This window comes from Copadichromis virginalis, linkage group LG3, assembly GCF_057382275.1.
Source record: "Copadichromis virginalis isolate Kocher_CV1m ecotype Utaka linkage group LG3, C_Virginalis_male_GT1.1, whole genome shotgun sequence".
NCBI classification, from domain to species: Eukaryota; Metazoa; Chordata; class Actinopteri; order Cichliformes; family Cichlidae; genus Copadichromis; species Copadichromis virginalis.
In genome coordinates, this window is record NC_140620.1 from 16084168 (window position 1) to 16362824 (window position 278657).

Consider the following 278657-nt stretch of genomic DNA (forward strand, 5'->3'; position numbering starts at 1 on the left):
TTTTTTTAAAGCCATAAGGTAAGACCAAAAAGAGAGTTCTTAGTGTTAAGGTTCAAAATATTGGGGATGGAGACAAGAGAAAAAAACCACAATAACAACACTGGTCCGGCCGGGTTGAGTCAAACGATGATTTAATGATCACACACGTGGGAGATGGACACTGATGCAGACAGCCTCAAAATCTCAAAATGGTGGAGCATTGCTCAAACTTTTATAACCTCTGGTGCCTCCACCTTATCATAAAAAGCCTAAACATTCACATGCTCTCTCTCACACAGCGCCTAAGCTACGACCTTGGCTCCCTGTTTATCTGCTCCTGCTGAAATGGGGCAGAAAACTCCAGCCCACTCTATTCTCTTCTACTCAGACAAATTAGACAATAACCTTCTGCGAACAGTATTTCTTATAACTCAGCAATATAATGCATCATAAAACAATATCATTCATTCACAACAAGTCAGCAATTTAATGTAATGCAAATCAGTTTAACTAATGCAATAGTTATCAGCTTCTTCTAATTCAGGAGAATAATGCAAACTAAAACTACATAATAATTCACAATCTTTAATTAGGGGTATAACATGGCATAAAATAATATCACAATTTTACATTAGTCACACTGTGTCCCAGATGTCACAAAGGCACTTTTATTAACATACAACGTGAATGCAAGATGGCGCCGAGTATGGCAGCCTCGTCGCGAGCTCCCCCAAGCAACGGCTTTCTTCTGTGTTTAATTTTACTTTTCCTTTATTTTTTTCACGAGCAGCACTTGTCTCCTTGTGTACGACCGACAAACCTTACTGGACATAAAAGACGGTCTTTCTTATAACTTTCCGGAGTTCAAGTTTTGCAACACGGACGCTCCATTTGCAGACCCCCCATTCATCTCACCTGAGACGCCTTTGTTCTCTGTCCCTGGAGGCCGCAAACGCTGACGCAGAGGGAGAAGATCTGGCGTTCTGGTTCGACTGAGACGGCGCACTTACAGACCACCGTTACCCAGTTTATTACTGGCTAATGTGCAGTCTCTGGAGAACAAGCTGTGCGAGCTTCGGGCACGGATCTCATTCCAGCGAGAGATGCGGGACTGCTGCGTGATCTGCCTCACAGAAACCTGCCTATCGGACAAGGTACCGGACTCCGCAATACAACTGCCGGGGTTCTCTGTGCACCGCGCAGACAGGTCACAGGATCTTACTGGGAAAAGCAGAGGCGGTGGTGTATGTCTCATGATCAACAACAGCTGGTGTGATTATGCGAACGTGTACCCGGTCAAATCCTTCTGCTCACCGGACCTGGAGTACCTGATGATTAAGTGCCGGCCATTCTGGCTACCGAGGGAATTTACAGCAGTGATTATTACGGCTGTTTACATTCCCCCACAAGCAGACACTGACCGTGCACTCAGGGAACTGTACAGCGCGATCAGCAGCGAGGAAACCGCACACCCAGAGGCAGCGTTTATCACAGCCGGAGACTTTAATAAGGGAAACCTGAAGAAAGTCTCACCAAAACTCCATCAACACATTCTTTTTAACACACGTGGAAACCGGCTACTCGACCACTGCTACACCTCTTTCCGGGATGCGTACAAAGCCCTCCCCCGCGCCCCATTCGGCCAATCAGATCACTGCTCCATCCTGCTCCTGCCCGCCTACAGGCAGAAGCTGAAACAGGAAGCTCCAACCCGGAGGGCGGTGCACTGTTGGACGGACCAATCGGAGTCCGCGCTGCGGGACTGTTTTGATCACGCGGACTGGGAAATGTTTCACGTGGCTGCTAGGGACATTGATGAATACACAGACTCAGTCTGTGGATTTATCAGGAAATGCGTGGAAGATGTCGTCCCATCCAGAACAGTTAAATCCTTCCCAAATCAAAATCCCTGGATTAACGGAGATGTTCGCGCGGCACGGAACACCGCCTTTGCCTCCGCGAACACATCGGACTACAAACACGCACATTACCAACTCCGGAAGACGATCAAAGCAGCCAAACGTGAGTACAGGGACAGGGTGGAGCAACAGTTTGACAACCCTCGGAGTATGTGGCAGGGACTAAACACGATCGCAGACTTTAGAGGGAAAACCAGCACACCGCAGACCACGGCCTCTCTGTGTGAGGATCTAAACGTATTCTATGCTAGATTCGACACAGCGAACACCATGAGACCGGACAGTGTGCGCACCGCGGATGACGTCAGTGCGCACACTGTGTCTGAGGAGGATGTGCGGAAGTGCTTCAGGAAGGTGAACGCGCGCAAAGCTACTGGTCCGGACGGGATTCCCGGCCGCGTCCTCAGGTCATGCGCGGCTCAGCTGGCTGGAGTGTTCACACACATCTTCAACCTTTCCCTCTCTCTGTCTGTAGTCCCAGCCTGCTTCAAAATGGCCACCATCGTCCCTGTACCCAAATCCTCCACCATCTCCTCATTGAACGACTGGCGACCTGTAGCCCTGACCCCCATCGTGAGCAAATGCTTCGAGAAGCTGGTCAGGGACTTCATCCGCTCTGCACTACCCGACTCACTGGACCCTCTACAGTTCGCATACCGCCACAACAGGTCCACTGATGATGCCATAGCCCTGACACTACACACTGCCCTGTCACACCTGGAGAAGAGAGACACGTATGTGAGAATGCTGTTTGTAGATTACAGCTCAGCATTCAATACCATCGTTCCCTCGAAGCTGGACAGGAAACTGCAGGATCTAGGACTGAGCAGCTCCCTCTGCAGCTGGATCCTTAGCTTCCTGTCTGACAGACGCCAAGTGGTCAGACTGGGCAGCATCACCTCATCCCCCGTCACACTGAACACTGGTGCTCCACAGGGGTGTGTACTGAGCCCTCTCCTGTACTCACTCTACACCTACGACTGCACAGCCACTAACAACTCCAACATCATTGTGAAGTTTGCGGACGACACTACAGTGGTGGGTCTTATCACCAACGATGATGAGACGGCTTACAGGGAGGAGGTCAGCGCCCTGACCCACTGGTGTCAAGACAACCATCTCACCCTCAACGTCGCAAAGACAAAGGAGTTGATAGTGGACTTCCGGAGGTGCAGAGAAGTACACACCCCCATCACCATCAACGGCGCTGCTGTGGAGAGAGTGAGCAGCTTCCGGTTCCTTGGTGTACATCTGGCTGAGGATCTTACGTGGTCAGTACACACAAACAAAACAGTGAAGAAGGCGCAGCAGCGCCTCTTCTTTCTCAGGAGACTGAAAAGATTCGGCATGAGCCCCCGCATCCTCAGGACCTTCTATCACTGTGCCATTGAGAGCATCCTCACTGGATGCATCACCACCTGGTATGGCAACAGCACCGCCTACAACTGCAAAGCTCTCCAGCGAGTAGTGCGGTGCTCTGAACGGATAATTGGAGGTGAGCTTCCCTCCCTCCAAGACATCTACAGGAAGCGCTGCCTGAGGAAAGCGGGGAGGATCATCAAGGACTCCAGTCAGCCCAGCCATAAACTGTTCAGACTGCTTCCATCAGGAAGGAGGTTCTGCAGCATCCGGTCCCGTACCAGCAGACTGAGAGACAGCTTTTTCCATCAGGCCATCAGACTGCTGAACACGTCATAGACACCTCAGCTTCACTACTGGAACTTCAACATTATGCACTCCACACTGTATATAAATGCCACTTGTTTTGCACATATTCAACTCTGTATATTTTTATATATTTTATTTATTATTTTTTTACCATTTAATTTGTAAAAATGTGTATACACACACACACACACACACACACACACGTAGGATAATATTTAGTATACACATTCAGAAATGCATACACTATTATTAGGGGTGCAACGATATTCGTATCGATATTGAACCGTTCGATACAGTGCTTTCGGTCCGGTACGCATATGTATCGAACAATACAACATTTGTAATTTATTTTATCAACTTTCCTTCTGACGATGCTGTCTGTGTTGAGCGCTCAGTGAATCTGCGTTCGACTACTCCGCCTAGGCTCGAGAGTGCAGCCTAGGCGGAGTAGTCGAACGCAGATTCACTGAGCGCTCAACACAGACAGCATCGTCAGAAGGAAGAGCGCAGGGCAAGCTAGCGAGACAGAAGTGGACCTCCCCCACTCTCATTCAGATCTGGCGTTTGGAATTATTTTGGTTTTCATGTGACGTATGACCCTGAAGGTAAGCGCGTCATGGACTAAAGTAAAACAGTATGTTGGATGTGCCACGCAATGCTCACTTACATGGGTGGGAACTAGTGTGTTAGCGCAGTTAGCTCGTTAACGTGTTGGCCGTCTAGCCCCATGCACGGGGCGATCGGCGGTAGCTCGTTAACGGAGATTTGCCGTGTTGTGGCGTTAAGGTCATTTCAACGAGATTAACCTGAAAGCACTAGTGGGAACACAACGAATATGACTGCACATTTACACCGACATCATCCTAGTGCAAAGACAAGTGGAAGCAGAAAAAAAACAAGCAAGCACGCATGCTACAAACTTTAGCCGAGTCATTTAGACAGCTGTTAGCACATGATTCTCCTTATGGAGACCTGATATGTTTAATATGCTGCTGAGAATAAACCCCAGAAGAAGTGGATAGTATAGCTTTTATTTTGGAAAAAGACATTTCTCTGTAATAAACTCTCTTTTCCAAAGATGAGTGATTCCTCAATCAGATACAGGGCTCGCAATATCGCTAGCCCGACGTCCCGGGGCTAGCAATTTTTTCAGTCGGGCTACCAAAATCTATCTCTTCCCTGCCCGTCGGGCTATTGTAGGAAGGAAAAATATATGTCAATGCTTTTGCATTCTTTCAGAAATGTAGCTGGGTAATTATGTCATTGGGTGAGCCACTGTCAATATGTGACCTATTGAAATCGCGTTTGAATTTGCGCTTGTTTTTTTGCTTTCACTTTGCAATCGCGCGAACTGTGTATAGAGAGCGACAGCACTGATCTGTGAGTGATGAAAATTTGTGCACCAATTCCTCTGACATCGTCTTATTAATCGTTAGCTTACTATGCAAACATGACAAGTGAAATCTCCCGCAGCAAGCTTAAACATGTGAGAGGTTGATCGCGCAGAGAATGAGTGAGTGTGTAAAAGCAGCAGGATATATATTTGACTACGATGACCTGGATGACTGAGAACCTTCACAGACAGATATATATTTTAGTTCTGCTGAGCCAAATAAGACAGGTCAGGGTGAAGAAGTGACAGCCAAAGAAAAGCTTACCACAAAACGGAGAAGTTATGACAAATCAGACTATAAGGCAAAAAGAAAGTGCAGCTTTATGGTTTCATGGACAAAAGAATTTCTGTGGCTGCAATATGACGAGCTAAATAACCAGGGCTGCACATAAGTGGTCCGCAGGTGCGCATTCGCTGTCAAAATAAAAAACACGCACAAGGGTTAGGGTTAAATTTAAAAACTGTATTTTTGAGTTAAAATATATATTTATAATTTTAATAAATGACAAATTAAAAATGCATGAACATTTTTTTTGTATCGAAAAAATATCGAACCGTGACACCAAAGTATCGAACCGAACCGAACCGTGAATTTTGTGTATCGTTGCACCCCTAACTATTATATATTGTACATATATTTATTCGTTTCAGGTTGGCCATTCTTGTATTTTCCTCGTTTGTGTTGTTGTGTTTTGCACATCTCTGTTGCTTGTGGGGCTCGCACACAAGAATTTCACTCGCATGTGCTGTGCCAGTGTGCCTGCACATGTGATGTGACAATAAAAGTGATTTGATTTGATTTGATTTGATTTGACGTAGATGTACATGAAAAAAACTACTCAAAAATAAATTATGAGAATTTATTAAATAATAATGCTCCATAAATAAAAGAAAACTACGTTGTTTTTGTGCATAACAAAGAGCTCGCAATTGTGCAGTCAAAATGTAAACTAAAAGACGCTGAGCACAATAACAAAGATTTCACAGCTGCTCTGTTCCCAAGTTCGTGACTGATAGCCTGGAGTTTGAAATCCGCTTCATAACCGTGTCTCTGAACAGGTGCCATTTATGGTCCTTATACACACACAACACGGTAATATTACGTTGAAGCACAGTACGTATCACTCCGCGAGGCTGCTCGGTAGCCGTAATGCTTCGACAATCCATCAAGCGGTGCAGCTCCGTAGCTGACCAAAGTCGTACCAAAACATTTTTGACAGATTGCTGAGCGCCGTGTTCCACATAAAATCGGTTCGCGGTCATCAAGCACAACCAGAATTCATACATAAGGCGCGCTATCAACTTTTGAGAAAATGAAAGGATTTCAGGCCGTGCATGGCTTTAGCGTGGTTAGCTCGTTAGCGTGGTTAGCTCGTTAACACGTTGACACCGTCCAGCCCCACGCACGGGGCGATGCGCAGTAACTCGTTAACGGAGATTTGCCGTGTCCATCTTGTCGCTTCCTGCAGGTGAAGCGATGGCGGAGTTGTGTTCAGTGAAGGAGAGGCGAGGCCGAGTAACGCTGCGTAAAGACGAAAGTGGATGAAAGAGAGGCAAACTTGTGGCTCCACAACTATAATTATAACGTAACATAGACTATATCGATATAAACGATATTGTCACATCTTATATCTCGTATAAAAATATATCGATATTTTTAAAAAACTCAATATATCGCCCAGCCCTACTCAGTACACTGCTACCACGTTAGTAGGTTTATTTAATTAATTAGCACTAAGTTAATACCAGTGGCCAGAATCTCCCCCAATGACTATATCCCGAGGTTAAAGGATTTTTCTGTTGTTTATTGTATAGTTTAGCTGTTGTTAGCTTGCCACATGCTTGCCTTAGTACTAGCAACTGGGAAGATATGTGCTATTTAGCCAACTTCTGGTCTTACGGCGACCCCTTGCGGACATTGTAAAATATTGATGTGTCTGAGTAGATGATGTGTTCTGATTGTTGCTTAGTTATCTTTGACCCTGCTAATTATAGTATTACCTGTTTCTGTTTCCAGACAACCATGCTTATAGTCACCGATACTGCATCTGCCACAATTATAAGTGCATATCTGGCTGTATCACAGTTGGATTTATCCTGGCAAGCCCTGCTGTAACCAGTTCTTCTGTGAAGCTTCATTAAAGACGGTGAACTAAACTGCTGCAGTCTTTCTGACCGAAGACTTAGGCCAGACTTGTATACCCAGCACTTCCAGTATATATATATTCTACATGTACTGTATTAGTCTACAATGTGTCATTTTGGAGCAAGTTTGGTTGGTGGTGTGCCACAGGATATTTTTAATCTATAAAATGAGCTGCGACTCAAAAAAGGTAGAAAAACACATTATCTACTGCACTCTGATCACACACACACTCAACTCTACTCACTCACCTGGAGGAACAACAATCAGGTTGGTGCTGTTGATGAGCTCCAAACCTGTCTGGAGAACACGACACTCGTATGTTCCAGTGTCATTAGTCGTCACATTCTTCAGAATCAAAGACACGTCTCCATCCTTCATCCGTCTGTCCTGCAGATCCACCCGGTTCTGAAAAGATGGATGCTGGTCATATGGAACAAAATCCTTATTCCGGTACAAAAGGACATATTCATCTCCCAGGTCAGCTCTGCTCCATTTTACGGCTCTGATGGTTTTGTTGTTTGGAGCTCGACATGGCAGAGTGACGTTCTCCTGTCCAACCTCAGCTGTGATGATTTTCTGGTCTGAAAGAGGAAACAACACAGAGCAGAGAGGTTAAAGGTCAAAGTATAACTTTTAACTTCTACAACAGCCAATCCCAGTGAGGGGGGCGCATGCACACACACGCTGATAATAAGTGAACATAATGTGTGAGAGTCATTATAAGACACTGTGAGTCTCTGCATGCTGCCTTTATGGAGCTACAGCTGTTTGTATACACTGAACACAAAGCTTTGTAGCTGCATACTGACTCCTGACACTACAACACATCACACTGACACACACATTACACTTCTTTGCCAGACCGTTCAGGCCCTCCCAGGCCCATGCTGCCATCACACAAGTATTGGAGTCATTATTACTAGTTACATTACTTCTCTGTTACTCTATTACATGGCATGTCTGCCTGAAATCTGTGGTCATCAAGTCCTTTGAGAGACTCGTGTTGAGCCACCTGAAGGACATCAGAGCCTCTGATAGAACGTAGGATGCATCAGTATGGGATTGCAGTAAATCCTGCATCACCTCGACCAACCTGGGACATGCGCCAGTATCCTATACCCAACAAAGTCATCCCAGACATCCTGCAGCAGAAGTTCACCCAACTTACTCTACCTGTCAGAGGACTACCAGCTTCCTCAAGATTCAAGATTCAAGATTCACATCAGGCACACAGGCCATCAACAGTGGGCTTCACCAGAGGTGTGTTCTCTTGCCACTGGTCTTCTCTCTCTACACTAATGACTGCACCTCAGGAGAAGCATCTGTGAAACTCCTGAAGTTTGCAGATGACACCACTGTCACTGGTCTGACTGGGAACAATCAAGTTCTCCTAAAAACAGTAGGTGGACCAGTTGCTTCCAGTCAAAGACTGTCAACACTCCACCTTCCAGCCTTTCAACAACTGTGAATCACTTCAGATTACCAGGATCCACCTTTTCAGAGGAACTAGTCCTTACACATATAAACCATTTTTCATTAGTACCTAGTTGGATCAGCTCAACACTGTATGACTCAGCTCGACTCTTTTTCCATTACAATTGAGAACAGCTTAATAAACAATCATATGATCCTATGAGCAAGCACTGTGGTGACAGTGGGAAGGAAAAACTCCATTTTAACACGAAGAAACATCCAGCAGAACCAGGCTCAGGGAGGGGAACACATGTGCTGACCAAGGGGTGGAAGACAGGAATAATTGAGATATATGGACGGTTGGCAATTGGCCTATAATGAGCAAAGACAGCTGAGTCAGGAAGTTGCGTTTTTGAAGTAAAGGTTTACCAACTACCAGTTTGAAGGCCTGTGGCACATAGCTGATTATTACAGACAGGTTGATCGTGTTTAAGATTGAAACATTAATTCATGGTAAAAGTCATTAACCAGGTACTAAAAAGTGCCCGTTATCAGGTACTACCACCCAATGGAAAACTAAAAACCATGCTGAGCCGACTACAGTAGGTAGAAATGGGGAAAAAAAAAGGCTAATAGGCTATTAAAGAGAAGGCCCAGCAGAGGTTGTTTTCCTGTGGTAACTCAGGAATTGCAGCGTCTCACAGTAAAATGCAAAAGCGTTTCAAAAAGAAGAGATTAATGCGGCAGCAAATCATTCGTACACTTCCTGTATCGCTAAATTAGTTCACGGACATTCCCGTCAGAATGCGTCATAGAGCAATTTTAGTGGCTACAACTTAACACGCTGCACATATAAGATGGTTTCTCCCAGCAGATAGTTTATATTTCACTTTAATGTGCTGCGTGTAAAAGAATCAGTGAACACTGGCGCTTCCTGCTGTTTTTAAACCGAAACTCTGAACCAGGAAATGTGTCCAGCATCTGTTAACGAGCTGATCTAGAGACAGACACCTTCATGAAAACACTGGAGTTAAATTCAACATAACTCGTTAAGCCATTATTGAAAAAGATGCTCTAAGTTGTGGCATCTGAAGGTGCCACCGGGGATGCCAGTAACCGAGTCAGTCTTTCATCATATTTATCTCAGAATAAAGTACCGGCCAGTTTAAACAGCAGCTTTACAACATGTTTGACTTTATAATAACTAAATTTAACCTGCACAGACGAAGGCAACCAGACAAGTCCAAAACGCAATATATATTTTGTCAGCCATCACAGTTGGGGTAACGGGAAACAAGGTTTGATCAAACGCTTCCGCATTATGTGTTGTGATGCGTTTCATTGCACTCGGAAGGCTGAGTAAGACCCTTGCCACTCGCTCGCACTGTGAAGGTTTTACTACTTTGCAAGCTAGAGCCATTCATTGATGAGTAGCAGAGCGGTGCAATGCTAGCCTTGTTGCAGGTAAAACCATGACTGCAGGTTGTTCATGTTAGAGTTTGGTCAGTGCTCTGTGCACGGATTATTTAGCAAGTCTAAAATACACCACAGTGGGGAACAGATTTAAAAGATTTAGTTTTATTACAGGTACATTCCCCGCCTCCATCTTGGATTGTTGACTTGAGCTTCATGAAGCTGCTCTGACTTTCCCCGTTTGAAATACAGACTGAGGACGTGATCAATCTGAAAATTCCGACTGAGATCTGCTCCTCCAGCTACTCCATTTCTTCTTCGTCTAATTTGTCTTCTTCTTTGTGATGTTGTTGTTGGCCAATCAGCTTACAGTACCAATGGTACTTTAGCGTTACCTACTGGAGTGACTGGAGAATAGCAGGAGGAAAATTTGTACGGTAAAAAACCCAAAACGAAACAGAATTATATAAAAACAACTGAAAAACAAAACTGCCAGTCCTACCAAGAGGTTTGACACACCATTCCATTTATTATATTTTCTTTATCTTTACTACTTACCTAATACAAACAGACATCAAATATATGAAGCAAGAGATATGGAATTATGTGGCAAAGAATAAGAGAGAATAAGAACTCTAAATATGTTTTATATTTTAGATTACACTAAGTAGCCACCTTTTGCTTTGCAGAGAAATTTCAGTCTGCCTTTAAGCCACGGCACAGCACTGAAACGGCCTTGCTTAGAGTTCTCAATGACCTATTTGTAAGCACTGACTCTGGACGCTCTGTGGTCCTGGTTTTATTGGACCTTTCCTCTGCTTTTGATATGGTTGATCATAACATTCTTCTACTAAGACTTGAGCATACTGTGGGTATAAGAGGCACTGCCCTCAACTGGTTTAAATCTTATCTTGCTGACAGGTCTTTTTCGGTTAATTTGGGCAACTTCTCATCTTCCTCGGTAGCTGTACGCTGTGGTGTGCCGCAAGGATCTGTATTAGGCCCTATTCTCTTTTCACTATATCTGCTCCCTCTTGGAGCAATATTTGAGAAGTATAATATTGCCTTTCATTGCTATGCTGATGATATACAGATTTATTTTGAGATTACCGACAATCTTGCTATGTCTTTTCACTATTTTCTTGAATGCATGCGTGAGGTTAAAGGTTGGTTCAAGAGTAATTCTCTTGTCCTGAACGAAAAGAAAACGGAGATCGTGGTGTTTGATAGTAAAATCCCCCGCGACCAACTGTGTGCTGCTCTGATGCCTTTTGCTAGCTCTCCCTCTGACTATGTCAGTAATTTGGGCATACTACTGGATAGCTCGCTTAAATTTGACAAGCAAGTGTCTGCTGTTGCGAGGTCTAGTTTTAATCAGCTGCGCCTCGTTTCTAAGGCTAAGCGCTATATTCTGCACATTGATCTGGAAAAACTCATTCACGCATTCGTGACTTCCAGGTTGGACTACTGCAACTCTCTTTACATTGGCCTTTCCTCCACCCTTCCCGTTAGATTTCAGACTGTCCAGAATGCGGCGGCACACCTTTTGACAGGAAGCAGGAAGTTTTCTTCCATCACTCCTGTTCTTGCTGGCTTGCACTGGCTTCCAATTAAATACCGTATTCAATTTAAAATATTAGTTTTCACCTACAAAACCATTAATAACTTGGCGCCGAGCTACCTCAATGAGCTTCTCAGGTTACACACTCCTGTCAGAGCACTTAGCTCTGCTACCCAAATTCTTCTGGAGCAACCTCGTTCTCGGCTGAAGTCTCGCGGTGACCGCGCGTTTGCTGTAGCTGCCCCGGTCTTATGGAACAACCTTCCTGTCGCTATCCGGGTGTCTGACTCTATGCCACTGTTTAAATCACGGCTTAAGACTTATTTGTTTAATCTTGCCTTTCCACCCAGTTAACACTTGTGTGCGCTGGTACATTTTTTATGCTTGTGAACTACTTTTATATCTTATGATTGCCAAGGTTTTTATAATTGATACGTGCCAGGTCCTTTCTCTTTTCCCTCCCATCTCCCTTTTCCTATTTTATTTTTGTCAAGCACCTTGGTATACCCTTGGTTTTTTAGTGTGCTTTATAAATAAAGTTTATTATTATTATTATTATTATTATTTTGCTTTACTGACAGTACCATAAACCATTGGCCTTCTCTCAGTCAGCGAGCTTAATGATGTAGTCACCTGTAGTCACCTCCATCATTACTTTAAGAACTGAAGGTCAGTCAGTCTGGAAAATTGCTAAAAGTTTGAATGTTTCCCCAAGTGCAGTTACAAAAAACATCAAGTGCTACGATGAAACTGGCTCACATGAGGACGACACCAGGAAAGAAGACCAAGAGTCACCTCTGCTGCTGAGGATAAATTCATCTGAGCCACCAGCCTCAAAAATCACAAGTTAACAGCACCTCAGATCAGAGCCCAGATAAATGTCACATAGAGCTCCAGTAGCAGACACATCTCTACGTCACTTCTTCAGAGAAGACTGGTGAATCAGGCCTTTATGTTTAAACAGCTGCTAAGAAACTACGACTAAGGAAAAGCAACAAGGAAAAGAGATTTGTTTGGGCCAAGAAACTCAAGGAATCTCAAGGCTCATGCTGTCATCACACAAGTTTTGGGGTTATTATTACAAGTTACGTTTAACATCGCTCTTTAACCCATTATTGAAAAACCTGCTGTAAGTTGTGGGATCTGAAGATGCCGCCGGGGAGGCCAGTAACTGAGTCAGTCTTAAACCAACCGATACTTTCCTCTGTTACAAACAGGATGAAAAGTAGCACATTTAAAACATGTTTGACTTTATAACAACTAAATCTAACCTGCACAATTAGAACCAGCAAAGTCCAGTAAAATGGTAGATATATTTCAGCAGCCATCACAGGTAACGGGAAATCAAGTTTGATAAAAACACTTCCGCAATAGCTGTTGTGATGCATATTGACCTTCTTTTTTTCTTCGTCATCTACGTTGTCTTTGTCTTGTACATTGCTGCCTGTTATGATGATTTCTGATATGAGGTTCAGTTCTACAGGTCAAGTGCCACTATGACCCTCCAGAAAATAATGAGGTCAGGGGATGATCGTTCAGCTCTTTAATGGCAGATTTAGCGTGGGTGTGGGTATGTGTGTGGTTCAGTCTTATGGACGCACACTCTCATTGAACCCACATAAACTGCTCCCGAGCATAACTTGTGATTCACACTGCCTTCATGAACACCATTTTCCATCCCAGTCAAAACATTACTCACAAAACTCAGAAAACTGCATCACAGTCCTGCCTTCAGAACACTGCCTACTGGACGGGAGTGTGATCGGAGGACATAAACAGCAGGGTGTAAGATGCTAGCAGGCATGGCATACGTGGAACACCATAACCAAGTGGCCGGTGTCATGCCAAGGTAAGCATCCCCGACAGAATCTGTTTCCCCTGAGTCAGGAGCAGGATCTGGCCAATAAGAGCGGACCCAGTTGACTCCACCTCCTTTCCAACAACTAGACACAGAAGTAGTGATGTTTCACATTAGTGAAAGTATTGTTCCATTACCGTTCAGTTTACGGGTTACAATAGCAAATGATTTATTTATTATTCTAACGTGTTATTGGATGGGATTATTTTAATGAACCAAGGACATTTTGTCTGATATTATTTGTATCCCACTGTAACTTTACTGTATAAAGAATTAACATCTCCAAAATTTCAGGAGTAGTTAATCATTATAAGAAGTATTTGTAAACTAATAATTAAGAATATGGGATACTTTGTCCGTGATTTGGAAAGCCCAGTGCGTGCTTGTCGGGGATTCTGTCGGGGAAACTTAACTTGGCACAACTCCCACATAAACAAACATCTGTCCTAAGTATGGCCTGAAAATCCCGAGGTCAAATTGGGACATACCCCGTGGTTGAGAATCCTGGGGGATTTCCAGATAAAGACAGACAAACTGGTGATGGCTAACCACCTGGACATAGTGGTGGTTGACAAACAGAGGAAGACAGTCGTAGTGGTAGATGTAGCTAATATGAGTGAGGGCAACATCAGGAAGAGGGAACGCAAGAAGCTCGAGACATACCACGGGCCCAGAGAAGAGCTTTATAAGATGTGGAGGGTGAAGGTCCCAGTGGTGATCGGTGTGCTCAGAGGAGTAACTCCTATACTGCAGAGTAGAGCTGGGCGATAGAACGATAACGATATGTATCGCGATATAACTTTTACTCGATAGAGAAATTAAACTATCGCGATAGACTTTGCCGCTCTTGTCCTCTTAAAAAACAAAAAAAAAACAGGTCAGCCAATCCAAATTAAGTAGCGCAGAGCCGAACCAATCACAGCCGCAGCGTCACGTCGCGTGACTTGTTACGTACAGCACAAGTGCCAAGCCGCACGTGTGTTTGTTTGGGAAGCAGCCAGCGCGTAATGGAGGAAATGAGTGTGCCGACTAGAAAAATCAACCGAGCGTGACCGAAGAGAAAACAGATGATGGTTCCAATGCCGGAGAGATTATCAAACGGAAGAGCCATAGAAGTTCCGTAGTGTGAAGGTATTTCGGCTATTTCAAGTCTGACAAAAAACAGAGTAGCGTGCACTGTAAATTGTGCCGAAAGCAAGTCTGGAAATACAATAAACTGGTGCATGCGTCACACTGTGCGCCACGTTATTGTTTCGGTGAAATGAATTTCTACAATACTGTTAATTCTACTCTCTGCAGTGTTTAAATGCTTACATATACACACAGTTACTGTCCCTCCACACATACGACTCGGTTCTGCTTCTATGCCCCAGCTTTGTTTACTTTTTCCCACCGAGGCTTCTAGACTTCTGATTGGCCAACATTTCTGCACGGTTAGGAATCTAGCGCCACCTGCTGCTTTGGCATGTTCATAGCAGCGTTTTCCTTCATTTCTCCCTTTATGTGTGGACGGGATTATTTTTTAAAACGAAAACGGAAAATCTCCGTTTTCAAAAATACCCGTGTACGTGTGGACGTAGCCTCAGTCTCTGACTGGAAGCGCTAATTCGTCATTCGGCTTTTGTCAGACTAAAGTAACTGTTAAAACTGTTTGAAAAGCTCAGCTATACAACAAGGAGAGATTGAGAATTTCCTTTTAGTTCTCAGTTTATTTGATATTGACAAAAGTTAGTCAGTTTTGTCTGTTCTTCTGTAAAACAAACTAAGATTTATTTTTAGAATTCATATTTTGTTTCTAAGTGGAATTGACAGTTTAGTCTGTTTTGTTTGTTCTATTTTGAAACTTAAACGCTTTAGCGGCTGCCTTTTGTGTAGTTTGCAATATTTGCCTTTATTTATCTGAAAAAGTCTCATGTTCCTTAAGTACATCTACCCTGTTGAACTTATTATGGGAAATAAATATTTAAATAAAAACAAGCTGCTGATTATTTCACATTTTACTTGTGAGCAACGGCACATTTAAATCTTACAAATATAGTTATTTGGCTTATATCGTGATAGATATCGTTATCGCCTGAAATGAAAAAAACATATCGTGATATGAAAAAATCTCATATCGCCCAGCTCTACTGCTGAGTGAGTGATTCCAGAGGATTCCAGGAGCAACATCGGAGATCTCTGTCCACGAGAGCGCAGTTCTAAGAACACTTAAGATACTACTCAGGACGCTCAAGCTCCCAGGCCTGTGGTGGAGGACCCGGCCTTAAAGAGAAATACTGCCCGCTTGATGTGGGTTGCATAGCCTTGTGTTGGAGAGGAAGGTCACCAAAAATGTTCAGATTGAATTTCAGTCGAGAGATGTTTAAAGTTATTTTTAGCCTTTTTGGGAAAACACTGTTACATGCCTGTGGGGAAACTTCTATTGGTTTCTTCCACCTTATGCTGATGTGTGTGTGTGTGTGTGTGTGTGTGTGTGTGTGTGTGTGTGTGTGTGTGTGTGTGTGTGTGTAATATTGTTTTGTATTAGCATTAAAGCTGGTGAACTGACTGCATGTCTAAGGCTTATGACCTATTTAAATAGTGCCGCCTACAGGTCACATATATATATTTTCTGCACTTTATTTTTGTGGCAGCTGCACATTTGAGCTCTGAATCTTCACCGTAGAAACATTTAAACACTGAGGTTTAGTCAGTGTGTTCAAGTCTGTAGTGATGGGAAGTTCGGCTCTTTTCAGAGAGCTGGTTCTTTTGGCTCCCAAATGGCTCTTAATTTATTATCTTCTGTAGCCTCATATTTTAGCTTTACATGGCAAATATGAATGCTTTGCGAGTTGATAACCACTTTTGCATTCAGTTTTTTTTATGAGAAGCCTTATAATTGCCTAATTTGTTTTGTTACAAAAGCAGGCATTCTTACTTAAGTTTACTATTTTAATCAAACTTTTACTTTTAATTCAACACAAAAACAAAACACTGTAAACAAATCAATAAAGCAGAAACAGAACCAAACTCAGCAGCCAAACAGTATGTCCTCAATGCAGATTGACACTCAGAAAAATCAAATTCCTGCTTCGTTTATGGGTATCAGTCATATTTATGTGTTTTTGTGACGCATTTGCACTCTCCTCACCGCTGTTTGCCGTCTCACTCACGGGCTGAGGGGTAGTGATGTGCACAGTGATCCTGAAATATTAATACCGTAATTGTCGGGCTATAAGCCGCTACTTTTTCCACAAGCTTTGAACCCTGCGGCCTTTAGTCAGGTGCGGCTTTTCTATGGATTGTCCCTGATTTTTGTCATATCGTAAGACTATTTGTTTTGTTTGTTCCGCTGTTGTACGGCACTACGTTGCCTGGCGGAAGGGCATGTGATCAGACACACAGTATCGGGGTTCAAGAGTGGTATGTTGGTCACATGTCCATCCGCCAGGCAACATAGTGCCGTACAAGTAGCGCGAAAAACAAACTTCAAAGTAGCGCTACGCGTTCAGTGGGAGTCGTGGATTGTGTGCGGCAATAAACTTGCGAAAAGCAAGTTATGCTCAACTCCACCGGTGGAATCTGACAGCGTGGAAAAGTGTGAAAACATCCATCCATCCACCTGAGCCGAAAAGGTAGTCTGAATCTATTTTTCTGGTGTGCTGTAGGTTATTGTTATGTACTACATTTGTTACTCGTTTATGAAGCACAGCACATGTTTCGTACTTGTAATTACCGCTACTTTTACATATACCTAAAAAGTTGTGCAAATATGTACCCATAACTTGTTTTTCAAAATATTAATAAAAGGGGTGTTTCTCCAAACAGCCATCTCTTTCCTGACAATTCCCTTTGTGCATATTCTCTTACATATGATAAGTCAACATTGAAACACCTGCGGCTTTTAGTCAGGTGCGGCTAATGTATGTACAAAACAGGATTTTCCCCTGATTTTAGCTTGTGCGGCTAATATTCAGGTGCGCTTTGTAGTCCGGGAAATACGGTACTTCCATTACCAAAGTTTGCAGTATCAGTTTCCATATGAAAATATCAATATCTAATTTAGGTAAACTCTGAGTAAGATCGGCAATTAGAGGGATCGTCGGTAATACCCTGTTAACAGGAACTACAATCACCTTCCGCCTCTCCTTCATGTGCGTGCTACGGCTCCACAAGAGTGTGAGCCAATGAAGCACAAAACATCAGACCACGAAACACACAATCTTGACTTTGTTCACAGATCATAACTATATTTGCGTTCAGCATAGAAATTATGCTGTGTGTGATGTATGTGGGACGACAGTTAAACATCAAACCTTGTTAAAAAAAAGTGGGGAGTCGGCTCTTCTGATTCACTACAAACCATCGGCTCTTAGAGACGATGATTTTGCTCATGACACATCACTACAAGTCTGACTCTGTCCTGCAGCCTAACAAAGGTGGAACAAATATCACTTTAGTTTGTGGACTGATTAAAGTGAAATTTATTGCTGACTGAAGGTTATTGTCAGTAACTCCTGCAAATGCAACAGTTTATAATCTACACACTCATCTTGAAGAAGAACAGGCACTCATTCATTACCGAGCTCTTTGCAGTTTAAGAAATTTCAAAGTGTTTGTGTTAATTTTATATTTTTTCCTGATCTGTAAGATGCTTCACTCTGTTTGATCTGTGACACATTTGCTCCTGGTCAGTGCTCTGTGTTTGTCTCATTTAGTGAGTCACAAATACACAAGCATCACAGTAGAGATCACAAGTTTTACTGATGTTTATGTCACCACTCCTATCCTGGACTGTGAACTCTGGTTGGCTGCAGGTGCTCTGACATTCAAGTCCAAAATCCAAGTTGAGGGAGTGTTTCCTTTAAGTTCAAAGTGGGAACTTATATTTACGTATACGTATTTGGGAATGCAGCACAACCAGGATGCTCATATAGTGGTAGATTTAATGTTTCAGTCATTTGTTATCAGTAATGATAGTTGTTACTTTATAATACACTTTATTACAAATTATATATTCAGACACTGAAATGTGTGAAACAAATAATTTTACTGAAACTTAAAATAAGTCAAACAATTTCACCATTATTGAGTCTGTGTGCTTTTATTATCAGGTGATAAACAAGGTTTATTAGATTAATATTTCGGGAGATGCAATTCCCCACATGACATCATCTTTTTTTTTTCTTTTTTCCCAGTGTTATCACGACTTATTCTGCCACATTTAGCACCTGTAAATGCTACTGCTAAGATGAGTGATTGAAAAAGAAAAATAACTATTTTATAGAGCAAGAAAGAGCAAGAAAATCAAGATTTCTAAAGGGAACATTTATTTTATTGTATTAGTATTTTCCACAAATGTGTCAAATATATATTTTCTCATGCGAGAAATGCGAGTCAGACCCTGTATTTTTTTAAATAGTGGTGGAACTGAGTTAATTTTTTTTGTTTTCTTTAGTCTGCTTATTATCTTTGCAAAACAAAAAAGTGTAGCCTGAATGTTATACTGCGTCAGTCAGACTATAAGACTTCATCTCAGATGAAGAAGCGTCTCTTCCACGGTAACACGCTTGTCTTGATGTGAGCTTTCTACTCAGGGTTTTTTCTTCCCGTCCAGAGCAGAAATGTTTTAGTTAATAAACTGGCTGTTGTTTTTTTCTCACAATTTTAATTATAAACTTGATATATTTCTACGAATGAAATTAGTTTGCTAACAGTAACAGGGGTGAGTCAGTGAATGAGTCAGTTGGGCTTGTGAATCATGATTCACAAGTCAGTAAAGTGATTCTCGACAAGACAAAAACTGAACCAACTCTAATAAACTAAACTAAAAATCAGAAACTCACTCTTAAAGAGACCATAAACACAAAACAAGAATCATAATCTCACTGGAGGATTATCAGAAACATGTTCATCATGAGAAAAGAGGTGAAAACACAAAGGTCAAAATGTCGTCACTGTATAAAAATGTATATTGTACCATGGAGGAGGCAGCATTTAGCTGTAGCCTCCATAAAACCACAGCTGTTCTGAAGAACTTTGTCCACCTTTGATTGTCTTTAAGTTGTGTTGGAGCCACAGAGAGCAAATCTTTGTTCTTTATGGAGAACCAGTGAGGCTGTTTGGACTTTCCTATGAAACATCAGTGCAGGAGTCTCTCAGTACATCTGTTTACAGTGAGGACGAAGAAGCAGCAGAAACACACACAGAGAAAACATGTAGAGACAGGCAGCAGCAAATAATCTGCAGAGAACTCGTCTGTCTGCTGCAGACTTGTTGTAAGTCACAGATCAGATTAAATGGTAAATGGCCTGTATTTATATAGCGCTTTACTAGTCCCTAAGGACCCCAAAGCACTTTACATATCCAGTCATCCACCCATTCACACACTGGTGATGGCAGCTACATTGTAGCCACAGCCACCCTGGGGCGCACTGACAGAGGCGAGGCTGCCGAACACTGGCGCCACCGGGCCCTCTGACCACCGCCAGTAGGCAACGGGTGAAGTGTCTTGCCCAAGGACACAACGACCGAGACTGTCCGAGCCGGGGCTCGAACCGGCAACCTTCCGATTACAAGGCAAACTCCCAACTCTTGAGCCACGATCGCCCCAGATCTAAGATTACTTAGAAACAAAAGTGTTTTTAAGACTTACTGTTTTGCAGGGATCACTTGAAGGGTCCTCTGATCATCAGGATTGAACGTTTATCCATTGAAAGATTAAAAAAAAAGGTGTGAGGTCTGTTTTTTCAGTGGTAAAAAGAAACCTGCTGTTTAATTACACTCAAAAGGTTTTACAAAAGTCAATTGTTCATTAATCTAAAGATAAAATAAAAAAGTTAAATCTCCGTGGGTAAAGCTACCTCTGTACCAAGCAGCCACAGACCTGTATTAACCTGTATCAGCCTGTTTTACACAACATACCCTGCACCTGTGTGACATCAGTGCCATCACCTTAGCAACCACATTCCTATCTCCACTGTTTGTTCCATATATGGAACTAATGCACACCTGCAGGGGCAAAGTAACAAAGTAACAGCCTATGGATCCAGATAAACTTGGTATTATGATTGAAAATAAAATTTAATTCTACTTCCTGTACAACATGCTGAGAGCAGACATTTAAAATATATGTTACATTCAAGAAGTAAAAAAACAGATGTCATGAATCAAAGCAGTTATGAACAAAAACTCAAACAACAAAAATAAAAAACAGTAGCACTTTCTATTACAGCTCTGTAATAAAGTGGCAATAGTACCAAGGTTGAAATAGAACGTAATGATGCTAATAATAGGTTATTACTAGTCAATTACTGTAATAACCAGTTAGTATTCATGTAATATCATTGTAGCAACAGTGGTTACAGTTGAGTAATAGTGCACTGAAATTTATGTAACTGCATAATTAGGGCCCAAAAACCTTCTTTAGCTCGATGGCTCTCTTCATTGTAGGAGTCCGTCATCCGGTTCAGGGGATAGCACCACAACACTCACCAACCACTTTGCAGCCACAGTAATGAAGGTGCAGAGCATGGTCCAGATCATGGATCAGACTCAATGCCCCAAGCCTATTGCTATTGAAGTTCTGCTGCAGTTGGGAGTTGAAAATCCCACAGACTAGGACCTCTGCCAGGTATTCTCAGCTCACCCTCACCATATGTTTAGGAATACAAGGTCTGTCTGGCATCCTCCCTGCCATCTGAATACCACTTGAGTTTAGAGCTGGCAAACTGTTTCTCCCAGTCACACATTTTACATTAACACCATCCTCACACATGTTTATATATGGCCACTAGAGGGAGCTGTTGGACTTTAAATGCCTCACAATGGTATTTCAATTCAATTCAATTTTATTTATATAGCGCCAAATCACAACAAAAGTCGCCTCAAGGCGCTTCATAGATACAGAGAAAAACCCAACAATCATATGACCCCCTATGAGCAAGCACTTTGGCGACAGTGGGAAGGAAAAACTCCCTTTTAACAGGAAGAAACCTCCGGCAGAACCAGGCTCAGGGAGGGGCGGGGCCATCTGCTGCGACCGGTTGGTGTGAGAGAAGGAAGACAGGATAAAAGACATGCTGTGGAAGAGAGACAGAGGTTAATAACAGATATGATTCAATGCAGAGAGGTCTATTAACACATAGTGAGTGAGAAAGGTGACTGGAAAGGAAAAACTCAATGCATCATGGGAATCCCCGGCAGCCTATGTCTATTGCAGCATAACTAAGGGAGGATTCAGGGTCACCTGGTCCAGCCCTAACTATATGCTTTAGCAAAAAGGAAAGTTTTAAGCCTAATCTTAAAAGTAGAGATAGTGTCTGTCTCCCGAATCCAAACTGGAAGCTGGTTCCACAGAAGAGGGGCCTGAAAACTGAAGGCTCTCCCTCCCATTGTCCTCAGACACCGTGAAAACTGAAGAAACACAAAGTTTACAACATGAATGTTTTGAACTTATCAGTCTCTCATATCAGTGTCCATAAACAGTCTTGTGCAAGCAGAAAAGAAAAAATGCACAATAATGGATATCAAAAAAACGTCCTACATTACCAGTGTAGAACACGTATGCAACATTATACAAACAATATACATGAAACCATACTGTGTGCGCCTCTTGGACCACATGCAGAATAACATTAACGTTGAGGCTGTAGATGCATCTGTAGCCATGTATCCATGCTAGCTCCACAATGCCATGGTTGTGCTCTCAACCAAACTCTGGTCATGTGACAATTACAAACTTTACTTCATACAAACTTTACAGCACTTTACATATTTAACAAACCCATATTTTGTAATCACATATTTTAGACATGTTTTTAATTAATTAATGTTACACTTTTATCATCTTATCTTATAAATAAATGAACTAAATTAAGCATGAATCTATCACAGAAACATGAAATAACCAACTTTATTTTAACTGTCTCAGGGACAGTTACACCCCCACCAAATTACTATGATTTATGAAATCTGTAAATAATTTGAATAAATCTAGGAATTTACAGAACCAAACATTGTGACAAACTTGCAAGTCAATCCTAATACTTTAACCATCCCATACACATTTACAGAAGCTCAACTGGAACATTCTAGTTACTTTCTATTAGGACCACTAATTTATGTATAGGGCGTTCAAGAGTGGATGGTTTATTGAGCCTTTCACCCTCTTCTGATAGTTTTCTATTTCCTAGTTGTATTCTGGCTTTCCGAACCAGACCATCATCTTTGCAAACATCCAGTACTCTCTGTCTTCTGGACATTCAGCACCAGGTTGTTGTGGCTGCACCAGGACACCAGACGTTCAACCTCCCTCCTGTAGGCAGACTCATCCCCGTCTGAGATTAGTCCAATAACGGTGGTGTCATCTGCAAACTTGATTAGCTTGACAGACTGGTGGGTGGAGGTGCAGCAGTTAGTGTACCGGGAGAAGAGCAGAGGGGAAAGAACACAGCCCTGAGGGGAGCCGGTGCTGATGGTCCAGGAGTCCGAGACATTCTTTCCCAGCCTCACATGCTGCTTCCTGTCCGTCAGGAAGTCAGTGATCCACCGGCAGATGGGATCAGGCACATTCATCTGGGAAAGCTTGCCTCGTGAGATGGTCTGGAAGGATGGTGTTGAAGGCAGAGCTGAAGTCCACAAACAGGATCCTGGCGTAGGTTCCTGGGGAGTCCAGATGCTGCAGTGTAGAGTTGACCTGACTTTTAAAAAATAACTGGAAAAAAGCACTATGCTGCTAAAAGATGAAAAATAGATATTTGCAAAATTCTGCCTAAATATGTATTTTACCTGGTTAATGTGTGTGGCGGGGCTGCAGGGGAGGCGGACACACCTTAGCGGCACCCGTAATCATGCTTTGCCGCCTTAACATCTGTGTTGTTTATGCTGTTGTGTTGGTGTGTGTCGAGCTGTGAGCTTTAACACCAGCTGTATGCGTACAGCAACCGTGTGTGAAAAGTGGTCAATAAAGAGATGCTGAAAAGCCTGTTCATGCAAACATTGTCAGGTCTGCCGTGTAGTGATGGGTCGTTCGCGAACGAAATGGCTCTTAGATCCGCCTCTTTGACGTGAACGACGCGAGCCTTATCGCGAGCCGTCACGTGGGTTTTTTTTTTTCTCTCAGCCTCTCTCTCGCACTTTTTTTCCGCTTCACTCCGCAGGCGAGCCGTGTGCTTTACGCTGGGCAGAGGGGGGAGGGGCGGTAGTTACACTCAGCACAGGAACAGAGCAGGAGAGAGAGAGAGAGAGAGAAAGAGAGCCAGGGACAACAACGTCACATTAGAAAGGTATAGTAATCATCCACAACTATTTTCAGTTGCAGATGATAAAGGATTCAGAAAGTTTATTCATGCAGGTCCATATGACAGAGAATGTGCATGTTCTTTTTGTTTTCATATTATAATTTATATTTAATTGTGTTGTGGTTTGCAGTGTTTTGTGTTGTTTCACTTTAAATTTGTAAGCTGTCGTCTGTGAGGCGTGAGCGGGGTTTGTTTTTAACATAGTTCACGGTGGAGAACAGCTGCTGACATAATGTGGATCCAAAGATCCATAATTGGCCTACCTGGGGTCGAAAGTCTCGATAAATGCACGGCGTTTCAGCGGGTACACCGGGTTCCGCAAGTGTGACGCTTATTTTGAGCGATGAAAAAATAATAGAATATAATTTTATTTTTATATTTCCATATCACAATAATCTTCCAATTTATAACTACAAGTTAAAAAAAGAACCAACATAAATAAAATACACTCCAGCTAAATAGTTTTAATTTATTTTCTCAAACCACACGGAGGACTATAAGGACTAAAGAGCCGCATGAGGCTCCGGAGCCGCAGGTTGCCGACCCCTGCCTTAACCCAGTGATGCAATCATTGACCTCATGACCCTACATAAACAGGAAGTACTTTCGGCCCTTCCCATATACCTGTCTTAAATATAGGACCTGAATGAAAAACATGGACAAACATGGTAAGTATAACCAAAACAAAATAAAGACACATAATTTAACCGGACATTTGCCTGCAAACAGAAGAAAATTCAAATGATTAGTAGTGTTTGCTTTAAAAAACATACACATGGATGTAATGGATGAACTACTGCTACCACAAACAAACCCGGGATAGTGTGTGTTAAGCAAAGTTACACCAGCAATGTCTAAATGAAAGCATTATGGGTGACTGTAAAATAACAAGAAAATAAATCATCATATGGTTAAGTAAATGACTTCATGGTAACCACTTTGTCACACAGATTTCCATCAAATGTTTTAAGTCTGTTTCTGTCCTGCTCAGCTCTGTGCAGCTTGAAGTGGTTTATCCTTCATATGCCTGAGTTGTGAGTTGATTCATGGTGTGGTTTGGTTAGCCTAGCTTAGCATGATGGCTGTAAACAGGGTGAGCAGCTAGCTTGTCTCTGGCCACAGTCAAAGATAAAGAGCACCTCTTTGATTGTCCATAATTGACATCTTCAGCTGGTTCACGCTCTGCAGAATAAAACATTTAAATTACTGCAGATGATTTTTTATGCAGCTTCATGAAGAGATTATTTTAATAAACCACAGCAGCTTTTTAGTTTTCTCATTTTCACACCTCTGCTGTGAAACACAGACTGACCACAGAGCTGCATCTTCTTCTAATGCAGACTGACACACTTCACCACAGAGCAGGAAGCAAACATGTTCTCACAGCATGAACACTATTATTAGACCAACCACAACACCCTGCAGTCTCCTCAGCTTCAGACTTCAGACTGTAGTTAAACTAAAATCTAATTTTTCAACATGTCAAGTCTCAGAAAATAATAATAGATTATTTCAGATTTAGAATGAGGCCTGAAAAAAAATTAAATGTTGGAGTCACATGAAAATGAAAAGCCAAGTAATTTTTTTTTAAAAAAAGCAGTGAACAAGTTCTTCATGTAATTAACATTCACTTTGAATGAACTGATGGTCTGTTTTTAGAGTTTATTGAACTGCTTTTCCAGATGATATCTCCACGTTCCTTCCTGTGTTTAAATGAGCAGCTCTGTGTTGAAACAGCTGCAGCTGAAGTGTTTCTTTCTATCAGAAACAGGATGCTGGACGACTGCAGAGCTGTTAGCTTCAACCACAGACCACAAACACACAGTCCAGCTCACAGTGAACAACACTCAGTAAGTACAGAGTTAAACACACATGTGACCACGCTTATTTAAATGTAATGTTTTACTATTACAATCCACATTTATACATTGCTGATCAATTCAATTTTATTTACACAGCGCCAAATCACACCAACAGTTGCCTCAAGCACTCATGCCATCCCTCACTCTGTAATGTCCTGATAATCCATCTTATCAGAGACAGAACGATCTACATGAAGATCAAGATCATACTAAACTCAGTCTGAAATGTTTGAAGAGAAAATGTGTTCATCATTATTCTGATGATGCACATTTTCATGTTTCTTGTTTGTACAATATTTTCATTCCTAGTTCCCACAATATAAAGATTCACAAAAATTCAATGAAAAGCAAATCTAACCACTCAGCAGTTGAGTATCAGAATCTGCTTGGTCTGATTGGCTGTGGATGATGTGATAGCTTGATAATATTGTACACGACATGAGTGATGATGTCATCTTTTCCAGCTTCTTCTTGATCTGCTGAAATTATCCAAAATGAAGAATAACATAAATTAAATATCTAAACAGAGATTACATTTAACAAAGTTGTTACTGTGATCATATTGAATGTGAACTTTATTCTACTAAACAAACTCAGACATGAAAGATCAGGAAGTCTGAGTCTCACCTTCAGGTTTCCTGTGAACACATCGTCTCACCAGCAGAACCAGTAACACCAGTAGAACCACAACACAGACTGATCCAACAAATGAAAGCACAGAGAGATCAAGAGGAGAGAGTGATGGAGGAACAGCGATGGAGGTGGAACCAGGAGGAGGTGTGGATGTAGGTGGAGGTGTGGATGTAGGTGGAGGTGTGGTGGTGTGTTCCCCTAAAATAAAGCAAACACAGTCATTAAGTTGTCGTCACATTGTGAATGTTGAAAGCTGCAGAAACACAGACAGGTGAGTGTGTCACCTGTGACAGTGATCCAGCTGGATGGAGACTCTCCATGACCGATGATGTCACACTTGTAGAGGCCTTCATCAGACCTGGAAACATGCTGGATGGTCATGTGACCTGTAGGCTGCTTCCTGATGAGGGAGCCATCTTTATAGAAAGCAGCTGGGAGGTTGGAGGGAGTGGTCTTTGTTTTACAGAGCAGAGTGACGTCATCTCCCTCCATCACAGGGAGGACAGGACTCTGCAGGATCACTGATCCACCTCAACACAGAGACAAACTACAGCATTTCATCCATTTACACACAGCTTCATCAACACTAACTCCACACACTCAGCTTACCAGTGACTGTCAGGTTAATCATGTTACTGATGGGGCCCTCTCTGGACTCACACCAGTAAACTCCACTGTCCAATGGGAAAATAGTGATGTTACAGGAAGAACCAGCACCTTCTCCCCACACATCTCCACACTGAGTCCTCTGTTGTTTGCTTGTGTTTCTCCTCAGAGTCCATCCAGCAGAGCTGTCGTCCTCCTCACAGCTCAGAGACACAAAGTCATATTCAAAGAACTGAGAGCTGCTGGGACTCACAGTCAGACGAGCTGTTAAAATGAAAAACTGATGATCACGTCTTGGAGATCTTCCCTGAAAGCTTTAATCCAAATGTGTAAAACCTGTCAGAGTTTATCAGGTTTAAACTGTGACAGAAGAAGGTTACTGACCTTGGTTTGTTGTGCAGCTCAGCAGTGAGATCAGAACTAAAGAGAAATGACACTCAGGTTGATTTGAGGTGAACATAAAGAACAACTCTCTGAAATATCTGCTCATTTTCAATTTAAAGCCAGCAAAATGTTTAAAAATATTTGGTTGAAGATCTCTTTATCCATTCTATCTGACTTGAGGCAGAGAGAGTTTGAGCTTATCCCAGCTGTCAGCAGGTGCTTCTGGCACAGGTCCTCAAACTGTGACCAATCTGGCCTGCTTGACAGCTTTGAAAAATGTGAAGCAGGACATAAATCTTTCAACTTTGAACTGTATTTTATGTTTTCCAACGTTTCCTGCTGATAAACACGTCACCATAGACATTCATACTAGCCCAAACTATTTAAGTTGATCAATTAAATGAAAAAAACATTCCTTGTGTTCACTGCCTACTTAAGAAAAATAAATCTTCATCATTAATGATGATCAATAATCTTCATCAATCAACAAAAATGTCTTAATGTCAAAAATGCCACAACATCAACTCTTTAACTGAAGACTTTTCTTCTACGGGGCTGTGGCTCCCCACACCCTCTAGCAGATCATTACATGAAGGAACCTGTTGTCTGTTTGTTTTGTAGGTTTTTGTTTTTTTGCCCTTTATCACCGTTCCTCTTCCCCGCTGTTTTTCTTTCCCTCTTTCTTTCTTCCTGTTATTTTCTCCAGTCAAGTCTGTCCCGTGTTTAGCAAGTGAAGATAAAAAAATAAATAAAATAAAAGCAAAGGTGAATCAAATAGACCAATAAGGCAAGGCTTGGATGGTCCATTTGGTAAAGTAAATCCGTTGGGCATCTTTCTTTGCCTTTAGACAATAATTTAGCCTGATTTGTTTTTCATGTCTTCTCCTCCATCATCAGTTATCAGGAGAGCAGACAGTCAAAGTACAAGAATTCAAACAAACACAGAGATTCTACTTACAGAGCAGACACAGCACAGATGTTTCCTTCATCGTCCTTCTCACTCATTTGAGCTTTTTTTCATTTCTGTCACTGACACCAAGTAAAGCCCGCCCTCTTCCTCTGAGCACCAGCTTTCTATTGGTTTTTAATGTGGTGGGTAATAGCCTATCATGTGTAAAAGTATATTTTTAAAATATAAAATTTTTAAAAAACCTGTCTCGTCCACCATGAATGTAAATGAAAAGGCAAAACTAATAAATGTACACACTGTTATAAAGTATTTTAATTTGGATCTCCTTATATGTGTAATTGGATATTTATCAGTTCACAAAGGGAAAAAAGGATATAATAAAATATAATCATCTAATGTCCTCTGCTCTCAGTGATCTGTAGTTTGGTTGATGAACAAATCCATGTCCATGTAGTTACGTCCCCCTCAGTGAGAGAGGCAGATATGAGCTGAAACACAGGAATCAAACCAGGGACGCTGCTGTTATGGAGCTGAACTGGAACCATTCAGACACTGAGGCCCTCTGAACACATTTTAATTACAGCTGTGCAGAGACACACTGATGACTGACTGGAACACTATGATTCACATTTTACATTAACACCATCCTCACACATGTTTATATGTGGCCACTAGAGGGAGATGTTGCACTTTGAATGCCTCGCAATGATATTTCTTCAGTTTTGTTTTTTCTGAGTGACAAAAATTCAGATGTTTTTGTTTTTTAATTCACTATACATAAAGTTAGTCTCCATAGAGGCATCATTGAGTTCCAATACTCAACCGTACTAAAACACTTAAATAATTTTTTGAGAACAAGGTCAGACACAGTGACTCCAAACTTTCCAGTGTTTTAAGCAGCAAACAAAGTGTTAAAGAAAAATCTACATCTCACAGATACAGATACAGATATTCCCATTGCAGTTTTAAACCACTGAACGATGTTCCTATTGCTTTAAGTCTGTGGTTGTGGTCTAATGTTTTCTGTTTGTTTTCCCCACTGAAGAGAGGAGTGTAGCAGTTAACCACAATCAGACAGGAACAACTCAAATGTTCCATCTGACACCTTGGTGAAACCCACAGAACCACACGAGGAAAACAATCGAGAACTTTGTTTATACAAAAAGACAAAAAAGATAAAATAAATATAAGTGGAAATGGTGATGACCGCAAATATATAAACATACTTATTTTCTTATTGTTGATTTTACTGTAAAATACATATTTAAATAGAGACAAAAGACATAAAACATAAAAATCTGTTGATGTCCTCCGGTCTGAGGTGCTGGGGGGACCAGTTAGAGACCAGCAGCTGGATGTCAGTGGTTGGACTGGTGGACTACTTCAGTGAAGAGTAGACGACGTCTGGCTCTGGTTTAAAGTCTGAACACAAACACACACAGTTCAAACAACAGGAAACATGATTACAAGCTTTGTAGTTCAATCCAGACCTCCAATCTCCACCTCTCTGCATCACACACAGTCCCAGTTCAGACTTTACTGGGAACCAGCTGAGATGCAAATCACGGAGCTTTTTTAAGGTAAAGCTGAGGCTGAATGACACACAGAAATGTTTGTCTCAGACTTGAAACCAACTCTGCAGTCTTTGAGCATGCCCAACTCTTAACCACATTTCACACCTTGCAAAATGAACACAAAAACCTAAAGTTAAACTGTTACATCACAGTTACTGTAAGCTGTAGTTGATGAAATGATACAAAGGATACACAGTGTTTTCCATTTCCCATCCATTTTTAAGATAATCAATAAAATTGTTGTGATCTGCTGCGTGAAATGCTACAGTTTTGTGTAAAAGAAAGCACCCATGCCCCAATAAAGCAGCAACAGGAGCAGATTTATTTAAACAAGTTATGTTTGTTAAATTGCCATAATACACACTGCATTTGAGGGTTGGTGGCAGGATGTTTAGCACTGTTACCTCACAGCAGGAAGATTCTAAGTTCAATTCCACCGTCCGACTGTGGTCTTCCTGTGTGGAAGTTTAAAAACATGCACTTGTTGGGGATAGGTTAATTGAAAGCTCTAAATCAGACAGACTGGCGACCTGTCCAGAGTGTACCCTGCCTCTAGCTCAAAAGGATAGGAGGATTGATAGTTAGAAGTTGGTTTTATTATCTTTTTATTTAGTTTCAAATTAATTTTAGTTAAAGTCTGAGATAAACTGGTTGCTGGCTAACAGTGCAGTAAGAGAAAATATTCCAACACGAGAATGACCCTAAGCACGCTGCAAAGACAACACTGTGGTGGCTAAAGGTCAACTCTATGTTATAGGGCATTCTAGCCAGAGCCTAGACTTGGAACAATTTAAATATGGTTTTCCCCAGATAATCACCATCCAACCTGAGTCACCTTGAAAGGATTTACAATAACAATGGCCTAAAACCCACAAATGCAACCAAATACCAATACATAATGGCAATCAGAGTGCTGTTGCCTAGCCTGTAAACATCTGTGTGTTCCCATGGATACGCCTTCCCAGACCATCACTGACACACCTCCAAACCAGTATTGCTAAACTGGAGGAGGTCAGGCCCAAGGCTCACCCTTATAAAGTCTGTTTCTGATTGTTTAGTCAGAGATATTCAAACCAGTTGCCTGCTGGAGGTCCGTTTGTAGTTCTGACAGTGCTCGTCCTGTTCTTTCTCACACAAAGGAGAAGAGTTCTTCAAACTTTAAAACGATGCCAGGCCTTGGAGAACATGAGGATGTGAGTTGGCTAAGTATTTGACCTTAACCTTCATTATTAGTGTCTTGACTTTGAAAATACATTTCAAGAAAAAATATTAAATAATAAATCATATGAAAGGACCTTAATAGAGCTGCACAACACATTGTTTATTCTTTAAATACAACAACTGCAAGTTCCTTTAGTTTTTATAGATAATAGAAGCCAAAGGTTTCAACCAATTCTGTTCCAATCATATGGGTAAAGAAAAAAAACTATACAACTCTAGTATGCAAAGGTCAAAAATCAATGTGTGGTTACAAAAACAGGCTGATGTCAGCATATTGTTATAAAAAATCAGAAAACATTAAAGTGTTAGTATAGCCTTTGCCCTTCAGAGGGCTTTGTTAATATGGAAGTTACAACATTTATAATTAGCGGCAGGTTCTCACTGTTTTCTATTTTCACTTCTTAAAGTCTCTGATGAAAAATATGTGAGTACAGAGACCTCGTCTGTGTGAAAGCAGTGACCACAGAGCAGCCAGTTTCTGTCAGTGTCGTCTGACACACTTCACATAAGCGCACAACTCATTTTCACAACATGAACACTGTCAACGGCCAAACCAGAACTTTCTGTGGTGAAGGGTTTCATCAGCTTCAGACTAGAACTACACAGGAACGGGAAGTAGCAGCTGTGGTTTTACATGAACAACTTGAAGCCAGATTAATGCGTTGTGTAAAAGGCTGCTTGGTGTCTTTAGTCTGTCTCTTTGTACATATCATATTTATTCACCCTGAAAGTTGTTTGTGTATCAACTCCAGACAGAACACCCATCTGAGCCTTATCTGGGGTACCTCTAGATTTGTAGCTCAGCTATCACACTGCCAAAAGTCACAGCACATCAGGGGGCTGACCCATTTAAGGTGTACGTGTGGCCCTAAAGATGACTGCTAATGTGTCATATTTGAGCCAAACAAAACAGAAATATGTTGTGTCTCTTTTTTATTCCTTAATTTCAGGTGGTGTGGGACAGTGTTTGTGGAGGTGGGGTTTCGGTGTGCACTATGGGCGTGAAAGCTGCAGAGAGGCATGTAAGACTGTAGCGACTGCTCAGATGTGGGTTTGTTCTTTCAATACATTTGGCCTATATTGTATTAATTCACTTCTTTACCTTTGAGTACATTTTTATAATTTTTTCACCAGAGTTCGAAAAACATAAAGAATTGCCTGATAAACGTATGCACAAGGCAAAATAGACACAACTACTAAATGAGCTGTTTACAAGTAGAAACTCCTCACTGACATCTGGCAATGGAAAATCAAAAGTATCCATTCAAATGAAGTGTGCGTTGTAGGTCACGGATATATCAATATTCCTCACGTTTCAGGCTGTGAGAGAGGTCTTAGCTAAATTATAGAGTTTACCTGAGAGTTTGCTAACACAGAATTGCCGGATGTTGATTGGCTGTTTTATTGTGTTTAAATCTACATACTTCCTGACTCAACAGGATTGTTTTTAACTGAGGTTTTAAATATTTGACCTCCATTATTAAAGTGGACAAACTGATAGATTATAACTTGAGATTTTAAATTGCAAAGTTATGAATCACACTAAACATGTGATTTCTCAATATCGCTGTGTCCTTTAATTTCAAGTAATACACTTCCGCTGCCTCTGATAGAAACGATCAAACACTCAGCCATGTTTTTCTTTAAAAGATTATTTTTGAGTCTATCACAGCGTGTTAGCATTCTAATGTTAGCGTGTAGCCTGAACTAAACCCTGTGTTAAAGCTGTGAAGAACCGTGATGGCGAGAAAGAGCAGCTGTACCTCTCATCTTTGACTTTTTTTCAGTTTCTTTGACGATGATGATTTCTTCATAACTGACATCTTCTGTTCTCACCGTTGAATCCACTGCAATTGAAACCCTCCCTGTACACAAAGCACACACAGAAGTCGTAATTGCAACTGGTCGTACACTTCTGCTACTGTAGAACTCTTCAAACCAAAAGCATGTGGATCATTGATTTTAATTTTAATTTACATTTAGTGTCTAGATGAATAAAGTATACACTGAAAACATAATTGATTATCATCAGGGGACTGCATTTAGTCAACATTTCAGAAAGTCACAAAACTAGAAAATAACAAACATAAAATATAGATTCAGAAGGGGACTAATAATAATGGATTTATATAGCGCTTTTCAAGGCACCCAAAGCGCTTTACAATACCACTATTCATTCATACACTGGTGGAGGCAGCTACAGTTGTAGCCACAGCTGCCCTGGGGCAGACTGACAGAAGCGAGGCTGCCATATCGCACCATCGGCCCCTCTGGCCAACACCAGTAGGCGCTAGGGTAAAGTGTCTTGCCCAATGACACAACGACCAGGACAGAAAGTACGGGGATCGAACCGGCGACCTTCCAGTTACAGATGCGCTTCCCAACCTCCTGAGCCACGGTCGCCCCAACTAATGGAATACAAGTAATTCTAAACGTTTCTAAAGGAGCCATATAATGAATTTAATGCAAAGTTTAAAGATAAACTTTAATATTTTAGTTCAGTGATTAAATGTCAGTTAGAAAAATTATTGTTGTAAAGGCTCACCTTTCAGCACATTCACTTCACCAGATGCACCTTGTTTCTTTTCCTCACCTTTGATTGGGTGTGGTGCTTCGCCTTAATTGCACTCACCTGTCACTTGTTATATAAGGACTGCACTCACCTACCCCTCACTCTTTCTTCACTCCCACATGGGGCGGCAGCTGAGGTGAGGTTCTCTTTGAGTCTCCTGAGTTCATGTATCATTTTGAGTTACTTAAATCATACTTTGTCCTTTTTAGAGAGAGCAGTCCATGTGTGTCTTTCTTTCCTTTACCTGTTACACAATAAAACGACAAAACCTGCAAATGTTGACTGCTTATTCTCATTCTAATCCGATGAGCCCATGATGATGACTACTGAAACCCTGAACCTTCCTTCCTCCAAAACATGGTCCTCCGAGCCGGAGTAGCGTTAGCGTCATGGATTCAAAGCAGCCATTGACTGAAGGTTTGAGAAGATCCAGTCGTGATAGTCGACCTCCTGCCTACCTGCAGCAGTATGACGTTCAGTATCCTGGAGCTAGAAGAGCTACATGTGAGACAGAGAGCCAAACTGAATGCCAGCATAGTGACAAAGACACACATGGGCCGCAGGATCCTGTCGGAGAGTCAGAAAGACAACCAGAGACATCCCCTGCTCCTTTACCCACCAATCAAGATGAGGTGATGAGGGAACTCCTGATGACAATGAGGGAGATTAGGCAACTCATGATTCAGTTATCTCCTCCCCATTCTCGCAGTTCCTCCAGATCTTCAATTCACACTGTCTCTGATGAGAGCAAATCCTCTGTTTGCAGTTTACAAGCCATTCCCCAAACACATCAGCAACATGAGCAGTTCCCAGTGATTGATCCAGCAACATGTCAATCACCCTCTCAGCCCCCCCCAGGTTAGCCGTCACTCTGGTGCAGTTCTGGCTGCTAGCCCTCCTTTCCCTAATTCAACAATATTAGATGCTGCAGTTCCTTCAAGTGGTTTGCCTAGACCAGTTTTTCAGACACCAGATGAGACTCCTTTTAATTTCCTGGCCACGCCACTGCAAGGTCCCCACCAGATTTCATGTGTTCAACCTGCTGTTCCTCTAGATGAAGACCCCGCTCAACCTCTCGTCTGCATTCCAGAACCAAGGCAGCAGCAACCAGCTACATCTGATGGTTTGCATGCACAAAACCCTTCAGTACCCATCACTGCTAGTTCTAGTCACCCTGTTAGCACTAGAACACATGTGTATAAGCTTGAGGGTCCTTCTTTCCCAGACCTTACCAGAGAAGATGAAATCCAGTATAGGCTGTTACGAATGGCCCTTACTAACCTGCTTGACCCTCATGACACAGAGCATTTCAAATATCATGTCCTTCTGGATCACCTGAAAGTAGACCAAGCTAAACGGTTAGCTATTTCCTTTTCCTATGCTCCTGACCCATACACTCAAGCCATCAAAGCTCTTGATGAGCGTTATGGGCAACCAAGACAGCTAGCATTGAAAGAGCTAAAGAATATACTGGAGCTTCCTCCTATCAGAGCAGGTGATGGTCGGACTCTGGATTACTTTGCTCTTCGTGTGCAAGCTTTGGTTGGTTTGCTTAGCACTATGGGTGATCAAGGACGGACAGAAGTAAATTGTGGCTCCCATGTCGATCGCCTACTTGAAAAGTTGCCCGCAGAGCATTCCAGTCGCTTCAAACGGCACATTTACAGGGAACAAGGAGATATGATGTATGACTTACCTTTGTTCTCATCCTGGTTGCAAATAGAGTGCAAGTGTCAACCAAGAAAGGACAGTCCTGTTTCATCCTTTAACCAGCCACGACCTGCCCATAAGTACACCTCTCCACTCACAACAATATTACATGGGACAAATGCATCCGATCCTGTACAGGCAGCACAACCCATCATAATGACTAAGGCAAGATGTGCATATTGCTGCTCACCTGAACACCACATTAGCAAGTGCCCTGAGTTCATTAACAAGACAAAGGATGAGAAAATAAACTGGATAAAGAGAAACAAACGGTGCTGGCGTTGTGCTAGAACTCATCAGGCTGCGAAGTGTGATCTGAGGAAAGCATGTGCCACCTGCATGGAAAGACATCTACAGATCCTATGTGAGGTGAATCAGAGACCTAGAACTGAAACTAATCCTGTAGTGAGGACACTGTACTTTGATAGACCTAGCGATCGCCCTAGTGTACTATTAAAGGTTGTGAAAGTGCTCCTGCGTAATGGCAAAAGAAACCTGGAAACATATGCAATACTTGACGATGGCTCCCAACGTACCATGCTTCTGACATCTGCAGCTAAGCATCTCCACCTAACTGGGAAAGCTGAAAAATTATCACTCAGAACTGTCCATCAAGAAGTTGAAACTATTCAAGGGTCTTGTGTAAGTTTCCAGATTTCTCCCATCGCACATCCAGAGAAAACATACACAATTAATAATGCCTTCGCTACAAGTCACTTAGCACTTTCAGACCACACCTACCCCGTATCCCCTCTTCAACGGAGATACAAGCATCTTCAAGGTATCCCATTAACAAAGCAGCTCCACTACTGCTCATAGGCTCTGATCATACCCACCTTATTACGCCTATTGCACCAGTTAGACATGGACCATTTGGATCTCCTGCAGCAGTCAAAACCCGCTTAGGATGGACACTCCAAGGTCCAATCACAGACTTCCAACCCCAGAGCAGTTCCACGCATGCCCAATGTTTATTCACATCTTCCAGTTCAGGTTCAGGAGAACCGCTCCAGCACATCCTTGTGTCCGCTGATGGCTCTGAATTCATTCAGCCACCTCATACTCTACCATCAGCAGTACCTATGACGTCACCGGCAGTGCCACTATCACCAGTTCCACCGCCTGTGGCTGCCATTCCGCCAGTGGTCAGGGCGCTGCCTGCTCCTGCATCACCTGGTCCTGCCTCTGCCAAGCCCCGTACATTGCCCCCAGCACCTGCAAAACTGCCCAACGGTCTGCAGGTCTGGGCCTGCCGCTGCATCCCATGCGGTTGGCATTTGGACCTGCTTTGCCGCCACCGCTGGCTACATGGTCGGCCCCCTGAACTGTCTGGCCTGCATTGTCGACCCCCTGAACCTATATTAGACCTGTAGCATGTCTGATTCCTCTGCCCCCGCTTTGTGAAAAGGAGCATCTCTGATCCTTTGAACATATTTCTCAGTAGAAATATGGGGGCGGCTGTTGTAAAGGCTCACCTTCTAGCACATTCACTTCACCAGATGCACCTTGTTTCTTTTCCTCACCTTTGATTGGGTGTGGTGCTTCGCCTTAATCGCACTCACCTGTCACTTGTTATATAAGGACTGCACTCACCTACCCCTCACTCTTTCTTCACTCCCACATGGGGCGGCAGCTGAGGTGAGTTTCTCTTTGAGTCTCCTGAGTTCATGTATCATTTTGAGTTACTTAAATCATACTTTATGTCCTTTTTAGAGAGAGCAGTCCATGTGTGTCTTTCTTTCCTTTACCTGTTATACAATAAAACGACAAAACCTGCAAATGATGACTGCTTATTCTCATTCTAATCCGATGAGCCCATGATGATGACTACTGAAACCCTGAACCTTCCTTCCTCCAAAACAATTATTAGTAATTACAGTTTCTCTTATATTGTTTTAATACTAAGAGCTCTGTGGAGCAACACCTACAGGTGACTTTTTAAAAAGACAAACAGGAAACTATACGACTGCAGAGCTGTAAAATCGACCACAGACCACAAACAGACACTCAAGCATAGTGTAGACTCAGTAAGCACAGAGTTAAACTTTAAAGACAGACTCCTGATTTCGATGTCTACATGCTTATTGTTTTCTAGTTTTTCCCACGCCACTTAGAGACTCTCATTTTTAGATGGGCACCAGCACTACAGGTCATTCTAGTGGTGGACTTGTGAAGTATTCCCTGGCCCCAAAGCTCTTCAGGAGTGCATTTTTAGTTGTTCCATCAATATTTAGTAGAGCTTAACTACTGTACGTGTGTACTAGCCAATGCAAACATGGTGAACTATTAAATAAGAAACTATTACCTAAGACAGCGGTCCCCAACCTTTTTTGCGCCACGGACCGGTTTATGCCCGACAATATTTTCATGGACCGGCCTTTAAGGTGTCGCGGATAAATACAACAAAATAAAACTAGTACCGGTACCCGAAAAAAGATGATTTATTCATAACACACGTGAAAAGACCCAGGAAAACAGAGTTAACAATAAAAATGATAACAAAATAACGCTGAAAACCGATAAAAACCCTGAAAACCATACATTTCACACCTGAGCCTCAACTCTCGCGGCCCGGTACCAAACGACTCACGTACCGGTCCGAGGCCCGGGGGTTGGTGACAGCTGACCTAAGAAACGTGAAAAAGGAACACAAAGACACCGTAACCATGGGACAGAGAGGAATGACTCGATCTACAGTAAATATTCCACCATCTTATATTGTATTAACACTGATGGTGACACAGACAGCTGTAGCTGAACTGGACCTCTAGACGGACTCTGTGCTGTGGCGATTTTTAAAGCATTTAAATTTTATTATCTCACAATAACTTTGGATTTCTCTTTAGTTCATTGTGCTATCACACTGTCCAAGAAGTCTGCTCTAGATTTGGTGACTGAAATTCTAGGATGTTGTTTGGACGTTACCAGGTACCTGTGATTCACCCACAGAAAATCTCCTTGCAATTACACACACACACGATGTAAATCATAATTAATGTGTAGATTATTCTGACAGGTCTGAGTCTCACCTTCAGGTTTCCTGTGAACATATCTTCTCACCAGCAAAACCAGTAACGCCAGTAGAACCACAACACACACTGATCCAACGGATGCCAACACAGAGAGAACAGGAGGAGAAGGCGATGGAGGAAGAGTGATGAAGGTGAAACCAGGAGGAGAGTTGGATCCAGGTGGCGGTGTGGTGGTGTGTTCCCCTAAAATAAAGCAAACACAGTCATTAAGTTGTCGTCACATTGTGAATGTTGAAAGCTGCAGAAACACAGACAGGTGAGTGTGTCACCTGTGACAGTGATCCAGCTGGATGGAGACTCTCCATGACCGCTGATGTCACACTTGTAGAGGCCTTCATCAGACCTGGAAACATGCTGGATGGTCATGTGACCTGTAGGCTGCTTCCTGATGAGGGAGCCATCTTTATAGAAAGCAGCTGGGAGGTTGGAGGGAGTGGTCTTTGTTTTACAGAGCAGAGTGACGTCATCTCCCTCCATCACAGGGAGGACAGGACTCTGCAGGATCACTGATCCACCTCAACACAGAGACAAACTACAGCATTTCATCCATTTACACACAGCTTCATCAACACTAACTCCACACACTCAGCTTACCAGTGACTGTCAGGTTAACCATGTTACTGATGGGACCCTCTCTGGACTCACACCAGTAAACTCCACTGTCTGATTTGTAGGTATCGGTGATGTTACATGAACAATTCGCTGAACCAACTGTTGTTCCCCACTCAACTCCACACTGAGTCCTCTGTCGTGTGCTTGTGTTTCTCCTCAGAGTCCATCCAGCAGAGCTGTCGTCCTCCTCACAGCTCAGAGACACAAAGACTCTTTCAAAGAACTGAGAGCTGCTGGGACTCACAGTCAGACGAGCTGTGAGGGTTACAATGAAAACCTGATGATCTGTTAGACTTTACATTTTGAAACATGACCCCAATCAGGTCATATCAGTGATCATTTCTCAGGTTTAAACTGTGACAGAAGAAGGTTACTGACCTTGGTTTGTTGTGCAGCTCAGCAGTGAGATCAGAACTAAAGAGAAATGACACTCAGGTTGATTTGAGGTGAACATAAAGAACAACTCCACACAAACAGCTGACAAACACACAAACACGTCTCTCTCTTATATATCTGCTCATTTTCTATTAGATGTCAGCAACATCTTTCAAGTACAGTTTGGACAACAAAAGACTAACATTCACACCTACAGTCAGTTTACAATCACCAGTTAACCAAACATGTCTTTGAACTGTGAGAGGAAACCTCCACGGATGCTAACCACTACATCTCTGTGACACCTGTACTGTTAGATATGATTTAGTAACCTTTCCTTTTTATTATCATTTAATAGCATTCAAGCTTTTATTTTATATTTGTTAGTGACATAAATGTATCCATAGTTTGAACTCATCATGCTTGTTATATAAAAAACAGCTATTAAAGTGACTATTATAATTATGAACAAGAATTACAGTGTGATTATATACAAACTCTCCACGACATTTAAATAACACAATAAAGTCATGTGTCCACTGTGCAGCTGTGTTGATATAACGAGTGAATGATTTGATCTTTTCACTGCCTGCTGTGTTTCCTCGACTCCTGAGCAAAGATAAAGAGTCAGTTCAGACCTGCAGTTGGTCCTCGTGGTGTTTGAACTTGAATTCAGCCTGATTTGTTTTTCATGTCTTCTCCTCCATCATCAGTTATCAGGAGAGCAGACAGTCAAAGTACAAGAATTCAAACAAACACAGAGATTCTACTTACAGAGCAGACACAGCACAGATGTTTCCTTCATCGTCCTTCTCACTCATTTGAGCTTTTTTTCATTTCTGTCACTGACACCAAGTAAAGCCCGCCCTCTTCCTCTGAGCACCAGCTTTCTATTGGTTCAAACACAGAGGTGAGAACTATTTCCTTTCCATGTAGTGGACCTTCCTCTATTGGTTCATTTGTGGGGCATTGGTGTGGGACTGACTTCTTTTCTTTGTGGAAAGTTATAAAGAATACAATTAAGAGAAAATATAAATATAATTCAGTACTTCTTTATTCATAAATTCATGTACATTCATGCACAGCTCCCAGTTTAGATCTGGGAGACAAACACCCTCGCTACTTTTAAGAATACACTTAAAACTTCCCCTTTTGATAAAACCCATGATTATGGTTGGTTCAGGTGACTCTGAATTCTTCCTTAGTTACTGTAACAGACTTAGGCTGTGTTTCTCCTTCTTTCATGTTTATTAACCTCTTTATTTAATCATCATTTACTATTTATCTCTTACTCTCTTCCACACCATGTTTTTTTTAATCTTCCCCACATCACCCCAACCAATCAGGCTGCCCCTCCCTGAACCTGATTCTGCTGGAGGTTTCTTCCTGTCAAAAGGGAGTTTTTCTTTTCCACTGTTACCAAACTGCTTGCTCATAAGGGGTCATAAGGCTGTTGGGATAGTCTCTGTTTTCTTTGTACTGTTGTACTTGAGACAACTAACAACACACTATATATATATTGTGTATATAAATAAAAATGAATTGAATTATGCATATCTCTAAAACCAGTGCCACTACACAGCTCAGTGGTCTCTTGTCTTCAAAAGAAAGTGCATACATAAGGTGGTGCATGAGGTGGTGCATGAGGTGGCAACAATAATTTCGCTCAAGTGAAGGAGTTTGGTCTGTGGTAGGCGAGGTTTCTTGTTTGTTGCTGCATTTCACAGTCGCCTCGGGTTTTTGTGAATGTCAGGGGGCTGGGTCTGCATTTTGTATTTTTTGATTCCTTGTAATGTTAAGTTCAAGTGTATTATTAGTATGTCTTAGTTAGGTTTTGTTTAAAGTTTCGTCCAAGCTCCCTTGTTTATGTGTCGTATTCTGTTCTATCTGTATGATTTTTTGTTATGTCTGTGTATCGTCCCCTTAGCTGTTTTGATGTTCCTGTTGCTGTGTATCTTTTGGTCTCCCCAGGCTGACTAGCCAAACAGCAACTTGCCAGGGGGCTAGCCCAAAGAGCTTTACACATCCAGTCATCCACCCATTCACACACCTTTTCACACACTTGTGATGGCAAGCTACATTGTAGCCACAGCTGCCCTGGGGCGCACTGACAGAGGCGAGGCTGCCGGACACTGGCGCCACCGGACCCTCTGACCACCACCAGTAGGAGAAGTGTCTTGCCCAAGGACACAACGACCGAGACTGTCCAAGCTGGGGTCAAACCGGCAACCTTCTGATTACAAGGCGAACTCCCAACTCTTGAGCCACGATCGCCCCCAAGCTGTTGCAGCTCCTTCTTAAATCCATCACTTTAGGGTACAGGCAGGAAAAGGCCCATCTGGTGCTGGAACTGAAGAATTCAGGAGACCCGCTCATCGGGAGTGCCAAAGTTCCCATTTGTACAGGTCATAAATGGAAGCCACAGGAAGAGTTAGGTCATGCCATTTCCGATCTACGGCATGAAGACTTGTTAGGGCCATTTAAACCAGTCACAACCACTGCCCTGGGCTTAGGACCAACGTTCTGGTCTAAAACCACCACGAGAAAGCAGTAGGCTATGGTGGTGGATGGGATAACCAGACGGGACCTGGACTGCTTCCATGATAAAGGTTATATCTCAGGGCAACCCAGGAGCCTGGACAAGATGGGATGATACTATTAACTAGAGATGGACCGATCCGATATTACGTATCGGTATCGGTCCGATACTGACCTAAATTACTGGATCGGATATCGGAGAAAAATAAAAAATGTAATCCGATCCATTAAATATCACGAAAGCACCTCACAAAACTTGCAACACGCCGTAACTCACCTCAGAACGTTAGCACGTCGGAGCAGTATGCATCACGTGATAGAGCGGCTGTGGCATGCGGGACCTGTCGGTGGTCTGGATAGCATTTGGAGCTTCGCTAGCAACCCGCATTTCATCTCCGACAAAGTTATCCCGAGAGAAGTAAAGCAAGTGTGTAAGTCCATCTCTGAATGTTTGTAAAGCATTCCTGCGTTAAGCTTAACAAGCGATATATGGAGCAACTGCCTCTCCTGCTGCTACTTCAATCATGAAACTGCTTAATGATCAGCTGATCGGCTTTTCTGTCGCGAGTCCGTCTCTCTGTTGTTTGTTTTTGGCCGACTTTGCACCAGAAAGAGGAAACCAGCGGCTGAACAACAGCAGCACGTTTAAGCTTGATCATCTGTTGTTAGAATGTATTTAATATTACTTTCTACTCGAGGATCTTTTTCTACGTAGCTGACGGCTGGTAACTGTGCAGGGGCGGATCTAGCAAAGTTTAGCCAGGGGGGCCGATAGGGCATGAACAGGGAAAAGGGGGCACAAAGACATACTTTTCTTTCTTATTCTCATTTAAAATGTCTAGCTTTTAATAAATAATTATCTGACACCCAAAGTTTTAATTTGATGTAAAATGAATAGAAGTCAATTACTGTATATAGTAACTATTAAGTCTAATATATATACCCTAGTAAGCTATAGTACTTTTTACTTTGGAAAGGTACCATCTGTGCAGTCTGCAATTTTGTTGAAGAAAGATGTTGAATCTATTTAATATTTCTTGAAACATAATTGATTTCTGTTCATTATTTTTCACACTGCATCAAATTAAGGTTGATTACGTCGATTAAGCATCATGAGGTGGAGCGTGAGGGGTGGTTCCTTATTTTTTATTTATTTATTTTTGTTGTTGCTGGGAGTTGGAACCCTATTAGTTAGGTTGCTTAATATTTACGCTAAGTACTCTTTAAAATACCAGAATAGGGAGGATGGTGTAGGTTTAAGTTTATTAGATTGATCAGTATTGCTGAACTATGAAATATTTTTTTTGCATACAGGTATAACAGAATAGCTTTAGTGTAGTTGTTGTTTTAAACTTGAGTATGAACTTATACAAAATGCAGCAAGATATTTAAAAAAACAGTTTTGTTGATTAAAAAACACTATATCGGATTCATATCAGTATTGGCAGATATCCAAATTTATGATATCGGTATCGGTATCGGACATAAAAAAGTGGTATCGTGCCATCTCTACTATTAACTCATTCACTGCCATTGACGTCTATAGCCGTCAATTGCAGTGAATGAGTCAATGGGTTTAACTCATTCACTGCCAATGGCTGGCAGTGAATGAGTTAAAAGGTACATCACCTAGGCAGACATGTGGAGGACACCACACTCCAGACCTGTTTCAGGTGGTGCCATGATCAAATGCTGACAAATCTAACTGAGATCCTGGAGAGCTGTAAGGTAATACCAAACTGCATGCCAGAAGCATCCAATCATACGCAAGCAGGATTTTTGAAGCCTTGCAGCACGAGTCAACCTCCTCTGAAACGGATGAGTCTTTTCACACCATTCAAAGAGTGGCAGATGTTGGTAGACCTCAGGAAACAACAGGCCTTCCAGAGAGAGGTCTTGATAATTACTCTCAAGCCAGACATTGTCATGTGGTCCAAGGCAGAGAATAAGGTCCTGTTTTTCGAGTTGACCATGAAACTGTAAGGATCTGTGTGAGTGTCTGGTGTTTCTCCACAGGCTTTCTATGTTCAACTTTGTCCGCCTTCTGGACGGAACCCTCCTTCCTCACCTTGCCCTACTAACCTAATATCCATCAACAACAGTCAGCAAGGCTGTATTTAAGACCAGTTCGTCAGCTACCTCATGGTGGTAACCAGGCCTCATTGCTTCATGTTTATGCTTTCTACTTACCAATGATAATTTTCTCTATAGTTTCTGTCATCAAGCCACCACTTTGCTCACCTGCAATTCATTTCCCCAGACGCTGGTAATCTTTGCACAACTCTCTGCAATCTAATCTTTCGAATCAAAACAGCTCACAATTTTTACCTGCCTGTCGTTTCCTCTTGAAAGTCAGGAAAATAAAGTTGGAACCACATCACTAACCTTTCACACTCAGTTACTCTCCCCAGAGTACACCCCCACAACCTTACAAGCTGTACATTTATATGATGACTGTAACTGGCACTGACTAATAATTGGCCAGGAGGTCCGCTTCATGATCATTAACATGCAGATTTTAATGACTGATCTGAGAATAAACAAGTCACTTAGATGAGTAATGAAACATTCTTCCCACTGAAAAAACAAACAAACATCTGGATGAAGAAAAAATCTAATTTCTGGTACAAAAATAAATCATTTCTTTCAGAGTACAGAGTGCAGATTAACAGAACACCATGAAAGGTAATGAGCAGCAACTGAGTTTTAAGGTGTCTTTATCAATTCATGATGTCTCTTAAAGGTCACAGGTGCAGGAAGCTTTTCAGCATCACTGTATATTCAGTCACCAGGGCGATCGTGGCTCAACAGTTGGCAGTTCGTCTTGTAATTGGAAGGTTGCCGGTTCAAGCCCTAGCTTGGGCAGTTTCGGTCGTTGTGTCCTTGGGCAAGACACACCGCCTACTGGTGTTGGCCAGAGGGGCCGATGGCGCGATATGGAGGCCTTGAATGCAATCCATTATTATTATAAATGAAGACTATATTTATTCTTTAATGAGCAGAAAAAACTACAAATTATGTAAACTGTTTCAGAAGTAGTGTCAACACACTCAGCTGACTGCAGGTTTCCCCATAATGACTGAAACCATGGTGGTTTCAGTCATTATGCAAATGTACTGTTTATAAGATTGGATGACCAAACATTTCTCCCACTGAAAACGCTACGTCCAGATGAACAGAATCAACTTTTGCGATTATTAATTTGTCGATTCTCAGATTATGTTTTCTTTTCACATTTCAAACATGCTGCAGTTCACTGAGAGGCTGAATCCTGACGCTGTGATCACTTCATGTTCTCTGTGGATCAAAAAACAACTGCAGCAGCAACAAGAAGCATAGCAGGAACTGATAGACCAGCTTCCAGTCCACCACATCCATCTTTCCCAAGTCCTCTTGGCTGACCTGCAGGTGAGAAACAGGTGTGAGGTGTCAGCTGTCAGGTAGGTGCACAAAACAAAGCTCTGCAAAGACAGGCTTTCTCTGCATTAGTTTAAAAACAAAAAAAGGCTTTCTTTAAATTAGAATAAAAAATACATTTCAGACACCAGTTGGAAAAAAAGGGTATGATGATGACGGTTAAATGTCTCTGATAAGAAGGACTTTCTGCTTCAGGCTCTGAGCATGCTCACATTAAAACAAAAAAGGGGCGTGGCATTTTATGGATCACATGACTCTTTAAAATTTAAGAAGGTTGTCATACAGTAATCAGGTAGGGGTACTTTGATGACACAAACTCTAAGTAGGAGCAGGTCATGAATATTAGGTGCTGAATAAATAAATGGACATGAATAAACGTATTATTATTCTACATTGTATACATTACACACACTAGAAATTATTAACCTGACCAGTGGTGGGCAGATTGATCTAAATGTTGATTGTGCTGAGACAGCATTGGTTATTGGTATTGAATCGATTGGATCAATACTTTAGCTTGTTTCTCTCTATGTTCAGGACGTTGCTCCTGTTAATTAGGTGTTAATTACCACATTACTGTGTCCTGATGTTTCATAAGCAACAGAAAACAACAGAATTCTGGGACTTTTGTTTTTCTTTTTGGGAGTTGCATACCAGGTTACAATACAGATTTCACGGTAAAGCATAATTCAGACGTCATGTGAACTTTGCTCTCCCGTGGTGTGTTTAGCTGTCCTGTGGTCACGTGAGTTAGTATAACTGAGCAGAGCCATGCAGGCTGCCAGGTATTGAACTGTACTCACTCACCTGGAGGATCAACACTCAGTGTGACAATGCAGACAGGATCACTGTTCTTGTTGCTTGTCCCTTTCTGGACGACACGACACTCGTATGTTCCAGTGTCATTAATCGTCATATTCTTCAGAATCAAAGACACGTCTCCATCCTTCATCTGTCTGTCCTGCAGATCCACCCGGTTCTTAAAAGATGGATGCTGGTTGTCTGGATCAAAACGCCCATCCCGGTGCACATAAACATATTTTGGCTCCAGGTCAGCTCTGCTCCACTCTACCGTTAAGATGTTGTTGTTTGGAACTCGACATGTCAGAGTGACGTCCTGTCCTGAGTCAGCTGTGATTTTCTGCCCTGAAGGAGGAAACAACACAGAGCAGAGAGGTTAAAGGTCAAAGTGTAACTGTTTAACTCTACAGCACACAGTAAATCTGTCTATACCATCAGTCTATATCACAAACATAACTCTTACTGGATCATAGGTAGTTTGATTTTCTTATGACCAAGCGATTACTGATCGGGAGCTGGTCGTGAGGTATTAATCGCTTCTCGTTACGCCACGTATACTACACGATGCACGACACGAAACTAGGGCCGATCACCGGTCGCACGACTGAAAAATCGGCTCAGAATGAGCCAAAGATCGCACCGTCTATGCTAAATGTTGACAAGCATGCACACTGGGTTGTAAAGGAAAACTAGACAGTGAAAATTTCTTAAGAAATTTTAAGCGTGCCTATGCTACTGCAGTTTTCAGAAGACATCAGGATCTATGTGGTTGGAGCAAAGAAAACACTAGTCGATCCGAGTAGGTACTAACTGAAAAAGCTTATCGCGTCCATGTAGGGTTGCCAACTCCCTGAAAAATAAATAAGGGACACCTCGTGGCCAGGGCCGGGCGACCCAGTTGTCTTCACCCTTCCCAGTGTGGTGAATTTTCTAGCTCTTTTTTTGTGTGTGAAATTATTTTTTTAACCATTTGACTTGAAGTTGATTTAAGTAGATGTGTATTCTATTCTTTGTGATATGAACACATGTGAAACAAATGATCATTTAGCCATTTATTTTTAGCTCAAAATGACAACATTAACACATAAAACAGGTCTCTTTCTTAAACAGAAGCCTGTCATGCTTAACTTTTGAGAATATAAGTAAATCTTTCTTTAAAAGAACTCTGTCCTGCTTAACTTAAAATAATAGAAAACAATAGAAAGAAAAACATTCTTGTAACAGTGCACATTTAGTGCATTTAGTACAATTGGCTTCAGTTGAGGTATTATTTCAGCTTTTCTAATGCTAATCAGCTGCTCCTGTTTGTAAACCCACTTGCTCCCATGATTACGCATCTTAACTCATCATCATTATTCATCTATGTATTACTTTTATGTATTAGTCATCTATTTGTTGTAATCATCTATCCTTGCAGTTGTTTATTACACAAAATAAATTATATTATCACACTTCTGGCCACATAGCGCTGATATTCACTGCACATGCCCATATTAACTTTTTCCAGCCAGGTGTTTTCCTTTTCCCATTCTTCCCTTTCTCTGAGGGGAACAAACATTGCTGCTCTAATGCTGGGCTTACACTGTGCGGTTTTAGGCCCATTTTGAGCCGATTTTTGAGTGATCGGACCGATTTTGGCCTTCATCGTGCGTCGTGTAGTATACGTGGGGTAACGAGAAGTGATTAACACCTCACGACCAGCTCCCGATCATCAATCGCTCGTGAGGGTGTCACCACAGGCGCTCACACTGCTCACGCGCAAACACGTAACCGTCGGTGAAAAAGACGGAGCAGCACGGCTGTGCAGCGTGTGATCTGGACACAAGCGATGGAGGCACAACTTGTAGAACTTTGGAAAGCTCATCCGAGCCTTTTCGATGTGGCCTCACAAAATTATCACGACCACAACAACCGTGAAAATAGTTGGATCTACACTGCTGCTCAATCACAGCTGCCTGATCATGTTTTTCATTAGCAATTTAGCAAAGTTGATGGTAGTGGTGTGTCTGTGTGAGTGAAAGAGAGAGAGAGAGAGAGCGACAGATTTTCTGTTATAACCTTCATGTTATGTTGGCACAGTGTGAGCTCTCAGGTCGCATCACAGCATCGGGCGTATAGTGTGAGACCCTGCACGTGACCTACCAACGTCTAACCCCTGCGAGTCAATCGTGCAGTTTGAGCAGGAGCTGAATAACGTGACTGAAAAAATCGCACAGTGTCTGCCCAGCTTTAGGTGTACTGTCGTCCGAGACTTGCACCGCAGTGTCGGCGTTTGTTTCCCTGTTGGCCATGCTTGTTGTTGTGGTCATCTGTTGTCTTCCGGTATTTTCTCCGCAAGCGACCTTTCCTCGACCAATGAGATGAGCGGTAATCTGAATTGTCATACTCGAATTGTCATAAGTGTGCTGTCAGCTCATTGGTCACAAAGCAGGAGAGGGGCTGGGAATTATGTTTTCAAACAAAGCGTTAATTCCATTAACATTTATAGACTACTTTTGATTCTCACTGTATTACGGGACAAAGTGCGTCCCTTATTAGTTCAATACGGGACGTGTACTTTTGTTTCGAAATACGGGACGATTCCGTATTTTAAGGGACGGTTGGCAACCCTACGTCCATGTGTTCGGACCCTTCATTCATTCTTCATTCACGGAAAGTTATTCAGCTAAAACCTGCACCTGAGTGCGATCTGCACAAGCGACCCAATCGTGGAGGTAAACGAAGCGAAGTTCAATTTAAACGCAGTAAACGCCGCTTGTGTGAAAACACTCTGTGATAGCTGAAGCTCACCTGAAGCTGCAGACAGCAGAAGACAAACGCAGAAGTAAACCGCAGCATGAGCCATAGCATATTCAAAATGCCCGCTCTCTGACAATAAGCTCCCGCTTATTGGCGGTTGTCAAACAGCAAAATTAAAATAAAAGCATTACCGCCACCCACTGGTGTGGAGTGTGAAACGAAATGGCCAAAAAAAAAAAAAATTCCTCCCAAACAAATGAGTCTACATTAAAAACCAAAATATGTCCTGATAACTTTCACTTCCAAGCTTTTTGATCAACTGACTTCTTTCAGCATCATATTGTTGACAATGCAATAAAACATGTTCTATTGTTTCCTGTCCTCTGCTGCACGTGTATGTGAGATAAAACCCATATCCTTCTTTGTTTGTTCAATAGTGTGAAATCCACGACTGCATCAGGAAGTATGTAGGTAGGTAATCCTACTGTTTGACTCATGTTGATCTTGTCCAGATTAAGTTCAGCTACTTTGTGTCCCACTGTCCACCTAAAGCTCAAATTCTCTGTTTCCCAGCAGGATTAGAAAGTAATTCTTGTTGGATGATCTTGACCATGTCCTTGTAGACTTGCCCAGTAATGCGCGGTTGCAGTTTCTAGAGTGGACTTGTGTATCTTTTAAAAAAAATGAATAAATCTTTATTTTAAAAAATTACAAAACACAAACGCTGTATGCAACTCTTGTAGTTTAAGGATTGCGTTACAATAAATACTGTAGAAAAAAAATTAAACAAATACTGAACCCTGACCTCTGAACACAGAAAAAATAATCTAAATGTAAATAATCTGCAAAAAATGTGAAGAATTGTTAAGAATATAAGAGTGATGTTCTAAAAGAATCATTTATTTGTAAGTTGCCACACAAATTATTTGTGCCGGTGCAAAAAATAGTTTTTCCACCACAGGTGTATCACTCCACCACACTTTTCACTACCACTAATGGTTGACCTTTAAACCTTTATTAATATCTTTAAAACAAAATCAGCACAAACAACACTTTTACCAGCACAAATGTTTGACATGTTTTGTAATTGATCTGAAGTTTTATTTTTAGAATTTATATTCAATGTTAATTGTAGCTAGGCTCAAAGGATTAATGCTATCTTATTTAATAAATAACACTCATATGCAAAACAGGGTGACAAGCTATTACTTCAGGGTGGCACACACCACCCTGCTCAGTTATTATTATATTCTGAAAGAACGATGATGACATGAGTAATTCTGTTAGTGACGGTGACGCCTCACACTGCCCAGAGTTCTATGGCGAAGTCATTTCATTTACAGAAAATACTGCAGCACACATTTTAGGATGTGCATGTTCAAAATCAAGTGTGGAGTCAAAGGGAGCTGCTGAAATACAGATTTCAGTACGTTATCTTAAATACTTTTTCAGGTTTAAATGTGAGATCAGTTATTCCCACAAAATACCAAATCTTTAATGTGTAACCATTTAAGCGTGGATCAGCTGAACTCCACATGGTGGAAATGTCTTGTGAAGCGTGGGTGCCACTGTCACAGTCAAGAATACTGGAATTGAAGGCGCTCATGCAAAACTAGAAACTTCTACATCATCGAGTGTTGGAGGTCAACGCTTAATGAAGCCACAAGCACAACATAAGGGTCTGAGCCTGAGGTCATCATGTTAGACATCTTTATTCTTCACCTGAGCCTAAACTCACTGGAAATGAGCCTGAAAATGCTCACATATCAAATTTGACATGTTGAACACAGTCACTGGTTCAACATGTCAAAAAACATCAGATTAAAAAAAATTACATTATTAAAAAAAGACAGAATTAGTAAACATCAGATATTAAAACGAGTTTATTAACAGTTAGAAAATGAAGTTCATTGAAAAGCTAAAGAAAATAAATAAACAGTATCTGAGCAGCTTATAAGCAACAAAACTTAAATAATGTTTCACAGAGGAAACATTTAATACTCATGTAATAAAAACAATGTAGTAACTATTGTTATTCAGGACTTACTCTCTGCCTTATTTGTACTTGACTTACAGATGAATCACAAGAGGCTGATTGTTCTTTATGTTTCCTGCAGGTCACCAAAACAACAAACAGACAGACTTGCAAACAGTCCATTATGTCCTCTATTTCCCTCCATCCTCTGTGTCTCCTCCTGTCTGACCTGCAGGTGAGAAACAGGTGTGAGGTGTCAGCTGTCAGGTAGGTGATGAGTGAAGAACAGAACAGAATCCATTTCCTCTTCAAACTGCTGTCAGACATTATCTACTGCACTCTGATCACATCACTCAGACCAGCTGCTTTCTACAAAGTCTCATCAACAACATCTTTAGAAACAAACATCAACAACCAGGAAGCAGCTTCACCTCTGATCACACACACACTCAACTCTACTCACTCACCTGGAGGATCAACACTCAGGTAGATGCTGCTGATGGGCTCATTATCTAAAACACCTCTCTTCCTGCGCTTTGCTTCTCTTTGGACGACACCACACTCGTATGTTCCAGCATCATTAATCGTCACATCCTTCAGAATCAAAGACACGTCTCCATCCTTCATCTGTCTGTCTTGCAGATCCACCCGGTTCTTAAATGATGGATGCTGGTTTCCTGGATCAAACAGCTCATCTCGTTACATCCCATTCATCTCCCAGGTCAGCTCTGGTCCACTCTACAACTGAGATGTTGCTGTTTGGAGCTCGACATGTCAGACTGACGTTCTGTCCAGACTCAGCTGTGATGATTTTCTGGTCTGAAAGAGGAAACGACACAGAGCAGAGAGGTTAAAGGTCAAAGTACAACTGTTCACTTCAACATCAGCGAGGAGTGTACACACACACACACACACATGCTGATAATAAGTGAACATAATGTGTGAGAGAAAGCAGCCTCTCATTATAAGACACTGTGAGTCTCTGCATGCTGCCTTTATGGAGCTACAGCTGTTTGTATACACTGAACACAAAGCTTTGTAGCTGCATACTGATTCCTGACACTACAACACATCACACTGACACACACATTACACTTCTCTGTCAAACAGTTCATCAGAACCCTTCCAGGCCCATGCTGCCAACACACAACTATTGGGGTCATATCATACTGTTCACGGTAATACCGGTGTAATTTTGGGCAACGATAGGAAAATGAAATATCGTGATAGAATATGTTACGTTAAATGAAACGGATGAACTAGAATTGGTTTGTAAAACAGCTGCTTGTTTAAGTGAAAATACATTGATGGGTTTTTTTTGCACTAATAAAGTTGAGGAGTTGTAAAGTATTTTGTCTGGTGTCAATTATATCGTTATCGCAAATTTTCAAATGTATATCGTGATAAATATTTTCGGTCATATCGCCCTGCTCTAGTCATAACTACTAGTTACATTACTTCTGTGTTACTCTATTACATGGCATGAGCTACAAAAATACATAACTGCCAGTCAACAAACTTCAGACTATCCAATACTTTATAGTTATTCTTTATCTGATATCCAGATGTGTATCTGATACATTCACAGCATATTTCTTTCTATACGACTGTTACTTGTATAACCTTCTCCTCAGCTGATGACTCACACACACACAGTCATAACTTTTCTACGCTTCAGTGCTTTCTCAGATTTGCACACTCTTACAAACTCTGACCAAAAAACAACTCAGGGTTCAGCATCCAGAGGAGAAAATACTTGTCCAAGGATACTTTGGCACGCAGACTACAGGAGCCAGTGATCGATCACCTGACTTTCCAGTTGGTAAATGAGCCTCTCTACTACCTGAGCCACTACTTAACAATAACCATGAACCACCCACAGAAAATATAAAGAGCTCTGAGATGGTGACAGCGAATGACAACAGTAGTAAAAATGTAATACTTGTAATCTGTTAGTCCCAAAGAAGTCCACTATCACAGGATTAAATGTCTACAGGTCTGTCTCCCTGACATCTGTGGTCATGACGTCCTTTGAAAGACTCATGTTGAGACACCTGAAGGACATCAGAGCCGGTGCAGGACATCCTGCAGGTTCACTACTGAGCAAACAGGTCAGCTGAGGATGCATCAGTATGGGACTGCACTTCATCCTGCATCACCTCAACCAACTGGGGGCATACAGCAGGATGTTCATGGCTCAGTTTACCCACTCGCCTCCAGACACAGGTCCTCAGCAGTGGTAAATAGGCCTAACACTAAGAACCAGGCATGATCTATCCAGAAAGAAAAAATAAATACAGGTCATTTAAAATGGACTGATCGTTTTCTTTCCATTTTAGAAATTGCAATGTTCTTTGTTTCATCAGTCCGATTTGTGTTTCTGTGTGTTGTGTGTGCAGTCAATGAGTGAGTTTGTGTCTGGACACCTTCAGAGGAGGGTGTGGAGGCTGCAGTGAAGAGAAACGAGCATATCAGCATCCTGAAGTTTGCCCTGTTCTTTGATGCAGTTTTTGTGCTGCTAAAAATAAGACACAATCATGAAGTAGACATTAATTATTATCAACAATAATTCACTGTTTAACCTAAAATCATCAGCTCAGCGGCTCAGAGCTTTACTGGCCCACTTATATAATGTATACTTTATTGATTCCCTTGGGGAAATTCCTCTCTGCATTTATCCCATTCACTCAGTGAAGAGGCAGCCAGCCATTGGACACCCAGGGAGCAGGACGGTACCTTGCTCAGGGGAATGGAACCCCTGATCTTCCGATCATGGGGACACTACCTACTGAGCTATCCCTGCCCCCCCCCCCATATTTAACCACTCGTGGAAAAAAAGCTTTTATTTTTATGTTTTTAAATACTAACGCAATTTAATTGAGACAGTATTTTATATTGTTTCACTTTCAAATCTGAAAAATGTTACATGTTGAAAATAATCTGATTTACACCTCATGCCCTCCTTGTAAAATAGAACGGCTGCAGTCCGCCTGCTTTATAATTTAAAAGATACTCGTTGAACCGTTGCGGCCCTACTCTGGAGTTAAATTCAACAACACTCTTTACTGACAAAGCTGCTGTAAGTTGTGGCAACTAAAGGTGCCGCCAGAAATGCCAGAAACTGAGTAACTCTTAAACCAAACGCTACTTTCCTTTGTTACAAACAGGATGAAAAACAGCAGCTTTATAACATGTTTGAACTTATAACAACTAAATGTAACCTGCACAGACGACAGCAAACAGCAAAGTCCAGTAAAACGGTAGATACTTTTCAGCAGCCATCGCAGTCGTATTAACAGGAAATAAGTTTGGACAAACACTTCCGCATTCGTGATGTTCGATTCGTGAACGAATCGTTCAATACTCGAGAATCACTTTACTCACTCGTGAATCATGATTCACAAGCCCAACTGACTCACTGACTCATCCCTGTTGCTGTTAGCAAACTAATTCCATTAGTAGAAATATATCTAGCTTATAATTAAAATTGTGGGGGGGAAAACAACAGCCAGTTTCGTAACAAAAGCATTTCTGCTCTGAACTGGAAGAAAAACCCCTGAGTAGAAGCTCACATCAAGAAAATAGCTCCTCGGTTCACAGTAGCATCGCGTTGCTAACATGCTAACAGCACATTTGAGCTACTCACCCCCTCCCTTCCTGTGCTGAATCGTAAGCATAAGCGAATCACTCAGGACTCGCTCACCCCCTCCCTCCTGTGCTGAATCATAGAGCGAGCGAGCGCGCGACTCACTCACCCCCTCCCTCCTGGCTCACAGCTTCTTCTTCTTCTTGGTTGGCAACCAATGTTAAGGCGCATTACCGCCCCCTGGCTCACAGCGCAGTGGACATTTAGATGAGAAAATATATATTTGACACACTTAAGGAAAATACTAATAAAATACAAATAAACAAAATAAATGTTTATTAAGCAATTTGGATAGGAAATTGCTTAATTTTAGAAATGTTTTTGCTCTTTTTTTTCTCTATAAAATAGTTGTTTTGGTTGTTTTTTTTTAATCATTCATCTTAGCAGTGGGATTTACATGAAAAGGGAAACAAATTAAGTTTGAGTGAAAATGTAAAATTTTTGCACTCTCTGATCAACTGACTCAGTGAATCAAATGACTCAAAACACCCGATTCACTTTGGTGAGTGACTCATTAACACTCGATTCAGTAAAAAGAATCAAATTTACCATCACTATTCCGCATTCGCTGTTGTGATGCATTTAAATACCTCGGAGGTTTGGCTGTACTCTCGCCATCTGACGGCTTTATCAATGAGTTTTATTTTACTTCGTTACAAGCAAAAGCCATTCATTGATCAGCAGCAGAGCGGTGCAATGCTACCTTTGTTGTGGGTAAAAACACCTCTGCAGCTTCTTTATTAATAGAGCTTGGTCACTGCTCTGTGCACGGATTATTTAGCAAGTCCTAAATACACCACAGTGGGAATACATATTAAAAGCTTTAGCTTAATGAATGTTAAATTCACTGCCTCCATCTCGGATTGTTTAATGTTTGTTCGTGAAGCTGCCCCAACCATCCAACATGATGAAGCGATCTAATTGAAAATTCTTACTGAGGCCTCTTTTCCTCCTCCTCCTCTTCTTCGTCTGTTTCGTCTGTTGGTCGGCCAACTTATCACTGTCTTCTGGACTGTAGTGTGACTGGAGAATAGCAGGGGAAACATTTGTAAAAAACTAAACAAAAATAAAATAGTTTTTTTTGAAGTTGGAAAAAATTTCCAACTTCGAGGATCTCACCTGGATGACAAACTGTCCTCAGACATCCTGGTGAACTTCTATCGCTGCACCATCGAGAGCATCCTGACCAACAGTATAACAGTCTGGTACGGGAACTGCTCTGCCTCGGACCGGAAGGCGTTGCAGAGGGTCGTGAAAACTGCCCAGCGCATCGCCGGAGCACCACTTCCTGCCATAAAAGACATCTACAGAAGTATCTGGTAACGAATAAAGTGAAGGAAGTCTCATTTAAAATACTACATAAATTTTATCCTGCTAATCATTACATGACAAAGTTCAAAATGGACATAAATGTGAACTGTGGATTTTGTGGAAGCCATCCAGAGACTGTGCAACACCTCTTCTGGATCTGTTCATACGCTAGAACATTTTGGAGAGACTTCAGTAGATTCATTGCTGGACATCTCTATAAAGACTTTACTGTGAAATGGGAAAATGTTGTATTTTGTTTCTTTTGAAGGCAAAAAAAAGAAGATGTTTACTTTATAATAAACTTGTTAGTTATCTTAGCTAAATTTCATTTTCACAAATGCAAATACAGTAACAAAAAACCTAATTTTAAACATTACTATAATGATGTTTTATGTTACATAAAATTGATCAGTGGATCACTTAACAAAAAGGCTATGAAAACTGTTACTATTTGTAGTAATTACAAATTATTTGAATGTATGTAGTTCTTTGTATTACACCCCCTGGCATATGTTAATTTTGTTCTGATTGTATACATGTTCTGTATACTGTTTCGTAATAAAGTTTAATATTTAAAAAAAAAAAAAAGACATCTACAGGAAGCGGTGTCTGAACAGGGCTGGGAAAATCATCAAAGACCCCAGTCACCCATCACATGGACTCTTCACCCTCCTGCCCTCTGGGAGGCGCCACAGGAGCCTCCGGACTAAGACCACCAGGTACCGGAACAGCTTCTTCCCCACAGCTGTCAGACTCCTGAACTCTGCCTCCTGACATCTGACCCACGTTAAACTCATGAACTGGACACACACACACACACACACACACACACACACACACACACACACAACCACCTACACACACAATGGACAACTGTACCCTCAAACACACAATAATAACATGGACTGAACCACCACTCACAACCACCAGCACTTTATATACCTCTGTAGAAATTATCCACATATCTCACTTATCTTAACTGCACTACTGTATAGCTCTGTAAATAATCATTCTGTATAATACGATAATTTTTTTTAATTCTACAGCTGTTTATAACTTGCATAGTTCCCATTTCTGTATAACTGTGTATCTCATATTTCTGTATAGTTTTTTAATTTTTTGTTTTAATTAATTTTTAATTACCCTAAATTAATTGTAAATTAATTAATTGAAATTTAAGTACCCTAAATTTTAATTAATTGTTTTAATTTTGATTTAATGTTTTTCATATTTATATCCTGTTCATAGCCTGTACATAACTTGTACTCACTACAGCCTGTACATACTTATAGTTATAGAATATTCACAACATACTTCATACCGTGTACATTATAACATACCATAATAGACCCATTTCTGTAATATACTTACATATCTATATTATTTCTATAATATATTGTAATATATCTATATCGTGGCTAAAGCACTTCTAGATGGATGCAAACTGCATTTCGTTGCCTTGTACCTGTGCATGTGCAATGACAATAAAGTTCTATTCTATTCTAATTGATTATCTATATATTGGCTTACCAACCGGACCTAGTAGTAGCTCTATCGAGTGATAACAACATCAGGAAGAAGGAAGGCGAGAAGCTTGAGATCACTCAATGCAGATATCCCCACACTAGGCGAGTGGGTTCAGCAGATCCATGGAACAAAATCTGAGATCTCTGTCTAGAACAATGTACTCCATTAAACCCTCATTTTCTGTATATTTCCACGAATAACCTCATAGTACTTGTTGATGTTTTGGAATCTTTGTTTCTGTGCAGTGTTTATATCTGATTCCTTGTCTTTTAGCTGATTCATACCTCTTTAGTGTTCTGTCCTAAGTTGTCAAAAGTCCATCTTTCTGTTAGGTGTTCATATTTAATTCAATTTTATTTATATGACACCAAATCACAACAAGACTTGCTTCAAGGCATTTTATATCGTAAGGTAGATGCTAAAAGGATTAATTTGCCTCTCATACCACTTCCTGTTTTATTTTGGTATTCTTTTGTTCCTTCTGTCTTGTATTTCTTTTTACTTTCTTTGATTTTTAGCCTAAATCCCACCTCTGCAACCAGCATTTCCCCCAATTAGCTTTTTTTTTTTGTATAGTTTCTGTTTCGTTTTGTCACTTGTCATGAAGTCTGTGAACTTCCCCTCATATGTTCCAGGCTAATTTTTGCATTTGTCAGACTGCAACTGCACATTGAGCACAACAAAACGTTTCTCTAAAACAACATTTTTCAATTCTGTGATAAGTTGAATGATTTGTAGAAATCCTCATTCTGAAATCTCTTCCAGTGCAGCAGGATGTACATTTTAATTTTTCAAAACAAAAGCACAACCTGCTCACCCATCAGCTAAGTCCTTGAAAACACTGCTCAAATCCTGGCTAACTCCTCTTTAAGGCTCTTGCTGAAGAACAGATGGTTGCATAACTGATGTCAACAGGTTCTAAGCATTTTGCACAAATAACAGAGAGCAAGGTTGGGACTATGCAGGTTTGTATGATCACATAACACAGGCACACCACATCACTGCAAACAGTGTTTCAGGACAAAAACACAAACTATTTACATGTCAAGCTTCATCTCCATTCATTCTTTATTCTCTTCAGCACCGTTTGTTACAGTAGTTTTATGTCACTACAGTTTAGACTCTGTGAAATTCAGTTTCCAGTAGCAAAACACAGACAGACATTTGCATAGTAAAGAAGTAAGAATACAAATCAAGACATTATGGATATAAGCATAAATATAGCATAGACTTCAGTCTCCTGAGGAAATACAGTCTGCTTTGGCCTTTTTATTCAGGTGCTACATGTTGTATGACCACTCCAGTTTGTTGTCACCCACAGCCTGAGGTACTTGTTGACAACCGCCACCTCCGCTCCCTCTATTTGAATTGGCAGTGGACCTTCTCTGGACCTCCTGAAGTCCATAACCAGTTTCTTGGTCTTTGAGGTGTTGAGTTGTAGGTGGTTTGTGTGACTCCATGTGACAAAGTTCCTCACCAGACTTCTGTACTCCTCTTCCTGATCATCCCAGATACACCCCATGATGGCCGTGTCATCCGCAAACTTCTGAATGTGGCATAATTTAGAGTTGTAGCAGATGTTAGAGGTGTGCAGGGTGAAGAGGAGAGGGGACAACACAGTTCCCTGTGGTGCTGCTGACCACGGTCAGCCTGACGTACTGTTGTCATTCAGTGAGGTAGTTGGAGATCAGAACCATGGACAGCGACCACAGTGAGCGTTCAGGGGACGAGACACATTTATCAAACCCTACTTTGGCTAAGCTCCATATTTTTTTTCTTGGACCCAGTGGAGGATATTATATACACTGCATATTGGCAGTGCCATCACTTATATGTTATATTACTAAGATGAACAAATTTACATTATATAAGCATGTAAATATGTCTTCTATAAACTAATTAAAAATATGACAAAAGTATCTTGTTTGACTGAAACTGGTGGCAGCAGTATTCTGATTAGGCCAAGATAAGTGCACCACCTGGATGGAGTAGCCATGGAGTAGACAAGCAACAATTTTAGATTACACTAACAATACCTTCATTTCCTTTATGGGTAATTATCTTTATATTATTAGAAAAAAAATCATACATTTGAATGTTTTTTACTTTGCATGGCCTCAAGGACCCGTGTGATTCTTGAGTTTGAGTCTATTTCAGTGAAAAGAAAAACTCCATAAACATATCTTCAGCAGCTGTACCTGGGCCTCCTTGTTTGTTCATAACTGACGTCTTCAGCTGTATTTTTAATGCAGCTTCATGAAGAGATTATTTTTAATAAACCAAAGCAGATTCTCACAGTTTTCTTACCTTCACATCTGAGACCACAAAGAACTTGTGAGTGTTTCTGTGAAAAACAACGTGGACGACCACAAAGTTGCCATCATCTGTTCGACACTTCACCACAGACCAGAAGTCAACCATGTTCTCACAGCATGAACACTATTATTAGACAAACCACCTTCCAGCAGATTCAGAAAATGGTTTGAGGAAATAATGTAAATGTTGGTGCGAAGTGAATATGCGCCTGAGTCTAAAGGGTGTATTTATAAAATAAAATAAAATGATGAAAAATATTTGAATAAGTTCTTGTTGTAATTCATCATTAACTTTGAATGAACTGATAGTTTGTGTGCAGAGTTTCCAGATGATGTCTCCGTGTTCCTTCCTGTGTTTAAATGAACAGCTCTGTGTTGAAACAGCTGCAGCTGAAGTGTTTTCTTTCTATCAGAAACAGGATGCTGGACGACTGCAGAGCTGTTAGCTTCAGTTAACCACAGACCACAAACACACAGTCCAGCTCACAGGGAACAACACTCAGTAAGTACAGAGTTAAACACACATGTTGATGGTAAACACATGTGACTGTGATAATCAAACTGTAATGTTTTACTGTTGCAACAATCCACATTTATACATTGCTGATCATCCCCCACATGCTCCGTAATGTCCTCATAATCCATTTTACTGAAGTCAGCAACAATCTTCATGAAGCTAAATATGATTCTACTTCCATATCAATCTCAGTTTGAGACATTACAAAAGGAAAAGGTGAGAAAAATGTGTTCATAAAGGTTCACAATATAAAGATCCACCAAAGTTCAGCTAAAAGCAAATCTAACCACTCGGCAGCCATGTTGAGAAAGAACATATTAGCTCTCCTTTGTTTGATTGGCTGTGTACAACCTGGGTTGGATTTTAATGATCAGGGCGATCGTGGCTCAAGAGTTGGGAGTTCGCTTTGTAATCGGAAGGTTGCTGGTTCGAGCCCCGGCTTGGCTTGGACAGTCTCGGTCGTTGTGTCCTTGGGCAAGAAGCTTCACCCGTTGCCTACTGGTGGTGGTCAGAGGGCCTGGTGGTGCCAGTGTTTGGCAGCCTAGCCTCTGTCAGGGTGGCTGTGGCTACAATGTAACCCATCACCGGATGATTGGATGTGTAAAGTGCTTTGGGGTCCTTAGGGACTAGTAAAGCGCTATATAAATACAGGCCATTTAATATGCTTATAAATAAATTTGTTGTTTGATGATGTGTCCACTGTGTAGCTGTGTTGATATAATGAGTAGGGATGGGTATCGTTTAGGTTTTATCCGATACCGGTGCCAAACTGGTACTTTTGAAATGGTGCTGGTGCTTAAACGGTGCTCAAACCGGTGCTTAAAGAATGGAGAACTCAAAACTACAACGGTGTTTGCTAGTTCACCTTACATGCATTAATGTGATAACGTGGTGAGCCTACTCAACGTAATTACACACGAACAACATTAAGCTACTCACGCAGAGAAGAACGGCTGCTGCTGCCATCATCATCCTCATCATTCTGCTACACTGGCAGGGCTAGGGGCCAGGACTCTCCTCTTCGGGTTTTTGGGGGATGTTGCTAACTCCACTGTGAGGGCTTCGCAGCAAGCTATCAAATACGGTGCATTTCTCGGCTTTTAAAAAAACGCTATGCGTCGCCAGGTGTTTCATCGGATTCGAGGTGTTACCTCCTTTGACAGCATCACAGTATCAGCTTAAAGCACTTGTTGCAGGCTGCTGAGTTTGCATATTTTGCTGTGAAGTACAGCCAGACTTTTGACCGCTTCGCCTTGGTCATTTTTAATCTGTAGCTCTGCTCTAAAAGAACGTAACTGGCCCCGCCTACTATCCTCGGAAACGTAAAATGATTGGCTAGAATCTAAAGTGTATCACAGCTCAGGAAAAAAAAGCACCGAAATAAAGCACCGAAATGTGCGCTGCTTTTCGGTCTGGTTACTACCGTTTATGTCAGAACCGGTGCCATGTTACCGGTACCCATCCCTAATAATGAGTGAATGATTTGATCTTTTCACTGCCTGCTGTGTTTCCTCGACTCCTGAGCAAAGATAAAGAGTCAGGTCAGACCTGCAGTTGGTCCTCATGGTGTTTTGAACTTGAATTCAGCCTGATTTGTTTTTCATGTTTTCATGTTTTCTCCTCCATCATCAGTTATCAGGAGAGCAGACAGTCAAGAATTCCAACAGCGTCAGGATTCGTTGCGTGTTGGGCAAAAGGTGAACCCAAACCCAGCACTGCAGCGAAAAGAAGTTAACTTAAACAAACGTAAACTTTATTGCTTTAATCCACAAAAATACTGAAAGTCAGGTGTAAATAGTCTAAATAATAAATACTCAGTTTGGAAACACGGGTGGAACAAATCAAGAAACAACAAGATCGAGGAACACAAAGTGCACAGGACTATCACAATAAAACAGGAAATATAAATCACTTCATAAATCCAACGACCCAGGACCATGACACACTCTCACTGACATAATCTGCCTTCATAAAATAAACATATCAGTATCTGCACTTTTATTGGTCATACTTGTCCTGTATTTACTTGGTATCGGGCAGTGGCGGCTCCTGAAAAAAATCTCAGGGGGGGCAATTTTTATGATATCGACTAAAATGACCCATTTAATGAGTACATCAAACAACACAATTTAAATTTAAATTTAAAATGAACAACCATATTCTGGCCATTTGTATAGATTTGTAAAAATGAACATGAACAGATTTTTTTTTTTTTTTTTGAATGAATGAAAAATAACTATTGAAAACAACAACTGTAAACTGATTGGGGGGGTGGGCTAAAGAGAGAAAGAGAGAGGGATGGAGAAAGAGAGTAAATATGGTTAAGGGTTCTTATTTGTACAAGAACTTTGCTCGTCTGTCTTTCTGAGTGGCAAATTTCTCGATGACCCTGGTGTTGAAATCAGGAAGTTCTTGTGTGAGTTTTTTCTCTATGGACAGCATAGCCAGAGCGTTGAGCCGATCCTGAGCCATATTGTTTCTCAGGAAAGTTTTTATCCTCTTTAAAGTAGAGAAACACCTCTCCGATTCTGATGTTGTCATTGGTGTGGTGATGAGGATGTTAAGAAGACTTACAGTTTCGGTGAATGTGTCTTGAAGGTTGTTTTCCATCAGAACCTGATAGAGCGCCAGCGCACCACTACAACTCTGAAACTCCTCGTTGTCGTAGATCAGGGACAGTTCTGTTTTAAGTCTGGCTTTGTCCAATGAGGGATAGGCTTCCACTGTGGTTTGTAGTGCTGCATCTGGAAAATTTTTGCTGTGTTGTTGGAACAAGTCTCCTTGCAACAGAGTGGCGCTGACAAGGTGCTTGGTGAAAGAAAACCTCTCCTTGGCATGGCTCATAATGGTGTCGCACACCTATCCAATAATATATAATTGGTAAGAGTTAGATTCAGTGGTAAGACTTTGGCACATGTCTCATGTTAATCATTATTCTGAAAAAAAAAATCTGTCCATAACAAAACAAAACAGTCATGACCACTATATCAAATGACATCTGACAGCATCGTCATTAGATTTTATCTGATGATCCGATTTAAATCAGACCAAGCAGCTAGTGCTTACCTCCAGTGCCAAATGGTGTTGCCTGTCTTCCCCCAATGTTCTCCGTCTCTTTGTGGGTGGGTCTTGAACAGGTCCCCTGTACTCCTCATCCACAACCAGATTAGGAAGTGCCTCCCTGATCCAATACATAAGTTTCATTAATGGCTTCTGAAAACTGAATAGGGATATATTAACTAAACACAAACCAAACAAAGGTTGTGTTCTAATTACCGGGAATTACCGGATTTAATTAATAACCGGACCTGGTTTAATGGCTGGGGGAAAACCAGTGCAAGTAAATAAAGGCCCTGGCCATAATTTCAGGAAATAGCCTATGGTATAGGCTACATCAAATCATTACTGGGAATATACTTCATCAAATATACTTAATCAAATATTTTTCATAAAATTACTTCAAAGGCTGATATAAATCAAAATTATCTGAATTCCATTAAACATTTAAGTCACAGAACACAGAATATATGCAGAGAATTTGATAGAATCTATGCATAGATAATTAACATTTATTCTAGGTTACATATTTATGCTTTTATGCCTACCTGATAGCCTGCATGCGGCTGATGAATGTCTGGGTGATCCCTGCGATGGTGACAGAATCGATGTTTCTCTTCTGTAGGTGGTTATACAGCATGTCTACATGTGGCATTATCTTGTGAAACAAGGCCAGGAAAAAACAGAAAGCTTCGTCTTCCAGCATTCTCACGAAACCACCGGCATCTCTCTTTGTAGGGGCATCAAATCCTTCACTGTTACGGATGGTCTGAAAACACCTCACCAGATCGTCTTTATGTTCATACACTGTATTCACAGCACGACTGTTGAAGTTCCAACGGGTTGCCGATGCACTTGGAAGTCGGTGCGCCACCACCTCGTCAAGCACTGCAGTCCTCTTGCTCGATTTAGTAAAAAAAGAAGCGAATCCTGCTATGTCGGAAAAAAAGTGACTGATTTGAGGGATGTGGGAGGTTGCTTGTTGCATTACCAGGTTTAACTGATGGGCATAACAATGTACGTAGTGAGCGTTAGCATAAATGTCCTGTATCTTACGCTGCACTCCTCCAGTGGTACCCCTCATTACAGCGGCCCCATCGTAGGCCTGGGCGATCAACTTTCTCTCTTGTCCCTGGGGGAGGATGAAGCGCAGCCTCTCCGATAAGGCACTGGCTATTGCATCTGCACAAGCATTGGGTAGCTTGATGAATTCAAAAAAACGCTCTTGAATACGGTTTCGTTGGTCAATGTATCTTAGCACCATGACTAACTGACAGTGTGTAGAAATGTCAGTGGTTTCATCAGCTTGAATGGCTAAAAACTTCGCTGCCTTTACTTCTTCCACGATCCTTTCTCTCAGAACTGCCAACATGCAATCCAGGATCTCGTTCTGGACTGTTTTCGAGGTGCCTTTAAATACAGTAGCATTTTCAAGGTGTTGCCTCAAGTCGTGATCAATTGATGCCATCAAGTCGACTAAACCTCTAAAAATCCCTGGATTGTCTGAGGAATCACTTTCATCATGTCCCCGCATTGCTAGCTCAAAAGCACCACAAAACTTAATACAATCGATGATTTTAGATAAAATATGACGGTTTTTATCTACCTCTTCGTTGTGCCTTCTTAAAGCAATCCGATGTCCATCATCTAGCTGCGCCGCTATGCTAGTTTTCCCTAGCACAGCTAGCTTTACACTGTTGTCCATATGAACTCGTGAGCTTTCATGTTTCTTGATTCGTTCGGAGAGGTGCTTTAAGTCGGTTTGTCCAGATTGTGTCCACGTCAAATCACACTTGTCACTTTTGAACAGTATGCACGGGAAACAAAAAAGTGCATTAGCTGTTCCACAGCCTGTCAGCCACGACTTGCGCTGGAACCAACTCCGACAAAAAGTCCTGTTGTATGCTTTTGACTTCTCCTTCGTTGCCTGGGTTAGTTGAATTTCGGGCTTGTCAGGTCCCAACTCTTTAACTTGCAGTTTTTCTGCCATTGTCCTTCTGGCAAAAGGGTAGGTTAGAAGCGATCTAACCGAATTTGGGGGAGGCTGTGCCTCAACCGTTAACAATACCGCTGCCATCGTCTCTCTCTGACCTTATAGCTCACTTAGGCTACTGACTGAGGTAAAATTCTAGAACAGCAAATCTTCGCGCGTTTTCTGCAGGGGCGCAATTTTAAGCGCCCCCAAACCATTTAATTCAGCGACGCTGATAGGTCAAATATTTATTATTTTCCCCTGGCAACCATTTAATGATAGGCTATTTCGCTGCATATCAAGGGCGCTTTGACGAGCGCCCCAGAAGAAGAAAAACACCGTTTGTTGGTTGAACTTTAATGAGTCAGCTGGTGAAAATGTTAAAATACGCCTGGCTGTATATGGGCACACACATAGTAAAACTATCATTGATGAATTTTTTAAAAATATATATTTTTACTCCTCCACATTTGGGGGGGCGGAGCCCGAGCGCCCCCTATGGGCCAGCCGCCACTGGTATCGGGGTAGTTTCAAGTTTTCTAGTATTGCACAATACTACTAAAGATATACTCGATTATGAAATATCATAGCCGAAAGCAGAACTTCTATGAGGAAGCTGCGGCCGTGCAGAAAGGAGAAGTTAGAAGCAACCTGGCTTTAAAGCTCTGTGGCTTATAAGAGCTCCGTCATGAGTTTAACTTGTAAACCAAAAGTCTACATTTAGTGATGCACCGTACATTTTGCTCATAAGTTAAATTAAAGCTGCAAATATTTTCTCTAGAGTAAATTATTGCTGCTGATTATAAAGGGCTTATTAAAAAAATCACTTGCAGTTCCTGACCTTGCTCCCTGTCATTTGTGCAAAATGTATGGGAACCTGTCGACATTAACTTTACAACAGTTTGTTTTTCAGACAGTTTATTATCAAGTAATCGTGGCAGCAACATTTTAAATGTTTAGTGAGCTAAAGGAAAAAAGGGGTGTTCACTTTGGATCTGAGCAATGCTGCCAAAGACTCTACAGAGAGCAAGGCCAGATAAATAAAGATTTGATGGGTGAGCAGTTTGTCTGTGGCATCCAAGTTTTTGTTTTTATCTTTATTGGCTCGGACAGTAAAGTAGAGGAAACAATCTGCAGGAAACACCCCAGCCACAATTTAAACCCAGGCTGCTGCAGCAGGGACTCTGGCTCTTGGAGCATGGGTCACATCCTCAGCCAGGTGATCTATAACCAATTCAAACTTCCAATTCAAGCAAGGGAGCTGCTCACTCATCACTTCCATGTTTAGTTGTTATAACTTATTAGCTCAACCAACAACGAGTTCATCAGAATGTGAAAAACTGAGCGTCTGATACTCAAGATGCTTTCAACCCCCCACTAAATGTGTCCCCCAGTTCCTACAGCTTCATAGAAAATAACTGAATGCAAACCTAGGTATTCATGTTAATTCTGTCTTATTTTTATATCACTAACTAACAACAGCAGCCAACTCTAGGCATCTGTATATAGTAGATAAACCAAAGGAAAACCACAACCATTAGGCAATCCCTGTGAGCAGCAGTTAGTGCCCGTGGGAAGAAAGAACTCGTTTTCAGCAGGAAGAAAACAGCAGCAGCTTTATAGATCATATAAAATGTGATTGTTAATTTTTTTGGGGATGACCCACGTCTGTTTCAGCCTCACATTCGAGTCCTGAGTTGTGTGGTGGCGGCAGTTTGTGAAGGTAAGTGTTTCCAGAGGCCCCAGTTTAATATTACCAGCAGTGAACTGATGTGACAGGAGCCCCATCTTAAAGGCTTAGATGGCTTTTTTAGTGGCCTGTCATACTAAACATCTGTGGTGACAAGTTTAGTTTAGGTCACCTTCTCATGTGTTTGCAGAGCTCATCTCTTTTATTTCCTGCTGTTAAGTTGAGGACAGTGTGCTGCCTCAACCTGAGACAAAGCTAAGCAAACCCACTCAGCACTTGTTCTGTTACTCTGCAGTTTGAAGACAAACTGTTTTTGAATATTGTTTGAACATCAGCTCAGACCCCTTTGTGGCTTCACATCCTGTTTACAGCTACGCAGGCTAACGATGGATGGAAGCAGACTTTAAATGTGATTCGAGACCATTTCAAAGTGCACTGACAGATTTAACAGGAGGAGCTCAGAGCTGGATCAGGAAACATGACCAGTGTGAGTCACGTTCATGAGGTTTAGTGAATCGGAAAATAAATGCTTCGTGTCAGCTGAGAAGCTGCCATGAAAGACTTTTTTAGTGTTTTTGTTTAGAAAAAATTAACAAACATCAACATCTTTTCTCTTTTTTACCACGTGAGCTGGTGCTGTCTGGTTTTTGGGTGATATAAAAATAAATATGTAAATTAAACTCTTTGGTCTCAAACGTGCACATCCTGTACTGAAGGGTTTTTCTGTGCAGTTTTCAGCCACTCATCGCTGTTTTGAGTCTGTGGTTATTCCGTTTATTCTGTACTGAAGAGAGATGTGTATCAGTTAGCCACAACCAACAAGTCAAGTTTTCCATTTAATGTCTTTTTGAACCCGTGAGAGAAAAACACAGTGATACAAACATTTATTAGTCCTTCAGAGAAATTACATCGCTGCTGCAGGAGACGACAAACATGAATACAATATAAATAACAGTAAAAGTCATCAAAGATACAAAATCACATGAACATATTTATATTATTTATCATTGCTGATTTTGTAACAAACACAGTTAAAGCACCAGTTATAAATAGGATGTGATATTTAGGCCACATAATTTAGCCAAAAACAATGAAACATGATTCCTTATAGTCATTCGTTATGAGCAAACAGAAGAATGACATGTAGTTACTTAGAGACGCTACTGCACTGCTGCTCCATACGTCCTCTGGTCTGAGGTGCTGGGGGGACCAGTTAGAGACCAGCAGGTGGACATGAGTGGTTGGACTGGTGGACCAGTAAAGAGTAGATGGCGTCTGTCTCTGGTTTAAACTCTGAACACAAACACAGTTCAAACAACATTACAGTATTGATTTTGACAGAGATTAGACTTACTGAGCCTCAGTGAAGATGTGGTTTGCTCGGCTCTGTACAAAGTTAAAGAGCAGCTGTACCTTTGGGACTCCTTGATCTGAAGTCGCCTGTTCTCACTTCTGAGTAGATTGTAGTTGAATCGCTCTCTGCAGAGTAAAATGCAGAAATTAAGAATTTACACACATTACATTACTGGTTTTTTCTATACTGCAGCTATGGCAAAATATTTGTCCTGTTCTTCATGAAGAGATTAAGTAAAAATCTTTTTATGGCTGCATAGTTTCTTCCCCCCTTCTCAGCAGCTCTTCTGTGAAACGCAGTAACCACACAGAACCTCGGGGGGATGTTTGTATAAAAATGAGGGCAGACGACCACAAAGCTGCTGTCTTCTTTCAGGCTGACATATTTCACCACAGAGCAAAAAGCAAACTTGTTCTGACAACATGAACACTGTTACTGCCTGATCTGGAATCAGCAAGAGGAAGTAGCTTGTGTGGTTTTTAAACAGAATTTTAAAAAAGTCAGTACTGACTCATTGGTGTGTTCAGTCTCTTTATGCCCTCCTGAAACACACGAGTCCCACTGTTGATCTGTCAAATCCTTCATTATGAACATGTACTGTAGTCTGTTATGATTTACACTCCATCTTGCTTCCACAAACACTCAAAACAAAATTAAAAAATTATTTAACAAAATGATTAAAAGAGTTTTAAAATATATTTAGAAATGCCTCTTAATTATTATAAGTACAAGTGCTTAAAAAAGATACAAAATTTATTCAATGACTGGCAATCAAAAACACATTGTTCCTCTGGAATTCCAGGATGAACCAACAGATAGACTCTGTTCTCCGGTACCGGTGTTGGAGGAGGTTAGAAGAGTGATCACATCCTATGGGCCTCTTTTGTTAAAAAGGATAAGTCACCACCCCAGGCTGACAATCAGCAGGGGTAGATGACAAGTGCAATATCAATATCAATATCAATATCAATATCAATATATATATATATATATATATATATATATATATATATATATATATATATATATATATATATATATATATATATATATATATATCGATTCCAGGCTGCCTCCTGGCTGCATGCCAAATATCCTTGGACAAGATACTAACCCCATGTTTGCCTACGAAAGGAACACGAGAAGCTGGAGAAATACCAAGCACTAGGTGCGGTGACTCCCAAGCTAGGCGAGTGGCTCCAGCAGATCCCGGGAATAACATCGGAGATCTCTGTCCAGAAGAGCGCAGTCCTGGGAACAGCTAAGATACTGCACAGGACCCTCAAGCTCCCAGGCCTCTGGTAGAGGACCCGAGCTTCCATGTATTGTTAACAATGTCAGGGCATGCCCCTAATGAGACTGCAGATTCTATCCTGGGAGATCTGGTTCAGGACATCACTTAAGATCTAGACAGTCTGAGATGCAATCATGAAGCATGAGGCCAATCAATGGTATCAATTCCTAAATTCTTCAAGGAACCCCCTGGATAAATGGTAAATGGCCTGTATTTGTATAGTGCTTTACTTAGTCCCTAAGGATCCCAAAGCGCTTTACACTACATTCAGTCATTCATCCATTCACACACTCTCACTGCATGAGGCAAGGCATTGTTTCATACCAGGAGGAAACCAGGACCCAGTGCACTAGCAACTAACAATCTGACAATAGACATTTACACGAGTGGCCTGCTGGAAGCAGACTTTTCTTATAGCAGGTTGTTTTTAGTGACAGCGGTAAGCAATGAGCTTTTCTACACACTGTGCCTTATTTACAGTATTTACAACTCAACACAGTTCCAAGAATTGGTCTGGTTGCAGCTCCACCGTCTTCGTACACAGCCCAGCTTGTTCCACTCATATCAACCCCCCTGTGAAACCCAATCACTCCTTCATTCCTGCTGCAAATCTAAGGAAGATAACATAATTACCACACACAAGATGTACCGCTGTACCTGCTGGCACTGAGCCCTCAGTCATCCAACCCATCTCCTCCCTACACCAGATCCACAAACCATACCTTGCCACCACATATCCTATGTGAGGGTGCATCTGTTCACTGCCGAAGTCGTACCCTGAACTATACCTCCCTCTATCCAAATGCAAAATTCTTCAGGCTGGTGGAAGAAGTGTGACTTAAAGACTCCAGCACTGTGGCCATGATCACATGAGACTACAGGGAGTGCAGAATTATTAGGCAAATGAGTATTTTGTCCACATCATCCTCTTCATGCATGTTGTCTTACTCCAAGCTGTATAGGCTCGAAAGCCTACTACCAATTAAGCATATTAGGTGATGTGCATCTCTGTATTGAGAAGGGGTGTGGTCTAATGACATCCACACCCTATATCAGGTGTGCATAATTATTAGGCAACATCCTTTCCTTTGGCAAAATGGGTCAAAAGAAGGACTTGACAGGCTCAGAAAAGTCAAAAATAGTGAGATATCTTGCAGAGGGATGCAGCAGTCTCAAAATTGCAAAGCTTCTGAAGCGTGATCATCGAACAATCAAGCGTTTCATTCAAAATAGTCAACAGGGTCGCAAGAAGCGTGTGGAAAAACCAAGGCGCAAAATAACTGCCCATGAACTGAGAAAAGTCAAGCGTGCAGCTGCCAAGATGCCACTTGCCACCAGTTTGGCCATATTTCAGAGCTGCAACATCACTGGAGTGCCCAAAAGCACAAGGTGTGCAATACTCAGAGACATGGCCAAGGTAACAAAGGCTGAAAGACGACCACCACCGAACAAGACACACAAACTGAAACGTCAAGACTGGGCCAAGAAATATCTCAAGACTGATTTTTCTAAGGTTTTATGGACTGATGAAATGAGAGTGAGTCTTGATGGGCCAGATGGATGGGCCCGTGGCTGGATTGGTAAAGGGCAGAGAGCTCCAGTCCGACTCAGACGCCAGCAAGGTGGAGGTGGAGTACTGGTTTGGGCTGGTATCATCAAAGATGAGCTTGTGGGGCCTTTTCGGGTTGAGGATGGAGTCAAGCTCAACTCCCAGTCCTACTGCCAGTTTCTGGAAGACACCTTCTTCAAGCAGTGGTACAGGAAGAAGTCTGCATCCTTCAAGAAAAACATGATTTTCATGCAGGACAATGCTCCATCACACGCGTCCAAGTACTCCACAGCGTGGCTGCAAGAAAGGGTATAAAAGAAGAAAAACTAATGACATGGCCTCCTTGTTCACCTGATCTGAACCCCATTGAGAACCTGTGGTCCATCATCAAATGTGAGATTTACAAGGAGGGAAAACAGTACACCTCTCTGAACAGTGTCTGGGAGGCTGTGGTTGCTGCTGCACGCAATGTTGATGGTGAACAGATCAAAACACTGACAGAATCCATGGATGGCAGGCTTTTGAGTGTCCTTGCAAAGAAAGGTGGCTATATTGGTCGCTGATTTGTTTTTGTTTTGTTTTTGAATGTCAGAAATGTATATTTGTGAATGTGGAGATGTTATATTGGTTTCACTGGTAAAAATAAATAATTGAAATGGGTAAATATTTGTTTTTTGTTAAGTTGTCTAATAATTATGCACAGTAATAGTCACCTGCACACACAGATATCCCCCTAAAATAGCTAAAACTAAAAACAAACTAAAAACTACTTCCAAGAACATTCAGCTTTGATATTAATGAGTTTTTTGGGTTCATTGAGAACATGGTTGTTGTTCTATAATAAAATTATTCCTCAAAAATAAAACTTGCCTAATAATTCTGCACTCCCTGTATAGCCCCAGAAATCTTGCCTCACCTCTATCTCTTACAGCTGAGCCACAAACCGCAGCCAATGGCCACAGAATGGTATTGGATGTTACTTACCTTACAGTTTATTAGCACTAACAATAGTTACCACTTATTTGTTGTAATGAGATTTTATGTATCAAATCATATGAGGTTGATAAGATATCTAGGCCGATTCAGAGCATTAATGGTCTCAGGTAGTAGACACTGAAAGAGTTTTAGAGGCAGAGATTAATTAACTGCCCCTTTCCTCTGCTTTGTGCATCTCTGTATGTAATCTGGGTGTCAAGAGGCCCCAACAACGGCTCCTGCTAGCTGTGACCTACAAGTCATCCATTTAGACCAAATGTTCTCAACCTCCCACCAGGATGCAAGGAAAAGCTTTCCTCACATGGGAGGAATTAAAGACCCCATGTTCTCTGCCAGTTATTCCCAATTCCTTCTCATTAATCTTTATGTTTTCCAGGTATGCCTGACAGCCTTTCCCACCATCTTAATCAATTCATCACTTGGTGCTGATCACTTGACAGCACTGATACAACAACAAATTACTGAAATTCATAATATTCCCATCAGCCTCATGCTTATCAGGAAATGGCAGAACATTACTCACATAGTGAACAATATTTATTTTTTTTATTCCTTAGTGTCCATCCATCCATCCATCTTCATCCGCTTTATCCGAGGCCGGGTCGCGGGGGCAGCAGCCTAAGCAAAGAGGCCCAGACCTCCCTCTCCCCAGCCACCTCCTCCAGCTTGTCCGGGGGAATACCAAGGCGTTCCCAGGCCAGCCGAGAGATATAATCTCTCCAGCGTGTCCTGGGTCTGCCCCGGGGCCTCCTCCCGGTGGGGCATGCCTGGAACACCTCACCCAAGAGGCGCCCAGGGGGCATCCTTGTCAGATGCCCGAACCACCTCAGCTGGCTCCTTTCGATGTGGAGCAGCAGCTGCTCTACTCTGAGCCCCTCCCGGATGGCCGAACTTCTCACCCTATCTCTAAGGGAGAGGCCAGCCACCCTTCGGAGGAAGCTCATTTCTGCCACTTGTATCCGCGATCTCGTTCTTTCGGTCACTACCCACAGCTCGTGGCCATAGGTGAGGGTAGGGACGTAGATTGACCGGTAAATTGAGAGCTTCGCTTTTACACTCAGCTCCCTCTTCACCACGACGGACCGGTGCAGCGTCCGCATTACTGCAGCTGCAGCCCCAATCCGTCTGTCGATCTCCGGCTCCCTTCTCCCATCACTCGCGAACAAGACCCCGAGATACTTGAACTCCTCCACTTGGGGCAGGAACTCATCCCCGACCCGGAGTGGACACTCCACCCTTTTCCGGCTGAGAACCATGGCCTCAGATTTGGAGGTGCTGATCCTCATTCCCGCTGCTTCACACTCGGCTGCGAGCTGGAGGCCCTCACCTGATGAAGCCAACAGAACCACATCATCCGCAAAAATCAGAGATGAGATTCTGAGGCCACCAAAGCGAAAGCCCTCCGCCACTTGGCTGCGCCTAGAAATCCTGTCCATAAAAATTATGAACAGAACCGGAGACAAAGGGCAGCCCTGGCGGAGCCCATCACCCACCAGGAACGAGTCCGACTTATTGCCGGCAATGCGAACCAAGCTCTTACAACGGTTGTATAGGGATCGAATGGCCCGTAGCAATGGGCCAGACACCACATACTCCCGCAGCACCTCCCACAGGACACCCCGAGGGACACGGTCGAATGCCTTCTCCAAGTCCACAAAACACATGTAGACTGGTTGGGCAAACTCCCATGCACCCTCAAGTATCCTGGAGAGGATAAAGAGCTGGTCCAGTGTTCCGCGACCAGGACGAAAACCGCATTGTTCCTCCTGTATCCGAGGTTCGACTAACGGACGAACTCTCCTTTCCAGCACCCTGGCATAGACTTTCCCAGGGAGGCTGAGGAGTGTGATCCCCCTGTAGTTGGAACACACCCTCCGGTCCCCCTTCTTAAAGATGCGGACCACCATCCCGGTCTGCCAGTCCACAGGTACTGCCCCTGATCTCCACGCAACATTGCAGAGGCGTGTCAACCAGGACAGCCCTACAACGTCCAGAGCCTTCAGGAACTCGGGGCGGACCTCGTCAACACCAGGGGCTCTGCCACCAAGGAGTTGTTTAACTGCCTCAGTGACCTCGCCCCCAGAAATTGGCGGGTCATTCCCCTCATCCCCAGACTCTGCTTCCTCCTCGGAAGACGTGTCAGTGGGATTAAGGAGGTCCTCGAAGTATTCCTTCCACCGCCTGACAATTTTCTCAGTCGACGTCAGCAGCGCTCCGCCAGCACTATACACGGTGCAGGTAGAGCACCGCTTTCCCCTCCTGAGACGCCTGACGGTTTGCCAGAATCTCTTCGAGGCAGTCCGAAAGTCTTTTTCCATGGCCTCTCCGAACTCCTCCCACACCCGAGTTTTTGCTTCAGCCACTGCCCGATAGGACTCCTTCTTCAGCCTGGTGGCTCCCTTCACCTCTGGTGTCCACCATTTGGTTCGGGGATTACCACCACGGCAGGCACCAACCACCTTGCGGCCGCAGCTCAATGCAGCAGCTTCGGCAATGGAGACGCTGAACATGGTCCATTCGGACTCAATGTCCCCAGTCTCCCTCGGAATGCTGTTGAAGCTCTGCCGGAGGTGTGCGTTGAAGATCTCGCGGACTGGGGCATCTGCTAGACGTTCCCAGCACACCCTCACTACGCGTTTAGGTGCACCAGGTCTGTCCAGCGTCCTCCCCCGCCACCTGATCCAACTCACCACCAGGTGGTGATCAGTTGACAGCTCAGCCCCTCTCTTTACCCGAGTGTCCAGAACATATGGTCGCAGGTCTGGTGATACGATTACAAAATTGATCATCGACCTACGGCCTAGAGCGTCCTGGTGCCACGTGCACTTATGGACACTCTTATGTTCGAACAGGGTGTTCGTTATGGCCAAACTGTGATTAGCACAGAAGTCCAATAACAATTCCTTAGTGTCTGGTTATAAAATTAAACCATGATGGAGATGAAGAAACGTAGCTGTACCTCTCATCTTTAATTCACTGTGTTTCTCTTTGACCATAATTTGTCCATAACTGACATCTTCTGCAGCTGGATCATTGTCTGCAAAATACAACATGCATAGAGGATGAGATGGAATTATAAATAATGATATTCCATAAATGTAAAGATGTACAGTATTACAGTACAGTACAATATATCCCAAAGTCGATTCTGTTTATCTGGATGCAGAGTGTTGTGGAAGAAACGTTTCGTCACTCATCCAAGTGACTTCTTCAGTCTCAGCTGACTGCAGGTTTCAATCTTATAAGCAGTACATTTGCATAATGACTGAAACCAGCCCACTGAAGGAGCAATGGGCTGGAAGGTCAGTTCCTTGATCATTAATATGCAAATTGTCATGACCATTGATCAGTGGTCTTTGATCAGTGAGCTTAGAACATGTTTAATGTGTGTAAACATGGAAAGTTGAGGCAAATTTAAACCATTTTCCAACCATCAAATACATGAAATTATTTGAACTACATGGTAATAAATTAACACCAGATAAATGTTATGTGTCTGAAAATAGTTTGTGTCAATGTGCTGTTAATGGGGTGAAAGAGTAATCTGTCAACCTATACCATATACCATATGGATGCTACTGTCATCAAACTACTTGAGCAAGATATAACACATTAATCATTTTATTATTTGTTTTACTTTAAACAAATAACACTAACTTATAAATCTGACCTGCTTATAATCTGTTGGTGTAAATTCTGGTGTAAAACAGCTGTTTTCAAAAAAGGAAATGAGGAGATGAATTCTGAAAATTTTCCTGCTCTTTTCAATCTTTATTAAAGTTGTTGTAGAGAAAAAATATGTCTACATATTTGGCAGTTGTTACAAAGCTACGGTCTAATAGGATGAAAGACACATTATTCAAAATGGGACACATAAATTGCATGTATAATAATAAAAAATAAAATATTGTACAATTTTTGAATGGTCTATTGATACTTCTAGAATTGTTACATGAAATCACAGCTTCTACTGTCTGCTCAGCTTCAACTCAACTCATTGGATTCCCAGAACTGAATTTCAGGACTGTGTAGTTGGTTTTGGAGCATTTGTAATACAATTACCTTACAGATAATATCCTATGTGGATAAGAGTACTCGACAAGACTGTGCCCCAGTTTTGGCCAATGAAAATCTAACATTGCATTTGGATTACTTAACAGTAATTAGCATGATTCTGTGACTGTGATACAAAAACACTATCTGGCAGAATTTCATAGTAGCTGATGAATTAGATAATTCATCATGCTATTACAATTTAGTAACTCCTGGTTTATAAAAAACAAAACAAACAAACAAACAAACAAAAAAAAAAACCCCAAAGATTCCTCTGAATAGCTGAATCACTTTTTTCAATCTTTTATGATATTTGTTTTCCAAAGAACTTGTCACATTGTTAAATTGTTGCTACAAAAATTGAAAACTTCAAAAACATTTCATTATTCATAGGTTTATAATTTGAGTTTAGATTTCCTAAAGAATCTAAAAAAAATCTAATCTCAATAAAATAAAATCACACATGTAAAATCTGCAACATCCAGAAGTATTGTATTCAACTAAACAAACTCAGACATGAAAGTTCAGGAAGTCTGAGTCTCACCTTTAGGTTTCCTGTGAACACATCGTCTCACCAGCAGAATCAGTAACACCAGTAGAACCACAACACAGACTGATCCAACAGAGGACAACACAGGTATGAGAGAGGAACCAGGTTGAGGTGTGGATGTAGGTGCAGGTGTGGTGGTGTGTTCCCCTAAATAAAGCAAACACAGTCATTAAGTTGTCGTCACATTGTGAATGTTGAAAGCTGCAGAAACACAGACAGGTGAGTGTGTCACCTGTGACAGTGATCCAGCTGGATGGAGACTCTCCATGACCGCTGATGTCACACTTGTAGAGGCCTTCATCAGACCTGGAAACATGCTGGATGGTCATGTTAACTGAAGACCCATTGCTGATGAGGAAGCCATCTTTATAGAAAGCAGCTGGGAGGTTGGAGGGAGTGGTCTTTGTTTTACAGAGCAGAGTGACGTCATCTCCCTCCATCACAGGGAGGACAGGACTCTGCAGGATCACTGATCCACCTCAACACAGAGACAAACTACAGCATTTCATCCATTTACACACAGCTTCATCAACACTAACTCCACACACTCAGCTTACCAATGACTGTCAGGTTAACCATGTTACTGATGGGACCCTCTCTGGACTCACACCAGTAAACCCCACTGTCAGATGGGTAAACAATGATGGTACATGAAGAATTAGCTGATTTTCCCCACTGATCACACTTCGTCCTGTTTTCAGTGCTTGTGTTTCTCCTCAGAGTCCATCCAGCAGAGCTGTCGTCCTCCTCACAGCTCAGAGACACAAAGTCTCCTTCAAAGATCTGAGAGCTGCTGGGACTCACAGTCAGACGAGCTGTGAGGGTTAAAGTGAAAAACTGATGATCTGTTAGACTTTACATTGTGAAACATGAACCCAATCAGGTCATATCAGTGAGCATTTCTCAGGTATAAACTGTGACAGAAGAAGGTTACTGACCTTGGGTTGTTGTGCAGCTCAGCAGTGAGATCAGAACTAAAGAGAAATGACACTCAGGTTGATTTTACAGCACTAACAACTGAACCTGTATGACAACTCTACTACTAAAAACATTTTCAACAACAACAACACAAAAAAAACAGGGTTTAATGCCCTTAAAAAGTTCTGTGATTCTGTTCATCTGGACGTAGCGTGTTGTGGGAGAAACGTTTTGTAACTCATCCAAGTGACTTCTTCAGTCTCAGCTGATAGCAGGTTTCCCCAATCTTATAAACTTGCATTTGCTTAATGACTAAAACCAGCCCACTGAAGGAACAATGGGCCACAACTGAAGCCACAGACTTGCAGCTGATCAGCCTTGTCCAGGGAGCTATTTAAGAGTGTGACTGAGCTCCCACCGACCCTGGATCGTTGTGTAAGACTCCTCATCAGTGTTCGTAGACTATGTTCACACTGCAGGTCTTGATGCTCAATTCTGATTTTTTTTTTTTATCAATCCGACTACAAATAAAATGTGACAGCAAATGCGCTCTAGTGTGAACCCTCAAAGCGGCTGCATACGCAAAAGAAGACCACACAACGCGCTCTGTTTAGACCCAGACCAAACAGTATTGTTTGACTGATGGCCTTAATATAAAGACTTGTTTCGGACTTTACGTTTCCCAATTTTCTTTAAGTTATAAAATTATTTTGTCATTTACATACAGTATGGCCTAATAATTATCCTTATTGCTGTTTTAGAGGAGCGGTGCTTCAAATGATAGCTGCAGATTTCTGTCAGAATCTGCAGATTATACAGAACAAATAACATGTTCACGTTTCTCCAACGTTGTCTTCCCAATAGTTTCACTGACATCTACACTGGATGCTCAGGAAGCGTTCGCGATGTCTTCTCCGGCGCTGATAATTGGCGTCTGTCTTGTGTCGGTGACATAAAAGATGGATTTAATGCGACATGACCATTCAGACAGCAGTCGCTTTCTAAAACATCAGATATGTATCGGATTCAGTACCACATGCGAAAGTGACCCAGATCGGATTTCTAAATATCGGATTTGTGCCGTTCACACTGTCATAGCATGATCGGATTTGATGCACTTTTGCATGCAGTGTGAACGTAGCCTTAGTGAGACAAGTTCAGATAGTGTATGCCTGCTGTAGTGAAGTGTCCTGATGGCTGCCTCTATTGTTTCCCCTAGGAGGAGAGTAAAAGGCCAGAGAGCAGTGAGCACAGACTTCAGGAGACCTGACACGGGAGTCAAGGGAGCGCACAGGGAGTAATTGTGTGAATTCTTTACAGCACTGTAAATAAACGCACTGTTCATCATAAAGAGTAGAGTCAGAGTCCCCACGGTATGCCACGCAGGCCTTGATAGTATTTAAGGTTTGACTCTCATCATCCACTGGAGCACAAACTGGGTGTCATTAGGACGCTACAACACAGAGCGAACACCATCCCCACTGACACAGCAGCCAGGGAGGCAGAAGAACATCACAACAAGAAGGCCCTGAGTAAATGTGGTTATCCCAGCTGGACTTTTGGCAAAACTGGGAAGGCACCTAAAGAAAGCTCCAGCCGATCCAGGAGAGAAGGACAACTACTGCATAAGCATAAACCTGTAGTGATCCCGTACGTGTCAGGAGTATCGGAAGAGCTGAGACGCATTTTTTCTAAACACCACATCTCTGTGGCTTTTAAACCCCAAAACACGCTGCGTCAAAAACTGGTCCACCCCAAGGATCGGGTCCCCGACACAAACAGAGTAACATAGTGTACGTTGTTAAGTGCAGGAGGATTGCCAGGATTTATACATCGGGGAAACCAAACAACCTCTGGATGGCACAACACAGAAGAGCTACCTCGTCAGGCCAGGACTCTGCAGTCTATTTACACCTACAGGCCAACGCAGAGTCAAGGGAAAGGGAAAAAGGAAAGACCATCTCTGAATCAGGGAGGGAGCCTAAGGGTACACCTTCACCATCATACAATACTGATTGCAGCCATTCCCCAACTCTCTGTGAATGGTACATTCAATGGCCATTGATTAGTGAGTGTTGAGCAATCACCAGGACAACGTTAACCCACACAAACCATCAGACCCACGTTATGCATAAGTTTAGTTATCAAGGAACTGACCTCCCAGCCCATTGTTCCTTCAGTGGGCTGGTTTCAGTCATTGTGCAAATGTACAGTTAATAAGATTGGGGAAACCTGCAGTCAGCTAAGACTGAAGAATTCACTTGGATGAGTGACAAAACATTTCTCCCACTGAAAACACTACGTCCAGATGAACACAAACTTTTTTTGGATTTACTTATCTGGTTGGTTTAGCATGCATCAAGACAGTGTTTAATGATGAACCAAAACAATTGGAAGAGCTCAACAATATTCAGTTTCCTCTAGCTATCCGGTCTTTAAGTGATGACATGATGAATCCTTCTTCCGGGCTCGAAGTACTCTGCATTTAATAAAGCTGTTGTGTTTTTAACATGTTTTATTGCTTTGTATCTTGTTCTATTTAGTTTAAGGAGCTTGGGGTGTGGGGGGTGGGGGTGGGGGGGAAGCATCTGGCCTTCTTTAAGTTGCTTGAAGACGTTTCACCTCTCATCTGAGAAGCTTCTTCAGTTCTAAGGTCAAATGGTGGAGAGTCCCAGATTTAAACCTAGTGGGAGTTTCCCCCCACAAATCCCTCAGTCAGAACATGATATATTATATTCAGATGGTAGCTAGTGAGCTAACTTCCTTCCTGTTTTATTGTGTTAGCCTTGGTCTGTGTGCATTATGTTCAGTCCTCTTCCCATTAGTTCATTATGTTCAGCTGTGTACTCACCGGTCTCTCATTATCATTATCACCAGTCTGTGTATTTAAGCCCTCTGTTTCTACCCATTCACTGTCGTGTCATTGATGTTGATGATGTTGTTCCTGTCGTGTGTTCAGTCCAGTCAGTTAGCCAGTCTACCAGTCCGTTAAGTCCAGCCAGCCATCCATTCTATCATCTGTTGTCTATATATTCAATAAACCTCGTGCACCAGGAGTCCTGCATGTGGGTCATCCCTTCCTCGCCTCCGCACACGACCCCTGACAACTACACATGTTTCTTTTCCAACTATTTATTTATGAGTGACTTATGTATGTATGTATGTATGTATGTATATATGTATATATTGTACTATTCTTAGTTAGTGTATTGTCTGTCTTGTCTTAATGTTGGTTTAAAATGGAGCACTGTAACAAAAAATAATTTCCCCCAGGGATCAATAAAGTATTCTGATTCTGATTCTGATACTTAAAGACCAGATAGATTGGCATGTATATTGAAAAAGCAGCTCTGAAAATTACAAAGAAAAATATTTGAACAGTAAAAACTTAAATAATAATTAATTTTTGGTGCACAGACTACACTGTGAGTACATAGAAAATACCCACTGATTTTAAGTAACCATAAAAAGTCATGTGTCCTCTGTGCAGCTGTGTTGATATAATGAGTGAATGATTTGATCTTTTCACTGCCTGCTGTGTTTCCTCGACTCCTGAGCAAAGATAAAGAGTCAGTTCAGACCTGCAGTTGGTCCTCGTGGTGTTTGAACTTGAATTCAGCCTGATTTGTTTTTCATGTCTTCTCCTCCATCATCAGTTATCAGGAGAGCAGACAGTCAAAGTACAAGAATTCAAACAAACACAGAGATTCTACTTACAGAGCAGACACAGCACAGATGTTTCCTTCATCGTCCTTCTCACTCATTTGAGCTTTTTTTCATTTCTGTCACTGACACCAACTAAAGCCCGCCCTCTTCCTCTGAGCACCAGCTTTCTATTGGTTCAAAGAAAGTGGTGGTTGACTCATTTTTATTGAGTAAAGAAACTAGTAAAACTATTGACAATGCATAACTATGCATAGATGTGTCTTTAGTTATTGAAAGCTACAGCATAAAGTGTACATCAAGATTTTGTACATCAACATCTTATTAAATGGTTGTTTCAATGTTCACTAAACAATATTTTGATATTTAACAAATACTTAAAAATATAGTTTTAATGATGTTGATGACTGATCGATAAAATGTCAATCAACTGGTTCAATAGATCACAAGATGTCTAAGGAAATTAACTTTTACAGTTACAGTATATAGTAAATACTATGTTTTCTTTTAATCAAAGACATGACTATGACAATGAACAAGAAAATACCTAACAAAGAAAAAGAATCACAAATGTATGACCAGCTTTTGAAATGATTAAAATGAACTAACAGACTAAACAGTCACCATTAAATTTTAATAGAGCTTCATAAATCAAAGGGAAGAAACATCTGACGCAGTCACTAACTGTAAAAAATGTATTTGATTTTATATTAGTTTGTCATTACACTCATTTAGTTTTAACAACATGGTAAGTCAGAAATAACTATGACATTGTTAACTGCCTTTCAAACCTTGCAGACTTGCTTCACTTGACTATATACTGAATGGGGTGTGCAACTGTTGTGAATTTATGTTAATCCATAATTTATGTAACCCCACTGTCACATTATGATTTATTTCCTTTTGTTTTATCCATGTGTGTTTTGATTTTCACAAAAAATGTCCAGTAAACTACCTCGACCTATGCTACTGTCTCAGGACTTTTATTGGACAAGTGTTTAGCTTGCTGTCCATACTATGTATTCTGCTCAGCATACAGTAAGGACAGTAGAATCAATGGCAGTAATTATACTGTAACAACTTATCTCTACATGAGAATCAGTTTGAGAATCAGTGTCTGTAGCATACAGGGCACTGAAGTCATGCCTGAAGAGGAAAAAGCATTAACAAATATATTTCTGCTGACATAAGTGGTATGTAGGTTTTACTTGAAATGAAACATTATATTTTCCTGTGTAGTGCCACTGGAATAATACTAGATTTAAAACAATATACATTTAATATTTAACTTTTTAAATATGCATTAAGACTCAACTGTACAGAACATTTTCAAAGTACATAAACTCGAACACTGAAATAATTCAATGCAATTTTATTTATTTATATAGCGTCAGATCACAAAAAAGTTGCCTCGAGATACTTTATAGTGTGAGGTAAAGGCTGTACAGTACAATAATACAGGAAAACAGAAAAACAAACAATCATATGGCCCCCTATGAGCATTTTTGCCAACAGTGGGAAGGAAAATATCCCTTTTAACAGAAGAAACCTCAAACAGAATGAGGCTCAGGGAGGGGCGGCCAGTTGGGGTAAGACAGCCAGAAATTAATAATAACTAATAATTGAATAGCAGAGAGGTGTATTGAGTGAAGAAGAAACATTCAGTACATCATGGGAATCTATTGCAGCATAAGTATGGGAGGATTCAGGGTCACCTGGTCCAGCCGTAACTATATGCTTTAGCAAAAAGGAAAGTTTTAAGCCTAATCTTGAAAGTAGAGATAGTGTCTGTTTCCCGAATCCAAACTGGAAGCTGGTTCCACAGAAGAGGGACCTGAAAACTGAAGGCTCTGCCTCCCATTCTACTTTTAAATACTCTAGAACAGACAATCTAAAAGTGTGGTATGCATACAACTTGTGATACGTGGGCTCCCTCTAGTGGTACGTGGGAAATCTCCCCCAAAATTTCAAAGTTAAAATAGCATGTTCTGACTGAGGGATTTCTGAAAAAATTAAAAATACAGCTCTGCTATCACTTCAGAAATGATGAAGACAGAAAACTAAAAAGCAATGATGTTTGTAGGGTTACTGAAGTTGGACTAGCTGGTATTTAATTATGTGCTAGCAACACGGCTATGTTAGCATAACATAAACACAGTGAAGCTGGAGGATGAAGGCGAACTTTTTGTCACTCTATGAAAGTCAGCATGAGGGTTCCTGATGGTTAGGGACAAATGCAATCGCATAGCAGGATGCTGTAAATGGACCAAACTTCAGTGAGGACAACAACTGCAATATAAGGTTAGTCATTAAAATACTGCTGATTGGCTGGGCTGCAGTTACATCACAAGGTTATAAAAACTGAGCTTTAAAATGAATAGTGATGATAAAAACTGAGAGAAGCCGACAGTGATCACTAACTTTTTTTTTTAGGGGCTTGTTGAGATTAAATAGAACAAGATACAAAGAATTAAAATAAGTTAAAAAAGCAACAGCCTTAATAAATGCAGAGTAGTTTTTACCCAGAAGCAGGGTTCATACGTCATCAGTTAAAGATTGGATATCCCACCTGCTGTGAATGTTTTAATGCAGTACACAAAATATAATTTTATTATCACTTTCACATCCTGTTTATGACGGTTAAAATAAATAACATTCATAAAAGAAATAAAATTGTCCTGTGTAAACTGTAAATGGTGTTAAATAGGCCTATATTACTGTACTTTAATGTCGGTCATAAGGGTGTAATTGTATAATAAATATGTAAATAAAAATGTAAATAATACTTTAATCCTTTTACTCATAGTGGTACTACAGTCAAAGACATGCAGCTTGTGGGGATAGGTTAATTGGGTAATCCAAATTGCCAGTAGGTGTGAATGTGCGAGTGAATGTGAGTGTGAATGCTTGTCTGGCCCTGTGTGTTAGCCCTGCGACAGACTGGTGACCTGTCCAGGGTGTACCCTCTCGCCCTATGACAGCTGAGATGGGCTCCAAAAATCTTTCTTTCATGCCATAAAATTAAATTCATAAAAATACTTAAGAGAAAAAGCCTGATTGAGGTTGTCATAATTCATGCACGAAAGGGTTAAGAGCCATATACTTTCTGAGGTGGTAACCACTGTAAAAAGTTTGAGAACCACTGCTCTAGAAGAAACAAGTAGCCTGCAGTGTGAGAGTGAAGTGCTCTAATGGGGTGGTATAAGGTCATTAAGCAAGCAAGCAAGCAAGCAATTTATTTATATAGCGCTTTCAGATCAGCCACCAGCTGAAAACAAAGTGCTGTACACTTGACATGCCAAACATGAGCATGTTAAAAAAAAAAGAGAGAGAGAGAGAGAAAATAGTAATAATAATATAAGATAAGTAAAATATATGTATAAAAAAAAAAAACACACATTTAAAACAATAAAATCAGCACATTAGATTAAAACAATAAAATCAGGGTCAGACTGTGTCATAAGCCAAAAAGTAAAAATGGGTTTTAAGGCGTGTTTTAAAAGTGGACAGTGAAGGGGCCTCTCTAATGTGCTGGGAAAGATTGTTCCACAGATTAGGAGCAACAATAGAGAAGGCCCTATCCCCTCTGAGCTTTCTCTTGGACCTGGGTACCTCCAGGCTTGTCAGCTGACCTGAGAGACCTGGGGGGTGAGTAAGGATGCAGAAGCTCAGAGAGGTAAGTTGGGGCAAGACCATTTAAACATTTAAACACAAACATGAGAATTTTAAAATGAACTCTAAGATATACAGGCAGCCAATGGAGTGAAGCCAGGCATAAAAGATAAAGCAGGCCTGGCAGTTAAAGGCTCTGCTTCCAAACAGCTAATCTGAGGGTAAAGACACTCACTGAATACTGTAACATGCCCAGCACTGTGTGGACACAATGTGTCCAAAAAAAAGAACAAAAGAGAAAACCGGATAAGTGGAGAACAATAGAAGTGAATTGCCAGTGAAGTGCCAGGTCTAAAAACAGCTAGCCACAAGGGAATAAAGAGCAAAAGCTTGACATATGAACATCACAAAAGAACTGGAGTGAAAATTAGCAAAACAAGTCTGATGCATGAATGAAGGCGGTCAGGAGATAGTAAGTGTTCACAGCCATCTGTAAAACAGTGGAGGCTCTGCCATTGTTTGGAGCTTACAGTAAAAGGAAACCTGGAAAGAAAAATAACCCATGGAGCACTATAGATTGGCCTCCCCAGAGCCTGGACCTCAACATTATTGAAGCAGTGTGGGATCATCTTGACAGAGAACAGAACAAAAGGCATAAAGTCCCAACTAGAGTATTGACTGTCCTTCAAGCCTAAAGACAGCTTCCTTCCTTCCTTCCTTCCTAAAGACAGTTTATAGAAAGCTGCATAGGAGAGTTCAGGCTGTACTGAAGAATAAACGTGGTTCATTAGAATTGTAGAAATGTTTACTAAAACACGCACAAACATGTAGGCGTGGCTTGAGACTTTTACGAAGTATTATAAGTACTGTAAGTTTTGCATGAAGTCAATGGGAATCTAAATCTTGCTGGGACTATCACTGAAATGATTTGTATCTTATTTTAAGCCTTCCTCAATTTGTTTGAAAATATGAACTCCCAGATGCTCAACATTAAGCAAGAAATAAATGTAACAAACACTTAGTCCAAAATGAGAAGCGGACCTTCAAACTATAATCAATACTAATCCTACATCAAACCTGGACATGTTTGATGTCTGTCTGTTGGATAGTCTTCATGTTTGGAAAAACTGAGAGGTTTGCAAAAGCAGCACGAGGCTCAGAGTTCAGCTGTAAAAAAAAAAAAGGTCTGAAGCATTTCCAGCATGTTCATGTTCATGTTCCAGCTGCTCAAGTCCTGATTCTGCTGTTCTCTAGAACACAATAGCAACAGCAACAACAAGAAGCCCAAAAACTGGCAGACCAACTTTCAGTCCAACAGATCCATCCTCTGTGTGTCCTCCTGGCTGACCTGCAGGTGGGAAACAGGTGTGAGGTGTCAGCTGTCAGGTAGGTGATGAGTGAAGAACAGAACAGAATCCATTTCCTCTTCAAACTGCTGTCAGACATTATCTACTGCACTCTGATCACATCACTCAGACCAGCTGCTTTCTACAAAGTCTCATCAACAACATCTTTAGAAACAAACATCAACAACCAGAAAGCAGCTTCACCTCTGATCACACACACACTCAACTCTACTCTAGAGCTGGGCGATATGAGATTTTTTCATATCACGATATGTTTTTTTCATTTCAGGCGATAACGATATCTATCACGATATAAGCCAAATAACTATATTTGTAAGATTTAAATGTGCCGTTGCTCACAAGTAAAATGTGAAATAATCAGCAGCTTGTTTTTATTTAAATATTTATTTCCCATAATAAGTTCAACAGGGTAGATGTACTTAAGGAACATGAGACTTTTTCAGATAAATAAAGGCAAATATTGCAAACTACACAAAAGGCAGCCACTAAAGCGTTTAAGTTTCAAAATAGAACAAACGAAACAGACTAAATTGTCAATTCCACTTAGAAACAAAATATTAATTCTAAAAATAAATCTTAGTTTGTTTTACAGAAGAACAGACAAAACTGACTAACTTTTGTCAATATCAAATAAACTGAGAACTAAAAGGAAATTCTCAATCTCTCCTTGTTGTATAGCTTAGCTTTTCAAACAGTTTTAACAGTTACTTTAGTCTGACAAAAGCCGAATGACGAATTAGCGCTTCCAGTCAGAGACTGAGGCTACGTCCACACGTACACGGGTATTTTTGAAAACGGAGATTTTCCGTTTTAAAAAATAATCCCGTCCACACATAAAGGCAGAAATGAAGGAAAACGCTGCTATGAACTTGCCAAAGCAGCAGGTGGAGCTAGATTCCTAACCGTGCAGAAATGTTGGCCAATCAGAAGTCTAGAAGCCTCGGTGGGAAAAAGTAAACAAAGCTGGGGCATAGAAGCAGAACCGAGTCGTATGTGTGGACGGACAGTAACTGTGTGTATATGTAAGCATTTAAACACTGCAGAGAGTAGAATTAACAGTATTGTAGAAATTCATTTCACCGAAACAATAACGCGGCGCACAGTGTGACGCATGCACCAGTTTATTGTATTTCCAGACTTGCTTTCGGCACAATTTACAGTGCACGCTACTCTGTTTTTTGTCAGACTTGAAATAGCCGAAATACCTTCACACTACGGCTCTTCCGTTCGACAATCTCTCCGGCGTTGGAACCATCATCTGTTTTCTCTTCGGTCACGCTCGGTTGATTTTTCTAGTCGGCACACTCATTTCCTCCATTACCCGGGCGGTACGGTCGCTGGCTGCTTCCCAAACAAATACACATGTGCGGCTTGGCACTTGTGCTGTACGTAACAAGTCTCGCGACGTGACGCTGCGGCTGTGATTGGTTCGGCTCTGCGCTACTTAATTTGGATTGGCTGACCTTTTTTTTTTTTTTTTTTTAAGAGGACAAGAGCGGCGAGGTCTATCGCAATAGTTTAATTTCTCTATCGAGTAAAAGTTATATCGCGATACATATCGTTATCGTTCTATCGCCCAGCTCTACTCTACTCACTCACCTGGAGGATCAACAACACTCAGGGTGATGCTGCTGATGTGCTCCCATGAGTGTGCTTCCTCCATGAAGACACGACACTTGTATGTCCCATCATCACTATTCGTTACATTCTTCAACATCAGAGACACGTTTCCATCCTTCATTTGTCTTTCCTGCAGATCCACCCGGTTCTTAAAAGATGGATGCTGGTCACCTACAACAAAGCGACCACCCCGGTACACAAGAACCAATTCTGGCTTCAGATCAGGTCTTCTCCACTCTATGACTCTGATCTTGTTGTTTGGAGCTCGACATGGAAGAGAAACCATCTCTCCAGTCGTGGTTGTGATGTTCTGATCTGAAAGACGAAACAATACAGAGCAGAGAGGTAAAGGGTTGAAGTACAACTGTTCACTTTGACAACAGCCAATCAGAGTGAGGACCACAAACACTGACTGCTTGTGCCCAGTCAGATTGAGGATCAGAGAGAGACAACTAAACACAAACACACACAGAGTACTAATTTTTCATTCTGACAACCTTTCACAGTTAAATCATAACATGGTCTTGTAGGAATGTTTAGCTTATTTTAGAGTTTAGAAATGTGTTAACATAGAATGTAGAATTATTGTAGAGACACTGACACTGCCCTCAATGTAATAAAGGCCTGACTGTGTCATGAATTTAGGAGTAGATTGTAGGAGACCCCTCCCCCACTTGAACTGTGAAAGTAAGACAAAGAGGAGTTAATGCTGAGTGGAAATTCCCCAGAGGATGTGTGGGTGGGGTCTCAACATTTGTAACTGGATAACTGTGGTCTGGAAGGGAGATGGGTTTTATGACATCTAGGGAGTCACCTACACCCACAGTGTTTTAACTGTCACGCACACTCACTCACATGCACACACATACACACAGGTATGCGTACACACTCACTCATGAGCGCTCACATAGGCATACGGGTACGCGCACACACAGAGTTTGCAGCACACTGTGGGGGGTTTTATGATGGGGACGCCTCTATAAAGCTGGCTGTAACTAACAAAGGGGTGAAGATTTTGCAGAGGGACACCGGCCTCGTCTTCCCTTCTAGAAGTGCATGCATAAATGAAGATGAATAAAGGTTTTGTGAAATGACAATGACAATGAAATGAGTTCCGGTGGCGTCTCTGGAAGTTTCGATGAATAAAAGAACCGGGGTAAAACTGATTTTGCAATAGTTTACACAAATCCTGTTTTCTTCTCTGACATGTGTTTATGTAGTCACATATCAATAATGTTACAGCATGCCATCCAAGGTATAAAATGGATACAGTATCCATTTGTTTTGTCAGATTCTAATGTAATTCTACAAAGTATGTCAGTCCCGTGACAAGAATGAAACTTCACAGGATGGTAAGTAAATTCCGTTCAACAAAACATTTCAATGAGTGAGGACACTTGAGGGGCAGGTATATGCAGTGTTGGGAAGGTTACTTTTAAAATGTATTCCATTACAGAATACAGAATACATGCCCCGAAATGTATTCTGTAACGTATTCCGTTACATTACTCAATGAGAGTAACGTATTCTGAATACTTTGGATTACTTAATATATTATCATGCTGTTTACAACTACATGAATGTACTATTGCTGTGATTTATTACTGTTACTGAAGGTTCGCGACTCCGAACTGTAGTAAAGAGACCTCTGGCTAATACGTTGGGTTCGTGTCGGGCTCGTAGCCGAAAAATAGCTTTACTTTGTTGTGTGGGTCAACTTTTCTTGGGAGAGACAGAGAGAGGCGTTGAAAGGCTGCTCCAACGGAACTTATTGTTTTCGGAGGAAAACACGAACACAGCGTACAGTCAAGTCTTAATAGCTTACTTTGTGCGCGATCGGTCAAGCGAATAACATCTTCAGCAGACATGATCTTCTTAAGATCGGAGTGAGTTACCGTGTGAGCGTGACCATGGAATTTATCCACTCACACAAAATACCAGAGGAAGTAGCGAGGAGACTGGGCGCTCCTTGGATTACTATTCCGGCGGGAGGGAGACGCAGACGGGAGAGAAGGAGGAAGCGAGGCTGCCGGGCTGGCGTGCTAACCAGGCTAAGGAGGAAGCCTTTTAGACCACCGCTCCCGAGTTTATATCTCTCGAATGTCAGATCCTTGGCAAACAAGATGGACAAACTAAGGTTACAAATAACAACGGACAATCACATCAAAAACTCATGTATTCTTCTGATCACTGAGTCCTGGCTGCATCAGTCCATCCCGGACTCTGCTATTGAGCTAGCAGGCTACACCGCACAGCGCCAGGATAGAACAAACAATTCCGGTAAGAGAAAAGGAGGGGGAATCTGCATATACGTGAATAACAGCTGGTGTACTAACACAGTGATCATAGACCGTCACTGTTCTCCGGACATAGAATATCTGACTGTCAAATGCAGGCCCATCTATCTGCCACGGGAGTTCACTGTTGTGGCAATAACAACTGTTTACATACCGCCAGATGCAAATACTAACGTGGCACTAGCGCTTTTGCACACGAACATCAACAATAAACTCAATAAATACCCTGACGCAGTGCACATTATAGCGGGTGATTTTAATCAGGTGGATTTAAAAACAGCTATCCCTAATTTTCACCAGCATGTGAAGTGTGCCACGAGAGGGGCTAACACCTTAGATAAAGTCTATTCCAACATCAAGAAGGGCTACAGGGCAAGACCCTTACCACATCTGGGCCAATCTGACCATTTATCCCTGCTCTTAATTCCTGCATATGCCCCAATCAGGAAAACTGCGTCGACCATCACTAAAACTGTAACAACATGGCCAGAGGGCGCTTCTCAACAGCTACAGGACTGCTTTGACAGAACCAACTGGAATATTTTCCAACATCAAGACCTGGAAACGTTCACAAACAGTGTCCTCTGTTACATCAAACACTGTATAGACACTGTCACAGTAGATAAGCAGATCCGGGTTTACACCAACCAAAAGCCATGGATGACCCGGGAAGTCCAGCAGCTGTTAAAAGAGAGGAACAGCGCCTTCAGGTCCGGAAGCAGGGAGAGCTACAGCAGGGCTAGAGCCAACCTGAAAAAAGGCATTAAGAAGGCCAAGGCGGACTATAGGAAGAAGATCGAGAACCACCTGGAGAGTAAGAACAGCCGGCTGGTGTGGCAGGGTGTCCAGCAGCTGACAAACTACAAGTCCAAATCAGGTATGGCTGAAGGTGACCCAGCATTGGCGGAGGAGCTGAACATCTTCTTCACACGCTTTGAGGTCACTGCACCCTATGCCTCAGAGGAACAGCTACACCATACAGCCCACAGCAGCAGTACCATCATCACTCTGGAGGAGCATGAAGTGAGGCGCACCCTGCGGGCTGTTAACCCGAGGAAGGCAGCCGGCCCAGATGGTGTACCAGGACGTGTGCTGAGAGACTGCGCAGACCAGCTTGCCTATATTTTCACCAGGATTTTTAACCAATCCCTTGAACAGTCAAACGTCCCACCCTGCCTCAAGACCTCCACCATAATACCCTTGCCCAAGAAACCTCATATCTCCAGCCTAAATGACTATAGACCAGTGGCACTAACCCCGGTGGTGATGAAGTGCTTTGAGAAACTTGTGCGTTACCACATTACAGCAGCCCTACCCAGCAGCCTTGACCCACACCAGTTTGCCTACAGAGCAAACCGATCGACAGAGGACGCCATAGCAACAGCACTCAATGTAGCATTAACACATCTGGAGAGGCAAGGAAGCTATGTGCGTATGCTCTTTGTGGATTATAGCTCGGCATTTAACACCATTCTTCCATACAAACTGGACGCCAAGCTAAAAGACCTAGGGCTTCCTCACAGCACCTGTAAGTGGATCAATAGCTTCCTCACCGACCGCAGACAGAGAGTGAGAGTGGGATGTTACACATCTCCAGCCCTAAATCTAAGCACTGGGTCGCCACAGGGTTGCGTGCTTAGTCCACTGCTCTACTCGCTTTATACACACGACTGCACCCCCGCCCACCAGAGCAACACCATTGTAAAGTTCGCAGATGACACTACTGTGGTGGGGCTCATATCTGGGGGAGATGAGTCTGCCTACAGAGATGAGGTGGAGCAGCTGTCTTCATGGTGCAAGGATAACAACCTTCTCCTAAACACGAAAAAGACCAAAGAACTCATAATTGACTACAGAAGACACAAGACAGAAATCCAACCACTAATCATCAGCGACGACTGTGTGGAGAGGGTGGCAGACTTACGCTTCTTGGGAGTCAGCATAGAGGGAAACCTATCCTGGAGTGTGAATACCTCTGAGCTACTGAAAAAGACACAACAGAGACTGTACTTTCTGAGAGTGCTTAGGAAGAACAACATCACACAGAGACTGCTGGTGTCTTTCTACAGAGCCTCCATTGAAAGCATACTAACGTACTGCATAGGCATATGGTACGCTAGCTGCACAGTGACTCAGAGGAAAGCACTCCAGGGAGTAATCAACGCTGCCCAAAGGACAATCAGCTGCCCTCTCCTCAAACTGAAAGACCTACACAGTTCCCGCTGCCTCAAAAGAGCCCATAACATCATAAAGGACACCTCATACCCTGGACACTCCATGTTCGAACTGCTGCCTTCAGGTAAACGGTATAGAACAACATACACAAGGACTAACAGACTCAAACACAGTTTCTACCCAATTGCAATATCATGTCTCAATGCTACTAAAAGTAGATGACTTTCATTGCCCCTGTTGTCATTTGTGCCCTTGATGTTGGAATGCTTTCAGACATGTTTTGTTGGATGCGCTAACAAATTGACTGAGTGATTGATTGTTTGAGTGATATATCAACTAGGTCGTATGTTGAGTGTCTGTATGGGGCCTTAGGCCTGGATTGCTTGGGTGTATTTACTGTATGAGAATACTGTATTTTATATGTATTTCTATTTTTTATATCCTATCTATTATAGTTTTTAAGTATTTATCTTTCGTGATGTTGCACTGACCGGAGACATCTTTCAATTTCATTGTACTTGTGACAATGACAATAAAGAATATTCATTCATTCATACTTACAACTGGGCTCGTCAGGCACTCTTCTTGGCTGCAGTGGTTATTATTATATTTACATGCTTCCAGCTCCCATTTTTGCTCGATGAGAGCTCGTACTTCCTTTTTCTCCCTCCCTCGCTCACAGACAAATAACGGGTATGGCAGTCCATTCTCCCTGCAGCACGGACTACACTGCCCATGATGCTACATTCTTTAGAGCTATACCGGTAGCATTCTGCCTATTAGCTTAGCACAACAACAACAAAAAGGCCTCTCTCACCCAGGAAACACACAGAGAGAGAGCGTCACCCTGTAACTGTAATGCTGCCACCTGGAACAACAGAACGTAGCTGTCAAACAAAACCCAAACAGGCCTGATCCGCCACAATATGAAACAGGGAAGTACAGCCGTGTAATCCATTTATTTCAACAAAGTAACTGTATTCTAAATACCACCTTTATAAATGGTAACTGTAACGGAATACAGTTACTCATATTTTGTATTTTAAATACGTAACGGCGGTACATGTATTCCGTTACTCCCCAACACTGGGTATATGCAAGTCTGTTTTGTATCATCCTGGTCCATTACTATGTGTTTTTATTCACAAGTTCGATCCATCACTTGGATGAGGGCAAGAGGGGGGAAATCTGAAGAAACCATGTAATTTGGACAAGCTAGAAAAATGTGCAGTTGAGGAATGGGCCAAAATCCCTCAGGAGACCTGTGTCAACCTAGTAAAGACCTAGGCCCTATTTCAGGAAGCCGGTTTAGTGCAAACTCTGACTAAATATACCCTGAGTTAACGAAAACTCTGGGTTTTCGGTTTCACAAAGCGAGTTTAGATTAATCCTGAGTGAGTTACTATGACGACACACTCCGTGAAGCTAACCTGCCCCCTAGCAGGTTTACTTCAACTAACCCTGACTTTCTCCGCCTCTTTGTCAGAAACCTGACTGTAGGAAGTGTCAGACATGGCGTGCCCCTTCCTTGAAGAGCCAGTAGATGTTGAAGCCCAAATTCTCCGCAGAGCTCTCCGCCGGGAGAGAGTGATTAGAGCGCGTTTGGACATTTTATCATTTCCTGATGATTTCCTGTGTGAACGTTACCGTTTTTCAGCACAATCTATAATTTATTTGAATAACATCCTCAGGCCTAATATTGCTCATGTGACACATCGCGGACATTCTCTCAGTTCTGTACATATTATTTGTATTGCACTTCGGTTTTTTGCAAACGGGAGCTTTCTGTATAATATTGATGACGCTGAGCACGTTTCCAAGGCTACCGTCTGTCGGGCAGTCAGGAATGTTACAGTTGCACTGAAACGTCTCCTGTACTCGTTTGTGGTGTTCCCCGGTCATAGACCCACAAGATTTATCAAAGAGAGATTCCACAAAATTGCAGGTATCAGGATGAACAAAACTTAATTCATGATGTGGTGATACTTGAACTACTACTTAAATTTTACATTTATTTTCACGGTTCCCAGGCGTGATTGGCTGTATAGATGGCACTCACATTCCAATCATTGCTCCTTCAGTAAATGAAGGAGACTATGTGAACAGGAAGTCTTTCCACAGCATTAATGTACAGGTACATAGTTCCCTGTAGCATTTCAAACTAACAAATTATTTCATTATAGTAATGGATGCTAATTTGTGTTCTCTGCACTGTGAAGATCATATATGATGCTGCCAACATTATCACAAATGTGGAAGCCACGTGGCCAGCCTCTGTGAGTGGTGGTGGTGGAGGACCCCCACCTGTTTTTCGAACCTCCGCTTTTTTTCTGTTGGCTATAACGGGTCGCATATGAGCATACAGAGTAAGCAAATATGTATTTGTAATGTGCTCAGATAATTTCAATAAGTGCTTACAGAGGGGAAATTAATGTAGCCTCTAACTGCAATTGATTTACATCGGACAAACAGACCAAGCACTATGGCTCATAATACAATTACACCTCACCTGTTTGGACTATATTTTTATATTTCATTTTTACTTGCTGCCAGGAACGTTTGGGGCCTGTTGGGTTGCACCTGCGCTCACATCACATCAGGAAATAAAATGTATAAAATAAAATAAAATATATTAAAATAACATGTTAAATGGGTGGAAATCCCTAGATCAATGTTTAAATTAACACTTACGCATTGACTCTGTCGGCTATGTTTTGCCATGCATGCTCCCTTTCTTTTGCAGCTGAGGCTGTGTTACCTTTTTTTCTGCAAAATTTGCATGTTATCGGCATATACTGCCATCAGAATTTCGGCCTCAAGCGCTGTAAAATACATTGACCGCGCCTTCTTTCCCTCTGTCTCCATGGTGACTCGCTTAATCTGTGCTCCACTAATCAGGGCTTTATGTATCCTCGTGCGCGCGCTTAACTTGGGGTTAAAGCAACTCCGCGTTGATTGAACTAATTGTTATCAGCCTTTCTGAAACCGAATATTCCGAGTTGGACACTTCGGGGTTACTCAACCCTGAGTATCGTTTTTCACTCTGAGTTTTCTAAACCGGCTTCCTGAAATAGGGCCCAGGTCCTTGAAGGGTAATACAGTTTGAAGCTGGGGGATCTTTATATAAATATCCCATAAGGCTCATACAAGCTAGGTTCTTTAACTTTTGGTAGCTGTTGAAAGGATACAGTTGTGGTATACCAGTGGTCAGAAATACCATTATTACTTTAAATATAGTATAGAGGTAATATTCCACAGAAATTACAGGAAACTTGTATTCAATTTCACCGTCAAATTAATAAAGCTTCTCCGATTCTGATTTTTCTGTAGAATATTTTTGGCATAAATAAAATTACATTGAGTTGCAGAATAGCTTTCCAAAAGCTAATTTTGATAGTCTTTAAATACTCATTTTAATGTCAGATCCTTTAATCTGAGTTGCACAGTGGCATGGTGGTTAGCACTGTTGCCCCATAGCAAGAAAGTTCTGAGTTCAATTCCACCATCAGGCTGGTGTCTTTCTGTCTGGAGTTTGCATATTCTCCACATGTTTGCATGGGTTCTCTCTGGGTACTCTGGCTTCCTCCCACTGTCCAAATATATGTGTTTAATTGATTAATCTAAATTATAGGTGTGAGTGCTAATGGTTTTCTGTCCCTGTGTGTTTGCCCTGCGACAGACTTGCGACCTGTCCAGGGTGTACCTCGCCTCTCGCCCTATGACAGCGACCTCCCGCGAGCCTGAAGAGGACAAGCGCAAATGAATAGATGGATGTTTTAATCTAGTTGGTACATTATGACAAAAATGATAAACTTTACTTAATTACTTAAAAAATTATTATCACAGTGGCAATTATCAGAATCGTTAAAATTCTGAAGTAATTAAAAATGTGACTTGGTCTTCTCATTTCATTCTATTTTTTATCCTATTGTATATTTTATTCTATTTCTTCTAATATATGTAGTATTTTATTTTATTCTATTTTGTATATTTGTGTACAGTATTTTAATTCTCCCTGACAGCTCATAGTTGCTCATTCTTTACTGCTTTGTTTAAATAGATCGTTTCGTGTCACCTACCATTACAATTCATTCCAATCGCCCTTGTTTGTTAATGTGAGGTATACATTCGTCATGTTTCCTGTTTTAAGAGTCTGTTTTCCTTTCTTATGGTCAAGTCTTGGGTACTCCTTCATATTTACCCCTTCATATTTTATCTCATACTGCTGGTCGCCATCATGTTCAGGTCAGTAGTAGTGTTAACATAGTCACAGTAATATTAATAACAGTCGTATTTTAGTCACGCTCATTTCAGGATTAATTACAGTTATTGTAACCTATTGCTTTTGCCTTGTTGTATGTTCAAGTTTCTTCCATCAGCCACAATAAAGGGCTCTCTTTTAGTTCATCACAGTTTTGTTGTCCTCTATGTAATGCTTTTTAGTCTGCTTTTAAATTACATCATCTCACCCGCTGTATAGTAAGTAAAACATATTCCATTCTAAACCTTGCGGTAATCTTTAAGAAAATATTTTTAAAAATTGAAAAAAATTAAAATATTTTCTCAGAAGACTATTTGTAGTGGATTCATCTTATCAATGAAGTAGAGTTTCTGAGCAAATATTGATGTCTATGTTGTTGTTGGACCTCAACTACTCAGGATGATTTTTAATGAATTTTTGAAAATTTCCATAATTGTAGTGTATTGGCTGTATTGCATTGAATACAAGTACCCTTTAATTTCTGAGGAATTCTACAGTAAATCTGGATGAAACTTGGCACACAGGTACAGTAGGTGTCCCGGAGAAGGGATCTGTTGAAAGTTGGACCTCAACTACTCAGGATGATTTTTAATGAATTTTTGAAATAGACATAAATGGTAAATGGCCTGTATTTATATAGCGCTTTACTAGTCCCTAAGGACCCCAAAGCGCTTTACACATTCAGTCATCCACCCATTCACACACTGGTGATGGAAAGCTACATTGTAGCCACAGCCACCCTGGGGCGCACTGACTGTAGTGTAGTCTAATTGTAGTGTATTGACTGTATTGCACTGAATATGAGTTTACTGTGATTTCTGAGTAATATTACAGTAAATCTGGGTAAAAACTGGCCCAGAGGTAAAGTAGGTGTCCGAGAAGAGGATTGTGTTGAAAGCTTGGCATCAACTTTTAAGAATGATTTTTAATGAATTTTGGAATGTGCAACCAGACTGTCACGATGGCTGTATTGGGCTGTTCCATTGTAATTTGTGTGCGCGCGTGTGACTGTACGCGCGCGCACGTGTGCGCGAGTCTAGGCTTTCAATCAGGATATAAAGCGAAAAGGCGCTACCGTAAAGACTTGTGTAAAAGCGCAAGGAAATTTATGCGGCGGATAGGAGGCGGCTGGCTTGACCGCGGCTCACAAATGACGGCTCGCTTTACCGCGGTAACTAGGTATCCCCGACCAAACACGCCCCGACAGAATTTGTTTCCCCTGCGTCGGGATCATGCACTGGCCTTTCGAAATCGACAAACAGTATCCCACATTCGTGATTTTTAGTTCATAAACTCTTCTTATAATGACCAACTACTCCAGAAATTTCGGAGATGTTAGCTTATTATATACTAAAGTTACTGTGCGGATACAAGTCATTGGCTTATTTAAATAATCCCGTCCGATGTTGTGCCAAGGTCCCGACGCAGTGGAAACAAATTCTGTCAGGCATACATAATTTGGCACGACGGACTCAGAGTTGAAGTTAAGGTTTTGTATCAGAAAACCCTTCAAGTAAGGGTATACAAACTCTGAGATGTTACACGAACATCTCAGAGTTGTTTATGTAACATATTTTCTTCCTGTAAAGGGACCCGGGTGTGAATATGTTGAACAGACCGTGTTTGAACCGTAATACAACAACAGATATAACCGAGAAATGAAAGTAATTTCCAAGACCGCAATGATAAACAATTCCGCATAGACTCCACCCAACCTCGTGCGCAGTGCGCACAAACAAAAGGCTTGTCGTTAAAAATATTGTTGTTATGTAAAACTTTTCTGACACGCAGGATTTATTTTGGTTTTTCACAATACTCACCTGCAGAAACAAACGGGAGGACGGCAAAAGACACCAGAGTCAAGCAGACTGATGTACCTCGACCAGCCATTTCCGTGTTCTATGGCGCTGCTGATCCGTTAATTTCTTCTATATGTGTAAAGATACCGTTGTCTTAAAGTTTACATGAAGCTGAAGATCGCGACTGTAACAGATCTGCCTTTATTTTCAATTAATATATTTTAAGCAGGTCTCTCACCCGTCAAGGATCCGGACCAAAACCTAATTGTACGCATGAGGGAAAATGTGCGCAATTTTCACTGAGGGCGGGTTCATAGAGCCCTCTATCCTTCCTCGTCATCGATATTAAGGATGTGTGTGATGGAGAAATGCTAAGGAGTTCGGAAAAGAGAAGAACACTGAGAATACTGAGAATGTGCTTCATACATACACACAAACAGACACAATTGAAAGGTACAAATGTGCATGACACGAATTCAAACGTGGTGCAGATGTGTGTCACAGGTTGATCTGGCTGTAGGCTGTGGCACTTGGCCAGAGGTGGCGCTGGTTGACTCGAGTCCATGTTAGTGCACAAAGTAAACTGCTCGCTTTAGTTGTGGAGCAAAAACGCTGAATTCGGAGAAATAAACCGTGCGAGGGGAACGATTACGACGACAAGAGTCTCCCGATCGTTTACTCCTGCTGTCCTGTGAACAACATCGGCGTGGTGTTACTTGTTTGCTGTTTTCGCGATCGCGTCGCGCATGAGGATATCACCAGGTAAACTCGCCACATTTTTAAACATTTTGTTGTTCAACAGCATCAAGACTGACGGAGTGTGTTTGAGACAACCTCACAAGTGTCACAGATGACACATTTGGCGTTTTTTTGGTGGTTTGTCGGTAGGAGCTCCTGAAACGCAAGACTGCCACACATCTGTTCGACCAACGCCAGTTGATCTAAACGCCAGTAGATCTGGAACAGCGGCGAGTCCGCTATTTTTCATGGGAACGGGCATTTCTTTTATGTTTACGCTAAGTTATAGACTCAAAGACGCTCCTAGATTTAGCTGAAATTACACGAGCCTGAATAGTTCATTTAAGGCTTTTACTTTATGGTAAAAGTTAGCTGCGCGTTAGCCAACATCTAATGTATTAGGCTCATTTCTAGTCTTTTCAGTGGCTGCAGCTGATGATGGCGACACCAGCAATTCGTGTTGTAAATCAAGATGCCCCTGGACATCGTCAGCAGGCCGGGTGAGAAGTATGGTTTTCACCAAACCTCCACAGGAACTACTCAGCCGAGTCGCTCCCTTCACTCAAGCACAGAAGCTTTTTCGAACACGCGCCTTCACGTCAGCAGTGCCTGGTGGTGCTTTCCGCGGCTCGTTACAAATGATGTGAGTTAAATGAAGTAGTAAGTGTTATATTTCCACTACACTATTGTATGTCAATACACTATTAGAGCTTATGCCGAGTCAGACTGCACACACAATAGTTTGTTTACAAGTTGACTTCTTCTTTATTGGGATAACACAGAAGTAACACACACACATAACTGGGCGTGGTGCCCCCTACTGGCGATGGCTTGCATAGCACACAATAATTCTTGGTTCATACATAACATCTCCTCCCCACTAAGCTATGCGACCGTGGCACCACCCGCAGAAACATTTCCCATAACCAAAGTAGTATCCTTTTTTTTTATTACAACATTCATGAAAACTGGAACTAATGTTGCTTTCTGTATGAATTTCTTTTTAGTTGAGAATAATGTCTCTGAACGCCAACACTCTCACTGAACTACTTAATACGCTCACCCATCACGATAACGAGCGGGTGGCTTGGTGACTCTCACTGGGTAACGTCTTACAGACTCTGTAACCTGTGTACAGTCAGTCGGTGATGATTTAAGAGACTGGGGTGTTTCTGGAGGTACGGTGGTCCCCATAACTTGTTCAACAGTCTCTTCCTGCAGAGTTGTACAAGGGTGAAGCATGGTGTCACTACCACTCTGGGCTGGTGACATCTGAGAGCTTGTCGGAGGATCCACTGTGACCTGCTGAGATACTGACTCAGGTCGTGTCAGCATCTGATCCACATGACGTTTCCACACTCCTTGGGCTCCCACATTCACCTTGTATGACACTGGCCCAGTCTTCTCCAGTACGACACCGTGCGTCCACTTGTCCTCTCCCTTCCTATAATTGCGCACCAGGACAGGCTCGCCAACAGTGAACCTTCTGTCCCTGGAGTGTTGCTGTCGGCATTGTTGTTGCGCATCTTGTGACCGACGCACTGCTCCGGCTACACTGGGCTTCAAAAAATCCAGTCGAGACCGCAGCTTGCGTCCAATGAACAATATAGCTGGCGTTTCTCTAGTTGTTGCATGCGGAGTGTTGCGATATGTCAAGAGGAACGTGTCAAGGCGTTGTTGCACAGGTGCTGTACCCCTGGAAGCTTTCAGTGCATGCTTGAATGTCTGCACAAAACGCTCAGCCAAACCATTAGTGGCAGGATGGTACGGCGCGGAGCGGATGTGTTTGACTCCATTAGCTTTCAGGAACACCCTGAATTCCTCAGAACAGAACTGCGGTCCATTATCACTCACCAGGACGTGAGGGATGCCATGGCGACTAAAGAGACCCCGTAGCACTTGTATGGTTTTACCAGCTGTGGTGCTATCCATAATATGCACTTCAGGCCACTTGGAATGTGCATCTACCACCACCAGGTACATGTGACTTTCAAATGGACCCGCAAAATCCACATGGATCCGTTCCCACGGACAGGAAGGCCACAGCCAAGGGTGTAAAGGTGCTAACCCAGGCTCTTTTTGCATACGCTGACAAGAGTGGCAGGCTTTAGCTTGAAGCTCAATTTGAGAATCAATGCCAGGCCACCAAACATAGCTGCGAGCTAAGCTCTTCATCCTCAGACTTCATCCTTCATCCTAGACTTACTGACTTTCTTTCTGACTTTTCACAGAGAACTGTTTGAAGAGTTCCAGAAAGATAGGGCTAGCCAAACAAAGGTTGCTAATGTTAAGACAAAGAGCACAGCAGTCCAACAGCCGTCTCTATATCAGAGACTGCACTGGAAACTGCATTGAGTTCTGTTTGTTCTTATCCTCCTGCTGCTAAACTAATTTCCCCTTGTGGGACAATAAAGAAATTGAATTGAATTGAATTGAATTGATAATTAGCAGTATAATTTGTTATGTTTATTTTAAACTAATTATAGAGACCGGGAAGGATTTCTTTCAGAATTCAAGCCAAATTTTTTATGGGGGCAATGTTTCAATGTTAAAGTGAACGTTGTTGTTACACTGCTAATACAGCAGCTTTCTTTAAATAAAACTGTTGCAGTAAAACTGAAACTATGTATTCAGGTTCTTTTTTTGTTTGTTTTGCTATTTATTTCATGGCAAGTCATATCATCGCAATATTGATCACAGTTATCGCACATCGCAGGTTTTCCTAATATTGTGCAGCCCTACATGGCATGAATAATCCTTCAGATTTTACCAGTAGAAAAGTAAAACAATTACATTGTCTCATCAGGAGAACCTAAAAGACTCCTCTTATGGCTAGTCTTTGCACATAATAACACAGAAGAAAAGAAAGGAATTCATTCTCAATTGCTATTAATTTCAAGGGATTTTCCTTTGGCTCTTTGGCTCTTTTGAACCAAAAGAGCCAAAGAGCCAAAATCCTCATCAATGTTGGAGTAAAAACTAGATGCTTTTATTGTAATATACACTGATAATGCTTACTGTCGTGTGATTATAAACCAGTAAAAATAATTATATAACACACTAGGATCGTGCTGAAGACCACATACAGCAGTCCAGGTATCAGGTGGGATAAAGAAGCTGGAAACATCAGCTGATAAAGAAAAAAAGACAAAGTAGAATCGGGCTGAAAGATCTATTGCTTTATTACCTATTCAGGTTGTGTATCATGTTTTTAACAAGTAACTAAGTAATAATGTAACTAATTACTTTTAAAGTTAAGTAAAGTAAAATGATTACACTTTTTGGAGAAGTAATCAGTAATTAGTAATTAATTAGTATTTTCAAGTAACTTGACCAACACTGCTAATAACACAGCACAATATTTGTTTTAAAACACATTCATGGATTGAGCCTGGTTGGCCACATTCACCGCCTCCCTCTTAGAGTGTTAAGTCGGGAAAAGTGTGACCGCATTGACTCTTTAACTTGTAAATCTGATTTGAGGAGGGAACGTTCCAGATTCAAATTCCATCTGGGAACTTGGAAATTTAGATTTAATCTTAAACACAGTGAGCACATAAAGCAAAAGTACAGGCAGTAAGAGCTGAGATAGGATCACTGGTGTTTTGTTTTTTTTTCCTTTTCATAGCTTTCATATTTTGCTCATCTGCTGCAAATTTTCTTTTTTTTTAATGCTTCTTTTACTTTGCTGCTGTCTAGCCTACTCTGGTTTCTAACAACACACTGCACACCACACTAGGTTTATTTAAGCTGATTCACTTATAGCTACAAGTGAATCAGCTTGTTGGTGCAAAAATGTTGTATGTGAAACTGAGTTATCTTTGGTAATTTTCAGAGAGAAAAATAATTGGAAACAATATTCTTTGTGACCCCCCCCCCCCCCCCCCAAAAAAAAGAAAAGAAATTGCTGTTAAAATAGAGAAAAAGAAAGAAAAGAAAAGAAAAGAAAAAAGCATATAGTTAGGGCTGGACCAGGTGACCCTGAATCCTCCCTTAGTTATGCTGCAATAGACGTAGGCTGCCGGGGGATTCCCATGATGCATTGAGTTTTTCCTTTCCAGTCACCTTTCTCACTCACTATGTATTAATAGACCTCTCTGCATTGAATCATATCTGTTATTAACCTCTGTCTCTCTTCCACAGCATGTCTTTATCCTGTCTTCCTTCTCGATCATATAAAGAAATGAGGGGTGAATCAAGACTTTTCAACATTATTGTATGCTTGCTTTTTGACCTTATAGCAGTTGTCTTTACACGTAAATAATACTCTCCTTAGAAACTCCAGTGTGTTGTTTCATGATTTAAAAATAGTTTGCTTTTGCATTTTTTTTCTAGTTTGTTTGGGGTTTCTTATGTTTCTGTTGTGTTTTGTGTGGTTTTTCAGCATCTCTTATATTTGTTGGTGTTTTCCTTAGTTGCAGTGGCCTCTCAGGGCCACAGTACAAGTACTCCAGTGCATTGTAGTTTTTTCACGTTATTAGATTTTTTTTAAAATTTATATATCAGTCATATAATATGATTTAGAATTATATGTCAGTACATGTTGTTTTCCTTCGATGTGTGCTTAAAACATCGTCTCTTTGCTTTTGCAGCTGTCTATTTGAGTCTTGAATGGAAAGAGGGAGACTGTTGCTCTGCCAGCCCATCATGTCCCTCACCGTCGTCTTGGTATTGGAGCTTTGACCCAATGTCTTTGAATTTATGGACTAACAAGTTTTGTTTATTTAAACATTTTCCTTTTCACTCTTCACTTGCTTAGTGTTTATATTTGCTTCGCCATGTATTTCTTTACTACGTTATTCCCAAATTGTGGGCCAACGACACCTGGTGGATTGTGAAGATACTGTAGCTGGGCCACAGTAGTAACAGAAATTCAGTTTGAAATTACTCACCAGTATAAATGGATTTAGTATAATATAATTGGTAATAGGAGGTGGTTGGTGTGTAATATTACTCATTACCCTGGACCAGATTTACTGCCCTTGTATTGAAATTTGTGTCCCAGCAGCAGGTTGGTCACACATCAGCATTAACACTTTGCATATGATTGGGCAGCAATTTAGAGCCAGCAGCCTGTGTTGTTTATGTTTTTTTAAATACAGTTTTAAAATTGTTGTCACTTTCTTTTGTATTTTGGTTTGAATGAAGATTTAATATTGTCATTTTCTGGTTTTTAAGTGGACCACGGCACTCTTGACTTTATGAATGGCTGCCTTACTGTATTTAGCCTCGAGTTTTTAGTTCCTGGTTGCATTAGTTGTTCCCTGTGTTTGTTTCTCTTGTTATTTGTTGACATTCAAGTTAATTCCTGTTTCTATGCTTCCCCATTTAGGTTATGTATTATTGACTTTCTGTATATTTATTTTGATGCCATCTTATCTCCTTTGCATTGATTTTATCTGGTTTGTGTTTAATCTCACGTTCCCTCCTGTCACGCAGTCTTTGTTTGCATCTCATTTTCCTAGCTTTTTCCACAGCCAAATAAATTACTTGTTTTTAAACTACTGCCCATGTTTCTTGTCTGCATTTTGTCTCCTCAGAATCACCCCAACCAGGCTGCATATCTGGGTGTATAAACTGTTATATGTGTATGTATTTGAAACCTTGGCACATTGTCCCAGTGGAGATTTAGCTGTTTGTATACACTGAACAAAAGCTTTGTAGCTGTATACTGACTCCTGAAACTACAACACATCACACTGACACACACATTACACTTCTTTGTCTGGAGTACTCTAACATGTTACATCCTTGTGTGGCCGTCACAGACAGAACTACTGACCCAATATGAAAATGATTCTCAGGGAAATGTTATGTGTAAACCAGCCTGGAACTCCTCAACTCTGACCCACCATTTTTTCTCATAAGGAAGTGATGTCAAAATAAGTGTTGACTCTACTAAAAAGTAGTAGAGGCAGCATTTAGCTGTAGTCTTCATAAAACCACAGCTGTTCTGGCATAGAAAATATGGAAAAGATGAGCAGCAGCAAATAGTCTGCAGGAAATTTGTGTGTGTGCCGTAACACTTCCTGTACAGTGTCAGTTTGTTGGGTTAAAAAACTGAAAGGTGTCAACACTTACTGTTACTGTTGTTCTGAAGAGATCTCCAAAATCCTCAAAGAGACGTCTGACCATCATGATAAAAAAACAAGAACAAAAACATAAAATCCTCTAAATTCTAGAAAAGTGTCGCTTTAGTATAACTGTCTGCTTTCCTGTAAATCAAAGGGTACCAGGATAAGTTTGATGAAAAACAAGTAAAAAGTTACAAAAATAAGGAGAAAAATAAAAAGTAAAATCCGCGCAGCCACAAACCAAACTAACCTGTATTTCCGTGTCATCCTGTTTTCTACAGCCCACACCCTGCACCTGTGTGAGAGCAGTGTCCATAGCAACACCTCCTTAGCAACCACATTCCTTTCTTATCTGCTCATTCCGTAGGTGGGATTATGAGACATAAAACAAAGTGACAAAAGTATGACAGTTTCTGTATGACATGTCTGTCCATAAATGAAGATAAAGTCTGTGAAATAAATAAATGTACAGGGTCACAATTCCAGAGTACAGTGAACACATTTAATAAACACGGTCAGCAGTTAAAAGTACTTTCTGTTTCAGTCTTGACTCTGATCAACACAACACCTACAAAGTTCCAGTTTCAGGTTTATCTAATCATTCACAATGTCAACTCATGCACTGAACAACATGCCAGAACATTTTAAAATCTACTGATTTCTTCCTTATTATTTAACAAGACAATAGAATTTTATTTATTCACTTTGAAGAGATTAAAACATCAAAGTCAACAATAAAACGCTGACGCATACAAACACTTGAATAGTGACGTGGCGTTCCTTACAGCTGGGTGTGTATTAGATTAAACATTGATAAATCCTCTTATCATGACCTGGTTGTTTTTAGTCCAAGCAGTGCTGCATATGGTGTGCAATATGATATAAAGTAAAATGCTGTTGAAAGTTCTGTCTTGATATGTAGAACCAAACAGGATGAACAGGTAAATTTCTCTGTTTAAACTGTCCCAAAAACTCTTGAGGTTCATAAGAAGGTGAAATATTTATTACTGATCAAACTAATGATGATGATGACAGATACAGACAACGATGTAAGCGCTATGTGCAGGCAAATACTACTGCAAATCAGCTTTTGTTCACTTCCAGTTAAACTGGTTTGAAGGGTATTGCACCCCGTTACATACTGCCCCCTTGTGGTCATCTTAAAAACATTGTAGAAGCTGCATGCTGCGTGTAATGATGCAATGAGAATCCTTCGCAGAAAACTTAGAGGAGGTAGTGCCAGTCAGATGTTTGTAGCTGTGGGTGTTTGGACTTTTAAAGTACTTTTAAGAAATGTAATGTTCACATTTATGGCTCTAACAGTATAATTTTAGCACTCACAGAGACAGTGAGTGGTTCCTGTTACTCATCCAATCTGAGGAAGTACTGGTTGAAGTGTTTGTGTATTTATTGTTTTCTTTTAAGTAATTGTGTATTTTATGTATATAATGGTTTTATATCATTACAAATATTTTATGTTTTGTTGTTGTTGTTTTTTAAGCTATGGACGTAAAGTCTGCTAATAAAGATTGATTGATTCATTGATTGAATGACTGAGTAGAGTATTCAGTATTCAGTAATTCAGACTAAAACACAATTGCAGGTCGCTACATTCATTCTGTTTATTCACCTCTGTTATTGCCAACAAAGGTTATGTTACAAAGTATTGAGTTGTATTTTTGTTATTGACCAAATACTTATTTTCCACCCTGATTTACAAATAAATTCTTTACAAATCCTACCATGTGGATTCATGGATTTTTTTTTTCACATTCTGTCTCTCACAGTTGAAGTGTACCTCTGGTGCAAATTACTGACCTCTGTCATCATTTTAGGTGGGGGAACTTGCACAATCGGTGGCTGACTAAATACTTTTTTGCCCCACTGTACGTATTACTAATATGCTAAAATATTTTTCCTTTTTTTCTACTGCTCTTTACTTGCACTTTCTGTCTTGACCAAAACATTTCCAACGTGGGGGACTAATAAAGGTTTCTCTTATCTCATCTTACATACACCAACAGACTTTAAAAACAGCTGAATCTGTTTTTTGTTTTAAACAACTGCTGAAAACTCATTTTTGCACGTTAGCATTCCCTTTCACACTGGACAGTCTTTTCTATAGCTTGCTTCATGGAATAAAGGTGTCCTGCTGTACCGAGCAAAGCACAACTCAAGTGTATCAGTATTCACACATGCTGTGGTCAAAATCTTTTCACTTGCTGCTTTCATGTCTTTTGTCCTGTTTTCCTATTCTCACCCCAACCGGTGACGACCGATGGCCGCCCCTCCCTGAGCCTGGTTCTGCTGGAGGTTTCTACCTGTTAAAAGGACTTGATCATAGGGGTCATATGATTGTTGGGTTTTTCTCTGTATGTATTATGCAGGGTCTACCTTACAATATAAAGCGCCTTGAGGTGACTGTTCTTCTCATTTGGTGTTGTATGAATAAAATAGAACTGAATTGAACTGAAATTCAAATTTTGACTGCTGCATGTTGTGATGTACCTTTGCACAGCCAATAGAAAGGAAGCATACAGCTGTGCTAAGTTAAGCCAAACGATGACCAAAAATATTCTGTGCGTATGCAAGTTTAGGGAACATTCTGACACAAGTGGCTTTGTAGACCTTGGGAGGAGCAGTGTTGTGGAAACAACACTTTTACTAGCAGGGATAGTTGCAAAGATTTTTTATGGATGAGACATACATGGTTTGAAAGGCAGCTGGCACATCTAGTGTACTTATCTTTAATGTGTAGCTTTTCTTAAAATTATGAAGCACTTTGTAACTGTGTTTTAAAAAGTCCCATGCAAATAATTACTATTTTCATCCCATTTTTGCTCTGTTACCTTATTCTTATCCTTTTCCCATTCATCTACCTGCTTTCCTGGGTGTCAGCTGTTAGTCTGTTCTTTACATCACTACCACTTTCCCACAGTGTTACACTGTAGCATCTTCTTGCCTGTCTTTTTTCATCAAATAAGCCTCTACTTTGCGTGGTTTAAATCTGTGCTTTCTGTCATTCTCCCTTTCAGACTCTTATTTGTGAAACCCTGTTAAATCCTATCACCACTGGGATTCTGTTCTCCCATAATGGGTCATCCAAGTCCAAGTTTGCCTTAAAGATTAATTAATTTCTCTATCTTTAGAAATCATGTTCAGTTCTTTCAAATGATCTGTCATTACTGAAATACTAATAGAAATGCACAAATAAGTAAAAGAAAAACACTAACAAGAGGGAGTTTATAGAGCTTGTCTTGGGAAAGCAAATATGTTTGGCACAACAGCACATTCAGGTCATGAATTTGATTGCAAAAGCTTCCAGACAAGACAGGAATTTTCAGGTACTTTTTTTTAACAACCTTTCACTTTTTTTGAGAGATGTGTACTGATCTGTACTTGCTCCTTACATTTTCAAAACCGGCTTGTTACTTTTGGTTTAACGCATTTTTGGGAAGTTATTATTTCACAGCACTAAAAAGTCCATCTGCTGTATTTCACAGGGAGACAAAAGAGTGCGAGATAACTTCACTCAGAGATAGTTAAAAGATAAGAAAGGACAGAGAAGGAAGAAAAGATGTTATATTTATCTAAAGTCCATTATTGATGAATCATTTTTTTCTGAGCCTGCTCCTCTGCCTCACTGTGTTCTGCACCTGCTGGCAGCTGCCACACCGTAACCAGTGCCACCGTATGCTCTGTGGCTGCCAAGTCACTGTCTGGTCCAGCTCCAGCAGCTGCGACTGCCACACTGCCGTTTGGTTCTCCGCCTCCTGTTGATACTGGAGTGTCCAGCACTACGTCAGTCTACCATATCACACCACCACTGGACACACTGAGCTCCACTGCAGGGAGATAAGTATAGATATAGAGAAAAGATGTAAATTTAAGGTCGGTACTCATGGATCTGACCATATAGTCATATTATATATTAATTACTATTTTTGTTCTATTATTATTCTTTAATTTCTGGCTCCATTATCTAGCTCATTAAGTAGTCCTATATAATACTCCCCCCTTTACTTGAATCTGCTGGTTCAGATAGAGGGGGAGGAGGTAGAGGTGGTCAACAAGTACAAGTACCTCGGGCTGTGGGTGGACAATAAACTGGACTGGTCATGCAACACAGAGCACCTGTATAAAAAAGCCCAAAGCCGACTGTACTTCCTCAGGAGGCTGAGGTCTTTTAACATCTGCAGGAAGCTCCTGAGGATGTTTTACCAGTCGGTGGTTGCTGGAGTACTTTTCTATGCTGTGGTGTGCTGGGGGAGCAGCACAGCAAAGAAGGACTCATCCAGGCTGGAGAAACTGATCAGGAAGGCTAGCTCTGTGGTCGGCATGAAGCTGGACACTCTGGTGACAGTGGCAGAGAAAAGGACATTAAAGAAACTGCTGGACATTATGGACAATGCTGGGCATCCTCTGCACACGGCCATTAACAACCAGAAGAGTCTGTTCAGTGACAGGTTGCTTCTCCCAAAGACAAGAACTAACAGACTTAAAAACTCCTTTGTCCCACACGCCATCAGACTGTTTAACTCCTCTCTGGAGGGGAGAGGGAGGGGAAACAGGAGGACAAAGGAGGGGGGAACAACTAAGCTGTAGTGCCTCTTCACCTCACTGTACAACACTTTTGTTAATAGTCAACAGTGCAATAGACCTCAATACTTGAAATGTGCAATTCACTTGTATTTTTATTCCTATTTATTCTATTTATCCCCTTCATATATTTTATTTATATATGTCTCTGTATTTATATATCTGTGTATATATATAATATTCTGCTCACGTTCTGTAACTTCTGTCGGTGCTGTGCTTTTGGAAACCAAATTTCCCAGAGGAACCGACCCGAGGGATTAATAAAGTTTTATCTTATCTCACACCTACAGATGAGGTGGGCATCTGATGATATTTTGACCTACCTTTGCTTGTGGATATCCACCAACAATATTCCTAATAACCAATCTTGTCTCTATTTTAGTGTTGTACAGATAATAACACAATGACAAAACAAGACTTAAAGATGATTCAAAGACAAATCAGCTAATGATGAGTGGTCACATATTAATATACCCTGGATAAGCCTTGCAGGCATTTCAGTAATATTTCAAGAGGCCAACACTGGACAACCGCTCAGAAAACAATGGCCATGAACGTCTGATGCTTCCTTTGTCTTATGTTTTCTTAACCAAACAACAGATAACTGAGAAGACCATGACTAAGCCTGAGTTGCAGATAAACTCCTCGTCATGGTTATCATCAGTTAGCCAGTAGCCCTGGTACATTTTGGAGAAGTAACAACTTTTGAAACATTGTTCAAAACTGAAGGTCACACATTATTTCACATTCTCACTTATTTCTGTAATTTGTGAAAATTTCAAAAAAACATCAGGAAACACACATCTTAAAATAAGAGAGGGTTTCTGTCTCCTAAATCCAAGCTGGGGCTGAAAGTTAAAAAGCTAAAAGCTCTGCCTCACATGACCCACGGCGATGGCACAAGTACCCTGTACTTTTATGGGCGAGGGCTGATTATGGAGGAACAAAGGCGTTTATAACCTTTATTTAGTTTCAATTTGTGGGCAACAAGTCAGGTTGTTACAGGAAACAATTACACTGTAAGTACTCTGTACTTTCTGAGGTGTAGGCTGTATTACGGAGTGATTTAATCTTGCTTAACTTCCAGGTATTTTATAAGGAAAGTGACGAAAATTGTGCAGGACATACCGTAGCAGCTTAAGTAATTACTGCTTAAGTACTTGCTGCATAATAGATGTTTCACCTCTCTATATATATTTCATATAAATTGATACACAGAAAAAATTATACATTGACATGTACAATCAAACTTAAAGCACCAGATTCAGATCAGATCAGATCCATAACTCTTAAAAAATTAGCTTAAACAATCCATTCTGCCACTCCGCTCAAGTCTCCACTGACGAAAAAAGTGGACAACAGCAGTCACTTTCTTTTATTTATCTTCCTTCATAAACGACAGCGTCAAAACTTATCCCGATGGGCAGAGCTCCTAACTTTGCCCGCCGCTGTTCTGTGTGTGACACACGTGGCTAGTGTCTCGCCGTCCAACGAGATAGGACACTCTCCTGTCACCTCTTCATTCTCTGCCAACTGTGTTCTTTAGCTTAAAGGTGACATTCTAGCGCGTGTGTAAACAAAAACAAAAACAAAAAATGCCACACGTCACATGATCAGTGACGTCTGAAGCTTCCATTAGAACTGTTTCATTACCTGATGATTTACAAGGAAGTGAATCATTTGTGGAATTTGTGCAGAGTTGTGATTGTGAGAGAGTCTTAACGAAACAAAAATCAGCTTTTCATTATATAAATATCATTAAATCAGAATCAGAATACTTTATTGATCCCTAGGGGAAATTATTTTCCATTACAGTGCTCCATTATAAACAAACAGTAAAAAGACAGACAATACACTAACTAAGAATAGCACCATATATACATGCATATATATACATAAGTCACTCATTAATAAATAGCTGGAAAAGAAACATGTGTAGTTGTAGCAGTAACCAGTGTGTTAAGTGGATGCGTTGTACAGGGAGATGGCCACAGGCAGGAATGATTTCCTGTGTCGTTCAGTGGTGCTTTTTGGTAATCTCAGTCTCTCACTGAACGTGCTCCTGTGACTGACCAGCATGTCATGGAGTGGGTGGGAGGTGTTATCCAACATTGTCTTTATCTTGGACAGCATCCGCCTCTCCGACACCACCTTGAGGGAGTCCAGCTCCATCCCCACAACCTTGCTGGCCTTACGGATCAGTTTATTAAGTCTGTTGGCATCTGCGACCCTCAGCCTGCTCCCCCAGCATGCAACAGCATAGAGGATCGCACTGGCCACCACAGACTCATAGAAAATCCTCAGCATTTTCTGGCAGATGTTGAAGGACCTCAGTCGCCTCAAAAAATAGAGACGACTCTGGCCCTTCCTGTAAAGTGCTGTGGTGTTTTTAGCCCAGTCCAGTTTATTGTCAATGTGTACTCCAAGGTATTTATAGTCCTCCACAATGTCAACACTGACCCCCTGGATTGAAACAGGGGTCAAGTGTTTCCTGGTCTTCCTGAAGTCCACGATCAGTTCCTTGGTCTTTGCCACGTTGAGCTGCAGATGATTCTGCTCACACCACGTGACAAAGGAGTCGACCACAGCCCGGTACTCTGTCTCATCATCCCTGCTGATGCATCCAACCACCGCAGAGTCATCAGAAAACTTCTGAAGATGGCAGGTCTCTGTGCAGTGGCTGAAGTCTGTGGTGTAGAGGGTGAAGAGGAAGGGGGAGAGGACAGTCCCCTGTGGTGCCCCTGTGTTGCTGATCACCTTGTCAGACACACACTGTGGGAGACGTACATATTGTGGTCTTCCTGTCAGGTAATCAACAATCCAGGACATCAGAGAAGCATCCACCTGCATCGCTGCTAACTTATCACCCAGGAGGGTCGGCCTGATGGTGTTGAAAGCACTGGAAAAGTCATAAAACATGACCCTCACAGTGCTCGCCGGCTGGTCCAGATGGGTGTAGACACGATTGAGCAGGTAGATGATGGCGTCCTCTGTTCCGAGACGAGGCTGATAAGCGAACTGAAGGGGATCCAGATGTGGTCTTACAATGGGTCGCAGCTGGTCCAGGATGAGCCTTTCCAGGGTCTTCATGATGTGGGAGGTCAGTGCCACGGGCCTGTAATCCTGGGGGCCACTGGGACGAGGCGTCTTTGGTACAGGGACGAGGCATGATGTCTTCCACAGCACTGGGACCCTCTGCAGACTCAGACTCAGCATAAACAGTTTATGAAAGACTCCACACAGCTGGGGGGCACAGGTCTTGAGGACAATGGGACTCACTCCGTCTGGTCCAGCAGACTTGCCTGAGTGAAGTCTCCTCATTTGCATCTCAAGCTGGTATTGAGTGAAGGTGATGGGTGGGGGAGGGGTGTCAGGAATCTCACAGGAGGCAACATGTGAAGAGAGAGGCTGGCACAGTGGTGTGGCTCTGGATTCCAGGCTGACTGCAGGTGAGGTTGTGGGGGTGGGAGCAGACACTGTGGTGTCGAATCTATTGAAAAACAAATTCTATTGAAAAAAAAAGCTTTATAAAGACTTCTATTTGACTCTATTTAATACAATACAAAATACATTTTATTTTTAAAATAATATTAAAATGTAATTCTACAAAGGTCGCCGGTTCGATCCCCGGGCTCTGTGTCCTGGTCGTTGTGTCCTTGGGTAAGACACTTTACCCTACTTGCCTACTGGTGTTGGCCAGAGGGGCCGATGGCGCGATATGGCAGCCTCGCTTCTGTCAGTCTGCCAGTCAGCTGTGGCTACAACTGTAGCTGCCTCCACCAGTGTGTGAATGTGAGAGTGAATGAATAGTGGCATTGTAAAGCGCTTTGGGTGCCTTGAAAAGCGCTATATAAATCCAATCCATTATTATTATTATTATTAAAATTTACAGCAATTTCATTTGTTTATTCATTGTAGGTGATAGTCTGTGGGACCCAGAAAGACTGCATACCTGCATCTCTACCAACTTCCAGTTCGTGTGAACTCCAGCCTATTCTGTTCAATGTGAGACGTCACAGCCCTGATCAGCACTGATCATCCTAAAGTTAGAAATATCCTGTCTCAGAGTGACGCTGAAAAACTAGTTCATGCATTTATTACTTCCAGGCTGGACGACTGTAATTCATTATTATCAGGATGTCCAAAAAACTCACTGAAAAGCCTTCAGCTAATCCAAAATGCTACAGCAAGAGTCCTGACAGGGACTAGAAAGAGAGAGCAGATTTCTCCTGTTAAATCCAGAATTGAATTCAAAATCCTGCTCCTCACATACAAGGTCTTAAATAATCAGGCCCCATCTTATCTTAATGACCTTGTAGTACCATATCACCCTATTAGAGCACTTCGCTCTCGCTCTGCAGGCCTACTTGTTGTTCCTAGAGTATTTAAAAGTAGAATGGGAGGCAGAGCCTTCAGTTTTCAGGCCCCTCTTCTGTGGAACCAGCTTCCAGTTTGGATTCAGGAGACAGACACTATCTCTACTTTCAAGATTAGGCTTAAAACTTTCCTTTTTGCTAAAGCATATAGTTAGGGCTGGACCAGGTGACCCTGAATCCTCCCTTAGTTATGCTGCAATAGATGTAGGCTGGTGGGGGATTCCGGGTTAATAATGAGATATATAAACAATGTTTTTTTTTTTTTTTTAATTTCATTTCTGACATTTTTGGATAACTAAACATGTCCTGGATCAAACTGACCATCATTGATGTACCTAAAAAAAAAAAAGAATTTCTTCTTTAGTTTTTCTCACACTGAGGCAGAAATATGCCAGCAAGACATTTTCAAAACCAGGAGGACAAATGAGAAATGAGATGCAAAAATAGTGGAAGCATTAAATGTTCACTTCCTTGTGTAATTGCAAGTGAAAAGAACAAGAGCAACTTTATGTTTATCAAATCAGTACCAGGAAACACTGTGGAAGTGTTGTTGTGGAATCATCACTTGAAAGAAAATAAACTTAAACCACAATGTTTTTCTTTTCAAGCGATTTTTACTCAAAACAAGTTGGAGCATATGACACCATATTTTTATTTGCTTTCTCAACAACATTTGCTCTAAAAAGGCCTGAAAAGCTCTGTGTCATCACTTCAGAATAGTCTTAAAATCAAGATCAATAATTTCACTTTCTGATTAATTATTGGATGCTGAACTGTATGCAGGTGAATCTGCTTCAGCAGTGAGTGTTTGTCACTGGTACAGACTGACTGTGTGTGTTGTGTGTCCGATCATACAGTGACAAGAGACAACAGCAATACACGCAGCACTGTGGGTGTGGTGACAGAAGCTCTGGAGCTTTGATGTTAAAAAGGGAAAATTCAACAACACCACCGAGGGAATTTTGTCCAGGGAATATTTACCAACCAGCTGACAGTCATTCAGGCAGCAGAGCGAGAGAGAAGCTTTTATGTCTGTGACTGTTTTTGCAAACACTCAACTTGTCTTCTGTTGTTGAAAACGTATTGCTGGCAGCCAGTGAGTCTCTGTGTCTCTGTGCTTGTTTTGTCTACCCACTCTTTGTGAGCAATCACGAGTTGATCAACCAAAAATAAACACGAGTCAAATCTCAGCGTCTTGAAGATTCCCATCTTTATCTGAGGTCATGATATCATCATGTTGCATAGCAATGTTCTAAAATGACCTTTTTTCTCTTTACAACCTCATGAAGGCACCAAACAAATTCATTTGACAAAAATAGCTCATCATTCATATCCATAAAAGTTGAATTATACATTATATCATAATGTGCGGCCTGGCAACCACCTATCAATGGACTAACTGAGCCATGTTTTTGCATCATGACCTACGGCAGGAACAGGCCAAACCCTGCTGCAGCATGGTCACGTGTGAATTTAAAATAAACACATGAGTATTTAAATGCTGCAAACTCTTCTCTGCCAGTTTTTGTTGTTTCACTGAGTGTTTAACAGTCAGTCTTACAATGCTCGTGTTCGATTAGGTCCAGGAACACTGTTACAAACAGAAACAGAAAAATAAAGTGACATTTGATTCTTCTTGTTTGAGCATTTCATATTTTTCTGAGTCTACTTGAATCTCTTTAGTTTCATTTCCATCTCTTGTTTTGATTAAAGTCTGGTCTGATTTTCTGTATATTTCCAATCTGAAACAGGACGTATTTATTCCAGAGTACAGTGAACATATTTAATAAACACAGTCAGAAATAAAACGTACTTTCAGCTTGAAGTCTGTAACTGCACTCATTAAAACGACTGAGTTCAGTCATTCATTTAATTTCAAAAAGAAAGAAATTATCAGCATATTGCATTTTGTAGACAGCAAAAAATGTTAATGTTATTTTAAGTTAACACTGATGTCACAATATATGAAATGTGTAGTCATGTGATGCTGCTTTCCCTTCATATCAGCACTGTGTTTACTTTAACTTTGAACTTCAAGCAGGCTAACACAAACCCCACACAGATGTAACCTCAGTGAAGAAACACGAAGACAGCTGTAATAAAAGTAAGAAGTCCATTAGCCTCACAGACTGGACTGGATGAAGCTCCCTCATGCATAGAAATCCTCTCTCAGAAATCTCTTCCAGTGGAGCAGCTTCTACATTTCAAGGAAAATATTCACTGCATGAATAAATAAATTCAGACTATAATTGAACAGACAGAACTATGACTTAGAAAATGTAATGGAAACCTGTTCAGCTCAGGCTGAATGAATCTTGTAGTGCTGCAGCATTTGACATCAGTCAGATATGTAAATAAGTATTTACAGGGTCACTATCAGAGAATTGGATATATTTCAGAGAGCTGAAATATAAATTAAAAGCACTTTTGTTCATATGTGAAATATTTCCACACCATGTTCCACTTTCTCCTTGGCTGTAGCCTCCATGTGCCCACTGAGTCACATGATGAGCAGAAGGACCAAAGACTGCATGCCTGACATTTAACAAAATTACTTGTTATTTTTCATTGTTTAAGTGTTAATAAAAAATGCATTGAGGTTTTAATTTGGTATTGGTCAGTGTAGATGTGAGTGTGGAGTCATGAGGGTGAAATAATCTAACCAACTGTAGCGTCAGGCGGCAACAAGTGAAGAGGCTCTGACGAATTTCTGATTCCCCTTCATGTATTCAGGGTTATGGTGAGCTCAATATTTGTATTGTTGGCTGGGAGATTTTGTACACAGTTCATATTGTAGTTGGGAAAGATATGTCCTCAGTAAAAGTATTCAAATATGATGAAAATATCTTCACTAACCTAAACTGGTGTTGGTGGTACTCTGGTTATGTCGAGATAAAACTGGATGAAACGTTCCTGTACAGTGTAATGTATGTGTGTGAAATGAACAACCTGGATTAGATCATTATTTTACTAATGTTTTTGCTACAACATTTATATTCACGTATAAACTGATGACACAAATCAATATATGAATTAAATCTCAGTCAGGTCTTAAAACATAAAGATTTTATGACCTGTAACTTTTGTCTAAATTGAGACAAAGCTGAAGTTATTTTATTAAACTGTCAGAAACATGGTGTTTAATGAGATATTTACTCTGCATGACCTCCAGCACTGCAGTGAGGATCAATGTATTGACTCTGTTTATCCACAGTCAGGTCACAGTGGCAGAGTTTTCCTCATGATCTTTACCACAGTGATGTTTTCCATCCTCCAGAGAGATCCTGGGACCAGATGAGATATAAAGTGACTCCAGTTCATGGCTGTAAACCTCTGAACAACACCAGCAGACTGTTGTGGGTGGAGTTGGGCTCATGTTTAATCTTTATATGGATTTTTGTCTATTTAATGTACAAAAGGGGGAAATTGTATAACTGAACTGATTTGAAGAAGGACATCTTCCAGTTTGTCAAACTATCAGCCTGATATTAAACCCTAACCCACCTTTAAGTGGTGACCTGCTGGATGTTAAAGAGGTTATCAGCTGTGCTGTAATACCCAGTTTCACCAGTAGATGGGAGCAGACATTAAATGTGATTCAGGTGCATTTTAACGTCACTGAGAGGTTTAGCGGGATGAGCTCTGAGTTCAGGATCCTGAAGGAAGTCCAGTTCATCAGTTTGTAGTTTCAGACAATAAAACACTTCAGCTGTGTTTCATCTGAAACATCAAGTGTGACACTATGAAGAGAGGAGTGTATCAGTTAGGCTCAACCAAACAGGATCAAGTCAAATTTTTCATCAGCTTAGCAATATGGCTGTAAAAAGGCTGATTTATTTAGGTTAGGTTTTATTGTTACCTTCATGAAGAGATCGTTTTAATAAACCACAGCAGCTTTTCAAAATGTTCTCATCTTCACATCTCTGCTGTGAAACACAGAGTGACCACAAAGAACTTTGAGGTGTTTCTGTGATAAATAAGTCAGACGACCACAAAGCTGCCTTCTGCTTTTTGACACTTCACCACAGAGCAGAAAGCAAACATGTTCTCACAGCATGAACACTATTATTAGACCAACCAGAGCACACTGCAGCGGGACATCTCACCAGCTTCAGGCTGCAGTTACACTAGATTCATCAACATCAATGTACATGTTCAACATGTTAGGAAGGCACAGAAACTATAAACTGTTACTGAGAATTTCAAATGTTGGAGACACAAATGTTAAAAACAAAAACAGGATGCTGGACGACTGCAGAGCTGTTAGCTTCAACCACAGACCACAAACACACAGTCCAGCTCACAGTGAACAACACTCAGTAAGTACAGAGTTGAACACACATGATTACATCTCACTCATCAAATTATACTCAAAGGAAACAAACGTGTAATTAAACTTTGTATTTAAATGTCCCCTCAGTGCTACGCTGCATAAATGTCCATTGAAAGATAAATAAAACATGTTAGCAGCCATCATGTTTTACCTTTTTTTTTTTTTTTTTGGCCTGTCCCGTTTGGCTCTTTTGCCATCAGAATTGTTGTCTAAAGGCAAAGAAAGATGCCCAACGGATTTACTTTACCAAACTGACCATCCCAGCCTTGCCGTAATGGTCCATTTGATTCACCTTTTATTCTTTATTTTATTTTCACTTACTGAATACGGGACAGACTTGACTGGGGGAAAGAAGGGGAGAAAGAAAGAGGGAAAGAGAAACAGCTGAGAAGAGGGACGGGGGAGAAGGGCAAAAGACAAAAACCAACAGAACGGGCAGAGAAAAAAAATGCATATATCAATCACCTGGATCACCTGCTGAGAAAGAAAAAAGAAAACAAGCAGAAGAGAACAAGAGTAATAGAATAAACAACATCACAATGATATATGGGAATATGACAGTAAATACTAAATATTAAACATTATTGTGCAGCACATAAGATCAACAGAACACAGTGTGCTTTGAGGTAGGAGCCAAAAAGGGTGTAGTTTGTGGGTGTGATCACCCATGTGTACACCTGTGAGCATGGACGCGCTTGGTTTTTTTTTAAAAGGTTCCTTCATGTAATGATCTGCTAGAGGGTGTGGGGGGGCCACAGCCCCGTCCTCCAGGGCATGAAGCAGGTGTGGAGGAGATCAAAACTCCAGACATCCAGAGGCCCCCAGAACACAAGAGACCAAGGAAGACCAACAGAGGGGCAGCTGCGCCACTGTCCCGGAAAGAGCTGAGGAGAGTCCCAGATGAGGGCTCACTCAGCAGCCGCGGAGCAGAAGCCAGGGGGAGTTGCAGTGATGCGCCCGTGAGCTCCGCCGGCAGCCAGCCGTGCCTGAGTGACCGAGCCCCAGCCCGAGAGGCCGGGGGCACCCCACCTCCGAAGTGGCCCGAGCAAGCCCCAGGCTCCAGGCCCCGATAAGCGGCCGCCAAGGAGTGAGCCGGTGTGTACCTGGACGCCCATCCCCGGACACAAAGAACCACCAACGCACCGATGTCTGAGGGAGTCCGCCACTGGCAGGGGAAGTGGTGGTAGGGGGAGATAGGCCTCCATACCTTGGAGGGCCTGAGATGTCCCCAGAGAGGTGGCGCCTGACACCCAACCTGACATATAGACACAGACATACAGGCACACACAGATACAAACATCCATTCCCACCCTCATGCTCTCACGCTTTTTACCTTTTTACATAGTAACAAATGAGCTAAACCTGAACATGAGTCAAAGTCACATGTTTCATCTTTCAGCTGTTGATTGGCTGTTTGAGAGAATGGGTGTGGACACTTGCTTTCACTAATGTATATTCAGAATTCATTTCTTTGATTTCATCTCCTTTTTAAAATATTTTCATACTTGATCTCTTTACATCGCGTCAGTTTAGATGGTTTTGAATTCAGGTTCATACAAAAAACCCTGAAAATAAAATATAATTAATCCAGCAAGTGGATGTTTTTACTGTTATGGGAGTCATTTATGAACAGCCTCTGTGAAAGTAGATGATTTTGCTTCTGGAATGACCAGACACCAGTGCTACCAAAACCAAGCGAAAAATTACATATCCGTACCGCAGATGACATCAGTGCGCACACTGTGTCTGAGGAGGATGTGCGGAGGTGCTTCAGGAAGGTGAACGCACGCAAAGCTACTGGTCCGGACGGGATTCCCGGCCGCGTCCTCAAGTCATGCGCGGCTCAGCTGGCTGGAGTGTTCACACACATCTTCAACCTTTCCCTCTCTCTGTCTGTAGTCCCAGCCTGCTTCAAAATGGCCACCATCGTCCCTGTACCCAAATCCTCCACCATCTCCTCATTGAACGACTGGCGACCTGTAGCCCTGACCCCCATCGTAAGCAAATGCTTCGAGAAGCTGGTCAGGGACTTCATCTGCTCTGCACTACCCGACTCACTGGAACCTCTACAGTTCGCATACCGCCACAACAGGTCCACTGATGATGCCATAGCCCTGACACTACACACTGCCCTGTCACACCTGGAGAAGAGAGACACGTATGTGAGGATGCTGTTTGTAGATTACAGCTCAGCATTCAATACCATCGTTCCCTCGAAGCTGGACAGGAAACTGCAGGATCTAGGACTGAGCAGCTCCCTCTGCAGCTGGATCCTTAGCTTCCTGTCTGACAGACGCCAAGTGGTCAGACTGGGCAGCATCACCTCATCCCCCATCACACTGAACACTGGTGCTCCACAGGGGTGTGTACTGAGCCCTCTCCTGTACTCACTCTACACCTACGACTGCACAGCCACTAACAGCTCCAACATCATTGTGAAGTTTGCGGACGACACTACAGTGGTGGGTCTTATCACCAATGGTGATGAGACGGCTTACAGGGTCAGCGCCCTGACCCACTGGTGTCAAGACAACCATCTCACCCTCAACGTCGCAAAGACAAAGGAGTTGATAGTGGACTTCCGGAGGTGCAGAGAAGTACACACCCCCATCACCATCAACGGCGCTGCTGTGGAGAGAGTGAGCAGCTTCCGGTTCCTTGGAGTACATCTGGCTGAGGATCTTACGTGGTCAGTACACACAAACAAAACAGTGAAGAAGGCGCAGCAGCGCCTCTTCTTTCTCAGGAGACTGAAAAGATTCGGCATGAGCCCCCGCATCCTCAGGACCTTCTATCACTGTGCCATTGAGAGCATCCTCACTGGATGCATCACCACCTGGTATGGCAACAGCACCGCCTACAACTGCAAAGCTCTCCAGCGAGTAGTGCGGTGCTCTGAACGGATAATTGGAGGTGAGCTTCCCTCCCTCCAAGACATCTACAGGAAGCGCTGCCTGAGGAAAGCGGGGAGGATCATCAAGGACTCCAGTCACCCCAGCCATAAACTGTTCAGACTGCTTCCATCAGGAAGGAGGTTCTGCAGCATCCGGTCCCGTACCAGCAGACTGAGAGACAGCTTCTTCCACCAGGCCATCAGACTGCTGAACACTTCATAGACACCTCAGCTTCACTACTGGAACTTTAACATTATGCACTCCATACTGTACAGTAACGCCACTGTTTTGCACATATTCAACTCTGTATATTTTTATATATTTTATTTATTGTTTACTCTATTTAATTTGTAAAATATGTGTACACACACACACACACACACACACACACACACACACACACACGTAGAAAAACATATTTAGTATACACATCCAGGAATGCATATACTATTATATATTGTACATATATTTATTAGTTTCAGATGTAGCCATTCTTGTATTTTGCTTGTTTACGTTATTGTATTTTTGCACAACTCTGTTGCTTGTGAAGCTCGCACACAAGAATTTCATTCACATGTACTGTACCAATGTACCTGCACATGTGATGTGACAATAAAAGTGATTTGATTTAATTTGATTTGATTTAAATCCACACCAAACCAAGATTTGACGTAACCTGACACTTTGGTTTACCTTGAGCAGGTTTCTCTGATTCCACTCCTCAAGAAATACTGTCCTGTAGCTTTTAGAGGCTCCAAAAGCCCAAAGGCGATATGAGGGTGGCGGCTCACAACAGTTTTTGTTTGCTGGATCATTTTAGTTCAGCTGGGTGTTTTTCCTTTTGTTATATTTCTTTAAGAGTTCAAAATGTGTTAATTACATAAATAAAATGTAATTTTCTCTGTAGCACTTCATGGATTTCAAAAGCAGCACACCTTAGTTGTTCACACAAAGCATAAAAAGTAAAAAACAATATATACAGTGTTATCTTCATTTTAGATGTCAAAAAGTATTTGTGCCTCCCAGTGTTTTCTTTTGCGTGGAAACCGGGTCCAAATGGCTCTTTGGGTGTTAAAGGTTGCTGACCCCTGCTCTAGGGGATCTTAAGCAGGGGATTGAGATCCTTTTGCTGTTTGGCTTCACTTCCTGCTGAGGAGACAAAAAGGAAAAGTTGCTAACATGATCCCAGAAAATCTGTTGAACTCAAAACATCCCCAAAAGATGAATGTGTTCTTGTTTCTTTAACTTTCAGTATCAATAAATAATGAAGAAATATATATAAACATAATGGAACCCCTGATCTACACGCACAAATGTTATCGCAGTATAACAACATGAAGAAAACACAACATCACCTCTGCTTCGTCTGACTGGCTGTTGTTGATGATTTGATGAAACTGTACATGACATGAGTGATGATGTCATCTTCTCCAGTTTCTTCTTGACCTGCTGAAATTATCCAACATGAACAATGATATAAATTAAATATCTAAACAGTGATTACATTTAAGATAGTTGTTACTGTCATTATAATGAATGTGAACTTTATTCTACTAAACAAACTCAGACATGAAAGATCAGGAAGTCTGAGTGTTAGATTTGTATTGTTGATTGTCATTTATGCTTAGAAATATTTACTCATATATGCTTAGAAGTGTATATAATCATTGGTGGATTGAAAGGATGTTTCATCCTAAAGTAACAGCTCTGTGTGTTAGGGAGTGCATCCGTTCTTCTAGAGTGTCCTTGGTATAAATCACATAGTCCCTAGGAGAGTTTCTCTTTTCTTGTTGATTTATGGTATAGCAAGCACACGTATATCTGTTTAAGTATAAGAGCCCTTTGTTCAGATGGACCGCTAGACTCCTGGCACCAGCTTTGGGGAGTCTTCACAGGGTCACATCTAGACCCCACACACACACACACACACACACACACACACACACACACACACACACACTATTCTTTGTTCACATGTATACCTATGTAAGATGTCATATGTTAATGACCCTATGCATATTCATGTAACCACAATAAAAGGAGTGCTATGGGGAGCCTGGCTGAGAGTCTGACGGAGGCTAGGTGGTGGGACGACACTTGGCCCCAGCCAGATTTCCCTCATGCATGAGTAAACCAGCCTGCTTGTGTCTTGCTTTGCAGTGTAATTATATTGTCTTCAACGTTCCAGCGGATAGGTACAAGCTACAAACCTATCACTGAGTCTCACCTTCAGGTTTCCTGTGAACACATTGTCTCCCCAGTAGAACCAGTAACACCAGCAGAACCACAACACAGACTGATCCAACAGATGACAACATATGTTTGAGAGAGGAACCAGGAGGAGGTGTGGATGTAGGTGGAGGTGTGGATGTAGGTGGAGGTGTGGTGGTGTGTTCGTCTGAAATAAAGCAAACACAGTCATTAAGTTGTCGTCACATTGTGAATGTTGAAAGCTGCAGAAACACAGACAGGTGAGTGTGTCACCTGTGACAGTGATCCAGCTGGATGGAGACTCTCCATGACCGCTGATGTCACACTTGTAGAGGCCTTCATCAGACCTGGAAACATGCTGGATGGTCATGTGACCTGTAGGCTGCTTCCTGATGAGGGAGCCATCTTTATAGAAAGCAGCTGGGAGGTTGGAGGGAGTGGTCTTTGTTTTACAGAGCAGAGTGACGTCATCTCCCTCCATCACAGGGAGGACAGGACCCTGCAGGATCACTGATCCACCTCAACACAGAGACAAACTACAGCATTTCATCCATTTACACACAGCTTCATCAACACTAACTCCACACACTCAGCTTACCAGTGACTGTCAGGTTAACCATGTTACTGATGGGACCCTCTCTGGACTCACACCAGTAAACTCCACTGTCATAAGACACCATAGTGATGTTACAGGAAGAACCAGCACCTTCTCCCCACCCATCTCTTCCACACTGAGTCCTCTGTCGTTTGCTTGTGTTTCTCCTCAGAGTCCATCCAGCAGAGCTGTCGTCCTCCTCACAGCTCAGAGACACAAAGACTCCTTCAAATAACTGAGAGCTGCTGGGACTCACAGTCAGACGAGCTGTGAGGGTTAAAATTAAAAACTGATGATCACGTCTTTGAGATCTTTACTGAAAGTTTTAATCCAAATGTGTAAAACCTGTCAGAGTATATCAGGTTTAAACTGTGACAGAAGAAGGTTACTGACCTTGGTTTGTTGTGCAGCTCAGCAGTGAGATCAGAACTAAAGAGAAATGACACTCAGGTTGATTTGAGGTGAACATTGTCGCGAAATCGATCAATGCAGAGCAGTGTCACAAACCACGGAGGCCCCAGAAAAGTGCAATCAAACGTTGAGTTTATTAACAGCCCGGAGAAAACATCAACATATGTCTTCTGACCAAAATACATGTCGTGGATACTTATAAAGCAGTGGGGTACACGCCCCCCCCATGGCGTCAATGACAGATTAAAATAGGTTCCAGACATTAGTCACAGTTAATCGTACATTTTTTATAGCTATAAGCAGACATAGAACTTCTCTTTTCTATAACACCTTCTATACAAGGTAATAATCTTAAGCCCTCAGGGTCTCTGGGGCTAATTATTGACTCTGGTCATCTGTTGCCAATTAGAGTAAAATATAGTGAGACTCCAAATGAGTTAAGACCTCAGGCCTGACACATTCCTAGATTATATGTGTTGTAAGCATGCATTGCAGTTATCCTTCTATGTTCTAGTTTCCCTCAGCATGTATCACCTGGACAGTCACGCCAGTGAAGCTTTAGACCCTTAATGAACTGAACATCAACTCAAAATAAGCACAGATATGCAATGTGTATAAAATACTTCTAACCGTACTTGTAATAAAAGTTAACATAATGGAAGGATCCTCAAATGGACATCTTCAATAAACAACTGTAATGCAATATCAATACTGTGAGAAATATTATTAGATGAAATAATGCTGTAAAGAATGTTATTGATGGGTTTAGATTTTATTATTGTCATTTGTATTAGGAAACATTTAACCAGAGGCTTAGAGGTGTATAATCAATTGTGTAGTGATAGGATGTGTGATCTTTAGCAGGCTACAGAGGCTTGGTGTGTATTCCACACTGGAATGCACACCTACATCCTAGGAGCACGAGTCGTACCTTGTCTTATTGTTTTATGGTAGGATTAACGTAGCTACGTCTGTTCTAGTCTAAGTGCTCTTTGTTTAGATGAACTGCTGGACTTCCTCACCGTGTTATCTAGGGTGAACCATCTAGGGTGAGGGGGAGGCTACCCTCTTCCTGACCAAGGATGTTTGCTTTTGTACTTTCATGTTATATGACCCTTTTGATCAGCAGTACCACACACACACACACACACACACACACACACACACACACACACACACACACACACACACACACACACACACACACACACAGTATTCTTTGTTCACATGTATACCTATGTAAGATGCTATATGTTAATGACCCTATGCATATTCATGTAACCACAATAAAAGGAGTGCTATGGGGAACCTGGCTGAGAGTCTGACGGAGGTCAAGTGGTGGGACGACGCTTGGCTCCAGGCAGGTCTCCCTCATGCATGAGTAAACCAGAGAACTTTGGTGCCTTGAGTCTTGCTTTTTGCTGCGTAGCAAATTGTCCTTAACGTTCCAGCGAATAGGTTTATGCTACAAACCTATCAGTTATTAATGCAATTATAATGATGCAGATTGTATGGCAGCAATAAAAGAATTTCTGTATAAAGAACAACTCCACACAAACAGCTGACAAACCCACAAACTCATCTCTGATATATCAGCTCATTTTCTATGTAATGCCAGCAACATGTCAAAGTTTAGAGCAAAGATAAAGAGTCAGTTCAGACCTGCAGTTGGTCCTCGTGGTGTTTTGAACTTGAATTCAGCCTGATTTGTTTTTCATGTCTTCTCCTCCATCATCAGTTATCAGGAGAGCAGACAGTCAAAGTACAAGAATTCAAACAAACACAGAGATTCTACTTACAGAGCAGACACAGCACAGATGTTTCCTTCATCGTCCTTCTCACTCATTTGAGCTTTTTTTCATTTCTGTCACTGACACCAAGTAAAGCCCGCCCTCTTCCTCTGAGTCTGTGTCTTCCTCTGTTAGTACAAAGTGCAGAGCTAATGACGTCCAGTAAAGATGATCTAAAACACACAGACAGTCACGCTCCAGTGCCCCTGTAAAGTACTTTAAATGTAACACATACGTGCACATGGCTATGAACATGTGCACGTATGTTACTGCCAATTACAAGCCCATTGTAGTGTCTAAGTTAGAGAAAATAACAATAACAATACTGTTCACTTAAGGTTAAACTGAGACATTTACATGACATTTTAATCCAGACGATGAGTTTTCTATGAGACAATCAAGCTCGTCCTGCTTAGTGACATTTCTAAGTTTATTCACAAAGTTTCTCCTCTCAGTGATCTGTAGTTTGGTTGGTGAACAAATCCATGTCCATGTAGTGGACGTCCCCCTCAGTGAGAGAGGCAGATATGAGCTGAAACACAGGAATCAAACGAGGGACGCTGCTGTTATGGAGCTGAACTGGAACCATTCAGACACTGAGGCCCTCTGAACACATTTTAATTACAGCTGTGCAGAGACACACTGATGACTGACTGGAACACTATGATTCACATTTACATGAACACCATCTTCACACATGTTTATATATGGCCACTAGAGGGAGATGTTGGACTTTAAATACAAATGAGGACGTAAGAAGATCGTCATTGATTCTTCCAGAGATTGATATTAACATGCTTAACTCATAAAAAGGGTGGTCACTGGCTTAAAAATTAAAGAGATTGCCAAAACTTTGTGGGTGTTCAGATGTCTCTTGATTATGCTTTAACATAATTAAAATGCAATTTTCGAATCAAATAAACACGGCCAGAAGGGGAAAAAAGTATTTTCTGCCTACGGACTGTATTCTGACAGTGTTAATAATGAAATCAACTCAAAAGTCAACCTTAAAAGATAAGTTAACTTTATATTCTATACAAACTTTTTTTTTTGAAAATTAGCACAATAACTCTGTGATCAAGCTTTAGCTGTTGTCAGCATAAGGAAATATGCTAATGTCTAACAACTAGTTAGTAATTTCAACATGATTTCACCAAAGCAGAGTAGGTTGGTTCAGATTACAGAGCTGCTTCGTGGTGTTTTTTTCCATAACAATGCTCAGTTACTCTTCACTGCACCGGTTTCTCCAAACAACCCCTCGATGCTGTGTTATGTACACAATGATCAACAGAGGCTAGTTTATCTGTTAGTGATCCTGTTTATTATGTGGATGATAAGAATATTAAATATTAATATTAAAAAGAACAGCACATCATAGCAATGCAGAAGCTAGCTATTTAGTGCATTATGTCATTATTTGGATGTTTGGAATGCTTATTCCAGGTTATAATCAGATTTATACGGGACCAATTCCAATACTAACACGTGATTTAAAAATCTGTTATATCGGACAATATTTCATTTCACGCAAAATAAAATTGAATAAAACACAAAACAGATTTACTGAGACAGCATGACAATTAACTTGTTTTATTGCACACAGGTTGTGGATTGTTTACGCTCTCATTCCATTCATATCAGACGATTGCATTTGTGGGATTTCCGGCTCTTTTTAGAGATTGGCTCTTTCGGTTCGGCTCACTAAAAAGAAAAGGTGTTACTAATGTAAAAAAAGAAGTGGTTTTATTTATATATGTTTATATATAAATATATGCGGTGGCCCCTAGAGACAAAACACGTAACTCCAAAACACATTTCTAGCATGAACTGAACTTCCAAAGCAGAGCTACTAGATCACTTAAATTACACAATTGAAAGCATGTATGTATTGTTTGTGTATTTATACACAGGCACTCATATATATTCAAATAATTTTAAAAAAAAAGTTCATTTACCTGTTACTACCACACACCAAATCCGGTCGTTGGTACTTGCTGGTTTGTGTAGCCACTAGGTAACAAAAGCTCAACACTGCGCCCAGCATCCTGGAGCATTTCTCTTGTGTTTTGTACGTGATTTGAAGTTTGTATGTGCTTTGTCTCTAGGGGCCACCGTAAATATACTTTTATTTATTCTCTCCACATAAAATGTAATAAATAAATCATATAATACAAAAATCAACTATTCACATTTCAACTTTTAACTATTTAAATTTTCAGCTTTTTCCTTTTACAAATTTAAAGTGAAACAACACAAAACACTGCAAACCACAACACAATTAAATATAAATTATAATATGAAAACAAACAGAAGATGCATATTCTCTGTCATATGGACCTGCATGAATAAACTTTCTGAATCCTTTATCATCTGCAACCGAAAATAGTTGTGGATGATTACTATACCTTTCTAATGTGACGTTGTTGCTGTCCCTGGTTCTCTTTCTCTCTCTCTCCCTCTGGCTCTACCGCCCCTCCCCCCTCTGCCCAGCGTAAAGCAGCAGAGGGGGGAGTGTCACTACCCGATCCGTACCGGAAATCCGATCGGTACCCCGCATGCGCAAATCTTACGTCACTTCCTCTCTTTGCCAACATTGCGACATTCAATATATTTGATTGATACGGTTAGCGCCCAGTTAGCTCCTAGCATTTCTCAACAGCTCTGCCTCCTTTTCGACTGCCCGGGACATTTAAACAATGGATAATCCAACACGTTCTCACTCCCAACTCGTCAAACGTGTGACGCATGGTCAGGCTCCCTCTGCTGCACTTATGGACGCGCAGGGTACCCCCCTCGCGTCGGGAATTGACGTGAAGGGTCCTCCGATTGAAGAGATTGCCGCGGAAGAGCCTGTTGTCCGTATATTTATATATTTCCGAAATCACATTGTAGTGACGTATACAGAACACAATAAATTATATAATGTAAACAACTACCTGAAAAACAGGTAGAACAATACTTTTGTATGGTTTATTGCATTTATGGAGGGAGTGATGTATGCTGGGTAATGGCACAGCTAGCTACTGGGTGACTTTATTCACCCGCTTCGGCTGTTATCAGTTATTGTTAAAAAAAAAAAAAAAAAAAAAAAAGTTATTGTTATTGTTAAAACTTGTTATCTGTTATCAGTTATACTGTTATCAGTCCATACAATGGGCGTTATTAGCACAAATCAGTCCCATAGATATGGGCCATCTCCTGCTAGATTGTTCAGAAGGTTGTTCTCATCCATCCAGATGGAGGATCACTAACAGGAGCGTGGAAGACTCCAGAATCCACTCTGGCTGCAATCCGGTGGATATGCAGTGTGTACAGGTAAGACCATTTAAACGGACAGCATTTATAGAATGACTATTAAAAGTCAGCGAGTGTCAGTAATGTTAATGTGGTTATGTTAGTAATACACCGAGTGCTAATATAACAGCTTTAAGATGCATTTGTAGATATTATTACGTGTTTTACCGTCTTTATGCTGCTAGCTTAAAGTTACGGTGTAAACGTTAGCTTATATTGGAGGAAAGCTGTTAAAGAAAAGACTTTGTCCGAATAGAGTTCATGTGTGTTTGCCTGAGTGATGATGGAGGTACTCAGACCATGGCTCAGATCGGTGATACGGGTCTGCAAGCGTGGGATGTGGAGGGACAGTGTTGGTTAACAGTGCAAATGGCCGAGAGGAAGAAGCTGTTAGTGAGTCTGGAGGTTTGGGACTTGATAGACCTGAGGGGTCAACCAGAGGGCAGCGGGTCAAACAGGTGGTGGGCGGGGAACAAAGGGTCACCTGTGGTGGTCCTGGTCTTCCTGAGACAGGAGGATCTAGTGATGATCCCCAGGGGTTTCAGAGGGCAGACAATGACTTTTTGGGCAGTGGTAATTACCCTCAGTGCAGCCTTGTTCTCAGTTGTGGCCCTGTGTAGCAAACACCCAGGCAGCAGGAGAACACACTCTCCACTGAGGAGCAGCAGAAGGCCAGCAGCAGCTTCTGGTCCAGGTTATTCTTTCTCCGGACAAAGAGCAAGTGCAGTTGCTGCTGGGCCTTGGGAGTTGGTGTCCAGGTGAAATCAGTGGAGTTAGGGCTGCTCGATTATGGCAAAAATGATAATCACGATTATTTTCACTGAAATTGAGATCACGATTATTTGACGATATTTATTTAACCCTTTAAGACCTACTATAGAACCAAGTCCACCAGAGCTTATATTATTTTTTTTTTATATGCTGTAGTGCCATTTGTGGGAGCATTTCAAGTTGCTATACATCAATACAACTGTTATAGCCCATATTTTAATAATATGTATGCATTAAGTCCATAGTAATTACATAAATTGCAAAAAAGTGCAATAAACTACAAAAAAAATTGAAAATCGCTTTTGTTTTGTTTACATATATTTCTACTTGGAGAAATTTAAGAGGTTTATCCCTCAAAACTTTAAATACAATAAAGTTGCAAAAAATAGTTTCCCACCACAGGAAATTTATTTTGAGTGTCTTCATAGTTTTATTTTGGAGATACAGCAATTTTTATATACTGCAGGAAAAACAAAAAACAATCCTATGATGCAAATTTGCAAAGAAAACAGCATGTGCATCATTTCACTGTGGGAAGTGTTACGAACAGCTGATAGGAACGGCAAAGCGTGTTTCTGGAATATTATGTTTTTGTTCCTGCAAGCGCTTTTTATGCAATTTTTGCAAAGCTATATGTGGAAGGAAACCGTGACCGAGGACAAGCTGATGGCATCAGATGTAAGTACAACTCCTCCGGTTTCATATGCAAAACAAATTATTGCGCTAGCTTACACGGTTCAGGTTCTACAGGGATTTAAAAATAGTTACGCAAAATGGAGCGTGCTGCTCTGACCGGCTTTAAAGGGTTAACAATGACTTTAAAAAAATAATATAAAATAGTGTGCAACACCACTGAAGTTTTTTTTTTTTAAACTCTCTTTTCAACCAACGGCAGTCACTCTCCAAATAACTTCTGCTTAGCTTTCCGAGCTTCCCTCGGGTCCTCTTAATCAGCGGTCTCCAACCTTTTTTGCGCCACGGACCGGTTTATGCCCGACAATATTTTCACGGACCGGCCTTTAAGGTGTCGCGGATAAATGAGGGAGGGGCTAATAATCGGCTCAGTCATTTTTAATGATCGTTGAAAGCCCAGATCGTAATCGTGATTAAAATTCGATTAATTGAGCAGCCCTAAGTGGAGTTATGGGTGCCCAGAAACCTGAAGGTGGTGACAGATTCCAAGAATCCATCCATTTTCTTCCACTTATCCTGGGCTGGGGTGCGGCGGCAGCAGCTTAAGCACAAAAGCCCCGACCCAGCCACCTCCTCCAGCCTTTCCAGAAGAGCACCAATGCATTCCCACGCCAGCCGGTGGATATTATCTCGCCAGCGTGTCCTATTTCTACCCTTGGGCGTCCTCCCTGTGGGACATGCCCAGAACACCTCACCCTGGAGGCCTGAAACACCTCAGTAATAAGTAAATAAAAGTTTATTTGTACAGCACCCTTCAAGATAAAAATGACACAGGCTGAGGAGTGTGATCCCCTACAGATGGTCGGTCAGACTGACTGAGGATGCTTAGGAAGTCTGTGATCTTTTTTTTTTTTTTGTCCCGTTTGGATCTATAGCCATCAGAATTGTTGTCTTGAGGCCAAGAAAGATGCCAAGCGGATTTATTTTACCAAGTGGATCATCATGGCCTTGCCATATTGGTCCATTTGATTGACCTTTATTATAATTATGAATTTATTTTATTTTCAGTTGCAAACGGGACAGACATGACTGTGGGATAGGACAGGGGGAAAGAATGAAAGAAAACCAAAGGGGAGAAGAGACGGTGAGAAGGGGGGGAAGAGAGAAAAAAAACAAAAAACAAAACTCCTGGGTCACCTGTATGGAGAAAAAAAACAGAGGAGACAGCAAACAACAAAGAGCAACATAATAATAGGAAAAAAAAGCACCATCACAATAAACTAGCTAGCCATAGATATCAATAGTTACTAAATAATAAACGATATTGTGCAACACTCAAGATAGACAGTGCACAGTGTGCTTTGAGGCAGCAGCCAAGAAAGCTGTAGTCCGCGTCTGTGAATACCCATGTGTACACCTGTGTGCATACCTGTGTGGATCAGCATGCTTGCATTCCAAAGGTTTCTCCATGTAAAGATCTGCTAGGGAGTGTGGGGAGCCACAGCCCTGTCCTCTATGGTATCAAGCAGGTATGGAGGAGATCAAAACTCCAGACATCCAGAGGCCCCCAGAACACAAGAGACCAAGGAAGACCCACAGAGGGGCAGCTGCGCCACTGTCCCAGTAAGAGCTAAGGAGAGTCCCAGATGAGGGCTCATTCAGCAGCCGCGGAGCAGAAGCCAGGGGGAGTTGCAGTGACGCGCCCGCGAGCTCCGCCGGCAGCCAGCTGTGCCTGAGTGACCGAGCCCCAGGCCGAGAGGCCGGGGGCACCCCACCTCTGAAATGGCCCGAGCGAGCCCCAATAAGCGGCCGCCAAGGAGTGAGCCGGTGTGTACCCGGACGCCCACCCCCAGATAGGGCTGGGCCATATTATACCGTTCACGGTAATACCGGTATAATGTTAGGCAACGATAGGAAAATGAAATATCGCGATAGAATAGGAGTAAAACGCGCATGCGCAGTGCCTTTGTTTTCATACGCACATGGCCGATTGTTGAGTGAAACAGATGAACCAGAATTGGTTTGTAAAAAATGGTGCCACTTCCGTGTTGTGGAACTGGTTTGGTGTTTGTCCGTCAGATCCACAACAAAGCACATTTTTTTTGCAGAACATGCAAGCGGCCGTCGTTATTGTCGTATTTGTCGGACTAAAGATGCTCTTAAATCTGGGAGTAATCTGGGTCCTAAACTCTGTATGCTTCAGGTCAAACAAACACTGCAGCATCACTGAAAGTTAAAAACTGTCTAAATTCTTTCATCTTTAATAAAACGATCAGCATTGCTGCTTTACCAGGTGTAACTATAAAGTTTAACTTCCAGGCATCCATGAAAACAAAAGTTATTACATTTAACGGAGTTAGAAGTTAGCAGGAAGCTAGCGGAAGTTAGCTTGCTAGTTTCGCTAGTTACCTAAGCATGATATCGCATGTTCTGACTGAGAGATTTCTGAAAAAATTCAAACGTACAGCTCTGCTATCACTTCCAACATAAATGAAGACAGGAAACTAAACAGCAGTGACGTTTGTAGGGTTACTGAAGTTGGGCTAGCTGGTATTTAATGATGTGCTACCTGATCGCTAGCGACACAGCTATGTTAGCATAACATAAACAGTGAAGCTGGAGGACGAACACTACCACTTTTCCACTTATAAAAGTTAACGTGAAGGTTCCTCATGGTTAGACACAAATGCAATCGCATGGCAGGATGCTGTAAACGGACCAAACTTCAGTCAGGAGAACAACTGAGATAATCCATCCACAATACGAGGTTAGTCATTAATATACTGCAACAACATGGGAATAGAGCAGCTGTGATAGAATACAGCATTAATGAATCAATGGTACAGAAGTGGAGGAAGCAAGAAGAAAGAGTTGAATAAAGTTTGATTTATCTGGCTGCTTTGTTTCGCTTAACCTTATGGTCCGAAAAATACGTACTGCACACTGCAGTTTAATGTTGCAAAGCACCTCTTTTTAACTTCAGTGGATATTATACATGGTTATGCTCAGGATATGTCAGCCCATTTCTACTGGAAATGCCTTTTGGTTAAACTTTTAGCAAGGAATTTGCATTTGCACTGTTACATTTTTATAAAGCTTTAATGTACATAAAAACCAGCTTCTTGTTTAAGTGAAAATAAATGGAAGGTTGTCTTTTTGTGCTAGTTATGTTGTGGAGTTGTATTTTGTCTCGCATCAATTATATCGTCAGTTATATCGCTATCGCAAATTTTCAAATATATATCGTGATAAATATTTTTGGCCATATCGCCCTGCTCTACCCCCAGATACAAAGAACCACCAACGCACCGACACCTGAGGGAGTCCACCACCGGCAGGGGAAGTGGTGGTGGGTGGAGATAGGCCTCCAAACCTTGGAAGGCCCGAGATGTCCCCAGAGAGGTGGCGTCTGATACCCAACCTGACATATAGACACAAACATCCATTCCCACCCTCATGCTCTCATGTGCACTTCACACTCAACCGACGTGGAGACAGACATAAAGAGACGCTGTATACACGATCACACTCCCCAAGCGTACTCTACAAACCGGGTCTAGGTACCCTTGCCCCTGGAGGGGGCAACCGCACCCAGACCCAGGTGGTGTTACCCTTTTCCCTGCGGTGGGGAGAGGCAGACCGCCTGACTCCGCAGCAGCAGGGAGGCCCCACACTCCAGACCGCAGCCGGACGGCCAACTCCTCCTAGCCCCCCCGCTCCAGCAGGCCGCAGTGAACGGGGGTGAGAGAAGACTCCAAACCTCCCTCCACCCGCTCATAGTAGTGTTGATGCATGTGTGTTCTAAGGTGCAATTAAAATCCAGGAGGGCTTGGAGCTACCTGCCAGAGAGCAGCAGGTAAGCGCATAGTCCCTCCTGTTAGCCCTCAATGTCTACGTGTATTTAAAATTGAGAGGTGGGCAACGATGCCAGGGGTGAGGTGTACACCCTGATGGTAACTTGGACTCCGTGTATTGTGCCCACCCCCAAGATCCTATATGTATGTGTAATGAGGGTGTGAGTAATGTGAATGTGTAAGTTGTGGGATAAAATTGAGGCAGAGGCAGCCAGAAGGGGACGGGGGGGGGGGGGGGTAGCCTCCTCTGCACCCTGGTGACATACCCCTACTCCAAGGCCCTGCATATGTAGGTGGTTGTGGTGGAGTGGGAGGAGGGAGGCAGCTGGAGATGGGGAGCTCCCCCGCTGACCCCAGTAGGCACTCCCATACTCCGCGACCCGCCAGGGAAAAGGGGGCCCAGGCCCATCCAGACCGGGGCCCAGCGCAGCAGCGCCCCCCGGCCCCACAGAGCCCGGGACAGTCCACCCAACCCCACCACAGAGAAAACTGCACCCACCCCACCATCCACTCATCTTCCAGACTACATGAGACAATAGACACCCAGGCTGAGATCTTCCTCCACCTCTCCTGTATCTCCCCCTCCTGCAGAGAGTTCCTGAGGGGAGGAAAGCTCCTGCAAGGTGTGACAATCTCCCCCACCGGTTGAAGAGCCCCACAGGCGGCTCGACACACCGGCGGCACCCTGTGCCAGGGATGGGCCCCCATGCACCCACCCGCCCACAACCCCAGCAACACACAAACCAGGACCCAAGGCCCCGAGGCCCGGCCAGGGCCCCGGCCCAGAGATGGAGCGCCCCATCTCAGGAAGTCTGTGATCAAAGAGCAGGTGGCAGAGGGGATCTGAATCCTAACATAACTCTTCCTGATCTCCATTTGGCTCAGTGCTCTGTGAAAGGTGTTGATGCCGGCATCCTCCGTGGACCTACTTGCTCTGTAAGCAAACTAGTGGGACAAGATGGCAGTTCGTATGGTAGTATGCAGTGGCACAGAACTCCAGACTACTGCGCACCTTTTTTGTATATTTGATACCTTTTTCTTACATTTTCCTGCAACACACTGATCACTTTCAGTCGTTAGGAACTAATAGAAATTGCCCACCACCGGAACTTGGACTTTGGACGGACAGTATCCTACCCGAGATTGTAAAATCACCATGTGCTGTGTGGGTGAGTTTGGGAACAGACGGCACAGGGAGAGAAAATAAAAGCAGGATCATATCCAGCTGCGATAACAACATAATCACTTCCAACTTATAATCAGTAAACAGCAACCAGGAAGCAGCTTCACCTCTGATCACACACACACTGAACTCTACTCACTCACCTGGAGGATCAGCATGCAGGTAGACACTGGTGATGAGACTTAATCTTTCTCTCTGTCTCTGAACACGACAGTCGTATGTTCCAGTGTCATCAATCATCACATCCTTCAGGATCAAAGACACGTCTCCATCCTTCATCTGTCTGTCCTGCAGATCCACCCGGTTCTTAAAAGATGGATGCTGGTTTTCTAGATCGAACTGCCCATTCTGCTGCAAAAGAACATGTTGTGGCTCCAGGTCAGCTCGGCTCCACTCTACAACTATGATCTTGTTGTTGTTTGGAGCTCGACATGTCAGAGTCACGTCCTGTCCACACTCAGCTGTGATGGTTTTCTGGTCTGAAAGAGGAAACAACACAGGAGAAAGGTTAAAGGTCAAATTACAATGGTTCACTTCTACAGCAGCCAAACAAACAAAAACACACCAACACATCACTTTTAATTTAAACATTTGATGAGCTGGGACAACATCCTCATTTGGATTTGACAGTGGTGGATGGTTTCTCAGTTTAGGTCATGCTTCATAATAAGTGCCCAAATGCAGGACTTTTTTCTAGAAGGATGTTAGAGTCACCAGTTCAAGCAGATGATGTTCTTTAGGATTATTTGTCACTCCTGCTTATATGTTGTAGATTGTAGCTGCTTTAATCCACAAAGAGCAGAAAAGCATCAGAAGCAGCAGCAGGTCAGCTGATCACAGCCTGAACACAAAGAAAACAAATCTACTGGAGCTCACAACACTGGTTATTATGGGACTCTTTTGGAGGGCACTCTTTCCCCACACTGCACAGCTACACCTGAACTTCAGCTTCCTCCACCTAAAGCTCCAAATTTGACCCTTATTATTCATAACAGTATCTACAGTAAATGAGAAGATTACTGTGCATGACAGTAGCTGTGTTTTGTATAAACACTTATACAGTGAAGCGTGCTGATAATATGAATAGTATGAAAATTGCTCTCAGGGAAATATTTTTAATATGCAGCCATTACTTCCTGTTTTATGTCAAAGTTAAATCTCACCTGCAGAGACGAACACGGCAAACATCAAAGTGAATGACGTAACTACAGCGGACATTTCCGGTGTTCTGACTCTTAGTTTGTTCTAAATGTCTCAGTCTGTCCTGAGATTAAAATGTAGGCTGAAAGAAAGCAATTGGATCAGGAACGTTTGTTTTAAGGAAGTTGTGACGTTGTGACGATTGGTACGCTGCACTGCGGGGTCGAGTAGAAACAAGTGCGTCATACCAGAAGAGGTGAAGTCGAAAGAAAGTTTTATTCTTTCTGTTCTTGAACCATCCTCGCAGGAAAAATCTGAACCTGCTTCATGTGTCAGTCATCATGTATGAACCGTTTTTGTCTTTGAAGCAGAAGTTTGTTTTGTCTCTGCACCGAGTTTGTTTCCCACAGCAAGTTTCGAGCTCACATCCTGCTGCACCTCTTCCTGCTTCGATTTAGGCTTCAGCTCCGAGGTCTGTGTCTGCCGAGCAGCTTATCAAACAACACCGCGACACAACTCTGACTAACCTGAGAACCAACAGCAGCTTGCACCAGTTTACAAAACCAGTAGCCTGTAAATCACCAGTTCATCCAGTGCTGTCCGATTAAAGAACAAAGACTCATCAGTTTTAGAATTTGAGGTTTTCTGCTAAGTTTCCTCCTTTTCTATGGAGATGAATTGTAAAGTGAAACCTTCAAACTGATTTTTTTAGCTTTTTTTTTTTTTAGCTTAAAAGACTAAAAGTGAGTTTTAGAAAAAGACAGCAAACACTTACTGTTGTTCTCAGGAAATCTGTTAAACCCTCAAACACTCTTCTAATCATCAGGATGCAACAAAAATCCATATAAAGATAAAAAGCGTGAGGTTGGTATAATCCACAACAAACAATCAAATATATATATATCACAAGAACAAGCAAGCTCGGGTCCTCTACCAGAGGCCTGGGAGCTTGAGGGTCCTGCACAGTATCTTAGCTGTTCCCAGGACTGCGCTCTTCTGGACAGAGATCTCCGATGTTATTCCCGGGATCTGCTGGAGCCACTCGCCTAGCTTGGGAGTCACCGCACCTAGTGCTCCGATTACCACGGGGACCACCGTTACCTTCACCCTCCACATCCTCTCGAGCTCTTCTCTGAGCCCTTGCTATTTCTCCAGCTTCTCGTGTTCCTTCTTCCTGATATATATATATATATATATATATATATGTGTGTGTGTGTGTGTGTGTGTGTGTGTGCGCTTGCGTGTGTGTGAGAGTCTGTGTGTCTGGGTGTGTGCACACACACAACAGGATAAGAGTCTTAACTTTTCTAATACCACTGTATCAATTATTCATGTACTCTAAATAGAATTATTAGCTACATCTGCAGCATCTATGATCCTTACAGACATTTATATATCATTTCAATACATTTCTTTGGTTGCCCAGCAACAGTTGTACTGCTTTATGTCATTTTTGTCCACAGCTGCCTGCAACTGAGAGACAAAAACTTGCAAAATGCCACCACATACATTTGCTCAGCAGCAAATTGATATTGTGAGGGACTAGCTAGTAAGTATAGGAAACCTAAAGAAGTTGATATTTCCTTTAGAAGTTTAGTGGAAACCAAAAACACAGGAAAAAGTAAGGAAAGTGTATTTACAAAGTAATTTTCCAGTACAAAAGTCACAAAATATATGTAAATATAAAATAAATTAAAAGGCAAAAAGACAACAATTAAAACAGTTTAAATGGAGTTTAAAGCTAACTAAAAGCTAACTTACACATGGCTCTATCTCAAACCCAAACCTTTTTTTAAGCATTTCAGCTGCTGGGTAATATCCATTAATTATTTTAAATTGCATTTCTTTGACTTTGGGGGGGATAGGCCATTTTAAAAAGTGCGTATATTTGTTCGTTATTTTAACATTACTCCCTTTTAGTTTTGTGTTACTGTTAAAGTCGTGAAATAATTTGTTTTTAAATATCTTGTTCATGGTTTTATTATTACAGTTTTTATCCGTCAAAGGAATCTGGTTTAGATGTAAAGAAGGTAGACTAATTTGTGCCTTAGAGTAATACAAATAACCTTGAATCAAACTCAACAGAGGTAAGGGGATTGCCTTACAAACCTTGTCATATTCTCTAAGGGAACACTGAATGTTAAACTTAGCATTAAAAACACCCACTGAGAGAAACTGACCCCTTTCATCAAGTAAGTCTGTTATAAAGATTATGTTTTTTTCAAACCACTCTTTAATAAACAATGACTTCTTATTAATTGTAATTGTTCTGTTATTCCACAAGGTGGAGCAATGTGGTGAAAAGTTATGGGCAAACACCATCTTCCAATAAGACAAGACCTGCTTATGATATTCTGACAGTTTCACAGGCAACTTCAATATATCAAAATCACATTTCAGGAGAAAATCCAACCCTCCCACCTTTTTGAAAATATTTTTTGGGATATGGAACCATATGGAGTCAGGTTTCAAGAGGAAGGCTTTTATCCAGTTTATTTTAAATACTCCAACCATTGATTGAAAATCAATTGACTTTATACCACCTTTAGCGTAATCTTTGACAAGTTGTGATTTTTTAATGTAATGTGTTTTATTGCGCCAAATGAATTGATAGATTATAGAGTTAATCTTTTTAATGCTTTTCGGGGTAATGTATAGTGAGTATGCTGGATAAACCATCTTTGAGACGCCCTCTGATTTGGATAATAGATTGCGTCCAAAAATTGTAATATCTCTCGTCAACCAATGATTTAGTGTTTTGGACATGCCATCAATTTTGTCTTTTAGGTTTTTTGATTCTCTAGTGTTGATGTCTTTGTCTAAATAGATGCCTAGATACTTAACTTCATTTTTCACTGGAATCGTCCTCATGCTATTTTCCAAACAATCATAAAGTGGCAAAAGTTCACACTTCTTTAGGTTCAGACACAAGCCTGAAGCTTTAGAAAAAATTGAAATGACATTCAATGCTTTCTCGAGTATTGATTTATCCTTTAAAAATATTACTGTGTCGTCTGCAAACTGACTTATTTTCAGTTCAATATCAAAAATGTTTATTCCTTCGATGTCTGAATGGTTCACAATGAGGTAAGCCATTAATTGAGTGCAAAGAATAAATAATTTTGGAGAAATTGGGCAACCCTGTCGAATTCCACAGAATATGTCTATCCTAGATGTTATGCCTGGATTGAGCGAAACATAACTATAAATTTGCTTGTAGAACAGTTTGATCACTTTGCAAAATTTGTTTCCAAATCCAAAAAGTTCTAAAGATCTAAATAAAAAATTATGGTCTATTGAATCAAATGCTTTAAAAAAGTCAATAAATAGTATTAAACTTTCTGAATTAATAAAGGATCGATAGTCAATCATATCTAATATTAATCTTATGTTATTATGAATCTGCCTTCCTTTAATAAACGCTGATTGGCACTCATCAATCAATTTGGTTAAGACGCTTTTAAGCCTATTTGCATATACTAAGGCTAATAATTTGTAGTCGTTACATAAAAGTGTTATGGGTCTCCAATTGTCTAGCATTTGTAAATCTTTGTTTGGTTTGGGTAATAAGGTTATTAATCCTGTTTTCATTGTTGGGGATAGTTCTTCATTTTTTAAACAATCCAAAAAGCCATTAAATAACAAATCTTTAATGTCTTGCCAAAAGGTTTTATAAAATTCAATCGTTAAACCATCAATTCCAGGCGATTTTCCATTTTTCATTTGTTTTAGAGCTGTATCTAATTCGGATATTTTCAAATCTTCTTCTAACCATGTTTTATCATCCTCTTCCAATTTTTTAACCTGATCTTTAATCATATCAAAAAAGATATCTGCATTTTCTTTTTCAGTTCTTGATTTATACAGATTACTATAGAACATGTTAATTTCCTCACTTATTTTGTTTGGTTCCTCAATTATAGTACCATCCTTACTCAATTTAGTTATTTTTTTCTTTGTTTGTCTACGCTTCTCTAGACTATAGAAATAAGATGAATTTTTTTCTCCATGTTCAATCCACTTGGCTCTAGACCTTACATATGCTCCTTTAGCTTTAATCAAGTACACCTCATCTAGCTTATTTTGTAAAGATTGTAAGCGTTCTGACTCTTCCGCAGTCATACAGGGTTTACCACATAATAAATGAATTTGTTCAATTAGATTTTTCTGTTCACATACGCGTAGGGCAGACACTTTCTTTCCCGTTTCTATAGCTAATTGTTTCACATTATATTTAAACCATTCCCATTTACTGACATTAGTCATGCTCATATTGTTAATTTCTGATTTAAGTTCTTTAACTTGTTTACAGAAGTCTTCGTTTTGTAATAAACTATTGTTAAATTTCCATATGTTGTCAGATCTTTGTTGTTTACGTAGAGATAATAAGAGACTTATCAGACAATGATCAGTAAGTGGGGTTGACTGGGTCTCACATTTCGTAACATATGATGATACTGTTTGGGAGACAAGCCAATAATCTAATCTTGAACATACGTTTTTATTTGATGGACTAAACCAAGTATATTTCTTCGTATTTGGGTTTGTCATCCTCCAATAATCGATCATATTGGTTGTCGTACAAAAGTCACAAATAATGCTATCGTGTTCTGGTTGATTTCCTCTTTGTGGTTGTCTGTCAAGCCATGAGTTAGGAGCCAGGTTAAAATCGCCTCCAGTTATCACCTGGGTAGAACCATATGTAGTACTCCACTTTGCAATTAATTTACTTAAGTTAGACATCATATTTCTATTTAGCGACCTGTTATTGTATCCATACACGTTAATAAGAATAATTTTCTGTTCACAGACTTCTACCAACACCATGATCCAATGCCCCATTCCGTCGCTTTTATGATCAATAACTCTCCCTGCAAATTTGTTGAATAAGATCATAACTCCTGCTGAGTGAGTAGTACCATGTGAATAAAGAATACTATCTCCCCATTGATGTTTCCAAAATGTTTCCTCTTCCTTACCAGAATGTGTTTCTTGTAAAAACAAAATGTTTGCCTTAATTTCCTTGCAGAATAAGAACATGGCCTTACGTTTGACATTGTTTTTTAAGCCTCGAACATTTAAGGAACTTAATAGAACAGCCATCTATAAGATAAAGAAAAAACAAAAACGCAAGAACAAAATACAAAACAAGAACAGTAACGGCTTCCTTGGCACTTACTAGAAGAAAAAAAAAGTGCTTGAAGCAGGAATAAGCCTAGTGTCCTACCTATGTAATCATAACAGTGCTCCGACCCTATCACAGTACTACTCCTTTATATATGCGGCAATTTTAGCTCTGGATAGCCCACGTTTAACTACGGCTTTGCTTTTTGACCCTCTCCTATTTTTTATTTGTGTATTTTTAACAGATATGTATATATAAACATATATATACACACACACATACCCACATTTTATGGTTAACTTGTAGTGACTTCTTCAAGTGCATCTCACAGATCGATCCTTTTACCGTCTATTATTGCATAACCCTCCTTTAGGAATGCTCTTTTGCCGTTGTTTCGAGCTTCCTGCACCTTGGGCCACAGCTTGATCCGAGCTTCACGGTCTTCTTTGGAGAAGTCTTCTTTAAATTTTATGTTCAGTTCTTTGCAGACCCTGGCCTCTTTGGATTTCCTCCATACTTCATCCCTTGCCGTCCTCATGCTGAACTGTATGATGATTGGTCTTGGCACCTTGTTGCTCACTGCATTGTCTTTCTTCCCCAGTCGGTGTACTGTATCAACCATGAGCTGCAGTTTTTCCACTGATACAGGAACCACTCTTGTTAGAATGCCGATCACTGTTTCACGTGTATTCTCGTTGTCCTTCTCTGTCAGACCCAAAATTCTGAGGTCCCATCTTCTGCGGTAACGTGCACTCTCCCGACAGCTCTCCTTTAATTCTTTGTTTTCCTTCATCAGCGACTCCACCTTCGTCGTCAGCTTGTCAATTTCCTCTCTGTTTTTTTGGGTCGCCTGTGTGTTTACTTCAATGCGTTGTTCGAAGGCTTCCAACTTCTTTTCAAGCGAATCAAACCTTTCCTCGCATCTCTTTGTGAAGCCAAGTAAAACTTCATATACATTCTCGATGCTCACCTGCTTCTCAGTTATTTTGCTTTTCATTTTTTTGGGATTAGGACTTGGTAACGGAGTGTGGTCACCTATGGGTCTTCCGATCTCTTTCTGAAGTTCCATCTCTTCTATATCTTCATCCTCACATGCTTCTCGCATAGCAGCAAGGTTGTAATCATGGTCGGAGAGGCTACCTGTTAGCTTGGGGTTAGCCATTTTTATCACTCTAAGTTTATCTTTGTGTCTGCCTGAAGGTCTGTCAAAGTAACTTCCAGGGGGTTTCGCTTGCGTTCTACTTCCTTTGGAGTAACAGTTTGTCAGTAAAGTATTTTACAGGACATCAAAATCACGTTTCTTAATCAGACCCGCAGATTGTACAACCGCTTATTCCGCCATCTTTCTCTCCCCCCTGGGTAGTGGAGTGTCACTACCCGATCCGTACCGATCCGTACCTTCTTCTTCTGTTCGTTTAATGGCAGTTTACTCCCCAGTGTACGAGGATACCGCCACCTGCTGACCGAGCGAATAAACCCTATTATAAACTGAATTATCGTCATTACAAACGTGTGTTAAATCTGATTTAGCGATAGTCGAGTGTGTTTATGTTTGTCTGTGAGGAGAGGATTGTTGGAATAGTGATGATGATGTGCGCTATCACTGTCAATTGTCAGTAAACACTTCATCTGGCTGATGAATCTACACGTGAGATATTACAAAGTCTGCATTATTAACTCTGTAATTAGGCGCCATTCTTCTTATTTTACGGCGCTGTTGTTCAATCGGGAGACGCTCTCTGTTGAGGAGAAAAGCATGAATTTCTTTGTATACGGATTATCCATTGTTTAAATGTCCAGGGCAGTCGAAAAGAAGGCAGAGCTGTTGAGAAATGCTAGGAGCTAACTGGGCGCTAACCGCATCATTCAAATATATTGAATGTCGCAAAGAGAGGAAGTGACGTAAGATTTGCGCATGCGGGGTACCGATCGGGTTTCCGGTACGGATCGGGTAGTGACAGGGAGCGTGCAGAGTGAAGCGGAAAAAAGTGCGAGAGAGAGGGTGAGAGAAAGAAGAAAAGAGAAAAAGGGGAGCAGCCAAGATGGCGACCGAGGTAGATGCTCTTCTCCGCGGCTAAGCAGGATTTTGCAGTTTTACTTCCCTTTCAGCCATCGTTTTTTCTCTGAATCTCAAATGAGTTATTCTACCGACTGTTTATTCAGTACACGTATGCGGCATTTCTAAGTAACGGCTTCCTGAACCATACTTCAAAGGACTTTTTCGCGACCCTAGCTTCTTTGCAGAGCGATAGCTCAGCTAACAGCAGGAAAGCTCTGCTACTTCAGCGATGCTTTCAGCAACTCAGGGAAGCAAAAGGAAGGAAAAATTGAAGGAAATTGCCTTCCCGGGTTTCCTCCGTGGCGTGAGCGATAAGTAGAGTTCTGTCCTTTCCTTCTAAGATTCCTAATTATTTAAAGTAACACTCAGGTATGCCATTCAGCTGGGTTAGTTACGACGTCGGGAGCAGCTTGGGAGAACAAGGAAACACAGACTGCTTCAGGTTGTCTTCCCAAATCGACTCAAAGGTTTATTTGATACACAGCAGTTTATATAGATGAAAAAAAAGGTTCGTGTGTCAGCTTTCCCAGTTCAAACCGGTACAGACCAAATAAGGAAACGTCTTCCTGCCTTGTGAACAAAGAAGTATCCTGTGTGTAGTTTATCAGCTCAGCTACAATTTATGATCATCCCAGCAAAATACACTCCTAGACATAAAATACAGAGTTCTTTCATTAGTGAATTCTGAAACGAACCACCTAGCCTTTAACGAGCCTTTTCCAGGAGATAAAGAAAAAGGGAGGATGGGAGTAAGGAAGTGGTCTCATCTCTGTGGTGTTTTCGACCTTCTGGTACCAGCTTGTGAGTCTTACACCTTAATTCTTGGGTCACAGAGAAAGAGAAAAACAACTAGTAGTTGGGCCTTATTGAGTAACAGTTTTCCTGTATAAAACAATATCCTGTAAATGCTACTATGGTATCAAAATACCTAACAGTTCCCCTCTTTTATTATTTTTAAAAATAATAACTCAAATAGAAAGGAAAAATCACAAATGTAATAACATAATATAAAAGGCAAATCATAAAATGTAATAGTTCACAACCTAATGTTCAATATACACATCAGGAACATCATTGGTAACATCTGACACATAATCTGGGTCAATTTGTGCCAATTGCAAATACATTGAAGTAGCTGTACTAGTAGCTATACGGGTTATCATTGAACGTACACAGGGTACCACACAACAGACAATAATCATCAAAAACATGCTGCAACGGTTACAAAGGCTACAATTAGTTCCTTCCATCTTCCAAACGTGTCCTGTAGCCACTTATGTAGCCACTGACCGTGACCTGTATTGGCAATTAGTTCTATCTGCAATGCTTCAAGTTTATTCATAGCTTGTGTGAATGAACCGTTAGGAGCGGTATTATTGGGAATGAAAGTACAGCATACATCAACGGTTACTAGACCACAGGTACCGGTCCAATCAACAGGTAAAGCTAATCTAAGGGTATTATTGCACAACCAATAAGCATGTGGGATTGGTCTGGTCAGGCGCGTGACCATGTGTGATTTAACTAACTCCCCCCAGTCAGTATCATTTAAGACACCGTCTGGGGGAACAATGATCGATTCTCTGCTCGAACTTGAACTGTGTGTGTGTTCCTCCAGATATGATACAACTTCAGCCACAGAGACAGCTAGCCATGTCTCATTACAGCGTGCACCTGGGGAGTCAGAGAAGAATGTATAGTTATCCTTTGTATAATCTATGTGTGTGTCTGGGCCAGTTAACTTTAGTCTGCGCAGACATATCATACTAGTATTAAAATGGAGAGGGATCTGTCCTAAGGGCAGTGAGGGCTTTAACCTATTCTTAGGGCGTTTCATTGGGGCGCAGGTCCCTGCGGTGTCATTAGTTAACTTCAATAATTCGCCTAATGGAGTCTCAGGGTTAGTTGGTGTGTGTGTGTGTCTAAGTAGGCAGTCGAGAGGGCTCAGAGTCAACTGTAAAGCGTCTTTAAAGAGAGCATTATTTCCGCTGATTTTCTCTAGTCCCTCAGTGAGGGGGAAACCGGATATGGGGTATCCTACTATTACCTGTTCTGGATCAGCCTTTGAACAGACATAACAGTTACTGTTTCCTAAATCACGAGCGGCTGTTCTGGCATTTTCATACCAGGCGTTAGCTCCTGTTCTAGAGGGCGCATAAGATGGTTTATTAGTGGCGTCTATGTTGCTATTTACTGATTTTAGGGAACGTAATGAGTCCATTAAGTAGGTGTCTTTCAAAATGGAGCATGAGGTATAGTCAGCAAAATATTACCTGCAGAAATGTGAACATGGTTGCAGTTTACAATACAAAATAGCAAAGAGAAATCCTAAGGTTAATGCGATAGATATGATAAATAACCTAAATATATAAGAAAGTATATAAGAAAAACAGTTCTTCAGTCGTCTCCTGGCCTGGTCCCAGGTTCGAGAGACATTGAATAAGCGTCGTATGATGACAATGGGCATTTCATTTTCTCCATTATCAGGATGGAATGAGTCTAGCTTTATCAGGTTAGACATCATGTGGTACTTTTGGCTTTCTGTTCCTGCTGGATGTTTGAGTACCTTGTTGTTGTTCTTTCAGACGTTGTGTGTTAATCAGTGATTGTGTGTGTGCACTGGATCCGGGCGCTGGCTCGCCTGAGATGTCATCTACCCGTGTGTGTTTATTTGCTCTAGTTCCGGGCGCTGGCTCGCCGGAGATGTCGTCTGCTTGATCCGACGCCTGAGATGGTCCGATTGGGCTGGTCTTAACCCTGCTGGCATGAATCCACTGAGGTTGTCCGTCTGTGAGGATGCTGGTTCTTCGTCACTGCCAGTAAAGCCTGGGGGCTGGAACACGCGGCCTCCCAGAGTGTCCTTGGTTTTAGTGGCTTCTCCAACATGCGTCTCCTTGTCTCCACTGGTGGAACTGTGGAGGGGAAAAGCTGAGAGAGACAAACTTTCTGATAGTTATTATTCAGTTTTTCTACCAGGTTGTGAACATCAGTGGACAATGCAATATACATCACCTTCTACTAGCGGTGCCCCTCTGGAAGCTGACCATGGTGTTGGAAATAGTCTTATTTCAAATGGAGATAATTTGGTTACTGCAGATTGAGTCATTCCAATCTCACAGAGGACTTGAGGAAGTAATTTGACCCAGGTCATTAAAGTTTTAGCACACTTTTGAATTACTTCTAATGTGAATGAAGATCCTCTATCACTGTTAATCTGGTGAGGTATTCCGAATCTGGGTATTATTTCATTGCTCAACTTTTGACAGACTACTTCTGCAGTTTCTTTTGAGGTTGGATAAGCTTCTACTCATTTACTAAATTGATCCACTATTACCAGTAAGTACTTGATGCTTCCTTGTGCTGGCATATGTGTGAAATCAATTTGTAATGTATGAAATGGAAAATCTGGTTGTGGTAAATGCTGATGTTTTGCTTTTGATTTTCCTACATTAGTTCGCGCACATGTTAGACAGGTTGCTAATATGCGTTTTACTGCGTGTGATGTTTTCTCAATTACAAATCTTGATTTTATTGCCCCTATTACCCCTCTTTGTCCGACATGACTCACACAGTGAAAATGTCGGGCAGGACTGGCATCAGGGAATATGGGAGGGCAATCAAACCCTTAAGATTTTGTATAAGCCATCTCTGTCATCTAAGGTACAGTCATTATTCTCCCAATAGGTGTAATCACATGCAGAGGCTTGCTCTTGTATGAATTTTAAATCAACATTTGTTCCTAAATAGTCTGGGAGTTTAAGTGGCAGCTGTAGGGGCACAGATAATACTTCCTGCGGAGGTGGGAGCTGTGATGCAGCTGCAGCCTTGGCTGTCACGTCTGCTAAGGCATTACCTGTTGCTTCGTCTGTGTCAGCTGTACTGTGTCCTTTCGTTTTTACAACTGCAACGGCCGATGGCAGCTGTATAGCCTGAAAAAGTCTTTGAACAAAATCACAATTTAGCAATTTATTTTCCATCAGCAGATCTAAATCCTCTCTGTCTCCACAATGTGCCAAAGTCATGCACAACGCCAAATGCATAGCGGCTGTCTGTGTAAATCGTCACATGCTTATCCAAATGTAGCTCACAGGCGCGTATTAAAGCCATGAGCTCTGCTTTTTGTGCTGAGTGAAATGGTAATGAGTGAGCTTCTAGTATGATGTCAGGCACTGTTACCACTGAATAGCCACAAAGAAATGAGTTGTCATTCGGCCTTGAACAGGACCCGTCCACATAAACCGTGGCTGAGTCTGAGATAGGTGTTTGCTCTAAATCTGGACGTGGTGCTGTGGATTCCTGTATACGTGTCATGCAGTCATGAACGTCAAGCCTGTCTGAGCCATCCTGTCGGTCAGAAGAACACAGAATAGTATCAATAAATGTCATGGCGAATCAGGTGTGCTGCTCGCTTTTATAGTGAGATTTGCATATGTTGTTTAGTTATGTTTGCTACAATGGTCGTGACCTTGTGATTGGTGTGTAGAATAGTGTCATGTGAGAGTGTGAGCTTCTCGCAGTCCCTTATCATGATAGAGCAAGCTGCTACTGCCCTCAGGCAGGCCGGCATTCCTGAACAATTCAGGCAGCACCTTTGAGTGGCGGAGATCAGCACTCCCTGTAATGCATTGAAAGAGGCAGTCATTTCTGTGGATCACAGTATTCGAGGAGGCTTGTCTTTTTTACAACAGTCACGCAGAATGTGGTCATGAAAAGAACAGTCTGGTATCCACTGTCTGCAATAGTTCACCATGCCTAAGAAGGACGACATGTCCTTCTGTGTAGTGGGACGAGGGACGGGGTCACAGCTTTGACCCTGTCTGCAGTCATGGAACGTTTTCCGTGAGACAGTGTGAATCCCAAATATTGAACAGAAGTCTGACAGTACTGCATTTTCTTTGCAGATGCTTTGTGGCCAGTCTTTTGGAGGTGCTGGAGAAGCATGTGTGTAGCAGTTTGACACAGTTTTTTCACTTTCAGCACAGAGGAGGAGGTCATCCACATGTGGATCAGGGTGCAGCCCTGGAGGAGTGGAGCACCATTGAGAAAGCAGCAGAGCTGTCTATCATGCCTTGGGGCAAACGAGTCCAAGTGTACTGCTTATTTCTATGTGTGAATGCAAATAACGGCTGTGTGTCTTCATGAGAAAAAGGAGCGGAGCATAAATCCACCACGGTAAAATGTGTATGCAATGCATGTCAATATGCTGTGAACATCTGAAACGAGAGGTGGCAGAGGAATGTTGACTGCATTAATTTGCCTTAAGTCTTGTATGAAACGCCATACGCCAGGTTTGTTAGGCTTTGGCACAGGATTGACAGGAGTGTGGGCTTTATTGCTCCTGTAGTCAATAAATCTCCTATGATGACATCTAGAGCTGCGGCTTTTTCCGTGGAAAGGGGACATTGCCTGACATATACTCGCTTTTTGTTTTTTAGCTGTGCGTGATAAGGTATGCAGTCAATAAATCCTATATCATTCTCACTTTTTGACCATAATGTCATATTCTGGTATTCAGCTGGCAATGTAACTGCAGAAATAGTACAGTGGATAGGGTAGGTTAGATCTATGTGACGACATGGTGTAGTTATGTCATAAACTATGTCTGAGTTATGTGACAAAATCACTGTTCGACCTTCACTTGTGTGAGCAGTTATCATGTTGTTGAACAGTGTGAGAGAAACAAAAGTGTGGCTCCCAGTCATGGGATTACCTGGTAGTGGCGTCTGTACACGTTTTTTTTTTGGCACAGTGTGTGACATAGAGTACCGGACAAAAAGGATGTTGAGTTCATTCTCTGCTGAGGGTCCAGCTGACACAGAGGATGTTCCTTCTCCATCATGTCGGTACATAGGGCAGAGAAAACATAAGCTGTTATCAGTGTCAGCAAACATTTCACCCTTTATGTTAAATGAAATACACAAATTCATTTTTGCTTTGGGTGTCTGCGGCTGCTGGAAAACTGAGCTAAATTTGCACCTCTAGCTTGTCCAACAGTGCATAAAGCGTTTTATGAATACTAGGATGGATTCATCAGGCTTCTGTTTACACATAGTTACTGCATTTAAGTCAATTTTGTCTCTGGACATTGTTAGCAGGAATTTCTTTAGATTCTTAAAGAAATCGGCGACTTTGTCATTATTTACCCTCCTTTTGTCCATAGCGGTAACATTTGATGCATCACGTCGCGGCATTCTATCATATATTTTCTACAGGACTTTTTAAGCAGACTACTTTTCTTATCACAAATGATATTCAACATTTCTACTGACCTGTTTTCTGGCGATAATCGTTCGGGATAAGGCTCCGGAAATAAATTAGAATGCATTGAACTTCTTAAGTTGTAAACAAAGTCAGTCACATAAGCACTCCCGCATGTTCTGGATACGTGACCATGGACGTCTTCACCGATTCGCGGACGTAGGTTACACGTAACCGGAAATGGGAGTTATACTGAGCCGTTATTTGAGACTTTATTTTGTATTTTATTAATTTTTGGTTTTACAGGTACTTTAGATTTTTTATCGGACCTGTCTGTGGTCTTTGAATAATTCTGACCCATGTTCAGTGATTTCCAGAGGGGTTTACACGCTAGGAGGATTTATGTTAGTATTTTCGCTGCGGCACAGCTGAGGTCACTTTAAATTTATTGCTAGCAATTTTTTGTTTGTGTAAGCAACTCTCACTTAGCGAGCAACTTCTCGCTTAACGAGCAACTTCTCGTAAAACAACAGGCAACTTCCTGTGTCTTTCTGCTTTTAATTTACTGCTTTTAACCCTTGTATGGTAATCGGGTCTGTGAGACCCGTTTTCAGTTTTCTTTCGTTTTTTTTTTTTAACAAAATTAAATTTAATTATTTACTAGCTTTCTGTGAGTGAGCAACTTCTCACTTTTTAACGTACGTTTCAAGATAACAGGCAACTCCCTGTGTCACTCTTTGATGAGCAACTTCTCACTTAACGAGAAGTATTTAAGACAACAGGCAACTTTCTGTGTCACTTTTTCTGAGTGAGCAACTTCTCACTTTTTAACGTACGTTTAATTAAACAATTAATTATTATTATTATTATTATTTTTTAAACAAAATTAAAATATTCAAGACAACAGGCAACTTCCTGTGTCCACCAACACCACACAAGGGTTAATTTACTTTATTCGGGGACTGAGGAAGTCAGTCAGTGTATCTCTCTGGATCACTAAGTGAAACTTCGTCAGCATATCCCGTTTTTTTATGGATCGATCACTGAGAGAGGTATAATATGGTCTCTATATAAATATGAAAGACGCATATTTACCTTCTGTCAGTAATCCCACTTCTGGCACCAAAATTGAAGGAAATTGCCTTCCCGGGTTTCCTCCGTGGCGTGAGCGATAAGCAGAGTTCTGTCCTTTCCTTCTAAGATTCCTAATTATTTAAAGTAACACTCAGGTATGCCATTCAGCTGGGTTAGTTACGACGTCGGGAGCAGCTTGGGAGAACAAGGAAACACAGACTGCTTCAGGTTGTCTTCCCAAATCGACTCAAAGGTTTATTTGATACACAGCAGTTTATATAGATGAAAAAAAAGGTTCGTGTGTCAGCTTTCCCAGTTCAAACCGGTACAGACCAAATAAGGAAACGTCTTCCTGCCTTGTGAACAAAGAAGTATCCTGTGTGTAGTTTATCAGCTCAGCTACAATTTATGATCATCCCAGCAAAATACACTCCTAGACATAAAATACAGAGTTCTTTCATTAGTGAATTCTGAAACGAACCACCTAGCCTTTAACGAGCCTTTTCCAGGAGATAAAGAAAAAGGGAGGATGGGAGTAAGGAAGTGGTCTCATCTCTGTGGTGTTTTCGACCTTCTGGTACCAGCTTGTGAGTCTTACACCTTAATTCTTGGGTCACAGAGAAAGAGAAAAACAACTAGTAGTTGGGCCTTATTGAGTAACAGTTTTCCTGTATAAAACAATATCCTGTAAATGCTACTATGGTATCAAAATACCTAACAAAAAGAAACTTCCATGAAGTTTAAAAGTTTAACCAAAGGAGCAACCAAGGAAATGGAGAGAAACACAGGTGTTGCTGGCTCAAAAACCAGCCCCAAGAATGCCGTGACCGCCGAACATGACTACAACCGCAGCAAAAGTCCTGAACTGATGCCACTGCCGGATTCGGATCCCGATACTCCAGCCAGACCAGATGGTAAAAAACACAAAGGTGATATAACTCTTGCTGATGTGCAAAACAACATTGCTACTTTAATTAATGAGCGCTCAGATAATCTGGAGGCTATGATCAGCAAGAATACTGTTAACATCGAGGCCATGAAGAAGTCTATTGACTTCATGTTCTTGGAAGTAGAATCTTTGAAGAATGTCACCAAAACCGTTAAAGCTACTTGTGAAAAAAACAGCAGCAGAATATCTCAAGTAGAACTGAAGGTCAACGAAGTTGAAAGATACCATCGGAGATGGAATCTCAGGCTCTCAGGTGTCCCTGAGCAAAAGCAAGAAGACATCACCAGAAAAGTACTTGACATCTGCTCCACTGTTGCCGGGGAAACAAGTGCAGGATTCAAAAACAGTATTGATGTAGTTCATCGCCTGGGCCACTACAGCGAAACTCAGAAGAAACCAAGGCTGGTTATCATTCGATTTGTGACAAGATCAGCTCGTGACTTGATCTGGAGAAAAGCTAAAAACTGCTCCTTTCTGAAAGAAAACTACATGAGGTTCTCTGAAGATCTGTCCTCTGCTGACAGGGCAATTCGAGAGAAGCTTTGGCCTCTTATTGATGCTGCAAGGAAAGAAGGAAAAAGAGCACACTTTGCTGGGGTCCAACGCTCACTTCGCCTGAGGATCAAGCTGCACCTGCGTTGATGGAGGTTTCATGCCCCCCTTGAGGTATAAAGTTACAGATGTCAAAGGGGTTGTTTACAATTTTGAGGTTCAGGATAAAAGTTAATACCAGTTCCATGTTAACTATGGGAAGTAAACTGTTCATTATTTTGTGCTAAAGCCGCACTGTCTATATCACTTTGTTCTCTCAATGTCAGGGGTTTAAGAGACACTGTTAAGCGAAAAGCTTTGTTTTTGTTTGCAAATCAACAGAATACTGACTTTGTTTTTTTTCAAGAATCACATTCTGTTATTAAGGATACTGCTTTTTGGAAAACTCAGTGGGGCAAGGACCTATGGTTCTCACATGGATCGGAAAGATCGGCAGGAGTTACTACTCTGAAGAACAAATTTAATGGGAACGTTATGCACTCTGAAATGGACTCAGAAGGACACTATGTGTTAATGATTGTCAACATTGATGGTACACTTCTTCTTCTTGCCAACGTGTATGGTTTTAATTCCAAGTCTGATAATGACTTCTTACTGGATGCCCTTGAAACACGCTTTTTGTTCTGGTTATCCAAATACCCGAATCTCCTGTTATTAGTTGGAGGTGATTTTAACATTGCTCCAGATCCTTCACTAGACAGATGGCCACCTAGCTCAAATAACTCTCTGTCCTGTTGTTTAAATATATTCATGCAAAAGTTTCATTTAATAGACATTTGGAGATTTAAAAACCCTAAAGCCAAACTATTTACATGGAGTAACAAATCCAACTCTTCTAAATCCCGTATTGACTTCTGGTTAATTTCTGATTGCTTAAATAGGGATAATGTTATAGCCAATATAATGCCAACTCCACTCACGGATCACAAAGCGGTATCACTTCAGGTCCTTTTCAATACTAATGCCGCCCAAACTTGCAGGAGCTGCTACTGGAAACTTAATAACTCCCTTCTAAAACATGAAAAAGTGCTTGAAGATATTTTGTCATTAATCAAACGTTTCTGGGATAAAGCCTTAACCAGTCATCTCTACTGTCAAAACTGGGAACTCTTTAAATTTGAAGCTGCTAAATATTTAAGAGAGTATGGCTCATCTGCAGCAAAACAGAGGAAAAATGAAGAAATTAATGTAATTACTAGGATATCTGCTCTCACTCAGATCCCACCAGAGAACCTATCTGAAGAGGATAAAACTGACTTAGCTTTGCAACAGAGTAAGTTAAATGATATCTATAAACTGAAAGCAGAGGGAGCCTTTGTGAGATCAAGGAGGAAATGGTTAGAAGAAGGTGAACAACACTCATCCTATTTTTTTAAATTAGAGAGATCTCGTTCTAAACTTGGTTCTGTTCGGAGACTTAATATTGACGGTATTATAATTGATGATCCCCGAAAAGTCTCCACCTATTGCTCCAATTTTTATAGAAATTTATACAAGTCAGAGTTTGATGAGAGTGCTGCTCTGAGCTTTATGGAACAAATCCCTGATGTGCGAACAGTTAAAGAAGATCAGATGAGTTTCTGTGATAGGCCGATATCTATTAGTGAAGTGCTACCTGCTATTCGACGTCTTAAACTTTATAAATCCCCAGGACCCGATGGCTTAACCTCTGAATTTTACATTACTTTTGCAGATCAACTGGCTCCATTTCTTCTTAATGTATACATTGAAAGTCTTACAAATCAGTCTCTTCCCCCCACTTTATCACAAGGTCTGTTAACCCTAATCCCAAAGCCAAAGAAAGATCCCACTTATATTGACAATTGGAGGCCAATTTGCCTCCTTAATAATGATTATAAGATCCTAGCTCAGATCTTTGCCAAAAGACTGAAAGCTGTTTTGAATGATATTATTGATGAAACTCAGTCTGGCTTTATGGCTAACAGACACATATCCAACAACATCAGACTTATTTTTGACCTAATTGATTATGCAGATTTGTGTAGGGATGATAGCTTTATCTTATTTGTAGATTTCTGCAAAGCGTTTGACACGATTGAACATGGTTTTATTTTTCAGGCTTTGGACAAATTTGGCTTTGGCCCTTATTTTCAGAATGCAATTAAAACAATGTACAAAAATATGAACTGCTCCATCAAACTAGAAGCAGGTACTTCACCTAGGTTTAACTTGAACCGCGGTATCAGGCAAGGCTGCCCCATCTCCCCATACTTATTTCTCATCTGTGCTCAACTCCTCTCTGATTATATTAAACGCAGTCCTCTGAAAGGTATAACAATTGCGGATGAAGAAATATTCATTAGTCAACTTGCTGATGATACCACTCTCTTTTTAAAAAATGATTCACAGGTGCAGATGGCTATTAACACAATTAATGCCTTTTCTTTAGCTTCAGGACTCCACCTAAACATTGGCAAATGTGAACTGCTTGCCCTTAGAAATTGTACCAGTCTATCTATTGCTGGCATCCCAGTTAAAGAGTCTGTCACTTACCTTGGTATAGTCATTAATAAAGATCAATCAACCAGGTGCTCCCTTAATTTCACTCCAATTTTGGACAAAACACAAAAAAAGCTTAATGCCTGGTTGCAGCGGGATTTATCCATTAAAGGGAGAGTTTTACTCACGAAAGCAGAGGGTTTATCTCGTCTAACTTATGCTGCTTTGTCTCTTGATGTAAATAAAGAAACCCTGGCAGATATTGACAGACTTATTTATAATTTCATATGGAAGAATAGAATTCATTATATTAAAAGATCAGTTTTATCCAACTCATACCAACATGGTGGAGTAAACTTTCTTGACTTCTCCTCATTAAACAATGTGTTTAAAATAAACTGGATTAAACAATTTTTCAGGAACCCAATCTCAATTTGGAACTTTATTCCCAATTATATTTTCTCAAAAATTGGTGGTCTTAACTGTCTTTTGCTTTGTAATTACAATATCATTAAAAACCCTTTAAAACTATCCAACTTTCATAAACAAATGCTTCTTTCCTGGTCATTGATTTATAAACACAATTTTTCTCCACATAGATACTATATTTGGAACAATAGAGACATTTTATACAAACATAAATCTGTGTTTTTAAGTAATTGGTTTGATAATGGGATTCATCGTGTTGCACAACTTATAAATCCTGTTGGAGGTTTACTCTCTTACTCAGAATTTCTGAATACATATGGTCTTCCTGTTCCACCAAAGGAATATGCCATAGTGTTTGATGCTATCCCTGCTGGGGTCTTAATGCTGTTTAGAAATCTTGTTGTTAGTGATTTGACCCCTTTACCACTGGATCCTGCTGTTACTTATGTCGGTCAGGTGTGTTTCCCCTCTGTAAGGAGGAAAAACAACCGTGAAATACGAACTCTGTTTCAAAAAGACAGAACTTGTGTCCCAACGGCTGTCGCCTACTGGAATAACTTATACCAGGACCTGGAATGGGAGAAGATTTGGACCTTACCGGCGAAATTTCTATTAAATAACAAAGTAAAGGAAATATCTTTTAAAGTTATTCATTGTTTTTACCCAACTAGGTCTTTTCTTGTACGTTATAAAAAGGACATTGATGTTAACTGTACATTTTGTAATTGTGTGAAGGAAGATATTTCTCATTTATTTTGGTCATGCTTATATACGAATCTTTTCTGGCAAGAATTTTGTGTTTTTGTTGTTTCCTTTATCTTTTCTGAGTTCTCTCTTTGTTACGAGAATATATTGTTTGGTTTCTTTAAGTACCCCATGCACAGGGCGAACAAATTTTATTTGGTTAACTTATTGATATTATTGGCTAAATTTCATATACACAAGTCTAAATTTTCTAACGCAAAACCATCCTTTCGGTGCTTTTTAAATGAAACCAAACAATATGTTAAAACCATACAACATTCTCAAAATCAAAAAGCTGTCAAAACCATAAACCTATGTTCCCTGTTCAATATTATGTGATTCTATAATAGACTGTGTCTATTTTGCTTTTTTATACGAATCCCCTGACATTGTGTTTCATATTTTGTATTTGTATATCTGTATTTTGTGCTTTGTCAATAAAAAAAAAAAAAAAAAAAAAAAAAAAAAAGAGAGAAAGAAGAAAAAAAAAACCCACGTGACGGCTCGCGATAAGGAGCCGGCTCGCGTCGTTCACGTCAAAGAGCCGGCTCTAAGAGCCATTTTGTTCGCGAACGACCCATCACTAATATAAACCCCTCAGACTTTATTCAAAATGTGGGTGTTTGATGGAGAGTTGCGGTTAGTGAGAGTTTGGAGGTTTGTGAGACAAACACAACTTTTTAAAATAATCTTATTCCTAACACATCCAGAAGAAGGGGGCAGGAGTTGGACAGAGGCAAAGCCACGGGGTTGGTCAACATTTTCACCAAAATTAATCACATTTCTGTGAAGTTGAAAAGAGGAGCAGCACATCAGTATCCTGCTTATGTGCAGCTAAATCTGTGGTACAACGTTGTGTTTTGAGGCTCACATTTGTGCAATATCTCTAAAATTGAAAGCATCCTCTCTTAGAGTGATTCTGAAAAGCTAGTGAAACATCAGTATCAAGATCAAGAAGTTTGTCATTTACACCGCAGAACACAGCGGTTAAGTTGTGCAATGAAATTCTTACTCTGTGAGTTCCCTACACAGAAATAAACAACATAACTAAACTAAAATAAAATAAAAACATTGAGAAGAATAAATAAAATAAAGCAAATATTAGAGAAGGGTAGTGCTTTTGTTGTGTTTGTGGCACCCAAACTGTGGAACAGGCCTCTCAAGTACAGGGTACTTGAGCCTTCTTCGCAGGTTGTGTGAGGCAGATCTTTTAGCTTTTAGGCCCAGCTTGGATTTAGGAGACAGACACCCTCTCTTCTTCTTAAGATGTGTGTTTTCTGATGTGTTTTGAAATTCACAAGTCTTGTGAAATGATGTGTGACCTTCAGTTTTGAACAATGATTCAAAAGCTGCAAAAGTAACCTATATTCAGGGGCGATCCTAACCTGTTTGGAACCCTACTAATTAATGTGATATTGTTGTATCTCTGTTGTGGTCAGCAGTGTTGGGCAAGTTACTTTGAAAAAGTAATTAATTATAGTTACCAGTTACTTCTTCAAAAAAGTAACTTAGTTAGTAACCGAGTTACAATATTCTAAAAGTAATTAATTGCTTGAAAAGTAACCATTGTGTTACTTTAAAAAACATTTAACCCTCTGGGGTCCAGAGTATATCTGGCCATTTTTAACTACTTTTGATTTTCCCTCCACATTTCACCTTTAAACTATTTACCTTGCCTTGTTTGGTATCATCCTTTTCAGCACAACCTCACATGTCTGAATTTACACTTATGTTTTCATGTTGACATACTGTATTAACACAATTGATGTAAAATCAGACAAAAAACATAAAATCAGAGTAGAAAATGTTATATTTTTTACTGTAACAACTACAAACATTTTTAATGAATGAACAATGATATAAATTAAATATCTAAACAGAGATTACATTTAAGAAAGGTGTTACTGTGATTAGATATGGCACGATACCACTTTTTTATGTCCAATACCGATATCAGAAATTTGGATATCTGCCGATACCGATATGAATCCGATATAGTGTGTTTTTTAATCAATAAAACTGTTTTTTTAATATCTTGCTGAATTTTGTATAAGTTCATACTCAAGTTTAAATAAACAGCAACACTAAAGCTATTCTGTTATACCTGTATGTAAAAAATACACTGCACCCAAAATATTTCATAGTTCAGCAACACTGATCAATCTAATAAACTTAAACCTTCTCCATCCTTCTTATTCTGGTATTTTAGAGAGTACTTAGCAGAAATATTAAGCAACCTAACTAATAGGGTTGCAAACTCCCAGCAAAAGAAAATAGGTAACCACCCTCTTCCTCATGATGCTTAATCGATGTAATCAACTTTAATTTGATGCAGGGTAAATAAAAATGCACAGAAATAAATTATTTTTCAAGAATAATTAAATAGATTCAACATCTTTCTTCTACAGAATTGCAGACTGCACAGGTGGTACCTTCCCAAAGGAAAAAGTACTATAGCTTACTAGGGTATATTAGACTTAATAGTTACTATATACAGTAATGGACTTCTATACATTTTACATCAGATGAAAACTTTGGGTGTAAGATTCAGATAATTATTAAATAATTAAAAGCTCGACATTTTAAATGAGAATAAGAAAGAAAAGTATGTCTTTGTGCCCCCTTTTCCCTGTTCATGCCCTATCGGCCCCCCTGGCTAAACTTTGCTAGATCCGCCCCTGCACAGTTACCAGCCGTCAGCTACATAGAAAAAGATCCTGGTGTAGAAAGTAATATTAAATACATTCTAACAACAGCTTATCAAGCTTAAACGTGCTGCTGTTGTTCAGCCGCTGGTTTCCTCTTTCTGGTGCAAAGTGGGTCAAAAACAAAGAAGAGAGACAGACTCGCGACAGAAAAGCCGATCAGCTGATCGTTAAGCAGTTTCACGATTGAAGTAGCAGCCGGAGAGGGAGGGAGAGAGAAGAGGCAGTCGCTCCATACATCGGTTGTTAAGCTTAACGCGGGAATGCTTTACAAACATTCAGAGATGAACTTACACACTTGCTTTACTCCGCTTCCTCGGAGATGAAATACTGGTTTGGTAGCCAGGCTACAAATACATGCAGCCGCTCTATCATGTGACGCGTACTGCTCCGACGTGCTACGGTTATGAGCCGAGTTACGCCATGTAGTAAGTTTTGTGAGGTGCTTTTTTGATATTTAATGGATCGGATTACATTTTTTATTTAGGTCAGTATCGGACCGATACCGATATGTAATATCGGATCGGTCCATCTCTAACTGTGATCATAAAGAAAGTGAACTTATTCTACTAAAAATCTCAGACATGAAAGATCAGGAAGTCTGAGTCTCACCATCAGGCTTTCTGTGAACACATCGTCTCACCAGCAGAACCAGTAACACCAGTAGAACCACAACACAGCCTGATCCAACAAATGACAATGCAGGAAGAAGATAGGAACCAGGAGGAGGTGTGGATGTAGGTGGAGGTGTGGTGGTGTGTTCCCCTAAAATAAAGCAAACACAGTCATTAAGTTGTCGTCACATTGTGAATGTTGAAAGCTGCAGAAACACAGACAGGTGAGTGTGTCACCTGTGACAGTGATCCAGCTGGATGGAGACTCTCCATGACCGCTGATGTCACACTTGTAGAGGCCTTCATCAGACCTGGAAACATGCTGGATGGTCATGTGACCTGTAGTCTCATCCCCAATAAAGACACCATCTTTGAAAAAAGCAGCTGGGTGGTTGGAGGGAGTGGTCTTTGTTTTACAGAGCAGAGTGACGTCATCTCCCTCCATCACAGGGAAAAGACTTGTTAGCACCATGGGTACTTCACCTGTCCCTCCTGCACTTTCATGTCAGATGTTTAGTTACTCCTCGGCCTCCTTTAGCAGCAATGATACATGTAACAAATGTAGCATATTTGCAGCTCTGGAGGCCAGGATTACGGAATTGGAGACTCGACTTCGCACCCTTCATTCACCTGTAGCTAGCCAGGCCCCAGCTGGTGCAGCCGAAGATAGCGTAGGCACCGCTAGCTGTTCCCCAGCAGACCCCAAGCAGCTGGGGAAAGAGGGCGGCTGGGTGACGGTGAGGAGGAAGCATAGTCCTAAACAGAAGCCCCAGGTACACCACCAACCCGTTCATGTGTCTAACCATTTTTCTCCACTCGGCGACACACCCGCCGGGGGTCAAACTCTGGTAATTGGCATGGTTTTAATAGTTTTGCAATTTTTATTAGTTTTTATTTTTATTTAGTCTTGACTTCAGATTTTCAATTTTATATCAGTTTTAATTAGTTTTTACCAATTTTTCGCTAGTTTAGTTTTTATTTTTTTGAAAATCCTTAGTTTCAGTTTAGTTTTGATTAGTGTCAGTTATAGTTTTAGTTTTGTTTGCAATAATTAAGTGCAACAAAATCCCAGTTTCATCATATCAGTCATGCTCTTCTGCTTATCCTTGGGTATGTTGCTATTCCAGCTACCATACCCTGCACTCTGGACAGGTCGCCTGTCTGTCGCAGGGCTAACACGCAGAGACAGACAACTCACATTCCCACCTATGGGTTCTTCAAATAAATAAATAAATTAGGGCAGATGAACAACCATTGATACCAGGCAACTATAAAATGTATATCTTGGCCCCAATGAGACTATTAACTCTTGCAGCACCGGGTGTTCGTAATTTTGGTTCAAGTGAATTGATAAACTTTTTGAAGGCAATTGACTCACACAGTTGTGTAGATATCCCTGTCCTGTTGTCTCGTGATGCATCACGCTGCCTTGCCCGGGGTTAGCTTCTGTTTTCTGGGGATGAGGGTTGAGTGTGCTCCCTTCTCAAGTTAAGCTAGGTTAGCCTTCTTGTGTGAGCTTTTCAAGTGCACTTTAAGGTTTGTGGGATTTTTTTCCCTTTAGAAATGTCCCTCATAATTCGTCTCTTTCCACTACAAGACACTTGCTTTATCCAAAACACAGTCATATTCAAAGTAATCCCAAATTGGACTCTGGCGCTTTCTCCAGACTTTTCCTGACATGATTCTGCGCGTGGACGGAGCAGCAACACAGACGACTCGACTAACGTACTGCCACCTGCTGGCATAATGAGACACGGCAAGAAAAAAATCTGGAAACTAAACTTCATTTTCACCCTTGACTATTGTATGACACACACACATTTACGAAAACTAAACACATTTTTGCTATAAATTCAGTTAATTTTAGTTAGTTTTGTGAACACTCATTACAGTTTTAGTTAGTTTTCCTTTTTTTGTTTTTATTTTTATTTCCGTTAACGAAAATGTTTTTTCACTTCTAGTTTTCATTATTTCGTTAGTTTTCGTTAACGATAATAACCTTGGTAATTGGTGATTCTGTTCTCAGACATGTGAAGCTAGAGACACCGGCAACCATAGTCAATTGTCTTCCAGGGGCCAGAGCAGGCGACATTGAAGGAAAATTAAAACTGCTGGCTAAGGGTAAACGTAAATTCAGTAAAATCATAATTCACGTCGGCAGTAATGACACCCGGTTACGCCAATCGGAGGTCACTAAAATCAATATTGAATCGGTGTAACTTTGCCAAAACAATGTCGGACTCTGTAGTTTTCTCTGGTCCCCTCCCCAATCAGACCAGGAGAGACATGTTTAGCCGCATGTTCTCCTTAAATACAGATGGTCACTGTAGTGACCATCTGTATTTGAAATGAAGCGAATACAAATGAAGAGAGAACCTTAATTTCTTAAGGTTCTCTCTTTCTCTTATATTTAATATAACCAAACTACGGACGGAGAGGCGACTGTTTTTATGCGTTGTCGTTAGCAACAATGACGGTAAAACCATCACGTGTCCGCTTGTTTATTATCCACATAAGCCTTTCATAATAAAGCTCAAGATCCTGTTGAGACTTTTCAAAATAAACTGAATTACGTGAAAGAGTATGCAGATTGTTTATGGATGAGAAGCAAAAAAAAGCTGCCAGGTGCTAAAAAATAAACCTTAGACTCAAATGTTAGAACAGGCTTTTCCCCGCAGCACGCCGTGTAATAAATACTCACAAAGAAAACGGCGGCCGTTACAACTAATGTCTAAAAATGTGTAGTTTCATGCATCAGTTAAAACACTGGACTCCAGGTACGCGACGCCAAGCTGGAAACACTTCCCGCAAGTCGAGCTGCCCGAGATTCACAGAATTTACAGAAAATGTTAAATTTTGTGATTTATATCGTTATCGGGACGATACATGTCTTATATCGGGATATGAGATTTTGGTCATATCGCACAGCCCTACCCCCGAGTCATTCTAACTACCAGAAATCTCGAAGCACAGGCCGAGGGGGCGGTGAGGCAGCAATTTTTCACACCAGCCTATTAATTAATGAAAGACCCAGACAGACTTTTAATTCATTTGAAAGCCTGATGCTTAGCCTCGTCCACCCCAGCTGTGAAACTCAGAAACCAGTCTTACTTGTTATCATCTATCGTCCACCTGGGCCTTACACAGAGTTTCTGTCTGATTTCTCAGACTTTATACCTAATTTAGTTCTGAGCTCAGATAAAATTATTATTGTGGGTGATTTTAACATCCATGTAGATGCTAAAAGTGACAGCCTCAACATGGCATTTAGTCTGTTATTAGACTCAATTGGTTTCTCTCAAAATGTAAAAGAACCCACCCACCACTTTAATCACACTCTAGATCTTGTTTTAACATATGGCATAGAAACTGAACATGTAACAGTGTTTCCTGAAAACCCTCTCCTGTCTGATCATTTCCTGATAACATTTACATTTACAATAATTGATTACACAGCAGTGGAGAGTAGACTTTATCACAGTAGATGTCTTTCTGAAAGCGCTGTAACTAAGCTTAAGAATATAATCCACCCACTGTTATCATCTTCAATGCCCTGTACCAACACAGAGCAGAGCAGCTGCCTGAACGCTACCCCAACAGAGATCGATTATCTTGTTAATAATTTCACCTTCTCACTAGATTTGGCGCTATATAAATTAAATTGAATTGAATTGAATTAATTGTTTCTGAATTGACTCTATAACAATGGATTTAAAATTGTAGTTAATTTGGGCACATTTTCAATGAAATTATTAATTTGGGACAGTTTTCCTGCTACCAGATGACAGTCAGCTCAGACTGAGGAGTGCACTCATTAAACATCCCAAACTTCACAGAGAGCTGAACATCATCTATAGTGAAGGTTTGAACTGTTAATGTGATTCAATATTCCTGAAACAACTTCATGTTCATTTCAGCCGTCAGTGGAAAGTTTCCTGACAGTTGTGATTGGATCTTTCACTGCGAACACAAACTGTCCTCATGGTCAAATGTCTGATCGTGTGGCGCCAGTCTGCACTTTGAAAGGTCGTCTGGGTACAGGGTTTTTTGTCAAAGATCTGCTGGTCAGTGATCTGTTTTTTTTCACCTCCTAGGACCTGGCGTCCACATATGTGGACATCCCATGTTGGGTTATTTAGACCAAAATACTCAATTTTGCTCAGGTTTCAGTAATGTAAATGTTCACATTTGCTTTATTATTATTATTATTATTATTCACCACCAAAAACATTAAGAGGATGAGATAGATAAATGTTTGATATCCGAGTTCAACCCTTCCACCTCCCTCCCTCTGAAAACAAACAAACCTGTTACCACAGCGTCATGTTCCAATTTAATCTCATGAGGTTTGAAACTGAAGTCTTCTGCTCTTTTTGGAAAATATCACCGTCCTTTGGACATTTCTAAAAATCTAAGTGTGCATGAAGCAGAAATGTCTGCTGTAACTTCTGTGTCTCTCTGCTGGACGTCACTGTCTCTCTGCTTCCTGTTTGTCTCTGCAGGTGAGACTGAGCTTGTTTTTAATCAAACAGGATTCTCTGAATGACAAAGTAAAATGAAATTACTCAGACGTGTGTTCATGTCCATGATGACAGTGAGTCTGTACGTGATGTGATTTTCCTGTTCTCAGCACAGATGAAGAGCTCAAGCTGAATTAGAACTCAACTAAATCTTTTATATTTAAATGGCCTGCATTTGTATAGCGCTTTACTAGTCCCTAAGGACCCCAAAGCGCTTTACACTACATTCAGTCATTCACCCATTGGCGATGCAAGCTACGTTGTAGCCACAGCTGCCCTGGGGCGCACTGACAGAGGCGAGGCTGCCAGACACTGGCGCCACCGGGCCCTCTGACCACCACCAGTAGGCAAACATGGGGTTAGTATCTTGCCCAAGGATATTTGGCATGCAGCCAGGAGGCAGCCTGGGATCGAACCACCAACCTTCTGATTAGTGGCTGACCTGCTCTGCCACCTGAGCTACAGCCACCATAGTTTAAATCATAGTTAAACACATTCATCTGTACGGACGAGGCAGCAAGAGTAAAGCAAAAAGATAGTTTAATATTTGTTCATAGCATGATTGATGCATGCTTATTCATTCCTAATACACACTTCCTTTACAGCAGGATCAAACTAAACTACACACTAAAAAAATATTTATGTTGATTATTTCTAAGAAGATAAGGTGGTTTCTTTAAAAAGCTTCATTAGATCGCATTCTTACATTTGTTAATTTAAATGTATGTGGTCTGTCTGTAGCTCCTGACTGTGAAGTCATCAGTTGTACTTTGACCTTTAACCTCTCTGCTCTGTGTTGTTTCCTCTTTCAGACCAGAAACACATCACAGCTGAGTCTGGACAGAACGTCACTCTGACATGTCGAGCTCCACAAGGCAAACCCATCAGAGCTGTGAAGTGGAGCAGAGCTGACCTGGGAGATAAATATGTGCTTTTGTACAATGATGAGCGATTTGAAATAGATGAGCAGCATCCATCTTTTAAGAACCGGGTGGATCTGCAGGACAGACAGATGAAGGATGGAGACGTGTCTTTGATTCTGAAGGATGTGACGATTAATGACACTGGAACATACGACTGTCGTCTCATCCAGAAAGGGGTGGGTTTTTATAATCGATTTATCCATTAAAATCGATTCTGGCTTGGATAACGTAAAATCGATTCATTAAAATCCTGAATCGACTTTTTAATATAAATGTATTTTGCCCGAAATGCCAGAATCTCTGGTGAAATCTCACAAAATTTCAACAACCACCAAACAGCTAAGACAGTAAATGAGAGCAGGAACACGGATTCTGCACAAAGACGTAAACACACAGCGTAGACCGCAGATCAAGAGAGAGGAGACACTTCTCTTCTTTTAAATAAAAGTAGAACTGAGTCCAGGCAGCTCAGACTGACACCACATGATTGTGTTTACAGAAAATATTTTATCGTGAGTGTCATGAAGCTTTTCCACTTACAGCTGAGATGAACATGAAGGTTATACGTGGAATATTTCAATAAGAAGGAAGGAACAAACAGTTTCAGTCCTGGCTGTGTGAATGCATGATGCTCAGCTGTCTGTGAAGTCTAGATGCACTTCTGTGTGCAGGCTCAGCGTTTCAGAGACACAAAGATTTTTAGAGCAATGACAGCACAGTTCACACTGAGCTGGGTTTCATCTGACAGCAGGGAACCTGACCCACATTTCACCTCACATAGATCAAATTAAAGTCCTCTCATGTTGTGTTAACACAGAAAACATGAGCGTTACCCATAAAACCTGTTTAACATCAGATGTCAGATTTCATAGAGAGGCTTGGCTTTTCTCAAACTTTAGCTCACATGCTCTGAATTAATTAATTAATTTATTGGTTTTAGAAGATGCAAGCGTGATAAAGGTTTCAGGGGGAGTCACCAAACCCCAACAAAGGACAGAAAATATGAGTTAAATTTTCAGCTGGAGACACGAAGCATGAAGACGCAGCTCTGTGGTTTCAGGTCGGAGCGTCTTCCTCCTCAGCAGAAAGTTGGTGGATGTTTATAATCTGTGGTTTTATGTAGAAGCTGCTGCTGCTGAGCTTGTTGGTGCTTCTTTGATGGAGCTTTCACAGCATTTACTCAGACTGATGAGGACGGTTTCTGATGTGTGCTCAGGGTTTCTGTACTATGGTTGTTAAATTGTGCATGTAAAAACCTTACTGTTGCTGACATCACCACCACTCACATTACATCACATCCCGTCAACCTGTTTTCACCTCCTGCTGCACTGAAAAAAAGCAGGATCCTGTTATTGACTTAGCAGCAGACCTCAGGCCTGTGTTTGAGTTCACTGGGTTAAAGAGGTGTTCCTATTGAAGTGGCACCTCCCACACACCTTTGGCTGTCACAGTAAAGACAAATCCAGATTTTGTCTACATTGATTTTACAGAGCCAGCAGCAGCAGATCAGCTGTCAGAGCTCCTGTTCCAGAAATGTGGCTTTTCTGCTTTCTCCTCTGCTCCCTGGGCGCTTCTTTACAAGGTGATTTTAGAATAAATGCAACTAAGAAACAGAACACAAAACAGTATCAAACAAATGAGTTGTTCACTTTTCCGTGTGGATCATTTTCATTTTAACCCTCACAGCTCGTCTGACTGTGAGTCCCAGCAGCTCTCAGTTCTTTGAAGGAGACTTTGTGTCTCTGAGCTGTGAGGAGGACGACAGCTCTGCTGGATGGACTCTGAGGAGAAACACAAGCAAACAACAGAGGACTCAGTGTGGAGATGGGTGGGGAAGATGGTCTGGTTCTTCATGTGACATCACTGTGTTCCCATGGGACAGTGGAGTTTACTGGTGTGAGTCCAGAGAGGGTCCCATCAGTAACATGGTTAACCTGACAGTCACTGGTAAGCTGAGTGTGTGGAGTTAGTGTTGATGAAGCTGTGTGTAAATGGATGAAATGCTGTAGTTTGTCTCTGTGTTGAGGTGGATCAGTGATCCTGCAGAGTCCTGTCCTCCCTGTGATGGAGGGAGATGACGTCACTCTGCTCTGTAAAACAAAGACCACTCCCTCCAACCTCCCAGCTGCTTTCTATAAAGATGGCTCCCTCATCAGGAAGCAGCCTACAGGTCACATGACCATCCAGCATGTTTCCAGGTCTGATGAAGGCCTCTACAAGTGTGACATCAGCGGTCATGGAGAGTCTCCATCCAGCTGGATCACTGTCACAGGTGACACACTCACCTGTCTGTGTTTCTGCAGCTTTCAACATTCACAATGTGACGACAACTTAATGACTGTGTTTGCTTTATTTTAGGGGAACACACCACCACACCTCCACCTACATCCACGCCTCCACCTCCATCCACCTCTAACCCTGCATCTACCCCTGATCCAGCTGCAGTGAGAACATAAGACATCTGAGAAAACAGACCCAGAGGTACAGCTGATTTTCATTTAGTAAAAAGAAGATAAATCTGTTTCCTAAAACTGTTCCTTTAAATTGATCAGGAAGAGTATCAGCAACATGAGCAGGGGGCCTAGTCTGCTGTGTTTGGATGGGCAGCTAAAAATAAAAGTGGGGACATTATATAAAACACAGAACCTCACAGCCCATTGTTCATTCAGTGGTGCTATTTTCAGTCATCATGCATGTACTGGGCAACCTGCAGTCAGCTGAGACTGAAGAAGTCACTTGGATGAGTGACGAAACATTTCTCCCATTGAAAACGTCCAGATGAACAGAATCAACTTTTTGGGACTTCCTGCTGGGTGTCTTTCACATTAAAAGCATATACATGAGAGTTTGGTTGCCAAACGTTTATTGTGAAAATTCTGGAGGAAGATCTGAGTTATATTCTTTGACATTGTCCAGTGAAGTGTGTTTTGAAATAAAGGCCATTGTTTATTTGTTCAAACCCTCTGATAATGATAATTCTAAATATGTTTGTAGTTTCTGAGGGACAGTTTTGGTTGTGTGCACAGCTGCTTATTTTTCTCTTTGGTGTTTGTTTGTTTACAGTTTCTGCCGCCACAGATCTGAGACGTGAGCCACCAGACCAACAACTGCAACCAAGCTTCTGGTCTTTCTTTGTGTTTCTTTTAAAAGGTTCTGCTGATAAAACAAACTAACAAATAGATTTAAAATGTAAAAAATGTAAACCAAAAAAGATATAATAAATCAATATTTTCTTTGTCTTTACATTTTTTGTCACAGTTGTCTGTATTTTAAATGTTCTTTGTCTGAGGAGACGTTTGTAAGGTCTCACTCAGTACTTTAAGATGAAAGCAGAGAGCTGAGAGCTCGTTGTGTCTGACAAACTTCAGCAGAATAAAAGTGTGAGTCAGTGTGAGTTACATCTCGTTGCTGCTCAGCAGAAACTCCAGAGTCTGAAAACTGTGAAGCATTTAAAGTCTGCTCCCATCTATTGATGACACTGGTGCATTACATGGTGAATATGCCTAAAAGGATCAGTTCATTATAAAATTAGCAATAACTCATTTATTATTGATTATTATAACAATGGGCTGTGCAAATAATTGAGACTTCTTTAACCATTTTATGACCTTTCAAATGTGAGTAAGAACACAAAGTGCTGGCCTTTAGTCTGCAATCATGTTTTCTCTGCGAAACCAAACTACAAGCAAACAAACAAACAGTCTTCATCTACAGGAGCAAAATCAGTGTGAAGTTTATATTGTTTATATTATATTTATATTACTTATATGTGCTTAGAGCTTTATAATCGATTGCATACTGATAGAGATCTGATCCTTAGCAGTCTGCAAAGACTCTGTGTGCCTTCCAGCGTGCTCTGGCATGCACACACATCTTAAGGTCACGAGAGAGGTCATACCTTCTCTTACTGATTTATACTATAGGAGGACACCTACTCTGTATCTGTTTTAGTATAAGGCCCTCTTGTTTAGATGGGGAGTCGTTCACAGAGTCACATCTTCAATTCAGTTTTATTTATATAGTGCCAAATCACAACAACAGTCGCTTTAAGGTGCTTTCTATTGAAAGGTGGACCCTACAATAATACACTGAGTTTCACAGAGCCTCTATTTGACTTCAGTGAACCAGTGAAAATGCTCTTTTAGTGCACATGTGCAGAATGAGCACTCAGACACTGTCTGTGGAGTATAATCAAGCCTTTACCACTGACCATTCATGTGTTTGACTGAATTTTCTTAAAAAGTAAGGCAAGGCAAGTTTATTTGTATAGCACAATTCAACAACAAGGTGATTCAAAGTGCTTTACAGAGACATTAGAAACAAGAACAAATAAAAAGCATGATTTAAAATTGATTAAAACAAGCAAATAAACTAACTAACTAATTAACAAACAAACAAACAAACAAACAAACAAACAAACAAACAAAACAGTATATAAAATCAAAACAGATAAAATCAGAACAGTAGATAAAATCAGTAGTTAAATGTAAGTTTTGAAATTTAAGCTTAAAAGTGTGGATTTGGTGCTTTATTCAAATGCAGCTGAGAATAGGTGAGTCTTCAACCTGGATTTAAATAAACTGAGTGTTTCAGCTGATCTGAGGCTTTCTGGGAGTTTGTTCCAGATATAAGGAGCATAAAAGCTGAATGCAGCTTCTCCGTGTCTGGTTCTGACTCTGGGAACTGATAAAAGACCGGATCCAGATGACCTGAGGGATCTGGAAGGTTCATACTGGGTCAGGAGGTAATTGATGTATTTTGGTCCTAAACCATTCAGAGCTTTATAGACCAGCATCAGAACTTTAAAGTCTATCCTCTGACGGACAGGCAGCCAGTGTAAAGACCTCAGAGCTGGACTGATGTGGTCCACTTTTTTGGTCTTAGTGAGGACTCGAGCAGCACAGTTCTGAATGAGCTGTAGTTGTCTGACTGATTTTTTTAGGTAGACCTGTAAAGATGCTGTTACAGTAATCAAGCCTACTAAAGATGAATGCATGGACTAGTTTTTCCAGGTCCTGTTGAGACATCAGATCTTTTATCCTTGATATATTCTTGAGGCGCTTTCTCCAGACTTTTCCTGACATGATTCTGCGGGTGGACGGAGCAGCAACACAGACGACTCGACTAACGTACTGCCACCTGCTGGCATAATGAGACAGCAAGAAAAAATCTGGAAACTAAACTTCATTTTCACCCTTGACTATTGTATGACACGCACATCAATGAAAACTAAACACATTTTTGCTATAAATTCAGTTAATTTTGGTTAGTTTTGTGAACACTCGTTTCAGTTTTAGTTAGTTTTCCTTTTTTTGTTTTTTTATTTTATTTCCGTTAACGAAAATGTTTTTTCACTTCTATTTTTCGTTATTTCGTTAGTTTTCGTTAACGATAATAACCTTGGTAATTGGTGATTCTGTTCTCAGACATGTGAAGCTAGAGACACCGGCAACCATAGTCAATTGTCTTCCAGGGGCTAGAGCAGGCGACATTGAAGGAAAATTAAAAATGCTGGCTAAGGGTAAATGTAAATTCAGTAAAATCATAATTCACGTCGGCAGTAATGACACCCGGTTACGCCAATCGGAGGTCACTAAAATCAATATTGAATCGGTGTAACTTTGCCAAAACAATGTCGGACTCTCTAGTTTTCTCTGGTCCCCTCCCCAATCAGACCAGGAGAGACATGTTTAGCCCCATGTTGTCCTCAAATACAGATGGTCACTGTAGTAACCATCTGTATTTGAAATGAAGAGAATACAAATGAAGAGAGAACCTTAATTTCTTAAGGTTCTCTCTTTCTCTTATATTTTATATAACCAAACTACGGACGGAGAGGCGACTGTTTCTATGCGTTGTCGTTAGCAACAATGACGGTAAAACCATCACGTGTCCGCTTGTTTATTTTCCACATAAGCCTTTCATAATAAAGCTCAAGATCCTGTTGAGACTTTTCAAAATAAACTGAATTACGTGAAAGAGTATGCAGATTGTTTATGGATGAGAAGCAAAAAAAAGCTGCCAGGTGCTAAAAAATAAACCTTAGACTCAAATGTTAGAACAGGCTTTTCCCCGCAGCACGCCGTGTAATAAATACTCACAAAGAAAACGGCGGCCGTTACAACTAATGTCTAAAAATGTGTAGTTTCATGCATCAGTTAAAACACTGGACTCCAGGTACGCGACGCCAAGCTGGAAACACTTCCCGCAAGTCGAGCTGCCCGAGATTCACAGAATTTACAGAAAATGTTAAATTTTGTGATTTATATCGTTATCGGGACGATACATGTCTTATATCGGGATATGAGATTTTGGTCATATCGCACAGCCCTACCCCCGAGTCATTCTAACTACCAGAAATCTCGAAGCACAGGCCGAGGGGGCGGTGAGGCAGCAATTTTTCACACCAGCTTATTAATTAATGAAAGACCAAGACAGACTTTTAATTCATTTGAAAGCCTGATGCTTAGCCTCGTCCACCCCAGCTGTGAAACTCAGAAACCAGTCTTACTTGTTATCATCTATCGTCCACCTGGGCCTTACACAGAGTTTCTGTCTGATTTCTCAGACTTTATACCTAATTTAGTTCTGAGCTCAGATAAAATTATTATTGTGGGTGATTTTAACATCCATGTAGATGCTAAAAGTGACAGCCTCAACATGGCATTTAGTCTGTTATTAGACTCAATTGGTTTCTCTCAAAATGTAAAAGAACCCACCCACCACTTTAATCACACTCTAGATCTTGTTTTAACATATGGCATAGAAACTGAACATTTAACAGTGTTTCCTGAAAACCCTCTCCTGTCTGATCATTTCCTGATAACATTTACATTTACAATAATTGATTACACAGCAGTGGAGAGTAGACTTTATCACAGTAGATGTCTTTCTGAAAGCGCTGTAACTAAGCTTAAGAATATAATCCACCCACTGTTATCATCTTCAATGCCCTGTACCAACACAGAGCAGAGCAGCTGCCTGAACGCTACCCCAACAGAGATCGATTATCTTGTTAATAATTTCACCTTCTCACTAGATTTGGCGCTATATAAATTAAATTAAATTGAATTGAATTAATTGTTTCTGAATTGACTCTATAACAATGGATTTAAAATTGTAGTTAATTTGGGCACATTTTCAATGAAATTATTAATTTGGGACAGTTTTCCTGCTACCAGATGACAGTCAGCTCAGACTGAGGAGTGCACTCATTAAACATCCCAAACTTCACAGAGAGCTGAACATCATCTATAGTGAAGGTTTGAACTGTTAATGTGATTCAATATTCCTGAAACAACTTCATGTTCATTTCAGCCGTCAGTGGAAAGTTTCCTGACAGTTGTGATTGGATCTTTCACTGCGAACACAAACTGTCCTCATGGTCAAATGTCTGATCGTGTGGCGCCAGTCTGCACTTTGAAAGGTCGTCTGGGTACAGGGTTTTTTGTCAAAGATCTGCTGGTCAGTGATCTGTTTTTTTTAACCTCCTAGGACCTGGCGTCCACATATGTGGACATCCCATATTGGGTTATTTAGACCAAAATACTCAATTTTGCTCAGGTTTCAGTAATGTAAATGTTCACATTTGCTTTATCATTATTATTATTATTATTCACCACCAAAAACATTAAGAGGATGAGATAGATAAATGTTTGATATCCGAGTTCAACCCTTCCACCTCCCTCCCTCTGAAAACAAACAAACCTGTTACCACAGCGTCATGTTCCAATTTAATCTCATGAGGTTTGAAACTGAAGTCTTCTGCTCTTTTTGGAAAATATCACCGTCCTTTGGACATTTCTAAAAATCTAAGTGTGCATGAAGCAGAAATGTCTGCTGTAACTTCTGTGTCTCTCTGCTGGACGTCACTGTCTCTCTGCTTCCTGTTTGTCTCTGCAGGTGAGACTGAGCTTGTTTTTAATCAAACAGGATTCTCTGAATGACAAAGTAAAATGAAATTACTCAGACGTGTGTTCATGTCCATGATGACAGTGAGTCTGTACGTGATGTGATTTTCCTGTTCTCAGCACAGATGAAGAGCTCAAGCTGAATTAGAACTCAACTAAATCTTTTATATTTAAATGGCCTGCATTTGTATAGCGCTTTACTAGTCCCTAAGGACCCCAAAGCGCTTTACACTACATTCAGTCATTCACCCATTGGCGATGCAAGCTACGTTGTAGCCACAGCTGCCCTGGGGCGCACTGACAGAGGCGAGGCTGCCGGACACAGGCGCCACCGGGCCCTCTGACCACCACCAGTAGGCAAACATGGGGTTAGTATCTTGCCCAAGGATATTTGGCATGCAGCCAGGAGGCAGCCTGGGATCGAACCACCAACCTTCTGATTAGTGGCTGACCTGCTCTGCCACCTGAGCTACAGCCACCATAGTTTAAATCATAGTTAAACACATTCATCTGTATGGACGAGGCAGCAAGAGTAAAGCAAAAAGATAGTTTAATATTTGTTCATAGCATGATTGATGCATGCTTATTCATTCCTAATACACACTTCCTTTACAGCAGGATCAAACTAAACTACACACTAAAAAAATATTTATGTTGATTATTTCTAAGAAGATAAGGTGGTTTCTTTAAAAAGCTTCATTAGATCGCATTCTTACATTTGTTAATTTAAATGTATGTGGTCTGTCTGTAGCTCCTGACTGTGAAGTCATCAGTTGTACTTTGACCTTTAACCTCTCTGCTCTGTGTTGTTTCCTCTTTCAGACCAGAAACACATCACAGCTGAGTCTGGACAGGACGTCACTCTGACATGTCGAGCTCCACAAGGCAAACCCATCAGAGCTGTGAAGTGGAGCAGAGCTGACCTGGGAGATAAATATGTGCTTTTGTACAATGATGAGCGATTTGAAATAGATGAGCAGCATCCATCTTTTAAGAACAGGGTGGATCTGCAGGACAGACAGATGAAGGATGGAGACGTGTCTTTGATTCTGAAGGATGTGACGATTAATGACACTGGAACATACGACTGTCGTCTCATCCAGAAAGGGGTGGGTTTTTATAATCGATTTATCCATTAAAATCGATTCTGGCTTGGATAACGTAAAATCGATTCATTAAAATCCTGAATCGACTTTTTAATATAAATGTATTTTGCCCGAAATGCCAGAATCTCTGGTGAAATCTCACAAAATTTCAACAACCACCAAACAGCTAAGACAGTAAATGAGAGCAGGAACACGGATTCTGCACAAAGACGTAAACACACAGCGTAGACCGCAGATCAAGAGAGAGGAGACACTTCTCTTCTTTTAAATAAAAGTAGAACTGAGTCCAGGCAGCTCAGACTGACACCACATGATTGTGTTTACAGAAAATATTTTATCGTGAGTGTCATGAAGCTTTTCCACTTACAGCTGAGATGAACATGAAGGTTATACGTGGAATATTTCAATAAGAAGGAAGGAACAAACAGTTTCAGTCCTGGCTGTGTGAATGCATGATGCTCAGCTGTCTGTGAAGTCTAGATGCACTTCTGTGTGCAGGCTCAGCGTTTCAGAGACACAAAGATTTTTAGAGCAATGACAGCACAGTTCACACTGAGCTGGGTTTCATCTGACAGCAGGGAACCTGACCCACATTTCACCTCACATAGATCAAATTAAAGTCCTCTCATGTTGTGTTAACACAGAAAACATGAGCGTTACCCATAAAACCTGTTTAACATCAGATGTCAGATTCCATAGAGAGGCTTGGCTTTTCTCAAACTTTAGCTCACATGCTCTGAATTAATTAATTAATTTATTGGTTTTAGAAGATGCAAGCGTGATAAAGGTTTCAGGGGGAGTCACCAAACCCCAACAAAGGACAGAAAATATGAGTTAAATTTTCAGCTGGAGACACGAAGCATGAAGACCTGTGGTTTCAGGTCGGAGCGTCTTCCTCCTCAGCAGAAAGTTGGTGGATGTTTATAATCTGTGGTTTTATGTAGAAGCTGCTGCTGCTGAGCTTGTTGGTGCTTCTTTGATGGAGCTTTCACAGCATTTACTCAGACTGATGAGGACGGTTTCTGATGTGTGCTCAGGGTTTCTGTACTATGGTTGTTAAATTGTGCATGTAAAAACCTTACTGTTGCTGACATCACCACCACTCACATTACATCACATCCCGTCAACCTGTTTTCACCTCCTGCTGCACTGAAAAAAAGCAGGATGCTGTTATTGACTTAGCAGCAGACCTCAGGCCTGTGTTTGAGTTCACTGGGTTAAAGAGGTGTTCCTATTGAAGTGGCACCTCCCACACACCTTTGGCTGTCACAGTAAAGACAAATCCAGATTTTGTCTACATTGATTTTACAGAGCCAGCAGCAGATCAGCTGTCAGAGCTCCTGTTCCAGAAATGTGGCTTTTCTGCTTTCTCCTCTGCTCCCTGGGCGCTTCTTTACAAGGTGATTTTAGAATAAATGCAACTAAGAAACAGAACACAAAACAGTATCAAACAAATGAGTTGTTCACTTTTCCGTGTGGATCATTTTCATTTTAACCCTCACAGCTCGTCTGACTGTGAGTCCCAGCAGCTCTCAGTTCTTTAAAGGAGACTTTGTGTCTCTGAGCTGTGAGGAGGACGACAGCTCTGCTGGATGGACTCTGAGGAGAAACACAAGCAAAGGACAGAGGACTCAGTGTGGAGATGGGTGGGGAAAACCAGCTGGTTCAACTAATTCTTCCTGTAACATCAGTTACATTGACCGATGGGACAGTGGAGTTTACTGGTGTGAGTCCAGAGAGGGTCCCATCAGTAACATGGTTAACCTGACAGTCACTGGTAAGCTGAGTGTGTGGAGTTAGTGTTGATGAAGCTGTGTGTAAATGGATGAAATGCTGTAGTTTGTCTCTGTGTTGAGGTGGATCAGTGATCCTGCAGAGTCCTGTCCTCCCTGTGATGGAGGGAGATGACGTCACTCTGCTCTGTAAAACAAAGACCACTCCCTCCAACCTCCCAGCTGCTTTCTATAAAGATGGCTCCCTCATCAGGAAGCAGCCTACAGGTCACATGACCATCCAGCATGTTTCCAGGTCTGATGAAGGCCTCTACAAGTGTGACATCAGCGGTCATGGAGAGTCTCCATCCAGCTGGATCACTGTCACAGGTGACACACTCACCTGTCTGTGTTTCTGCAGCTTTCAACATTCACAATGTGACGACAACTTCATGACTGTGTTTGCTTTATTTTAGGGGAACACACCACCACACCTCCACCTACATCCACGCCTCCACCTCCATCCACCTCTAACCCTGCATCTACCCCTGATCCAGCTGCAGTGAGAACATAAGACATCTGAGAAAACAGACCCAGAGGTACAGCTGATTTTCATTTAGTAAAAAGAAGATAAATCTGTTTCCTAAAAGGTTGAACTGTTCCTTTAAATTGATCAGGAAGAGTATCAGCAACATGAGCAGGGGGCCTAGTCTGCTGTGTTTGGATGGGCAGCTAAAAATAAAAGTGGGGACATTATATAAAACACAGAACCTCACAGCCCATTGTTCATTCAGTGGTGCTATTTTCAGTCATCATGCATGTACTGGGCAACCTGCAGTCAGCTGAGACTGAAGAAGTCACTTGGATGAGTGACGAAACATTTCTCCCATTGAAAACGTCCAGATGAACAGAATCAACTTTTTGGGACTTCCTGCTGGGTGTCTTTCACATTAAAAGCATATACATGAGAGTTTGGTTGCCAAACGTTTATTGTGAAAATTCTGGAGGAAGATCTGAGTTATATTCTTTGACATTGTCCAGTGAAGTGTGTTTTGAAATAAAGGCCATTGTTTATTTGTTCAAACCCTCTGATAATGATAATTCTAAATATGTTTGTAGTTTCTGAGGGACAGTTTTGGTTGTGTGCACAGCTGCTTATTTTTCTCTTTGGTGTTTGTTTGTTTACAGTTTCTGCCGCCACAGATCTGAGACGTGAGCCACCAGACCAACAACTGCAACCAAGCTTCTGGTCTTTCTTTGTGTTTCTTTTAAAAGGTTCTGCTGATAAAACAAACTAACAAATACATTTAAAATGTAAAAAAATGTAAAACAAAAAAGATATAATAAATCAATATTTTCTTTGTCTTTACATTTTTTGTCACAGTTGTCTGTATTTTAAATGTTCTTTGTCTGAGGAGACGTTTGTAAGGTCTCACTCAGTACTTTAAGATGAAAGCAGAGAGCTGAGAGCTCTTTGTGTCTGACAAACTTCAGCAGAATGAAAGTGTGAGTCAGTGTGAGTTACATCTCGTTGCTGCTCAGCAGAAACTCCAGAGTCTGAAAACTGTGAAGCATTTAAAGTCTGCTCCCATCTATTGATGACACTGGTGCATTACATGGTGAATATGCCTAAAAGGATCAGTTCATTATAAAATTAGCAATAACTCATTTATTATTGATTATTATAACAATGGGCTGTGCAAATAATTGAGACTTCTTTAACCATTTTATGACCTTTCAAATGTGAGTAAGAACACAAAGTGCTGGCCTTTAGTCTGCAATCATGTTTTCTCTGCGAAACCAAACTACAAGCAAACAAACAAACAGTCTTCATCTACAGGAGCAAAATCAGTGTGAGGTTTATATTGTTTATATTATATTTATATTACTTATATGTGCTTAGAGCTTTATAATCGATTGCATACTGATAGAGATCTGATCCTTAGCAGTCTGCAAAGACTCTGTGTGCCTTCCAGCGTGCTCTGGCATGCACACACATCTTAAGGTCACGAGAGAGGTCATACCTTCTCTTACTGATTTATACTATAGGAGGACACCTACTCTGTATCTGTTTTAGTATAAGGCCCTCTTGTTTAGATGGGGAGTTGTTCACAGGGTCACATCTTCAATTCAGTTTTATTTATATAGTGCCAAATCACAACAACAGTCGCTTTAAGGTGCTTTCTATTGAAAGGTGGACCCTACAATAATACACTGAGTTTCACAGAGCCTCTATTTGACTTCAGTGAACCAGTGAAAATGCTCTTTTAGTGCACATGTGCAGAATGAGCACTCAGACACTGTCTGTGGAGTATAATCAAGCCTTTACCACTGACCATTCATGTGTTTGACTGAATTTTCTTAAAAAGTAAGGCAAGGCAAGTTTATTTGTATAGCACAATTCAACAACAAGGTGATTCAAAGTGCTTTACAGAGACATTAGAAACAAAAACAAATAAAAAGCATGATTTAAAATTGATTAAAACAAGCAAATAAACTAACTAACTAATTAACAAACAAACAAACAAACAAACAAACAAACAAACAAACAAAACAGTATATAAAATCAAAACAGATAAAATCAGAACAGTAGATAAAATCAGTAGTTAAATGTAAGTTTTGAAATTTAAGCTTAAAGTGTGGATTTGGTGCTTTATTCAAATGCAGCTGAGAATAGGTGAGTCTTCAACCTGGATTTAAATAAACTGAGTGTTTCAGCTGATCTGAGGCTTTCTGGGAGTTTGTTCCAGATATAAGGAGCATAAAAGCTGAATGCAGCTTCTCCGTGTCTGGTTCTGACTCTGGGAACTGATAAAAGACCGGATCCAGATGACCTGAGGGATCTGGAAGGTTCATACTGGGTCAGGAGGTCATTGATGTATTTTGGTCCTAAACCATTCAGAGCTTTATAGACCAGCATCAGAACTTTAAAGTCTATCCTCTGACGGACAGGCAGCCAGTGTAAAGACCTCAGAGCTGGACTGATGTGGTCCACTTTTTTGGTCTTAGTGAGGACTCGAGCAGCAGAGTTCTGAATGAGCTGTAGTTGTCTTACTGATTTTTTAGGTAGACCTGTAAAGATGCTGTTACAGTAATCAAGCCTACTAAAGATGAATGCATGGACTAGTTTTTCCAGGTCCTGTTGAGACATCAGATCTTTTATCCTTGATATATTCTTGAGGTGATAGTAAGCTGACTTTGTTATTGTCTTAATGTGTTTTTCTAAGTTTAGGTCTGCATCCATCACTACACCCAAATTTCTTGCCTGGTTTGTGGTTTTTAGGTGTATAGATTGAAGTTCTCCGGTGACCTGTAATCGTTTTTCTTTGGCGCCAAAGACTATTACCTCAGTTTTGTTTTTGTTTAGCTGGAGAAAATTGTGGCATAACCAGTCATTGATTTCCTCAATGCATTTACCAAGAGCCTGTACAGGGCCTCGGTCTCCTGGTGACATTGTGATATATATTTGTGTGTCATCTGCATAGCTGTGATAGTTAATTTTGTTGTTGTTTATAATCTGTGCCAGTGGGAGCATGTAGATGTTAAACAGAAGGGGTCCCAAGATGGAACCTTGGGGAACTCCACATGTGATACTTGTCTGCTCAGATGTGAAGTTACCTATTGATACAAAGTATTTCCTGTTTTCTAAGTATGTTTTGAACCAGTTTAGTACAGTTCCTGAAAGACCTGTCCAGTTCTCCAGTCGTTTGAGTAATATGTTGTGGTCAACTGTATCAAATGCTGCACTGAGATCCAGTAAAACTAGGACTGACATTTTTCCACTGTCTGTATTCAGACATATGTCATTAAACACTTTGGTCAGAGCGGTTTCAGTGCTGTGGTTCTGTCTAAAACCTGACTGGAAGGCATCGTAGCAATTATTCTGTTTTAAGAAGTAAAGTAGCAGATTTGTTTAAAAAAAGAAGTGAATCAGTTTCAACAAATGAACTTAAGACAAATGAGCTGGAGTTTTGAGGCTGTCAGGAGGTCAGAGGTCATGTTCACTCTGTGAGCTTGCTCTTACAAACTGGACCACCATTCATTAATATGTTTGTATCTGCTCTCAGTTTGGGTTTAATATCCCAGAGATTTGACTGACAGGAGGAACAGGAGTGTATATTATTGAAAAACATAACATGAAACATAAATAAAACTGCCACAGCTGTATACATACAGCAACCGTGTCGATATGTTAAGGGAATGCGGTTCAGCAGCTTTGAGTTGACGTAACTTCTCATTACTCCTGATGTCAACAAGCATATTCTGAATGTCATTAAATAACACGCTGGGACTAGTTTCACTTCCATCGTCCTGTTTATGTCCGACTGTATACTTTTTTTTCAGTCTTTGGCAGTCAGTAAATAATAGATGTTAGCTGGTCATTTAGCTATTAAAATGATGTTTCTGTGATGAGAACGCCTCAGTTCTTATCAGTGTTTGCAGCAGGTGATCATGTTAACCTATAGGTCTACTTGCAAACCTGCTGATCTAGCTCTAAAGAAACCTAAAAAGCACTTGACTTCAGCTCCAGGCGACACAGAGTGAAGACTACACAGAGACAAACAGCAGTCGAGCTGCAGCCTCAGGCTGATACTTATATATTATTATCACATGTCAGTCATTTCCGACATATTTCCTGTAGAAAAACAGATGCAGCTCAGATTCCAGTAAGACCCAACCGGTATGTTTACCTTCTTTAACAAAGACGTTAAAACAGACCTTGATTCAAAGTTCAGCTTCACCTCACCAACAGTTTTATGATGAAATATTTTCCTATCATTGCTTCTGTCACAAAACTATCCAGCAAACCTTCTTCTAAATTTAAAAACAGATCACAGTTTAACTTTAAGGATTTGGGGAACGTCTCACTGCCCAGGAACTGACTGAAGAGATTAAATTAGTGTTTTCAGTTATTTGAAGCAGATGGTAAAGCTGTTATATGATCAAAATACAGCTGCTGATTAGGAACTTTAAATAAAAAGGGCTAAAAAGAGGAAACAATTAAAGCTACGTAATAATTATTTAAACTTTTATTTAGTTTTCTGCATCATCGACCCTCAGCTGGATGATGCAGATGGGGTCACCGTCTGGATTAGCTCTCTTCCTGGGGTCTGTTCCTCTCATGAAGACGTGACACTCGTACACTCCAGTGTCAGCAGCCGTCACTTTCTGCAGGACCAAAGACGCGTCTCCGTCCTCCATCTGTCTGTCCTGCAGATCCATCCGGTTGTCAAAATACGGACGCTCGTTTACTGGATCAAACGTCTTATCGTGGTGAAGAAAAACCTGCTCTGGTTGCAGGTCCGGTCTGCTCCACTCTACACCGATGATGTCGTTGTTTGGAGCTCGACATGGCAGAATGACGGTCTGTCCCGGCTCCGCTGTGATGATTTTCTGGTCTGAAACAGAGCAGAGAGGTTAAAGTAACTGCAGCAGCAGCCAGTCAGACAGAGACTGCTGAGCTCTGCTGAACGGGACCAGAGTACGAGGAGGTTTACCATCAGCTGGGTGTCTGACAAAATATGATCCACATTGAGTTCAGTGAGCGAATCTCACTGAAGAAGAGCAGCACGTCCATCTGAATATGGATGACATTTGTGTTTTCACTAACATTCAGCACTTTTCTATAACCAGCTTAAACTTTACCAGATGCTGGATTAAGCTAAACTCCTGCACCAAACTCTGTTATGATCAAGGTTTCAGATGCCTGGGCTCAAAATTTACATTTACAGATATGTGTTCAGGCTACTGAAAAGTTCCTCAGATGCATTTAATTTTAGTGTCTTTTACTTGACAATATTAGCACAATCAATAAATTCAATTCACTTCAATTTAATTTAATTGAATCACTGCACTTCGTTGTGTGAACACAGTTCAATTCAGTTCAATAACTCTTACATCTGTAGCCTGTATTCAGAAGCTTGTATGATAGCATTTGTTAGGTTAACAAATATTTCCTGGTTGGTTTTGTTGAAGTGTCACACAGGCTGTTTGTTTGTTTTTTTAAATTAAAGCCTGCCTGCTGTGTATAACATAAGTGTAAGGTAACAGACTAAGAGCCTGACAGTTCCTTATTATCCACAGTTAATAAAAGAAGAAGAGCTGCCTCGGCTCTTACATTGAGCCCAGCTCTAATACGAGAATTATTTATTCCAGATTTACACCAACTTATGTAAAGGCGTAAAGATCTAATGCGAGCTTTGACGTTTTGCTCTTATGACAAAGTTGAAAAACTTGCAACAGGAGTCAGATGAAAACTCAGTGCAGCAGAGAGAGTTTTCATTGGCTCTCTTTCTGGAACAAAGTCATCTGATGGTTACGACAAATCTGAATCTTCTCCTTGGAACAGATCACTTCTAATTCAGCTTCAGTAGAATAGGGTCAGGTCATAGAATAGGACAGAACAACTATTTTATTGTAACTCCGAATATACACCAGTTATTGAGCATTAGAACTCAATTTAGCTGCATTGATTTGCCATCAGACTAATGCAATATAATGAATCTAAGCATCTACGAAATAAATATGTTCCCACATACACACAGAAATACAGCAATAAAGCCCAGTGGACATCTCTATTCCAGACATTTTGCACTCATACGAAGGGGTTTTAAACAGTTTCAGAGATCATTTACATCCTGAATGTTTACAGAACTCTTCAGGAAATCCTGTTTGATTCAAAAAGAGTTTATTCTCACCTGCAGAGACGAGCAGGAGGCAGACAGACAGTAAAGTCCAGCAGAGAGACGCAGACGTTACAGCGGACATTTCACACAGATGTCCAACGATGGTTCGATTGTTTGAGAATGCCAGAGATTAAAAGCTGACAACATGTTATTAATAAAGTGAAAGTAACTGAGTGTTTTACAAGGTGTGCATGTGAGGTGGTGGGGGTTGGTTGAGGGTTGCTCTGACTTGTTTCTGACAGAGGTGGAGTCAGAGTAACTGAAGTGTTTCAGGGTTGAGCCCCAAGGCTTGAACTGTGTGTTTGCTCAGAACGTCAAACTCCTTTCCGGAGACTTGTTTATCAAGACACTCATCATTTAATTTCCATCGCAAATTATATTTGATTTATATCGATTATATCCTTATTAGCACCACACAACCAGCTCTGCTTTTAATGCAGTGTTGCCTGAGGGCCTGACAACAAACAGGAACGAACAAAAACCAGGACGACTCTCACTCGGTACGTTAACACGAGCTTTTTGTGTCTAATAAACTTCACATTTATGAACATATGACTGAGTTGATCAGTTGTAGTTGCGGATCTTTAGATATAATTACAAATATCCAGCGCACATTTCTGACATGTTTCTTTTACGTCTCATACAAAATATATCATAAATCTTATGTACATGAAAATCTGATGGTCAACCACAATGCTTACATTCTTCAACTACAGTATGTAACTAACAAACTGACATTAAAATGTGATTGCATGTGATTTGAAGTTCATGTACCTCCCCTTTTTACCCCACACTGCAACAACAGCAGTGAAGCTCAATGACTCATTTCTTTAAACAGTTCTTAGTTTATATTAAATCAATTTTTTCAAATTTAAAGTAAGAATTGAAAAAAGCATTTAAGATCATTTTTGGGGGGTTTATACATTTTATAAATGATTTAAATCCTGTTACATAAGATAATGTTAAAATAAACTGAAAGAAACAACACAAAACGTAAGAAACACATTTTATATTAAAGCTGCAGTGATGAGCGGGTCCTCGCACCCTGGTGCACATCTGAGCGTGTGCGGTTTACAAGACATACAGCACGAGCATATTGTTGAGTCACACGATCATATGATTGTCTTTAGCAGGGGATGCTGATTGGATGCTGTCATTTACCTACTGGGGCGATCGTGGCTCAAGAGTTGGCAGTTCGTCTTGTAATCGGAAGGTTGCTGGTTCGAGCCCCGGCTTGGACAGTCTCGGTCGTTGTGTCCTTGGGCAAGACACTTGACCCGTTGTCTACTGGTGGTGGTCAGAGGGCCCGGTGGCGCCAGTGTCTGGCAGCCTCGCCTCTGTCAGGGTGGCTGTGGCTACAATGTAGCTGCCATCACCAGTGTGTGAATGACTGGATATGTAAAGCACTTTGGGGTCTCTAGGGACTAGTAAAGCGCTATATAAATACAGGCCATTTACCATTTACTGAACACTTCCTGTGTTCACTAGATGGCGGTGAAGATTACGCACTAACTTTATGGCAGGCGATCATGTCTCGTGCTTGGACCCACCCGTTAAAATGTCATCTAAATGCCATGACAATGACCTATTGCTGATTTTCTGCTGCCACCAGGTGACATTTGTGTACATGGACGTCTCCAGACTCAAATTCCCAGCAAGCACAAGTTTTAAGTTTGGAACATATTGGATAATTTGCAGTTGAGATATACGATTTTGAGTCTTTTGGCGAATGATTAAAATTAGTGCCATGACATTTAAACAACAAGTCTCTTTTTAAGACTGACTAAATTAGAATTTGGAGAAAACTCACAGTTTTGAACATAAACTGAGTACATCTGCTTCAGGGTATGAGGCTGCTGTATAATGAAAAATGTTCTTTATTTGTTTAAATGATGCTGTCTTTGTGGTATTGTATCAAGAGTCCAGCAGCATGATTTAAAATGCTGTGTTAAATTACATTTCAAACTAGAGAGCCGTGTGTGTGTGTGATGTATGTCGGGGGTTTTTATTGTCTTAAAGCTTTCAGAATCTTTAGCTATTGTACATATAAATAGTTAAAGTTAAGCAGTAAACAACACCATGAAATATAGTTAAAGTAACTCAAGTGCCAATGTGTCCCCAGTGCACGATACCTTCGGATAATGTTTACATTACTCTGCACCAGAGATGAGTGCGAGGATGTGACATTTATGGGGTTAATGACCTGTGTTGAACTTGAATTCACAGTTTTCATTGTCACAAACTTTGGCTCTATTTCACCTGCTCGGATCACGATTGGTAAATGAAACTAAACGGAAAACTTGAGAGAGCTGGTTTGTTTAGTGAAATCAGTGAGCAAGAGCTGGTCTGACTCTTAGGTGTAAACATATAATATAGCATCCAAATCAATTTCATTCAGCTTATTTCTGAAGCACCAAATCCCAGATTATAGTCGTTAGCTTCTGATATCAGACGAGATCAAGTGAGCACGCCAAACATTCGTATGGAGGAAATTAAAAAAAGCAAACCAGGAGTCAGACAAAAATTCACTGCAATTCGCGGAATTTTAATTATCTGTTTTCCTTTAACAAACCCTCACCTGACGGTTAGCAAAACCAGTTTTATCTGCTCTCTGGAACAGACCCAGGATCAGATCTAGTTCAGCCAGAACTCAATGACCAGTTCACAGAACTGTCTTTCAGAACATACACCAGGTGCACAACAGTGCATTAACTCACCATCAAACTAATACGATATAATACATTTGAATATACAAATATAAAATATAAAAAAACATCTGCCATGCCACATGCAAAACATTGATATGAGGAAATGAACAAGACAAACCAGGAGTCTGATAAAAGTTCACTGTCATTGGCTGAATTTTATTTGGCTATATTCTCGGATGTATTGAGAGACAAACCACACCCTGCCTCTTTTCAGTGTTTAACTAAGATGTCTTATCTTTGGTTTGGTCCCTGATCACAAAAAACAAAAACGTTTGAAAAAGTGAATTTTGGATTTCTTCATGACTCCAGCTGCCCGAGTACAGCTACGTTTACTGACTCACACATCTGACATAGTTAGTGACCATAAATAAAACAGATTGTTGTGAATCAGGACTAAAAAATGTAAAGTGTTGAAAAAACGGGTTTTGTGTGTTGTGGTTTCAGTGCTCAGCGTGTCAGTTTACAGAAATGATGTTACTGAAACCAGAAACTACAAAGAGCCTCTGGATGGAATTTCATCAGAAGAGAAGGAACAAAGTAGTTCATGACTATTTTAAACACATTAAAAACTCCAACATGATTTATTACATTGCTCTGTCGTCTCAGGCCCTGCCGTCATCAGGGCAAACTGCAAAACTGATATGAACATAATCAACCCAGATATTTGTTTACATGGCCACTAGAGGACGATGTTTGAGCACTACACACACACTTCATCAGATCATCCATTATTTAATAACATTCAGTTGAACAGGAGCATGTTTTTTTTTAAATAAATATCAGTGCTTTAATTAACTATTAATAAAAACCAGCTTCACTTAAATATGCCCATATGGAAAAGATATATATAAATCTTATAAAGTTTGTATCTGTCTTGTGTGAAACTTGTATGAAAAGCATACAAGTGAAAACAGATATAAATATATATATAAGATCCCTTGAAAAATTATATAATGAAACTTGTATGTTTTGGATACTTCCTAAAACAATATATGAAAGTAATGAGAAAGTGGCCACTTTCATGAGTAAATCATATAAGCCTTATATGATTAACTATATGAAGAAGGCCACATCTGATGCAAGACTTTTTTAAGTTTTTATTATGTCTTTTCCATATGGGCAGAGAGGATCCTCTGAGTCGTCCTAATGCAGCGCTGTCTGTAGAGATCCTGCATGGCTGGCAGTTCAGTCCCGGTGATGCGCTGTGCTGATCTCACCACCCTCTGCAGAGCTGTGCGGTCCAAAGCATTACAGCTGCCGTGCCAGGTGGTGATGCAGCCAGTCATACTTTCAATGGTGGATCGATAGAAGTTTGTAAGTATTCTGGGGTTCATGCCGAATCTTCTCAGGAAAAAGAGCTGCTGTCTTGCTGCTTTTGTGATCACACCAACATGGTGTGACCAGCTCAGATCCTCGTGGATGTTGATGCCCAGGAATTCACTATATGAAGTAAGCTAAAGCTGATGCAAGTCTCTTATAAGTAGGGATGGGTATCGTTTAGGTTTTATCCGATACCGGTGCCAAACCGGTACTTTTGAAACGGTGCCGGTGCTTAAACGGTGCTGAAACCGGTGCTTAAAGAATGGAGAACACAATTTTGTGTCCAAAAACCTCCCATGTTCAGCTGGTTTTTTGTAAAAAGATAACAATGTTAGCCTTTTCTGCAGCTATGGGGCATATATGGTATCACTCTTGGCTGGAAGCAGTGCTTAAACAATGGAAAAAACACAAACTTTGTCCAAAAACCTCTCATGTTTAACTGTTTTCCACTTTTTCTTTGGTCATTTTAGCCTTTTTGGCCAGGGTGAAGAGAGTATCTGCCATCAAACAAGAGGACAGCCGCATGTAGCTATGATGATGTTTGCTAGTTCACCTTACATGCATTAATTTAATAACGTGGTTAGCCTACTCAACGTAAATTACACACGAACAACATTAAGCTACTCACGCAGAGAAGAACAGCTGCTGCTGCCATCATCATCCGTCATCATTTCTGCTACACTGGCAGGGCTAGGGGCCAGGACTCTACTCTTCGGGTTTTTGGGGAATGTTGCTAACTCCGGGTCAGATAACAGGCAACCCACCCGCAGTAGATGCGCTCGGTGTGAGGTCTCGCAGCAAGCTATCAAATACGGCGCATTTCTCGGCTTTTAAAAAAAACGCTATGCGTCGCCAGGTGTTTCATCGGATTCGAGGTGTTACCTCCTTTGACAGTATCACAGTATCAGCTTAAAGCACTTGTTGCTGCTGAGTTTTCATATTTTGCTGTGAACTACAGCCAGAGTTTGACCGCTTCGACTTGGTCATTTTTAATCTGTAAAAAAAAAAGATGACAAAGGATGAACTGAAGCTCCGCCATCACGTGATGTCACATGCTGCTGTTTCTGATGTCACTTAAAAAAAAAAAAAAAAAAAAAAATAATCTGTAGCTCTGCTCTAAAAGAACGTACGTACCTGGACCCGCCTACTATCCTCGGAAACGTAAAATGATTGGCTAGAAGTGTATCACAGCTCAGGAACAAAAAGCACCGAAATAAAGCACCGTAATGTGCGCTGCTTTTCGGTCTGGTTACTACCGTTTATGTCATCATGGCACCGGACACCGGTACCCATCCCTACTTATAAGTTTTTCCCATTTCTTTTCCATATGGCTCAGTCAAATCCTGAATTTGGGGTTGCTTTGTAACTCAAAGCAATCATTTAAAGAATTCATCATTCAACAATTGTTTCCAATGAACGAGCTTCTGTATATCACACTTACACATACAGCATTAGCAAGTATTTTCATCATATAAAAACACAAGCTACTCGTCCATCAGAGCTTCATCTTTCAGGCCTCTGCTGTCCTTCCTGTAAGCATCACTTTTTTCTTGCTTTGCATTGTAAACATCATTTAAACTGCTGCTGCGCTGACACACTGCTCTAAACGAACTACCCAAAAACACAAATTGTTGCAAGTTGTTGACTTCAATAGATTTGCAAACATTAGCTACAAATGAGTGAGAGCAAGGTCAGGAAGTACAGGTAATATATTTCTCAGGATGCCCCTCACTTTAAAAAAAAAAAAAAAAACTAACCAGGAAGCTAATTTTAATTAGTTTAGTGTAAATTGAAAAATATTTTCTGTTAAAATTCATTAGGAAAATATATATTTATATAAACAATAGAAAAAGTTAAGTTTAGGGGAAAAGCATGAGCTAACCCATGACCATGACAATGACACAAGGGAACTCTCACATCTTACAAAGTACACACACATCATGTCACGTGAAATGGAATCAAACCCTGCAGGTTGTCGTTCATTAAACAAGAAAAAAATCTGCTCCACTGTAACACTGTTAATGTTTTACCACTAGATGGCACCAGACAATATAACCACTAACTTTGTAATCCAAGTTAACATAGTGAAATTGCTTTGTTTCTCTTCCAAGTGTAGTGCTATATTATTATTATTATTATTATTATTATTATTATTATTATTACTATTTAATATGTCAGCTGCTGCGGGCCGGTTTCAGTGACACTTACAACATCAAGGCGAAGTTCTCCATCTGTAAAAAAGTTTATCTGTGAAGTTTACAGCAACTGGAAAATTTCTGCTGCTGTGGTTTCATGCTTGATTTTTTGTGTGTGCTTGTTTTAATATTTTGTTTGTTTTATATATATAGTCGTTCTTTTGTTGTTTTTAGTGTTATGTTTATGGTTTTCTGCTGTGAAATAAAGCATGCGTCAGTTAGCCACAACCGGAAGAAGTCAAATTTTCCATCTGACATCACAGAAAGAGAACAAGTTTATTAATCCTGCAGAGAAACTAAAGTATTTCTATGCAAACATAAACAAGGTGCTTAACTCATATGGTTCATATACAACATAAAAAAAGACATTTAACACTCCACAAGTAAGATCTGAGTTATGACTCATATTCGTTTAAATAAGTGAAAAAATACATAAAACATAAAAATATGTACAACATGTGGATGTTCTCTGATTTGAAGTTCTGAATGGACCAGTTAGAAACCAGCAGCTGGACGTCAGTGGTTGGACTGGTGGACTACTTCGGTGAAGAGTAGACGACGTCTGGCTCTGGTTTAAAGTCTGAACACAAACACACACAGTTCAAAACAACAGGAAACATGATTACAAGATTTGTAGTTCAATCAATCCACCTCTCTGCATCACACGGTTCAGATGTTACTGAGAACACCTCAGTGCTTCTGTGCCGCCCACACTTGTTTGTGCTTGTTGAACTTCATAAAACTCAAACGAGGAACCCACAAAACTGAAAAACTTGCATCAGCTGCATTCAGGGAAATTAAAATTCGAATATTTCCTGTTTCCAACTTCTCACAGAAGATTTCTCAGACAGACCAACACGTAAAAACACAAACCTTGAATTATCAATCCTCACCACTAGACATGATTCTCGTAAGTAGGAGCATTCCCACATTTTCCACTAGATATTTCTTCTCTTGGTCAATATTTAGCTATTTGTCTTGTCTGACAACCTCCTCTGTCACAGCATCTTTTATTTCACGTCACTGCTGCAAGATGTAGCTACAAGTAGTGAGGCTTCAGACAGTAAAGGTGAACAGTGATGCACAGTTGTGTTGAAGCTGTGAAGCGAGTGTGGGTGTGTAAAATTTGACCCAGTTTGACCCACGTGTAGTGGAAAAAATAAGCAGCGTAGGAAGACAGGAAGTTACTGGGCTGAAACACATTGTAATTGAATTTATTTGAGTTTGGTTATAATTTGTGTTATGCTTCCTCTCTGTAGGACAGGATAACAGATACGCTTCACATTTAACATAAAACTTATCTGGTTATTTCCTGAGTAGCTGTGCTTGATTCACACTTATAAAAAATCTTTATTTATCTTATACTGAACTCTCTTCAGCCTCTGTCTTCATTCTCTATTTTATTTGACCTTTAATGAAACATTCAGCTGATTGGCTGTCCTTTACGTGGGTGTGGCTCTTCTGCCTGAGATGAGCATAATAAGGATATCTTTATTTATCTCTATGACAGCATATCGATCTAACAAGTGAGGTAGAATAAGTGAATACTGGGGTGAGTTAGAGACAGGTGATCTGCTGTGGTAACCCTTTAATGGAGAAGAAGAAAAAGAAAAATGATGGACTGTGATTCTACAGCAGTCAGAAGGCACCTTCAGTTCTCACTTCTGACTACACAACACCTGTCTCAGCCTCTGCAGAAATAAACACACAAATTACTACACTACACTAACAGCACTGATATACTACTGAAATAAATCTGTGGCAGTTTTTTATTTATTTTTGATTATGCAGACATTAACGTATAGCATTTGCACTTAGCAGCAGGTTTTCACAGTTTTCTCCACTTTTTTTCTTTTCTGCTGAGAACAGGAACTGATTGCATAAAACTTGTAGGTGTTTGTATGATGAAATTGCACAACCACAGTCATGGCCTTTCAGTGCAGTCTCACACATTTCACCACAGAGCACCAAGAAAACACGCTCTCACAAAATGAACACTGCCATTGGCTAAAACCAGATTTCTCTGTGGTGGTTTCTTCAGCTACAGTTTAGAATCAACAACAGGAAGTAGCTGCTGCGGTTAAACATGCAGGACTTGTTTCACTGCATTAAAGGATAATTGTTGTATTTAGTGTGAACATTCACACTGCTAACAGCTTTTGCATATCAAAACCAGACACATTTTGGCTGCTAATGGATTTATTACCCAGTTATTGCATTGCCAAATGCCCAAACACACCAGATCAAATTTGGCCCAAACAAAACCACCAATACCAAAACTCCTCATTTTCATTTATTTACTTAGGTGGAGTTGGAGCTACCACACCGTCAAATATGCCTGCAAGAGTCAACTCTGTCCCCTGGTCTCAATTTTGGATTGAGATGGGTTGTGTGTTTTAATAAATGTTTTATTAGCTGTTTCTTTACCTTTAACTGATCAAAGGAACTAAAAAAATCAATAATCGGTATGACCAAAGTTATTCTCCATTCTCCATTTCGTTGTGTTGTTCTATTCAGGTATGCTTTTACTGCATCCGCAGTGTGAAATGAAGCTGTTGCCAATTGGATGCTTTCCAGATGGTATTGCATGGTGGATCAAAATCCACTTACTTTTCTGTTCCATCAGTTTTGGCGGTCACAGGCTAGTGCTGATGTCAAGTCTACATAAATGGAGAGAACGGCATGGGGAAGCGGACCCAGTGCAATTAACCATTTTGATCTTTAAGAATGAGCACACCAGATCGGTCAGGATTAAACATGACTGCCTCTGGTACTGTTGGCTACAGAATGCAGGGGAAAAATGTGCTATTGTTACCCAAAGACAAAGGAAGAGGAAAGGGTGAGAGGTAGTGAACGTGGGTGAGTTTGAATACTTGTGCACTACATTGTCAGCATACAGGCTTATTTTATCTTCTGTATTTTCAGTTTTAACTCCTTCAATATCTACATTTTGTCAACTTTGAAGTAGATCTAAGATTGATGGACTCTGATGCTTAATGAATAAACTGCAATATGATATTAGAATGTTATCACACAGTTTATCGGGGGAAAGTGTGATTTTAAGCTTTTAACCAGCTGTTAGTTTTGTTTAGTCGGCTCTTGACTCTCTCCAGAGACAGGAAGGTAAAAAGACTAATCTGATGACAATAATTAATGGAAAGAATATCAGGACCAATTAAGAATTTTTATGCATGCTTCTGACTTCTGTTCAGTACATGAGATGTGAGGTGAGGAGGAAGAAGACAACATTTTATTAGCATCCTTGACATTTTAATTTCTTTGCTAAAGAAACAATGCTAAATTGTCTGCTGTCTGTTCTAATGTTAGCATTTAGCTTAAAGCAAAGGACCAGTTGTTGGTTATAGAAGTGAACTATGATGGAGACAAGACGCAGCTGTACCTCTCATCTTTGAATTGTTTTGCATCTCTTTGATGATGATTTCTGCATAGCTGGTGTCCTCAGATGTCACTGATGAGTACACTGCAGCTGAATCTCTCACTGCACAATAAAAGACACACAGGACCATCAGCTAATAGGAGAGCTGCTCCCACAGAGGTTTTTGCTACTATAGAAAACCTTCAGAGAATACATAACATTTCAGTTATAGATCACCTGAGATAACTGACAACATTACTTCCCATTATCAAGATGACAGTGAAAATATCAGACAAACTACAAAATTATGGTGGTAATAAGAGGTGTATTCAGAATTTAAATGGGTTTTAAAATGTTGCCGCCCATCACAAAAAACTGTGACGTCTGTTAAAAAACAATCTGTAAACAATATTAAATAAGTTCGTCTAATATGAGGAATTAATTCCTATTTTAAATAAACAGCTCTGTGTTGAAACACCTGCAGCTGAAATGTTTTCTTTCTATCAGAAACAGGATGCTGGACGACTGCAGAGCTGTTAGCTTCAGCTAACCACAGACCACAAACACAATGAACAAAAAGTAACACATAATAATTTTAAGACAAAAACTCATATTTTATCAAGATTATTCTTTTCTAGCCTTAAATTGTTGACAAAGAAACAAATCAAATAAAACAACATGTTTGTAAAAGTGTGAATTAATTTAAGTAAAATGTGAAATGCTCGGACATGCAGAGGGGGGATAGTATATATACTGGACAAAGGATTTTAAAGATGGTGCTGCCTTGCAGGAGTGTTGGTGTGACAGAAGAGGATGTGACAGATGATTGCAGAGTGATTCCAGATCCAGATCCAGAGTTTTTCCCTGTCAGTCAAATGTTTATCTCAGCTGTCAAAGCTGGGTGAGAAGCATCCAAGTTTATTTCGTCTGGAGGTTTTTGCCACTGTTATCTGTTGTTTGCACTATTGAAGCTTTCTTTTCTTTTTTTCTGCCTGGCAGTTTTTGCAATTACAATCCATGGTGATGTTTTGAAAATTACAATTCAGACGCAGAACATGTTCAAAATAAAGATTCAATCAATCAATCAATTTTATATATGTAAGATGTAACAACTTGAAGATAGTAACTTTTGCATGCAATGTAAGCACAAAACAAAGTTAATCATAATACATGTGTAAATAAACCAACACATGTAAAAAATGTTAAGTCTGAGTCTCACCTTCAGGTTTCCTGTTAACACATCGTCTCACCAGCAGAACCAGTAACACCAGTAGAACCACAACACAGACTGATCCAACACATGACAACACAGAGAGAACAGGAAGAAAGCTGGATGTAGGTGGAGGTGTGGTGGTTTGTTCCCCTAAAATAAAGCAAACACAGTCATTAAGTTGTCGTCACATTGTGAATGTTGAAAGCTGCAGAAACACAGACAGGTGAGTGTGTCACCTGTGACAGTGATCCAGCTGGATGGAGACTCTCCATGACCGCTGATGTCACACTTGTAGAGGCCTTCATCAGACCTGGAAACATGCTGGATGGTCATGTGACCTGTAGTCTCATCCCCAATAAAGACACCATCTTTGAAAAAAGCAGCTGGGAGGTTGGAGGGAGTGGTCTTTGTTTTACAGAGCAGAGTGACGTCATCTCCCTCCATCACAGGGAGGACAGGACTCTGCAGGATCACTGATCCACCTCAACACAGAGACAAACTACAGCATTTCATCCATTTACACACAGTTTCATCAACACTAACTCCACACACTCAGCTTACCAGTGACTGTCAGGTTAACCATGTTACTGATGGGACCCTCTCTGGACTCACACCAGTAAACTCCACTGTCATGAATCATCATACTGATGTCACAGGAAGAACCAGCTGGTTCTCCCCACCCATCTCCACACTGGGTCCTCTGTCGTTTGCTTGTGTTTCTCCTCAGAGTCCATCCAGCAGAGCTGTCGTCCTCCTCACAGCTCAGAGACACAAAGTTTCCTTTAAAGAACTGAGAGCTGCTGGGACTCACAGTCAGACGAGCTGTGAGGGTTACAATGAAAAAAAGCGATGATCTGTTGTACTTTACATTGTGAAGCATGAACCCAATCAGGTCATATCAGTGAGCATTTCTCAGGTTTAAACTGTGACAGAAGAAGGTTACTGACCTTGGTTTGTTGTGCAGCTCAGCAGTGAGATCAGAACTAAAGAGAAATGACACTCAGGTTGATTTGAGGTGAACATAAAGAACAACTCCACACAAACAGCTGACAAACTGAGGAAGCGCCCTCTTTCCAATAACTAAACCCTTTTAACTGAAAAAAAAAGAAACTTAGAAACTTAAAAATAGATACAAACTACGTCAACCATCACCTACTGGCACTGATGCAACTAAACCACATACCACAACATGTCCAAGTTCAGTTTCATATCAAGGAAATTTAAAGACAGTTATTTATTGTTTTCTTTCCATGTGGCTAGATTATTGTAACCATTTATATTCATGCCTAAGCCTAGAAAGTTTCCATTAACCATTTAAGATCTACCATAGAACCAAGTCCGCCAGAGCTCAATCTTTATATTTTTACATGCTGTAGTGCCATTTTTGGGATCATTTCAAGTTGCTATCCATCAATTCAACCGTTATATCCCACATTTTAATGATATGAGTGCATAGTAACTACATAAATTACAAAAAAATGTCTTCATAGTTTTATTTTTGAGATGCGCCAATTTTTATTTACTGCAGGAAAAATGAAAATAAATATTATAATGCAAATTTGCAAAAAACAGCATATGCATCAAAATAAACTATTCCCAGCAGTGCAATTTGAGTTCTAAGCATCCCAGAAACGATACACAAAAGCATAAAACATGACATTTAAAAACAGCAGTATAGGCTTATAAGGCCCTGAAGGTAAAAAACTACCTTTTTTGCAAAATGACATCAGATAATGGCGGACATGCGATAGTTCGCGCTGACATCTATTCCAACGTAGGAAGTGCTATGATCGAATCGGCAAAGCGTGTTTCTGGAATATTGTGTTTTTGTTGCTGCAAGGGTTTTTTATGCAATTTTTGCAAATCTATATGTGGAAGGGCAAGCTGATGGCATAAGATGTAAGTACAACTGCTCCGGTTTCATATGCAAATTTTTTTTTATTGCACTAGCTTACGTGGTTCCAGTTCTACAGGGATTTAAAAATAGTTACGCAACTATTAGGGCCCTTCAGGAGGTCATCATCAAAGAAGAGACTCGGAAGGCTGGTGAATTGAGCAAACAGCAATCTCCAAATAGTTGATTGTGGGAGAAACGTTTTGTAACTCATCCAAGTGACTTCTTCAGTCTCAGCTGACTGCAGGTTTCAATCTTATAAACAGTACATTTGCATAATGACTGAAACCAGCCCACTGAAGGAACAATGGGCTGGGAGCTCAGTTCCTTCATCATAATTATGCAAATTCTCATGACCATTGATCAACAACCACTGACCAAAACCCACTGATCAAAGACCACTGATGAATGGCCATGAGTACCATTCACAGAGAGTTGGGGAATGGCTGCAATCACAGCATTGTAAGATGGCGAAAGATGTACCTTTAGGCCCCCTCCTCGATTCAGAGATGGTCTTTCCCTTTTCACGTAAATGGCCTCCTTTACTCCGCGCTCACACCAGCGTTCCTCCCTGTCCAGGATGTGTACATCCTCATCCTTGAAAGAGTGTCCACTGGTGTAAATAGACTGCAGAGTCCTGGCCTGACGAGGTGGCTCTTCTGTGTTGTACCATCCGCTTTGCCAGAGGTTGTTTAGTTTCCCCGATGTATAAATCCTGGCAATCCTCCTGCACTTAACAGCGTACACTATGTTACTCTGTTTGTGTCGGGGACCCGATCCTTGGGGTGAACCAATTTTTGGCGCAGTGTGTTCTGGGGTTTAAAAGCCACAGAGACACGGTGTTTAGAAAAAATGCATCTCAGCTGCTCCGATACTCCTGACACATATGGGATCACTACAGGTTTTTGCTTGGGCAGCGGTTGTCCTTCTCTCCTGGATCGGCTGGAGCTTTCTTTAGGTGCCTTTCCAGCTTTGACAAAAGTCCAGCTGGGATAACCACATTTACTCAGAGCCTTCTTGAAGTGATGTTCTTCTGCCTCCATGGCCGCTGTGTCAGTGGGGATGGTGTTCGCTCTGTGTTGTAGCGTCCTGATCCTGATGACACCCAGTTTGTGCTCCAGTGCATGATGAGAGTCAAACCTTAAGTTCTGATCCATATATGTAGGTTTAATGATCAAAGAACTGAACTCATGCATCAAAACGACCCCTCGGATGGAGGCAGGTGTTAGAGTTTGCATTGTTGATTGTCATTTATGCTTAGAAATATTTAACCATAGATGCTTAGAGGTGTATAATCAATTGTGTAGTGATAAGTTGTGTGATCTTTAACAGGCTACAGAGGCTTGGTGTGCATTCCACACTAGAATGCACACCTACATCCTGGGAGCACGGGAAGAGGTCGCATTTTGTTTTAATTGTTTTATGGTAGGATTAACGTAGCTACGTCTGTTCTAGTCTAAGTGCTTTTCTGTTTAGATGAACTGCTGGACTTCCTCACCGGGGGGGGTCTAGTCTACCCTCTTCCTGACCAAGGATGTTTGACCCTTTGATCAGCAACACACACACACACACACACACACACACACACACACACACACACACACACACACACACACACAGTTAATGAACCTATGCATATTCATGTAACCTCAATAAAAGGACAGTGTTACGGGAGGACGGACGAGAGCTACTGGGGTCAAGCGAAGGAACGGCGTTTGTCTGGTTCTCTCCCGTGCACGAGTACCATGAAGAAGTTTGCCTACTTGCGTCTTGCTTGCAGTGTAATTATATTGTCTTAACGTTCCAGCGAATAGGTTTATGCTACAAACCTATCAGCAGGTGTTAGCAATAGTGATCTGACTCATCTGGTGGCATGGTAGGAACCCCACATTGGTGGAGAAGGAGACACTAAGGGGCCGACCTGAAGGGTCCACTGCCTGAGGATTTGTCGACAGCTCAAGCCCCAGAGGTTCAGATTCAGGCAGCTTAGGATACTATGCTCAGGAGCAATAAGACAGGGCTGCTCAGCAGACAGTGTTGAGGAGTAACAGAATACGAACCTGGCTACGAGTCCGACACAGAACCCGACGTATTAGCCAGACGTCCCTTTACTACAGTTTAGAGCTGCAGACCTGTTTTATATACGTGCGGAGATCACGAGATCACTGCAAAAAGTGCAGCCATACCTAATGTCAGTCCTACTGTTACTCATTTTATATTAATGTTTAAAAATCTATTTGGTATAAGTATGGCAAGTAGCCTTCAGCAATAGTAATAAATCACACAGCAATAGTACATTCATGTAGCTGTAAAAAGCATGATAAAAGTATTCAGGATACGTTACTCTGATTGACTTACATAACATTGAGTAACATAACAGAATATGTTACAGAATACATTTTGGGGCATGTATTCTGTAATCTGTAGTGGAATACATTTTAAAGTAACCTTCCCAACACTGTCAGCAGAGCATGCAGGTTTGCTGTGTCCAAATTCAGGGGCATCATGCTTTGACGGCCGCATTTGTAGGCAATTACATCACAGCGATGTGACCAAGGCTATCCAAATTCGAAGACTGCTCCAAATGTGGGGACAAATGCGTCCTCCTTTTCCCTAGATTTGACTAATGGGTGGGGTGTATCCTTTGTGGCCCAACCTATCCCGGAATTCATAGTGCAGCCCAGCCAATTCTAATTTCCAAGCTCGTGTCAGCTTGACACCAGCAATATTTTTTTAATAAAGTTTGGATAACAAAGGTGAATAAAACTGAATAAAACATACCTAAAGCTGACAGACAGCTGCTAGCATATGTCATCCATCCATCCATCCATGCATTAATTTTCTTAACCAGTGTGTCCTCGACTCCTGAGCAAAGATAAAGAGTCAGTTCAGACCTGCAGTTGGTCCTCGTGGTGTTTGAACTTGAATTCAGCCTGATTTGTTTTTCATGTCTTCTCCTCCATCATCAGTTATCAGGAGAGCAGACAGTCAAAGTACAAGAATTCAAACAAACACAGAGATTCTACTTACAGAGCAGACACAGCACAGATGTTTCCTTCATCGTCCTTCTCACTCATTTGAGCTTTTTTTCATTTCTGTCACTGACACCAAGTAAAGCCCGCCCTCTTCCTCTGAGCACCAGCTTTCTATTGGTTCAAAGGCAGTGAGTGGTTAGTGTGTGTGTGTGTGTGGACGTCCCCCTCAGTGAGAGAGGCAGATATGAGCTGAAACACAGGAATCAAACCAGGGACGCTGCTGTTATGGAGCTGAACTGGAACCATTCAGACACTGAGGCCCTCTGAACACATTTTAATTACAGCTGTGCAGAGACACACTGATGACTGACTGGAACACTATGATTCACATTTTACATGAACACCATCCTCACACATGTTTATATGTGACCACTAGAGGGAGATGTTGGGCTTTACATACTAACATGGATACAAGCAGATGTTGTCATAGTTTGATTAAAAGACATTAACATAATAAATATGTCTGTATCTATTGAAAATACATTTGTTTATGGTAAATGGTCTGTATTTGTATAGCACTTTACATGTTCAGTCATCCACCCATTCACACACTGGTGATGGCAAGCCGCCCTGGGGTGCACTGACAGAGGCGAGGCTGCCGGACACTGGCGCCACTGGGCCCTCTGACCACCACCAGTCGGTGAAGTATCTTGCCCAAGGACACAACGACCGGGTCTGTCCGAGCCGGGGCTTGAACCAGCAATCTTCCGATTACAAGATGAACTGCCAACTCTTGAGCCATGATCGCACCTCAGTGTCACTGTGGATAAAGATTCTCTTCATTTACACATATTTTTGAGATGGTACTTAAATAAGTTGTGGAGAGTGTGAGTGTTACAGAACTTTTTGGATTTTCAAATGTATGTGTTCTTCTGACATTCAGGAAATCCTGTTTTGTGCTCCTCCCTGCTCCCATTTCTAAGGTCATAACATGGAAACTATGTGTTGGCAAATGTTTAGGCAGGTGTTGTTTGTGGTTTGTTGATGTGATTTCAAAACGTAGTGCACTTTTCACCAGAGAATAATTACACCATGTGTGACGAAACATACAGTCAACAGAAAGATCTCTGACTTTCAGTCACTTGTGATTGAAATGGTTATATTTAGACATGTGCTTCATGCATCTGCTCTAATAACATATGAAGAAGGTGCTCAGCAGTGCGCTGGATGCTAGAGGCGTTTTTAAACATAAAGTGATTCCAGGAGGAAATTCCATCCATCCTTTTTCTTCCACTTATTATTGTAGATGGCAAATGCAATACATTTATGGAACTATTCAACTTCTAAAATACTCTCGGTCAATCATATCACATCTTTAAAAGTTACTTGCAGCTCTCTTTATATTACTTTAGCAAATCACAATCTATTTTACACCAGTGCTGGTCCAGTTGACGAAGATGGTGTGAGTCTAAAACATGAGCTTGAATATCAGTGTGTGTGAGTGCTGTCCATGGTGCTGATCAACAGCTGGACTATCACAAGCTGAATGGACTCAGGCCCAGACTCTCTTTAGTAATACAGTGGGTTTATTTACAAGTTTGTGGTGCAACAATAGCCCAACACAGTAGTGATAAACCCCATTTCCTGCTCCACGTTGCCATTAAGTAATTTGGAGAGTGATTTATTATTTGCAGAGCTAAAATTCAATGTATTCAGAAAAAGTACACCAAATAAGAAACAATTAGTCTTTGTATCACAAGACAGAATCATGACCTGAAGCTACAATGGAGCTCTGATAATCTACATATAGTTATAGACATGCGATATTTATTTGGTGGAAGCCCCTTAATGCCTTCATGACTTTGTTAGACGCCCCTGCTGCCACTCTGGGAACCATTATTTTGGTAAAAAGCAGTTAAACACAAATGACTTCAGGAGTCAATTGAAAGATGTCACACTGTCAAAGTATTGTCATGTGAAAAGCAGCTGCTTTGCTTGGAGCTGGAATGTAAATGTGTCTTTCTCTCTATCAATATCATCGATAATTGTGATATTTGGCTCGAGCTCTATTGAATTGCTCAGTGTTACCAGTAGAGGGCAGCAGACTTTATATGTGACTCATTTCCTTTTGAACCACACGAGGAAAATAAGTGAGAGCAAAGATTTATTATTCACACGCAGAAATTAAGTAGTAGCTGAGGGAACAAGAACAAGGTGCTTGAGTCATACTTCAATATAAACAGCGAAACTCTGGCCATGAAACACATTAACATATTTATATTCTTTGTCACTGCAGCAAAATACACATTTAAATTTTCAGTTAAAAATATATCCTCATATGATTTTTGAAGTTTTGAATCATTTTAGTTTATATCAGTGAAAAATTAATGTGTGCATGTCTTCTGGTCTCAGGTGCTGGGGGCCAGTTAGAGACCAGCAGCTGGACGGTTGGACTTCACTGAAGAGTAGATGGTCTCTGGCTCTGGTTTAAAGTCTGAACACAAACACACACATTTCAAACAACAGGAAACATCATTACAAACTTCATAGTTCTTGGTGACTTTGTTGAAAGATTTAGTCACATTTCTAAATGTCCTGTGATAAACTGGTGTAGCTGACCTCTCACCATTAACAGCTCCAGCTTCCATGTGAAACAGTGAAGCAGTAACAGTGAGCAGTGGTGCAGCACCTGTGTGAAGCGAGGTGCTTCACAGCCGTGTCAGAGTGAGCAACTAACAGGCTCACAACATTTTAAGCAAGTGTGAGGGTGAAAGTGGGCTCACATGTGGGTTTATTTAGTGTGACCTTTGTATGACATATTAAAAATAGTAGCTTTTAAGTCTTAAGTCGCATAGATATCATGACACATTTGATTTAATTAACCTTGTAGCCTGTACACTGGTGTAAAATCGGTCTCTTTAGGACATGGCTGTCTGAGTTAATGAACAACTGGTGAAAATATAACTTTGATTTATGTGTTATTAATTAATACATTTAATGATTTTAAAGGACTTTTTATTTGTCTGTATATATTATTTAACAGGCTGATTTTCTATACATTTTAATATGATTTAAATTTCAGAAAATGTTCAGTCGTTGTGTTAAAGAGTTGTCTGGGTCAGCTCTTTAGACCTGTTTTAATTTAACTGCCAAGCAAGTGTGCCTAATATTAATGTTGGTGTTTGGCCTCTGCAAACATTAGAACAGTTTTTGGTATGTACGTTTCATAGAACCAAAACTGGGGTATCAAGCTTTAGACACAGCATAGACCAGTTAGACCACAGCTAAAAAGACTGTGTGCAGATTGACCTATGTATGTAACATTTGTAAATAGCTGTAGCTTTTCATGGTCTTTCTTTTTCCATTTCTCAATGCTTTTGCTGAGAAACAACAAATGACGAGCTGATGATGACCAACCAGAGAGCTGGCACCTTTTTCAGTGCAGGCTGAGACTTGACCACAGCGCAAGTTCTCAAAATATAAACAGTGTCATTGCCCACACCAGAACAGAGAAGTGTCAATCAGCTTCAAACTAAACTACAGGAAGTAGCTGCTGTGGTGTTAGAACTCTTTTTATGCCCTTCATATTAACAACACTTTCACCCTGATAACAAACTGTGTGCACTGAAGCCACAGAGCAGTATAACTGAATTTAATTGAATTCATATTTTTATATAGCGGCCGCTCACAAAAACATGAATACACTGATGCAGACCTCTGGATGAGTCAGTGTTATTTGTTAAGGTCCAGCGCGGCCCAAAGAAAATTGCAGATGTTTCATATTTGTACTCCCTCCAAGAGGAAGCGCAAACACTGGGATCTCATTAAAGTAGACAGTCGAGTCTGATGATGCTTGCTTGGAGTAAAAGGGGAGGGGCAACGGTTATTGTGGTGATGATAAATGGTAAATGATTCTTATATAGAGCTTTTCTACACCGAGCACTCAAAGCACTTTACACAACTTGCCTCATTCACCCATTCACACAAACACTTTTTCCTTATGATGTTTCTATTTGTGTGCTTCTATCTAACATTCATGCACATTTATACTCCATCGGAGAGCAACTTGGGGTTATTATCTTGCCCAAAGTTATTTGGCATCCAGACTAGGGATCCAGTCCTTCCACCCGACCTTCTGATTAGTGGGCGACCTCCTCTACCATCCCAGTCTTAAAGTGTGGTCAGTCTTATCAATGAGATCTCTGAAGTTGTTTGGTCAAAATATTTGTGGAATTTGTTTTATATTAAATGATCATATTAAAACAATGAGTTTATGAAGGCAAGTCTTTAACCTATAATCATATTATTGAATCTATATTTGAGGATTTTTGAGGGGTTTTATCAAGGAAAATGGTTTCATAGTTTTGAATATGCAAGTTTTGTTTATGCACACTTTGTTGTTCAGGGAAACTCAGTGATGAGGATCAACGGTCAAAAGACGTAAATCCCTGCCTGTACATGTTATAGATTGAGTCTAATGTATATCAAAGTTTGTATGACTAAACTTCAGGTCTGCATTTTACACAGATGACCATCAAATCCTGATCAGAGGCTATGTGATTGGTGGTCATTTTAGCTACAGCTTTAGAATTTTTACTCTCTCTACTTGGGGCTTTGTATCTAACGTAGCCATTAGCATATAACCTTAAATCAAGGTCAAGGTCAAGCTTATTTATATAGCACATTTCCAAAAGCTCACGCTGCACAAAGTGCTGTGCAAACTAAAATGCAACTAAAAAAGTAAAATGTGCAACAATGTTGCAATTAAATATAAAAAAGAAGACAATAAAACAATAAGACAATAGAAAGAACTAAAACAACAATGTGTGGGTTACCTCGTGCTGAAATCCAACAAATGTGCAGATCTAATATTTAGAGGCAGACTATTACAGAGTGTGGGACCTGCCACACAGAAGGCTCTGTTTAGACCATGGAATAGATAACATAAGTTTGGAACTGGACCGCACGGTTCTCTCTGGAGCATAAATAAATAGGAGCTCGAATAGGGAGGAGGGGCCTCAGCCTTTTAGATCAAAATCAAGGTGGGCCTGCAACTGTATATAGATCACTTTCTCCAGAACTCTTGAAAGAAAATGGGAGCGTTCCATCCATCTACATTTTTACATGCTCCACAGTGTCCTCAAATAACTTTATTTTTAATAAGCCATAAAATGTCTGTGCACAGAATCAAAAGCTCAAACTTTTCTGAAGTATGAGATAAAGCATTTCATTAAAAAAAACAACAACAACATCTGTACAACCATTAAAGAATCTTGTAACAAAAACACCCAGAATTACCTCGAGTTCGTTTGGTTGATATTTGGATGTCACCATACGTGATGTCATCTTCTACAGGTTCATCTTCATCTGGTGAAATGATCCAAATTCAACATCAACATGTTTTACTTAAAAACTCTAAAGTTAGGATTTTAATTTAAAAAAATGATATACAAAGAAACATTCATAGATTTGTACAATGTTGAGTTACTTCCATGGGGATCAAACATCAATGCAAAACCATCAAATCACTATTGATGTAAAGACTATAACATGTAGATTAACATGAACTTCAAATCTAAAATCAAAAAGTCTCAGTCAGTCTCACCTTCAGGTTTCCTGTGAACACATCGTCTCACCAGCAGAACCAGTAACACCAGTAGAACCACAACACAGGAGGATCCAACACATGACAACAGAGAGAGAAGAGGAAGAGAGAGTGGTCGAGGAAGAGTGATGGAGGTGAAAGCTGGATGAGAGGTGGATGTAGGTGGAGCTGTGGATGTAGGTGGAGGTGTGGATGTAGGTGGAGGTGTGGATGTAGGTGGAGGTGTGGTGGTGTCTTCCCCTAAAATAAAGCAAACACAGTCATTAAGTCGTCGTCACATTGTGAATGTTGAAAGCTGCAGAAACACAGACAGGTGAGTGTGTCACCTGTGACAGTGATCCAGCTGGATGGAGACTCTCCATGACCGCTGATGTCACACTTGTAGAGGCCTTCATCAGACCTGGAAACATGCTGGATGGTCATGTGACCTGTAGGCTGCTTCCTGATGAGGGAGCCATCTTTATAGAAAGCAGCTGGGAGGTTGGAGGGAGTGGTCTTTGTTTTACAGAGCAGAGTGACGTCATCTCCCTCCATCACAGGGAGGACAGGACTCTGCAGGATCACTGATCCACCTCAACACAGAGACAAACTACAGCATTTCATCCATTTACACACAGCTTCATCAACACTAACTCCACACACTCAGCTTACCAGTGACTGTCAGGTTAACCATGTTACTGATGGGACCCTCTCTGGACTCACACCAGTAAACTCCACTGTCCCGTTCAACGGTGTAGCTGATGTCACAGGAAGAGTTAAATGATGTTCCCCACCCATCTCCACACTGAGTGATGTTTCCTGTGCTTGTGTTTCTCCTCAGAGTCCATCCAGCAGAGCTGTCGTCCTCCTCACAGCTCAGAGACACAAAGTCACCTTTAAAGATCTGAAAGCTGCTGGGACTCACAGTCAGACGAGCTGTGAGGGTTACAATGAAAAATATTTGATTAGTTATATCAAATATTTTTGTTAAAACTTTTATAATTCTGTGATTAATGCTTAATTGAATCAGTTTTATATTTGAGATCAGGCTGCAGACGTGGACGCGCCAAAAAGAAAACAGTGAAAGTACACCCTGAAGGAAGACGATGAGAAAAAAGAACTCCACCCATACTGAGCTCCTAGAGGAAAACAAATTGAGAACAGAAAAAGATCTCGGCACAGAAAGGCAAATGAATCTTCATATTTTAACACCATAGAGGCACAGAGAGTCTAAACACAGTCCTGTTATTAAGGAGAAGAATTTGTTGTTAGAGCCTTCTGGCAGCGACATGGGAGAAATTATGGTTGTTTGGGTTTAGTGCAAACAACCTACATTACATTTTTACAGCTGATCTCATGTCACCAGGTCTGTAAATTTCCAGTTGAGGAGTCGTGTTATTCCTTGGTTTCATGTGTCATTGTGGGTCTCTTGGTTTTGGTTTCTGTAGTATTCCGAGCTTTTACTGAGTCCGAGTTCTCGTGTTTGCCATGTGTGTATATTGTTGTTTGAGTTCTTGTGCCGTGTTTCCCCTCGTGTTTTGTGCTGTTATGTTTATCTGTGTTCCCCACCCAGCTCATCTGTGCACTTCCTGTTTTACTGTGAAAGTATTAATAGTCAGTGTGCTCAGTTTTGCATCCTCCCTTTCTCCTCATGTGTAATTATCCTCAGCCGTGTCTCCCAGCTGTTCCCTCTTTGCCCTGTTAACCTTCTGTATTTATTGTCTGTGCTTGCTTCTGTTCATTGTTACGTCATTAACTTCCATGCCCTCAGACCTGCCTGTGTGCTTTAGCTCTAGTTCAGTTTCTAGCCCTCCTAGTTTTGTTCTGTTTTTGACTTATGCCTGCAATAATGCAGTGGACCTTGAGTTTAAGTTCTGCCTCTACGAGTCTGCATATTGGGTCCTTTTCCTGCCTGCATACAGACATGACAGTCGTGAGCTTCTCCAAGATCTTTCCATTTTATGTTCCATAAGCACCGTCTACGTGCTCATGGCCCTTCCCATCGCTTCAATCATAGCGGCTAGCCTTGTGGAGTTTTGAACAGCCATAAGAGCTTTCTTAAATATCAGTAAGTCAGGGCCGAGCCAGCTCCGATCAGCAAGAACCCTGTTATCACGGTTCAGAACAAGTATAGATCTTCTATGTCCTAAATTGACAGTCCCACCAGGCACACACCAGTGCTGCCACCCATCCATCATGTATCGGCAGAAAACATCCCACCAGGACAACTGGGCTCTCCCAAACTCAGGGTTGTCATCCATAAAAAGGTGTCAATCGCGTTCAGAGACCAGTTGATATAATCCATATTTTTTAGGGTTTAGAGAACAAGAAAGACACTCTCTGAGGGTTAGAGTAGACAAGACAAGGACATGAGTAACGCAAACAGGGAAGATAAGATGAGCGGGAGGGAGAAAAGATGCGACTGAATCTGTCAAGAGCCAAGAGCCTAGAGTTTCATGTGTGACAGAAGAAGGTTACTGACCTTGGTTTGTTGTGCAGCTCAGCAGTGAGATCAGGACTAAAGAGAAATGACACTCAGGTTGATTTGAGGTGAACATAATGTAGCCAATCTATCATATATTTATACTGATGTAGACCGGGGCAGAAAATCAAAATTCCCTAGGGTCAATAATGAGACCGATATATGAACTACTTATAGCCCCGGGCACAACCCATATATTCTGCAGCTGTTCCTGACATCTTCTGTTCTGAGTTCTGGTTACTTGACTTCATAGAAATACTACACACCATGAACACAATGAATACACAGTATTTAAACTTGAATGTGTCTGTTAACTGATATTACAATATAAATATTATTATAAGTATTGTACAGTGTAGCAGCAAATTTAAATGCAACTTTAAATGTAACTTCATAAATAAATGTAACTTTATAACTTTATAACATTTATAGAGTTGGTTATGTGCCCCTTTGGTAGTTACGTGTTTTGATATTTACATGTTATGTTTACATATGCATGTTCAAAGCAGTAATAAGTATGTGTTATATCTACCTAGTTGTTTTCCCTGCATTGATCCGAGTATAGCTTCTGAGAGGCCAGTCGAGTATTCATGAGGGTGGTAAACAGGAAGTGTTGGGTTGTTGTTGCTGTGTGCTGAGAGCAATGAGGCTTCTAAAAAAGTTATCCGTCTCCATCTTGCTGTTTCTAATCATTCAGAGTGATTCCAAACCACATAGCAAACCCTCACGTTACAGGTAATATACAAAATTAAAGTCCACTTCTCTCTTGTTGATCAACTGAAATTTTCCCACTTATTTTAAGCTGAGAAAACAATATAACAGAAAAGGAGCTGGAGATCATTATGACCCAAAACCTTATGGTTGCTTCGCTCCATCTGGAGTAAACAAAATAAAACAGGGTGGTCAAAGGAGCTTGCAAAGAAGATTCTTCAGTTCAACTGAAGAAGCTTCTCGGATGAGAGGTGAAACGTCTTCAAGCAACTTAAAGAAGTCCAGACGCTTTTCTTTGCAAGCTCTTTTGACTACGATGACCTGGATGACTGAGAACCTTCACAGACATAAAACAGGGTGGTACTTTGGAAAGTCTGGTGTCAGGTAGAGGGGACTCCAGTAATCTGGCCCGGGCCATTCAGGCCAAGAAATGTCCTGAGAGCAACTATCTTGAAGCTAGTGTAGGTACTAGCTGTTCAAAGTCTGCTCGCTCTGCCAAATAGCCACTCACTTTATCAACAAGCAGCAAACTTCAGTGCAGCAGCGTTCAGGTCAACATTCGCTGCTTTGCAGTGTCTAATAGTTCAGCTACAGGAGTCCACCCTCTTTTGCGTAACCTCCTATGATTGTGTCCGTTTGACTGCTCTGACACCAAAACTTCTAAACTTGTGTCTAGTTCACTTCTACTGGGACAAAACTGCAAGTAACATGTTTATTTTTAGCACCTTTAGTTTTTTCAACAAAATAAATAATAAAATTAAATAAATACACTCTTATATGCTTGATATTTTAACCATGAACTTAAAATGTCATCACACAACAAAGCATGTTATTAACTCTCTTTAATTTTGTAGGATTGATGTGTTATGAATGGAATTTTTGCAGCAGTTTTCCATTTTCGGTGGGTTTTCTTTTGTTTGTTTGTTTTTTGGCTACAATAAAGAACAACTCCACACAAACAGCTGACAGACCCACAAACTCGTCTGTGTATTATATATTTATGAGCTCGTTTTTTATTTAATGCCAGTAACATGTTTCAATAAGGTTTGGACAACAAAAGATTGAAAAAAGTAAATTCCATAAAGTCATGTGTTGACTTTCAAGCTGTGTTGATATAATGAGTGAATGATTTGATCTTTTCACTGCCTGCTGTGTTTCCTCGACTCCTGAGCAAAGATAAAGAGTCAGTTCAGACCTGCAGTTGGTCCTCGTGGTGTTTGAACTTGAATTCAGCCTGATTTGTTTTTCATGTCTTCTCCTCCATCATCAGTTATCAGGAGAGCAGACAGTCAAAGTAGAAGAATTCAAACAAACACAGAGATTCTACTTACAGAGCAGACACAGCACAGATGTTTCCTTCATCGTCCTTCTCACTCATTTGAGCTTTTTTTCATTTCTGTCACTGACACCAAGTAAAGCCCGCCCTCTTCCTCTGAGCACCAGCTTTCTATTGGTTCAAATAGAGTTAGAGGTTAGTGTGTGTGTGTGTGTGTGTGTGTGTGTGTGTGTGTGTGTGTGTGTGTGTGTGTGTGTACGTCCCCCTCAGTGAGAGAGGCAGATATGAGCTGAAACACAGGAATCAAACCAGGGACGCTGCTGTTATGGAGCTGAACTGGAACCATTCAGACACTGAGGCCCTCTGAACACATTTTAATTACAGCTGTGCAGAGACACACTGATGACTGACTGGAACACTATGATTCACATTTTACATGAACACCATCCTCACACATGTTTATATGTGGCCACTAGAGGGAGATGTTGGACTTTAAATGCAAACTAACCAGTCATGTTAGATGGTCACTGTGTTGATATGTAGATGTTAATGTAATGATAAGGTTTACCAGCAGGGGGCACTGTATTTAAGAAAGCTCATGAATACCTCCAGGGGAGCACATGAAAGAAGACTGGTCTGTGGTGTGACATAAGAATGGTGTTAATAAAATGTTTGGGGCAGTAGCTCGCAAAGTAGAAGTGGATGCTGTGTTATTTTGAACAAACGCTACGAAGGCAACACATGGTACCAGGAGTAAATGTGAAAGAGTGGAAGCGTTCAAAGTTCTGTTTGAGACGGAAGGTTTGAAGCCACCGGAAGGACTGAAACTGGTGGGGAAAGTGAACAGCAACTGTCAGTGTTTTAAGCAGCAGTTTGAGCTGTATATGGCTCCCATGGGACTGGACTCCAAACCCGATGCCAGGAAAATTGCATTGCTGCTCACGGTACCTGGTCCTCAAGCCATTGAAGTCTTCAACACGTTTGAGTTTGAGGAACTTGGTGACACATTCACATTTTACATTAACACCATCCTCACACATGGTTTATATATGTGGCCACTAGAGGGAGATGTTGGACTTTACATACTAACATGTCTACAAGCAGATCATCAGTGATGCTGTCATAGTTGGATTAAAAGACATTAAGATAATAACTTTTTATTAAGTATAAACACGCTGTATTGAATGAAAAAGTTGTGTTTGATGTCACTGTTGATAAAGATTCCCTTCATTTAAATATGTGTGTATAAGATGGCATATACAATCCAATCATCCATCCATCCATTGTTCAGGGTCGTGGGGGGTGGAGCCTATCCCAACTGTCTTAGGACGAGAGGGCGGGTACACCCTGGACAGGTCTCCAGTCTGTTCCAGGGCTCAAATACAATCTATGTACAGAAACATTTAAGTTGTAAAATACTCTTTGCTAATCATATTACATATTTAAAAGTTACTTGCTTTATGTTACTTTGGCAACTCACAATCTATTTTAAGCCAGTGCTGGTCTGGTTGAAGAAGATGGTGTGAGTTTAAAACATAAGCTTGAATATCAATGTGTGTGAGTGCTGTCCATGGTGCTGACCAACAGCTGGAATATCACAAGCTGAATGGACTTAGGCCCAGACTCGCTATGTTTTTTTTTTTTTTTCATTAAAACATATTTACTGAACACTTCTAAGTGTGCTATATACTGAACTTATGGACTAGCACTATGCTATCATTCTAGTATCGATCTAATATCAATAGCAGCGTTGGCATCAATCATTTCTGCTGTAACTCACTGAGGTGTAGCAGGAGGGGCTCTGAGCTGGTTCAGGAGATGAGTCTGTCCAGTCTGAGTCACATGTTCATCAGTTTGTAGTTCATCTCTAAACACTTCAGCTCTTTATGTTAAAACTCTGAGTGTTACACTGCGAATGTTTCCCAGGTGGAGTAACAATAAATGAACACTCAGTAAGGTTAACAAAATAAAATAAATTTATATTAATTATTACCAAAAACTTTTCAAGATGTTCTGTTTTTATTTGACCAGTTTAAATAATACATTTTTAAAAAGCCATGTCAGCAGCTGCCTGCTGGTTTCAGTGTCACTTACTGTAAAACATCAAAGTAAAATCTCTCTGTCTGAGATGAAGCTTTGCTGCATTATTTAAAGCCGTTGAATAGTTTCTGCTGCTGTGGTTTAATGCTTGTTTTCTTTTCTGCAATGAAAAGATATGTGGGTCGGTTAGCCACGACCAAGTCAGATTTTCCATCAGACATCTCGGTGAAACCCACAGAACCACACGAGGAAAATAAGTGAGAGCAAAGGTTTATTATTCACACAGAGAAATTAAATAGTTGCTGAGGGAACAAGAACAAGGTGCTTGAATCATACTTAAAATATAAAAAGTGAACCTACTGTGTCCATGAAACACATTAACATATTTATACTGTTTTTCACTGCAGCAAAATACATTTAAAACTTACTTAGATTAAAATCCTCATATGGTATTTGAATTTTTGAATCATTTTAATCTAAATCCATGGAAAATCATTATATGGATGTGCTCTGGTCTGAGGTGCTGGGATGAACCAGTTAGAGACCAGCAGGAGGACAGCAGTGGTTGGACTGGTGGATTACTTCAGTAAAGAGTAGATGGCGTCTGGCTCTGGTTTAAAGTCTGAACACAAACAACAACAGGAAAAATGATTACAAGCTTTCTAGTTCTTGGTGACTTTGTTGAAAGATTTAGTCACATTTCTAAATGTCCTGTGATAAACTGGTGTAGCCGACCTCTCACCATGAGCACCTAAATAAGCTCCAGCTCCCATGTGAAACAGTGAAGCAGTAACAGTGAGCAGTGGTGAAGCATCTGAGTGAAGCGAGGTGCTTCACAGCTGTGTCAGAGTGAGCAACTAACTGGCCCACAACATTTTGAACAAGTATGAGGGTGAAAGTGGGCTCACATGTGAGTTTATTTAGTGTGACGATTGCGTGATATGTAGACTCGAACTCTTCCACAGCATGCATTTTTAATTTCTCTTTCATATTTGGGCTGATTGGGACGTGATGAATGTAAAAACAAAGAATTACCAGATTTTTTTTTACCTAATTTTTGTTTCTAAGAATAATGAGAGCCACATATGACGATATTCGTTTAAAATTTCGATAGAACAGTAGCAGTATAATGTCCTTGTAAGTGGATATCAGGCCCATGTAGAGCAAAATTGAGTATTTTGGTCTAAATAACCCAAAATGTGATGTCCACAGATGTGGACGGCAGGTCCTAGGAGGTTAAAATACTAGATTTAAGTCTTAAGTCACATAGATATCATGACATATTTGATTTAATTAACCTTGTAGCCTGTACACTGGTCTGAAATCGGTCTCTTTAGGACATGGCTGTCTAAGTTAATGAACAACTGTGAAAATATAACTTTTGATTTATGTAATACTAATTACAAAGGCTTTTTTATTTTTTGTTTATATTATTAAACAGGATTTTTTTTTCTATATTTTAATATGAGTGACATTTCAGGAAATGTTGAGTTCCTGAGTTGTCTGGGTCAATCTTTAAAAGTGTGCCTAATATTAAAGTTAGTATTTGATCTCTGCAAATATTAGAACATTTTTGGCATCTACTTTACATCAAACCCAGCACCTCATTTTGATCAAAACTGGGGTATCAAGCTTTAGACACAGTACAGAGCAGTTAGAGCGCAACTAAAAGGACTGTGCAAAGATTAACACATGTATGTAACTTTTGTAAATGGCTGAAGCTTTTCATGGTCTTTGCATTTCTCAACACTTCTGCTGAGAAACAAAAGCTACCCTAACTAGTTGAAGGTGCACGACCACAGATCTGACACCTTTTTCAGTGCAAACTGATGCTTCACCACAGGGCAAGTTCTCACGATATGAACTCTGTGCTTGGCCAAACCAGAACAGAGAAGTGTCATCAGCTTTAGACTACAGGAAGGAGCTGCTGTGGTTTTACATGCAGAACATTTTAAGTAGTTAAAAAATTCATTGTAGTGAAGTTGTCTCTTTATACACTTCATATTAACAGCACTTTCAACCTGTTAACAAACTGTATGCACCAAAGCAAGAAAGCAGTGTAACTGAATTCAGTTTTATTAACAACAGTCGCATCGAGGAGTTTTTTATTGTTAAATAAAAACCCTGGAAGGAAAAACTCCCTTTTAACAGGAAGAAACCTTCAGTAGAACCAGGCTCAAGGAGGGGCGGCCATCATGACCAGGAGGGGGGTGCAGGACTAAAGATACGCTGTAGAGATAAAGCAGACACATGTGAGCCTAATCTGTTCAGTTGTAGCACTGTGAAAAGTTATAACACACCTGACATCTCTATAAAACAGAACTGTGGCTGAGTCGATGTTATTAGTAAAGGCCAAGTGTGGCACAAGAGAGACTGCAGATGTGTCCTATTTGTCCTCTCTCCAAGAGGAAGCAGTGTGAGGTGTACTCTTACGGGAGACTGTCTCAGACTAAAGAAACATCAAGAAAAGAGTATGTGGTGGATGTCTTTGTCTGTGTTTTCAGCAGCTCACTCTGAGTCGTTTGTGAGAAAGGTGGAGTCAAAACAATTGAAGCTAGGTCAGAGTCCTGACCCATGGGTGCATGAAGGCAAGTCCTTAACCTAATATGATAGTATTTAACAAATATTTGAGGACAGGAATTATAGTAAAGAAATGGACAATAGAAACAATCAAAGGGTAAAGGTGAAAACAAATTAACAAAACACAAACAATTAACCAGTGACTAGATTTGGGCAGGTTTCACAGTTTGGAATATGCGAGTTGTTTATGCTCACTTAGTTGTTCAGGAAAGGTCAGTGATGAGAATTTATTGAATATCTTTATTTTATGTTCCAAAGAAAGAAATCTGCCTGTATGTTATAGATTGAGTCTAATGTATATAACCTCAGGTCTGCATTTTACACAACTGACCATCAAATCCTGATTAAAAGATGGTGGTATTATTTGTAATTTAGCCACAGCTTTAAATTTTTACTGACTTGGGCTTTGTATCTAATGTCCCCTAAGCAAACAATCTTCGATCAGTCCCCATCCTTCAAGACACATGTTAAACATCTGTCTAACAACTGTTTGATTTTTGTTTCCTTTGTTTTCTTTTCTTTTGTTACGTCAACCCCGAAAAATATTATTCAATTTAAGTCAGAAGTTTCTAAACAGGATCATGAGATGCTCATTCCTGTGTCATCATCTGTAACTCTTTATTTTCTCCACTCGTAAATTTGTCCTGAAACACCTGCAGGTTATTTAAAATGCTGTCAGATAGACAGACTCATATCGCCACAGACAGCAGACCAATAAGAGCAGCTGTACCTCTCATCTGTGATCTGGTTTTCTTGTCTTTAATGATGATTCGACCATAACTGATGTCTTCTGTTCTCACTGCCGAGTAGATTACTGCTGCATCACTGTCTGCACAATAAAACACACAAAATGTTGGAATCACATAAATATGAAACAGTAAAGTCCTTTAAACTTTGAGTAAAGCTACATATGTTACACTGAGTTAAGCTAATTATAAAAGGAAATTATGAATAAAACCATAGTAAGTTTACTTAATGTGAATATGAATTATTTATTTCTAGCGCCTGATAGAGAAACACCTGCAGGTAACTTTAAAAACAATCATAAACAGGAAACTGTACGACTGCAGAGGTGTTAGCTTGTGTTAACCACAGACAACAAACACAGAGGGCAGCATGTAAAGAGCAATGCTCAATGAGCACAGAGTGAAATTTTACAGACTTAAAATGACTGAATTATTAAATTTGGAGAGAGGAAAGAAAACAAATTTTACACTTTAAAAAAGCATAATCAAAATGACTGAGTTTAATAAATTTGAATAAAGGAAACAAATCAAATGAAAAAAATGTGACGTTAAAGGCATGACATACAAAGATGGACTCTGGCGAAATTACTACAGGGTTCAACTTTAGCATCAATTTAATAGAATGTTTCTTTTTCTATTACAATGCACAGTTATATGCGTTTGATCGTCCCTCACATAATTCATCTATGAATATAATCAGAACTTCATATTTCATAAAAAGTATTTTTTTAAATTGGAGTTGAACAATCACAAATAAATAACCGACAAAGGACCTCAAATTACCTTTGTTTTGTTTTTTTGGATGTTGATGACTTGATATTTTAACATCACTGTACAAGATGTCATCTGTGATGCCATCTCCCACAGCTTCATCTCGATCTAGTGAAATTATTAAAATTTAATTTTTCACAGTGAAAAGTCCAAATGAAAAAGAAAAATTAAATGGTTTTACAATTGTAATGTGAAATTACAATAAAAAAAAAATCATCAAATGATAATACACAAATAGTATAGCATACAGATTTACATAACCACATATAAAATTCAAAAGTCTCACCTTCAGGTTTCCTGTGAACACATCGTCTCACCAACAGAACCAGTAACACCAGTAGAACCACAACACACACTGATCCAACACATGACAACACAGAGAGAACAGGAGGAGAGAGTGATGGAGGAAGAGTGATGGAGGTGGAATCAGGAGGAGGTGTGGATGTAGGTGGAGGTGTGGATGTAGGTGGAGGTGTGGTGGTGTTTCTCTCTAAAACAAAGCAAACACAGTCATTAAGTCGTCGTCACATTGTGAATGTTGAAAGCTGCAGAAACACAGACAGGTGAGTGTGTCACCTGTGACAGTGATCCAGCTGGATGGAGACTCTCCATGACCGCTGATGTCACACTTGTAGAGGCCTTCATCAGACCTGGAAACATGCTGGATGGTCATGTGACCTGTAGGCTGCTTCCTGATGAGGGAGCCATCTTTATAGAAAGCAGCTGGGAGGTTGGAGGGAGTGGTCTTTGTTTTACAGAGCAGAGTGACGTCATCTCCCTCCATCACAGGGAGGACAGGACTCTGCAGGATCACTGATCCACCTCAACACAGAGACAAACTACAGCATTTCATCCATTTACACACAGCTTCATCAACACTAACTCCACACACTCAGCTTACCAGTGACTGTCAGGTTAACCATGTTACTGATGGGACACTCTCTGGACTCACACCAGTAAACTCCACTGTCATGAGGCATCATCATAGTGATATTACACGAAGAACCAGCTGGTTTCCCCCACCCATCTCTGCAATGAGTCCTCTGTCGTGTGCTTGTGTTTCTCCACAGAGTCCATCCAGCAGAGCTGTCGTCCTCCTCACAGCTCAGAGACACAAAGTCTCTTTTAAAGAACTGAGAGCTGTTGGGACTCACAGTCAGACGAGCTGAGAGGGTTACAATGAAAAACTGATGATCTGTTTACTTTTTTCTAAAAACTATCACAAATGGCAAACATGAAACCAATCAGGTCATATCAGTGAGCATTTATCAGGTTCAAACTGAGACAGAAGAAGGTTACTGACCTTGGTTTGTTGTGCAGCTCAGCAGTGAGATCAGAACTAAAGAGAAATGACACTCAGATAACAGTCTTATTTACCATGTAAAATTCTCAGAGGAACTTTGTTACTGACATAAAAGTATTCACGCAGTTTGGATTTTTTGATGCTCCTCTAGTTTATATCTAAAACCAACACACAGTAATTATTATGCACAAGGACTAAGCTTTGAGTATACACACATTAACCACTACTTTTAAATAACTCAGTAAAGTCATGTGTCCACTGTGCAGCTGTGTTGATATAATGAGTGAATGATTTGATCTTTTCACTGCCTGCTGTGTTTCCTCGACTCCTGAGCAAAGATAAAGAGTCAGTTCAGACCTGCAGTTGGTCCTCGTGGTGTTTGAACTTGAATTCAGCCTGATTTGTTTTTCATGTCTTCTCCTCCATCATCAGTTATCAGGAGAGCAGACAGTCAAAGTACAAGAATTCAAACAAACACAGAGATTCTACTTACAGAGCAGACACAGCACAGATGTTTCCTTCATCGTCCTTCTCACTCATTTGAGCTTTTTTTCATTTCTGTCACTGACACCAAGTAAAGCCCGCCCTCTTCCTCTGAGCACCAGCTTTCTATTGGTTCACAGGCAGAGATGTGTAACGTCTGCATTCAACAATAAAACTGTAAATACATTATATATATATATATATATATATATATATATATATATATATATATATATATATATATATATATATATATATATATATATATATATATCCTATTCATGACTGACCAACCTGTGCACTGCCTGGATTGATTACAAGAAGGCCTATGACTCAATGCCCCACAGCTGGATACTGGAATGCCTAGAATTGTACAAGATCAATGGGACCCTAAGAGCCTTCATCAGGAACTCAATGGGGATGTGGCGTACAACACTAGAGGCCAACTCCAAGCCCATAGCACAAGTCACCATCAAGTGCGGGATCTACCAAGGAGATGCTCTGTCCCCACTGCTGTTCTGCATAGGCCTGAACCCCCTCAGTGAGATCATTAACAAGACTGGCTACGGATACCGACTACGGAACGGAGCAGTTGTCAGCCACCTCCTGTACATGGATGACATCAAGCTGTATGCCAAGAGTGAACGAGACATCGATTCACTGATCCACACTACCAGGCTATACAGCAATGACATTGGAATGTCGTTCGGACTGGAGAAGTGTAGTCGGATGGTATCAAAGAGAGGGAAGGTAGTCAGAACTGAGGGGATTGAACTACCAGAAGGCAACATTGCAGACATAGAGGACAGTTACAAGTACCTGGGGATCCCGCAGGCAAATGGGAACCATGAAGAGGCCGCTAGAAAGGCTGCAACCACCAAGTACCTGCAGAGGGTCAGGCAAGTCCTGAGGAGTCAGCTGAATGGTAAGAACAAGATCCGGGCCATCAACACGTACGCCCTGCCCGTGATCAGGTACCCTGCTGGGGTAATAGGCTGGCCAAAGGAGGAGATAGAAGCCACTGACATAAAGACAAGAAAGCTCCTTACCATGCATGGAGGGTTTCACCCCAAGTCCAGCACCCTGAGGCTGTACGCTAAGCGGAAGGAAGGGGGCCGGGGACTGGTGAGTGTCAGCACCACAGTCCAGGATGAGACAAGGAACATCCAAGAATACATTGGGAAGATGGCCCCAACTGACCGAGTGCTCAGTGAATAACTCAGGCAGCAGAAACCCAAGAAAGAGGAGGGAGACGAGGAACCATCATGGAAGGACAGGCCCCTGCACGGTATGTACCACCGGCAGATAGAGGAGGTGGCTGATATCCAGAAATCCTACCAGTGGCTGGACAAAGCCGGACTGAAAGACAGCACAGAGGCACTAATCATGGCAGCACAAGAACAAGCTCTGAGTACAAGATCCATAGAGGCTGGGGTCTATCACACCAGGCAAGACCCCAGGTGCAGGCTGTGTAAAGATGCCCCAGAGACAATACAGCACATAACAGCAGGGTGCAAGATGCTAGCAGGCAAGGCATACATGGAACGCCATAACCAAGTGGCCGGCATAGTGTACAGGAACATCTGTGCCGAGTATAACCTGGAAGTCCCAAGGTCAAAATGGGAGATGCCCCCAAGGGTGGTGGAGAATGACCGAGCTAAGATCCTGTGGGACTTCCAGATACAGACGGACAAAATGGTGGTGGCTAACCAACCGGACATAGTGGTGGTAGACAAACAGAAGAAGACGGCCGTAGTGATCGATGTAGCGGTTCCGAATGACAGCAATATCAGGAAGAAGGAACACGAGAAGCTGGAGAAATACCAAGGGCTCAGAGAAGAGCTCGAGAGGATGTGGAGGGTGAAGGTAATGGTGGTCCCCGTGGTAATCGGAGCACTAGGTGCGGTGACTCCCAAGCTAGGCGAGTGGCTCCAGCAGATCCCGGGAATAACATCGGAGATCTCTGTCCAGAAGAGCGCAGTCCTGGGAACAGCTAAGATACTGCGCAGGACCCTCAAGCTCCCAGGCCTCTGGTAGAGGACCCGAGCTTGAAGGATAAACCGCCCGCAGGGGCGTGCTGGGTGTTTATATATATATATATATATATATATATATATATATATATATATATATATATATATATATTTTAATGTTTATTATTCTATTCATTTAAAATATAAATAGTAAATTGTTTTCAGAGAATCTGAATTTATCAAAGTTTATTAGATTTCATGTCTATGGTACCATCAGAAATGCTTTCACTGACAAATTCCAATGTCTCCTGTTCTCTGCTCTCTGTAGTTTTAGTAATAAACAAATCCATTTCCATTATGATGCTTTGGTCAGCGGTGGTTTGGTTCTTCCTCAGCTCCAAGACTATTCCACTCTGAACTTTGGAGCTGCTCCTGGCGACTGGGGAAGTACATTTGGCTAATCATATTGAGGATTAGCCGGAGGCATCTTCCTTGGGGGGCTCAACCCGGGGTAGCGGTCATGTCCGGTTAGGGGCTCTGTTGGCTCTCAGGTGACTGTTTCCTCGCGGCTGCGTGCAGCGGGGCTAGGGGAGGGTCTGTGCTGACGGACGTGGGTTACTGACCTGGTAGCCTGGCTGCCCCTGGGTGGGTCCAGGATGGGCGTGAGGTTCTGGGGGCGCTCCGTCTCTGGGCTAGGGCCTGGGCCCGGCCTCGGGGGCTTGGGTCCTGGTTGGTGTGTTGCCGGGGTTGTGGGCGGGTGGGTGCATGGGGGCCCAGCCCTGGAGCGGGGTGCCGCCGGTGCATCGAGCCACCTGGGGGGCTCTTCAACTGGTGGGGGAGATTGTCACATCTTGCAGGAGCTTTCCTCTCCTCAGGAGCTCCCTCTGCAGGAGGGGGAGATACAGGCGAGGTGGAGGAAGATCTCAGCCTGGGTGTTTATTGTCTTATGTAGTCTGGAAGATGAGTGGATGGTGGGGTGGGTGCAGTTTTCTCTGTGGTGGGGTCGGGCGGGCTGTCCCGGGCTCTGTGAGGCCGGGGGGTGCTGCTGCACTGGGCCCCGGTCTAGATCGGCCTGGGCCCCCTTTCCCTGGCAGGTTGCGGAGTATGGGGGTGCCTACTGGGGTCAGCGGGGGAGCTGGCCCCAGGGAGGGGTCACTTGCCCCTCCCTTCCTTCCCTCCCCATCTCCAGCTGCCTCCCTCTTCCCGCTCCACCACAACCACCCACACATGCAGGACCTTGGAGTAGGGGTATGTTACCAGGGTGCAGTGGAGGCTATCCCCCCCCCCCCCCCCCGTTGCCCACCTCTCAATTTTAAATACACGTAGACATTGAGGGCTAGCAGGAGGGACTATGCGCCTACCTGCTGCTCTCTGGCAGGTAGCTCCATGCCCTCCTGGGTTTTAAATGCACCTTAGAACACATATGCATCAACAGTACAATGAGCGGGTGGAGGGAGGTTTGGAGTCTTCTCTCACCCCCATTCTCTGCGACCTGCTGGAGCGGGGGGGCTAGGAGGAGGAGTTGGCCGTCCGACTGCGGTCTGGAGTGTGGGGCCTCCCTGCTGCTGCGGAGTCAGGGCGGTCTGCCTCCCCCCACCGCAGGGAAAAGGGTAACACCACCTGGGTCTGGGTGCAGTTCCCCCCTCCAGGGGCAAGGGTACCTAGACCCGGTTCGTAGAGAACGCTTGGGGAGTGTGATCGTGTGTACAGTGTCTCTTTATGTCTGTCTCCACGTTGGTTGAGTGTGGAGTAAGTGCATATGAGAGCATGAGGGTGGGAATGGATGTTTGTATCTGTGTGTGCCTGTATGTCTGTGTCTATATGTCAGGTTGGGTGTCAGGCGCCACCTCTCTGGGGACATCTCAGGCCCTCCAAGGTTTGGAGGCCTAACTCCTCCTACCACCACTTCCCCTGCCAGTGGCGGACTCCCTCAGACATCGGTGCGTTCGTGGTTCTTTGTGTCCGGGGATGGGCGTCCAGGTACACACTGGCTCACTCCATACCTGCTTCATGCCCTGGAGGACGGGGCTGTGCCCCCCCCCCCCACACCCTCTAGCAGATTATTACATGAAGGAACCTTTAAAAAAAAAAAAAAAACAAGCGCGTCCATGCTCACAGGTGTACACACAGGTGATCACACCCACAAACTACACCCTTTTTGGCTCCTACCTCAAAGCACACTGTGTTCTGTTGATCTTATGTGCTGCACAATAATGTTTAATATTTAGTATTTACTGTCATATTCCCATATATCATTGTGATGTTGTTTATTCTATTACTCTTGTTCTCTTCTGCTTGTTTTCTTTTTTCTTTCTCAGCAGGTGACCCAGGTGATTGATATATGCATTTTTTTTTCTCTGCCCGTTCTGTTGGTTTTTGTTTTTTGCCCTTCTCCCCCGTCCCTCTTCTCAGCTGTTTCTCTTTCCCTCTTTCTTTCTCCCCTTCTTTCCCCCCAGTCAAGTCTGTCCCGTATTCAGCAAGTGAAAATAAAATAAACAATAAAAGGTGAATCAAATGGACCATTACGGAAAGGCTGGGATGGTCAATTTGGTAAAGTAAATCCGTTGGGCATCTTTCTTTGCCTTTAGACAACAATTCTGATGGCAAAAGAGCCAAACGGGACAGGCCAAAAAAAAAAATAAAATAAAAAATCATATTGAGGGACTGATCCACCGCACCAATGCCATCAAGGGTGAATTCGCTCGGGACCATTTCCTCCATGCCCTACTTCAAGATGAGCTGTGGATCCAGACACTGTTAGCTCATCTTAAGTCCCTGCAGGAGGCCCCAGAACTGGCTATGGAAAGGGAGCTGATGTGCATTGGGACTTCTAAACCCCTAACTAAGCTAGATGGATCAGGGCATATGGGACCTATAGGTGGGCCAGGCCCCACTGAACCTGCATGGACAGAGGGACTGACCCAATTGGAGAGTGCTGTCACCCTGCGTGGGGAACAAAGGGCAAAAACAGGACCGAGTGTCTGCTGGGAATAAGGATGGCCGAGCCATCTTACCCTGATGCTGCTCCAGCCGGTCAGAGAATCCCCCGCCGCCCCGCCCTCTCCTCCCTGCGCACCTCGGAAACGGAGGGCGCCCTTGCTCCCAGCAAATGGGCAATAGAAAACCGATCGGTACCTGTGCCATTCCCAATATGCGCTGGCTGCAGCATGAGTACGAGCAATTTGGGGTTTTTTTTGCCAATGCCCGTGATGCCGCCCCCCACCACAATGCCGCCCCGGGCAACCGCCTGTGTCGCCCATATCAAAAACCGCTACTGACTCCCCTATTACTTCCTTATGTTCATGTACCTCTGGTCACTGTTGTACATTACCGTTTACACTACTGCGGTCACTCCGTTCAATTACTCTGATAAATTACTCTGTTTACATTACTTTGGTCATTTTCTTTACTCTACTTGCAGTGCTCTGTTAATACATTGATCTGCTAATGTGGCACAAAACACTCATTCCATTTGCAGAATATACATTTTCATTTTTGTAATTTAAAGATATAATTTCAGATTTCAGAATCAGGTGAAAAAAAAGACACATATCCTCTCCCACTGTTGATGAGACTCTTGACATGGTGGCATCATCATGGTTCTGCGCAATGAAGTATCACGACTACTGTGTCTGGACATTTGCCCTCTTTATTGAGTTTTGCCACAAGAAAACAAAAAAAGATTTAACCTGCTTTCATCTCTTTATATCCGATAACCCCTCATAACTGATACACAATTAGGACTGGCTGTTATATGTTCCTCTTTAGGCACATATCAGTTTGATATTTGAAGGCCAGCACTGACCTAAAATAATAACTTATCTTAAATGTGTTAAAACAAAAGTAACAAGTCTGTTTTGAACCTGAAATGAGCAGAAAGTACAAATATTTATGCTAAAATGTAGAAAATAAAAGTCAATAAATAAATAAATATGCACATAAAGTATAGATACCTTACAATAATAATGTATTTTTATTTGTACTAGGAGATGGGTCCTTTGTAATAGTACAAAAGGAGATGTAAAGAAAAGCTGATTCTTGACAAACTGTGAAATGAGAGGAAGTATGTGTGTATGATCCACCCAAAAAGTTCATGTGCAGCTTGCTAACAAAGCTGGTGCTGAACATGTTGTGTAAAAATTAAGAATTTTATTGATTCAAACATAATGTGTAACTAACATATAAACTGAACACTTTGCATTTTTGAAGAGGAGGAAGAGAAATAATTTCAGAGAGCTGAACAGAGCTAGCAACACTAGTGGATGAATGAGCACTTCACCCACACTTCTAAATTTAGCCACTTCTGACTATAAAAACAAACTTAGAGGTACAAACTTTTCTTTCATTGAGTTTTGGAGGCTACTGACGCCTTCCCTACCACGTCATCAGAGAAAATCAGTGATTTGATTATGAGGTCACAGAGACTGACAAATCCACTCTTTGGAGTAACTACTCTGAATATGTACAACAGATATAAAAGTGAAAACCATTGTGTGTAGTTGGAGTGCTTTCCTTGGTCCCACCTACGGGAGAGTATTAGGGCCACATTTAAAGAATAAAGTCAAAATTTCAACATTAAAGTCAAAATATGAATATTACAGTTGTTTCAAGACAAACTGCTATGATTGCTGTAGTGTAGTGAAATCATATTTCAGAATCAGTTTTACTCAAAATGAAGGAAATTATCTATTGTTTACCAACAGAGTGGTGATCAGTATAAGGACTTTGAAAAGATGGTGTTGAAAGATGTGGTCAGACCAACAATTCTATAAAATGAAATAGCTAGCAGTGGACAGATAAAGGCTTGGGTAAGGTTACACCCACATGTGATACAACATAATTCCTCTCAGATTTATGTTGTATCACAAGATGACTGATTAATTTGTTTCACAAAGTCATTGGAGCAGGTTGTTTTGAAGACTGCGTAGCAGCTGAGGAAGTTTGTCAAAGTTTGACTTCTTTTTTGATTTTTTTTTTCTTAACGTGGCCCTAAAACTCCTTCATACCTTTTTCCTCTGTTCTCCATTGAAATCACATTCTAGTTCAGGAGTAACATCATTTAATCTTGTTCAGAGCACATCAATACAGCTTTCCAATCAATGTTTTATTTTGAACTAACAAGAAACAATAAATAATTTAATTTGTCTATCTCAGGGCTCTAGACTAACTTTTTGACATGGGCGCACCAGTACGCCTAACTTTAAAAATTTAGGCGTACCGGCACAAAAGTTAGGCGCACTCAAATTTTTCAACCGCATCGCTTAACACCGCAGTTTTACATGTGCACTTTCTTTGGGGGGGGAAGTCCATACAGACAATATTAATTTCTAAATTATTAACTAACAAACTTGTGCTTAAAGTGCTTTGTCAATATTGTAGAAAATGTTAAAAACTTAATCATCATCTTGGCCTCCTCTGACGACCTGTTTGCTGCTGTCTGCTGCTGAAAGGCCGTGGGGAGAGGGGACACTTGGGCAGTGCATTTACTGCAGCATATAATGTGTTTTCTGGATACACTGTGCTTTTTCAGCATTCAAATATTGATGGCACCGTGTCAGAGCACTGGCTATGAATTTCAGACAGATCAGGCTTTAACTTAACAAAAAAGTTATCAATAGTTCTTTTCATCTTTTCTTATTACCCACAGCTACAGTACATCCACTTCTCTCAGGCCTAGGCTGCTCACTAGGGCTGAGTATCATCACTGATTTCTATAATCCATTCAATTCCGGTTCTCAAAGTCCTGATTTGATTCAATTTAGCCTCAGACAGTCAGAAATATTATAATTCTGATCATTTATCAGTACTGATACACATGAGACTTCATCAGAATTGTGAAAATCACAGCAGATGCCTTTGTGTGAAAGTAACTGAGAATAAAACACAGGAAAACATGAAGGAGATTTTCCTGGTCTGGCTTTTTATAGCAGATAACCTTAAAAATATTCTGCAATTTTGCATAATTTTAAGAAATTTAAATTTCTTCAGTATTGAACAGCAGAAATTAGGCTTTCTTGTCCGAGGTCATTTAAGTGAAAAAAGAAAAAGCGCTGTAAACAACGCTAGACTGGTGGGTAATAAGCGAATGAATAATGCAGAAAACAGATTTGAGACGGGAAACTGTTCCTGAAGTACAGAGAGAGAGAGAGAGCTGTGCAGGAAGTGTGATTTTTATCGTGGTGGAAGCAAAACAGCAAAAGTCAGAGGGAATTCATGACGACATTGATCAAATGTGAAGCGCAGTTTGCTGCTTCTTTTGCTGCAGGCTCGGTGAATTTTGGTTGGAGAGAGACAAAACCTGCAGCTCAGAATCAGCGCAAAAAGACGTAAACACAGCGCGGACCCGAAGAATCGCTAAGCTCCGACAGCGTGTCCGTGTTCAGGCCGTCGGGTGAGAAAGCCGAGAAAGACGAAGCTGATTCTGATGTGTTGGGTCCGCTCCGTGTTTAGGTCTTTGTGTGGAATCCGTTAATGAATTGATATCGCTTTATTCAAGCTACTCACCTCTCTCTTCCACCTGCACTTTCAACTGGACCACGGCCAATCAGAGAGGTCCCGCCCCTGACTATCTCTGATTGGTTTAGTCCACGATAGGGGCATAATGTGTGTCTGTTGTTGACCACACGGAGAGTTACAGAGATTTTTTTTTGTTACCGGAACAGTTGGTCGCACCTGTGCGACCAAATATTTATTTTTAGTCGCACCACTGAAAAATTTGGTCGCATTTGCGACCAAATTGGTCGCACTCTAGAGCCCTGTATCTGCTACAGGGCATTATAAATGAAGTCACATAAAGTATAAAAAATACATAAAACAAAATATGTACCCAGCCCCATCAGAAAGTATGCATAATTATACTGTAACAGCTGATCAATACATGAGAATCACTGTGTGCTTCAAACTTCACAGAAAAAGTTTGATCTTACAAACAGCTGAACCTGACGATCAGACCCATTCAATGATTCTGATTCTGTAACATGCAAGGCACTGCATTCATGAATACTGGGGGGGAAACAAAAACTTATTTTTATATCAGTATAAGTTAAGCTTTATGGACAGTTGAGTCAGAATGAACACCTTCTGTAAAAAAAAAAAAAAAATAGTTATTTGAAGATTTCCTAACTTGACTTTTCTTGAAAACGTCAACAAACCGTTCCACATACAAACAGGATGCAAATAAAACGATGTAACATGTTACACTGACATGATCAGCTAACTTGGACAGATTTGTTGCTCCTTGTCCCCAACTTCTGTTCTTCTTGATTTTATAATCACTTTTTTTTGTCTTACTTCAGGCAAAGTGAAAATATTGAGGGAATGATGTTCACTCCTCTGTTATTTAAGCCCAAGCTCAGCTTATTTATCAAACCATTGTCCATCCTCTGAAATCTCTTTGGAAACGTGCGACTCTTCTGGTTTTCTACTTGGATGTTACTTTTATTTTTTTAGCTTCTTCAGTCACACATTATCCTTGTATTATTATTATTATTATTATATTATTTGTTTTAGCAATGCAGGCTTCTCTGACTCTGTGTGATTCACTGAGCCATTTCCATGCTGCAGTTCATCAGGAAGCTGGTGTGGATGCTGACTCTGTTGTTGTTTATGTTTTCTATAGATCAGAAAACCAACAACAGCAACAAGAAGAACAGCACAAGCTGACAGACCAACAATCAGTCCAACAGGTCCATCCTGTTTGTCTCCTCCTGTCTGACCTGCAGGTGAGAAACAGGTGTGAGGTGTCAGCTGTCAGGTAGGTGATGAGTGAAGAACAGAACAGAATCCATTTCCTCTTCAAACTGCTGTCAGACATTATCTACTGCACTCTGATCACATCACTCAGACCAGCTGCTTTCTACAAAGTCTCATCAACAACATCTTTAGAAAAAAACATCAACAACCAGGAAGCAGCTTCACCTCTGATCACACACACACTCAACTCTACTCACTCACCTGGAGGATCAACATGAAGGTTAATGATGCTGATGGGGTCATTGTTCTGGGGATTTGTTCCGGACATGAACACATGACATTTATACATGCCAGCATCAGCAGTCGTCACATTCTTCAGAATCAAAGACACGTCTCCATTCTTCATCTGACTGTCCTGCAGATCCACCCGGTTCTTAAAAGATGGATGCTGGTTGTCTGGATCCAACTGCTCATTCCGATAAAAAAGCACATATTTATCTCCCAGGTCATCTCTGCTCCACTCTAAAACGATGATGATCTTGTTGTTTGGAGCTCGACATGTCAGAATGACGTCCTGTCCAGACTCAGCTGTGATGTTTTTCTGCTCTGAAAGAGGAAACAACACAGAGCAGAGGTTATATTACACATTGTTTACACTGGGAGTTGCTGTGTTCAGTGATACTGAACAAAATGAGAGCTGTTATCATTGAGAGGATGAGGAGAAGATAAAGGTGCTGCTGAGCTACAGTAAGTGAAATCTAAGAGGAGGAAAAAATGTTTGTTCCAGCTATCATTAAAGCGAAAAATGCTGCAAAAGCTGCATTTTAGCCACATTACAGTAGTCTCCCTCAACTAGCGTGCAGTTACCTTTTTCTGGTTCACAGTCCAACAACAGCCACAAGTATTCACCTACATCTTATCATCAGGCTTTGCATGCAGCACAACAAGAACAGGTGGACTCTTCTGTATCAACTATATTAACATCTGAAGCTGTGCCTTTACAGCCCTCTGCATCTACAATTCCTGTGGTCTTTACTCCTCTTTATTAGTGCAGCCTCTTCCTCCTACTTCACCGCTGCCTCCGGCTACTGTTATGATGCCTCAAGATGCCAATCTATAGAACGTATGTGGATAAGTGTCGCCACTCAAACAATATCGCTTCATAATCGCTGATAAGGAGACAAAGTCAAAAGCCAAGAAGCCAAGACTTATAGTGAACTCTTCAGATTTTGACAGTGTCACTGTCTGCAACTCCTTGCTTTCTCTCATCTAACAAGTATGATGGAAATGATAATTGCTTCATCAAGTGAGCCAAATTCCTGCAGTCATTTTGACAGAGGATTTAAATGGTAAATAGTCTGTATTTGTGTAGCGCTTTTCTAGTCCCTAAGGACCCCAAAGCGCTTTACACGTTCAGTCATCCACACATTCACACACACATTCACACACTGGTGATGGCAGCTACATTGTAGCCACAGCCACCCTGGGGCGCACTGACAGAGGCGAGGCTGCAGGACACTGGTGCCACCAGGCCCTCTGACCACCACCAGTAGGCAACGGGAGAAGTGTCTTGCCCAAGGACACAACAATCGAGACTGTCCAAGCCGGGGTTCTGCTGGTTTTATTGTCCCACAAACCTGTCCATCCACTTTTTGGTTGAGGAGGGTCACCCGCCCCAGATGTACTCAGGTGCACTTCTACAAGATCCTGACTGTACGGCATTGGAAGCCAGATGACGTAGGCCATTTCTGAATGCTCATTGGTTGGCAGGTGAAAAAATGTAGCAGGAAGTGATAGCAGAGTTTACAAAGAACAAGAGAACCTAAAAAACTTCAAAGATCAAAAACTAAAGCACGAAAAGCACAGACAGTGACTGTAGCGATACTTGTCTTTGTTTTTAACACTCGGGAGCTTTTGGTATGTTAGCCTTCGCTCTGCTCCCCGGCTGGCTGACAGACCACAAACAACACGAGCAACAGACGCCACAGACCGATTAAAGCACAGAATCTGTGCACTGCCATCATTTTAACCACAGATCTCACTTTAGTCAGAAGGACAGTCCCCACAGTGGTACAGATAGCAAACATGCTAACTCTACGATAAAACAAGTAGACCCCACCCAGCCTCGTGATGCGTTCACGGACACAAACAAATGGAATCGAAATGAACAAATTATTTGTGAAGTAAACGACAAAGATACCATTTTTCCTTTTTTATCTCAGAAGGGAAATTTTTGGTTTATTAACCTCACCTGCCGAGACAAACACGAAGATGCCAAAAAACAGCAAAGTGGAGCAGAGTGACGCAGTTACAGACATTTCCGTGTTCTTCTTTCTGATGATCGGACAAGTTTGTTCTAAATGTGCTAGTCTGATGATATTTTCTGCGAATAACAGACTATGACTTTAAAAAGTAACTACAGGAGATTCAATTTAAAGTTTAAGCAAGACAAAGATTATTTGAGCTTCAGCCGATCGTTTCAACTTCAAACTTGCGTTCAGTTCTCTTAAGGTAGTCGCATTTAAGTGACGTCAGGTTCGCTGAGCTATACGAACAGTAAGTGAGTCATAAGAAAAGAGGTGAAAACTAAAACAGCTCTGAGTGTTTCTTGAATGATCTCCGTAACCACTCTCATCCATAAACAATCAGCTCCATGCTAGAGACCAAAGGACTTTAAAATCGTTCCACTGTACAACAATGTAAATATATAAAAATGAAGCCCTCAAACACTTTCCTGATTGGCGTCCTGTCTAACTTCTTAATAAGGACTAGAAAGTTTCTACCCAAATATTTGCTCATACAATTAAGGTAGCTTTAGCTTTCGTAACTGATGAGACACAAACAGAGGAATTGGTATATCTCTGATCATATAAGAATAGTATTAGACCTTACTGATTATTTACTTCTCATTTGATTTCTACAAAACTTTTGATTCCATCCAAAAAAAACCAAAAACATTCTGCACTTGATAGGTTTAGCTTTGGGGCGTTTCTTCTATAACACTATCAAGAAATGTACACAAATGTGAGTTGCTTTACAAAACTGAAGTCTTTATTTTCTAAAGCATTAGATTCCACTAAATGTGAACAAAACTTTTAAAGACTCCATCAACCATGAAACTGTGAAAATAACTCAATTTCTTAAATAAAATCTGCACTGTTTATTTACGATGCAATTAGTTCTTTGTAAAATGTCAAAATGTTAGTAATTATTTTTATTTTTATCTTAACCTTGTTTCTATCTTACTTCACTATATTGTGAAATTATAAAGAACACCATTATGAATCCCTTCCCAATATTCTAAATGTTATTTATAATGTCCATCCATCCATCCATCCATCCATCCATCCATCCATCCATCCATCCATTTTCTTCCGCTTATCCGGGGCCGGGTCGTGGGGGCAGCAGCCCAAGCAGAGAAGCCCAGACCTCCCTCTCCCCAGCCACCTCCTCCAGCTTATCTGGGGGAACACCAAGGCGTTCCCAGGCCAGCTGAGTGATATAATCTCTCCAGCGTGTCCTGGGTCTGCCCTGGGGCCTCTGGTGGGACATGCCCGGAAAACCTCTCCCAGGATGCGCCCACCTCAACTGGCTCCTTTCGATGCGGAGGAGCAGCAGCTCTACTCTGCACAGCAAAATCTCGAGTGTTAAATTAACACTAGAGAGTGTCTATATGTGTCCACACCTCTGAGTGTTAAATACAACACTGTTGAGTGTTAAATTAACACTTTTGACAGTGTTATATGTTTAAAAGTAACCTAGTCAGTTTTGAAGATTAACAAAGACTAACACTGAGCAGTGCTGATTTTCTAACACTGGAATATTTCTAACATTTTGAGTTAGTATTTGCTGATTCTCATTCCCACTGCGTCACACTCGGCTGTTTCAAGGCAAGCTGGAGGCCATCACCTGACGAAGCCAGCAGGACCACATCACCTGCAAAAAGCAGACATGAGATCCTGAGACCACCAAAGACCACCAAAGTGATCTCAAGTAAGTAAGTCTGGAATTACTTAATTGATCCTGAGGGTTATGGAACAAAAAAGTCAAGTGGAAGACCCCCCCCCACACACACACACACACACACAATTTCACCAGCACTGAGCCGGAGGATCCTCAACCCAAATGAAGTCCGTTACTGGTGGCAACTGCAGCCCCATAACCATCAGACAGCGACTGAAGAGCTTCAAAACCAAAACATCTTCAAAGGCCTCGTCTCATTGAACAACACAGAACTGACTGTTTGTGTTTAGCAAGAGTGCACCAAACATGGAACACTGAAAAGTGGACGAGAGTTTTATTCTCTCATGAGAAAAAATGTAACCTTGATGGTTCTGATGGTTTCCAATGTTACTGGCATGACAGTACCTGCCACAATGGAAGAGGAACCATAATGGTCTGGGGTCCTTTTTCCTTCAGTGGAACAATGAAGCTTCAGGAGGTGTGAGGCGTCAAACAGCTGCTGGCTATGTCCAGATGTTGCAGAGAGCATCTCTCATGACTGAGGGCCCTCGTCTGTGTTGTAACGACTGTTTTTTTTTTCTTTTTTAACAGGACAATGCTACAGTACACAATGCCCGCAGGACAAGGGATTTCTTCCAGGTGAATAAAATCACTCTTTTGGAGCATCCTGCCTTGATCTAAATAAAATTGACAACCTTTTGGGATTTGTTACGTGTCTGCAGGCTGTATGTTTTCTGAATGGCCTTTCTCCCAAACTGATGAGTCAGTGGGTTGAACAATACACTGTGCAGACTGTCAGGCATGGTTTACAGAGTGCAGATGGTCAATTGGAATAGGGTGGATGAGCTCGGATCATCTTGCACCCTACCAGCCCTCGATGCCATCTGAGGGGGAGTCAGGGCTCCAACTCCAGACTCTGAGCACAACTTTCAAGATGTCTGAGGCTGAAATGACTTTGTTGTGGACAAGTGGGTTGTTTGGCACAGTTAACCACCTAGGTGGGAAGAAAACGTTGTTTCGTTTTGATTCTAAGGAAAGTGTGTTTATTGTACATGTTATGGTTATGTTGCTCTTTTAGGTTGATCTTGCCAATTTTGCTGTGTTGTTTTGACTTAAAGTTGTTTTTGTGGTGGAGCTGTTACACCACTGAAGTAATGTGCAGATTCGTTGACCTTCTTTGAAGCACTTTGTTAGTGTGTCTGTAAATGTTGACCAAAGAGCTCCCCCTAGTGTGTTATTGGGGTAGTGCAACCTGAAGTAGTTTCACACGTCAAAATTAATTGCTTTGGGATTCCTCAGCTCCCTTTGTTTTAAATAACTGCACTTAATTAAGTGACAAAATGTGTTTATTGGTCCTCACTTCAAAATAATATAAAAATTGAAACTAGTAACTTAATGATCTAAATAATCACTGAATCCTCAGCAGCTTTGTCTGAGTGGAAAAGGGTGTGTGTGTGTGTGTGTGTGTGTGTGTGTTTGCATTGTGGTATTGTTGTATTTTTGCATTATCCCTATTAAACTGGTTCAGCAGTAAGAAAACTGTGTGAATGAGATTTCCTGCTTTTTGTAAAGTTTGATAAACTCTAAAATTAAGGGCTACTACAACATGGAGCTTCTTCTTTTTCTTCTTCAGTGTTGGTTCATCTGTCTGTTCAATGTTTGTTATTAGAGCTAACATAGCTCTGGTTATCTTAGACTGACCGACTAATAGATCCAAACAGTAAAATTTTAAATTTAATGTACACAGCAAAATCTCCAGTGTTAAATTAACACTTTTGACAGTGTTATATGTTTAAAAGTAACCTAGTCAGTTTTGAAGATTAACAAAGACTAACACTGAGCAGTGCTGATTTTCTAACACTGGAAAATAACTCAAAATGTTAGAAATATTTCAGTGTTAGAAAATCAGCACTGCCCAGTGTTAGTCATTGTTAATCTTCAAAACTGACTAGGTTACTTTTAAACATATAACACTGTCAAAAGTGTTAATTTAACACTCAACAGTGTTGTATTTAACACTCAGAGGTGTGGACCCATATAGACACTCTCCAGTGTTAATTTAACACTGGAGATTTTGCTGTGTACTTTGGGTGTTTTTTTCTCTTGAGGGTTTGTTTTTATGTGAGTTTATAAGAAAGTTATTTAATTTCCAAACTTTACTTATTTTTTTACACTTAGAAACATCTGAAGAGAAAAAACAAAGATTGTTTAATTCTAGTTTCATTTATTATTTCATTTATTTTTGCTGTTCATGTTTTCTCCTCATGTGCAGTGACAGAAAGAAAGAAAGGACAAATGTGATGAAACTGAACAGAAGAGAAGTGGAGTAAAGTGTGACCAAGAGGAATCATTAAATGTTAACTTCCTGTCTTTTTGCTGGCAGCGAGTTAACACTAGAAGTGAAACTGTTATAGTGTTAGTGGCTGCTGTTTCATAAATTTTACTTAAAATATTTAAGTATTTGGGCACTGAGCCAGTGCCCAAATACTACAAGTATGTGTAGCTTACACTTTATAAGATAAGCATAAGAAATCTATACTTATTTTTTTCAAAAGTTAAACTTCTTGAAATGTATTATATTGAGGTAACACTGACTGAGATACTACGTTGAATTATTCGAGCTGAACTATTAAAAATATTCTCAAACTGAAAATATGTTTGTGTACTATACACTATGGAGTAAAATATATATATTACCACATAGAGGACATTTAGTGAGGAAACACAAGCAGGACAACCAACCACATGTAAAACATGAGAAGCAGCAAATAGTCCAGGAAGAAAGAGAGGCAGACAGATTATGTGACTCCTGCCAGCACTTCTCCTAAATCACATGACTGTAATCAGATTGACATGATCTTCCTCTTTATACTGTGTCAGTCTGACAGTTTTTGGTTCTTCAGATGATAAAGCATATTGAATCCATTTAATATGATGGGTTTTTTCAGTCAACAGTAAATAACATGCTTCACACTAACTCCGCATGACATTCATCTGTAACCAGTAAAGTGAAGCTTTAATCCTGGTCCAGATGGGTTGACATTAACAATCTGTTAATCTACTGAAGCTCACAGACTTCAGTCAACCTGTCAGATTATCTAAAAAACTGAAAGACGTCATTTTAAACACTTACTGTTGTTCTGAAGGATCTCTGAAGCCCTCCAACACTCTTCTGATCATCAGGATGGAAAAAATAGGATTTACATGAATAAATCCATCCATTTTCTTCTGTTTGTTTGGGGGCAGCAGCCTAAGCACAGAAGCCTGTCCTCCCTCTTCCTACCGACAAAAGATATAATCTCTCCAGCGGTTCCTGGGTCTGCTGCGTGGCCTCATTCCAGTGAGATATCCAAAGAACATCTCACCCAGGAGGCGTCCAAGACGAATCCTAGTCAGATGCCCAAACCACCTCATCTGGCTCCTTTCGATGTGGAGGAGCAGCATCTCTATTCTGAGCCTCTCCTGGATGGCTCAACTCCTCACCCCATCTCTAAGCGACAGATCTGGTTTACAAAAGTAAATGTTTCCAACTAAAACTGTAAAGATGATCTGTAACAAGTTTCCTCTGTAGCAAACTGACTGAGCTGACCAGTAAACTGCTGTTTTAAACAGACACACCCAGATCTGAGATCTTGCCACAGAGAAACCACTGTACGCTCAGAGATTTGATTAACAAATTTCAAAATGCAAACTAAGGTGTGACCATAACAGGAAGTGAACTTATTTCACTGACACAGGTAGATGTGGAGACAACTTCCCACTGCACTCTGTGAATTTACATCAACTTGTTCTAATGAATAACAATAAAACCCCATGTTAACATGCTTAGGCTCACATAAAATATACACTATTTATAATTAATTGTACACACACACAACTCAAAAACCTCACATGAGAATTAAGGTCTCTGTTGGGGCAGTATTTACTTTTATGGGAGCAAAATTATACATTTTTATATAGTCCTTAGTTTTCTTTGTTCTGGTTAAATGTACAGAAATTTGTAGTGCAACAAGACTCAGATAAGAGCAGCATGACAGATGTTTACTTTGATTAGACGACCAGTATTTAGGAGGAGGAAATGGATAATAGGTATTGATAACTGGAGACGAACAACTTAAGCATATTATATATAATATTATATTACAGCATATGTTTAACTGATATTATCTTAAAATACTATGAACCAGGATAATTTGATAAATATGAATGTAAACAATTTATTCAACGTTTTAAAGATAAAATTAATTTGAGGAAAAATTTGTCCTCATTTGACCTTAAAGAAAAGGTCAGAGGTCCAAAGTAACATGATATATATGGAATCCCAGATATTATTCCCTACAAGCTGGTACACATCAATACAAACTAACGTTTACGTTTTATTGAACTTTGACAGACATGCTAGTGCTACTAAACACATAACCTCCTTGGTGAAGGTAACAACAGCAATAGATGCAGAAAAAAATGTTCACAAATGTAAGAAAACAAACAAAAACATTATTAGTAAAAATCTTAAACACTGACTGTGATCAAAGCCACTTACTTTATTCTGGTCTTGTCTCCATCTGGTAGTTTTTCTCAGCATAACGTCATCGGCTCATAACCACCATCATGTCAGGAAACATCTTCAGGCTTGAAAAACAGATTTAAATCAGAAAAAAGTTACAATTAATTTAAAATGAAAATGAATCAGTTTTACACTGCCCACTCCAGCTGTCAGGGTTTAAAGACAAAACTTTGCCAAGTCTGTGAACGTCTATGAGAACAGAAACAAGTAGTGGTTTGTGCTTTCTCAGTAAACTGAAGGCTCATATGACTATGTGGGATATGTGGCTGCTCAAAACAAGTTACAGCAAAGATCTATTCTTGCCTTCATTTCCTGAAAAAATTAAAACAATAACACATGGATCTGATAGTGTTTACTCTGAAAACATCTGGAGGAATCTTTAAAGTCAGCTTTGAGTTTGTGGAGAAGTGAGTCTCAGAAAGACGTGAAAACTCTTCATGAAGTCGTCACCTCAGAATGATCTGATCAATCAATAATTTACTGATTACAATTGTCCGATCATCAGCAGCACTGAGCATGTGTGTGTTTGCATGTATGTGTGTGTGTGTTCATCAGTATCCTGGTCAAACTGGTTCAGTGAGTATTATTGGTACAGATGGACTCATTCATTTCCTGCTAGTGTGTACAGTTTACGTACATCATCATCTGTAAAACAAGCTCTACCTAAACATGGAGTTATTTTTAAAATGTTTCTGTTGTTTTGTCATCATCTCTCTGTTTGTGAAGTGATATCAAAGATTATTGTTAATGTGTGTACTTGTGAATATTCACTTCCTTTCTCTGTGCTGAAGTGGGAGAACAGAAAAAAGAAGCTGTTGTCAGATTAACAGTAAACACTTTGGAATTAGTGACGGGAAATAAAACAGAAACAGTGGTTCAGGGGATTTTAGCACATTTGTATTTCTTTAAAATGAACAATTACATAACCATAAAACATTTGAGCTTTGATACATTCTAATTACTTAAAACCAACAAAGAGCTTTGATTTCCTACGTGTGAGATTTGTTGTAAAGGGCAGAAGAAAACTTCAGATCTCTTTGAGTCCATCAAAAAGTGCAAAGCTGAGCAGACAGCTGCACATAATAATCTGTAAGTAACTGTGTAAACATTTGTTGCATTATTCTTTATTTGACTTAAAGTCCAAATACTAAAACTGAAAATATTTTAAGTCACCAATTCCCAAAAAACAAGAGTGGTGTTCCTCCCACTCAACAAACAGAAAAGCCCACACACTCCACCCAAAGCTAAATCCTCAATCTAATCACTCAAACGCAAAGTGTTAAATTCAATGTGTGACCCACCTGCCACTGACACACAAACTTCAATGTGTTTCATAGTTTTTGTAACAGTGACAATAAAGATCTGTTCTTACAGAGCAGTGAATATAGGTCAGAGTAGTCAGTGATATCACCTCCTTTTATTTTTAATTCACTTTTTATATAAATAAATACATTCAGATGAATGTGTAATTTAACACACCTGTGACTAATTTCAACCTGAATTTCTGTTTTTACTGTGGCCCACCTGTAGTACCTTCATGACTCACTGGGGCATCCAGACCCACACTGCTTAAAAGACTTTCTCCACCCTTATCATATCTAATTCAGTGAAATATACATAGTGATCTTGCCACATTAATAAAATATTTATCTTAATAAGAATATCACAGAAATTGATATGGCTCGCTGCCATATCGCGCCATATCTGTCACTCTCAAAAGTACAGTTTTTAAATTTAATGTTGCTGAAACAACAAAATAAATAAAACAAATAAATCTATCTGATGGAGAAATCACTCATCTTTGGAAAAGAGAGTTTTTTTACAGAGAAATGGCTCTTTCCAAAATAAAAGCTATACTATACGCTTCTTCTAGGCTATATTCTCAGCAGCATACTAAACATATCAGGTCAGATCCTCATAAGGAGAATAAGTGGTAAGTAGATAAAGTTATACAGGCTGGCGACACAGAGACATCCAGGTCAGTCACTGTACAAATGGAAGGCAGAAGACTAGACACTGAGAGGGAGAAATTCAAAAATATATATATTGACTAATCAAAACCCAGGCTGTGTGGCCACGTGGCTAACAGCAGAGAAGAAGCAGTTCAGAAGAACGGCTGCCAGAGGTGTGGCAGGGCTGGAGGCTAGTCGAGGTGTGGGTGAAGACCTTTGGGTGGCTTGGTAGGTGGAGACGGTACCTGGAGTGGCAGGTGCAGGAGGTCCTGGTCATGCCATGGAAGGTCCAGGCAGTGCCGAATGCGGATCAGGTTTGGCAGGTGCAGAACCAGATAGCGGAGCGCAGACCTCTGGCTGAGACGTGATATAACCAAACATCGCTGAGGCCTCTGACTGAGACTGCAGCAGGCTCTGGAGATGGGCGTCCTCCAGCCTCAGCTGGAAAGGGACCCATTGGTTTAATTCCCAAAGCGAGTGATGGCATGGAGTCTGTGGCAGGCGATGGCATGGACCTTTCGAACTGGGGTTAGCAGTGTCTGTCCATATTTTTTCCTTTCTCCGAAAGAGCACGAACAAAGTCTCTGTCACTCACCACAGCTGGCTGCTTTGGGGAAGTGTGGATTAGACATGAGCGCTGGTGGCGTAGACGCCAAAATTGCAAGATTAGCAAAAAAAAGTGCAAAAGCAGACAGAACAGAATTTGAAGGACGGCCCTGCTGGTATACGGGTTTTTAAAACAGCCAGTTGTTAATGAGGAACCAACCAGCAGCTGCCAGGTCAACGCCATCCAAAAAATGCTCCCCAGGTCCTCTCATGAAGACCATGGTCAGGGTTCTAACATTAAAGTATTGCCATGTATAAAGCAGGTGCTCTGCTTAGTGCTGTGCAGTACTACAAATTCTGGTATAAGTCTGATACCAAGTAAATCCAGGGTCAATATTCCTGATACCAATATTGATGCTGTTGACCTATAAAGGCAACTTATGTTGGTGAGATGAGTCTGTCGTAATTTATGAGATGAATCAGCATCTATTTGTTAGTTCAAAAAACATGCATTGACCACTAAATAATTTAGAGACCTGGAGTGTAAAAGTGTCTGACTCTAAAGTGCTTTGGTTTAGCTGTTGTTGTTTAAAAGAATATAAACAAACAAAATAAATTTTCCATAGTGCGTCTCTGATGTAACACCCAGTTTTACCAGTAGGTGGCAGCAGACCTCATATGTGAATCATTCCCTTTTGAAGCTTCACTGTCATCCCTCACAATCTCATTCACAAGCTGGCACGAAGCGGATTATAGGAGAGAGGTCTGGTCTGGTGTCATGGTGTGAGGACAACAACCTCACCCTCAACACTGACAAGACAAAGGAGATGATTGTGGACACGAGGAAGAAGAGTAGAAGACCTCACCTGGACACTGAACACCACACAGCTGACATCTTGCTTGAAACCCATAGAACCACATGAATAACACAGAGTGAAATATTTTAATGCAGATAAAGTTAATAGCTGGGGAAAAAGAACACCGTGTTTAAGGCACATTTGAAATAAAAAACAACAAGGAAACTTAACTGTGTCCATAAAACACAAACATATGTTTATTGTTATTGATGATTTTACAAGAAAATAGAATTTTAAAACTCCAGGTAAAAATACATACTCATATATATATATTTTTTTTATCATAGTTGTTCAGGTAAGTAAAAAAAAATTAAAATAAAGAACAACATGTGGATGTCCTCTGGTCTGAGGGGGGGGACCAGTTAGAAACCATCAGCTGGACGTCAGTGGTTGGACTGGTGGAGTACGTCAGTGAAGAGTAGACGACGTCTGGCTCTGGTTTAAAGTCTGAATACAAACACAGTTCAAACAACAGGAAACATGATTACAAGCTTTGTAGTTCAATCAAGACCTCCAGTCTCCACCTCTCTGCATCACACAGTCCCAGTTCAGACGTTACTGGGAACCAGCTCAGATACATATCACAAAGGTTACACACTGCTTTCATTTTAACTTAAAGTTAAATTAACAAAACCCAAACCTTAAACCCACAGAGCTGAAACAATCAGATTTGCATTAAAAAGTCCAATATATGCTGTTTTAGTTCACTTCATTGGTTCTTGGTGACTCCATGAAAGATTTTCAAAATACATTTGAAAAACTGTTGACATGTAAAAGTGTGTAGTCCACCCAGACAGCTATGATAAGCTCCAGTTCCCATGTGACCCTTAATTTGACAACTCAAAAAGAACACAGCTTTATTGCTGGCGAGGAGGCGACACAAATAACAATACAAAACTAAACTGGGGAAAACTAATGCACAAGGAGACAGGGGGAGAAACACACAGCTATAAGGGCTGATGCAACAGTAACAATGAAAAACACAGGGCTTAAATACATTGAGGGAAAACGAGGGGATTGTGACACAGAAGGAGAGCACAGTTCTCCTTCTGTCTTAGGCTGGACGAGACAAGGGAAGCAAAATTAGAAACAATGACATGAGACACAGACCTTCAAAGTAAAACAGGAAACACACTGACTGAACTCTAGACATGTAAACTTAACAGACCGGGGAGACACAACATAGGGACCTGAAAATGGGACAGAAAGGCACAGCACACACAACACGGGAAGCCATCACACAAAACCTAAGAACTAAATCCTTGACAACCATAACTGAAACCTAGGGAAAAACAATAATCAAAACAGTACAGCCAAGGACTCAGAACATAAACCATAATATGAAAGTACAAGGCTGGTCACAAGGACCCAGAATTTTTAGGTTTCTGTGTGGATGTAAAAATGCAGCACACTACACTTCACTGTGCCCTACAGCAAAGTTTAATAAAACATATAGAAAGAGACATGGTGTTATTGACTTGTGTTTGTTCATTGAAGCTTGTATATGATTTGTACTATGCTTGAATGAGAAACTGTCTGTTTCCACTCTGGAAGGAGATGACAGATAATCTATAATATCTATAATAATCTATCCATATTTACAGTGAAGCTCTTCATTTCCCGAGGAGCGTTACATGATACAGGGTTTAAAATAATCATTCTTTAACTTATACTGAACCTTTGTACAGCCTCTGGTTTTAATCGCTGCCTGAAATAAGGTGATTTAATATACCCTTGTTCAAGAAAACATTGTTTTAATTGGCTGCTGTTTTGTATTTTGTTTTTTTGCCTGAGAAAAGCATATTAGGGATATATCACCTCTCTATAATACCATACAGATTATTGGGAAAAACAACCTGTGAGCAGGCTGCAACCTCAGCTTTTGGCACACAGGAATTACTGTTCACACAATCACCTCATCATTTAAAAAGTTTGATGTGAGCATGGCCTTTCCAAACCAGTAAATGAATGCTTGGCTGCATTTGAATGGAAAGCAACTGTACCTCTTTTTCTCTTTGGTGTGGCAGCATAATTGTTCATAACTGATGTTTCCTGTTCTCAGTACTGAGTAGCCTGCAGCTGAATAAATATCTGCAGAAAAGAAAAACACAGAAATTACTTCACAACAACAACAACAGTACAGTGAAATAACGTAGCCATGATGGTTATACTGTATGCAGATTAACTAAACATCACCTCTGTCTAAAACTTCAGAGTTAAAGTAAATAAAAAGAGGGGAAACTGCAGTTTAATAGTTTAACTGCAGATTAATGCAAAGTTATGCCACTTTAATATTTTCACATTTTCATAATTGGTGCAAATATGTAAAAAACAAATATGCATAATCTATACATACAAGGTGTTTGTAAAGTGTTTTGTATGTTTGCGTGAGATTCCGTTTCCTAAGTCCTGATTGGTTGGTCAACCATACTGGAGCGAGGAAGTGGGTGTGGTCAGGCCACGGTGGCCCGTCCCCTACTGGACTGGAGTAAGCTGTTGGATGTCTACAGGTAACAACTAGCTGACAAAGCTTCAGTGACACCCCTGCTGTGTAGTGATGGGCAGATGAAGCCTCATGAAGCACTGAAGCTTTTCATCCAATTGGTTCACCCCAACGCGAAGCTTCTTGAAGCTTCATTTGCTCTAGCAGGACACCTACTGGACGTAAAAATATTAGTTGGCATGAATTTGAAGAGTGTGGCCTTTTGCACACAGCCTGTAAATGTCAACAACAAAAGGAGCGTGTAAAACATCTATATTGTAGTGATGGCAGTATACTGTGTCTATTTATGCTGGCAGTATGGAAAATGATTATTTGCGGCAAAGTTCGAACCGCTTCCTGAACCAGTCACGTGGTACAGCCGGGCAGCGAGGCTTCGGACGTCATCATTTTCAGCTCCTCCCATAAATGAAGCAAGCCTCGATACGCGCTTCGCGGAAACGCCCCCTCCACTCGACACACGCTTCGAAGCCTCAATACAGAGCGTCACATCACTACTGCTGTGGTCCATCCCCACAGTAGCCTCAGTGAAGCAAAAGCCTACTGCCGTGTTTTTCCCGAGGCAGAGTTGGACTGTGGAATTTTTTATGCTAAATTTGAGTTGGACTAGGTTTTTGCACCACCAGTGCGGAGCTGTTTCCTTCTTTGCACCAAGATTTAACAACGTGGTTTGCAGAACTGCTAGCAGCACTAAAGAAGTGTTGACTGCTGTAAGCTAGCAAGGATGGTGTGCTGTCAAAATACTCAAGCATCTTCTGCTGAGGCCTGCAACAGGTTAGTTTAATTGTTTTCTTTGTGTTCACGTGAGCTGACAAATGTACATGCGGTTATTGTTTAAGTAATCCCTCCTGCTTCACTGATTTATTACCACCTGGCTGAATGGGAAGGGTTTTTGTTGTGTGTCTGGGGATGCATCATCTCCTAGCTTAGGTAAACTATTTTGTTAAGCTATTTAGCATTGCTGGCTTAATAGGGGTTTTATTTTCTTGAGTCAACCACCCACATATTATTGTTGTTTTCTTTTGTGGTGTGTTGTTTATTTGTGGTAAATAAATGCCACCATTTTCCACTATTTTCCTATTTTATTCCTTTTACCACCACTTGATTAAATCCATGGCTGCAACATAAAAATTCTAATTTATTGATTAAGATAGACCTTCTAAGTTGCAAACTTTATTTTTTTTGGGTTGTGTTGAATTAATAATGTTGGTAATTACATTAAATTAATTTTATATGTAATTTGAAATTCCAATGTTAGTGGGTTCAAAATAAAATTCAAGTTGTAATTACTTAAAGAAATTTAATAGATAACTTATTTTTTTCCACTGTAACTTCTGATTTCAAATTCCTTCCCCTACCGACTTAACTACCACATGTAGCTAATGCTAGCCATTCTAAACTTTAGCACAGGAGAGGATAAGACTTACAAAGTTTCATTTGACAAAAGTCTTCAGCTAGAGAGTGCAACTGTGGCTAGGAAAAGCATGGTTAAAGCTTTGCTACACAGTGCAATCTAATTTCGATCATAGGCTGATTTTGTTTTTCCTTTTTACCAAAATTCACCTTAAGCTGTGAACAGTTTTGTCAGAGGGATAACCTAGAGGCTTCTTTTTTCTGTCTGGCTCACCTATTTTATATCTTTATAAAACTTGCATGACCTATACGTAATATTACATTGATTTTGGTTAGTATTGTGATACAGCTTAAAGTAAGTATTGTTCTTGAATTTAAGAGCTGTAGCTATCTTTGTTTTGTTTTTTTCGTTTTTGTTTTTTTAAATCAGACTGTGTGAAATATTGTTAAATTCATTCCAATAGCATTATTCTGGCATAGGCTATGTGAATCTACTTAACATTAAGACTTTATGTAAGCAGTTAGTATAGTGTGATAATCTAGGGTCATTAGTGCTTTGTTAAGTTGGGACACAATTTTTACAAAATGGGCTGGGAGTGAACAATGTGTAAATTCGAAACCTCTGCAAAAACAGGGTTGCTAAAACATTAGAGATTACACCACGGTTATGGTGGGGAAGTCTCCCTTGTCTTCACCAAGATTGTTTTTGTTCCCTCAAAACTTGGGGTAGCCTTAGATCACATCTATCCTCTTTAAATAATGTATTAGAGCATTCATTAATGCAGTATAGCTAATAGTCTGCAAGATTTAATTCTTCTGTTTGTGTGGTCTACAGATAAAGGAGGAGTTCAAGAGAATAACCACTGTAAGCCTTGAATGGCTACACTTGACCATTGCACCCCAAAACTGATGGATGTCATTTTATCAAGGGGAGGAGCTAAGGGAGTGAGAATCAGGCAGATCAAGGACATGCTTCTTGAGGTAGGACAACTATTTAGACTTTGGGTAGCTTTGAAATGCACTTTGTTGGCAGTCACCCATGTATTTTATACTCATACTTTATTTTTTCTTAAATAGCACAATACAATTGAAACACGCAGAGAAGTAGCCATCTGCTGCCTTATCACTTTCCTTGGAGAGAAGAAGGAGGACCTTTTCATGGAGTTTGGTGTAAGTAATTCAGCATTGTGTGTGTGTGTTCCATTGATCATCTGAATTCATTAAGATTCAGTAAGTATAAAAGTCTAATCTATAATTCACTAACCTATTTTTTTTTTTTTAAATAGGTTAGTGAATTAACCTATTAATTCCTTAACTTAAGGTTGGCCTTAAGTTAACACTGAAGAACTTAAGGCCAACCTTGAAAGGCAGGTGATGAAAACTGCCATCATCAGTGACCGGTACACCCCTGGATCTAACCATAAGACTGCAACCATCGTGGTGGAGGAAACAAAAATCATGGAGGGCCAGAATTTCCCAAGGTGCTGTGTTTTGCTCATGGGCATAATATATGCTCTCAATCTGAGCGAATGCAAGGATCTGAAATATACTTTTGAAATTGTTCAGAAGCTGTTCCTTGACCTTGATGGAACCATCATTATGTTAAAGATGTTGACTCTGTTTCAAAAAGTGGTAACTGTTTTGAATCCTGTATGTGTAACATTGATCTTAAAGGTGTTTGCTGCATTGTGTAATAGAAAGATGCAAGATCTTGTAAAGTTTGTTAGGCATTGAAAGTTAACATTTACTGAACACTTGCATGGAAGTATTACTGTAACAAAATGTTTTCTAAGTAGATTTTTTACCAATTGAACACATTTGTTTCTGTGGTGTTAAATACATAAAGGCATATTCTATAACTTGGCTGTGATGGTATAGATCTAAATTTCTGGTTTATTTTCACTTTTTAAATACAAAGTGTTGAAATGCCTACAGTTAAAAGAAAGTTTTTTGATTGAAAAAAATGTTGAATGAATTCCTTTCTTAAAAGCTATTACAATAAAAAAAATAAGAAAGCTAAAATGATGATAATAATGATGAAAATCAGCAATTTAATATTTTAAATAATGAACTTTAAAAAATTGTTTTTGTAATTGCTGTAATTAATTACATAACACTTAAAATCATTTTAAATAATGTGGAAAAAGTAATTGGAGGAACATAATTTTTATGAGTAAACAACTTAAAACTATGTTTTTAAGCTACCAAATATTACGTAAATGGTAATTAAAATCACCTTTGATTATGAAGGAAAAGTTAATTCCCGTAACTCAATATAGTTTGTTGGTTCAATCTAATTTCAACATAAGTTATCGTAACTCAAAAAGAGTAATGGAAATTGTTGCCTTAATTTTTTTTTTGTTGAGCTTAAACAATAATTTTTAGAGTGTAAGAGAGATATGAGATTAATAGTTTTAAAGTTTTAAAGATCATGCAATTGGCCAAGCTGCCTCACTCTGAACACACCTATTTGAGAGCGTGTGTGTTTTTGTTATTGATTGCTGTTAAAGAGACAAGAACCTGGGGTGATCCAATATCATGGCAAACCATGTAATAGTCAGGCTGGTCTACCATGTACATTTCACACTTTGCCTCTTCAAAATGTGAAATGTACACCCATGCAGAAGTTCCAGTAAGTTGCTGTAACAGCAGAGGTAGGCATTTCATTTCAAGCCAGTACAAAAATAATCATGAAAACAGACATTATAACACATTTACATGTGTATATACATATTATCCTCCTAACTTAATTGTTTCCAGTTATCAGGTCCCTACCTGACTTCATCGCTTTAAATAAACCATCTTCACTGCTGGTAACTTCTGCATGCATGTCCATTTCATGTTTCGAAGAGGCAAAGCGTGAAATGGATACAGTGGACTGGCATGTCTACATTTTCACATTTAGTCATGATGCTGGGTTGCAAAGGCAGCTAGAAAGCGTGGACACAAAGTCGTTGTGGGGTGCATCGACTTCAGGTGTAGTTAAATTTCTCAGGCGATTAAGACATGATTATGTGAGTTAATCAACAAGTTAAAATCTTTATGTAATATTATTTTAAAAGGTATTGATTATTTTATAAAGACAAGTTATTTGTTTGGGTATATTATTTAACAGGTTGATTTTTGTACATTTATAATCTGAGTTAAATTTCAATAAAGGTTCAGCCAGTGTGGTTAATATTAAAATTGTTATAAGATCACTGCAAACAACAGAACATTTGTGGTATCTGCTTTACATTGAATCCAACACTAAAGCTAGTTTGGTCAAAACTGGGGTACCAGGTTTTGGAGACAGTATAGAGCAGTTAGACCACAGATAAAAATACAAAGATGCAACGATTAACATATGTATGTAACCTTTGTAAGTAGCGTTTGCTTTTCAGTCTTCTTTCCTAACACTGCTACTGAGAAACAACAACTGCTGTAACTAGTTGAAGGTGCACGACAACAGATCTTTTTTGGTTTTCTGCTTTTCATCTAACCCACCACTCAACCTAGTTCGATCAAAACTGGTGTACCAAGCAGTACAGAGCAGTTAGAGCGCAGCTAAAAAGACTGTGTGAAGATTAACACATGTATGTAACTTTTGTAAATAGCTGAAGCTTTTCATGGTCTTTGCATTTCTCAACACTTCTGCTGAGAAACAACAGCTACCCTAACTAGTTGAAGGTGCACAACCACAGATCTGACACCTTTTTCAGTGCAAACTGATGCTTCACCACAGGGCAAGTTCTCACGATATGAACTCTGTGCTTGGCCAAACCAGAACAGAGAAGTGTCATCAGCTTCAGACTACAGGAAGGAGCTGCTGTGGTTTTACATGCAGAACATTTTTAGGTAGTTAAAAAGGACAAACTCCCTTTTGACAAGAAGAAAACTTCAGCAGAACCAGGCACAGGGAGGGCAGCCATCACCTGTGACTGGTTGGAGTGAGGGGAGGAAGACATTGTTAAGGACACGCTGTAGAGATAAAGCAGACACATGTGAGCCTAATCTGTTCAGTTGTAGCACTGTGAAAAGTTATACCACACCTGACATCGATATAAAACAGAACTGTGGCTGAGTCGATGTTATTAGTAAAGAAACAGAAACATCAAGAAAAGAGTATGTGGTGGATGTCTTTGTCTGTGTTTTCAGCAGCTCACTCTGAGTTGTTTGTGAGAAAGGTGGAGTCAAAACAATTGAAGCTAGGTCAGAGTCCTGACCCATGGGTGCATGAAGGCAAGTCCTTAACCTACTATGAAAGTATTTAACAAATATCTGAGGACAGGAATTATAGTAAAGAAATGGACAATAGAAACAATCAAAGGGGGAAAGGTGAAAAAAAATTAACAAAACGCAAACAATTAACCAGTGACTAGATTTGGGCAGGTTTCACAGTTTGGAATATGCGAGTTGTTTATGCTCACTTAGTTGTTCAGGAAAAGTCAGTGATGAGAATTTGCTGAATATCTTTATTTTATGTTCCAAAGAAAGAAATCTGCCTGTATGTTATAGATTGAGTCTAATGTATATAACCTCAGGTCTGCATTTTACACGACTGACCATCAAATCCTGATTAAAAGGTGGTGGTATTATTTTTAATTTAGCTACAGCTTTAAATTTCTTTCAATTTTTAAATTTCTAATGTCAGACAGACATATCACCACAGACAGAAGAGCAGCTGTACCTCTCATCTGTGATCTGGTTTTCGTGTCTTTGATGATGATTCGACCATAACTGATGTCTTCTGTTCTCACTGCAGAGTAGATTACTGCTGCATCACTGTCTGCACAACAAAACACACAAAATGTTGGAATCACATAAATATGAAACAGTAAAGTCCGGTAAACTTTGAGTAAAGCTACATATGTTAAACTGAGTTAAGCTAATTATAAAAGGAAATTATGAATAAAACTATAGTAAGTTTACTTAATGTGAATATGAATTATTTATTTCTAACACCTGATAGAGAAACACCTGCAGGTGACTTTAAAAACAATCATAAACAGGAAACTGTACGACTGCAGAGGTGTTAGCTTGTGTTAACCACAGGCAACAAACACAGAGGGCAGCATGTAAAGAGCAATGCTCAATGAGCACAGAGTGAAATTTTACACTTTAAAAAAGCATAATCAAAATGACTGAGTTTAATAAATTTGAATGAAGGAAACAAATCAAATGAAAAACAAATGTGACGTTAAAGCCGTGACATACAAAGATGAACTCTGGCGAAATTACTACAGTGTTAAACTTTAGCATCAATTTAATAGAACGTTTATTTTTCTATTACAATTCACAGTTGTACTTTCTTCACCTGCTTCATAATATCCTCATAGAAATCTTTTCATGAGACATAAAATCTCTATGAATATAATCAGAACTTAAAAGTATTTTATAAAATTGGAGCTGAATAAACACAAATAAATAACCGACAAAGGACCTCAAATTACCGTTGTTTTGTTTTTTTGGATGTTGATGAGTTGATATTTTGACATCACTGTACAAGATGTCATCTGTGAGGCCATTTTCCACAGCTTCATCTAGTGAAATTATTAAAATTAAGAAAGTATTTACAATCACAACATTTTACAGTGAAGAGTCCAAATAAAAACAAAAAATAAACGGTTTTACATTTTTAATGTGAAATTAAAATTTTAAAAATCAATAATAAACATAAATAGTATAACACATGGATTTACATAACCACATATATTGAAAAGTCTGAGTCTCACCTTCAGGTTTCCTGTGAACACATCGTCTCACCAGCAGAACCAGTAACACCAGTAGAACCACAACACAGACTGATCCAACAGATGACAACACAAAGAGTACAGGAGGAGAGGTGGATGTAGGTGGAGGTGTGGTGGTGTGTTCCCCTAAAATAAAGCAAACACAGTCATTAAGTTGTCGTCACATTGTGAATGTTGAAAGCTGCAGAAACACAGACAGGTGAGTGTGTCACCTGTGACAGTGATCCAGCTGGATGGAGACTCTCCATGACCGCTGATGTCACACTTGTAGAGGCCTTCATCAGACCTGGAAACATGCTGGATGGTCATGTGACCTGTAGGCTGCTTCCTGATGAGGGAGCCATCTTTATAGAAAGCAGCTGGGAGGTTGGAGGGAGTGGTCTTTGTTTTACAGAGCAGAGTGACGTCATCTCCCTCCATCACAGGGAGGACAGGACTCTGCAGGATCACTGATCCACCTCAACACAGAGACAAACTACAGCATTTCATCCATTTACACACAGCTTCATCAACACTAACTCCACACACTCAGCTTACCAGTGACTGTCAGGTTAACCATGTTACTGATGGGACCCTCTCTGGACCAGTAAACGCCACTGTCTCGTTCAACGATGTAACTGATGTCACAGGATAAATTAGCGGATGTTCCCCATCCATTTCCACAGTGACTGTTATTTCCTTTGCTTGTGTTTCTCCTCAGAGTCCATCCAGCAGAGCTGTCGTCCTCCTCACAGCTCAGAGACACAAAGTGTCCTTCAAAGAACTGAGAGCTGCTGGGACTCACAGTCAGACGAGCTGCGAGGGTTAAAATGAAAAATATTTGATTTGTTATATCAAATATTTTTGTTAAAACTTTTATAATTCTGTGATTAATGCTTAATTGAATCAGTTTTATATTTGAGATCAGGCTGCAGACGTGGACGCGCCAAAAAGAAAACAGTGAAAGTACACCCTGAGGGAAGTCGATGAGAAAAAAGAACTCCACCCATACTGAGCTCCTAGAGGAAAACAAATTGAGAACAGAAAAAGATCTCGGCACAGAAAGGCAAATGAATCTTCATATTTTAACACCATAGAGGCACAGAGAGTCTAAACAGTCCCATTATTAAGGAGAAGAATTTGTTGTTACAGCCTTCTGGCAGCGACATGGGAGAAATTATGGTTGTTTGGGTTTAGTGCAAACAACCTGCATTACATTTTTACAGCTGATCTCATGTCTGTCACTGGTCACCAGGTCTATAAATTTCCAGTTGAAGAGTCGTGTTATTCCTTGGTTTCATGTGTCATTGTGGGTCTCTTGGTTTTGGTTTCTGTAGTATTCCGAGCTTTTACTGAGTCCGAGTTCTGAGGCTTTGGCTCCATGTTTGCCATGTGTGTATATTGTTGTTTGAGTTCTTGTGCCGTGTTTCCCCTCGTGTTTTGTGCTGTTATGTTTATCTGTGTTCCCCCACCCAGCTCCTCTGTACACTTCCTGTTTTACTGTGAAAGTATTAATAGTCAGTGTGCTCAGTTTTGCATCCTCCCTTTGCATCCTGGTCTGGCTCAACAGGAGGCTGCACCAGATGCAGTACACCATCACCATCAACTGATAGAATATGAGGTTTATACAGGTCACTTATAACTTACAAGGGACCAAATGGCAATTAACAAACATACCAATCACCTTACACTTCATTGTCATTATGCTCTCAAAGACAACCAAGGCTGAGGGAAGGCAAAATCAGTAGGAAAATAACTTCACTACAAAATAATCCATTATGGTAAAGAGTTTATCAAATGAATGAGTAGCACTGCAAAGGTGACTGTGAAGAAAGGATGTATGCACATCATGTATTATTTTGAATTTACCCCTTATGTCGGCACTTGTGTCTTGCGGGGTTATTGACTCAGAGGATGTCCCCGCAGAGATGCCTTCGGCCACAGGGCGCCCACTGTTTTGGCTGAGGGCCAACTGCTCAGCCTCTGTGAGTGGTGGTGGTGGAGGACCCCCACCTGTTTTTCGGGCCTCCGCTTTTTTTCTGTTGGCTATAACGGGTCACATTTGAGCATACAGAGTAAGCAAATATGTACTTGTAATGTGCTCAGATAATTTCAATAAGTGCTTACAGAGGAGAAATTAATGTAGCCTCTAACTGCAATTGATTTACATGGGACAAACAGACCAAGCACTATGGCTCATAATACAATTACACCTTACCTGTTTGGACTATATTTTTATATTTCATTTTTACTTGCTGCCAGGCACGTTTGGGGCCTGTTGGGTTGCACCTGCGCTCACATCACATCACAAAATAAAATGTATAAAATAACAAATAAAATAACATATGATAAAATAACGTGTTAAATGGGTGGAGATCCCTAGATCAATGTTTAAATTAACACTCACGCATTGACTCTGTCGGCTATGTTTTGCCATGCATGCTTTTGCAGCTGAGCCTGTGTTACTTTTTTCCGCGGAATTTGCATGTTATCGGCATATGCTGCCATCAGAATTTCGGCCTCAAGCGCTGTGAAATACATTGACCGCGCCTTCTTTCCCTCCGTCTCCATGGTGATTCGCTTAATCTGTGCTCCGCTAATCAGGGCTTTATGTATCCTCGTGCGCGCGCTTAACTTGGGGTTAAAGCAACTCCGCGTTGATTGAACTACTTGTTATCAGCCTTTCTGAAACCGAATATTCCGAGTTGGACAGTTCGGGGTTACTCAACCCTGAGTATCGTTTTTCACTCTGAGTTTTCTAAACCGGCTTCCTGAAATAGGGCCCTGCAGTTGGTCCTCGTGGTGTTTTGAACTTGAATTCAGCCTGATTTGTTTTTCATGTCTTCTCCTCCATCATCAGTTATCAGGAGAGCTGGGCCCTATTTCAGGAAGCCAGTTTAGTGCAAACTCTGAGTAAGTATACCCTGAGTTAACGAAAACTCTGGGTTTTCGGTTTCACAAAGCGAGTTTAGATTAATTCTGAGTGAGTTACTATGACGACACACTCCGTGAAGCTAACCTGCTCCCTAGCAGGTTTACTTCAACTAACCCTGACTTTCTCCGCCTCTTTGTCGGAAACCTGACTGTAGGAAGTGTCAGACATGGCGTGTCCCTTCCTTGAAGAGCCAGTAGATGTTGAAGCCCAAATTCTCCGCAGAGCTCTCCGCCGGGAGAGAGTGATCAGAGCGCGTTTGGACATTTTATCATTTCCTGATGATTTCCTGTGTGAACGTTACCGTTTTTCAGCACAATCTATAATTTATTTGAATAACATCCTCAGGCCTAATATTGTATGGAACGCCAGGACTGCCATAATGAATTAATTAAATACACCATTAAATAATTAATTAAATGTGGCAATAATTAATTAAAATTGGAATTAATTAATTAAATAAATAGTTATGACACATGTAATTAATTAATTATTGACACATTTAATTAATTATTTATGTATTTCACATTTTAATTAATTATTGACACATTTAATTAATTAATTATTGACATATTTAATTAATTATTTATGTATTTCACATTTTAATTAATTATTGACACATTTAATTAATTATTGACACATTTAATTAATTATTTAATGATATATTTATTTATTTCATTTTGGCAGTCCTGACGCCTGGCTCTCATCATGAAATAATTTTATCTGTCAGCCTCACCCATCAAACTCAGGGGGCGGGGTTAACGCTGATCGAGTCAAAACCATTGCTTTGGCCTGGTGGCCATTGTTTCTAGCACACAACCGGCATGTGGAAGATAACAGAACTGAGCTTTGAAAAACCCTGTTTGTGTGTTACCAAATACCTTTTAATATTTTTTTAGCCGAGAATGTAGTGGTTTAATCTTCATGTGTCTGGTCGGTTTGTCAAGATACAGCCTCTTTGCAAAAGTGTTTCGATGATTTCGGAGATGTCGTCCCAGTCTCACGGCAAAGCGTGGGATAGACCCGCTCGCCTCGTAAGCAATCCCACCGACAAAGCGCAGGCCCCGGTACACAGCTGTAGTAACCCCCGCTGACTTCTTTTACTGAGGTTATATTTATCGGTGTTTTATTTCCTGATGTTCTTATGTGTCCTACGTGTTTCAGTCGCCAATTCTGAATTATAACTAACATTAAAAACATGTTTAAGGAGGAGAGAGAGCAAATAAATCTGTTTAACATCTGATCTTTGGGTTTTTGTTCAGTAATCAGAGTGACCTGTGTATAAACGCATAAAAGAGATAACGTTGGTGTTTCCGTCATGTAGTAACTGCTGGCTTTAACTGTACAAAGGTTGTTCGACACTATGAAACACATACAGACTTCATGATGTTCGGCTAATATTTTTATTGTGAATATTAATCATGCTGACCTCGCTCTGTACACCACGCAGCGAGGTCAGCATATCCACGATATCCTCAGCTCCATGAGTTAACACAAAGTTTCCCAGCTGACTATCTAACTGCCAACTATTCCAGAGACGTGAAAATATACAGCATAAAGAAAAGTGTAAGAGACTCAGCAGCAGATTAGAATAACAGTTTGTGGCGTGAATAAGACACGGCGGGACCACGGAGCAACGTTCAGAGTCATCTTTATTTACATCTCACCACACCACAACACCCCCAAACCCCTCAGTCCCCGTGTTTTTAACTAGGCGGGCGTGATTAAGGATGCCGTGCAGGTGCGTCCGCCCTCCCTGCACGGCACCGCAGACCACGCCCCACCACATACCCCCATCGCCCGATTGAGGCCGGGGAGCCATCCGGCCGAACCTACTCCCCCACCGCCAGTGGGAGAGGGAATCAGCCCGGACAGCTGGCACCCCCAGGCCCCGGCCAAGCGACGGGGAGGTGCGAGTTCAGGCGGCCGCCCGCGAATCCAGCGGCGCAGGCAAAGCTGGTTCGGAAGTCGGACACGTGACAGGTGCACCCGGCGCGGCCGGCACAAGCGTGAGCCCCAGCTCACAGGTGGCTGGGCAGAGGTGTGGCGTGTACAGGCCTCTGGTGGTGGTGAGGCCGGTCTGGCGAGCACGGCGATCTCAAGCGTGGCGCCCGCCTCGCTCGCCAGTTCCACTCGAGCCAGCTCCCCTGGCACTGGGACCTCCAGCTCCTTGCGCGGCCCCTCCGTCACCGCTGTCGCTCCCTGCTGGAGCAGCCCATAGCGCGACTCCTCCGTCACTACTGCTCCCTCCGCCGCCACTCCCGGCTCGAGCAGCCCCTCGTGCAGCTCCTCTTTCTCCAACCGGCGCAGACCCTCGCGCACCTCGTCTGCCGCCTCCGGTTGGAGCGGCTCATCCACCACTCCCGGCAGGAGCAGCCCTTCACCTGGCTGTTCCCCCTCCTCCGGCAGGCGCAGATCCCCGCGCGCCTCGTCTGCCACCTCCGGCTGCTGAGGTGCCTCACGCGGCTCCTCCACCGCTTCACTGTCCTCGGGACACACCTGTGGGGGTGGCGCCCAGGCCCAGAGCAGCGCCGCCAGCTCCCCAATCCTTTCCAGGTGCCGCTCGGACTGGTCCTGCAGCTCTTCCTGCTGGCGACGCACCTCCGCCGCCTGCTCCCGCTGGGCGGCCGCCATTTCGGCCACCCTCTGGGCCAGCTCCTCCATTCCCTGGCTCCGATATGGACCCGCCGTGCTGCCTCCTGGGTTTCGGCACCAATGTGGCGTGAATAAGACACGGCGGGACCACGGAGCAACGTTCAGAGTCATCTTTATTTACATCTCACCACACCACAACACCCCCAAACCCCTCAGTCCCCGTGTTTTCAACTAGGCGGGCGTGATTAAGGATGCCGTGCAGGTGCGTCCGCCCTCCCTGCACTGCACCGCAGACCACGCCCCACCACACAGTTATACATTTAATAAATCACCAAATGAATCCAAGAAACGAGCAAACCTGTTCCGACAATTTGAATTTGTATTCCCTCAGCTGCAGACTCGCTGCTGTTTAAATGTTTGAAAAGGAAGATTAGATATAAACAAACGTCAAACATAGACTCAGTCTGCCTTCACATTTGATATGAGGCCAGCACGTATAGTGGCCTCAGCAGGCTATTACTGAAATACACGTGCTATATCATAAACTATGATATAAACAGGGAGGTCCTATTAACATGTTTAGTTTTAAAGGACACCTTCCTGCCTTTAGTCTCATTCATGAGCAGTATTAGTTTTCTTCTAACATCCAGAAGTCTGCACAATGTGTTTCATAGTTTGTAACAAGCCTTTGACAGGTAAACATAACATGACCGAAAAAGCAAAAAAAAAAAGAAAAAAAAAAAGAGAGAGAGAGAGAGAGAGAGAGAGAGAGAGTGTTGACATAAGAAGAGAAAATGCTCTCAATTATGGAGACAGGCAAATGGTTCATTTATGTTTGATGTGTGTTTATTCCTCCCTAAATATCGTCGGTGAAGTTTGCCATGCACGTCAGATTTTCCTGCGCATTTTTATACGTCTGCCAACAGAGAGAGAAAAAAAAATCACATTCTAACAGACAGCTGGTGCTTAGAATACAGTTGAATAACTATTAAAAAACAGATGATATTTAGATGATAGTTCAGTCTAACACATGTGCCAGTGGTTCATTAAACGTCTGTGAAACTATGCAGTTATGAAACGTAACTTTAACCTCAGCCAAACCGATTTGCTCAGTTGTAAATAAAACAGCGAAGTAAACGTGACCCGACAGACAGAACCTGAGTGAATGAAGTCCAGCGTTTAACCACTGAGAGCTAAAACTCAGCTGAGGTTTGAAAGCTGTGTGCTGGTGATTGGACATCAGCCGCTGATAAAGCTGGCTCGCCTATAAAGTGCTCTGTAAGGAAACAAGCTCCAGCAGCTCTGCGCTCGGGGAAAATACTATATTTACTTATCTTGTGCAGTTAAACTGTGACTATCACCAGGTAACGTAGGCGTGTTTCTTGAATTAGCAGCAGGTGTTAAACAGCTGACAGATGAGGAGGAGGATGCATGCAGGTAAACTGAGGGTCTGCTGAGCTGATCGCTGGTTTCGTGAGAAAAATGTCAGCTCGTTCTTTATGTTACAGAAGCACAGAGACACAAGACCAGGCGGAAAGAGACGATCGTTCGGTGAAAATGAGAATCTGCGAATGCAACATGTGGAACACGGAGAGTGGAATATGTAAACAAACCGGTTAATGTACCCCCTCGGTGCGCTCTGCATGCTAACTGTTAGCAGAGCTAGTGAAATCTCTGAAAACATCTGAGCACTTTTGCAAACATGTTCTATGTTGACAACCTGACCAGACATACCGACATTCGCGGCTAAAACACTGTTAAAAGTGTAGCTGGTGACAGAAAAACGGCCTGTGATTTGATCTGCATTCTGGGATAACTGGCTGCCCCAAGTCTACACAAGCAATCGATTATCTAGGATCGACCTGTTTTGACTTACTTTGCACGGCAACCAATCAAATGTTAGAGAAGCTGCATGGGCAGCGTTAACCCCGCCCCCTGAGTTTGATGGGTGAGGCTGACAGATAAAATTATTTCATGACGAGAGCCAGGCGTCAGGACTGCCAAAATGAAATAAATAAATATATCATTAAATAATTAATTAAATGTGTCAATAATTAATTAAATGTGTCAATAATTAATTAAAATGTGAAATACATAAATAATTAATTAAATATGTCAATAATTAATTAATTAAATGTGTCAATAATTAATTAAAATGTGAAATACATAAATAATTAATTAAATGTGTCAATAATTAATTAATTACATGTGTCATAACTATTTATTTAATTAATTAATTCCAATTTTAATTAATTATTGCCACATTTAATTAATTATTTAATGGTGTATTTAATTAATTCATTATGGCAGTCCTGGCGTTCCATAATATTGCTCATGTGACACATCGCGGACATCCTCTCAGTTCTGTACATATTATTTGTATTGCACTTCGGTTTTTTGCAAACGGGAGCTTTCTGTATAATATTGGTGACGCTGAGCACGTTTCCAAGGCTACCGTCTGTCGGGCAGTCAGGAATGTTACAGTTGCACTGAAACGTCTCCTGTACTCGTCTGTGGTGTTCCCCGGTCACAGACCCACAAGATTCATCAAAGAGGGATGCCACAAAATTGCAGGTATCAGGATGACCAAAACTCAATTCATGATGTGGTGATACTTGAACTACTACTTAAATTTTACATTTATTCTCACGGTTCCCAGGCGTGATTGGCTGTACAGATGGCACTCACATTCCAATCATTGCTCCTTCAGTAAATGAAGGAGACTATGTGAACAGGAAGTCTTTCCACAGCATTAATGTGCAGGTACATAGTTCCCTGTAGCATTTCAAACTAACAAATTATTTCATTATAGTAATGGATGCTAATTTGTGTTCTCTGCACTGTGAAGATCATATGTGATGCTGCCAACATTATCACAAATGTGGAAGCCAAGTGGCCAGGCTCTGTGAGTGGTGGTGGTGGAGGACCCCCACCTGTTTTTCGGGCCTCCACTTTTTTTTCTGTTGGCTATAACGGGTCACATTTGAGCATACAGAGTAAGCAAATATGTACTTGTAATGTGCTCAGATAATTTCAATAAGTGCTTACAGAGGGGAAATTAATGTAGCCTCTAACTGCAATTGATTTACATAGGACAAACAGACCAAGCACTATGGCTCATAATACAATTACACCTTACCTGTTTGGACTATATTTTTATATTTCATTTTTACTTGCTGCCAGGCACGTTTGGGGCCTGTTGGGTTGCACCTGCGCTCACATCACATCACAAAATAAAATGTATAAAATAACAAATAAAATAACATATGATAAAATAACGTGTTAAATGGGTGGAAATCCCTAGATCAATGTTTATATTAACACTCACGCATTGACTCTGTCGGCTATGTTTTGCCATGCATGCTCCCTTTCTTTTGCAGCTGAGGCTGTGTTACTTTTTTTCCGCGGAATTTGCATGTTATCGGCATATGCTGCCATCAGAATTTCGGCCTCAAGCGCTGTGAAATACATTGACCGCGCCTTCTTTCCCTCCGTCTCCATGGTGACTCACTTAATCTGTGCTCCGCTAATCAGGGCTTTATGTATCCTGTCCGCGCGCTTAACTTGGGGTTAAAGCAACTCCGCGTTGACTGAACTAATTGTTATCAGCCTTTCTGAAACCGAATATTCCGAGTTGGACAGTTCGGGGTTACTCAACCCTGAGTATCGTTTTTCACTCTGAGTTTTCTAAACCGGCTTCCTGAAATAGGGCCCAGACAGTCAAAGTACAATAATTCAAACAAACACAGAGATTCTACTTACAGAGCAGACACAGCACAGATGTTTCCTTCATCGTCCTTCTCACTCATTTAAGCTTTTTTTCATTTCTGTCACTGACACCAAGTAAAGCCCGCCCTCTTCCTCTGAGCACCAGCTTTTTATTGGCGCAAGCACAGAGGTGGTCAGTGTGTGTGTGTGTGTGTGTCGACGTCCCCCTCAGTGAGAGAGGAACCATTCAGACACTGAGGCCCTCTGAACACATTTTAATTACAGCTGTGCAGAGACACACTGATGACTGACTGGAACACTATGATTCACATTTTACATTAACACCATCCTCACACATGGCTTATATGGCCACTAGAGGGAGATGTTGGACTTTAAATGCAAACTAACCAGTCATGTTAGATGGTCACTGTGTTGATATGTAGATGTTAATGTATTGATAAGGTTTACTAGCAGGGGGCACTGTATTTAAGAAAGCTCATGAATACCTCCAGGGGAGCACATAAAAGAAGACTGGTCTGTGGTGTGACATAAGAATGGTGTTAATAAAATGTTTGGGGCAGTATCTCGCAAAGCACAAGTGGATGCTTTGTTATTTTGAACAAACGCTACGAAGACAACACATGGTACCAGGAGTAAATGTGAAAGAGTGGAAGCAATAGCAGTTCAAAGTTCTGTTTAAGATGGAAAGTTTGAAGCCACCGGAAGGACTGAAACTGGTGGGGAAAGTGAACAGCAACTGTCAGTGTTGTAAGCAGCAGTTTGAGCTGTATATGGCAGCCATGGGACTGGACTCCAAACCCGATGCCAGGAAAATTGCATTGCTGCTCACGGTACCTGGTCCTCAAGCCATTGAAGTCTTCAACACGTTTGAGTTTGAGGAACTTGGTGACACATTCACATTTTACATTAACACCATCCTCACACATGGTTTATATATGTGGTCACTAGAGGGAGATGTTGGACTTTACATACTAACATGGATACAAGAAGATCATCAGTGATGCTGTCATAGTTTGATTAAAAGACATTAACATAATAACTTTTTTATCAAGTATAAACATACTGTATTGAATGAAAAAGTTGTGTTTGATGTCACTGTTGATAAAGATTCCCTTCATTTAAATATGTGTGTATAAGATGGCATATACAATCCAATCATCCATCCATCCATTGTTCAGGGTCGTGGGGGGTGGAGCCTATCCCAACTGTCTTAGGACGAGAGGGCGGGTACACCTTGGACAGGTCTCCAGTCTGTTCCAGGGCTCAAATACAATCTATTTATAGAAACATTTAAGTTGTAAAATACTCTTTGCTAATCATATTACATATTTAAAGGTTACTTGCTTTATGTTACTTTGGCAATTCACAATCTATTTTAAGCCAGTGCTGGTCTAGTTGAAGAAGATGGTGTGAGTTTAAAACATAAGCTTGAATGTGTGTGAGTGCTGTCCATGGTGCTGATCAACAGCTGGAATATCACAAGCTGAATGGACTCAGGCCCAGACTCTCTATGTTTTTTTTTTCATTAAAACATATTTACTTAACACTTCTAAGTGTGCTATACACTGAACTTATGGACTAGCACTATGCTATCATTCTAGTATCGATCTAATATCAATAGCAGCGTTGGCATTAATCATTTCTGCTGTAACTCACTGAGGTGTAACAGGAGGGTCTCTGAGCTGGTTCAGGAGATGAGTCTGTCCAGTCTGAGTCACATGTTCATCAGTTTGTAGTTCATCTCTAAACACTTCAGCTCTTTATGTTAAAGCTCTGAGTGTTACACTGCGAATGTTTCCCAGGTGGAGTAACAATAAATGAACACTCAGTAAGGTTAACAAAATAAAATAAATTTATATTAATTATTACCAAAGACTTTTCAAGATGTTCTGTTTTTATTTGACCAGTTTAAATAATAAATTTTTAAAAAGCCATGTGAGCAGCTGCCTGCTGGTTTCAGTGTGACTTACTGTAAAACATCAAAGTAAAATCTCTGTCTGAGATGAAGCTTTGCTGCATTATTTAAAGCCGTTGAATAGTTTCTGCTGCTGTGGTTTAATGCTTGTTTTCTTTTCTGCAATGAAAAGATATGTGGGTCGGTTAGCCACGACCAAGTCAGATTTTCCATCAGACATCTCGGTGAAACCCACAGAACCACACGAGGAAAATAAGTGAGAGCAAAGGTTTATTATTCACGCAGAGAAATTAAATAGTTGCTGAGGGAACAAGAACAAGGTGCTTGAATCATACTTAAAATATAAAAAGTGAAGCTACTGTGTCCATGAAACACATTAACATATTTATACTGTTTTTCACTGCAGCAAAATACATTTAAAACTTACATAGATAAAATCCTCCAATGGTATTTGAATTTTTGAATCATTTTAATCTAAATCCGTGGAAAATCAATATATGGATGTGCTCTGGTCTGAGGTGCTGGGGGGACCAGTTAGAGACCAGCAGGAGGACGTCAGTGGTTGAACTGGTGGATTACTTCAGTAAAGAGTAGATGGCGTCTGGCTCTGGTTTAAAGTCTGAACACAAAACACAACAGGAAAAATGATTACAAGCTTTCTAGTTCTTGGTGACTTTGTTGAAAGATTTAGTCACATTTCTAACTGTCCTGTGATAAACTGGTGTAGCCGACCTCTCACCATGAACACCCAAATAAGCTCCAGCTCCCACCCAAAACCCCACCTAGTTTGATCAAAACTGGGGTACCAAGCTTTAGACACAGTACAGAGCAGTTAGAGCGCAGCTAAAAAGAAGATTAACACATGTATGTAACTTTTGTAAATAGCTGAAGCTTTTCATGGTCTTTGCATTTCTCAACACTTCTGCTGAGAAACAACAGCTACCCTAACTAGTTGAAGGTGCACAACCACAGATCTGACACCTTTTTCAGTGCAAACTGATGCTTCACCACAGGGCAAGTTCTCACGATATGAACTCTGTGCTTGGCCAAACCAGAACAGAGAAGTGTCATCAGCTTCAGACTACAGGAAGGAGCTGCTGTGGTTTTACATGCAGAACTTTTTAGGTAGTTAAAAAGATTCATCGTATAACAGTTGTCTCTGTTTAAACTTCATATTAACATTCACTCTTCTAAGAGATGGTGTGCGCCATTAAGATAGCAGTGTAATTGAATTCTATTCAGTTGACTTTTATTTTTATACTGCCAAATCACAACAAGTTGCCTCAGTGAGCTTTATATTCTAAAATAAGGACCCTACAATAATACATAGAAAAAACACAGAAATCAAATGACTCGATTTGACAAACGCTTGGTGACAGCGGGAAGGACAAACTCCCTTTTAACAGGAAGAAACCTCCAGCAGAGCCTGGCTCAGGGAGGGGCGGGGCCATCTGCTGAGTGGACAGTGTGAGATGTAGTCTCGCCACAGACTGTCTCAGTCTAAAGAAACATCATGGAAAACATTATCTGTTGTACCAGGTGTGTGTGTGTGTGTTTTCAGTAGCTCACTGACTGGTTTGTGACAAAGGTGGAGTCAAAATGATTGAACTGTTTCAAAGATGTGTGTGTGTGTTTGCTCAGAGACTAATTAATTGTCATGATAGTCATGAGATAAGTTGTTATGTCTCAATATTTGTGGAATTTGTTTTACTGTAAATGGTAAATGACCTGTATTTGTATAGCGCTTTACACATTCAGTCATCCACACATTCACACACACAGGTGAAGGCAAGCTACATTGTAGCCACAGCGACCCTGGGGCGCACTGACAGAGGCGAGGCTGCCGAACACTGGCACCACCTCTGACCACCACCAGTAGGCAACGGGTGAAGTGTCTTGCCCAAGGACACAACGACCGAGACTGTCCAAGGGCGTGAACCGGCAACCTTCTGATTACAAGGCGAACTCCCAACTCTTGAGCCACGATCGCCTCTTGCATTAAAATATCTTATTAAAGTAACCTGTGCATGAAGGAAACGCCTTAACCTACTACTACATTATTTAATGTAAATATGAGGACAGGGATTCTGGGTAGAAAAAAAAAAAGGACAATAGGAGCAAAATATAAAGGTCAAGGTGTTGAGACCTGCACAAACAATTAACCAGTGAAGAGTTTAGGAGCTTTGGGCAGGTTTCACAGTTTTGAATTTACGGGTTGTTACTGTACGCTTTGTTGTTCAGGAAAACTCAGCGATGATGATCCGTATTTATTGAATATTATTAGTTTATGTTGCAAAGACAAAAATCTCTGATTGTATACAATAGATTCAGTCTAACATATATCAATGTTAGCATTACTAAACCTCATGTCTGCATGTTACACAGCTGAACACCAAATCCTGACTAAAAGGTGCTTAGTGGTAATTTTAGCAACATCTTTTTACAGTATCTACTTGGGGCTTTGTATCTAATGTCCCCAGAAGCTTACAATCTTCAGTCCCTCATTCTCCTTTAATACCATGTTACACACTTCTCTAAATCCTGTTTGATTTTTGTTTGCATTGTTTTGTTTTGTTATATCAACCTGAGAAATATTAGAAAACTGAAGTCTGAAGTTTTTTAAACAGAAGCATTGGATGCTCGTTCATGTATCAACATCTGTAATTCTTGAATTTCTCCACTCAGTAAATCTGTCCTAAACCACCTGCAGGTTATTTAAAATGCTGTCAGACAGACAGACCCACATCACCACCACAGTCAGCAGACCAATAAGAGCAGCTGTACCTCTCATCTGTGGTCTGGTTTTCTTGTCTTTGATGATGATTCGACCATAACTGATGTCTTCTGTTCTCACTGCAGAGTAGATTACTGCTGGATCACTGTCTGCACAACAAAACACACAAAATGTTGACATCACATAATGAAGCAGTAAAGTCAGTTAATTTTGAGTAAGAATATTTTTTGTAAAACTAATAGTAAAAGCAAACTTTGAATAAAATATTGTTGATTTAATGTAACTATAAATTATTTCTTTCTAACACCTCTTTCAGAAACACCTGCAGGTGTTTTTTAGTGTTAAAAAGGAAGCCGTACAACAGCAGAAGTGTTAGCTTGTGTTAACCACAGGCAACAAACACAGAGGCCAGCATGCAAAGAACATCACTCAGTAAGCACAGAGTGAGACTTTAAAGACTTTAAATTTTGGACAAATGAAACATATCAAATAAAAAGATAACAAAGGAAATGAAATTATTTCATGGTTCAACATTAGCAAATTAATAAAGTGTTTGTTTTTCTATTACATGGCACTTGTTTTGTACTTCTAATATTTTATTTTCAATGGAATCTCCATGCATAGAATCAAAAGTTCAATCTTCTGTAAAGAGGTTTTATTTTTAAAAAAACAAACAAACAATACAGTCGTATGAACACAAGCAAATCTTGCAACCACTAAAACACCTAAATTACCTTTGTTTTGTTTGTTTGGCTGTTGTTGATAATGTGATATTTTCACATCACTATATGTGATGTCATCTTCTACAGGTTTGTCTTGAGCTGGTAAAAGTTTAAAATTGTGTTGGATTAAAATTGAAAATTACATTTAAAATGAAAACAAATACGGTAAAGACTCTAAATAAAAGGAAAATCTTTCTTAGATTAGTAATATGAAATTAAAATGAAAAGTTATCAAATCACAATAAGTGTAACTAGGAACTAGAATAATAAATAAAATTTAATAAATAAAATAATAATAAATAAAATTCAGAAGTCTGAGTCTCACCTTCAGGTTTCCTGTGAACACATCGTCTCACCAACAGAACCAGTAACACCAGTAGAACCACAACACAGACTGATCCAACAAATGACAACACAGGAAGAAGATAGGAACCAGGAGGAAAGCTGGATGTAGGTGGAGGTGTGGTGGTGTGTTTGTCTAAAATAAAGCAAACACAGTCATGAAGTTGTCGTCACATTGTGAATGTTGAAAGCTGCAGAAACACAGACAGGTGAGTGTGTCACCTGTGACAGTGATCCAGCTGGATGGAGACTCTCCATGACCGCTGATGTCACACTTGTAGAGGCCTTCATCAGACCTGGAAACATGCTGGATGGTCATGTGACCTGTAGGCTGCTTCCTGATGAGGGAGCCATCTTTATAGAAAGCAGCTGGGAGGTTGGAGGGAGGGGTCTTTGTTTTACAGAGCAGAGTGACGTCATCTCCCTCCATCACAGGGAGGACAGGACTCTGCAGGATCACTGATCCACCTCAACACAGAGACAAACTACAGCATTTCATCCATTTACACACAGCTTCATCAACACTAACTCCACACACTCAGCTTACCAGTGACTGTCAGGTTAACCATGTTACTGATGGGACCCTCTCTGGACTCACACCAGTAAACTCCACTGTCATGCTGTTTCGTTATACTGATGTTACAGGAAGAATTAGTCAAACCAGCTATTCTCCACCCCCACCCCTCTCCTCCACACTGAGTCCTCTGTCGTTTGCTTGTGTTTCTCCTCAGAGTCCATCCAGCAGAGCTGTCGTCCTCCTCACAGCTCAGAGACACAAAGTCTCCTTTAAAGAACTGAGAGCTGCTGGGACTCACAGTCAGACGAGCTGTGAGGGTTAAAATGAAAAACTGATGATCACGTCTTTGAGATCTTTACTGAAAGTTTTAATCCAAATGTGTAAAACCTGTCAGAGTTTATCAGGTTTAAACTGTGACAGAAGAAGGTTACTGACCTTGGTTTGTTGTGCAGCTCAGCAGTGAGATCAGAACTAAAGAGAAATGACACTCAGGTTGATTTGAGGTGAACATAAAGAACAACTCCACACAAAGAGCTTTAACATCTGCGCCTCTATCAGGTGCTTAAACACCACATCAAACAATTTCTGGAGTAATTCTGTTAGTATAATAGTATGCACACACTTTCAACTCTTTGTGCGCCTCATAAAAATTGGTTCATAGTTATAGAACAGTATGTTGTATGTAAAACAAGAGACTATTCAATGTCCACACAGCAACTCTAGCAATAAAAGTCAGATGAAAGTGCTTCTTGATATGAAATGACAGTGTAGAAAATTTACAAAATGTTCACTACTTTTAAATAACCCTCTAAACTCATGTGTCCACTGTGCAGCTGTGTTGATATAATGAGTGAATGATTTGATCTTTTCACTGCCTGCTGTGTTTCCTCGACTCCTGAGCAAAGATAAAGAGTCAGTTCAGACCTGCAGTTGGTCCTCGTGGTGTTTGAACTTGAATTCAGCCTGATTTGTTTTTCATGTCTTCTCCTCCATCATCAGTTATCAGGAGAGCAGACAGTCAAAGTACAAGAATTCAAACAAACACAGAGATTCTACTTACAGAGCAGACACAGCACAGATGTTTCCTTCATCGTCCTTCTCACTCATTTGAGCTTCTTTTCATTTCTGTCACTGACACCAAGTAAAGCCCGCCCTCTTCCTCTGAGCACCAGCTTTCTATTGGTTCAAACACAGAAGTCGGGACTAGAGTTTTACACACTACAGTAGATTTCTCTGAAACACAATCAATAATTTAAATGTCCTCTGCTCTCAGTGATCTGTAGTTTGGTTGATGAACAAATCCATGTCCATGTAGTGGACGTCCCCCTCAGTGAGAGAGGCAGATATGAGCTGAAACAGGAATCAAACCAGGGACGCTGCTGTTATGGAGCTGAACTGGAACCATTCAGACACTGAGGCCCTCTGAACACATTTTAATTACAGCTGTGCAGAGACACACTGATGACTGACTGGAACACTATGATTCACATTTTACATTAACACCATCCTCACACATGGTTTATATTTGGCCACTAGAGGGAGATGTTGGACTTTAAACACTAACATGGAGTTCAATGACGATAGCTTATGTGAGTACAAGAAAATAATTATTAGAATGTAATGTGTTAAATTTGTTTAGATCAGATGAATAGGAAAGGATTTGTCTCTGTGTTTCAGTTTGGCTTAGCTGTAGGCCTGAGAGTGTGTGTAATTGTGTAGAGAGAGAGGAATTTATTGTCTGGTGTCATAAAAGGAGACAGGAAGCTACAGTTGGGGGGGTTGCTGATGATGATGCTTGTACCTTTAATAAAAACTCATAATTGTTATAAATTTAGAAGCAGGAGACTCTCCACCTTAAACGTAAATGTAAGACAATAAGAGGCCAATGGCCCAGTGGATGCAGAGTGGGAGTCTCAGTAATATGTTAACTCTGTTTTCTATGTTGTGTAGAGGAATCTGGTGTAGTTTGGGTGAGGAGATTACTTTTATGACCCCCAGGAAGTCACGTATACAGAGACACACACAGTGCTTTAACTGTTACGACACACCCACACATACATGCACACTCCCTCACATGCACTCACATAGTGTAAATGACCCAGATTATTTATCTTATTGATATTTTTCAAACAGTTAAATCCCTGAATGAATTATACCTTATAATATAGATTAGACTCTTATTTTGAAATTCGGAACGGGCAACTTCCGGGAAGGAAGATCGTACTGCTACTGCTTGCTGCAGAAAAGGTTAATGAGAAGGTTATCGTTTTCCGTCCATCTTTAAATTAGCATCTAGCCGGAAGGCGAACAGGTATGTTTGTGTGTTATACTTGTTGTTTACATTTCGGACAATTTGTAAATGTATTACTTGATTGTTAATAAGTTTATGAGTGATCTAGCAGGCTGATGCTTGCACCTCTTGTGCCTTTTCTGTGAATTAATTAGCATAACGGAAACGTGGTTATATCAAGTGAATCTTTATTTTGTTTTATGTTATGATTACAGCTCTTACGATGTGTCTATGGTAACTTGTGAATAAATGGGTTGGAATACCCCACCATGGTCCATCCGTAATGATCATTGAGTGCATCGTCTGAATAAAGTCCGGCTGGAATGCTACAGTAAGAGCTGATCCCCTGCATCATCCTGCTGCCACTCTGCACCACGGAACCACGAGGACGAGTCACAGGGCTGTGTTGCTATTCGTCTGGGATTGACAAGACATTTCACGGAGCAACTCAGCGCCATTCTATGGGTCTTCTAGACAGAGACTTTATAATCATCATGCAGCTGGCTTAATGGTTTGATGTGAGTTTGATGTGTGTCAGAAAAGGTATGGAACATTTCATTCTAATTGACAAGGAAAGGACATTCATTCTCATCAGTGGTGGTTAAAGGGAGAGAGAAGGTCGTCAACTACTCTGGACATCTGCTGCATTAAGACACAACGGACATGAAGTAATAACAAGTGAAGTAATTTTGTTTATTGGTATTTACCACCACTTCTGTTTATTTATCATTCTTTCTACTGACCCAAAAGTGGGTGAAAGAGGGGGCATTTAGTTTAATGTGTAACTGTACAGTCTTAATGGGGTATTGATTTGTGTTTAGCATAAGAGGTTTACTTTAGCACATCAGTTTGCAACAGCTAGCAGGTTGCATTCATTATTTTATACATTTCTTCTCAATATTGTGTTGGTTATCTGCCTCTATTTCAACTTGGTTTAAAGTGCAAAGATTCTCCTCCCTTCTGTCAATGCAGCCTGTAAGTTATAGTAACCACAAGCAGCTCATTAACTAAAGCCTGCAAATTAGATAAGTAAATAACATAAACATGAAGGAAATGGAGACTCCCTCCTCACAAACAGAACTAGAGCATCAGATAGTCGACCTGCAGAATAAAATCCAAAGGCTTAAGGCATCTCTTGAAGACACATCAGAAACTACGGAAATAGAACCTTTGGAGAAGGAAATTCAACGCAGAGAAGAAACGTTGAACAACTTACAAGAAGGCCTCCGACGCTCCACTCGAACAAAAATCCCAACTCCAAAGGCGCTCGAAATGCAAGAAAAAGGGAAAGAAAGTTCATCTCAACATACGAAAGATGGAAGATTCGAGCCCGAGAGTCAAGAGAGCAGCTCAAGTCAGACATTAGTAAAGGCGAGCTGGCATCTTTGATGGATACTTTGGAGAAAGAGAAAGAAAGTGTGTTAAACACTTACCTTGAAATACGAAGTCACATTACACCTTCTCCAGAATTAATACGTCACGTTGACAGTTGTGAGGCAGTTACAGCCGAAATTATCAAAGTTACCTATGAGAGAATGTCAGACTTCAGTGGCGATTATGATGCAGAACAAGTACATCGCCATCTCAGAGAGCTGCTTAAGAACAGCTACACACGCTCCATCTATGGATCCACTGCATCTAGAGTGACAAAGTCAATCCGTAGTCACAAAAGCACTACTCTAACACTCAAACAGGCGGATGCAGCAGCAGAGCTAGCTGCTAAGGAAGTCGAATTTGAAGGGTTGCTGGAAGAAGAGAGACAAATGGAGAAGATAGAGGAACAGCAGAGAAAAATGGAAGTAGAAAAGCGCAGACTTGAACGCCTTCAAGCCGAAAAGAATTTGAGGGCTGCTCGAGCCAAACTGCAGGTCTACAGCCAGGTAGCCTCGCAGGAAGGCAGTCTCCATTCCTCTAATAGTTCGGTGGGAAATCATCATGTTCCCCCTGCTATCAGCCCTCCAACTCCCACTGTCACAGCATCGCCACCCAACCTAAACGTGTCATCCCTTGCCCAAGCCCTACAAGACAGTATGGCTCTAAATAGACTTCTAGTTCCAGAGCCGTCTGTATTTAGTGGGGACCCCATTCAGTTCATTGAGTGGAAAACTTCATTCATGTCACTTATTGACAAAAAGGCCATCTCCTCAGCAGACAAACTTTAATACTTGAGGAAGTATGTAGGCGGCCCAGCTCGTAAAACATTGGAAGGAACTTTCTATAGAAATGACAGCGACGCTTATAAGGATGCGTGGAACAAACTGGATAACAGATATGGCCAAACCTTTATTATACAGAAAGCCTTCAGAGATAAGCTCACAGATTGGCCAAAGATCCAACCAAGAGATGCAGAAGGATTAAGAGACTTCTCAGATTTCTTAAACACTTGCCAAGATGCAATGACACATGTGAAGAGCCTTTAAATACTGAATGACTGTGAAGAGAATAAGAAGCTAATCCTCAAACTACCAGAGTGGATAGCATCTCACTGGAACAGGAAGGTTACTGAAGCCTTAAAGGGCAATAAGGAATTCCCCAGTTTTAAGGACTTCGCCGCATTTATGGCGACAGAGGCAGAGATCGCTTGCAATCCAATCACCTCAGCTTATGCCCTCCGCAGCTCTGAGTCGAGCACTGCAAAACAAGGCAGCAGTGACCCTAAGAGGAACAAGGCAAGCGTTCTAAACACACAGACTGAGGCTGACACGGAGAGGCTCAAGCCAGTTAAAGGAAAGGAAAGGCCTCCTTGTGCCTTCTGTCAAAATAATCAGCACAGACTACATGGATGTCCCAAGTTTATTGCTAAAACTCTGGAGGAGCGTCGAGATTTTGTCAGAGAACATAAGCTTTGCTATGGCTGCACCAAACCTGGACATAGTGCAAAAGACTGTCGACATCGACACTCATGCAACACGTGCAAGGGTAAACATCCCACTTGTTTACACGATGACAACTATGTAAAGAAGGAAAGGGTCCTGCCACAGGAAACCGCTATCCTGAGCAACGTCGGCCAAACAGAGGCTGCTGCAACTTCAATGTCAGTGATTACTGGACAGCCAACTAACACATCAATGATTGTGCCTGTGTGGGTGTCAAAAAAGGATGCAGGAACTGAGGAACTGGTTTACGCCCTGCTGGACACACAAAGCGACACGACATTTGTTGACCAGGAACTGAGTGATGTACTAAAGGCAGATTCCTGTCCAGTTAAGCTGAAGTTAACTACTATGATCGGACGTGACGCGATTGTAAAGAGCCAAAGAGTCTCAGGGCTTTGTGTTCAGGGTTATCGCTCTTCTTTCCTCATCAACCTTCCTCCTGCTTATACCAAGGATTGCATACCGGTAAACAGAGCCCATATCCCAATAAGCGAGACAGCTAAAGGATGGAATCATCTCTCCAAGGTCATAGAAGAGATTCCACCTCTACAGGACTGTGAGGTTGGTTTATTGATAGGCTATAATTGTGCACGAGCAATGGCACCAAGAGACGTCATAACGGGAGGAGACGATGAGCCTTACGCAATCCGTACCGACTTAGGATGGAGCATAGTTGGTGGTGCGTCGACATACCCCGACACTTCAAGTACGGCGGGACAGTGCTTCCGAGTTGCAGTCAGGGAGCTCCCACCAGTCACCCCGGCAGATGCCATTCGCATTCTAGAGTCTGACTTTAAGGATGCTAAGGAAGACGGCAAACCAGTGTCTCAGGAGGACATCCTGTTCCTGGACAAACTCAAGAACCACATCAAAAGGAACAGTCTAGGTCACTACGAGATGCCGTTACCATTTAAGGAGAGACCTACCTTACCTGACAACAAACAGCTTGCAGTCATGCGTCTGAGGCATCTAAAGAGGAAGCTGTTAAAGGATGAAGGGTACAAAGAACAGTATGTCAAGTTCATGGAGGAGGTCATAGAAAAGGGTGATGCAGATGTAGCCAGATGGACTACTCGCCTTTCTTTTTCTCTCTCTCCTGCGCTCATTCTTTTCGCTGCACAACTAGGTTAATTGGGAACCAACCTGCATATTGATTGCAGGGTGGCGTATAAAGCTAAGCCGGTGTTTTTGTTGGATCATTCCTCCCGTGCATTCAGCGCAAAGCAGCAGTAAATGTTGGCACACTGCGACGGACTGATCAGCAAGAGCAGATCATATGACAGCTACAGCGTGGCAGTTTGTTTTATTCCGACCTTGCGGAGAGAGGTGCTCGTGTTATCCCCACCAGCTGAGAGTAGCTCCGGTCCTGGGGGTTTGACTGCTGTATTCACCTCTTCGTGGCAAATCGCCCAACTCAAATCGGAAGAGTGAAACGTCTTCCCAGCCGCTGTTGTGAGGACTCCTCCTCGGTGGAGCCTGCTGTCTTGTCTCATTCTGTCTTGTTTTAGCTTGTCTTATCTTGTTTTTATTAAGTAGGCTTACCTTTTTCTGGTTCGCCTGGTTTTATTCTATTTTATTCTGGACTGTTGCTCGTACCCACGCTTCTGTGATCGGGCTGAAGCGACCCTCTGCCCGAGTGTCGTGCTGGGACTTTAAATTGCCTTGGTTGCTGGTCTCAGCCGGTGGGGAGCCAGACCGGCTTGCGATTGAGAATAATTACTACCAGCACGAGTGGTAGTTTGACCCGTGGGGTATAAGCCTTCCTGTGTGTGTGTGTGTGTGTGTGATTTCTTTTATTAAAGTTTTTAAAGTGTGTTTTAGTTTTTTGTGATCTGTAGCGAGCCTGACGCTCAGTGTCCTTTTATTCTTTTAACATATTTTTCTGTGTTTTATTTCAGTGAACGGAGGACGTGCCAGTGGCCCTGGGACCTCAGGTGGTGGGTCGTTTTCACACTTTCTTTTGTACAGCACCGGGTGGGCTGCAGTGATTCTTTTTGTGTGATTTTCTTTTGGTTCCACGGCTGCTGGTAAGTCCAAGTTCCATGATTGTTTTATTTTCACTTTAGGACACTGTCAACAATGACGCTACATCTTGATTTTTAATATTTTATTTATTTTTACTATAAATAAAACTGTTTTAATATTGGAGCCAACCTGCCTCAGTGTGCATCCTTGAATCTGTGTGGCCTCCTTTTATCCATTTTTCTTAAATATATTTCCTGGGGGTGAAATTCCCCTAGGTGGCGTTGTCATTTTATTATTTCCTTTTATCTAACCCCGCCGACCACTTGGTCACACAGAGGAGGTCCACGATGATGGGAAAGAGGGCGAAAAATGGTACATACCTCATCACTGTGTATTCCACGACAAGAAGCCAGGCAAACTGCGCATGGTGTTTGACTGCTCTGCCAAGTACCAGGGAACCAGTCTGAATGATCATCTGCTCACTGGTCCTGACCTGATGAACAATCTCAACGGCGTACTCCTTCGCTTCCGGTTACACTCCACTGCATTGATGAACGACATAGAGAAAATGTTTCACCAATTTCATGTGAGGAAGTCGGACCAGGATTACCTGCGCTTCCTTTGGTGGAAGAAAGGAGATCTCGGTGCACAACCCCAAGAATACCGTATGAGGGTGCAGCCTCATCACCTGGTTGTGCGAACTACGGATTGAAGCATTTGGCTACAGAAAATAAAGACCAATTCCCATTAGGCTCTCAGTTCATTCTGAGATTTCTATGTCGACGATGGAGTCACAAGTACAGACAGCTCAGAGAAGGCTATCAAGTTAGCAGAAGAAGCCAGAAGACTTTGTGCCCTGGGTGGTCTTAGGCTCCACAAGTTTGTGTCCAACGACAAAGCTGTCCTGGAAAGCATACCAGCAACTGAACGTGCATCAGACATTAAAGACCTCAACCTTGCCTTTGATAACTTACCTTCGGAGAGAGCGTTGGGTATCCAATGGCACGTCGAATCAGACTGCCTGAAGATCAGCACCAACCTTAAGGAACAGCCTGCAACGCGTTGAGGCATATTGTCCATTGTTGCATCCCTGTACGATCCCTTGGGTCTCATAGCCCCTTTTTTGCTCATTGGAAAGGAAGTGATGCAGCAGATGTGCTGCCATGGAACAGGTTGGGACGACCCTCTAACCAACGAACTTCGTCCACGGTGGGAGAAATGGAAAAACGACCTCAACAACTTGGAGAGGATAAATATACCCTGAAGTTACGCCCCGGCAGATTTCGGAAAGGTTATCAAACGTGAGTTACATCACTTCTCCAACGCAAGCACTACCTGCTATGGACAGTGTTCATATCTGAGGCTTAGCAATGAAGAAGGAGATATCCACTGTGCACTAGTCATGGCCAAATCTCGCGTTGCCCCAACAAAGGTCACCACGATCCCAAGATTAGAGTTGACGGCTGCAGTCATCTCTGTGAAAACCAGCAATGTTTTGAAGGAAGAACTTGGATATGCGGACATTGATGAGCATTTTTGGACTGATTCCAAGGTTGTACTAGGGTATATCAATAACGAGACTCGACGTTTTCACACATTCGTAGCCAACCGTATCCAGAAGATACATCTCTACACGAATCAAAGGCAATGGAGATACGTCCCTACCGACCAGAATCCTGCGGATCGTGCTTCTAGAGGTTGTTTCGTCAATGAGCTAATATTATCGAACTGGTTTACCGGCCCTGCATTTCTATGGGAAAAGGGAGTTGACCTCTCAGCAGAGGTGGCTCCGGAACTATCAGTCGGAGATCCAGAAGTTAAGGAAACACGGACTCTAAACACGGAAACTATAGAAGAAGATTCTCTTACTTATCGGCTGGCAAAGTTCTCGTCCTGGACTCGCGCCATCTGTGCAGTGGCTCGCATTCTTCGAAGGATCAACAAGGATAAGTCAATCGGCCTCTCTACAATGCAGGAAAGAGAAGAAGCCGAGCGCCTCATCATCAAAGATCTGTAGAGACAAACATACTCGGAGGAAGTGCGGCTATTGAAGAAAGGTTGTCAGCTGCCACCTCATAACAAGCTACATCAGCTCAACCCCTTCTTGGACAACAATGGTGTGATTAAGGTGGGAGGTCGACTCCGTGATTCAAACCTTCCTCTCTTAGTCAAACACCCTACCATCATTTCAAAGGAACATTATGTTACTAGGATGATCATAGCATACTGTCATGAAGAAGTCAAGCATCAAGGCAAGGGGATGACTCTCAGTGCAATTAGGACAAGAGGTTACTGGATACCAGGAATTGGTAGGACGGTTGCATCCTATCTTCGTCGATGTGTAGTTTGTTGGAAGCTTCGGAGACGGACAGAAGAACAGAAAATGGCCGATCTCCCTCCAGAGCGAGTAAATCCATCCCCACCCTTTACCTACTGTGGAATGGATTGCTTTGGACCCTTCTATAGCAAGCAAGGACGTACTGTGCGAAAACGATATGGTCTCCTTTTCACCTGCTTCTCCTCCAGAGCCAGAGTTTTATGATGGATCGCTTCTACAAAACTGTGTTTCACAGACAGAAGAGTGAAGATCTGCAGAGGGACACCAGCCTGGCACATCTCCCCTTCTAGAAGATGCGTGCTTAAATGAAGATGAATAAAGTTTTTTGTGAAAAGGACTACTGAGTCCGGTGCATCTCTGGAGGCCCGAGGAATAAAAAGAACCGGGCTGAAACTGATTTCTTAACACTTATAAGAAATGAACAAAAAGAAAGATCACATTGAGCAATAAACTTACCTTGACTTAAATATTTGTTCGGGTTGCTGTTAGTGACTGATGTTGAGACTTTGTGCATTTGAGAGTACCTAAAGAATTTATTTACAGTAGCTTGCAAAAGTATTCGGCCCCCTTGAACTTTCCCACATTTTGTCACATTACAGCCACAAACATGAATCAATTTTATTGGAATTCCACGTGAAAGACCAGCACAAAGTGGTGTACACGTGAGAAGTGAAACGAAAATCATACATGATTCCAAACAGTTTTTTACAAATAAATAACTGCAAAGTGGGGTGTGCGGAATTATTCAGCCCCCTTTGGTCTGAGTGCAGTCAGGTGCACATAGACGTTGCCTGATGAGTGCTAATGACTAAATAGAGTGCACCTGTGTGTAATCCAATGTCAGTACAAATACAGCTGCTCTGTGATGACCTCAGAGGTTGTCTAAGAGAATACTGGGAGCAACAACACCATGAAGTCCAAAGAACACACCAGACAGGTCAGGGATAAAGTTATTGAGAAATTTAAAGCAGGCTTAGGCTACAAAAAGATTTCCCAAGCCTTGAACATCCCACGGAGCACTGTTCAAGCGATCATTCAGAAATGGAAGGTGTATGGCACAACTGTAAACCTATCAAGACAAGACCGTCCACCTAAACTCACAGACCGAACAAGGAGAGCGCTGATCAGAAATGCAGCCAAGAGGCCCATGGTGACTCTGGACGAGCTGCAGAGATCTACAGCTCAGGTGGGGGAATCTGTCCATAGGACAACTATTAGTCGTGCACTGCACAAAGTTGGCCTTTATGGAAGAGTGGCAAGAAGAAAGCCATTGTTAACCAGTGTTGGGAATACTATTACTACGTTATTAAGTAACGCGTTACAGTAACTACGTTATTATTGTGGTAATGAGAACGGTAACTAGTTATTATGCCAAAACCAGGAGCGCGTTACTCGTTACTGGGATTTAGATAGGCTCGTTATTCATTACTTCGTGTGGTGGCTATCGCGGAGCTTCCACAGATTCAATAACATTAGCAAGAGGTGGAGGCCAGCAGGTGGATGAAGGAAAAGGGAGGCAAGAGGAGAGACCCGAAGCGGCCGCCGGTCCGAGTGTCAGGTGAACTGAACTCCAGGTAAGAAGTTATGACCTGCAGTCTATCTGGGTCAGATATAAACGTTTAGTTTAGTTGGAGTATATTTTTTTTATGCTGACTTTTTCGTACTGCGTGCTAGCTAGCATGATGGACTTTCTATACAGCTGGGTGGGTGCTATGATGTTACTGATGTTGAACTTTATTTTGTTCATAAGGTTAGTTAGTAGAGTTGAGAACCGTCCCATAAAAAAACGGAATCGTCTCATATTCAGAGAAAATATTACGCATTTCGTATTGAGGTGAAAAGGAACACAGTTTGTCCCGGACTTCAGCTACAATGAAAAAGACACAAAGCTGGAGTTATTGTGCATCTTTACACTGCACAGCTGCCTCTTCTTCTCTCATTCCCTCCCCTCCCTCTCCTGTTTCTACTTCAATCATGAAACTAATCAATGATCAGCTGATCGGCTTTTCGCTCTTGTTTATTTATCGCCCACTTTGCGCCAGAAAGAGGAAACCAGCGGATGTCGCGTTAAACAACAGCAGCACGTTTGATCAGGTGTTGTTAGAATTTATTTAATATTAATTTCTAGTATCAGCTGACGTTTGCTGGAGTCACAGCTGTAAAGCTGCTGGTCATGATATCGATTTGGTTATCTGGTGAGAGGGAAACATGAAGGTGAAACTGAATCATCAGAGCTGTGATGGAGAAACAGGTTTACCTTTTAGGTGACATAAATGAGTTGAAGGGAAGTGATGAACTGTTTCTGAGAGACAAATAACAGCAGGATCCTTTTCTAAGTAGCTGACAGCTGGTAACTGTACAGGGGCGGGTCTAGCAAAGTGTTGCCAGGGGTCCATGTAGGGCATTAACAAGGAAAGGGGGCACAAAGAAATACTTTTCTTTCTTATTCTCATTTAAAATGTCTCGCTTTTAACAAATAATTATCTGAATCTTACAACAAACAGTTGATAGATTGATGCATATATACCATCAGAACAGTGCACATCACTGTCACAACAGTGTTTATTTTCATTCAAAAGCTTTATGATTTTTCCTATAGTGGTGGGCCGATCTCTAGTCAAAATGCCCGGGCCGATTTTTTTCACCCAGTCCAACCCTGTATGCAGCTCATCTGCATTCTGGTGTTACCTGCATCTTCCTATTCAGAAGGCAGAATTTCCGAGTTCTGAGTACAATCGAAAGCACCACGACTGCAGTTTTTGTGTTGGATGTAAAAAGCAGGCTAGAATCATGGCAGCGGTCAACGACGGTCCAGGCGTGGGATTTCTCTCATGGAAATATGCACATTATTTTTTCCTTTCTATTGGTAGGTGGCACAGTGCACTTGTGGCAAGTAAGCAAGCTAGAAGACTGGCAATCTTGCTGGGTTACGGAAGCAACACATTAACAAGAGAATTCTGAGTATGATTTATATATAACACAGTTATATATACAGTGTCAAAGGAACCTGTCTTTGAGTGAAGATTTAAGGTGACAGGAAATATAAATAAATGCAGCTTGAATCTTTGCTGCAGCTCAGTATTTGACACAGAGTTCATTCACTGCTGTAATAACTAATAATGATTGAAAAGATAACTTTAATATTGGCCATATTATATTTACATCACCAAAGTGAGATGACTTTAGTCTCATGAACAACATTAGGTAATTGTCATTTACTAGCTAATCTTAAAACGACTGTTCAGTACAAAAATGAGGCCCAATAATCATGATTTCACAGTCATGTGGTCTCAGCCTCAGATACTTGTCAAATAAAAGCTCATGTAGAAACAAACAAACAAATGAACAAAAGATTTTCTCCTTCATTTCTGTCAAATAATGCTGTATGAAACATTTCCAGCTGTTAGTGTCTTGGTTGCTAGGCAACCTGGGCAGCATGATGGAGGCTAGACCGTCCCATTTCACAAGCCTACAAGCCTGTCACTTCCGGCCTTAGCGGTCTTTGAGTACGCGGCCCTTGAGGACATTTAAGGCTGCAGACCCTGAATTGGGATACAGCCTATGATTCACATTTTACATTAACAACATCCTCACTCATGGTTTATATATGGCCACTAGAGGGAGATGTTGGACTTTAAATACTAACTAATCAGTCAAGTTAGATGGTCACCACTGCCGTAACATATTTCTGCTGGAGGTTGCTTCCTGTCAAGAGATATATTCTTAAACACTTCTTCAGCTTCGAATCAGAGAGGAGAAACACACAGATTTACTTGCAGCAAGGGCAGCCACAGAGCACTCGCACGGGAGTGAGGGCTCCGGGACCTGCGCCCTGCCACTGCCCTGGTCTTTATATACATCAGTGGGTGTGTTTGTTCATTACATTGGAATGTGGATGTGTGTGTGGGGTCAGAGTGTGACCCCATAAAGACTTCCCTAAACCTGCTGGTCTGGAAGTCCAGCGGTTCATCTAAACAAAAGGCACTTAGACTAAAACAGATATAGCTACGTTTATCCTACCATAAAACAATAAGAGAAGGTACAACCTCTCCCATGCTCCCAGGATGTGGGTGTGAACGCCAGAGCACTCTGGAATGCACACAAAGTCTTTGCAGACTATTAAGGATCAAACATCCTATCACTACACAATTGATTATACACCTCTAAGCATATATGGTTAAATATTTCTTAATACAAATGACAATAATAAAATCTAAACCCATCATCACCACCCATGTTACGAAATCAGTTTTACCTCGGTTCTTTTATTCCTCGAGCATCCAGAGATGGCACCGGACTCAGTAATCATTTTCACAAAATCTTTATTCATCTTCATTTATGCATGCACTTGTAGAAGGGAAGACGAGGCCCGTGTCCCTCTCCAAATCTTCACCCCTTTGTTAGTTACAGCCAGCTTTATAGAGGCGACCCTATCATAAAACCCCCCACGGTGTGCTGCAAACCCTGTGTCTATGTGCACAAGCACATGAATGCCTACATGTGTGCGTTCCCACGTGTCTATGTGAGTGCTCGTGTGTGTGTGTGTACGCATACCTGTGTGTATGTGTGAGTGCACATGAGTGAGTGTGCGTGTGGATGTGTGTGCGTGACAGTTAAAACACTGTGGGTGTAGGTGACTCCCTAGGTCATAAAACCCATCTCCCTTCCAGACCACAGTTATCCAGTTACAAATGTTGAGACCCCCACCCATACATCCTCTGGGGAATTTCCACTCAGCATTAACTCTTCTTTGTCTTACTTTCACAGTTCAAGTGGGGGAGGGGTCTCCTACAATCTACTCCTAAGTTCACTACACAGTGAAGCCTTTATTATATTGAGGGCAGTGTCTCTACAATAGTTCTACATTCTATGTTAACACATTTCTAAACTCTAAAATAAGCTAAACACTCCTACACCCAACAGCCTAAGTCATCAAAAGGTCAACATGCAGTATTCTACCATATGCAAACAAATATCATTAAAAGATTATACTGACTACCTAAGTACAATTTTCTATTGACACTTCCTGTTAAAAGGAATGTTCTCCTTCTCACTTTCACCAATGTCCTTGCTCGTAGGAATATTTGGGTTTTCTCCGTTTTCTTCTATTATTGTAGAGTTTTTACATTACAGTTTTAAGTGTCTCGGGGCAAATGTTGCAATTTGACACTATATTCACAAAATTGAACTGAACATCTGATTTAACAAACAATGACTTGATTTAACATTTAGCTTTTATATTTTACATTTCAAATTGTGTTTTAAATATGAAAGGCTACAAATATTTTTCTAAATGTTGTAAAAAATGACTCGACAAAACATGTTTTTGTTAGGTTTTGAGCTAAATGTGAAAAAATGTTGCCGTTCATTTCAGCATGTTTCGCTTTACAAATGGTGCCCCATAGTGATCTACTCTAGCGCTCGTGAACGTTTTCTTAGTGTTAACCCGTGACTTCGTCTAACCAACCTTTCCTGTGTGTAGTTTTCCCAGACCTCTGACCTACCCGCCGTTTGGATGCGTGTGAGTTGGAGTGTGACCTCCCTTTGGCCCTTGGAACCCTGGATTCCTCCACTGTATATATTCTGCACCTGGTGATTGTGTGAATAAAACTGGTTTTTGAACTGAATCCTGCTCTGACCTGAGTCCCCGCGATCACACGTGACAGTCCCAGTGTACAGCAAGCTGCATACAAACCGTTTTCGTGTTTCCTGATATTTGTTCTTGGTAATGGTAAATGGAGGCATTATTATATAGTGCTTTTCCATGCTATCTAAGCACTCAAAGTGCTTTACAAAAAGCATTTTTTTTTTTTTAAATCTGATGATCTACAGCGTTTTCTGTCTAACATTCACATACATTCATATTCTGATGGAGGCACTGGAGAAAAACTTGGGGTCAATATCTTCCCCAAAACAATAACCTGCATGCCCAATATTTGGCAAGCAGGCTGAAGCAAAAACAAATTAAAAACACTGACCTTCTAATCAGCAGAGGACTTTCTACACCCCCTAAGCTACCCCAAATGTTCTGCTAATAGAAACACTGGATTTAAAAACACTTCACAGATTTAAAAAAAATAAATAAAAAGTTACACACTCTATGCTCGCTCCTCTTCTGTAGGTGCTGAAGTACAGCCA

General features: G+C 41.1%; 13 protein-coding genes and 3 long non-coding RNA genes across 18 annotated transcripts in view; 3 read left to right on the top strand and 13 right to left on the bottom strand.

The window, feature by feature from the left end:
• LOC146713044 (butyrophilin-like protein 2) overlaps positions 1-9830 on the bottom strand; it is a 14771-nt gene extending 4941 nt beyond the window's left edge. The window contains exons 1-2 of the mRNA XM_085452417.1: positions 9734-9830; positions 7354-7686 (exon numbers count right to left, since the gene is read on the bottom strand). Coding sequence (XP_085308543.1) covers positions 7354-7686; positions 9734-9791 — 391 coding nt within the window. The 5' untranslated portion in view covers positions 9792-9830. The remainder of the gene's footprint in view (positions 1-7353; positions 7687-9733) is intronic.
• Positions 9831-25513: 15683 nt separating this feature from the next.
• On the bottom strand, positions 25514-27483 carry LOC146713045 (Fc receptor-like protein 5). Its single transcript, XM_085437367.1, has 5 exons — positions 27471-27483; positions 26735-26995; positions 26410-26655; positions 26120-26323; positions 25514-25971 (listed from the first exon to the last, which is right to left on the bottom strand). Exons 1-5 carry the CDS (start codon positions 27481-27483, stop codon positions 25868-25870), a joined length of 828 nt encoding a protein of 275 aa, XP_085293493.1. The 3' UTR covers positions 25514-25867.
• A 1857-nt stretch (positions 27484-29340) lies between these two features.
• On the bottom strand, positions 29341-39999 carry LOC146713046 (high affinity immunoglobulin gamma Fc receptor I-like). The gene is made up of 7 exons (XM_085452342.1): positions 39896-39999; positions 39125-39160; positions 38729-39001; positions 38404-38649; positions 38132-38317; positions 32584-32685; positions 29341-29447 (listed from the first exon to the last, which is right to left on the bottom strand). Exons 1-7 carry the CDS (start codon positions 39924-39926, stop codon positions 29404-29406), a joined length of 918 nt encoding a protein of 305 aa, XP_085308468.1. The 5' UTR covers positions 39927-39999; the 3' UTR covers positions 29341-29403.
• Positions 40000-44400: 4401 nt separating this feature from the next.
• LOC146713047 (V-set domain-containing T-cell activation inhibitor 1-like) lies at positions 44401-48722 on the bottom strand. Its single transcript, XM_085452431.1, has 3 exons — positions 48668-48722; positions 45884-46222; positions 44401-45061 (listed from the first exon to the last, which is right to left on the bottom strand). The coding sequence occupies exons 1-3, from the start codon at positions 48720-48722 to the stop codon at positions 44964-44966; spliced, it is 492 nt and encodes a 163-aa protein (XP_085308557.1). The 3' UTR covers positions 44401-44963.
• Positions 48723-50311: 1589 nt separating this feature from the next.
• LOC146713048 (programmed cell death 1 ligand 1-like) lies at positions 50312-228687 on the bottom strand. 3 transcript variants are annotated; one of them, XM_085452393.1, is made up of 3 exons: positions 228370-228675; positions 226380-226724; positions 50312-50820 (listed from the first exon to the last, which is right to left on the bottom strand). In XM_085452393.1, the coding sequence occupies exons 1-3, from the start codon at positions 228434-228436 to the stop codon at positions 50783-50785; spliced, it is 450 nt and encodes a 149-aa protein (XP_085308519.1). In that variant the 5' UTR covers positions 228437-228675; the 3' UTR covers positions 50312-50782. The 3 variants fall into 3 exon arrangements, with proteins under 3 accessions (XP_085308519.1, XP_085308520.1, XP_085308518.1); XM_085452392.1 differs by lacking the exon at positions 50312-50820 and adding an exon at positions 225191-226141 and having other exon boundaries at positions 228370-228677; XM_085452394.1 differs by lacking the exons at positions 50312-50820; positions 226380-226724 and adding an exon at positions 135936-136369 and having other exon boundaries at positions 228370-228687.
• LOC146713049 (zinc finger MYM-type protein 1-like) lies at positions 61949-65454 on the bottom strand. Its single transcript, XM_085452277.1, has 3 exons — positions 63513-65454; positions 62974-63088; positions 61949-62766 (listed from the first exon to the last, which is right to left on the bottom strand). The coding sequence occupies exons 1-3, from the start codon at positions 65039-65041 to the stop codon at positions 62239-62241; spliced, it is 2172 nt and encodes a 723-aa protein (XP_085308403.1). The 5' UTR covers positions 65042-65454; the 3' UTR covers positions 61949-62238.
• On the bottom strand, positions 76397-81127 carry LOC146713050 (low affinity immunoglobulin gamma Fc region receptor II-like). Its single transcript, XM_085452603.1, has 5 exons — positions 81058-81127; positions 77361-77396; positions 76980-77237; positions 76655-76900; positions 76397-76569 (listed from the first exon to the last, which is right to left on the bottom strand). Exons 1-5 carry the CDS (start codon positions 81086-81088, stop codon positions 76397-76399), a joined length of 744 nt encoding a protein of 247 aa, XP_085308729.1. The 5' UTR covers positions 81089-81127.
• Positions 121292-123543, bottom strand: LOC146713051 (uncharacterized). The gene is made up of 3 exons (XR_014919123.1): positions 123376-123543; positions 122504-122597; positions 121292-122294 (listed from the first exon to the last, which is right to left on the bottom strand). It is a non-coding gene; the product is annotated as an uncharacterized LOC146713051 (long non-coding RNA).
• LOC146713052 (Fc receptor-like protein 5) lies at positions 165300-168625 on the top strand. Its single transcript, XM_085452361.1, has 6 exons — positions 165300-165558; positions 166873-166964; positions 167069-167329; positions 167409-167654; positions 167741-167863; positions 168446-168625. The coding sequence occupies exons 1-5, from the start codon at positions 165518-165520 to the stop codon at positions 167836-167838; spliced, it is 738 nt and encodes a 245-aa protein (XP_085308487.1). The 5' UTR covers positions 165300-165517; the 3' UTR covers positions 167839-167863; positions 168446-168625.
• LOC146713053 (Fc receptor-like protein 5) lies at positions 175678-177479 on the top strand. The gene is made up of 5 exons (XM_085452381.1): positions 175678-175798; positions 175903-176175; positions 176255-176500; positions 176587-176709; positions 177299-177479. The coding sequence occupies exons 1-4, from the start codon at positions 175750-175752 to the stop codon at positions 176682-176684; spliced, it is 666 nt and encodes a 221-aa protein (XP_085308507.1). The 5' UTR covers positions 175678-175749; the 3' UTR covers positions 176685-176709; positions 177299-177479.
• On the bottom strand, positions 178692-182960 carry LOC146713054 (uncharacterized). The gene is made up of 2 exons (XM_085452435.1): positions 182809-182960; positions 178692-181509 (listed from the first exon to the last, which is right to left on the bottom strand). Exons 1-2 carry the CDS (start codon positions 182876-182878, stop codon positions 181145-181147), a joined length of 435 nt encoding a protein of 144 aa, XP_085308561.1. The 5' UTR covers positions 182879-182960; the 3' UTR covers positions 178692-181144.
• On the bottom strand, positions 189254-194488 carry LOC146713055 (Fc receptor-like protein 4). Its single transcript, XM_085452604.1, has 5 exons — positions 194170-194488; positions 193845-194090; positions 193615-193758; positions 192420-192518; positions 189254-189599 (listed from the first exon to the last, which is right to left on the bottom strand). Exons 1-5 carry the CDS (start codon positions 194486-194488, stop codon positions 189556-189558), a joined length of 852 nt encoding a protein of 283 aa, XP_085308730.1. The 3' UTR covers positions 189254-189555.
• Positions 194553-198636, bottom strand: LOC146713056 (uncharacterized). The gene is made up of 3 exons (XR_014919133.1): positions 198533-198636; positions 198284-198367; positions 194553-194591 (listed from the first exon to the last, which is right to left on the bottom strand). It is a non-coding gene; the product is annotated as an uncharacterized LOC146713056 (long non-coding RNA).
• Positions 200273-208689, bottom strand: LOC146713057 (low affinity immunoglobulin gamma Fc region receptor III-like). Its single transcript, XM_085452334.1, has 7 exons — positions 208586-208689; positions 206544-206579; positions 204734-204997; positions 204409-204654; positions 204083-204322; positions 203776-203844; positions 200273-200971 (listed from the first exon to the last, which is right to left on the bottom strand). The coding sequence occupies exons 1-7, from the start codon at positions 208614-208616 to the stop codon at positions 200904-200906; spliced, it is 954 nt and encodes a 317-aa protein (XP_085308460.1). The 5' UTR covers positions 208617-208689; the 3' UTR covers positions 200273-200903.
• Positions 210841-216567, bottom strand: LOC146713058 (low affinity immunoglobulin gamma Fc region receptor III-like). The gene is made up of 7 exons (XM_085452343.1): positions 216464-216567; positions 215971-216006; positions 215569-215832; positions 215240-215489; positions 214954-215135; positions 213881-213979; positions 210841-211192 (listed from the first exon to the last, which is right to left on the bottom strand). Exons 1-7 carry the CDS (start codon positions 216492-216494, stop codon positions 211149-211151), a joined length of 906 nt encoding a protein of 301 aa, XP_085308469.1. The 5' UTR covers positions 216495-216567; the 3' UTR covers positions 210841-211148.
• An 11793-nt stretch (positions 228688-240480) lies between the features above and the next one.
• LOC146713059 (uncharacterized) lies at positions 240481-243778 on the top strand. The gene is made up of 4 exons (XR_014919110.1): positions 240481-241274; positions 242689-242834; positions 242931-243023; positions 243140-243778. It is a non-coding gene; the product is annotated as an uncharacterized LOC146713059 (long non-coding RNA).
• Positions 243779-278657: the final 34879 nt, after the last annotated feature.

Excerpts from the sequence above, each read along its gene's own strand:
- LOC146713045 (XM_085437367.1), bottom strand. Across the intron at positions 26,656-26,734 it reads GATTAACCTGACAGTCACTG|GTGGATCAGTGATCCTGCAG; the intron begins GTAAGCTGAGTG and ends CTCTGTGTTGAG. Across the intron at positions 26,324-26,409 it reads CAGCTGGATCACTGTCACAG|GGGAACACACCACCACACCT; the intron begins GTGACACACTCA and ends GCTTTATTTTAG.
- LOC146713046 (XM_085452342.1), bottom strand. The coding sequence starts at position 39,926 with ATGAAGGAAACATCTGTGCTGTGTCTGCTCT. Across the intron at positions 38,650-38,728 it reads GGTTAACCTGACAGTCACTG|GTGGATCAGTGATCCTGCAG; the intron begins GTAAGCTGAGTG and ends CTCTGTGTTGAG. Across the intron at positions 32,686-38,131 it reads TGTTCACAGGAAACCTGAAG|GGAGGGTTTCAATTGCAGTG; the intron begins GTGAGACTCAGA and ends CTTTGTGTACAG.
- LOC146713047 (XM_085452431.1), bottom strand. The coding sequence starts at position 48,722 with ATGGCTCATGCTGCGGTTTACTTCTGCGTTTGTCTTCTGCTGTCTGCA. Across the intron at positions 46,223-48,667 it reads TCTGCTGTCTGCAGCTTCAG|GGCAGAAAATCACAGCTGAC; the intron begins GTGAGCTTCAGC and ends TTCCTCCTTCAG. Across the intron at positions 45,062-45,883 it reads ACTGAGTGTTGATCCTCCAG|GTCAGCCAAGAGGACTTGGG; the intron begins GTGAGTGAGTAC and ends TCTCACCTGCAG.
- LOC146713049 (XM_085452277.1), bottom strand. The coding sequence starts at position 65,041 with ATGGCAGCGGTATTGTTAACGGTTGAGGCACAGCCTCCCCCAAATTCG. Across the intron at positions 63,089-63,512 it reads AGCCGCATGCAGGCTATCAG|GGAGGCACTTCCTAATCTGG; the intron begins GTAGGCATAAAA and ends GTATTGGATCAG. Across the intron at positions 62,767-62,973 it reads AACACCATTTGGCACTGGAG|GTGTGCGACACCATTATGAG; the intron begins GTAAGCACTAGC and ends ATTATTGGATAG.
- LOC146713050 (XM_085452603.1), bottom strand. The coding sequence starts at position 81,088 with ATGAAGGAAACATCTGTGCTGTGTCTGCTCT. Across the intron at positions 77,397-81,057 it reads ATCTGTGCTGTGTCTGCTCT|TTCTGATCTCACTGCTGAGC; the intron begins GTAAGTAGAATC and ends ATTTCTCTTTAG. Across the intron at positions 77,238-77,360 it reads GAGCTGCACAACAACCCAAG|CTCGTCTGACTGTGAGTCCC; the intron begins GTCAGTAACCTT and ends TAACCCTCACAG.
- LOC146713052 (XM_085452361.1), top strand. The coding sequence starts at position 165,518 with ATGACACTGGAACATACGACTGTCGTCTCATCCAGAAAGGG. Across the intron at positions 165,559-166,872 it reads GTCGTCTCATCCAGAAAGGG|AGCCAGCAGCAGCAGATCAG; the intron begins GTGGGTTTTTAT and ends TTGATTTTACAG. Across the intron at positions 167,655-167,740 it reads CAGCTGGATCACTGTCACAG|GGGAACACACCACCACACCT; the intron begins GTGACACACTCA and ends GCTTTATTTTAG.
- LOC146713053 (XM_085452381.1), top strand. The coding sequence starts at position 175,750 with ATGTGGCTTTTCTGCTTTCTCCTCTGCTCCCTGGGCGCTTCTTTACAA. Across the intron at positions 175,799-175,902 it reads CCTGGGCGCTTCTTTACAAG|CTCGTCTGACTGTGAGTCCC; the intron begins GTGATTTTAGAA and ends TAACCCTCACAG. Across the intron at positions 176,176-176,254 it reads GGTTAACCTGACAGTCACTG|GTGGATCAGTGATCCTGCAG; the intron begins GTAAGCTGAGTG and ends CTCTGTGTTGAG.
- LOC146713054 (XM_085452435.1), bottom strand. The coding sequence starts at position 182,878 with ATGTCCGCTGTAACGTCTGCGTCTCTCTGCTGGACTTTACTGTCTGTC. Across the intron at positions 181,510-182,808 it reads CCTCCTGCTCGTCTCTGCAG|ACCAGAAAATCATCACAGCG; the intron begins GTGAGAATAAAC and ends GCTCTGTTTCAG.
- LOC146713055 (XM_085452604.1), bottom strand. The coding sequence starts at position 194,488 with ATGCTTCACAATGTAAAGTACAACAGATCATCGCTTTTTTTCATTGTA. Across the intron at positions 194,091-194,169 it reads GGTTAACCTGACAGTCACTG|GTGGATCAGTGATCCTGCAG; the intron begins GTAAGCTGAGTG and ends CTCTGTGTTGAG. Across the intron at positions 192,519-193,614 it reads TGTTAACAGGAAACCTGAAG|TGAGAGATTCAGCTGCAGTG; the intron begins GTGAGACTCAGA and ends TTTATTGTGCAG.
- LOC146713057 (XM_085452334.1), bottom strand. The coding sequence starts at position 208,616 with ATGAAGGAAACATCTGTGCTGTGTCTGCTCT. Across the intron at positions 204,655-204,733 it reads GGTTAACCTGACAGTCACTG|GTGGATCAGTGATCCTGCAG; the intron begins GTAAGCTGAGTG and ends CTCTGTGTTGAG. Across the intron at positions 203,845-204,082 it reads TGTTCACAGGAAACCTGAAG|ATGAAGATGAACCTGTAGAA; the intron begins GTGAGACTGACT and ends TCATTTCACCAG.
- LOC146713058 (XM_085452343.1), bottom strand. The coding sequence starts at position 216,494 with ATGAAGGAAACATCTGTGCTGTGTCTGCTCT. Across the intron at positions 216,007-216,463 it reads ATCTGTGCTGTGTCTGCTCT|TTCTGATCTCACTGCTGAGC; the intron begins GTAAGTAGAATC and ends ATTTCTCTTTAG. Across the intron at positions 213,980-214,953 it reads TGTTCACAGGAAACCTGAAG|ACAGTGATGCAGCAGTAATC; the intron begins GTGAGACTTTTG and ends TTTATTGTGCAG.
- LOC146713048 (XM_085452392.1), bottom strand. The coding sequence starts at position 228,436 with ATGTCTGTAACTGCGTCACTCTGCTCCACTTTGCTGTTTTTTGGCATC. Across the intron at positions 226,725-228,369 it reads CTTCGTGTTTGTCTCGGCAG|AGCAGAAAAACATCACAGCT; the intron begins GTGAGGTTAATA and ends TTCCTCTTTCAG. Across the intron at positions 226,142-226,379 it reads CCTTCATGTTGATCCTCCAG|GTCAGACAGGAGGAGACAAA; the intron begins GTGAGTGAGTAG and ends TCTCACCTGCAG.